General features: G+C 39.7%; 4 protein-coding genes and 1 non-coding gene across 18 annotated transcripts; 3 read left to right on the top strand and 2 right to left on the bottom strand.

The window, feature by feature from the left end:
* The first annotated feature begins 827 nt into the window (after positions 1-827).
* On the top strand, positions 828-10,931 carry PCLAF (PCNA clamp associated factor). Of its 2 annotated transcripts, XM_058541818.1 has the most exons (4): positions 870-1,014; positions 1,325-1,405; positions 3,897-4,059; positions 9,277-10,926. In XM_058541818.1, the coding sequence occupies exons 1-4, from the start codon at positions 969-971 to the stop codon at positions 9,320-9,322; spliced, it is 336 nt and encodes a 111-aa protein (XP_058397801.1). In that variant the 5' UTR covers positions 870-968; the 3' UTR covers positions 9,323-10,926. The 2 variants fall into 2 exon arrangements, with proteins under 2 accessions (XP_058397802.1, XP_058397801.1); XM_058541819.1 differs by lacking the exon at positions 3,897-4,059 and having other exon boundaries at positions 828-1,014; positions 9,277-10,931.
* Positions 10,932-14,440: 3,509 nt separating this feature from the next.
* On the top strand, positions 14,441-219,655 carry CSNK1G1 (casein kinase 1 gamma 1). Of its 12 annotated transcripts, none has more exons than XM_058541801.1 (14): positions 14,441-14,537; positions 63,914-63,961; positions 91,578-91,978; positions 118,478-118,518; positions 139,187-139,256; positions 172,802-172,953; positions 175,310-175,544; positions 180,358-180,443; positions 182,527-182,611; positions 182,886-183,034; positions 183,665-183,772; positions 195,102-195,212; positions 206,212-206,318; positions 213,702-219,655. In XM_058541801.1, exons 3-14 carry the CDS (start codon positions 91,798-91,800, stop codon positions 213,754-213,756), a joined length of 1,380 nt encoding a protein of 459 aa, XP_058397784.1. In that variant the 5' UTR covers positions 14,441-14,537; positions 63,914-63,961; positions 91,578-91,797; the 3' UTR covers positions 213,757-219,655. The 12 variants fall into 12 exon arrangements, with proteins under 12 accessions (XP_058397784.1, XP_058397791.1, XP_058397783.1 ...); XM_058541800.1 differs by lacking the exon at positions 14,441-14,537 and adding an exon at positions 14,546-14,615; XM_058541802.1 differs by lacking the exon at positions 14,441-14,537 and adding an exon at positions 14,546-14,661.
* LOC131406695 (U6 spliceosomal RNA) lies at positions 104,648-104,754 on the bottom strand. Its single transcript, XR_009220321.1, has one exon. It is a non-coding gene; the product is annotated as a U6 spliceosomal RNA (small nuclear RNA).
* A 1,768-nt stretch (positions 219,656-221,423) lies between the features above and the next one.
* Positions 221,424-227,725, top strand: PPIB (peptidylprolyl isomerase B). The gene is made up of 5 exons (XM_058541812.1): positions 221,424-221,624; positions 222,346-222,459; positions 223,432-223,525; positions 226,594-226,778; positions 227,390-227,725. Exons 1-5 carry the CDS (start codon positions 221,490-221,492, stop codon positions 227,510-227,512), a joined length of 651 nt encoding a protein of 216 aa, XP_058397795.1. The 5' UTR covers positions 221,424-221,489; the 3' UTR covers positions 227,513-227,725.
* Positions 227,726-227,825: 100 nt separating this feature from the next.
* SNX22 (sorting nexin 22) lies at positions 227,826-231,251 on the bottom strand. 2 transcript variants are annotated; one of them, XM_058541814.1, is made up of 7 exons: positions 231,147-231,251; positions 230,676-230,759; positions 230,135-230,239; positions 229,511-229,605; positions 229,109-229,141; positions 228,828-228,895; positions 227,826-228,352 (listed from the first exon to the last, which is right to left on the bottom strand). In XM_058541814.1, the coding sequence occupies exons 1-7, from the start codon at positions 231,219-231,221 to the stop codon at positions 228,231-228,233; spliced, it is 582 nt and encodes a 193-aa protein (XP_058397797.1). In that variant the 5' UTR covers positions 231,222-231,251; the 3' UTR covers positions 227,826-228,230. The 2 variants fall into 2 exon arrangements, with proteins under 2 accessions (XP_058397797.1, XP_058397798.1); XM_058541815.1 differs by lacking the exon at positions 229,109-229,141 and having other exon boundaries at positions 231,147-231,250.
* Positions 231,252-241,543: the final 10,292 nt, after the last annotated feature.

The following is a 241,543-nucleotide window of genomic DNA, read 5'->3' as shown; positions in this document are numbered from 1 at the left end:
AATTAATTGGAGAGAATCAATGCCCTGCGTACGCTTTCAGGGTTGTCTTTCAAGTGAGCATTTAACAAAATACATCCCAAAGCCAGCTCATCTGATCATGTTTTATGCATGGTATTCGGAGAGTGAAAATCACTTCACAGGTGTATTGTTAGTAATTAGAAGATAGGCATAGGGATAGAAAATAGTTAAAAGCTCCTATTCCAGAGTTATGCTCACTGTGTGCCAGAGAGGTACCCTTAGCACATTTGGCATATTTTTTAAGGAACTCGGAGACTGTACAGGTCTCGGGAAGACGTTTTATTAATTTGTTTCTTTTAATGTGTGTATGTATATACAATTCACCCAGTTTTTTCTTTAGTTTCACACCATCCTAAAAACGTAGAAAAGTCCTGTAAATAAATTGTTTGCTTTCTTTTCTCCCATTTCATAGAATTGTTTTAGTTATGCAGAGAGAGTTCATGCCTGTGGCATTAAAGGAAAGTTCTCTTTATTTTGATTTGCATCAAAAAGTCCGCTTCAATTCAGGTTTCACTTCCAGGATTCAAACGTTATGGATTTAACCTTGTGGTAACTTTTGAAGAAATGTTGGAATTTGCTGTCTTTCCTGAGTTTTCCTTTCTAAGCAGGCCCATTTCCCTAGTTCAGAATCTTAGCACCCACACATGGGGCAACCCAGGAAAGAGCCCTGGCACCGCCCACCTGGGGCGGGTACGAATCACAAGCTTCTGTAAGTTGATGGACGGGTCATCTCTGCGCCAAACCTCGCAGCTGTCATCACTAGACACTGGCGATTGGTTGCGGGGGAACGGCGCGGAGCCAATGGGAGCGGCGAACCGGGAGAGACCTTGGAGCGCGCGGGAAAGAGACCAATTTAAATTGTGGCGGGAGATTCGTTTTTGGGTCCTTGTCGCGTTAAACACCCTCGGCTGGAAAGTCAATTGGTTGCTCTCATCTTCTCGCGTTTGAACATGGTGCGGACTAAAGCAAACAGTATCCCAGGCACCTACAGAAAAGGTGAGACAGTCGTGCACGGTAGCGGAGGGCAGGGGGTTCCCCGGACAGCCCAGCCGCCGGGCGGGAGAGGCTGGCGCTGTCCATGGCCTTGTTCGCCACACTGGTTCAGCCGGCCAGGAAGCAGCGGCCCGGCCCCTTAACCAGAGGAAGAAGCGGCGGGGACAGGGGAGGGTTATCCTGTTCTGGATCGCGAGGCTCTCCTCTCCAAGCGCCTGGGACCGGGACTGTGGTGAGAATGTGGATACTAGACTCGGTGTCGGAACTTTACTGCCCCCTTCTTCTAAACGCCCTCCTTTGCCTCTCTCCGCAGTGGTGGCTTCTCGAGCCCCCAGGAAGGTGCTTGGTTCCTCCACCTCTGCCACTAATTCCACGTCGCTTTCGTCGAGGAAAGGTAAAAAGCGCCTCTGCAAGCTCCTGGAGGAACCCTCCCAAAGGGGATCAGGCTTGGCGCCACAGTTCTCCTGACCTGCGAACCCCCTGACCCACCGTGGAATTTATTTTCCTGAGATCCTCACGCCCGAATTTCTTCCTTGCCCTTAATATAATGAGGGGGCCTTGGCCTCTTGGCGAGCTCGGGTAGAAGTGTGGGTCGCACGGAAAGGAATTTCAAGCCTAGGGTTTAGGGACAGATACAGTTTATCTTCACACCTATTTTTCTTTTCTGGTTTAGCGTTTTTATTTTTCTTAATATTGACAGATAGCTTTTTATTGTAGGAGGCTATTTAAGCGCCCCTTTACTAGATTAAGAATTAGGACGATAGTTGACAGTGCTAATCACGTTATCTTCTTAGTGTAAATGTTTTTGTTTTCATTTCTGCATATTTTTCTTTTTCTTTCCTTCCTTCCCATCTTCTTTCCCTTTCTCTTTCTTTCTTTCCTTCCTTTCTTCTTTTTTTTTTTTTTTTTGTTTTGGAGTGTGGCGTCGGTGTGTGTTTTCCAATTTTGCAGCTCCTGATTCTGCCTTTAGGACATTAGGAGGGAAAAACCGGGTCAGGGAAATAGCTTCACACTGCTCCTTCTGTGCAAGGAGAGGTTGAGAAAATACCGTGCCAACTGGTGCCTCATTTCTTTCAGAAGGAAATCGAGCAGTTAGGAAGATAATTCCACAAGGTCTAATTCAGAACATACAGGGGAACACTGTTAAGGACTTCATGGGTTTTTAAGTTAACTCAAACTTCCCTCTATTTAAAACATTTTATTAGAAAATATTTACTATTTCAATCTCTTTAGATAAAAAGGAACAGCAGTTAAAAAATTCTGAAAGTAGATGAATTTATTGGGAATATCTTATACCCTATACCAATAGACTAAATTCCAATTAGGGCCACATCCCATTGTCTGGTCTACTGTTGAATCACCAGAGCCAATTGAATAGATCCTTTATTGTGTGTGTGAGGAAGATTGGCTCTGAGCTAACATCTGTTGCCAATCCTCCTCTTTCTGCTGAGGAAGTCTGGCTCTGAGCTAACATCTGTGCCCATCTTCCTCCATTTCGTATATGCGATAACGCCACACATCGCTTGATGAGAGATGCATCAATCCGCCTGCTGGGGGATTTGAACCTGCAAACCCTGGCCACCCAAGCGGCCCGCTCGAACTTAACCGCTATGCCACCGGGCCGGCCCTTTTATTTATTTATTTTTTAATCCTTAGTGAACATGTGTTGGACAAATGCATCATTAAGGCATTTACAGATCTCTATTTTTTATTGATGTTTTAATAGTTTATAACGTGAAATTTTGGGTTGTACATTTTTGTTTGTCCATCACCATATATATGTCTCCCTTCACCCCTTGTGCCCACCCCCTACCCCTGTTGCCCCTGGTAACCACAATATAGTTTTCTCTGTCCATGTGTTGGTTTATATTCCACATATGAGTGAGAATAGATCTCTATTTTTAATCAATAACCAACTGTATGAAATTGGAAATATCCTCATTTTAAAGATGAAGAAATTTAAGCTCAGGTTACATACCTTGGTAAAGGTCACACAACTAAATCAGCAGAGCTGGGTTTGAATCCTATGCTGAACTCTCTGTTGCTGCTATACACTTTCTAGTAGTGAAAGCATTCTCATAAGTTTCCTTCAGGAAAATTATGAACCAAAGGATCATTATTTTTTAAAGGCTATTTGTACTTTTTAAAAAGTACAAGCAATATAACTTCAGACAGTATATATGGGAGCAACTTTTATGTTTTCTTTAACTGCTAGAGTTTGTGACAAATGTGTTTAAAGCAACAGATATATGTAGTAACTTAATAATTTCCTCCTCTTGGTGTTCTAATCATTACTTTATAAAGGGGCAGGAACTTTCCCTCAATTTTTCCTTTATATTACTGTTTTAAAATAATCAGGAATTGGATTTACCTTGTGAACTGAAAAGGAGCCAAGTGCTTTGAAAAGTGGAACCTATTTATGTGGAAACTTTCACATTACTGTACGTATACTTGTTTTGCCTTCTATATGTGCTTTAAATGACCTTATTAAGTAAAAGTTTGGCAGTCTATACTACCTGGTGCTACATTATATTAGGAAAAAATATGTCAAACTTTAGTATGATAGTACATAAGACTATTTGAATAGCTCTGCTTGTCGACAAAGTATGAAAAATATTTTCCAGTTGTAAAAATTTAGTTAATGCTATTTTTCTAGGCTAAAGGATAACTATAATAAAGTATTACACATTATTATATATAATGTATAGTAATGTACTATTGACTGAATACAGCTTTATCATGTCACATTTTGTAATTCTTTATTTTAAGATGGATGTAATACTATCTAATACCCTTTAGATTTGATGTTAAAGAATTGTTTCCCTTTAAGGAATGGCGACTAGATTCTTAGTTCTTATTTAGTTCCATCTTTTTATATTTTATAGCTGAAAATAAGTATGCAGGAGGGAATCCAGTTTGTGTGCGCCCAACTCCCAAGTGGCAAAAAGGAATTGGAGAATTCTTCAGGCTGTCCCCTAGAGTTTCTGAGAAAGAGAATCGGATTCCTGAAGAGGCAGGAAGCAGTGGCTTAGGAAAAGCAAAGAGAAAGTAAGTTTTTATACTCTGGAATGTAAAGAAAATACTTGTATTCTTGAAAATAAAAGACAATAGAATATTGAGTAATTTTAAGGTTTCTCCTTGAGCAGATAAGAAAATACAAACCAGAGGTTTTTTAAACTTGTGCTAATCTTATTATGTCACCCCCAAATTTCAAACATCAGTGAAAGGTATTATTTTTACTCATTCCAGTCACTCAAAGAGGATCAGTTCCCATTTAGATGATAAATGCTACATTATTAACCATGAACTTCCTGTCTTTATTCTTTAATTTTTACTGTCTATTTTCTATAGTCTTTTTTTTCCAAAAAGTAGTTTCCATGTTGGGTTATCTAGCTTGAATTCCATTAACCCTGTCCCTCAAAAAAACTAATAGTTCAACCTCCACAACAAATGTATAACCGATGTAGAAAAGTTGTAAAGTACAGAAATCCCCATCACTTAGAAACAATCAAAACTAACACCATGGTGTATTTTCTTTACAACTTCTCTATAAATACGTAAGAATATTTCAAAACAAAACTAGGTAAAGATAAAACTGCACACATACAGAGTTCAATCTGCCAACTTTTTAAGAAAAATCATGCTTTTTAAGCTTCTAATGTCAGTAAAATGCTTATGATAAATGTTAAGCAAAAATTCTGGATACAAAAGTACAATCTTTATTGTGTAAAAGACATGTATATAAATATGCCAGATGTCTGTATAAAATATACCAAATATCAATAGTAATTATCTCTGGGTAAAAATCTCTCCTCATACTCACTCAGTGTTACCAACTTTCAACAACAAACGTACTTTTAAGAATCAGGAGGGGGCTGGCTTGATGGCACAGTGGTTAAGTTCGTGGCACTCTGTTTTAGCGGACCAGGTTCACAGGTTTGGATCCAGGCGCAGACCTACACCACTCATCAAGCCATGCTGTGGTGGCATCCCACATGCAAAATAGAGGAAGATGGGTTAGCTCAGGGCCACTCTTCCTCAAGCAAAAAGAGGAAGATTGGCAACTGGCCCTGAGCTAACACCAGTTGCCAGTCTTCCTCACACACAAACAAAACCCCACACAAAGAATCAGGAAAAAAATGTCACTTACAATAATGCCCAAGACAATGCAAACCTGCTTTTTTTTTTCTTTTTTATAGATTTATAAGTAATATGGTCCAGGTTCTCTAAACAACTTTGAAATATTTTGTTTCAAAAGCAAATTATTTGATGGGGGGGCCAGGAGTGGTGAGCACAGGTGGGCGGGTACTGCCATGTTACCACCATTATGATGCCTCCTGATTTAAGACCCTGCTAGCTACCTCCCCTGCACCAGCTAGAGGCCTTTGACCTTCCAGTGTGCCAAGCAGAGAGCCTGACCCAATGCACAGTGACCAACAGGGCAAGGAGATGGTGGCTAGCCACAGTATGTGGTTGCTGCTTCTGGTCCTGCTTCTACCCACATCGATTTATTCACTCATTCCTTTAACCAGCACACCAGAGCAAACGTTGGAAACCACAACAGTCAGCTGTGCCGCGCAATTAACAGCAAGTCTCTTTGTGCTCTTCTTTGCCCTTCTACATCTCTACTGTTAAGAGACTTAGGCCAAGAAACATCTACAGTTCACCAATCCATATTTTAAAGCCCAATCCATATGGCATCTAGAAGATCAGTGTGGCAAGGAAAAAAAGGTCTTCATCAAATCTACTAATTACTAATCCATTAACACAGAAAATGTTGCGAGTCTCAAATTGGACTGGTTTAAAGAGCATCTGAAGGATTTGAATGCCAATATTAAATCTTCTGGAGTTTCATGTACAAGACTGAAGAGAGAGACAACATCGAAAATTAATGATGTGATGTGAAAAATAATGATGTAAACGTAGCTTAAGAAATATGGACACTAGGGCCGGCCCGGTGGCTTAGCGGTTAAGTGCGTGCACTCCGCTGCTGGCGGCCCGGTTTCGGATCCCTGGCGCGCACCTACGCACTGCTTGCCCAGCCATGCTGAGGCCGCGTCCCACATACAGCAACTAGAAGGATGTGCAACTATGACATACAACTATCTACTGGGGTTTTGGGGAAATAAAAAAGGAGGAGGATTGGCAATAGATGTTAGCTCAGAGCCGGTCTTCCTCAGCAAAAGGAGGAGGATTAGCATGGATGTTAGCTCAGGGCTGATCTCCCTCACAAAAAAAAAAAAAAAATATGGACACTTAAAACTCTGCCTTGAAAATGAGAATAATTTCACCTTGATCTAGAGAAAAAGGATGAGCTGTGGAATGGAGATACCGTTTTCAATTTGGTTCCTTAAATCTAGAAGGCCGTAAAATGATTAGGTAATATTAAAAGCTTCCATGATTCTATTTAGATGTATGTTGGAAGGAACCACCAGGTGTTACTGTAAATCCTCTGTGTATTGTTTCAGCAGTCCTAATTTAATGCTGATATACTCTACATAAAGTTTTACATTGTTAAGGTTTCACTGTTTTCTTGGGAACTTAACGCTTTGGATATGGCATTGCATTTGACTTAATGTAGTAACTGACATGTGTCAGGGCAATGATCGATTGGAATCTACTACAAATCCAAGCATTGAATAATTCTTGCATTTACACTTAAAAGTCAAATGACAGGTATTTCCTATCACACATTCCTATCCAACACGAGTGCCAGATTCATTTAGCTAACTTGGATCACTTAACTTGATTCCAAGATTAGAAGTGCACCGATTTCAACCAATCTTAAAATACTGCTTTTTATTTCTGCATATGCTGAATAATTTTTGCAACCTAAAAACTGATCTGTTTTGAAGGCAAATATATGAAAGAGGCAAAAATAATGTATATTAAGTATTTGGAAAGTGAAGACTGGAAACTTGCCTGCATTAAATTCACAACACTTTTGTGCTTATTCTGTAAATATTTAAAAAAAAAACTTTATGAATAAGAATAGCTACATTTAGAACACTTTCTATATCAGTAAATATTTTTAGATAGTTATAACCTGTCCTAAATCTAAGTGGACTTGATTTTGGAAAGCAAAACTTTACAACTGCCTTGATGTACAGAAACCTTTTTAGAAATAGACGTTCCATGAAATCTTTGGCTCACAAATCTTTATGTTCACACACTGATGCTTAGATGTTACAGTATCCAATATGGCCATAGTACTCTTAATAAGTCTTAAGCCAATATTTGCCATCTTTAGAAACTCACACAGGAACAACCAGATCCAACAGATCTCAAGCTATTTGAGATCTATGTGTGTGAATGAACACTGTACATCTGTTTTGGATTGCACATTGTGTTTGGAATTGATTTGCACTGAAACAAACTAAATAAAAATAAATGGCCGAAAGACCAATTAATACAAAGTATTTGACATATAAAATGATGTTTATGCATATAAAATCTTAAGAATTATTCAATACTATTCATAAGGTCATTTAGCAAATGGTTATTGAGTGCCTACTATCCATCTTATGAGATATTTAAAAGGAATGTCAAACTCTGGAGCAGTAACTAAATTTTAGATTTTGTTGCTATATCACTATTATGATTTCTGGTCTCAATAAAAAACACCCAAGGGGATATATTTTGGATAGAGCCATTTAATAGACTTGCTTTCATGATCCTACAGGTCTCTTTTAGTTCTCTCTCATTGTCTGGCACCATTCTTCCTTGTTCTTTCTCTTTCTAATATGAATAAGCTAATAGTTGATATTAGCTCTAGGATATATTACAGTCCTCTTGAATTATTTGTGACTTCCGTTAAGGAAACAAAATATTTGGCAATATAGCCAAATATGGCTATACCATTGATCATCATAGCAATAAAACCTATATTACAGGCTTTCCATCATATGGAAAAGATTACACATATATTCTCATAAAGAACTTTGATCCATGGTATAATAAAATCTGTGACATAAAACTAGGTAATAGAGGTTTATATTATTCCTTTTGGTCCCTTTGTTAGATTCGTCTTTGTTTAAGAGACTTGTAATTACTCCTTTATTGATAGTAAATCTATTGATTTATTTATGTCCTTCTTATAAACTGAGAGTTTACTACTTACTATCAATAATAAATCTTACTATCAATAGTAAATCTATAGTAATAGATCACTTACTATAGATTAGGGAGATTATAGCAGAAATCTTTCTTATAAACTGAGAGTTTACTACTTACTATCAATAATAAATCTTACTATCAATAGTAAATCTATAGTAAGTGATCTATTACTATATTTACAAGATTTATTATTATATTATAATGTTTATAATATAATATTATTATATAATATTATATTATAAACTGATTATTTTAGAATAGATCTCACAATGCTTCATTAGCTCTAAAAAAAATTCAGATTTATGAGTAAGTTTTTAATTGACTTTTTGTCTGTAAAAAGTGTAATGAGTACAAAATGGCTTTGGGATAATGTAAATTATTTTTCAAAAGGTATGACTACTATATGCCAACTTAAACAATTTTGGGGTTTTTCTAATCAGGTAATACATTTGTATAATTCATTCATAATACATTCATTGTGTAATACAGTCTATGTTTTTTCTGCTCAGGTGGATTGGTTAATTTTTATGCTTTTTTTTGGTGAGGAAGATTAGCCCTGAGCTAACATCCATTGCCAATCTTCCTCTTTTTGCTGAGGAAGATTGGCCCTGGGCTAACATCCATGACTATCTTCCTCTACTTTATTATGTGGGACTCCTGCCACAGCATGGCTTGATAACTGGTACATAGGTCCGCACCCAGGATCTGAACCTGCAAACCCTGGGCTGCCGAAGCGGAGCGCACGAACTTAACCACTATGCCACTGGGCCAGCTCCCTAATTGTTTTGCTTTTTATTATCACAAAGTTCTTCCTGAAGGATTATACTCTGTTTATCAATCCACTTAACATGTTGAAAGAAGATGCAATAGAAATAGAGATTCCCTTATTAATAAAAAGGCAACATATTCTAAAGGAGAAACACTGTTTCAGCAAATTAACAGGCAAAATAAATTGTTAAAAATTTTGTTGCTCTAGTAATTTGTAGGTGTTGTCAATTAACGGAGTTTAATTTTTTCTCATTTCTAGTCACTTGACCACCGCACTGTTAATTAATGTTCCTGATTTATACAAGTTTGTAACTATTTTTGGTTTGTTTTTTAAACAGTTGATACTAGAGTGACTATTGAAGTTCTCTATTCTTTCCACAGAGCATGTCCTTTGCCACCTGATGACACAGATGACGAAAAAGAATAGAACTTTCTTATTCATCCTTGACTAGTGTCTCCTGTTTACTCTGGTATTCTAGGATGTAAATTTGCATAAATGTATTTGTTCCAATTAGCTTTGTTCAATAGACATTTAATTTAAAAAATGAGGCTTACATTTAGTTATTCAAAAGCAAGTAATTATGATATTGGTGAGTTTGTAAGATTAACTATGGTTACTTGGCTTGGTACTCAATATAATGCAGTATTTGGTTTCTTTTACCTGTTATTAAGCTTCTTGTTCTTGCTAACAACAAATCATTGCATGGTGTTCTAATTATGAATCTGCTGTATTTGAGATTTGTTTAGATCTTTGTACTGCTGCCATTGTTATTGGCATTTGATTATTGGAATGGTGCCATATTTTTGTTCCTTTTCTTTGCTTTAAAAAGCAGAGTTAGATTTTTGCACATTAAAAAGATTCAGTATTAATTAAACTGAACCCATACCCTTTTTAAGAAAGGGGACCAATGATGCAATGTTGAAAAAATTTGGATGACTATCTATCTTCTCCTTAGAAAAATTTAAGGGCAATTTGATCCTGATGGTTTAAACGGTTGATAAAGCTTCTAACAACAACAAAAATACAAAATACTAGCATAGAATCAGGCAGGAAGATTCCATAAACCACATTAAAAGAGAGGAGTTTTCCTAGAATATGCATTTGATTCAGTATCATAAAATATTACCCTTTGTGCTGATACTTTTAAAGTTGGAAATCAATAAAACATGAAAAGCAAATCATGCCATAAACCCAGAGCTATGTCCAAAGTCCTTGGAGCTGCCATTATATTTTTCAAGATAACTAGGGGTATAATTGAAGAGGTGGGTATAATATTGCTTGGTAATTGATCTTGCTTCCTCATCACACTTTTTGCTCACTGACATCCTGTCGTCAAAATTAACCCTCTTTTAACAGTCATGTTTTTCTGAAGTTTGTTTTTAATAAATGAATATTTACTTATTTTCAAAATAGACTATCCATTTGTGTGCTTCCTAAGATTATATCCTACTAGATATTTCTATTTGATTTCTTCTAAATACAAATCAGTGCATTGACCTGATTTTATCAGCTTCCAAACTGAGTCCTAATGATTGTAGATTATATTTTTTCCTTTGTCTTTTAGAGGTGGATATCAAACAAAATGTTACTGAATTTCAAGCAGAGTTTTTATCCTAAGTAGCTCCTTGATAATTAGGCTTCTTATTAAAGAGTAGCTCAAACCAACTCTATTAAAGTCAAGTTCTGCTGGGTTGAAAGCTGCTTTGCTATTTTTCATTGACAGAGAAATTTTGGTGGTGTGTCCAATGAAGTCTAATTTTGATATGTAATTGTTTCTAAAAAATTTGACCTAAGGAACCTACTGGTTTCCAATATACAATATTTGATGATATCTCACTTTTATTAGGCAGAGTCCCATGTAATCTGCTTCCTTGCCAAAGCTTTTTTAAAATGTAGATTGGCAATTGAGCCTCTTCTGAACATGAGGGAAGTACAGATTCTTTGTTTCCACTGAAACTGAATCAAAAAATAAAATTTATACATTAAAAAGATAATTAAACTAAGTTTGTAATTTTATACCCTTCTTCACAAAGTTAATCTTGTTTTCCTCTTTGAATAGATTATTCAAATTATTAATGCTAGTGTCAAATTACTGACAATTTTTTGACATTAATCATTTTTAAACAATGATTAAAACTACTTTTCTGGAATTTTTGAATGCTAGAACATTGTGAGGATCATATGTATTTTGTGTTTACATAGTTTCACAACGGAAGAGCAATACTATGGCGAAAATTATAAAGTGTGCTCCAAGAGTTATTTATAAGATGACAAATGCTTATCATTTTTTAAAAAGCAGAAACTGCTTTTCTGCACCTTTCCCATATATGTATAGACACCGCTTACAAATCTAACTGTACTTAGACTCTTCCAGGCTAACTCACTTTTGGAAAAATTGAAGGTTCAGTTGGGCCTTGGTCCAATTAACATTGTTACAATGGTTGAGGATAGAATCCTTTGAGGATAGCATATGGAGGTAAGAGAGATCCTCACTGAATCAAAATTAGGAGGAATGTTAGAAGTCATCTTGTTCAACCCAAGCCAGTTACAGCTGTTGATTAGGCAGACTGTTTTATTAGTTAGCTACTCTAATTGTGAAAAATGTTATGAGTTAAAAATTTGAATTTTTCTAACTCCTCTCCTCCTATTCTTGGTTATGTCCTTGAAATAACACAGAACAAAGTATTCCTTCCACATGACGACCTTCAAGTATTTAAAGGTACCTGTTACATTTTTCGCCTTCTCTTCCTAAGACTAAACATTCCATTGTTTGTGTCACATGTGTCCTAAGTGAGTTTCTCTAAGCCGCTTTTGTAAGGGGTTGTCTTTTGTGTTGTATATTGCTTAGGCACATAAATGGTAAATGTGGCTACATTTCTTCTAACTGATCTCAAGTATTCACTAATTGTTAGGCTCTAGTTTTGTTATCTTTTATATTTGAAGATGCCAATGGAACTCTAAGATTATTTGAATATTAGTTACTCAGGAATATCTGAATATTAATTATTGGGTTACAGAGTGTTAGGTTTTCCAAAAGTAAACATTAGATACCCTAGAAACATTAGATACCATTCTTTCTTAACTAATTACAAGGGACAATAAAAAATTGAAAAAAGCTTTCAACAGACTGGGAAAAAAGGCTGGAGGTCCTATATTGATCTACAGAATGAAGGTACTGTACTGACTTTGTAGGCTATTTGAGATCTAGCCTAGATCTGAGAGTATTGTTCTAGTTACAGTTCATATTAGGAATATGGATTCCTATAGTATCGCTCACAAAATCCTAAAAGTGTAGTTAAACCTGCATAGCTAGTTTTAGTTGTGGATTGTGCTATACATCTTTAGAGGTCTCCAAGCAATAAATATGTTGAAAATGAATTATAGAGGTCATGTGACCATTTAAGAGTCAAGACAGTTATTCATACACCTATACAAAAGTGACTGAAGAATAATTTTTTAAAAACTGTAGGAAGAGGATCTAAATGAATGCTGTTTTAAGTCATATTTCTTTAGGCGATGGGAAAAATAAATGATGCATAGGACTTGGCATTTCTATGTTGGATTAAACTATCACATTTAATCTTAACTATTAATTTTACCCAACAAACGTTTCTTTCTATAAAATACATTTACCATAATCATGTTTGAAATTTTTTAGAGACATCTAAGTCCACCATAGTTTTAGATAAGTCATTGCTAATTGGGCTCAGTTCTATTTCTCTAATTTAAAACTTTTTGATATTCAAACCTGTTAGCAATTGAAATACCAAGCTAAATTTTGTCATAGTAACAGGTTTATCACTAGTCACTTACAGCCAGTTTTTTTGTGTGTGTGTCTGTGTTGGTGAGGAAGATTGGCCCTGAGCTAACGTCTGTTGCCAATCTTCCTCTTTTTGCTTGAGGAAGATTGGCCCTGAGCTAAGATTTGTGCCAGTCTTCCTCTATCTTGTATACGGGACACCACCACAGTATGGCTTGACAAGTGGTGTGTACGTCTGCCCCCGGGGTCCGAACCTGCAAACTCGGGGCCACTAAAGCGGAGCATGGGAACTTAACCACTACGCCACTGGGCCAGCCTCAGCCAGGTTTTTTAAAGAACAATTACTGGGTGTGTGCAGGTTCCATTTGAATTGTAGGCATGTATATACTCCCACATGTGTGCATGTCGATGGCAAGGGTCAGATGTTTTAGACTTAGTAAACCTACTACTGACATTTGAATCTGAAGTGATTTCCTAAAGGTTTTGCTGAACTTACTGTCCAGGGTGAATCAATTTAATGCTGTCTCATGTGTACAGGAAACCAACAGACCTGCTGTTTCTTTTAATTTACCAAAGCTCATCTCCTCTGCCCCAGCAGTCCAATATTGGTGACTAAGAGGTTATCATGACCAATAAAACTGGAGCCAGCAGTGGCAAGTACATTGGCTGCTATGGAATAGACAACAAATTCAGGAGGTACTCTTAAGCTTTACTGCTTTTAAGCAGACCTATGCAAGATAGGACAGTCAAACCAAGATTTTTATTCATTGTTTTCTGAATGCCCAACTACATTTCTCTGAATATTTAACTGCCATCATAATACGGGTCATTTTTCTAGAGAAGATTAATTATATTGCTGGTTTTTACTCTAACAAGTAGTTTTCCCAATATTTTCAAAGCCCAGATCACCCGCCATAAGAATAAATTAAGTCTCTCAATAGTTTTGTTGTCCACGGTGTAGGTATGAAAGTTTATCCTGAGTGGAGGATTAAATGTCCTCCTCCTTCTCAAGCTTGATTACCGGCTTCCTTTGGCCTTTTCTCATTGCCTTTTCTTTTAAAGATTAAAATCACTCCACTTGGTTTACAGCGAATCTTTGTTTTGCCCTTCCATTTAGCTAGGTTATTTCCAGATCATACACAAACATGTGCGATCCTTACAAAAGAGAAGATGGGTGAAGACAAAACTTTTCTCACCGTTCGGTTTCAGGGGCTGTCACAGGAGAACGGAGTGCATGTAAAAGCTTTCATAACATTGAAGGAGACTTTTAAAACCCAGTTGAAACACAACTGAAAATCCACAAGAGGGAGATGCTTGCTAAACCGCCAGAAAATAACTCGCACGAGAGTCCAGAGAGAGCCTAGGAGGAGCCAATGGGTCGGCCAGGGACTCAGGGCGGGAGGGAGCAGGTGTATAGAGTGGCTGGGGGCTGGGGGCTGTTGGGGCAAGTATAGCTGAAGGGAAAAGCAGGATGGGCGTCGTGACTCTGGCAGCAAAGCGTGTGCTCTGTCTGAGACCAGAAGTAGAAGGTAAGAGAGTGTCACCAAAGAGGAGAACACGCTCCCAGCTACCTCCCGATAGTCCCGGAAGAAACGAGGGTGGTTGTCTTTGAAGGCACTTCCGCTTAGCAACTCCACGCGGTTGCTAAGGAGGGGCAGTAGTGGGGATGACCCGGAAGTGGTGGTGTCCATCTCTCGCTCTCTGCTTATTTAAGTTTGTCCTATCCGGAGCGCCAGAGTGCTGTGCGCCGGGACGAGGGTGGGGCCGGGGGTAGTGGTTCCGGTTCGGCTCCTGCCGCCCCTGGGCTCCTCGCCTTCCCCCCTCCCCTCCTGCACCTCTCCTGCCTCCCATTCCTGAGAAAGAGAGAAGCCGCCACTGCGGGTGGGTAGAGAAGTACTTGGAGTCTCCGGGAGGATACTGCGCCCGCCCCATTTGAGCCCCGCAGTACGGCCGGACGAGGTACTCGCTCCGGCTTCGACGGGGTCCGAGAGGCTGGAGCTTGAGGGTGTGTGTGTGTTTGTGGGGGCAGGTGGGTGGCCCTTCTCCCGGTCTGGGAGGGGGACGCCGAGAATCTGGGTGGGGCGCAGGCCGGCGTGTGTGTCTGTGGAGGGTTGCGGGGGTGGAATGGAGGGGCTGGGGGACACCGCTGGCGGAGAGTTTCGGGTGGCCGGGTTGAGGTTGCGGAGGAGGCGTCCTTTCCGATGCAGAAGATTTCAGCCGGTGTGGACGGAGAGTTTGCCACCTGGAGGGCTCCCTCTGAAAGGGGGAGCATCCTCCGGGGCCACAAGGAGAGCATGGGGTGGCTGGGGAATCCCATGCTTCTGTTGCCTGCTTCCCCTGACCACCCCGCTGGGACAGAGCTGGGCTTCGAGGATTGTGGGGGTTGTGAGTAGGTTGGGCACCGCGGGGAGCCGCCCTTGGCAGAGCTAGGGCAGAAGAGTGGGTAAGGCGACCTCCCTCCACCCAACTTCCGTGCGCTTCCCCTACTTCTTCCTTTATTGCTCTCTTGCCCCAGCGTCGTACAAGAGCGGTACCCCCTAAGTGGGCAGGCATCACAGCGTAAAAGAAAGAGGATGGAACTGGGTTTGTTGCCCCTAAATGATACTTCAGATGTTTGGAAAGTGCCAGAATGGCATATTCAACCAAGTTTCCCAGCTCGATATTAAATCTGGTATAAATTATCTTAGAAAAGTGCAATTCTGAAAAGCACCAAACTGTAGGCTAGTCCGGCATAGCCTTGTTTGGTAGATATGCGTGTTTATAAAAAATAGACTGAGGGAACCGTATAGGTAGGTATAGAGGTCTAGGTGAGACATGTTGAGGCAAGTCTTTTCCAGCCTCTTTCTTACCTGCCAGTAAGTTTGCCCTAGTTTAAATGAAGCAGAAGGATCCTCTTCCTTTATATTTCAATCAGTGACTGAATTATAGGTACTGTGTGGTGATAGATGTCTCAGAATAGATATGTGAGTGTTCAGAGAGACAAGATTCTCTTCTTTTGAGCCTGTCTCTTAATCCTTTAAGGAGATAATTGTGGTCAACTGGAAGTATTGGCTTTGAGGTAGGTAAATCTGGGATTGAACCCAGACTGCTACTGGCTAGTTGTTGACCTTGGGCAAGTCGTGGAACCTACCAGAGATTCAGTTTCTTCATAAGTAAAATGAGTTAAAATTCTTACTAGTGTTCTAAGGGGGGTAGTGTATTTAAATAACAGCCCACTTTTAATGGAAGCACTTTCTTATTGAAAGATGAATTATTATCATTAATCTTACACAGTCAGGGTAGCCCAGTTTTGTGGAATGAGGTATGAGATAAGGGAACTGGATCATAATATTCCAAAACATATGTGTACAACAGGACTTTCAGTGGCTTCTAGAAATTGATCATAAGTAGCATGAAATTCAGTCATCAGTGGTTTCTTTAAACTTTTAAAAATAAAGCAGAATACATGCATTTATCGAAATAAGCAATAGTGTTTCAAAGGTTTTTCTCAGATTTGTGGTGTGTGTAGTATGGATTGATAAGAAAAACATTTAAAAAGTAACGTATGTTAGTCTTTAAGAAAAACATTTAAAAAGTAACGTATGTTAGTCTTAAGTAACATCACATGTCTTTGAAGAGAAGTAAAATTTGGGCATTAAATAGAAAGTAATTGTAGTTTTAAGATTAAAATCAACGTCAGTATTGTGAGTCATCTTAAATATCGTTCCACTATAGCAAAACTTACAGATAAAATGAAAACGGAATGGTTTTCTGCCTTTAAATCATTTATGATGAGAATATAGAAATAAATCTCAGAAACACGAAGTTTTTAATATTCATTTTGTAGATTTAAAATGATAGTTATATTAGCCTATTATATGTCAGATTTTCAGCTAATATAGTTTGCTTTTTGATGTAACTTGTAGTTAGTAATTTTTAATTTTTAAATGTACTTTATACTCAAAGTATAAAAATCAAATAACTTGCTCTTATGATAGTTTTTTTATGTGAAAAGTGGGTACAAAGTTTGCAATTCAGTAGCACTTTTTAGAGAGGTTTATAGATTTTGCATGCTTTTGAGAGGAATTTTCAAATATATTTCTTCCCCATATCTCTATCTTTTAAAGAGTTGAAATTTTTTTTGATAAAACTCAAGTGTATCGCATGCTTCTTGAGCTAGAAATACTATTTTAAATTTTATCTGCCACTGCAGCTACATAATAGTCACCAAATAAATATTGGTCAAATTGATAAATGGATGGATATGTTTAGAATTATTTAAAAAGTCTCTATACTGTTTTTTTACAAAGAGTTGAAATTATGTTTTTGCTACATTTGTAGATTTTTTGTAAGGTTATTCAACTTTCTAAATGGCTTTTATGAGAGTGCACAGTGTTTAGTATATATATATATTAGCTTTTCCTATCCTTTCCTGGATCATTATTTTTCATCATCTTTCGAATCTTAAAGTTGAGGCCATATTATCTTGCTTTGGTAAACCCATCAGAAGCTCCCATTTTTTTTCTCTATCTTCTCATAAAAGTTTAATAAACCTTTATTTTGGTAAAAGAGATAGGCTACTAGCTGTTAGAGTAAAAAGATCTATCTAAATTGGAGACTGTTAGAGATGATACTTTTCTTAATGACCTTTTCCACTCAAGCAAAGTATGTGGCCATTCCAAGGATCTTTGCAGTTGTCGGTTATGGAATTTGCTTGTCAGGAAATCTAAAAATGACTAAACCTTCCTTTAATATCCATCTCTTCGATGATCTCAGAAAGTTTTAGGAAAAGTTTTAGAATCATATAATGAACAAAGCACAGTTAATTTTATTGGTGCTGCCAAATCAGGAGTGAAAGAGTTACTGTGGAAATGTTTAGAAAATGCTAGACTGACTCAAACCAAATGAGTATTCTTCCAGAGTTTGTTTCTATTTTAAAGCATATTTCTTTTTGGAGATATGATTTGGTCTCTAATAAGGATAAATAATCACTGAATCCAGAAAAAAAGGCTGATAGCACAGACAGATTTTAATATCAGCAGTCTTGATTGAAACTGCTTCAATGGCTTCAGGTAAGTGGAAGTAGATTTTCATGAAAGAACTTTAGAATTTGTGGAAGGATAGTTTTTCTCTTTTAACATCTAACTTGTCTCTACTCATTTCTGCCTAATATAGGAACTTGGAGAATCTGAGAGGGAAAAAAAAGGATGAATTTACTTTAGAACTACCATTTTAAGTTTTGTAGATTACTTATTCGGAGAGCTAAATTGGATTTTGACATTATTGGGATTGTGTTCAAGATGGACTCAGGAAAAAAAAATTAGAGAGACGCCATCTGTTTCAGATTCCTGATTCCCTCACCCCTTCATGTTTTGTGGCTTTGAATTCATCAGATTATTTTTCAAAAAAAAAATCCTCAGTAGATTTAGGTTATTTAATTTCAGCTATATCAGTGAATATGTAACTAAAAGAACTTGCATTTTTATATTGAGTTACACAGAAAGATCACAGACATTGGTCAAAAGTGATCGTTGGGGCCAACCCAGTGGTGTAGTGGTTAAGTTTGCACACTCTGCTTTGGCAGCCTGGGGTTCGTGGGTTTGGATCCCGGGCGCAGACCTATAAACCACTAATCAAGCCATGCTGTGGTGGCATCCCACATAGAAAAAATAGAGGAAGGTTGGCAACAGCTGTTAGCTCAGGGCCAACCTTCTTCACCCTCCCTCGCCACCCCCCAAAAAGTGATTGTTTTCTCAAACCATCTGAGCATTAGGTAGCTTCATGAATCTTTGTCATCATTCACTTAATAAGCCGTTCTTGTGAGTAGTGCTTACCATAGTCTGTCTGTTGGTGGAAGTTGCTAAAAACAAGGATTATGGAGATAGAGAATAAATCTTTTTTTCCTTTGATGTCACAACCAGAAGAGAAACTTCTGCTGAGGATTTTTAATTTAGTAGTAAGTCCACTTAGACTTACTCTTTCAGTAGTGAGTTTTGTCTTACCTTGTGCCAGTTGCTACAGTGTTCGTCTAAATGGTACTATACAGTTCCTGGGGCACATACTTGTCCCTTTTCAGTTTGGATCTTAATAAATCCTGAGAACAGGCTTTTGGGTTTACTGAGCTGGAAAAGACTGTAACTTGTTCAGGTTACAGTAGTTGGCACCTAGTATGGATGAGGAAGATCCAGGCATCTTTGAGAAACTGTAAAGTAGAACTAGTGTGGTATCCCAGGAATGGCCTGAAGAGAGAGCCATCTGGATAGAAGAGAGCCATGCTTTGTCTGCAGCAGGAATGTTCTGGTGATGTAAGAAGCCAGATGGACTACCCCTATACTGCTGTAGTCTCTTCCTTACCCAGAAGTTCCAGTTGGGCTATGTCAGGGACTGGGATGTCATGGAATTGTTCTGCAATAATCGCTCACCCATCACAATGGAGGCATAGACATACTGGGGAAGGGGATATTTTCTTGGATTCTGCCTGGGCCAGAGAAGCTGAGTGAACAGGTAGCTGTTGCCCTTGCCATCAAAGAGGACTTGGTACAACACCTCTGGGTGCTGGGTAAGCCTGTCAAAATGCTCTTGTTTGATGTCTCCATCAAAATGCTGCAGAAATTTTCCAAAGAACAATAACATTGGACCCACATTGATTTCTGTAGTTTACACATTCTAACTCTTTAACCTAGAAAACGGGGTGTTGAGGACTTCTGGGCCTCTGAATGAAAGTACCGTACATTACCGTACATTTATGTCCCTCTTTATAAATACACTTTAATTTGTCTGTTGGCATTAATGAATGATGTGAAAAAGTACTAAGTTTTTTTTTTTTTTTCTTGTGCTTGACTGTCCATGGTAATCACTGGATCTCATTTTAGTTTTTCAGGCTAAATTGCTAATCATAGCTGAGGTCAAGCAGCTTCCCAGCTCAATTTCTTCTACATTTCCTAGGAGTCCCTCTCTGATGTAGGTGTTAGTGAGCAGGGATATGACCAATGCCGGGAAAAAGGCAAGAGGATTAAAGTTAATCAATTTTTATTTAAATTTATTTAAATTTGATTTTATTTAAAGTTAATTTTTTTTCACTTTACTAGAATTTCTGTAGTCTCAAGTACCAATATCTATTCTTTGAGATTGTGGGTATAGTTTTTTTAAAATTAAGACTTTATTATTTTTTTTAACAGGTTTAGATTTACAGAATAATTGAGCAGATGGAGTTCCATATCTCTTCATTACCACATAACTCCTTTTCCCCCGTTTCCCCTATTATTAACATGTTAAATTAGTGTAGTACATTAGTTGCAATTAATGAACCAATATTGATACTTTTTTGTGTGTGTGTGTGAGGAAGATCAGCCCTGAGCTAATATCCATGCTAATCCTCCTCTTTGTGCTGAGGAAGACCGGCTCTGAGCTAACATCTATTGCCAATCCTCCTCCTTTTTTTTCCCCCAAAGCTCCGGTAGATAGTTGTATGTCATAGCTGCACATCCTTCTAGTTGCTGTATGTGGGACGCGGCCTCAGCATGGCCGGAGAAGCGGTGCGTCGGTGCACGCCCGGGATCCGAACCCGGGCTGCCAGCAGCGGAGCGCACGCACTTAACCACTAAGCCACGGGGCCGGCCCAGATTCATTTTTAACTATAGTCTATAGTTTTCATTAAGGTTCACTCTTTGTGTGGTTCAGTTCTGTGGGTTTTAACAAATGCATAATAACGTGTATCTACCATTATAGTTTCATACAGAATAGTTTTACCACCCTAAAAATGCCGTGGTTTACCTATTCATCCCTCCACTCCTTCCCCTAGAATCCCTGGCAACCACTGACCTTTTTACTGTTTCTATAGTTGCATTTTCCAAAACTTTATATTGGAATTATATAGTATGTAGTCTTTTTAGATTGGTTTCTTGCACTGAGCAATATGCATTTAAGTTTCCTGCATGTCTTTTTGTGGCTTGATAACTCATTTCTTTTTATTGCTGAATAATTTTTCGTATATGGATATACCACAGTTTGTTTATCCCTTCACCTATTGGAGGGCGTCTTGGTTGCTTCCATTTTTTTGGCAATTATGAATAAAGCTGCTGTAGACATGCACGTGCAGGGTTTTGTGTGGACGTAAGCTTTCACCTCCTTCGGGTAAATGCTTAGGAGTGTGATTGCTGGATCCTATGGTAAGACTATGTTTAATTTTGTAAGAAACGGCCAAACTGTCTTCCAAAGTAGTTATACCATTTTGCATTCCCATCAGCAATGAATGAATGTTCCTGTTGTTCCACATCCTTGCCAGAATTTGATATTGTCAGTTTTTTGTACCATAGCCATTGTAATAGCTGTTTTAATTTGCAATACACTAATGACATACAATGCTGAGCACCTTTTTATGTGTTTATTTGCCATCTATAGTCATGGGTCACTTAACAGCAGGGATTCACTCTGAGAAATGTGTCATTAGGCAATTTTGTCATTGTGGGAACTCTGTAGAGTGTACTGAAGGGGAGTAAAATTTACTACCCTGAAATGTGTCTCTGTAACGTGAGGATTATTTTAGGCTGATTATTTTTAAGAAACAAAAGACTCAGAGCATTTTTCTTGTTACCTCCTCTTTAACTGCCTAAAAGAATTCAGATAAAAAAATCTGTCTCAGAAAGCGAGCTATCACCTTAGCATAACATGAACTAGGTGGTAGACAGGGAGGAACCTAGAAAAGCCTATTTGTTGGGCTCCCGTCTGTGTTCTGTTTCTGTGTGGCCAAACACTTGTTTTCCAGATGTTTGTTCCTTTTCACCTACCTGTGAATTGCCTTCCTTCCCTTTGAAGTCCCTGACTCTCCCCACCCCCAATATCTTCTTTTGTCTTTAGCTGAGGATGGTATTTAAGGTGAGGGTTTTAGCCATTTTGGCTAGTTACTTGGTTTTCCTGGGTTTCTTCCATGTGTACATGTTATTAAACTTTTGTTTTTCTCCTGTTAATCTGTCTCATGTCAAGTTAATTCTTAGACCATCCAGAAAAACCTAGAAGGGTAGAAGAAAATTTCTTCTCCCCTACAGTACTTACACAAACTTAGATGGTATGGCTTACTCCACACCTAGGCTATATGGTACTAATCTTATGGGACTGCCATCGTATATGTGGTCTGTCATCGACTGAAACGTTGTTATGCAGCGCATGTCTGTATCTTCTTTGGTGAAGTGTCTATTTAGATCGTTTACCCATTGTTAAATTGGGTTGTTTGTTTTCTTATTGTGGAGTTTTAAGTGTTCTTTGTATATTTTGAATACAAATCTTTTATCAGATATGTTTTTTGCAAATATTTTCCTCCAATCTGTGGCTTTTCTCTTTATTCTCTTAACAGTGTCTTTCATAGAACAAAAGTTTTTAGTTGTAATAAGGTCCAACTTATCAAGTTTTTCTTTCATCACCCATACTTTTGGTGTTTTATCTAAAACCTCATTGTCAAACCCAAGGCCACATAGATTTTCTCCTATGTTATCGTCAAGAATTTTTATAGTTTTGCATTTTACTGTTTTGTAATTTACATTTAAATTACATTTACATGAGTCCTGAGATCCATTTTGAGTTAATTTTTGTGTAAGATTTAAGGACTGTGTCTGTATTCATATATATATATATTTTTTTGCAAGGAAGATTAGCCCTGAGCTAACATCCAATGCCAATCCTCCTCTTTTTGCTGAGGAAGATTAGCCCTGGGCTAACATCTGTGCTCACCTTCATCTACTTTATATGGGATGCCGCCACAGCATGGCTTGACAAGTGGTGTGTCAGTCTGAACCCGCAAACCCCAGGCCGCCGAAGTGGAGTGTGTGAACTTAACTGCTGTGCCACCAGGCCAGCCCCTATATTTTTGCATGAGGATGTATAATTGTTTTGAAGAATATTTCCTATTCTAAAAATGTTAATATATTTTTTTAAAAGACTATTGTTTTAGAGCAGTTTTAGGTTCACAGCAAAATTAAGAGGAAGGTACAGAGATTTCCCATATACCTTCTGCCCCTACACATGCATAGCCTTCCCCACTATCAACATCCCCAACCAGAGTGGCACATATATTACAATTCACGAACCTACATTGACACATCATAATCACCAAAGTCCATAGTTTAACTTAGGGTTCACTCTTTGTTTTGTATATCCCGTGGGTTTGGAAAAATGTGTAGTAACATTTATCCATCATTATAATATCATACAGAGTATTTTCACTGCCCTCAAATCCTCTGTGCTCTGCCAGTTCATCCCTCTCTCCTACCCCAACCGTGGGGCATTTTTTTTTAGAAACTAAAATGAATAAAATAATTTATGGGGGTGGTTTTGAAAAGAGATTTTCCCTACATTCTCAGATGTAATTAGAAGCATTGTTCAGAGTCTGAGTTTCCCTTTCAAAAAGATTGATATAGGTTATTAGGTGTTTATTGACAGGTGCTTAATTCTTCATTTGAGATATGTAATTGGGCATTAGGAAGCGTGAGCTCAATGTGGTACTGGCTATATGACAGTTGCAGGTAGTAAAGGGGCTTGAAAGGAGATCTAAATTCAGAATTTTTTTGTATGGGTTTTTTTTTTTGTTTTTTGTGAGGAAGATCAGCCTTGAGCTAACATCCATGCCAATCCTCCCCTTTTTGCTGAGGAAGACTGGCCCTGGGCTAACATCTGTGCCTATCTTCCTCCACTTTATGTGGGATGCCACCACAGCATGGCCCGACAAGCGGTGCATCGGTGCGCACCCGGCATCTGAACCCGGGCCGCCAGCAGCGGAGCACACACACTTACCTGCTACGCCACGGGGCCAGCCCCCTGAATTCAGAATTTTTGAACTATCATGAAGTTAAGGTCCTTTGCCACTTGCATTTTATTGTTGCACAGGGTTTCAGCTATACACGTTTCTTGGCTGCTCTCTCCAGTGTTTGCTTCTTCCTATTACATTTGTTGAAGACTATCCAGAAGCTTGAGCTGGCAAAGATTGAGTAGGAAGAGATGTCATGAGTACTGCTGTAGTTGCCTGATTATTTCCAATTGCTACTCAGAGTTGGTCTATCTATTCTAAAAGTAATAAAATGCTGTCCTGAGACACTATTTCTCACATAGCCTAAGTAGTAATTGTTAGCTAGAATCCTCTTTCATTTGCCTTTATAACTGTCCTGTCTTGGACTTCTGGGACACCTTCTGTTTTCCAAAATTATTTTCTTAATTAGTATTGTGACATCCAGATATTTTGGTCATCTAATGTATGATGCAAAAATTGTTTAATAATTCCATGTTTGGATTTTGTTTGCTTTTTCACCTAATTAAATAACAGCAGACACAAGGAACGATCTGTTTGTGTGAAAGCACTTAGGTTTTTCCAGAGATAGATGCTCTCCAAATCAATCAATAAGTAAGCTCACTTTATCTTTAATGGGATCCATCAGGTTAGTGCTTGTGTTTCTTGAGTTTCATAGATTATGGAATCATAAAGCTAGAAAAACATGGAGATGGTCTAGACTCTTTCATTTTACAGCTGAGACTACTTAAGTGCAGAGAGGCTAAGTGACTTGCTCAAGATTGTGTAGCTAATGAGTCAAACTGGAACCTAGGTCTCCTGACTTCCAGTCCAGTTCTATTTCTGATATAATACACTAATGCATTCATTTTAGTTAATGAAGAAATTATAATTTTATAAGAAGTAAATTTTTCAGGAAGTTTAAATGGACTGGTAAACTACTACGGTATTAGAATTCAAATAGTTGGTTGAATTCCTAGTTAATTTCTGAAGTGTTGAGTGAGTTAGTGTGTATTTCTTTAGGTACCAGGTGTCATTGGATCTTTAAGTTAGAGAAAATTTGTTATTTTTCACATTCTAGATAGAAATTGGCTAATTCAAAAATAATGAAGATGTCATAGCCTATGTTTAGCAAGCACACATTTGGCTGCATTAAAATGAATCTTGATATTTTTTTTTGCACAATGGAGATAATCTGTTAATATTTAATGTCGTAAAGCAACAGTGGAATTCTGCTTTATGTGGTAGTGTATTTATAAAACTAGCGTGGAGTGTTATGTAAAAACTAAAAGTATGGATTAATCTAATATGCATCTGGTGAATTCAGGGCTTGAAGGATACACATCTGTTGAGAAAACAAATCAGAGCTATTCAGAGCTTCAGCATCTTTAAATAAGTGTGCTTTGATTCTCTGTTTTGAAACAGTCTTTAATGGGTTTAGAAAAGGCCATTTGCTTTAAGGAAGCAACTGTGAAGCCATTTATTATGCTATTAATCATTTTATTATTCTCTGTAATATTTTGATACGTTAGTATTTTCCTTTTCAATTTATTGGAGAAGGAAGGAGTTAAATGACTCACCATAACAAAATGAGTTTGTTATAGAACTGTATTGAAAAAGAGTATAGTTTCTTGAATTGGACGGATTAGAAATATTTTAAAGCTCTGAATTTTAATTTGAATTCACAATGAAGAAATAACCACAGAGTTCCTACTGTGTATTCATCCATACTAATGCTGTAGGAATATATAAATTGAAGATATGATCATTGACCAGTTGGAGAAACAAGACTGATACTGTCTGATACGTAACTAAGTGCAAACTTGATGATATAATCTGGGAACACTATAGGAATTTAGAAGGGAAAGAATTCAGTGAATGTTCATAATTCTGATAGGAAGGAGATTGAAGGTAAAGTAGTGGATCTCAACTCTGGCTGCTCGTTAGAATCACTTGGGGAAACTTTTCCCAGCATCAATTGACTCAGAATCTCAGGGGTGGTGCATCCATAGTTTTTAAAAGCTTACCCAGGTGATTGTAATGTGCAGGCAGTGTTGTGAACCACAGGGTTAAAGGATGGATATGATTTGGGTAGACAAGAAAGTGTTTTGGGGCAGCAAAGTTAAGCAGGGAGGGAGAATTGGGCACAGCCTTTGAAAAGACTAATCCAATCAAAGTGGTATGTGCTGGTTAGGGAGTAGGGAGAAATAAGTTTAAGGAGGCAGAATGGGGTTGTATTTTATTTATTTATTTATTTACTTACTTACTTACTTATCTATCTATTTATTTGAGGAAGATGAGGCCTGAGCTAACATCCATGCTAATTCTCCTCTTTTTTTTGTTTTGCTGAGGAAGACCGGCTCTGAGCTAACATCTATTGCCAATCCTCCTCCTTTTTTTTCCCCCAAAGCCCCAGTAGATAGTTGTATGTCATAGTTGCACATCCTTCTAGTTGCTGTATGTGGGACGTGGCCTCAGCATGGCTGGAGAAGCGATGTGTCGGTGCGCGCCCGGCATCCGAACCTGGGCCGCCAGTAGCTGAGCGCCCGCACTTAACCGCTAAGCCACGGGGCTGGCCCGGTGTTGTATTTTAGAGCAGTACTTCTCAAAGTGTGGTTCCTCAACCAGCACCATCAGCATTACCTGGAAATTTATTACAAATGCAAATTCTGAAGGCCTGCTCCAGACTTAATGAATTGGAAACTCTAGGGATGGGGTCCAATGATCTGTTTTAACAAGCACTCCAGATGATTCTGATGTACAATAAAGTTTGACAACAGCTGTTAATAGAGGATAATGAAAGTCAGGCAGAGGAAGTTAGATTTGATGTCCTAGTAAGTAGGGACCCACTGAAGGTTTTTTAAGCTGGGGAGTAACAGGATGTATTTATATGTAGCAAGGTAAATCTGATGATGATGTGCAAAATCCTTTGGACTACTAAAAGGTAGGAATGAAGGAACTCAGTTAAGGAGATACGGATATAATCTAGTGGACATCATCTAGCAGCAATGAGGGCCTGTTCTATGAAGTATTAGTGAAAATACAGAATAATAATAATAGTGATGGCAATTTATTGAGTTTATGTGTAGGCAGTATGCTAAATGCTTTGCACACAATATCTCATCTCATTCTCACAGCAAGCCGCTGAGGTGTGGCTATTATTTCCGTTTTACGAATCAGGCAATGAGGCAAGGAAAGGAAGGTTACCTCCAAAGTTCACACTGCTGGTGACAGTGCTTGATAGCATGTCAAGCTCAAGTATCTCTACCTCTAAAAGCCTCTTTTGAAGAAATAGCTAATGATATCTGGAGACCAAAAGATAAAGGAGAAGACTGACTCAGAATGTTTAATCCTAGGTGACAGCAAGGAGAACTCACTGTCAGAAGGGAAATAGTGCTTACACTGGGCAACAGGGCAAGTCATTTAGCCCATGTGAAACTATTTTGTAAAAGTTATTGTGAGAAATAGCCAGTGGGAATTTTTGTAGTGTGCTTTTTAGGTAAAAAGTTCAAAGTTACTTGTGATAGCTGAGTTTCTGGGTTTTGTTTGGCCTTTTTGCTCATGGTGACTAAATTCAAGCTTCCAGTTTTTATTTATTATTATTTTTTTAAATTTTTATTTGTTTATTTATTTGTTTTTTCCCCCAAAGCCCCAGTAGATAGTGGTATGTCACAACTGCACATCCTTCCAGCTGCCGTATGTGGGACGCGGCCTCAGCATGGCTGGAGAACCAGTGCGTCGGTGCACGCCCAGGATCCGAACCCGGGCCGCCAGCAGCAGAGCGCACACACTTAACCGCTAAGCCATGGGGCTGGCCCAAGCTTCCAGTTTTTAAAAAATGTCTTAGATTTTAGAGTAATTAAGTCTGTGAGTAAATCATGCCTGAGAAGATTTCTGTAATACCACTCTTCCCTCTCTAGAGAAATATTGTGATTTAGAAAAAAGTTAGGAGCGTCTTAATCTTAAAACAGTTTTTAAGAAATATTTCAGTGTTACTTTGTTTTAGTTGAGAAGCAGTAAGGAGTGAAATAAGTTGACATGTTTGGGTAATTGTTTTCATAAGATGTTATCAGTTCTGTTCTTGCACCCTCTTATTTTATTTATTGAGGTAAAATTGACATAACATAAAATTAACCCTTTTAAAGTGCACAATTTGGTGGCATTTGGTACATTCACAATGTTTTGCAACTATAACGTTTATCTAGTTCCAAAACATTTTCATCATCCCAAAAAGTAAAACCCCAAACCTATTAAGCAGTTATTCTTGTTTCTCCGTCTCCACAGCCACTGGAAAACACTAATCTGCTTTCTATCTCTATGGATTTACCTATTCTGGATATTTCATGTAAATGGAATTATATAACATGCGACCTTTTGTGTCTGCATCTTTCACCTAGCAAAGTGTTTTTTAGGTCCATCCATGTTGTAGCATGTATCAGTACTTCGTTTCTTGTTATGGCTGTATAATATTCCATTGTCTGGATATAATACATTTGTTTATTCATCAGTTGATAGACATTTTTGATTGTTTCTGCCTTTTGGGTATTGTGAATAGTGCTCCTGAGAACGTTGATATACAAGTTTTGTTTGAAGAACAGTTCTTTTGTGTATGTACCTAGGAGTGGAATAGCTGGGTCATATGGTAATTCTACGTTTTTTTGGAACCACCACCTGTTTTCCATAGTGGCTGCACCATTTTACATTCTTACCAGCAATGTTTAAGGCTTTTAATTTTCTGCATTTTTGCTGACATTTGTTATTTTGTGCTTTTTTTTTTTTTAATTACAGCCATCCTAGTGGGTGTAAGTAGTATCTCATTGTGATTTTGATTTACCATTTCCCTAATGACTAATGATGTTGAGTGTCTTTTCTTGTGCTTATTGGACATTTGTATATAGTTTTGGTGAAATGTCTATTCAAGTCCTTTGCCTGTTTTGTTTTGTAGAGAGTTTACTTTATTTGTTGAATTGGTCAGATTTCACATTTTAAGTAGCGAGTTTTTTTTTTTTTTTTTGGGGGTGAGGAAAATCAGCCCTGAGCTAACATCCATGCCAATTGCCCTCTTTTTGCTGAGGAAGACAGGTCCTGGGCTAACATCTGTGTCCATCTTCCTCCACTTTATATGGAACGCCGCCACAGCATGGCCTGACAGCATGGCCTGACAAGCAGTGCATCAGTGTGCACCTGGGATCCAAACCCGGGCCGCCAGCAGCGGAGCGGGCACACTAAACCCCTACGCCACAGGGCCGGCCCCTTAAGTAGATATTCATTAAATGTAGCTCTCACCTCAAGCTGCCGTATTTCCCAAGTGATTACTGCACAGATTCATACAATGGTTCCTTCTCTTCCTATACTTTTTTAAAAGATTGTGGTAAAATATACATAACATAAAATTTACCATTTTAACCTTTTTTTTTTTTTTTTTTTTTGGTGAGGAAGAGTAACCCTGAGCTAACATCTGTTGCCAATCATCCTCTTTTTGCTGAGGAAGATTCGCCCTGGGCTAACATCCGTGCCCATCTTCCTCTACTTTATGTGGGACATCTGCCACAGCATGGCTTGTTAAGTGATGCATAGGTCTGCGCCTGGGATCCAAACCCTCGAACCCCGGGCCGCCGAAGCTGAGTGCATGAACTTAACCACTGCGCCACCAGGCTGGCCCCTCATTTTAACCATTTTTAAGTCTACAGTTCTGTGGCATTAAGTACATTCACATTGCTGTGCAACCATCACCACTGTCTCCAGACTTCTTCATCTTCCCCAGCTGAAAGGCTGTTGACCTTGGATCTACAAATATCTGTTCTAGTCCCTGTTTTCACTGTTTTTGCTTATATACCCAGATGTGGAATTTCTGGACCATATGGTAATTCTATGTTTAACTCTTTTGAGGAATCAACCATACTGTTTTCTATAGCTGTCGTATCATTTTACATTCCCATCAGTAGTGCGCAAGGATTGCAGTTTCTCCACGTCCTTGCCAACACTTATTTTCCATTTTTTGATTATAACCATGCCATGCTAAGTAGGTGTGAAGTGGTATCTTGTGGTTTTAATTTGCATTTTCCTACTCTCTAGTGATGTTGAGCATTTTTTCCTGTGCTTATTGGCCATTTGTATATCTTCTTCTAAGAGTTTTATAGTTTTAGCTTTTATATTTAGGTCTTTGATCCATTTTGAGTTATACAGTGTGAGGTTAAGGTCCAACTTGATTCTTTTGCATGTGGGTATCCAATTGTCCCAGTACCACTTGTTGAAGAAACTATTCTTTCCCCGCTGAATGGTCTTGGCATTTTCATTGAAAATCAGTTGGTCATAGATGTATGGGTTTATTTCTGGACTCTCAGTTCTGTTCCACTGATCTATTTGTCTGTCTTTATGCCAGTACCACACTGTGTAGATTACTGTAGCTTTGGTCAATTTTGAGATCAGGAAGTGTGAGCCCTCCGATTTTGTTTTTTCAAGATTTTCTAAGATTGTATTTTGGGGCCCCGTGGCTTAGCAGTTAAGTGCGCGTGCTCCGCTGCTGGTGGCCCAGGTTCGGATCCCAGGCGTGCACCGACGCACCGCTTCTCTGGCCATGCTGAGGCCGTGTCCCACATACAGCAACTAGAAGGATGTGCAACTATGACATACAACTATCTACTGGGGCTTTGGGAGAAAAATAAAAAAAAAAAAAGATTGTATTTTGGCTACTTGTCCCTTGCAATTGCATGTGAATTGTTAAGTTTTTTTAGTGGTTGCCCTATGGTTTGCATTATACATTTACAACTAATCAAAGTCTACTTCCAAATAACACTATACTGCTTCGTGGTTTGTGCAGGTACCTTATAACAGGATTTCCAGTTCCTTTCTTTTGTCTCCTATAACATTTCTGTGATTCATTTCACTTATCCATAAGCTATAATCACCTAAGACATTGTTGCTATTCTTATTTTGAACCAATAGTTATCTGTTAGGTCAATTAAGAAAAAGAAAAAGAAAAGGTTTCGTTTTACCTTCATTTATTCCCTCTCTAATGCTCTTTATGTGGATCCAGTTTTTTACCTATATCATCTGTGTTCTCTCTGAAGAACTTCTTTTGACATTTAGTGATAGGCAGGTCTACTGGTGACAGATTCCCTCTTGTTTGTCTGAGTAGTCTTTATTTCTCTTTGCTATTGAAGGATAATTTCATTGGATACAGAATTCTAGGTTGGTGGGGTCTTTTTCTTTCATCACTGTAAATGTTTCATCCTACTCTCTCCTTGCTTGTAGGGTTTGTGAAAAGAAATAATATCTCCAGCAGTGGGCTTATGCTCCTGGGCTTTTGTTTCCGGTAAGCACTGATTCTCCCTATCCTCCTCTCTCTCCAGTTTTCAGGGCAGTGATTTATCTTGTAACCTCAATTCTCTGATGGATCTAAGAAGACTTCTTGTTTTTTAGTTTTCATGTTGTGAGGACAGGAACCAGACTTCCCTGGTTTTTACATGTCAGAGCAGAAACTGATAATCTCTATATGAGTTTTAGGAAAGGCTTTTCCATTTATGCAAAAAAGGCCCTTGGGATTTTAACAGGTAATGCATTTCATCTATGTCGCTTTGAGTTGCATTGCCGTTTTAACAATGTTAAGTCTTCTAATCCATGGAGGGTGGGATATCTTTCCATTTATTTTGATCTTCTTTCATTTCTTTCAGCAATTTTTTCTAGTTTTCCGTGTACAATTTTTATACCTCTTTAGATAAATTCATTCCTAAATATATTATTCTTTTTGATGCTATTATAAATGGAATTGTTGGGCCGGCCCCGTGGCTTAGCGGTTAAGTGTGCGGGCTCCGCTACTGGCGGCCCAGGCTCAGATCCCGGGCGCGCACCGACGCACCGCTTCTCCAGCCATGCTGAGGCTGTGTCCCACATACAGCAACTAGAAGGATGTGCAACTGTGACGTACAACTATCTACTGGGGCTTTGGGGGAATCAAAAAGGGGGAGGATTGGCAATAGATGTTAGCTCAGAGCCGGTCTTCCTCAGCAAAAAGAGGAGGATTAGCATGAATGTTAGCTCAGGGCTGATCTTCCTCACACACACACACAAAAATAAATGGAATTGTTTTCTTAATTTCATTTTCAGATTGATCATTGATAGTGTATAGAAATACAACTGATTTTTATGCTGAATTTGTTAGCTCTAATTTTTGAGTGTGTATTCTGTAGATTTTCCTTATGTAGAATGATGTTATCTGTGAATAGAGATAATTTTATTCTCTCTCTTTTCCAATTTGGATGGTTTTTCTTTCTTCCTTTCTTCCTTCCTTCCTTCGCTTCCTTCCCTAATTGCTCTGGCTAGAACTTCTAGTATGGTGTTGAATAGAAGTGGCAAACCAGGGTATCCTGGTCTTGTTCTTGATCTCAGAGGGAAAGCTTTCAGTCTTTCACCATAGAGTATGTTAACGGTGGGTTTTTCATAAAATCCCTTTATCATGTTGAAGAAGTTCTTTTCTATTTATACTTGGAGTGTTTTTATTATGATAGAGTGTTGGATTTTGTCAGATGCTTTTTTTTTGCGTCAATAGAGATGATCATATGAGTTTTCTTCTTCATTCTGTTAATGTGGTATATTATATTGATTGATTTTCCTAGTTGACCCACCTAGGATAAATCTCAATTTGTCATAATGTGTAATCCTCTTAAGATTCTCTTGGGTTAGGTTTGCTGGTATTTTGTTGAGGATTTTTGCATCTGTATTTGTAAGGGATATTGATCTGTAATTTTCTTTTCTTGTGATATTTTTACCTGGTTTTGGTATCAAGGTAATCCTGGCTTCACCAAATGAGTTAGGAAGTATTCTATCCTCTTCTGGATTTTGGGAGAGTTTGAGAAGGATTAATTATTCTTTAAATGTTTGGTAGAATTTACCAGTGAAGCCAGACAGTCCTGGGCTTTTCTTTTGGGGGAAGTTTTTGAAATTTGATTCTCTTTACTTGTTGCAGGTCTGTTCAGATTTTGTATTTCTTCTGCAATCTGTTTGGTAACTCTGTGTATTCATGGGACCATGTTCATTTCCTCTAGGTTATCTGATTTGTTGGTGTCCAGTTGTTCGTAGTATTTTCTTATAATCCTTTTTATTTTTAAAGTCTGTAGAATTGTCCCACTTTCATCTCTGAATTTAGTAATTTGTCTTCTTTTTTTTTTCTTGGTTACTTGAGCTAAAAGTTTGTTAATTTTGTTGATCTTTTCAAAGAACCATCTTTTAGTTTTGTTGATTCTTTCTGTGTTTCCTTATTCTCTGTTTTATCTTCACTCTAATCTTTTTTATTTCTTTCTGTTAGCTTTGGATTTAGCTTGCTCTTCTTATTATAGTTCTTTAAGGTGTAAACTTAGGATCTTGATTTGGGATCTTTCTTCTTTAATGGTAGACATTTATATCTACACATTTACTCTTAGCACTACTTTTGCTATATCCCATAAGTTTTGGTATGCTGTTTTCATTTTAATTTGTCTCAAGGTATTTTCTAATATCCTTTATGATTTCTTCTTTGAACTATTGGTTGTTTAAGAGGATGTTGTTCAATTTTTACATATTTGTGAATTTTCCATTTTTTCTTCTCTTAATTGGTATCTAGTTTCATTCCATTATAAAAGATACTTTGTATGATTTTAGTCTTTTAAAATTATTGAGACTTGTTTTGTGGCCTAACCTATTATCTCTCCTGGAGAATGTTCCATGTACATTTGAGAAAAATATATATTCTGCTGTTTGTTGTGTGGAGTGTTCTATATGTCTGTTAGATCTAGTTTGTAGTGTTGTGTAAATACTCTATTTCCTTATTGATCTTCTGTCTTGTTTGTTCTATCTATTATTGAAAGTGGAATGTTGAAATCTCCAACTGTTAATGTAGAACTGTCATTTTTTCCCTTTCAGTGCTGTCAGTTTTTGCTTCGTATATTTTGGGTTCTTTGGTTAGGAGAGTTTATGTTTATAATTGCTATGTCTTCTTGATGGATTGACCCTTTTATCATTGTAATGATTTTTCTCTTGTAACAGCTTTTGTCATAAGCTCTGTTTTGTTTGATGTTAGTATAGCCAGCCTTTTCCTCTTCTGGTTACTGTTTGCATGGACTCTCTTTTTTTCATCCTTTTACTTTTAAACTATTGTGTCTTTGGTTATGAATTGAATATTTTTTTTTTATAATTTTATTTATTTATTTTTTCCCCCAAAGCCCCAGTAGATAGTTGTATGTCATAGCTGCACATCCTTCTAGTTGCTGTATGTGGGATGCAGCCTCAGCATGGCCGGAGAAGCGGTGTGTTGGTGCATGCCTGGGATCCGAACCCGGGCCACTAGCAGCGGAGCACGCACCCTTAACTGCTAAGCCACAGGGCTGGCCCTGAATTGAATATCTTGTGGATAGCATTTACTTGGATTGTTTTTAATCCTTTATATGAATCTCTGTCTTTTAATTAGAAAATTTAATTCATTTACATTTAAAGTAACTTATAAGGAAGGACTTGTGCTATTTAGCTATTTGTTTTCTATATGTCTTGTATCTTGTTTCTCAAGTCCTTCATCACTGCCTTCTTTTGTGATTAGTTGATTTTGTTTAGTGTACTGTTTTGTTCTCTTCTTGTTTTTTTTTCTGTATATTTTAAAGTTTTATTTCTTGGTGTTACTCTGGGAATTACAATTAATATCTCAACCTTATGACAATCTAGTTTGAACTAATACCAGCTTAATTTCAGTAGTACACACAGACTTTGCTCCTATCAGCTCTGCCCCCCATGTGGTTATTGTCAAAAATTATATCTTTATACATTGTGTTCCCATTAACATAGATGTTTAGTTATATGCATATGTTTATTATTATTATTTTAAGTGTTTTTCTTTCAAATCATATAAGCCAAAAAAGAAGAGTTACAAACCGTTAATGCTATAATACTGGATTGTATATGTTCTTATGTAGCTATCTTGACTCTTTTTCTTTATTTCTTTGTATTACTTTGGGTTACTATCTAGTGTCCTTTCATTTCAGCCTAAAGAACTCTCTTTTAAATTTCTTATAGAGCAGATCTACTAGTGACGAACATCCTCAGCTTTTGTTTATCTGGGAATGTCTTAATTTTTGTTTCATTTTTGAAGAAAAATTTTGCTGGATATAGAATTCTTGGTTGACAGTTTATTTCTTTCAATACTTGAAATACGTCATCCCACTGCTTTCTGGCCTCCATGATTTCTGTTGAGAATTTGGCTGGTAATCTTATGGAGGATCCCTTGTGGGTGATGATTTGCTTCTATCTTGCTGCTTTAAAGATTCTTTGGCTTTCAACAATTTGACTGTAATGTGTCTTGGTTTTGATCTGTTTGAGTTCATGCTGCTTGGAGTTAGTTGAGGCTGCTTGGATGTGTAGATTCATGGTTTTCATCAAATTTGAGAAGTTTACAGCCATTATTTGAATATTCAAATTCAGTATTCAGTTCAAATATTCAATATTCAAATATTCTTTCCGCTCCTTTCTCTCCTCTTCCTCTGACACTCCTGTTATGCATTATGGTGATACATTGGGTGGTGTCCCACGGGTTCCTTAGGTTCTGTTTATTTTTGTTCATTGTTTTCCTCTTCCTCAGACTGGATAATCTTAATTGACCTATCTTCAGGTTTGTTAATTCTTTTTCCTGCTCAAATCTTCTGTTGAACCCATTTAGTTAATTTTTTATTTCAGTTACTATACATTTTAGCTCCAGAATTACAATTTGATTCCTTTTTAAAATTCCGGTTTCTTTATTGATATTCTCCACTTGGTGAAATACTGTTTTCTTAGTTTCTTTTAGTTCTTTGTGGTTTCCTTTCCCTGGGCTTCTTCAGTGACAGTTTCTATATTAATTTCTTTCTTTCTTTTTTTTTTTTTTTTTTCTGTGAATGGGCCATACTTTGTTTCTTTGCATGCCTTATACTTTTTGGTTGAAAACTGGACATTTTAAATATTATTAGCTGTCAAATCTAAATTTCAGATTCCTGCCATCCCCAGGGGTTTTGTTGCTACTTGTTGTGTGTTGTTATTGTTGGTTTAGTGTCATTTCTAAACTATTTTTGTAAAGTGTATATTCTTTGTCAGTGTGGTCCTTGAAGTCTGTATTCCATTAGCTTAGTAGTCAACTAGTTTTTTGACTAAGTTTCCTTGAACACCTGGAGCCCAGAAAAGAAAAAAATGAAGAAAAAGAAAAAAATATGCTCCTAGTTTTGGCTGAATGGTTCTGTGTTTGAGTACTCCTTCGATGCTTAGCCAGGCTGTTTACAACTCTACCTTAGCCTTCACTTCCTGTTTGTGTGGGTCTTCTTAGGCCTTTTCCGTGTATGTGTTCAGCCCTGCACATGTGTGTGGCCTTCTAAAATTCCTTGTTATATATGACAGCTACAAAGCCTGTTTCTCCCCACTTATCTCCTTTCTCAATCTCTCTCTTCCCAGGCTTTTAGTTTTGTTCTTGTCTTATCCTGACTGTTTTCCCTTGCTCCAGGGTGCTTGCCCTGTGAATGCTCCAAGTCAGGCCAAAGAAAGGCCAGGTCCTTTGTGCCAGTTCTTGATGGTGCTGCCTGTCAGGTCATAATATTCAACCACGGTTCTTTGAGACTAAGGTTTATATTGCTCCCTTGGCACTATCAGCCTGCACCAGGAGCGCAGCTGCCGTCCTCACTGCTCCTGCTGAACTTGGGAGTGGGGGATGGTAGGCAGGCAATTTAAACCCTACAGCACTCTTTTATTTCAACATAGAGCTTCTTTCTTTGCTGAGTCTTCCCTTGGTTGTTGTTAAGTTTTTGATTAGATTCCAGAGTTCTTCAAACGTCAGTTCTCACTATTTTTGCCAGCTTATTTGTCGTTTTTTGTGGAGGGGATGGAGCCTTGGAGTTCCCGACTTTGCCATTTTTGGTGATGTCGTTCTCCTGCTCTCCTCCTTTATTTATTTATTTTTTAGTTTTCCCACTAAATATTTTTGTAGCATCTAACTTAATTTTTCTACAATATTTTTTCAAGAACTACAGCTTATGTATAAAGAGTCATGTGTAGTTCGAAGATGAAAAGTGAACACTGTGTCCCCATCACTCAAGTAAAGAAACGGAACGTTAACAGTACCTTAGAAGGCTCTTTGTGCCCCTTCCTTTTTCTGACCTCCTAGAAGAAACCACTATTCTGAATTTTGTGTTAATTAGATATGCAAGTAACTAGTAAAATGTCATCCATAACTAGAAGAAAAACCAGTCAATAGAAACAGACCTAGAGTTGCTGAGATGATAGAATTAATATACAAATACTTTGAAAACAATTATAGACAAGTTTAAGGATTTAAAGGCAAATGTGAAAATACTGAGAAGAGAAATGGATATAAGATATAAGAAAGAACCAATGGAAACTTTTTGAGCTGAAAAATACCTGAATTAATACATTTAATTCAGCATTTTCAGTTTATAGTAGGCAAGTTTTTGGAGTAATCTGCTGTATTTCCAGAAATTAAAACATAACCCACTTACCTCACCCCCCTGCAGCTTTTTTTATATGGTGATTCCCAAATCTTGCTGTTAACCAGTTTTATCATTTTTCTTATCATTAACTTTACCCAATGTCATAAGTTTTAAAAACTGGAAACATAATTTCATATTAGTGTTAACTTACCAAACCAAGAATGTCACTAATATTGCTTTTTCAGATAATAAAAGATAAAAATGCTAAGATCCAAAAAACAGAAACATAACAAGATGATTGTTGAATGAAGGAAGTAAGGACTAATATAGTTCAAGTAGGAGCTAAGTATTTACTATAGAAATATTTGAGAATGATTAAACACAAATTGGGGTTCATGAAGTATATCCACGTTTTTTACTGTATTTCTATATTTAATATAAATTAAGTATATTTTGATTTAATATATTTTAATTAATATATGATAAATAGCAAATAACATTTTATATTTTTATTGTATATATAGTTAACCATTGTCTTTTTTTCTTGAGCCGCACACATTTCATCATTTCATAGGCAAGGCTGTATTGTGTGTATCCTTCTTATTAGGACAGTACGGACAGCGTAAACCTCTTTATGCAGTCAGCCATGATTAAACTAAGGTTTACATCCTTGATATTAAAATACCACCTGCCGTTTACTAAACATACTTTAAATCCTAGGTTGCCACACTTGTACTGATTTCAGGGCCATTGGGATTTGTCTTTATCTGGACCAGGTTAGGACAATGAATTCTTTTTCTTTGGTTAAAAAATTTGTTTTAGTTCTTTTTTTCAAACGTTGTGTGACGTATTTTTGAATGTCTCAATTTATGGTTGAGAAAGTTGAAATAATAAGTGTTAACTTGGGTCACTGACTTATCTGTGATTAGAATTCAGAAATTTTGCCCTTAGTTCAATTCTTACGTTCAGTTCCTCTATATGAGACGTTCTTCCCTGTTCACAAGAGTGTGTGCCCTTGGTTTTCTTGCAGTGGTTTTCTTTTGGTACTAAAATATATTAAGGTGTTGAGTGGGTTATTCATAATCATCAAGTATTCTTTATTTGGAGGGAGCTAAATATTGAGTCCACTTAATCCTCAATCATAAAATTAAATTGACTCTCCACATTGTTATGCAGGATGACCAATTACAGGATTGGGAGAATTTATTCTTTTTTTAAATTTTATCTTATTTTATTTTATTGAGGTCAGATAGGTTTATAGCATTATAATTTCAGGTGTACATTATTATATGTCAGTTTCTGTATAGACTGCATCGTGCTCACCACCAATAGCCTGATTTTTATCCATCGCGATACATATGGGCCTCTTTACCTCTTTTGCCCACTCCCTCCCCCTCTTTCCCTCTGGTAACCACTAATCTGTTCTCTTTATCCATGTGTTTCACTCTTCCACATATAAATGGAATCATACGGTGTTTGTCTTTCTCTCTCTGGCTTATTTCACTTAACGTAATACCCTTAAGGTCTATCCATGTTGTTGCAAATGGGATGATTTTGTCTTTTTTTGTGGCTGAGTAGTACTCCATTGTGTATATATGCCACATCATCTTTATCCATTCATCTGTTGATGGGCACTTGGGTTGCTTCAACACCTTGGCTACTGTGAATAGTGCTGCAAGGAACATAGATCTTTGCAATGCTGCAAAGATCTCTTTGTATTGTTGATTTCATGTTCTTTAGATAAATAACTGGTAGTGGGATAGCTCAATCGTATGGTATTTCTTTTTTTTTAAAATAATTTTATTTATTTATTTATTTTTTCCCCCAAAGCCCCAGGAGATAGTTGTATGTCATAGCTGCACATCCTTCTAGTTGCTGTATGTGGGACGTGGCCTCAGCATGGCCGGAGAAGCGGTGCGTCGGTGCACGCCCGGGATCCGAACCCAGGCCGCCAGCAGCGGAGCGCGCGCACTTAACCGCTAAGCCATTGGGCCGGCCCTTGTATGGTATTTCTATTTTTAATTTTTGAGAAATCTCCATACTGTTTTCCATAGTGGCTGTACCAGTTTGCGTTTCCACCAGCAGTATATGAGGGTTCCCTTTTCTCCACATTCTCTCCAACACTTAGCCATTCTGACCGGTGTGAGGTGATATCTCATTGTAGTTTTGATTTGTGTTTCCCTAATGATCAGTGATATTGAACATCTTTTCATATGCCCATTGGCCATCTGTATATCTTCCTTGGAAAAATGTCTGTTCATATCCTCTGCCCATTTTTTGATTGGGTTGTTTGTCTTTTTGCTGTTGAGTTGTACGAGTTCTTTATATATTTTGGAAATGCACCCCTCGTCAGATATATTATTTGCAAATGTTTTCTCCCAGTTGGTGGGTTGCCTTTTTATTTTGTTCATGGTTCCCTTTGCCGTGCAGAAGCTTTTTAGTCTGATGTAGTCCCATTTGTTTGTTTTTTCTTTTGTTTCCCTTTTCTCAGTAGACGTGGTATTCGAAAAGATGCTGCTAAGGCTGATGTCAAAGAGTGTACTGCCTATATTTTCTTCTAGGTGTTTTATGGTTTTAGGTCTTACATTCAAGTCTTTGATCCATTTTGACTTAAGTTTTGTGTATGGTATAAGATAATGGTCTACTTTCATTGTTTTCCATGTGGCTGTCCAGTTTTCCCAACACCATTTATCAAAGAGACTTTCCTTTCTCCATTGTATATTCTTGGCTCCTTTGTCAAACATGAGCTGTCTATAGATGTGTGGTTTTATTTCTGGGCTGTCAGTTCTGTTCCATTGATCTGTGTGTCTTTTTTTGTAGCAGTACCATACTGTTTTGCTTACTATAGCTTTGTAGTGTATTTGGAAGTCAGGGATTGTGATGCCTCCAGCTTTGTTCTTTATTCTCAGGATTGCTTTGGCTATTTGAGGTCTTTTGTTGTTCCACATAAATTTTAGAATTCTTTGTTCTATTTCTGTGAAGAATGTCATTGGGATTCTGATTGGGATTGCATTAAATCTGTAGATTGCTTTAGGTAATATGGACATTTTAACTATATTTATTCTTCCAACCCATATGCATGTAATATCTTTCCATTACTTTATGTCATCATCGATTTCTTGCAGTAATGTCTTATAGTTTTCAGTGTATAGGTCTTTCACCTCCTTGGTTAAATTTATGCCTAGATATTGTATTCTTTTTGTTGTGATTGTAAATGGGATTCTATTCTTGAGTTATCTTTCTGCTAGTTCGTTATTAGTGTATAGAAATTCAACAGATTTTTGTAAGTTGATTTTTTTACCGTGCAACTTTGCTGTAGTTGTTGATTATTTCTAATATTTTATGGTGGGTTCTTTAGAGTTTTCTATGTATAGAATCATGTCGTCTGTAAACAGCGAAAGTTTTACTTCTTCCTTTCGAGTTTGAATACCTTTTATTTCTTTTTCTTGCCTAATTGCTCTGGCGAAAACCTCCAGTACTATGTTGAATAGAATGGGCACCCTTGTCTTGTTCCTGTTCTCAGAGGGATTGCTTTCAGTTTTTCCCCATTGAGTGTGATGTTGGCTGTGGGTTTGTCATATATGACCTTTGTTATGTTGAGGTACTTTCTTTCTATACCCGTTTTGTTGAGGGTTTTTTTTTTTTTTTTTTATCATAAATGGCTGTTGGATCTTGTCAAATGCTTTCTCTGCATCTGTTGAGATGATCATGTTGTTTTTATTCCTTTTTTTTTTTTTTTTTTTGGTGAGGAAGATCAGCCCTGAGCTAACATCCATGCCAATCCTCATCTTTTTGCTGAGGAAGACCAGCCCTGAGCTAACATCTATTGCCAATCCTCCTCCTTTTTTCCCCTTTTTCTCCCCAAAGCCCCTGTAGATAGTTGTGTGTCATAGTTGCACATCCTTCTAGCTGCTGTGTGTGGGACGCCGCCTCAGCATGGCTGGACAAGCAGTGTGTCGGTGCATGCCCGGGATCCAAACCCGGGCCGCCAGTAGCGGAGCGCACACGCTTAACCGCTAAGCCACGGGGCTGGCCCCTTCCTCATTTTGTTAATGTGGTAAGTCACACTGATTGATTTGCAGATATTGAACCATCCCTGCGTCCCTAGTATAAATCCCACTCAATCATGGTGTATGATCCTTTTAAAGTATTGCTGTATTCGATTTGCCAATATTTTGTTGAAGATTTTTGCATCTGTGTTCATTATTGGTATCGGCCTATATCTTTTCTTCTTTGTGTTGTCCTTGTCTGGTTTTGGTATCAGGGTGACGTTGGCCTCATAGAATGAGTTAGAAAGTGTTCCATCTTCTTCAGTTTTTTGGAATAGTTTTTGAAGGATAGGTATAAAATCTTTGAATGTTTGATGGAATTCCTCTGAGAAGCCATCTCGTCCTGGACTTTTGTTTTTTGGGGGGTTTCTGATTACTGTTTCCATCTCTTGTGATTGGTCTATTCAGATTCTCTATTTGTTCTTGATTGAGTTTTGGGAGGTTGTATGAGTCTAAGAATTTATCCATTTCTTCTGGGTTGTCCAGTTTGTTGGTATATAGTTTTTCATAGTATTGTCTTATAATCCTTTGCATTTCTGTGGTATCCATTTAATTTCCCTTCTTTCGTTGTTAATTTTATTTATTTGAGCTTTCTCTCTTTTTTTCTAAGTGAGTCTGGCTAAGGCTTGATCAATTTTGTTTATCTTCTCAAAAAACCAGCTCTTAGTTTCATTGATCCTTTCTTTTGTTTTTTCGTCTCTATTTCATTTATTTCTGCTCAAATTTTTATTTTTCCCCTCCTTCTGCTGACTTTGGACTTTGCTTGTTCTTCTTTTTCTAGTTCTGTTAGGTGTAGGTTAAGATTACTATTTGAGATTTTTCTTCTTTGTTGAGGAAGGCCTGTATTGCTATAAATTTTCCTCTTAGTACTGCTTTTGCTGCATCCTATAAGAGTTGGTGTGTTGTGCTTTCATTTTCATTTGTTTCCAGGTATTTTTTGATTTCTCTTTTGATCCTGTGGTTGTTCGGTAGCATGTTGTTTAGTCTCCACATATTTGTGACTTTCCCAGCTTTTTCCTGTAGTTGATTTCTAGTTTCATATTAGCATTGTGTTCAGAAAAGATGCTTGATATGATGTCAGTCTTAAATTTCTTGAGACTTGCCTCCTTTCCCAACATATGGTCTATTCTTGAGAATGTTCCATGTGCACTTGAGAAGAATGTGTATTTTGCTGTTTTTGGATGGAATGTTCTCTATATATCTGTTAAGTCCTGCTGGTCTAGTATTTCATTTAAGCCCACTGTTTCCTTGTTGACTTTCTGTCTGGATGATCTTTCCATTGATGTAAGTGGGGTGTTGAGGTCCCCTACTATTATTGTGTTGCTGTCAATTTCTCCCTTTAGGTCTGTTAATAGGTGCTTTATATACTTTGGTGCTCCTGTGTTAGGTGCATATGTATTCATTAACATTACGTCCTCTTGGTGGAATCTCCTATTTATCATTATACACTGCCCCTCTTTGTCTTGCATTGTCTTTTTTATCTTGAAGTCTGCTTTGTCTCATGTAATATGGCAACACCTGCTTTCTTTTGCTTGCTATTTGCTTGAAGTATCGTCTTCCATCCCTTCACTCTGTTTCTGTTTGTCTTTTTTTTTTTTCATTTTTTATTTATTTATTTTTCCCCCCAAAACCCCAGTAGATAGTTGTATGTCATAGTTACACAGCCTTTTAGTTGCTGTATGTGGGATGCGGGCCCAGCATGGCCGGAGAAGCGGTGCGTCGGTGCGTGCCCAGGATCCGAACCCGGGCCGCCAGCAGCAGAGCGTGCGCAGTTAACTGCTAAGCCACGGGGCCGGCCCTCTGTTTGTCTTTAAAACTGAGACGTGTTTACTGGAGGCAGCATATTGTTGGGTCTTATTTTTTAATCCATCTAGCCATTCTGTGTCTTTTGGTTGGAGAATTCAATGCATTTACATTTAGATTAATTATTGATACATGAGGGCTTCATACTGCCATTTCATCTCTTGTTTTCCCTTTGTTCTATATTTCCATTGTTTCTTTTCTCTTGTATTTCTCACTGCCATTTCAGTTTGGGGGTTTTCTCAGTTTTCTCTTTATGATTTGTGGCTCTGCTCTGATTTTTTTTTTTAGTGGTTACCATGAGGCTTGTATAAAATTTCTCATAGATGAGATAGTCAGTTTTCTGATAGCTTCTTATGTTCGTTAGCCTAAGCAGGTTCCATCCATTTCCTCTTCCCCTTCTGAATTATTGTTTTCACAAATTGGTCTTTTCTGTGTTGTGAGTTTGTGACTAAATTGAAGTGTTATTTTTGTTATTTTTTATGCTTTTCTTCCCTTTGTCTTTTATAATCGTTTTATAATCGTTTACCGAGCTGCAATTTTCTGATTCTCTGTATTTATCTCCATGCTCAAGGTTTTGTAAACCTTTCTTTTTGCTACAGGTAGGAGGATTTCCTTCATCATTTTTTGTAAGGGAGGTCTAGTGGTAATGAACTGTCTCAGGTTTTGTTTATCTGGGAAAGCTCTTATTTCTCTGTCATATCTGAAGAGTAGTTTCATTGGATAGAGTATTCTTGGCTGAAAACTTTTGTTTCTTAGTATTCTGACTATATCATTCCATTCTCTTCTAGCCTGTAAGGTTTCTGCTGATTAATCTTCTAAAAGGCAGATGGAGGTTCTTTTGTAGGTTATTTTCTCCTGCTTTGCTGCCCTTAATATTTTTTCTTTGTCATCGACTTTTGCTAGTTTTAACAATGTATGCCTTGGAGAATGTCTTTTTGCATTGATGTAATGAGGAGTTCTATTGGCTTCATGTACTTGTTAGTCCACTTCCTTCCCCAGGTTTGGGAAGTTCTCGGCTATTATTTCTTTGAACAAGCTCTCTGCTCCTTTCTCCCTCTGTGCTCCCTCTGGAATACCTATAATCCTTATGTTGCTTTTCCTGCTTGAGTCACGTATTTCTCATAGACTGTCTTTTTGCTTTTTTTTCTGGTCAGGAAGATCGGCCCTGTGCTAACATCTGTTGCCAATCTTCCTCTTTTTGCTGAGGATGATTAGCTCTAAGCTGACATCTGTGCCCATCTTCCTCTCTTTTGTATTTGGTATGCTGCCATAGCTTGGCTTGATGAGCAGTGCAGAGGTCCATGCCTGCGATCTGAACCTGCGAACCCCAGGCTGCCGAAGTGGAGCACATGAACTTAACAGGCCATCCTCTACTTTTTTAAAATTTTAGTTCTCCATCCTCCTCCACCTGAAGCATTTCTATATTTCTATCCTCTAAGTCACTAATTCTGTCCTCCATAAGGGCAGCTCTATTTTTTATGGATTCTAGAGTATTTTTCATCTCATTAATTGTGTTCTTAATTTCCAGACTTTTTCTTTGCTTTTTTTTTTTTTTGAGTTTCAACCTCTTTGATGAAATATGCCTTCTGCTCGTTAATTTTATTCCTAAACTCATTGAATTGCCTTTCTGATTTTTTTTGCAACTTGTTGAGTTTTTTTATGATAACTGTTTTGAATTCTCTGTTATTTAGATTGTAAATTTCTGTGAGTTTGGGATTGGTATCTGGAGACTTGTCATTTTCCTTCTATTCTGAAGTGTTAATGTAGTTCATGGTGTTTGATGAAGTGATCCTTTGCTGGTGCATTTGTGGCAGTATTGGGTTGCAGATTCCACCTGCCCCCAATGGGCTGCGGGGCAGGAGCTGTGTTTTCTGATCCCACCCCATTTGGTGGAAGTTGTGCTGGTAGAGCTTCTCTGTGTTTGTGCACTGGCTGCAGTCACTTGGCAAGTTACACACAGACGTGCAGGGGTGTGCTTTATGCTCTGCTGGCGGGTTGCTCTGGTGCAGGACTACTGTGCTCAGCAAGGGACCGGCATTGCTGGTGCGCTGGGTGGAAGTGGCAGGGCACTTGCTTACGTGTGCATCGGCTCTGTGCTTGTGGGTGTCTCGGCTGAGCTGCTGTACTTGATGTGGTCTCCTTCATGGGGGCTGAACTGTGCCACTTGTTGGGGAGTGTTCCCACAGGCGGGGCCACTACAGCATGGTGGATGCTCCCCAGGGCCTGAAAGTGTTTGCGTTGACCAAGCTGCCCCCTCCACCTCTTACAGTCAAGCCAGCTGCTGTGTGAGGACCCTGACCTAGATTGCTGCCACCGGTGAGGGGAAGGGGTGTGCTCACCTAGTTCCACTGCCTCCTGGAGATCAAGTTACCCCACCTTCAGATGCACGGCTGCATAGATCTCTCAGAAGTCCTGGTGTGCTGTGCAGGGAATCCTCTGCTGGTTAATGAATGTTCGTTTAGCTGTAACTTAAAGGGGAGAGACAAAGGGAACAACTCACTCTGCCATGAAGCTGACCTCACTCCTCCTCTGAGGTATTCCTGAAGTCCTCCAGCTCCAACTCACAGGGTTGGGAAAATTTAATTTTGTGTTTAAGTAGAGTGACCAGAAAGCTCAGACCTCTGTTTGACTGGAGAATAGTCTGTGGTGTGCCCAATAAGAAGTAATGTATGCTGTGCACAAATGTTTTGGTTTTTAAATAATATTTCTGCCAGAAGCAGGTCACTATGGAACTTCAAGTAATTTTTCGAGGACTAACAGTATATGTAACTTTAGCATACATATGATTGCTAGTTTTATAACATTCTGAATCCAATGTAATTTAATTGGAATATCATAATCAGATATAAAAGATAAAGTATTATTAACTTTGAAATAATGTGTACTTCTAACCAGTAAGTACTTGTTTTTGTGGTAGTAATTTCATTAAACTCTTGAGTTAAGGTTTCCTTGCAAATGTCATTTTTTATTTCAGCAGCGTTAGTAACACATCCCATTATTGTCAGCTGTTAGAAGAGTGAAACATTCATTATAAAAAGTTCCAACGTTTTGCAGTTTTTAACAAAGTATAAGTGCTTGTAATTTTATCTCCATTTAAAAGTTTTGTAGTTTGGTGTGTATTTTTTTAAATTCTATTTCTTTGTGTATGGTAACATACATACTTTTTCAATTCTGTTTTTATAAAATACACTATGTACTAGTTATTATTTTCACATTTAAAAACACTTTTCTTCTTAGTATCTCAGTATTTTGTCACTATTTTGAAGATATGGACAAGGTGTTTAGTTTGATTTTTTTTTTCCCCAAATAATTTATGTGATTATTTTATATGTGACTATTGTAAAAGAAATTTGAACAATACAGGACAGTTATAAAGAACAAAATAAAACCACACGTAATACCTCCTAGAGAGTAATGATTAGTAGCAGTTAAACGTTCTTTTTTTCAATTTATTCTATGATTATTTGAGATATATATAAAATACATATTTTAAATAAAATTTGAAGTATACAGGGTAGTATCCTTTTTTCAGTTAACATTGAGAAGCTTATTCCATATCATCAGATAGTTACTTAATGGCTATATAACACATAAATTATTTAACTACACCTTTATTGTTGGTTTTTAGGTTATTTCAGATATTTGCTGCTATAAATTCTGAAATAAACATTTTTATTATTTCCTTAGGAAACTTACTTCCTTAGAATTTAATTGATGTACATTATTATTTATTCCTTAAGGTTTGATAAATGAACATTTTACCAGATTGTCTTCCTTAGAGGTGGTACGGCCCCCTCAGGAAGGCATGAGAGTGTATTTCTCTGGACTTGGCCAGCATTGGGCATCATGATTTTCTTTCATCTTTACCAATTTTTTTTATTGTGACGAAGACTGGCCCTGAGCTAACATCCACTGCCAATCCTCCTCTTTTTGCTGAGGAAGATTAGCTCCAAGCCAATATTTGTACCCATCTTCCTCTATTTTATATATGAGATGCTGCCACAGCGTGGTTTGATGAGTGGTGTGTTGGTCCACGCCTGGGATCTGAACCTGTGAACCCTAGGCCACCAAAGCAGAGTGTGTGAACTCAACCACCATGCCACTGGGCCAGCCCCTCATCTTTACCAATTTTATAGATGAAAAATGTTATTATACTTTTGTATAAAATCTTTAATGGAGCCGGCCCCGTGGCTTGGCAGTTAAGCGTGCGCGCTCCACTGCTGGCGGCCCGGGTTCGGGTCCCGGGCGCGCACCGATGCACCGTTTTTCCGGCCATGCTGAGGCTGCGTCCCACATACAGCAAATAGAAGGATGTGCAGCTATGACATACAACTATCTACTGGGGCTTTGGGGGGGGGGAATCTTTAATGTATATAATACAGCACAGTGCTGTGCAGTCTTTGGATATCATACGTATTTGGTAACTAAATGTAAAGTAAAATGTAAAATTAAATAAAATTTATGTAAAAATAAATTAGTACAGTTTGAGCCACATCAATATTGTATTAATTTCTGAAATGTTAGTGATGAAAATTGCAAAGGGCCTGCTTTTTCTAGTTTGCATTGTTGTGTTTATAAGACTTGGTAGAGTCTACTGACAAGTCCACCTTTACTTTCGATGTGGTGCAGCTATTATGTGGCCCTGAAGGCTGTTGGGTTATAGCTTAAGAATCATCTCCCATGGCTGAAAAACATCTATGGAAAAGATGTTTTGCTGAGAAAACTATTGGTGGAATCAGAATCATAGAGGCAATAGCTGACCTAAAAAGAGCAAATTGCTTTAGAGGCCTTTATATTTGACATTTTAATTATAGACTCTTCCTATTTATTTGTATTAGGAATGTACCCAAAGGACTCGTAGTAAGAAATTATCTTTTTATTGACTTGGTTTATTGTCTGTATTTGAACACATAGCATTTCTTTTTTCGTTTCCTTTAATGTTTTTGAATTATTACAATTCGTAAGTTAAGAAAGACATTATTTGGGCTGATCTTCAAACTAGTCTGCCCTTTCTAAAATGTAAGGCAATGTCTTATTAAGGAGCAATGATCATTTTTAGTACACAGATCACGTCTTTACCCACTACTCCTGGATCTGCTTTATTTGACCTAATTATGAAATGAAGTGGCTCTTGTTTATCCAACCACAGTTGTACACCCATAGGAACTCTTGAAGTTTTATTTCCCTAGAGACTTCATGTATACACAACTGAGAATCGCATGTGGGCTAGGAAGTTTGTATTCTAAAAGTCTGAGTCCTGAAACTCATGTACTTTTCTGAAGAGTGTACTTCTGAAGCTTCTACGAGCATAGTCATCTGACTTTACTAAGTCACCCAACTTTACTAACAGATTTGGTTTTAGCTCATAGAAAATTAAAGTGGGCAGTTTACAAACCAGGGAGGGAAGGTGCTGCTAGAGCTGAACGTACCAACTGTAATAAGTGACTTTTGATACAAAACAAAGAAAAAAATGATAGTCTTAAAATTTAGTAGCCTAGGGCCATTTAGTATAGTAGCATTTGGTCTTACACATTTAATTGGTGCTGAATGGTATAAATTTTCATAGAAAAATACAGTGGTTGTTCTCAGTCATCAAAAAGGTTAAATTCACATAATGTCATGTGTTTGGCTACCTAAGCACCCATGTGTGGAAATATGCTCTAAATGCTACATTCTTGGCTATGAAAATGGAAGAAGGAACCATGAGCTGAGGAATACAGGTGGTCTCTAGAGGCTGAAAAAGACTATGGATTCTCCCCTAGAGCCTCCACAAGGAATGCAGCCCTGTCAACACCTTGCATTTAGCCTAGTGAGACCCAATTTGGACTTCTGACCTCCAGAACTGTACGATAACAAATTTGTGTTGTTTTAGGCCACTGAGTTACTGGTAGTTTGTTACAGTAGCAATAGAAAACTAATACAACATCTAATGAAAATTTCACATGTAGACACATGAGAGACGGGTAAGACACAGTTAACTTTAAACTTTAAGTTAAATGTGCATTTAAAAATTTCTAGAGTAACTCTTGAAAGAATAAAAGTTGAACTAGAAAAGAAATGGAATGGGTGGGGGGATGTAGATAAAAAGGAGAAAGAAACAAAAGGGTAGGACAAAGATACGGTAGATATAAGGCCAAATATATCAGTAATCATAATGAATATAAATAGATTAAATGCTCTAGTTAAAAGACAAAGATTGTCAGACTATGTAAAAACTTAAGCCAACTATGTGGTTTTTAAGAGATTAAAATATTAGAGGCAAGTTAAAGGTAAAAGGATGGAAAATGTCATACCTGGCTAAATATTAACCAAAAGAAGTTGATGTAATTAATATAATAAAATAGTATTCAGGGCAAGGAGCACTACTAGAAATAGTGTCAATGTTTCGGATGAGAATTGCTTTTTGCTGCTAGTTAGAGATGGAAATAACGGTGGCTTACAGAAGACAGACATGTATTTTTCTCTCACGTAAAAGAGCCTAGAGATTGACATTCTAGGGCTGATTATGGAGGTTTGATTTTATCATCAATGTCTCAGGATACTTCTCTGAGTGGTTTCTGTACCACCATCTTTTAGCTTGTGGTCAACCTTATGGTCCAAGATTGTGGCTGCATGGAGTACCAACTCTCACAGATAGCGTGTAGGAGGAAGGAGAGGGGATGGATGTGGAGTTCATACAAGCTTTTGGCCATCACTTAAAGTGATCCGTGGAAGTTCCACCTAGCAACTTCATTGGTCTTTCACTGCAAGGCAATTATGAAATGTATTTTAGGGGAGCACATTGCTGCCCAGAATAACATTGGATTTTTCTTACTGAAGAAAGAGGAGAAACTCGTTATTGGGGGAGGCCAGCAGTAGACTCTGCCGCATCGTATAATAATAAAAGCTTCTGATTACCAGGATGATACTAGAATTCTAGCGTTATTTGTAGCAAATAACACAGGTTCAAAATAATAAACCAGAAATAACAACTATAAGGAGAAATACAAAGTCACCATAATAATAGTTTTTAACACAAAAACAAAAAATTTAGTAAGGAACCAGAAGATTTAAGCAACACAATGAACAAGCTTGAGTAACTGGATGAATATAGAACAAGAATCAGTACCATAGAGTTGCTACTATATGCATATATTAGTGTTTTGTGAAATTTAGAATCTCTGATAATGAAACAGATAATTACTCAACCATGAAATGTACCCCTGGAAATCTCAACAAATTCCAAAGAATATGTGTCCTACAGACCACCTTCTCTGATGGCAGTGCAAGCTAAATTAGGACTCTTTTTAAAAAGGTAACTTAAAAAATGTTTGAAAATTTTAAAAAATGCTTCTAAATAACTCTGAGGTTGCAGAAGAAAGTATGATGGAGGTTAATAACTTAAAACTCAATGATATTGAAAATATAACATCAAAATTTGTGGATAAAGCTTGGTGGTTCTTGGGCATAGCACATAGTCAAGTTTCGGTATTTTCTAGTTGTTGAGGGCAGTGGTGATTAAGAGAGGAAAAGAGCCTCAGAAGCTGAGAACTGTCAGTGGCTCCTCAGGACTTAATGTTAGCAAAGCCTTGTGTAGTTTGACCTCTGACAGTTGTTTTTAACCACCAAATTGCTAGATGTCTCTTGTCTGTGCTCCCTTATACTCCCAAATATCTCTTGCACATCTGTAAGAACCCTAATCGTATTCTTTTAAAACCTTTAAAAGCTATGTTTTGTGTTTGTCTCCCCAGAGTCTACCTTAGTACTTGGTACATAGAAAGCGGTCAATAAATACTTGTTAATAAATGGGCTCTTGCCATCCATATTTTGATTGTGTAGGAAGGAACAATTATGGAATTTATCCAAGACTTTGTATAGCACAGTGTTTTAAAAAAAATTCTACATTGTACATTCAGAAATATATGGTTAAAATACGTTTTGGGAAGGTCACCTCAGTTTGGAAAGGTTCTTTTTATCTTCCTGCTATTTCATGTCATTGGCTGAAACGTAAGGGTACAGGAATAAAGATGGTGAAATGAGAAATGGACTACTGCAATGGATTTAATAAGGATAAAATAAGAGCAAGGCCAGTGGTTCTTCCTTAATTCGTTGTATCCGAGTTCAATCTGAAAGCAGAATCACTAGGATATATGTGTGTATTAGTAAGGGATTTGACTACACAATTGTGGGAGCTGGTTAAAGAGTCTGTAAGTCTTTGAGTCTGTTGCTAGAGCTTGAAGTTCACAGGCAGGTAGTTGATAAGAGAAGATGGAAAATTGGAAGCCATGAGCACAAGCTAGAACTGACGAAGACACACCGGAATGCTTATCAATTGCCACTACCTTTAAGCTTGTCGATGTAGGTATCCTGCTGGAGAAGCTGGGCATTTTACTCAAGGAGCTAAACACACACTTGGCCCAGGAAAATGAGAAGCTGAAGTTGGATCCAAGGGAAGGTGGGCTACTTCCACACACCAACAAAGTGAACTAGCAGATAAGTGACAACCTGTGTGAGCTATGAAAGCACCTGCCCCAACCTTCTGAGCATAAAAACCAAAATGTCTGCTGCTTCACTTCTACTTTCCAGATGTTGCATGAAAATGTCTTTTGTGGCCCACCCTAACCAGAAACATATAGGGAAGGGAGTTCTAGGAAATGTTGTTTATCCTAGCTAAGTCAACACATTACAAAAGCCGTCACGTACGTTTAGGGATATGTATATACACTAATTAAAATTTTCAGTACTTTCCTATCTCAGCGATTTGCCAACTTGAGTGCAAAAGAATCATTTGGAGAACTTGTTAAAATGCAGATGTATGAGCCTTGCACTAAGATTCTAATTAAGTGGATCAGGACTTGGGGGCCAGAAATACTTGTTTTTATAAAGAATAGCAAATAGCATGGAATTTTTTTTTGTCACATTTAGAGAAACATTGATAACAAGTGTTATATTAGAGTAATAGTTCTCAATCCTAGCTGCATATTTAAAAAATACCAGTGTCCTGCCCATCCTCATCTTATTAAATCAGGATATTAAGGGAGGTGTGGATCCTGGTTTTGTGTAGTTTATGTTTTACTAGTGATTCTGCTGAGGAGCCACAACTGAGAACTGTTTTATAGCAATAAGGAGTTCAAAGAAAATACTCAAATAAAAAGGATGGGGTCTAGTAAGGGGCTTTGAGATTGGTCCATATTTATTTTGTGTAGTGATATTTGATGAATTAGTGAAGATTGTATTTGATCAAAGTATCCTCTCAAAACAGATGAGTAGAGCCAAAAGTCTCACTGAATGAAACTTTGTCCTATTCAGTCCTGTTTTTTCAAAACTAGGAAACGATGTCAGAATTTTTCTGACACAAACTGATCATCTGCTATTGATATTTCAGCCTTTTAGATTTTATTCAACTTTAAGTTTTAGACATGGGAGGCTTAATCTTAATTAACAGATCTGATTTTAATAGCAGTGCAAGTGCAAAGTGAAGATTAAGGTTAGTTAGCCTGTTAAGCAATTTACAGAGTCACACTTCCAATTTAATTTCAGGTACTGGTTTTCAGTAAACTATGGAATTGTATTCAGGGTTATAGGGAATTTCTTAGAAATATCTATATATACTCTACAACTGGTAAAAAAATGAAATGAAATATTCTGACAGAAACAAGTCCAAGGTGCCGGCCCCATGGCTTAGTGGTTAAGTGTGCGCGCTCCGCTACTGGCAGCCCGCGTTCGGATCCCGGGCGCGCACCGATGCACCGCTTCTCCTGCCATGCTGAGGCCGCGTCTCACATACAGCAACTAGGAGGATGTGCGGCTATGACATACAACTATCTACCGGGGCTTTGGGGGAAAAAATAAATAAAAATAAAAATTATAAAAAAAAAAAAAAAGAAACAAGTCCAAGATGTATTGTTACCAAAAAAAAAAAAGCGAACTCTAGAACTTAAATTTCTGTAGTATTATCCCATTTCTTTTTTTCACTTTAAAAACTGTACATTTTAACCAATGTTATATGGATAAATTGATTTTCACTGAGGGTGCTGAGACCACTCAGTGAGTGAAAGGACTGTCTTTTCAACAAATGATGGTGGGAAAACTGGATATCCACATACAAAAGAATGAAGTTGAACTCTTACTTTACACTGTATACAAAAATTAACTCAAAATGGATCAAAGACCTAAACTTGACAGTTAAAACTAAAACTCTTAGAAGAAAACATCGGGGAAAATATTCATGACATTGGATTTGGCAATAATTTTGTAGATATGACGCTGATATCACAGCAACCAAAGAAAGAAGCGATAAATTGGCCTTCATCAAAATTAAGAACTTTGTGTATCAATGGATACTATCAAGAAAGTGAAAAGACAACCTACAAATGGAAAAAAATTTTGCAAGTCATATATCTGATAAGGGATTAATATGTAGAATATGTACATAACAACAAAAAACCCAATTCAAAAATGAGCAAAGAACTTGAATAGACATTTCTCCAAAGAAGATATACAAATAAGCACATGAAACGATGCTCAACATTGTTAGTCATTAGGGAAATGCAAATCAAAACCACAATAAAATACCACTTCATACCCATTTATTATGGTTATCGTAAAAAAAAAAAAAAAAGTGTTGGTGAGGATGTGGAGAAATTGGAAACCTTCTGCATTGCTGGTGGGAATATAAAATAGTACAGCCACTGTGGGAAACAGTTTGGTGGTTTCTCAAAAGGTTAAACATAGAACTACCATATGAGCCAGCAGTTCTATTCCTAGGTATATATCCAAAAGAATTGAAATCAGAGTCTTGAACAGATATTTGTATATTAATATTCTAGCAGCATTATTCATAGTAGAGCCAAAAGGTGGAAGCTAAGCCAAGCGTCTGTTGACAGATGAATGGATAAACAAAATGTAGTATATACATATAGTATATGTTTTCTAGTTTGTTATATCTATATCAATTATTTTTAACCTTTTATTTTTGTCTTGAAAATTTTTTTAAATGTATAGATTAAGGCATGTGTACTATATATAATACCTAATGGTCAGCTATTCGGTAGAATTTTGTATAGAAATATCTTTTTAAGTCAAAGATGTGTAGCAATATGCTCTATACTTTTTAAAAAATACTTTTTGCGTACCCATAAAATGAAGGGGATAGTCTTGGTCATTCAGTTACTGCAGTATTTGTCATATTTATTAGCCATTGTGAAATTCTTTCGTCAACTAAACCTGAAAAGAAAATTTGTTTTTAGTCTCATCTCTTGTCTGTCTCCTGTACTATTGAAAATATTTATGCCCATCAAGTTCTAGGCACAGTATTAATGTGGAAAATGTGATGATTTCCATCACAGTTGAACAAATCTTTTTGTTTAAGCACAGACTGCATCTTACTCTTTTCTAAGTACAGACTGCAACACATGTCCCAACAGGCTTCTGCATGCTCCCTGACACTGGCTATGAGGAGGACAGGACCAGTCTTTCTTAAAACCTGGATAAAACAACTATTCAAGATATAATTTCTTATGAAAGTAGAGTTTTTGTAAAGGAAGAACTGCAGATTATTAGCTCTTGTCGTAAAAAGCATGGGAGAAGATGAGGCAGTGTTGATACGAATAATAATTATTAATAATTTCACCTATTTTAAACTTGTGTATAACAAGTTTTAAGTTATTATTATGGTGACATGTAAGCGTTTTTCTTGATTTAATATGGTAGTAATTGAGTGAGGGACATAATCATGTTAATTAGTGTTCCAATGGTCAGAAAAAGTATTTTCGTAAGATTCTTATATGTCTTCTTTAAGCAGCATAGATCACAGATTCAAAGTAGCCCTAGAACTTAGCTTCTCACTAGCTGTTTTCTCTTGGGAAATTGAGTAATTTTCACTTTGATTTCCTGTGATATGGGGATGACTTGTTTTGTGATGTCTCCCAGGAACTTGAAGGAATTAACCCAATGATTGATTTATTGTTTTAGCTATTCGAATAGCAGGGCTGTATAAATTCTGAAGTTCTTAGTACTCTTGTAATTTCTTATAACATATTTCTTTTAAAGCTTTTATAACACAGATTTTTAAAAATCAATCCATTAAAACAAAGCCTAGAATGCCTAGATTTAGGCAGCAGGATTAACTTCTGTTTAAATGACGATTATAAAGAACTTTTAAGCTTTTTAAAACTTGTTTTATTTTGAACATTTACTATGCTTAAGGTATATGGGGCATGATTAAGAAGAAATGAGTTTTTGCCCTTAAGTGGCTTTCAGTATATTCGGAGAACTGGAGTTGTGTATGTTGGTTCTTTTTTTTTCCTTGATCATTTGAAAATATACTACTGATATCCCTAATACTGTAGGGAATAGAATGGGTTCTTTCTCTGATGATAGAACCTGTGAATATTATAAATCTTTTACTCTGTATAGGAATTCTGAGCCTATTTGGTGACATAGATAAGAATTGAGTGCAGGTTGCATTTGTACTGGTTTTGGTAGACTTCCTGGCCTTAAAACAAACAAGAAAGAAGGGAAGAAAGAAAGGAAGTGTTTCGAGTGTGGGTTATAGGTTTTGTGTATACTGTGGTTTTCTTGTTGTATAATTTTTTTGTAATTAGAATATGGAGTGAAATGGAGGGATGAGATCTAGTTAATTGAGGGTATTTGTTAAGTAATGTAGTTGCCCCTTATCCATGGTTTTGCTTTGCGTGGTTTCAGTTACCTGATGTGGTCAGCCATGGTCTGAAAATATTAAATGGAAAATTCCAGAAATAATTCATAAGTTTTAAATTGTGCACAATTCTGAGTAGCATGATGAAGTCTTGTGTTGCCCGGCTGCATCTAGCCCAGGACCTGAATCATCGCTTTGTCCAGCGTATTCACACAGTATATGCTACCTGTTAGTCACTTAGTAGCTGTCCAGGTTTATCTGGTCCGTTGTTGCCGGCAGTGCTTGTGTTCAAGTAACCCTTATTTTACTTAATAATAGCCCCAAAGCACAAGAGTAGTGATGCTGGCAATTTGGAAATGCCAAAGAGAAGCATAAAGTGCTTTCTTTAAGTGAAAAGTTACAAGTTTTCGACCAAAAAGGAAAGGAAAGGGCTGGCACCGTGGCTTAGCGGTTAAGTGCGAGTGCTCTGCTACTGGCAGCCTGGGTTCGGATCCCGGGCGCGCACTGACGCACCACTTCTCTGGCCATGCTGAGGCCGTGTCCCACATACAGCAACTAGAAGGATGTGCAATTATGACATAAACTATCGACTGGGGCTTTAGGGGAAAAAAAGGAGGAGGATTGGCAATAGATGTTAGCTCAGGGCCAGTCTTCCTCAGCAAAAAGAGGAGGATTAGCATGGATGTTAGCTCAGGGGGAAAAAAAAAAAGGGAAAGGAAAAAAATCATATGCTGAGGTTGCTAAGATCTATGGTAACTTTTATACAGTATATTGTTATAATTGTTCTATTTTATTATTGGTGGTTGTTGTTAATCTCTTACTGTGACTAATTTATAAATTAAATTTTGCCATCTGTATGTATGTGTAGGAAAAGGCATAGTGTATATATGATTCAGTACTGTCTGCGGTTTCAGGCATCCAGTGGGGGTCTTGGAACATATCCCCTGCGGATAAGGGCGACTACTGCAAATTTCAGTTAATTGAAGACAGTCAATTCAGTTAAACATTTACTCACTCTACTGTTTTGGGCACAGTTCTGCACAGTGCTTGACACTACAGGTACATAAGACAGCAGTTTCTGGTTCCATTGAGTTCCACAGTCTGGTTTAGGCAGACAGGTAAAAAATAGCCACAGTCAGTTAGTATAGTGAGAGATGGATGTATGAACTAGGGATAATATTATTCATTCACGTGTCATAAATTTATTGAGCAACTACTATGTGTTAGGCCCAGTGTTGGCACTGGGAGTACAGTGACAAACAAGAAAGATTTGCTTGTGCATTGAGCTTACAGGCAGGTTTTAAGTAGGTTTTATTTTGTCTGTATCCTTAAGTTTTTGAAATGAAGTAAATAAAACAAGACAGGAAACAGCAGGAGTAAGTTGACTCTCTATACTGGGGGAACTCAAATCAGAATGTAGTTTGTGTGACAATTTAACATGGCCTTGATCAACAGAAAAGGTTGAAATTCTAATTTTTCCCATCAATATTGGAGACACTCTCTACTACTGAGCTTGTGATAGGGTGTTGTTTTTTTAAAGTAATAGGTGACAAGTTACTTTAAGGCTTAAAAATTCAAATCCTCAATCACAAAGTAAATATTTATGGAGGAAACCTATTAGTTCTTTGGAAGGTAGCTAGAGATGAAGCAATCAGTGGAGAGAACTGAATCTGATAATTATTTGGGACTGTCATCAAGGCTGCCTGTTGGTGTTGTGTAGCCTGTTATGCTGACTATTCCTGTATTACCAAACTGCAGTTATCAAAGCCTTTATTTAAAAATTAAAAAAAAAATAATTGTAAGAAAACTAAGGGGGGCCAGCCCAGTGGCACAAGTGGTTAAATGCGCACGCTCCGCTTTGGTGGCCCAGGGTTCGCAGGTTTGGATCCCGGGTGTGCACCGATGCACTGCTTGTCAAGCCATGCTGTGGCGTCATCCCATATAAAGTAGAGGAAGATGGGCATGGATGTTAGCCCAGGGCCAGTCCTCCTCTATTTGCTGAGGAGGATTGGCATCGGACGTTAGCTCAGGGCTGATCTTCCTCACACACACACAAAAAAGTAAGGATTCAAGATCCTTGTGACTCTATGCCGATGAGAGGTGTTTGTAGCTCTTCAATACTGGCTTTATCATGACCGTTTTATTATTTATTTTCCTTGAGTAGAGAAGAAAAGCTGTCTGCTCAGTGAAAGCTATTATGTTTCTGTTTTTTAGCATAACTTGGCTTGAAAAAAATTTTAGTGCAGTAGAAAAAGAAAACCCTTTTACTAGGTACTGAAAGATATTTTTCCTATTAGCTTATGTTTGCTTACTCTTCTCACACAGGGTGTGTTCTGAAATAGTAGGTAGAAGTATTTGAAACAAATGTTTGTTTTCTTTTGTAGATTGCCTTAACAGAGCACTTCTTGTAAAATAAGCCAATAGTATCAATCTTGGTATTAACTCTTTTGGAAATATCGTTAGGGAAACCAAGGATAGAAATAATATTATTGTGATCTCTAGGCTTACCCTAAGTTAGAGAAAACCAGGTAATTCTAGGAGTGAGCTTTTTGGTGAAGATAAGTGTAATACTGTCATCTGTTAAAGTAGATAAAAGATTTCAGTAGTTCATGCGTTTTTGGTATCGTCTTAGTTTGAAATTAAAAGCTCCTCTTGGGCCGGCCCCGTGGCTTAGCGGTTAAGTGCGCGTGCTCCGCTACTCTCCGCCCGAGTTCGGATCCCCGGCGCACACCGACATACCGCTTCTCCGGCCGTGCTGTGGCTGTGTCCCACATACAGCAACTAGAAGGATGTGCAGCTATGACATACAACTATCTACTGGGGCTTTGGGGAAAACAAAACAAAAACCAAAAAAAAAACAAGGCCTTTAAAAAGCTCCTCTTTCCAGCTCCTTGAATGAGATGCTCTTAGAAAATAGTACTCTTGTGTTTTACTCTTGAGATGTACATGCTAGGATTTCTTTATTCCTTTCTTCCCAAGTCATTTTAGCTCATGTTTAAAGCTGAGTGTATAATCTCTGAAAATAAAGATGAATTTCTTAGTCCTGTAACAGTTATTATACTAAAATTTAGAAGTTTGGTAAATTAGTATAGATTGTGTTTATCAGAAGAACTGGTTCTAATGTGTGTAAGTCAATATATTAGTTGGTAATTTTTGTGTAACTTTTAAAAATTAAAGAATCTTTCTTTGACAGTAAAAATATTTTCTTTGTGCAATCTGTATCTTAAAACACAGTAAAACTAACTGAAAAACAAGGTGCAGATGTTTTCATTCATGTTGAATGAGATGAGGTGTGATGTGATATGATGACACATGGCGTGATGTGGGTAAGAGCTTTGGAATCAGGCATATCTGAGGTTGAGTTTTCTGTCTGCCATTTCTTAGCTGTGGTAGTGTTAGGCAAATTACTTAACATCTGTAAACTTTATTTCTCCCATGGATAAAGTGAGAATAATAATAATACCTATCCCATAGGATAGTTGTTAAATAAGATATCCCAGGTGAAGTGTCTTGTATAGTACCTAGTGTACAGTAGGCACTCAAAAGATGCTCTTATTACTGTAAAAAAAAAAAAAATTCAGAGCTGTGAATTAAGCCCTAGATTTGTGGTAGTTAAAAATAGTTATAATTAGGGAGCTTTAAAAACGTTTATTTAAAGTAGTTGTGAATCTAATTCTCCCCAATTTTAATTAATTTTTTGTAGAACTGGTTAGATAATCTTTTATGATTCTAGGACTATAGAGTTTTTCTTAGTATGAGGTGTAACCCATTATGAGAATAATGTAGAACTAACAGCTGTCAGGATATGTGAATTGTCTTTTAGGCTTATACTCCCCACTTAGACCTCCTCCAATTGATGGAATTCAGTTATCTTTACTGAAAATAATGAAAGATGAAGCTTAAAGCTGATGATATCACTTGTACAATTCAAATAAAAGCCTACTGTGCTGCTTCTGAGTGGTGTTACATAACTATAGCCATATCCCAGTAAAGGTAAAATATCATTGAAGACCGCTTGAATTCATGTTGTCCTATTCTGCTTAAAATAAATACTTTTGTTTTATTTTATTACAACTTAGCTGGAGAGAATGATTATAGGAAAAACAGTGTCCACTGTTCCAGGTATCACAAAAATGGAAAGGACCAAAAGAGTTCTGTATTAAATTTTGTGTTAATCAAGTTCTCATGGTTCAGATACTTTTGTGTTCAAAAGTTACCCTATTCTAACACATTACACAATATACACGTTATACATTGGACTGTATAATAATAAATTTTACCTTACATGTTAATTTAGCAGCATCCTCTTGACAAAAGTTGAATGTATTTATACGTGAAAATGTACTATTTCCTAAAAGAATAAATTTTCTTATGATAATCTGTGCATTTGTTGCACAGTCAGCCATGAATCTTAGAAAACATTGAGGAAATTAGATGGAGTTCATTTATAATCTCAGGCTACAAGAACATGCTGTTTTAGGGCAACCATATGCTTCTCTTCCTATAGGTTTTGGTACTCAGTGTAATGTTTGTAAAAGCAGAGTGGTGTAAGTCACAGGCTCTTGAGTTAGGCTGCTGAGTATCCTGGCTCCACTTATTCCTAGTTTTGTGATCTTAGGCACCTTACTTGGTTTCCTCATCTGTGAAATGAGGATAATAGTAAAAATATTACTATCTCATAAGGTTATGGAAGGATTTAATGAATTAATATATTTAAAGCACTTAAAGAGTGCTTGGCACATAAGGGCTCAAAAAATTTTAGATGTTATAGCTGTTGCTGTTCAACATTGTGACCGATGTGAACTATTTCGAGTTTTTCATTATGTCCTATGAAGTGTATGCAGAGAATAATAAAATCTACTGGGCAAGAGTAGCTTTGTATTAGGAATACAAGAAGGAATATATTCCTTTTGCACTACCTTGTAAGCTATAAAATGAGAGAATAAGCAGATAATAACCCTTTGAAGGAAAGAAAGGAGTAAATATAACTTTAAACATTCTAATCACATGAGTGAAATTGTTTATATGTTTAGCCAGTGATTAACAAATAATTCTTTGAGACTGGGCAAAAGTTAAATAAAAGTAGAGTAGTACTTGTATTTAATTTTGTAGCAGATTTTCAACAGCAGCTCTTCAGGTTACCAATAAATACACTGGAACAGTGAAGACTCATTCATGACAAAAGCAAGAAGATAAAAGTGTAATGCTTTTTATATTGCCATGATTAAAGCGGAGCACTGTCTTAAACTTGAGAGTAACTGAGTTTAAAGACTTGATTTGCATGTACCAAGTGAGAGTATAGTATGTGCCTAAGATGAAAAACGCTTAACTTTAGGCACCTTGGGGAGAAATGACCAGATTTCTTTGTGGCTGGTTCATGCATAAAAGTAAGAAAGAGAAACCTGCATATGGGAATATTCATGTTATAAGCTTTTATGCTCCATGAGAGGAGAAAAACATGTCATAGAATAAGGATTTCAGAAAGTGAAAAGATATTTACCATTTAGGGTAATTGAGTTGAGAAAAAGGAATAAAAATACAATGAAATATTACAGTGCTTAGCAGGCACTCTTGTGAGATTTGTTACTGCCTTGTGCAGCTTATCAATAAGTTAGTAGGAAATATAGGAAGAGAATTCAAACTTTATGTACAGAATCATTATAACCCCAAGTCCCCTTCCTCTTTCCCTACCCTATTGGCTGCCTGCTTGCTCAAGGAAAGTTTAATGATACAATCATTTCATAATAGCAGAGCTTTACCAATATTAATGTTAAGTCTTTGACTAGATGCTTTTAATTGAAATTTGCAGTGCCTGTGGCCTTAACCTAGCTCAATATCACAAGCAGCTGCATTCATCATCACCCCATGGACTAGTGGTAATTTTATGTGATATATCATAGGCTTTTTCCTTTATAAACATTTGTTCATCGTATAAATGCTTGCATTATCTAATGTGGAATAACCTTTTGTTTTGAGTGCTTAGAATAATACATTAAATTGTTCTCATTTGGATTTGAAATGGAAAAATGGGAATTTCCCTTGAGTAAGAAACAGAAATGAATTAAATTTATCTAGTTAACAATACTGTGATATTCTGAACTTATCTGTAGAATGCATTATCATTACTTCAGACTCACTTTTCATATTAACTTGTTTTTATTGCTGGAGTAAACAAGGTTCTTTTTAGTTTAAACAGGGTACTTTTTTCATGTTTTGTGGGTTCCCATCCTTGTTTTTGGCAACATAGAATATTTATGCTAAATACTTTAAAAGCTGTATTTTGAGCTTAACAACTTGAGAGCCTTCCTCTGCTCTAAAGTTGTTAAGTGCAAACTGGTGTCTTGGACGTTGTTTAAAATTCTAAAAAATTAATTGCAAACATATAAAAACTGGGAGATTTTATTGAAATTTCAGTGCTTAGCAACTCTTGAAAAATCAGAGCTGGCAACATTGGGTCTGAATTCTTATATGGCAAAACAGCAGGAGCTGAGAGGTAGCTGTGCTTTAGATGGGACGTGCATTATTCACTTTACCACTATGCACCTTTGCAGTAGCCATCATTCATTACATTCGGTATCTGGTCCTTCTCAGCACTGCAACTTCAACAGTGAGTTTGTTTCTTGATGCGTGCCTGTTTCTGTGGAGTTATCTGGAGAATCATAAACTGGTCTGCTTTGACCATCACTCAGTTTTGTTTTGTTTTTTTAAGCCTTTGTTTATTTATTTGTGAGGAAGATCAGCCCTGAGCTAACATCCATGCTAATCCTTCTCTTTTTGCTGAGGAAGACCGGCGCTGAGCTGACATCTATTGCCAGTCCTCTTCCTTTTTTCCCCCAAAGCCCCAGTAGATAGTTGTATGTCATAGCTGCACATCCTTCTAGTTGCTGTATGCGGGACGCGGCAAGACCGGCTCTGAGCTAACATCTATTGCCAGTCCTCCTCCTTTTTTTTCCCCAAAGCCCCAGTAGATAGTCGTATGTCATAGTTGCACATCCTTCTAGTTGCTGTATGTGGGATGTGGCCTCAGCATGGCCAGAGAAGCGGTGCGTCAGTGTGCGCCCGTGATCCAAACCCCGGGCCGCCAGCAGCAGAGTGCGCGCACTTAACTGCTAAGCCATGGGGCTGGCCCTTTTTAAGCCTTTAGACAAGTAGTAATTTCCTTTTATAATTTTAATTTATTCAAGAGAAAGATATTAGATTTTATGTCTGTAACATAAATACCAGACAAGCATGACAAATTAAGCTAACTTTGAAACAAACTTATAATAATTTAAAATCCAAACAAATATGCTTTCTTAAAGTAATCACCTCAAGAGGCCAGTTATTCTAAAAGTGCTATTCAAAACATTTTTGGAAAAAAATGATGGTATATATTTTTTTGAATATTCTCAGGGATGTCAGATTTTTATCCTTTGTGAGTAGATACATTTAGTAATACTTGAAAGGTATGTATAATTTGTCAAGAAAATCAAATGTAACTAATTTTATGAAGTAGCAAGAAGTCAGTCAGAATTTATCCAGCTTCACAGTAGATTTGAATGTTTGTTCAAAGTAATTAGTTCTGCATGAAAGAAGATATAAGTACAGGTTTATACCCATTAGCCTTCAACCTTAACACCACCTCTCCCCGCCCCCCCTCCAAAGAATAGAATATCATGAATTAACAACAACAAATAATACTACAGCAAAAGTAAGGAAGAAAACTCCATGAAAATAGGTAACAACCTTAATTTAATGCCACAAATTTCAAGGAATGTCTTCCAGGAACAATATACTTTGGATCAGATTGAAAAAAATTCAGTTGCAATTATCCTTTCCGAGAGGACCATACAGTATTGTCAGAACCACAGAAAGTTTGAAAACTCTTACTAATATGTCACAGAAAGAAGAACGTTAGATACATGATTCGATTGCGTCTTGAGGCCACAAGAGCAAAGTCGTAAAGGAACTATATAGGATTTATTTATATTATTTGTAGAAGTATCTATATAAATACATATTTTCCCTCCTCTCTGATAAAAGCTTTTAATATCACAATTGACTTACTTCTACATGAAGAAGTCTCTGCCAAATTTACTTGAAGAAGATTTAGAGGTGATGGCCAAAGGCAGGAGAAGCAGTCTCTCTAAGATCCTTTTCTCAGCTGTATAGCAGTTGCTTTAGGCCCTAGGTCCCTGCCCATCCTTGTCAGGTGGCAAAATGAATGAACCAGCTAGAGAAACTAAGTATTTACCAGGTAAACAAATTCGAGAAAAACTAATTGCACTAATTGTGGGCTAAAGATAGACCCAGTTTGGTATCTCCGAGTTCAAAAATTATTTTTAAAACAGAGATATGCTTTAAATAGATGAGTTGTATGGTATGTGAATTATATCTCAATAAAGCTATTAAAAAAAAAACACAAATGAGATCCCATAGAAAAACTTTGTCATAAAAAGGGGCATAGATACAGTATTCAAGCGATGAAGAGCATCAATGTGGGAAACAGAAGAAATTTTAAGTCACTCGAGGGAGGGAGAATTAGACTGGCTCCTAGCAAAATATTTGTGTACGTATTTAAAAGTCACCACACTTGTTTTTTATTGTTTCAGGAGGAAGTTGTGAGGCCACTGCACTTTTGCCTCAATGGGGCTGAATGGGTAAGTGAGTTTGGAGTCCTTTGGTTAAGTGTGGCAGATGGGAGAGAGCTCAGCTTTGGATTCCTGGTTGGGTTTGACCTTGTGACTTAATGAGTATAACCTCTCTGAGCTTCAATTTCCTTGTCTATGGCAAGGAATAATTGCCTTTTACCAAGGCGGGTAAGTCCAGGTTAACTTCACTAAATAGGTCACACAGCACCTAGAGTCAATTATTTTAAAAATGTAAAATGTCTTTTATAAACCTGGGTCCCTTAAGTATAAAAGTCACTCCCCTGCTTTAAATGCTTAAAGGGCTTCTCGTTGTGCTATCAGCGACCTATAAAATCCTGAATGATGGCCTCTGGCAACCTCTTCACCTTGCACACTGTGATCGCCAGCCTTGCTGATCTTTCACCAAGAGCCTTTCTTTACAGGCTGTTCCTTTGTCTGGAGGTTCTGTTCCTAGGTCTTGACAATGTTGGCTCCTTCTTGTCCTTGAGGACAGTGCTTAAATGTGGCTTCTAATAAAGGTCTTAATCTCTCTCCATCTAAGACTCTCCCTTTTGACTGCCCCATAATCTTTATTTCAGCAGGTGTTTGTTTTCTTTGTAGCATGGTCCAGATTTGTAGTTCTTTGTTTGTGGTGCCCCCTCTGCACTATAAGCACTCTGAGCACAGGAACTATATATATTTTGAGTTCACCATTATATCCTCAGTGACTATCCTAGTTTTAGACACGTAGGAGGCACTCACTAAGTGTTTGTTGATTGAATCGAGAACTCCCCTTTAAATAAATACAGGTGCTAGTATTTTTCCTTTTCGATACCTAGACATTAAGCAAATTCCTTTAGTAATTGCTGTAATTCTTTTTTTTTTTTTTTTGCTGGGAAAGATTTGCTCTGAGTTATCATCTGTTGGCAATCTTCCTCCCTTTTTTTTTTTCCCCTCCCCAAAGCCCCAGTACATAGTTGTATAATTTAGTCGTAAGTCCTTCTAGTTCTTCTGTGTGAGCTGCTGCCACAGCCTGACTACTGACAGATGGGTGGTGGGGTTCCGTGCCTGGGAACCAAACCCAGGCCGCTGAAGTAGAGCGTGCTGAATTTTAACCGCTAGGCCATCGGGGCTGGCTCTGTAATTCTTTAAGGTTCTTTTATGTAGACATAATATTTAAAAATGTGTGGTTTTTTTTTAAGACTTTAGTTTTTAGAGTGGTTTTAGATACACATCAAAATTAAGAGGAAGGTACAGAGATTTTCCATATACCCCCTCCACCCAGACACATGTAGCCTCCACCATTATCAACATCCTCCAGCAGAGTGGTACATTTGTTACGGTTGATGAACCTACATTGACACTTCGTAGTCACCCAGAGCCTATAGTTGACATTAGGGTTCACTCTTGGTGTTATATGTTCTGTGGGTTTGGACAAATGTATAGTGACATGTATCTACCATTATAGTATCATACAGAGTAGTTTCACTGCCCTAAAAATCCTGTGTGCTCCACCTTTTTAACCCGCCCCCCTCCTCCCCCTGGCAACCACTAATCTCTTGTCTCCATAGTTTTGCCTTTTCCAGAATGTCATATAGTTGGAATCATATAGTATGTAGTATTTTCACATTGGCTTCTGTCACTTAGTAATATGCATTCAAGTTTCCTTTATGTCTTTTCGTGGCTTGATAGTTCATTTCTTTTTAGTGTTGAATAATATTTCATTGTTTGGATATACCACAGCTTATTTATCCGTTAACCTACTAAAGGACATTAGAGCTCTTAGCATATTAATAATAGTTGTTTTAAATTCCTGGTCTGATAATTTCATCATCATTGCCATGTCTGGTTCTGATACTTGCTCTGTCTCTTCAAATTGTGTTTTTTGCCTTTTAGTATGCCTTGTGATTTTTTCTTGATGGCCAGACATGATGTACCCAGTAAAAGGAACTACTGTAAATAGGCCTTTAGTAATAAGGTGGTGAGGTGTGACGGGAGGGGAAGCATTCCATAGTCCTGTGATTAGATGTCAGTCTTTTAGTGAGCCTATGCCTCTGAACTGTGAGCTTCACAAGTGTTTCTCAGTTTTTTTTCCCCCCTTTAGGTGGGACAGGATGGCTAGAGTAGTTTGGAGTTGGGTATTTCCCTTCTATCATGTAGAAGGCTAAAGGGGGCTGGAGTTGAGTAGTTTCCTTTTCCCGGGTCAGTTAGGCTCTGAAAAATACCCAAGCAGGTTAAGCTCTGGGTAACTAGTTTCTCCAGAGGGCAGGCCTCCTTAAGAACAGAGTCCTCTGGCATATTTCAAAATGGTTCATTCTCCTCTCCCTCCTGCTGGAAGCACAAGGGAATTTTTTTCTTCAGTATTTACCGTGGGAACCTAGTTGAGCTCCTGGAGGTAAATCTCACAAAATTGTGGGGCCCCTCCTATGACAGGTCCCCCTGGAACATTTAACTCTTGAGTCGTCCACACTTAGCCTCCAGAAATTCGTCAGTTACAGATTGGGTTTTCCTACTGCAGCACTGGTTCCCACCAAGTGTTCTGAGCCTCTGCTCCAATAAGTTTTGACTCCCTGTTTTCACTTGTCTCTTTCCAATCTTGGGGGCAATAGTTTGCTCTATGTTCTCCCCTTTCTTGTGGATGCAAGAAGAGTTGATTCTTTAGTCTCTTAAGTTTTTCACTTGTTAGAGTGGTGATTTCCAAGCTTCTTACATGTGGAACTGGAAACTGGAAGTCCCTTGTATATCTTTTTCTTTTTTTTTTCCTCTTTCTTTCTTTCTTTTTTATTTACATCATTCTTTAAATCTTTTTTCCCTCCAGTAAAAGATGGTAAGTTTCAGGCATGTCCTTTTTCTTATAGGAGAAGGTAAATCAAATGGAGGGAAGTAAATTGGTGTCAAGGGTGAGAATAAAAATACAGATTTCTAGCCTTGGTCTTCTACCTCACCAACTGTGTACCTATGTTAAATAGAGTGTTTCTGCATGGCCTAGAAAAATACATAGGAGCTAAATATTGATTATGCCAGAGAAGCTCCCAGATGAGAATACTTAGAATGGGATTTTAAACAAGACCAGTGTCTTGGTCGTTAGTTTTTATCTTCTTTTTTTTTTTTTTTAAAGATTTTTATTTATTTATTTTTTTCCCCCCAAAGCCCCAGTAGATAGTTGCATGTCATAGTTGCACATCCTTCTAGTTGCTGTATGTGGGACACTGCCTCAGCATGGCCGGAGAAGCGGTGCGTCGGTGCGCGCCCAGGATCCGAACCCGGGCCGCCAGTAGCGGAGCGCGCGCACTTAACCACTAAGCCACGGAGCCGGCCCTAGTTTTTATCTTCTGATGCTCTATTATGCTATCTAAGATGAGTAAAATTTGGGTCATGCTTTTCTAATGACCGGTGCCTTTTCTACAATAATAATACATTGAAGATAATAAAGGCTGGGTATAATTGTCATTTACTTGGGATTATTATGTTTTTCCTTCTCTTCAGAATGATGGCAGGAATTCTGATCTCTTGGAGTTGGTTTTTTCAACCTTGTTAAATCTGTTCTTTGGTTGAAAACCAAGATTGAGAACTCTTTCATTCATTTACGTATTTTTTTGTTCATTAAGTATATGAGAACCTACTATGCTGGGCTCTATGAATAAAATGATGAATGATACCATTCACTAATACATAAGTGAACAAGCAATTACAGTGTGCTGTGATTAGTGCTATGGTGGGGTGCTAAATGTATGTAAGAGGGGCACATAACACAGAATTGAGGAATCAGGAAAAGTTTTCCAGAGAAAGAGACATTTAAGGTAAAAGCTAAAAAGGAGTATAAGTTAACCTAAAGAGCACAGATACAAGAGGGGTCCAGGCTGAGGGCCCTTTGGAGGAAATGAAGTTTGGTGTTCATTAATTTAACTGTAATGTAAGGGGAGGATTTAACTGAAATGAAGCTGGAGAGGTAAAGCAAGTGCCAGATCAGGAAGGACTTTAAGCCACTTAAAGGATTTTACCTTTTTTCTAAGAGCACTGGGAAGCCATTGAAGGCCTTTGAGTTGGAAGATGACATGATCAGACTTGCATTTTAGAAAGTTCCCTCTGGCTACAATGGTGCACAAATTGGAATGGAGAGGTAAGGGAGTTGAGAGGAGAAACCTGGAAGCAAGGAGATCAGTTAAGAGATTCTGTTCCATCCTGGTGGGAGAATGGTTTCTTTGCCAAGATGCTACTAATGAAGATGGAGAGAAGCTTATAGATTTGCATGTTATTTAAGAGCTAAAATTGAAGTTCCTTTTGTCCTGTTTAGGTTGCTGGGTAGATGGTTAGTGGTATTGTTCATTGAGATAAGAACCCAAGAGAAGAAAGTAGGTTAGAGGTTTTCTTGGGGAGGAGAGCGGTGGTGGGAGAAGTAGGAGACAAGAGAAGATGAGTTTAATTGGTACTGTTGAATTTGAGGTGTCTGAATTTTCCATATTTAAGTAGAAAAATTGAGTATGCCCCTGAATATATAGCTCTCAACCTCAGGAGAAAGGTGATAGCTGGAAATGTAAATTAGGATTCATCAGCATGTAAATGAACATATGTTAGGAGTGCTTAGAACAATGCAGTGCCTAGGAACAGTGTCTTTTACGTAACAGACACTTAATAAATATTTGTTGAATGAATGCATGACCAGAAGCGATGGAAGTTGTTTTGAGTGAGAAGAGAGACAGGCTTGGGCCAGTATTCAGAGGAAATGAAACAATTCAAGGACAGGCTGAGTAAGAAGGAGCAGCCAGAGAGAGAGGAGGAAAATCAGGAGACAGTGACAGCATGAACTCAGAGGAGAAAGAATATTTTAAGAAAGAACGAAAGGTCACCAGTATCAGGAGATCACGAAGATATGGACTGAAAAATGTTTCTCGGATTTAGCCTCAAGGATGTAAAGGTTTACCTGAGGAGGAGAACGATAGCACTGGTTTGGGGGGATGGGATTAAAAACCCTATTGCGGAGTGTTCAGGAATGAGGAAATAGAAACAGTGAGTGAGGACAACTCTTCAGCTTGGTTGTGAAGGGCCTGTGGGAGAGAGGATGGTAGGTGGACAGGAAATAATGAACAAGGGATGAATGTTGTGTCTTGGGTTTTAATGGGAAGGTTTTGTACATGTTTAAATGCTCATTGTAGGAAGTTAGAGAGGAAGAGGATAAAATTATAGGTGAGAGAGGTAATACAGTGAAGTTTGTAAGTGATTCGCCTTGGGCAGGAGGGCCACCTCTCCTATATGAGACAGGAAGAAAGTGAAGAAAAGACAGGTAGCGTTGCACGCGTGTTTTGCTGGTTGGTATTAGAGAATTGAGGGAATTTTTTTTTTTTTTTTTTTTTGTGAGGAAGATCACCCCTGAGCTAACGTCCATGCCAATCCTCCTCTTTTTGCTGAAGAAGACCGGCTCTGAGCTAACATCTATTGCCAATCCTCCTCCTTTTTTTCCCTTTTTCTCCCCAAAGCCCCAGTAGGTAGTTGTGTGTCATAGTTGCACATCCTTCTAGTTGCTGTATGTGGGATGCCGCCTCAGCATGGCCGGACAAGCGGTGCTTTGCTGCGTGACCCGGATCCAAACGTGGGCCGCCAGTAGCAGAGCACGCACACTTAACCACTAAGCCACGGGGCTGGCCCAAGGGAATTTTCATCTTATGGTTTTTTATTTCCTTTAACTGACAAAAATAAAAATTTGGTAACTAAAATAGTATAGGCTTATTTAAAATTATTTACAACGCAGAAGTGTAAAATAGAAATTTGAAGTTTCGTTCTTTGCCCTTTAATCCTGCTCCTCAGAGATTAACTAATGTTCAGTTTCTAATGTATCCTATTGAATTTCTTTTTAAGTATATGCAAACTATATCCACACAAGGGAGATTGCAAAAGGATTTTAAATATTAATTTTTTGTTTTTCGTGTTTTTTTAGTGGCATCATACTGTTCATATTACTGTGCAACAGGCATTTTTTTACCTAATAATATATTTGGCTCTCTTTCCAGAGCTAGCACATATAGATCTACCTTTTTTCTTTTCAGTAGCTATATACCATTCCATAGTATGGATATACTGTGATTTAACCATTCTCCTAGCCGTGGACATTTAAGTTGACTCTAGTTTCTTGCTATTAAAAATAATACTCAGTGGATGTCCTTATCAGTTTAGATCAAGATTTGATCTCAAGTTATCACATGAGGTTAATATCATGTATAGTTCAGATGTACTTTTCAGAAACATGTATACTGCCTTCAAATAAATCCAGTGTGGTTCATTTTTCCTCCAACGTTGAATCAACATTAGTTGAAGCACTGGATGAAGTTTTAGTGCCTTCTGGGGATATATTGTATGAGAAATGTGTCTCTTCAAACAATAAAACTACATTCCTTGTTGTGAGATTCACATACAGTGAGAGCCCATATGAATGTAGTATGAGGGAACAAGATTAATTTCTCTGATTTATTGCAATCTGAGCTAATCCTCTATCGAATGTGATGGTAGGTGAGATTGGGCCTCACTGTTTTACTTTTTTTTTTGGGAAGAGCAATAAAGTTTATGTGTATATGATATGACTCCCTTATATATTTTAGCATGCTTGTTATGAATTTCTGTAGTTATGTATGGATTGTTCAAAATGGGATTTAAGGGGCTGGCCCGGTGGTGCAGCAGTTAAGTGTGTGCACTCAGCTTCAGCAGCCCAAGGGTTCGCAGATTCTGATCCCGGGTGCACACCCACTCACCACTTGTCGAGCCATGCTGTGGCGGCGTCCCATATAAAGTGGAGGAAGATGGGCACAGATGTTAGCCCAGGGCCAGTCTTCCTTAGCGAAAAAGGGGAGAATTGGCATCGGATGTTAGCTCAGGGCTTATCTTCCTCACACACACACACACACAAAAAGACAAAATGGGATTTAAAAGTCAAAGGCATTGCAGCTAAATTTTATTTAAAATTTTAAATTGTGTAATTATTCTCCAATAATATTATGCCAGCCCATACTTCTTCCAGTAGTGGATGTGACTTCTATTTCCTTTGTAAAGTGGATCATCTGCTAAGGATAAGGAGACAGGTAGCAGAAGGACTGTGTAGCATGGTTCAAGGTTCCAGTGAATTAGGAAATTACATATTTATAATGGTATTCGTTGTGACATTTTTCTCTACCGGTGCTCAGTAGAGCCCAGGTGTGGATAAAGAGAAACCAGTAGTTAGATTCACACAGGATAGGGGCTTTGGCATAATAGTGATTGAACTGGTAATTATGGAATCTAAGCAGGTTGGAGAAGAAAGTGAAGACTGAAAGGGGCTGCTAGAATGTTGAGGACCCTCAGAGGTTGATGAAATCACAGGACAAGTATAATGGAAGTAAATGAGTAAGAAAACTGGAAGGCAAATAAAATTAAAGTGTCACTGTGTTTTACTTCAGCCTCTACTTATTTTTACTTGGAGAATGGACAGCTCTTCTAAAAATATCTAGCAACAAACTGTTTTGCTACAATATGCAAACATATTAAAAATATATGTAACAAATTGGGGCCAGCCCGGTGGCGCAAGCGGTTAAGTGCGCGCGCTCCGCTGCGGCGGCCCGGGGTTCGCTGGTTCGGATCCCGGGCGCGCACCGACGCACTGCTTGGTAAGCCATGCTGTGGCGGCGTCCCATATAAAGTGGAGGAAGATAGGCACAGATGTTAGCCCAGGGCCGTCTTCCTCAGCAAAAAAAAGAGGAGAATTGGCGGATGTTAGCTCAGGGCTGATCTCCTCACAAAAAAAAAAAAAAAAAAAAAAAAAAATATATGTAACAAACTAATTTATGAGAATCAGATTAGTTCTTTTTACTGAAAAAGTAAGAAAGCGGAAGATGTAAAACCAAAGACATTCATTTCATTTTATTTTTTCAGTTATAGGATCCAGTGATTGCTACAGAGGTATAATAAGAAACAGCATTAAAAAAATAAGTATTACAGATTAAGTAGACATTGTTTTCTGTGCCTTTTTGGAAAGTACAGTGCAAAGAACATTGTTTCCTCAACCATTTGAGAGTAAATTGCTGACAAGATTCCCCATAAGTGTTTTAGTGTTTATTCCATATATTTTCAAGTGTATCTAATCTTCAGACTCTATTTAGTTTTGCCAATTGTCCCAACAACATGCTGAGTATTTTAGGAAGAGATACTTTAATTAAATATCCTATTTCTAATCAGACTTTTAATTTACTCAGTTATATCCTTATGAATTCCTGCTTTACTCTTTTATTCAGTGGATTTTAATATTTTACTGTCATTTATTTTGATGTTCAGATTTGGCCAGTAGGAACCCCTACAAATTAGCTCCTATGTTCTTTTGACATGTTCCCATCGTTTATTGATCACTTCCTTACTTTCACGTTTTAGGCTCATCTTGTACTCTGTTGCCTCAGCTCTGGAATCAACCATTTCTCCAAGGAACCCTTGTTCCTTTTACTTGAGAATGGTTTTTAAAACCAAGATCTGGGTGCCAGATATGCTCAATGCTGTTGGATGTTGTTCCTCTCAAGCCCTGTTAGTAGATAGAGCTAGTAATTATTTTATTGCTATATTTATCTGTCATGCACCACATAACGATGTTTTGGTCAACAACGGACTGCACATATGATAGTGGTCCCATAAGCTTAGTACCATATTGCCTAGGTGTGTAGTAGGTTATACCATCTAGGTTTGTGGAAGTACATTCTATGATGTTTGCACAATGGTGTAATCATGTAATGATGCATTTCTCAGAACGTATCCCCATCGTTAAGCAACACATGATTGTGTGTATGTATGTATGTTTGTATGTATGTTTTTGTAAGATTGTGGGTTTACACTGATACTTAGAATGCTAGGCCAACACTACACAGTTCATTCCAATTTTTTCCCTTTCCATTTTTGGAACTCTTTTCTCTTATGGTGAAAAACCTGACCATTATTGTCCTCAATATATTTACTTATTTGTTCAGTCTGCCTGTATATAACTGATCTCCCATTGCCACCTCCACCCACTTCTCACTCCGCTTGGGTTCTGACACTCATGCCAGACTACCTCTTCCACATGGATACCATCTTCACCCTGCCTGTGCTCTCAACAGACCATGCTGGGTTATACTTTCCATGCTTGGCCTGTGACCTCCATGCTGGGCTCCTCCCCCTGTCAAGATCTGATACTCTGCACTGGACCCCCCATTCCTTCCCTACTCCCTGGATCTATGCATTTTTGATTTTGAGGTACATGTAATGAAATACACAGATCTTAAATGTTCACCTTAATGAATTTTGATAGATATATATATATATGCCTGTGGATATTCATCAGCCAAGAAAGTTCCCTGGTGTCCCCTTCCATTTAATCTCCACTTTTCTGTAGTCAAACACTCTGGTTTCTCTCACCGTGAATTAATTTTGCCTGGTCTTGAGCTTTATATAATTGGAATAATATACATGTCTTAATGATTGTAGCTTTAAAGTGTGTCCTGAAATTAGGTGTGTTCTCCAACTTTAAAAAAAAATTTTTTTATTGTGGTAAAAAAACACATAATATAAAATTTACCCTCTTACTCATATTTAAGTGTACAGTTCAGTAGTGTTAACTATAGCCACATTGTTGTGGAACAGATCTGAATTTTTCATCTTGCAAAACTGAAACTCTATATCCATCGAACAACAGCTCCCTATTTCCCCTCTCCCCAGCCCCTGGAACCACCATTCTGCTTTCTGTTTCCATGATTTTGACGACTCTAGATATCTCAATATAAGTGGAATCATACAGTATTTGTCCTCATGTGTGTGTGTGTTTAAAAGATTAATTTGGCTATTCCAAGTTCTTTGCTTTTCCATATGCACTTTTTAATGAGCTTGTTAATTTCTGTAAAAATCCTATAGTGATTTTGATATAGATTGCATTAACTCTGTCAATCTGGGGAGAATTGACATTACAACTGTATTGAGTCTTCCAGTCCATTAAAACAGTATATCTCTCCATTTATTTAGATCATCTTTAATTTCTCTAAGCAGTGTATTGTAGTTTTTTCTTTTAATATTTTTATTGATGTTTTAATCGTTTTTAACATTGTGAAATTTTGGGTTGTACATTTTTGTTTGTCTATCACCGTATATATGTCTCCCTTCCCCTCTTGTGCCCTCCCCCCACCCCCATTGCCCTTGGTAACCACAATACCGTTTTCTCTGTCCATATGTTGGTTTATATTCCACATATGAGTGAGATCATACAGTGTTTGTCTTTCTCTTTCTGGCTTACTTCAATTAACATAATATCCTCCAGGCCCATCCATGTTGTTGCAAATGGGACGATTTTGTCTTTTGTTATGGCTGAGTAGTATTCCATTGTATATATATACCACATTTTCTTGATCCAGTCTTCAGTTGAGGGACACTTGGGTTGCTTCCATGTCTTGGCTATAGTGAATAATGCTGCAGTGAACACAGGGCTGCATAAGCCTCTTTGGATTGTTGATTTCAGGTTCGTTGATTTCAGGTTCGTTGGATAGATTCCCAGTAGTGGGATAGCTGGATCATAGGGCATCTCTATTTTTAATTCTTTGAGGAATCTCCATACCGTTTTCCATAGAGGCTGCACCAGTTTGCATTCCCACCAGCTGTGTATGAGGGTTCCTGTTTCTCCACATCCTCTCCAACATTTGTTGTTTTTTGTCTTGGTGATTATAGCCATTCTAACGGGCATGAGGTGATATCTTAGTGTGGTTTTGATTTGCATTTCCCTGATGATTAGTGATGTTGAACATCTTTTCATGTGCCTAATGGCCATCTGTATATCTTCTTTGGAGAAGCGTCTGTTCATTTCCTCTGCCCATTTTTTGATCAGGTTGTTTGTTTTTTTGTTGTTCAGTTGTGTGAGTTCTTTATATATTATGGAGATCAACCCCTTGTCAGGTATATGTTTTGCAAATATTCTCTTCCAGCTGGTGGGTTGTCTGTTCATCTTGATTCTGGTTTCGTTTGTCTTGTAGAAGGTCTTTAATCTGATAAAGTCCCTCTTGTTTATTTTTTCTTTAGTTTCCCTAGTCTGGGTAGGCATGTCATCCTAAAAGATTCCTTTATGACTAATGTCAAATAGTGTGTTGCCTATATTTTATTCTATGAGTTTTATAGTTTCAGGGCTCACCTTCAGGTCTTTGATCCATTTTGAGTTAATTTTTGTGAATGGCGATAGCAGATGTTCCACTTTCATTCTTTTGCATGTGGCTGTCCAGTTTTCCCAACACCGTTTATTGAAGAGACTTTCCTTTCTCCATTGTATGTTCTTAGCTCCTTTGTCGAAAATTAGCTGTCCGTATATGTGTGGTTTTATTTCTGGGCTTTCAATTCTGTTCCATTGATCTGTGTGTCTGTTTTTGTACCAGTACCGTGCTGTTTTGATTACTATTGCTTTGTAGTATGTTTTGAAGTCAGGGATTGTGATGCCTCCTGCTTTGTTCTTTTTTCTTAGGATTGCTTTAGCTATTCAGGGTCTATTGTTGCCCCATGTGAATTTTAGTATTCTTTTTCCTATTTCCGTGAAGAATGTCATTGGGATTCTGATCGGGATTGCATTGAATCTGTAGATTGCTTTAGGTAATATAGACGTTTTAACTATGTTTATTCTTCCAATCCATGTGCATGGGATGTCTTTCCATTTCTTTATGTCATCATCGATTTCTTTCAATAATGTCTTGTAGTTTTCATTGTATAGGTCTTTCACCTCCTTGGTAAGATTTATTCCTAGATATTTTATTCTTTTTGATGCGATTTTAAATGGTATTATCTTTTTGAGCTCTCTTTCTGTTAGTTCATTATTAGCATACAGAAATGCAACTGATTTTTGTAGATTGATGTTGTACCCTGCGACTTTGCTGTAGTTGTTGATTATTTCTAATAGTTTTCCAATGGATTCTTTAGGGTTTTCTACATATAAAATCATGTCATCTGCAAATAGTGACGGTTTCACTTCTTTGTTACCTATTTGGATTCCTTTTATTCCTTTTTCTTGCCTAATTGCTCTGGCCAAAACCTCCAGTACTATGTTGAACAGGAGTGGTGAGAGTGGGCAGCCCTGCCTCGTTCCTGTTCTCAGAGGAATGGCTTTCAGTCTTTCCCCGTTGAGTATGATGTTGGCTGTGGGTTTGTCATAAATAGCCTTTATTATGTTGAGGTACTTTCCTTCTATTCCCATTTTGTTGAGAGTTTTTATCATAAATGGATGTTGTATCTTGTCAAATGCCTTCTCTGCGTCTATTGAGATGACCATGTGGTTTTTATTCTTTGGTTTGTTGATGTGGTGTGTCACGTTGATTGATTTGCAGATGTTGAACCATCCCTGTGTTCCTAGTATAAATCCCACTTGATCATGGTATATGATCTTTTTAATGTATTGCTGTATTCGGTTTGCCAATATTTTGTTGAGGATTTTTGCATCTATGTTCATCAGCGATGTTGGCCTATAATTTTCCTTCTTTGTATTGGCTTTGTCTGGCTTTGGTATCAGGGTGATGTTGGCCTCATAGAATGATTTAGGAAGTGTTCCATCTTCCTCTATTTTTTGGAATAGTTTGAGAAGGATGAGTATTAAATCTTCTTTGAATGTTTGGTAAAATTCACTGGAGAAACCATCTGGTCCTGGACTTTTATTTTTTGCGTGGTGTTTGATTGCTGTTTCAGTCTCTTTACTTGTGATTGGTCTATTCAGAGTCTCCATTTCTTCTTGGTTCAGTTTTGGGAGGTTGTATGAGTCTAAGAATTTATCCATTTCTTCTAGATTGTCCAATTTGTTGGCATATAATTTCTCATAGTATTCTCTTATAATTCTCTGTATTTCCATGGTATCTGTTGTAATTTCTCCTCTTTCATTTCTAATTTTATTTACTTGAGCCTTTGATCTTTTTTTCATAGTAAGCCTGGCTAAGGGTTTGTCGATTTTGTTTATCTTCTCAAAGAACCAACTCTTTGTTTCATTAATCCTTTCTACTGTTTTTTTTGGTCTCAATTTCATTTATTTCTGCTCTGATTTTTATTATTTCTATCCTTCTGCTGACTTTGGGCTTTGTTTGTTCTTCTTTTGCTAGTTCTGTTAGGTGTAATTTGAAGTTGCTTATTTGGGCTTTTTCTTGTTTGTTAAGGTGGGCTTGTATCGGTATGAGTTTCCCTCTCAGGACCACTTTTGCTGCATCCCATATGGTTTTGTATGGCCTATTTTCATTTTCGTTTGTTTCCAGATAGTTTTTGAATTCTCCTTTAATTTCGTCAGTGATCCATTGGTTGCTCAGTAGCATGTTGTTTAATCTCCACATTTTTGTCACTTTCCCAGTTTTTTTTTTGTGGTTGATTTCCAGTTTCATAGCATTATGGTCTGAAAAGATGCTTGTTATGATTTCAATCTTCTTAAATTTATTGAGGCTTGCTTTGTTTCCCAGCAATGGTCTGTCCTTGAGAATGTTCCATGCGTGCTTGAGAAGAATGTGTAGTCAGCTGTTTTTGGATGGAGTGCTCTGTATATGTCTACTAGGTCCATCTCATCCAGTTTTTCATTTAAGTCTACTATTTCTTTATTGACTTTTTGTCTGGATGATCTATCCATTGATGTAAGTGGGGTATTAAGATCCCCTACTATTATTGTGTTGTTGTTAATGTCTCCTTTTAGGTTTGTTAATAGTTGCTTTATGTACATTGGTGCTCCTATGTTGGGTGCATATATATTTATAAGTGATGTGTCTTCTTGGTGGAGTGTCCCTTTTATCTTGATATATTTCCCTCCTTTGTCTCTCTTAACCTGTTTTATCTTGAAGTCTACTTTGTCTGATATGAATATGGCAACAGCTGCTTGCTTTTGTTTGCCATTAGCTTGGAGTATTGTCTTCCATCCTTTCACTCTGAGCCTGTGCTTGTCTTTAGAGCTGAGATGTGTTTCCTGGAGGCAGCATATTGTTGGGTCTTGCTTTTTAATCCATCCTGCCTCTCTGTATCTTTTGATTGGAGAGTTCAATCCATTCACATTTAGGGTTATTATTGATATATGAGGGCTTAATGTTGCTGTTTTGTCACTTATTTTCCGGTTCTTTTGCATTTCCTTTGTTTCTTGTCTCATTTGTTTTGGACTGCCAATTCAGTTTGATTGTTCTGTCTTATGACTCTTCTAGTTTTCTCTTTGTTTATCATATGTGATTTTGTTTTATTTATTTGTTTAGTGGTTACCTTGAGGTTTGTGTAAAAAATCTTGTGTATGAGATAGTCTATTATCTGATGGCCTCCTATTTCCTTATACTAAGTCAATTCAATCACTTTCCTCTTCCCCTTCTAAGTCATTCTCATTATACCTTATTCTATCTTGTGTTGTGGGTGTGTGTTTACAGTGATGAGGTTAAATTTATTTTTGGTGAATTCCTTCCTTTGATGTTTGATTTTGATATTTAAGTGGTTGCTAACCTATTCCGGTAAAGATCTACTATTTTTCTGAGTTTGTCTACCTATTTTTCTCCTTACTCCAAGCTTTGTATTCCTCTTATTTTTCTCAGGCCTGAGGGCCTTCTTGAGTATTTCTTGTAGTGGGGGTCTCGTGGCCATGAACTCCCTTAGCTTTTGTTTTTCTGGGAAAGTTACTATTTCTCCATCATATTTGAAGGATATTTTTGCTGGATAGAGTATTCTTGGCTGAAAGTTTTTGTCTTTCAGTATTTTGAAAATATCATTCCAGTCTCTCCTAGCCTGTAAATTTTCTGTTGAGAAATCCACTGAGAGCCTGATGGGAGTTTCTTTATACGTTATTTTTTGTTTTTGTCTAGCTGCCCTTAATATTGTTTCTTTGTCATTGACTTTGGCCAGACTTACCACTAGATGTCGTGGAGTGGGCCTTTGCCTGTTGACGTATTTAGGTGATCTGTTGGCTTCGCTTACTGGTATTTCCTGCTCCTTCCCCAGATTTGGGAAGTTCTCAGCTATTATTTCCTTGAATAGGCTCTCTGTTGCTCTTTCCCTCTCTTCTCCCTCAGGAATACCTATAATTCTTATGTTACATTTCCTAATAGAGTCAGATATTTCTCAGAGACTTTCTTCATTTCTTTTTAGTCTTAGTTCTCTCTCCTCTTCCATCTGGAGCATATCTGTATTCCTATCCTTTATAATGATAATTCTTTCCTCCATATTGTCAGCTCTGTTCTTTAAAGATTCCAGATTCTCCTTTATCCCCTCCATTGTGTTCTTCATATCCATCAGCACTGATTGGTTTTTCTTTATGATTTCAATCTCTTTTGTGAAGAAGCTCCTCATTTCATTGACTCATATTTCGTTGTTTTTTTATGATAGCTATTTTGAAATCTCTGTCGTTTAGGTTATGGATTTCTGTGTCTTCAGGGTTGGTTTCTGGGTGCTTGTCATTTTCCTTATGGTCTTGTGATTTCATGTACCTTTGCATTGTGATTCTTGTATTGGCTTTGTTTTTCCTCATCCTGGAAACATCTGGTTGCAATTTCCACCTGCCGCCACTGTGTTGGGGTAGAGGGCTGTGTAATCTAAGCCCTCTGCGCTCTGCTCTGGCTGTTCGCTGCAATCCACCAGTCGCTTGGTCTGGTCTGGTCGGCTGAGCTGCAGGGTCCGGCTTGCGGGAAGGGGGGGGCTCTCTCTTTTGCCCGCTGGGTCTCTGGCGTGGGGGGCTTCTTGTTTGCCCCTTGTTATCCCCTCTCCTGGGGTGCTCAGATGTTGATGGTACCCTGTAGCAGTTCTGAGTCCTCTGTGTGGGAGTTTCCCACTGGCTGAGAGAGCTGGAAAAACTACGGTTTCCCCGCAGAGGGCCGCCCCTCCCCCATCTCTGGGAGCCTGGAGGACCGGGATTGCTGATCTGAGTTCTCCTTACCTCTCCCTACGTCCTCCGGGGACCCAGCACATTCCACTCTCAGATGTGCGCCAGTGTAGATCTTTCCGATCTTGTTTTTCGCTGTCTAGGTTTCCGTTGTTGGTCTGTGACTGTCCTTTTGTTGTATCTTATCGGGGGAAGAGTTTACGGGAAAGCTTACTCCGCCATGATGCTGACGTCACTTCAGTGTATTGTAGTTTTGAGCATAGAGTTTTTACAAATGTTTTATAAAATATGTTTGTAAGTACTTTTAGTTTCTTGGTGCAATTTTAGATGGAATTATTATTTTAATTAAGAGATTTTATTTTTGCATTTTTAGGAGCAGTTTTAGGTTTCAGAAAAATTGAACAGAAAGTGCAGAGAGTTACCACATACTCCCTCACAACTCCTCCTCCCCTTATTTTCCCCTAATGATAGGCATTTCCTCCTTGCATTCGTGTGGTACTTATGTTTAGTTGATATTGGTCAATATTGATATATTATTATCAACTAAAGTCCATAGTTTACATTAGGGTCTGCTCCTTGTGTTCTATATTCTATGGGTTTTGACAAGCACATAATGACGCGTATCTACCATTACAGTATCATACACAGTAGCTTCACTGCCCTAAAAATTCCGTGTTCCACCTCTTCATCCCTCTCTCCCATCTCTGCCTGAATCTCTAGCAACCACTCGTCTTTTTACTGTCTCCATAGTTTTTCCTTTTCCAGAATTTATATAGTTGGCATCATATAGTATATAGCCTTTTCAGATGAGCTTCCTTCACTTAGCAATATGTATTTAAGGTTCCTCTATGTCTTTTTGTGTCTTGATACCTCATTTCTTTTCACGCTGAATAATATTCCATTGCATGACGATACCACAGTTTATTTGTCCATTCACCTATTAAAGGACATCTTGGTTGCTTCCAGTTTTTGATGATTTCAAATAAAGCTGCTATAAACATTCACGTGAAGGTTTTGTGTGGACTTAAGTTGTCAGTTCGTTTGAATAAATACCAAGGATTGCTCGATCATATGGTAAGAGTATGTTTACTTTTGTAAGAAACTGCCAAACTGTCATCCAAAGTGGCTTACCATTTTACATTCCCACCAGCAGTGAACGAGAATTCCTGTTGTTCTACATCCTCACCAGCATTTGGTGTTGTTAGTGTTTTGGGTTTTCACCATTCCTAATAGTTAGTTGTGTTTTGGTATCTCATTTTAATTTGCAGTTCCCGAACGGCATATGATGTTGAGCATCTTTTCATATGCTTTTTTATGATTTGTATATCTTTGGTGAGGTATCTAGTTGATCAACTCTTACACATTGGGCGAGGAAAAAACCCACATCGAAATGGGTAGGAAAGGCTGAGACACACTCTTTCCATAAGCACTATCACCAGTACAGCGACATACAATCAAGAGGGAACTCACAACTCTCAGCTTCTCCCTGAGGAGTGAAGGGTTTGGACTCAACATCTAGTGCTCCAACGTTTAAGACTTCCATCTGATGAATCAGCCCCCGAAACACCTAGTTCTGAAAGCCAGTGGAGCTTGTGTCCATGGGACCCTGAAGATTATAGTAAACAAAGAAATAGTTCTTAACTGGCCTTCAAGGACTTGCCATGGCTATCCCCCCAGGGCTCAGTGCAGAGGCTAAAGACAGAAATGCCCATCTCCCTGTCTTTCCCTGAAAGAGGACTATTTGCATACTTTAAAAGCAGCTGCTTGAGGGTCAGGCTTCTAATTTAGCACACATCTAGGGACAGACCACAATTCATGGAGACCTGAGAGGCTGGCAGGTGCCATTTCCACATTCTCCCTCTGGCCCTCTCCATGTCACCAGTGGTTCCTTGGACCGAGCTTGTACATTCACTTGATGCTCTGGCATTTGTAGATGCTGCCCAGAGGCTGCACCCCTTGATTGCCTGGCTCTGGTGGCCAGCAGGGCTTGTGTTTGCAGGTCCCACAGAACTGTAACAAACAAAGAAACAGTTCTTAGCTGACTAACCCTCCCGCCCGCCACGCCCCGGCTCAGTGCAGAGGGAGCTGACTGCAAAGCCCTATTCCCAGTTTCTCCTGGAAATTTGCTGCTGTCTGAGGGTCTGGCTTTCAGTCAGCCTGCATCTGGGTGCTGACTGAGATCCTCTTTGGAACATTGATGGGTCTTGGCACATCCTCCATTACTGGGAGCCACTGAGAACAAAGAATGCAGCTGGGACAATCACAAAGATATGAGAGACAACTAAGAGCTAGGGCTTGGCTGGACAATAAGTTTCATCTCCTACAGGAGACTACTCCATCAAGAGTGGGAGAAGTGGCTGTTTTATCTAATGCACAGAAACCATTACAGAGAATCAAGGAAAATGAAGAAGCAGAGGAATGTTTTCCAAACCAAAGAATAAGATAAAACTCGAGAAACAGACCTTAATGAAACAGAGATAAGTGATTTACCTGGTGAAGAGTTCAAAATAATGGTCATAAAGATGCTCACCAAGGTCAGAATTCCTTTAGAATTGGAGAGAGAGAGTTTTTCAGACAAGCAAAAACTGATGGAGTTCACCACCACTAGACCAACCTTAGCCTTACAAGAAGTGTTAAAGGGACTTGTTCAAGTGGAAACTAAAGAGTGCTAATAAGTAATAGGAATACATATGAAACTATAACTCTCACTGGTAACAGTAAATATATAGTTAAGTTCAGAATACTCTGATGTTGTAATGGTGGTGGGTAAATCACTTGTAAATCTAGTATAAAGGTTAAAAGAGAAACATAGTAAAAATAACTATACAATAATTTATTAATGGATACACAAGGTAAAAAGATGTAAATTGTGGCATCAAAAACATAAAATGTGGAAGGGAAAGAGTAAAATCACAGAGCTTTAGTATGCATTTTAACTTAAGTTGTTATTGGCTTAAAATAGACTGTTATAAATATAAGATGTTTTATGTAAGCTTCATTGCAACCACAAAGCTAAACCTATAATAGATACACGAAAGATAAAGAGAAAGGAATCTAGGCATACACTAAAGAAAATCAAGTCACAAAGGAAGAGACAAAGAGAACAAGAAAGGAACGAAGGAATTACAGAAAAGCCAGAAAACAGTTAACAAAATAGTAATGGTCCATACCTATCAATAATTACTTTCAGTATAAATGAACTAAATTCTCCAATCAAAAGACATAGACATAGAGTGGCTTAATGGATAAAAAGACAAGACACAACTGTGTGCTGCCTGCAAAAGATGCCTCTGGGGCCAGCCCAGTGGCACAGCGGTTAAGTGCGCGCACTCCTCTTCAGCGGCCCCGAGTTTGTAGGTTCAGATCCTGGGTGTGCACTGACACACCGCTTGTCAAGCCATACTGTGGTGGCGTCCCATATAAAGTAGAGAAAGATGGGCACGGATGTTAGCCTAGGGCTGATCTTCCTCAGCACAAAAGAGGAGGATTGGCATCAGATGTTAGCTCAGGGCTGGTCTTCCTCAGGAAAAAAAAAAAAAAGATAGTTCTGCCTACAAGAGAGACACACACACACTGAAAGTGAAGAGATAGAAAAAGATATTCCATGCAAATGGACACTGAAAGAAAGCAGTGGTAATAATACTTAAATCAGACAAAACAGACTTTAAAACAAAGACTCTAATGAGAGACAACATGATTATGTAATAATGTCAGTCTAACAAGAGGATATAACCTTTGTAAACATTTATACAAAACAATGTAGGAGCACCTAAACATATAAAGTAAATATTAACAGACCTGAAGGGAGAAATAGCAACACAATAATAGTAGGGGACTTCAGTACCTCACTTGCAATAATGGATAGATCATCCAAACAGAAAATCAGTAACAAAACATTGAACTTAAAGTACACATTAGACCAGATGGACTTAATGGACGTTTAAAAAATGTTCCATGCAACAGAAGCAGAATACACGTTCTTTTTAATAGCACACAGAACATTCTTCAGGATAGATCCTATGTTAGGCCACAAAACAAGTCTTAATAAATTTAAGGAGATGGGAGTTATAGCAAGCATTTTTTCCAACCACAGTGGGATGAAACAGAAATCAATTACAAGAAGAAAACTGGAAAATTCAGAAATATGTAGAGATAAAACAACATGCTCCTGAACAACCAGTGGGTCACAGAAGAAATCAACATAGTATTGGAAGTGCTAGCCAGGGCAATTAGGCAAAAAAAAGAAATAAAAGGCTTCCAAATTGGAAAGGAAGAAGTAAAACTGTCAGTATTTGCAGGTGACATGATATATATAGAATAGCCTAAAGACACCCAAAAAACCATTAGAACTAATCAACCAATTCAGTAAAGTTTCAGGGTACAAGATCAATATACAAATCTGTTGCATTTCACCATCAGAAAGAAATTAAGAAAACAGTCACATTTACAGTTGCATCAAAAAGAAAAAAAATGCTTAGAAATAAATTTAATTAAGGAGGTGAAAGATCTGTACACTGAAAACTATAAGACATTGATGAAAGAAATTGAGACACAAATAAATCAAAAGATATTCCATGCTCATGGATTAGAATTAATATTAACATGTCTATACCACCCAAAGTGATCTACAGATTCAGTGCAATCTCCATCAAAATTTCAATGGCATTTTTCACAGAAATAGGAAAAACAATCCTAAAATTTGTATGGAACCACCAAAGACCCCAAATAGAGAAAGCAATCTTGAGAAAGAACAGCAAAGTTGGAGGCTTCACAATTGCTGATTTCAAACTGTAATGCAAAGTTATGGTAATCAAAACAGTATGGTATTGGCATAAGAACAGACACACAGATGAATGGAATAGAATAGGGATCCCAGAAATGAATCTATGCATATATGTCAGTTAATTTACAGCAAAGGAGCCAAGAATATACTGTTAAAAGCAAAATTCAACTGACTAAATTTGAAGATGATTGGTTTTGTTAAACGATTCATGAATTGGGCAGCATCTCATCTGGCAAGCATGGAGATACTTTGAGGAGTTACACAACGTGGAAGAGTTGTATAGTAACGAGACGGGGACAAGAAAAGAAAGTCCAAGGGAAAAAAATGAAAGTTCATTGGAGGAATGTAAAAGTTCAGGTAACAACAGCTTCTGATTGGCTGAGCTGTAGCATTTTCCATTTGCTGGGCTTGTTGCTAGACAAGAAGGAAGTCTTCCTTTCTTCTGCTATAGTAGTAAAGTAGTCGTACTTCCTGTTTGGAAGTGCAAGGTACTTCTCTTCCTGTTGGGGTCTGTAACTGACAACTTCCCATTTGGGGTAATTGATGAAGAATGGTAGGGCATGACAGCTTCCTCTACAGGCCTTCTTGACTCCAATTTTAGTTGAGGTTTCCTTGAACAATACAACAGAGAAAGGATAGTCTCTTCAATAAATGGTGATGGGAAAACTGGACTCCTGTCTTATACCGTACACAAAAACCAACTCACAATGGATTACAGACTTCAGCGAAATACCTGAAACCATAAAACTCCTAGAAAAAAATATATAGGGTAAGCGCCTTGACATTGGTCTTAGCAATGACTTTTTGGATTTGACATCAAAAGCAAAGGCAACAAAAGCAAAAATAAACAAAGGGGGACTACATCAAACTAAAAAGCTTCTGCACAGCAAATGGAACCATCAATAAATGAGAAGACAGCCTACAGAATGGGAGAAAATATTTGCGTATCATATATCTCCTCAGGAGTTAATATCTAAAATATATAAATAACTCATACAACTCAGTGGGAAAAAAACAATCCGATTAAAAAATGGACAGAGGAACTGAATAGACATTTTTCCAAAGAAGACATACAAGTGGCCACAAGTACATGAAAAGGTGCTCGACATCACTAATCATCAGGGAAATGTAAGTCAAATCCACAATGAGGTATCACCTCACACCTATTAGAATGGCTGTCATCAAAAAGATGAGATAGGGCCGGCCCGTGGCTTAGCGGTTAAGTGCGCTCGCTCCGCTGCTGGCGGCCCGGGTTCGGACCCCGGGCGCGCACCGACGCACTGCTTCTCCGGCCATGCTGAAGCCGTGTCCCACATACAGCAACTGGAAGGATGTGCATCTGTGACATACAACTATCTACTGGGGCTTTGGGGGAAAAAAATAAATAAATAAAATTTTAAAAAAAATGAGATAAGTGTTGGGAGGGTTGTGGAGAAAAGGGAACCCTTGTGTACTGTTGGTGGGAATGTAAATTGCTGCAGCCACTGTGGAAAACAGTATGGCGGTTCCTCAGAAAACTAAAAATAGAACTATGATATGATCCAGGAATTCCACTTCTGGGTATTTATCAAAAGGAAAGGAAATCACTACCTCGAAGAAATATCTGCACCCCCATGTTCTTTGCAGCATTATTTACAATAGCCAAGACATAGAAACAACCTATGTGTCCAACAACAGACAAATGAATAAACAAGATGTGTTATGTGTGTGTGTGTATATATACACACAATCATACCCGCTGGAATATTATTCATCCATGAAAAATGAAGGAAATCTTGCCATTTGCGACAACATGGCTGGGCCTTGAGGACATTATGCTAAGTGAAATAAGTCAGACTGAGACAAATTCTGTATGATCGATCTCACTTCTATGTGGAATCTGAAAAAAAAAAACGAACTCGTAGAAACAGAGAACAGATTGGTGTTGCCAAAGGTGGGAGTGGGGAAGGGGGGCGAGAAATGGGTAAAGGTGGTTAAAAGGTACAAACTTCCAGTTATAAGATAATTAAGTCATGGGGATATAATGTACAGCATGATGACTATAGTTAACAATACTGTATCATATATTTGAAAGTTGATAAAAGAGTAGATCTTAAAAGTTCTCATTACAAGAAAAAAAATTGTAGCTATGTTTGGTGATGGATGTTAATTAAATTTATTCTGGTAATCATTTCACAATATATACCAATGTCTAATCATTATGTTGTACACCTTAACATAATACAATATTATATATCAATTATATATCAATAAAACTGGAAAAAATGATTGTCACATGGGAATAGACTGAACAGTGAGGATTGGGGTGGTAAGAATGGAAACATTAATAATTGGAATTTGTGGAAAAGAGAAACAGTAATAGTACCAGAATCTGTGAACATTGTTTTTCCTTTTAATAATACTCCCATAATGTATTTTGGCTAAAATAAATCAATTTTGATCATTTGTTAGGTTAATTAAAGTGAAGTTCTTATTGTGTCCTTTTTTTAAAGCTAAAACGAGTTTATGGGTCTTTTATTTTTATATAAATTGTCCTATAATTTTTTTTATCGTCCTATAATTTTTGCTTTTTTAGCACACATGCACAAGCACATGCAGATATTATTTTTACTGAATGTTTACTGAATACCTTCTTTGGGTGTGATACTGCTCTTGAAATTTATTCTACATTCTGAACATTGGGTTAGGCTTTGATCTCATTCTTTAAGGAGCTTACAATGGGAATTTCAGATATTGTTGCAGATACTGTTTGTTGGCAACTCAACATAAGGGGAATTTTGCTGGGAACTCTGGGAAGAATTTTCATCCTCACCAAAAAACAGATACATGATGAGAAGGTCTTTTGCTATTGCCCTTTCGTTTCTGTTCTGGACACTGGTGTGGGAAGTGACACCCAAAGCTGAAACTTGTGAGCAAGAGCCTGCAAGCATTAGGATCAAAGCCAACATGTGGTAGATGAAGGAATGGTTGAAGAGAGCATCTGATCACCTTGGAGATTCTTTAAGTTAAACATACACTTACCATATGATCCAGCAGTCCTACACCTATAAACAGTTTCACCATAAGTTATATCAGAAGAGAGAGATTTAGAAGCCTGACAGTCTCTTGTCTTGACCATCAACAAAGGCCGAGCGTGTTTTGACTTTAAAATTTAAATATTTATGTGCCTCATTTTTGACAATACCAATATCTGAGAATCTGAAATAACAGACTGTCAATCAGTGATTTATTTTCACGTAACAGAGTCACAGCTGTAATTATTTAAATATTTTCTTTGATGGTTTTATAATATGACTTAATTTTTTTTTTAGATTTCCTGCAACTTCTCGAAATACTGTTACATAAAGCGATAAATTCACTTTAGTCATTTCATTCATGATAAAAGACCATAACTGTCTCTCCCACAAAGCATTCATTGCTGCCTTACAGAGAGTGACTTTGGGCCAGAGAAACTCTTAGTTTTGACCTATTTCTTTATATGTTGGCTCAGGGTGGCAGTTACAAGAAACATAAATTTCTCCCATTTCGATGTGATGAAATGCTATAAGATATCTTCTAGAGTGGTCTATGAAGGAAAACTTTCTATTGACCACTGCTGAGACATAGCCATATTCTTCAACTCTGACGTAAACCAGGCAGATGTGGCATTAGTTCCCTACCCACAGTTTGATGAAATGAATTTGTTGATTTTACTATTTGCAGTAACTCTTTAATATGCTAGAGAGCTCTTGTAATTTCGCAGTCAAGAAATACATGTGTATAAATTTCTTTTTATTCAGTAGCTAAGTGGGGCTTTATGATAGAGTGATGCCTTCTGGGCAGGATAAAACCAGTTCCTGAAATAAACTATAACTTTTGATTACAAAGAATATGTGGAGTGTCATACTTTTAAAAATGTCTTATCTTTCCTCTAATTCAGGTATGCTTAAATTGATAGAAACTACTAGAATTAGGCTTCTTAAGGAACTTGCTGATATGACTAAAAATCCAAATACGTATTCATCATAACGTTAACATGTTTAATAAATAAGTTACAAGTGACTGCCAAATAGTTTATTCACCAGAAAAATAAACGTCTATTTACTGCATTTATATAATTTCTCTCCTTTTTCCTTTTTTTTAACTATTAAAAAAGGAGAAATAATATAAGCATATAGTTTGTCTTTTACTGCTGTCCTTGGAAGCCATTTTTTTAAAAATAAGGTTAAAGTATAACTTAATGGTTACTTTGGGTGTTCTATTTGACCTGATTCTTGAGGTAGCTTTTTCATATGTTATCTGCTAGGAACTGTAAATAAACCATTTAATATCCTTGTGAAATGGAAATTCTAATTAGCTTATGTCTTAACACTAATGAATTTAGATGAAATTTAATCTGGTACATGGGAGTGGCAAATGGGTGGTATAGACAGTGATGCTCCAAGTGTTAATGATGAATTGGTTATAAAAGGTTTCCCAAAGAACCTAGGATATGAGTCAGGCCTTACATAAGACAGAAGAGTTAAGAGGCTGTTCTAGGTCTAAGGGCTAAAAATGGATGCTCCTTGTGTTTATGTAGTAGCTTCTTAATACATGAATTTAAATAGGGAGTTGATATTGCAGGGACTCAAATGACAAGCTAAAGAGTTTGTAATTGGGAAGTAGAAAATAGTTTTGAGCAGTGGGTGGTGATAAATAGGGTTTAAAAAAAATTAATCATTTTATTAGTTTGATTTCTTAAATGAGAGGTGCTGCTTAAAATAGTACTGAATATTATTCATCTTTCATAATTAGATTACACCCTGCTAATGTCCCGTGCATAGATTAGAAAATTGATATTTTTTTTGTGAGGAAGATCAGCCCTGAGGTAACATCCATGCTAATCCTCCTCTTTTTTTTGCTGAGGAAAACTGGCTCTGAGCTAACATCTATTGCCAATCCTCCTCCTTTTTTTTTCCCCCAAAGCCCCAGTAGATAGTTGTATGTCATAGTTGCACATCCTTCTAGTTGCTGTATGTGGGACGCAGCCTCAGCATGGCCAGAGAAGCGGTGCGTCGATGCGCGCCCAGGATCCGAACCCAGGCCGCCAGTAGCGGAGCGCTCACACTTAACCGCTAAGCGATGGGGCCGGCCCGAAAATTGATATTTTAAATGTGAGTTTTTGCCATGTTTCTGGGAGGTGAAGTGATTGTTCTGGTCTATAAGCAGGTGTTAAAAACATCCTTTTCCCAGCTGAATGTGATTTTTGGCTTTCTGCAAATTTCTAATCTGGCAAGTACTGTATGTTTTTCTGATACGTACACGCAAGTATACATAGATAATGAGGGCTGTGTTTGATTACTCCACCTAATGTTACATGAGTCTAAGTGCAATGGAGAAAGTTATTGACAAGCATTATAAAAATAACCTCCATCTGTTAAAAAACAGAGTAAAAGAGCAATAGACAAGGTAGTACAGATTTTCAAATCTTTTAAATGAAACTGTGATACTAGTGATAACTTATGAAAATGTGGGAGTTAGTTGAATGCTCAAAATTGTCTGGATAAGCTAAGATACATTCTTTTCCTGTCCTAAAAATTTATAAGGGAAGAAAGGATAGTCTGACGGTTTCTCATACGTAGACACACTCCCACCAGTTAATATGGGACTATCTAAATAAAACATCTTAAATTTTATTTCACTTTTCTTAGTAATATTGTTTGAGGGACTTTGGGTAAACAACAAAGATAATTGGAGGGTATTAGGTTGGAAATAAGAGAAAGAATAAGGAGAAATATGAATTCATAATGTTGATCATGTAGGAAATCCAGTAATTACTGACCTCTTCTCATCACCCTGATTTTTTTCCTTAACAGAATAAACATTATGAATGTAGGTGTAGTGTTTCCCAAATTCAGAGAAATGTATTGTATTGATTAACTTTGTGCAAGTTAGGCTTATACAGTTTTAATAATGCAGAGAAAACAGAAAAGATAAAAAACATTTCATTTTAACTACTATAATGAAGTAAACAGATTATATTCTCGGGTCATGTGCCCATTTGTAGTCAGCTCATGGGTTTGTGCCCGTCCCTGTAGTAGAGAATTAAAGGTGTCTGTCAGAAGCTTACAGTCTAGACATTTTTGCTTTATTATATGCATGCAATAAGCAGTTGTAAGTAATAGCTAAGCAGTTGTTCTAGTTCTCTTCTTCCTTAAAATTTTAAGGAAAATACTTAATGAAAGTGAAACATAAGAATGTATTTAGTATTTGGTTAGTGATAACAGAATATTTTTTGTTAAGGATATACACCTGGATTATTAAAAATAGTGTCAAAATTATCTCATTGTAAACTTTTGTCTTGGGCTTTGTCCTGAGTCAGGACACTGGAGAATTCCACTAGGGGTGAGTTTTTCTTTAAGATTTTTTGTTTCTCAGCTTTATTTTCACTTTGAGATTGTGCAGAGGATCTGCTTCAGACATTCTATCATTGTATACTCAGTCCACACTGAAAACTAGACCAAAAGTTGAGCTTTCCAAAGCTTTAGTCTAGGACTAGTTAGTGCCATTAGAGTTTTGGAAAGTCCTTCATAAAAGTAGTCTCTGTCAGTCAGTAACTTGTTTTGGATTGTGTGATTGCTGTCAGTGCTTGGTAAATGGTGGGGTGGAGGAGGGGGACAGTGAGTAGCCTCATTTCTGATAGATTCTATCCAAATTAAAAGGAAGAGCATTTAATTGTCCTCAGTTTATTTAACTTATGCTTAACCCCACCATATCTTTCTGTTAGCCAGTGATGAAAAAGCCAACAGATAGCTTTCTTTTGGGTCATCTGTACAGTACGAGAAGAAAGGATTTTATATTCAAGTCTTGTGTGTTCCCTTAGCTGCCATGATCTGCAGCCTACTGAGCTTATGTTACAAGATGAATAACTAGTCCAGATGGCTAAACTGCTGGAGGATATAAAACCAAAACCCATTTCAGGAAGATATCCACTTTGCTCATTTTTGGATAGGATCCACTCTAATTAGTGGTAACTTTTTCAGTTTGTTTTAAAATTTTCTTTTTAACTGTATGTTTTCTTGATTTTTACCTAGGTTACAAAATATCCTCCTGTGCTTGAGACCTACAGACTACGTGTCCTACAAGAACTAATGAATGGTTTTTCATCTTCTGGAGATACATTAGAAACATAAATATGGTGCCAAAACAACCCCTTACTCTTCTCTGACTACAGTTTATTTGGACATACTTTTGTATTGAAGAGAGGTATACAGACTGAGGCTACTTGTTGTGCAGAGGCTGTCGTGTAGGATCATGGACCATCCTAATAGGGAGAAGGATGAAAGACAACGAACAACTAAACCCATGGCACAAAGGAGTGCACACTGTTCCCGACCGTCTGGCTCCTCAACATCCTCTGGGGTTCTTATGGTGGGACCCAACTTCAGAGTTGGCAAGAAGATAGGGTGTGGGAACTTCGGAGAGCTCAGATTAGGTAAGAACTTGGTTACATGAGTGGCTTCCTCTAACAGAAGCAGCTATCATAAGCTTTGGTGCGTTTCAAGACAAGCAGTTTATAATTTTATGAGAAATTCTCTTAAGGAGGACCTGTTATAAGAACTAAAGAATTTGTGAAGGGGACTATAGTCATTATCAGTTTGAATTGTTATCCAAGGTTGATCTCTCTTTATGTGTGATAGGCTTTTAAATTTTCCACGAGTTCTGAGATTTTATGATGTAGGGAGATCTGCATACAGATATCAATAAAATGAAGATTCTGATTCGGTTGGTCTAAGAGGTAGAGGCCTAAATTCTGTCTTTTTAACAAATTCCCAGGTGATGTAGATGCTGTTGGTCCTTGAACCACACTTTTAGAAGGGAGTAAGGCCTTATTAAATTCAAACTCTACTTCTGATAAGGGAAGAGTAAATCCTTACTCAGTATTACCCAGACTTAGTCTGCAAGGATATATATCCTGTTTAGAGAGGCTTGCCAACTGATACTATGTTTGCATTTCTTTCTGAAAGTCCCAACATCAGGATTGAGCTAGAACTCCAGGGAGAAATTATACAACTTTATTTCTCAACCAAGGAAATGGATTTTTTATTTCAAGTATGAATTTATGAGTGAGATGATGAATAATGATAAAATCAACCAGTTTGAAGATGTGAAATTGGGAGGAAGTTACATTGGTTATTTATAAACTTTTTTATGGCCCTCCCTAGGTAAATGGAGAAGAGAAAATGAAAGATTATAGTAAAATGTTTGAAGTTGGACATCAGCTTAGAGAATGTGAAGAGGTCCCCTTTTAGGCTGAAGTGTTTTCTTTTTCTTAATAGCCATTGAGTCTATGGATTATTATGAAGATCCATTGTAAGAGACTTTGGCCCTTGGGAGTGTGGGAGTGTGGGAGCATAAGACGGTTATTGTTTGTTACCTCTGCTACTTCTGATGATTCTGCAAAAGAAGATGGAAAAAATCTTACCTTTAATCCCCCATAGAGAGATTCAGGGAAACATCACCACACTAGGTAGAGATCACTGGGTACAGAATTGAATTTAGGGATGCTGAGAATGTATTTATTTTTATCAGTGGAAGGCTGGCAGCCTGGGATTTTAATACCTGACTGAGATAATGAAAGGCTCTTTATATTTAGTGATGTGTTCATGTTCAGGTTATCAAAGCCAGCAAATGCTACTGAGAATAGGAGTAAGATGTGTAATTTCACACTGCTTGAGTTCCTTGGCAACTACTGAGTTGCTTTAGCAGCTGGTTTCGTGAATATTCAGTTATGTAATGTACTGACTTTGCTCTAACATCACGGTAGTACCTGAATTAAATAGGTTGTGACATAAACATCCGCAAAATTACTGCTGAGAGGCAGTTTATAATGCATATAAATTCATGCATTCCCAAAACATCATAAAATTGTTTAATTTCTATAAAAGTAAAGAAAAATCTTGGTGAGTGAAAACTGGAAATCTATTTTATTTAATTACTTAAGTCTAGATTTGTATTATATGATCTTTAAGTTTACATGGGAATGGAAAAATCCATTCAGTTAAAAGGATAAATTTGTAGCCCATGTATATTTTCGGAGTAGTAGAGTGTTTTTGTTTTATTTCCTCTCATGAATCTAGGATAATTTTGATAGTTCTCATTTTGACTTGTCTTATAGGCAGTAGAAAGAACTTGTCTTTCTTTTCCAGTGGTTTTATTCTTGTGTGCTTATCAGATTTTCATTAGCCATGGGGCCATATTGTTATGGCATTATAGCCAAGAATACTTTTTATCAACAGAAACCAGAAGAGGTACTTTCAGAATCAACTGAAGTCTTCCTAACAATAGGGTGTGCCATATACCCCATTCCATTGTTCTCTTGCTCTGATATTAGTACGTAGAAAATTGTGCAGACAGCAGAAGATATAAACTAGGAAATTCCAAACTCAAGGCAGGTGCAGATAGGCCTCCACTAAGGCTACTGCCTACAAGGTCATGCTTTCTTCTCCAAACTCATTTCTTTCTCTAGCCATACTGTCTTCTGTCTCTCATACAGGCAAGTGCATTTCTGCCTCAGAGCTTTTACACTTACACTTCCTTCTGCCTGCAGAATTTTTTCCCCAAATTTTGCTTAGCTGGAGCTTCTCATCCTTCATGCCTCAGCTTATATGTTACCATCTCAGGGAAACCTGTGACTTCTCCTCCACCTCCATTTAAAATAGCACATTTCTCCCCTAGCCACATTCTGTCCCATCAAACTGCTTTATTTTATATTCATTCTGTTGGTCACTATCTGAAATGATTTTATATATTTGTTTATCTGTTAATTGTCTCTCCTTACTTGAATATAAGCCCCTTGGAGGTCAGGGATTCTCTGTCTATTATTTACTGTTGTTATTTGTGGGATGGGTGGATGGATAGCCAGATGAATAGGAAGAGGGGAGAAAAGAAACATGGGCTCCTTTGGGCTCCTGGTGGGGGGTGGGGGTGGGGTGGGGTGATAGGTAGTGGCCTTAGTGTTTAGGTAGACCCCTGGATTCTAGACAGAGAACCAAAAAAATAATGTAATGATTAGTACATTTTGATTCTCTGCAGATCTGTTTCCACCCCATCATCCATTTAACAAACATTTCTTGAGTATTTACTATCTTGCTAGACTTTGGGAAAGATAAAAAGAGTAACAAGGTATAGTTTCTATCCTTAGTATTATTTGATTAAGAGTAGCACAAAACTTCCACTGGTGGGCCCAAGGAAAAAGGGCCCATCTCCAGCAGCAGGATGCACAAACACTAGGTGTTGTGAAAGTGCCTAGCATATTATCAGAGCATAATCCATGACTGGATTATGGGGTGTGAAGTAATAGATGAGGCTATTAGGTAGATTGGGACCTTTTTGTGAAGTGTTTGCATGGTATCAAAGCATTTTGACTTTACCTTGTAGGCAATGAAGTAGAATCATCAAGGGTTTTACAACAGAAGAGTGACATGATCTGGTTTGTATTCTAGAAAGATAATTCAGGTAGTTGTAAGATTAGATCAGATAGGAAAGAGATTAACATCTTGTGGATTTTGCTCCAGTTGTTGTACTTGTTACGTTGTATTATCTTATTCCATCTCTCTACCTCAAGATATGCTTGATGGTAGTACTTTGCTTTATTAATCTTCATGTTCTCAACTTCTTTTACTGTGTGTGGCATATAATGAGTACTTAAGAAATGTTTGTTTGGCTTTATAGTCCAGGTCAGAAATGGCTGGACCTGCCTTGGCTCTTAACTTTGAAAATGGCAGTGAGATGGAGAGGAAAGGATGAATTAGGGAGAAATTTCAGAAGTAGACTATAGGCAGAATTTGGTTACCAGTTATTTGAGGGGAGAGATCAAAGATGACTGAGTTTGCCAGCGTGAGGGGACCAAGTAAATGAGGAAACCTTTAATGGAGATGGAAAGTATAGGACCAGAGTAGGCAGTTGGGAAGGCAGATAGATAGAGTTTGTGAATATATTGACTTTGAGGAGTGTACAGCACATATGCAGAAATGTGAATATGAGACTTAAGTTTAGGCTTGAGACAGGGATTAAGAAATCGTCACCATATAGGTCTCAGTGAACATGCAATCATGGATGATGAGATGATGCCTGTGGAGCTTGTTATGAGTGGGAGAAGAGGGTGCATTTAAGGGATTCTCAAAGAGCAGAGCAGAGGTTGAAAGCCAAAAGAGGAGTTTCTAGAGAGGTGGGGTGTTAAGCAAAGCATTGCACCTTGACGTTAAGCAGGAGAAAGCTAATTAATTATTGCCTTTCGTCTTTCACTTCTGTTTATGTATTTCTGAGAAGTTTCCTTTTTTCCTCCCTTTTTTTTTAAATGAGTACGTGTATTTTGTAATGAGAAAAAAAAGCAAAACATATACTTTAAAGGAAAATTCTAAAAAAGAAAATAACATGCTTATTGCCAAAAATGTATTTAAAATTCTACTTTAGAAGTGTCTCAAGGGCCGGCCCCGTGGCTTAAAAAATAAGTGTTAATTTTTATTTAATTAACTTAATTTTCCAGAATTTTAAAATGTATATCAGGACATATTTTAGAAATGCAGGGGCCGGCCACGTGGCTTAGTGGTTAAGTGCGTGCGCTCCGATGCAGGCGGCCCAGGTTCGGATCCTGGGCGCGCACAGACGCACTGTTTCTCCAGCCATGCTGAGGCCGCGCCCCACGTACAGCAGCTAGAAGAATGCACAACTATGACATACAACTATCTACTGGGGCTTTGGGGGAAAAATAAATAAAAATTAAAAAAAAAAAAAAAAGACACCAAGATGAAGGCAAGCGGCAGACTGGGAGAAAATATTAAAAAAAAAAAAAAAGAAATGCAATTGCGTTGTGCTATAAACCTTCTTTTATCACTTTGTACAACATGAATTTTTCATCATTTCCACTTAAATATAGATTATTTTTTTCTTTCTTTCTTTTTTTTTTTTTTGGTGAGGAAGATTAGCCCTGAGCTAACATCCAATGCCAATCCTCCTCTTTTTGCTGAGGAAGATTAGCCCTGGGCTAACATCTGTGCCCATCTTCTTCTACTTTATATGGGAGGCCACCACAGTGTGACTTGGCAAGCGGTGCGTCTGTCTGCACCTGGGATCCGAACCCGTGAACCCCGAGCTGCCGAAGTGGAGCACATGAACTTAACCACTACGCCACCAGTCCGGCCCCCTAGATCATTCATTTTTAGTATCTGTAGTTATTCAGTAATTCATTTAGTCAGTCTTAATATACATATAAATTATTTGTTTTTTAATATTATGGATAATACTACACTGAACATCCTTGTAGACACTTGTAATGCATCCTTGTAGTCCAAACTTAGCTGATTATTTTCTTAGGATAAATCCTGGCAGTGTACTTTCTGAGTCAAAGTTTATACATACAGTCATGCGTCGCTTGATGGGGTATGTCCTGTGACATGCATCATTAGGCGATTTCGTTTTGCAATCATAGAGTGTACTTACACAAACCTAGATAGTATAGCCTACTACACACCTAAGCTTATGGGACCACTGTCATCTGGTGCAGTCTGTCGTTGACCGAAACATCATTATGAGGTGCACGGCATTTGTGATTTTGTTACACATTGTCAGTTTGCCCTCCAGAAAGATAGTTTCCATTTAGTGTGTGTGTGTGTGTGTGTGTGTGTGTGTGTGTGTGTGTGTGTGTGTGTGTGTGTGGTGGGCTTGTTTCCCTACCCCTTCAAAAACCTCGAATGTTATCAAGAATCTTTTTATCTATGCTAGTCTGATAGGGGAAAATGGTATCTTGTTAAATGTGTATGAGTTCATGGTTGAAGTTAAACATCTTTACACATTTATTTATATTCTTCTTTTAAGAGTTGCTTCTTTGTGGCCTTTGCCTATTTTTCAATGGAAATATTATTTTTATGGAGTCTTACCTATGTATATTACCTCAATAGAAAGGGGAATTTTGAAGATTTGGGAAAGACTGAGTGATGAAGGGTGATAGTGGATAAAAGGTAGGAGGACACGATGGAGTGGAAACAGATCTGCAAGGTTTTTTTTTTTTATTAATTGAAAAACGTGGGGAATATTTTGAGGACTCTTTTTTATTTTATTTTATTTTTTTTAAATTTTTTTCCCCCAAAGCCCCAGTAGATAGTTGTATGTCGTAGTTGCACATTCTTCTAGTTGCTGTATGTGGGACGCGGCCTCAGCATGGCGGGAGAAGCGGTACGTCGGTGCGCACCCGGGATCCGAACCCCGGCCGCTGGCAGTGGAGCACTCGCACTTAATCGCTAAGCCACGGGGCTGGCCCGAGGACTCTTTTTTTTTTTTTTAAGTTTTGAGTCTTCTCTTGAATCAGGCCTGGAAAGAATCACGTAAACATTAAGATACGAATGATTCTATTCCTCCAGAATTAGGAAAATGTATATCCCTAGTCTATAAATAATAGCTTGTTTTCCTTCTTAGTTGCAAGTGTAAGTAGATAGATGATATTTCTTTCACATCCTAATAGGTATGTACCTACGTTTATGGGAGACCCTTTAGACTAGACAGTCTTGCATATAATTTTAATAATCTTCATAGTGTCCTTGTGAAATGAGATATTGTTAGAGAATGTTTTTTATTTGCAAACAAGAAAATGGAAGCACGAAGAATTGGCCTTTTTGCTCTTTTCCATGTTTGGTGTGAAATATGCAAAAGTACATTAGCATAGAAGGATGTTTCTGACGAAGGTAAATTGTGAAGGGTAGCAGTTTGTCCTGTGACATACTCCTCCCTGACTTCTAAAATAAGACGCTTATTTCTGTGACTAAAGTAGGGTGTACATGGCAACTTCTCTGCATATTGTTTTTTGCTTATAGGAATTACTTAACTATCACTAATGAACTTAAATTGGAGTTTGTAACTTCAGCTCTTACCAGCCAGTTCTGTTTTTGGTGTTTGAGATCATTAAGAGTTCACAGATGTGCATTATCTAAAGTAACTGGTTTCATTTTGTGTACCACAAACTCTTGGAGTCCCTGTTTCCCACTAGGAGAGAATTGGAAAGGAAAGTGAGCAGGCAGGACTCACTCTGTTACCTATATATTGAGTTTTCAGTAATACTTTGTTTAAAAGATAAGGTTCTGCTGCATTAAAAAATTTTGAAAATCCTTCATCTGAAAGAATATGGTCTTAAAATAAATGGTAAGATTTAAAAGTGTTTCTTCTCTAGTTAAAAGTGAAAACATTGTAAAATCAGATGTTATTTTTGTATTCATAGTTTCTTAGGAAATCTTAGCATTTTAAACAAATGGAACTAAGTCTGTATCAGCCAAAAACCAAGCCAGTCAGTGAAACAGAAAAACTGGTATATTGTGCTTTTACAACATTGTTAAGGTTTTCCTATATATAAATTTGCTAATTTTTAGGGTCTGCAGATGGAACAAACTAAAACAAGTTTTAGAAGTCATGTCATTACTCTCTTCCCCAGGGGATTAAAAGTAAGAATTCTGGAGTCAGATTGCCTTTTCAAGTTTCGTTTTTTTTCCTCTGTAAGATAAGGGTAATAATACTATCTACCTTACAGATTTGTTGTGGAGATATAATTCAGATAATGTATATAATCACCTAAGACAGTGATTGATACATAGTGAACACTTGGTTTGTATACGTAATACAAAACATTGTTTAAATTTTTGTTTTAATTTTTCTTAACTTTGTGTGAAGAAAATTTTCAAAATTTTATAAAAAAGTAAAAAGAATAGGATGGTGAATATCCATAATATATTATCACCAAGATTTACTAATTGTTAATATTTTGTCCCATGTGCTTTCTCTCTTTGGAGATATGTATATGTGTACATAAGTGTGTGTTTGCGTGTATGTGTTTTTGAACTACTTAAAAGTAAGTTGTAGACTTGACAAAATATATTTTTCCCCAGAGTAAAGAATGTTTATGTTCCCACTTCACAGGTGTGTAACAGATTATATTATTTTTTGTGGTTCCACAGTATGTTGTGGAAGGATTCAATTTAAAATTATAACCCCAGAAATAATACATTTTAACTTTCTTGGAAAAACCATGAATGTGTACAAAATTCTTGTTTCTAGTAGTATCATAGTTTAAATTTCTTTTGGAATTGTACCCTGTTGATTCTAACTCAAGCATAATTTGTTGATTTAACAGACCGTGAGGAAGAGTTCTTTTTGTCAACAGCATAATCCATCAAAAAGTAGTAGGAGTAAACAGTTTTAACCACATTCAGTGATGTATAGTCTGCGTAATGTTAATATGGTAATTATAGAAGTGTCACAGATACAATGCTTGCGGGATTATGCATTGACATTTTGGCTAGCAAATCAGGAGAAGTTAATGGTAAAATTTCCAGGATTGCTAAACTAGTTTGGACTTGTTGAGCAGGGCTACAAAACTCAGATGATTATGGATTTGATTATGAGGAGAGTTTAGAATCAATATTTACATGATGTCATCATGCATCCTACGGAGAAAACTGTCTGAACTTATGGTCATACTTTTCCAGAAAAAGGCAAAGCTCCTATCAAAGGAAGTGGAGCTCACTGCCAGCTGTAGTGGGCTCTCAAAGAGCAGATCGTGCTAGATTAATCCAGTATTTTCCTGAGTTGAAAGTTGGGGTTACTAGGGCAAGAGAATGCTATAGATATATATTTTTTATAATTTAATTTTAATGAAAATAACCATGTGACAAAGATTTTAAAGTCCTATTCCCTACAGGGAAGCATTTCAACTCTTTTAACCATGTCCTCTAGATACCTCCTTTTTTCTAAATATTATTATTTCTTGATTTTTTAATTTTAGATACTGTTTATTGCTTTTTCTCATACACACCATCTTCAGTCACATACTATTCTCCCCACATTTTCCCGATATACTAATGTCATACTTTTTGGTTAAGCCATTTTTCTACATTTTCAGTGTTACGGTTATGGAAATACTGTTCACAGCTGAACTATGAGGACCCTATTATTATATTTCCTTTGTAATATATCCCCTTCCTACCTTCTCTCAGAATTAAAAATTACCAATACCTCAATTTTAAAAGAAATTTTCTTAGTTACCTACATACTTTTCATTAATTCTTCCTCTCACATTCCAACAAAATTATAAAATTTCTGTCAATATCACTAGGTAATCTTAGCCTTTAGATTCCTCTTCTGTAGTATATGTCAGCTTTCTCAGGTCTGCTAAGTCGGTTACCATTTGACTATTCACTTCTCATTTTCCAAAATGTTTACATCTCTCGTTGCTGTTTCCTTACTATTTTATTTGTCCTTTTTTGTTTCTGTTGTCATTTCAGTGTGGTTTTGGAAAGGAATAGAGCTAAATGCCTACATTTTATCTGTCATGTTAAACCAGATGTCTCTGTATTTTACATTTTTATGATATAAAATGTGTATCATTTTATATCAGAAAATCACAGACTTTTGTGATATTCTAACAACACATACAGAAATGTGAAGTGGCTGTTAAGATAATTAAGTAGATTTGTAATTGTTTTAACCACCTTCACCAAAAAGAATTAGTGAATAGATCATTGTCATCACTGATTCTGAACAGTAGAGCTCTGTATTTTGGTTCCATCCAGTTCAACCATAAATTGAAATCCTCACATAACACAGTGCTTGAGGTGGGGCAGCTAATACACTGACTGGTTAATATAATCAAGATTCATCATTATCCTGGCCGGCCCCGTGGCTTAGTGGTTAAGTGCACGCGCTCCACTGCTGGTGGCCTGGGTTCGGATCCCGGGCGCGCACCGACGCACCACTTCTCCGGCCATGCTGAGGCCACGTCCCACATACAGCAACTAGAAGGATGTGCAGCTATGACATACAACTATCTACTGGGGCTTTGGGGGGAAAAAATAAATAAATAAAATTATATTAAAAAAAAAAAAGATTCATCATTATCTTAAATAAGCAATGAGTTGAACAAAAGACCTGACCGTGATTCAGGAACCCTACTATACAACTTCGGATCTGACAACTAGATTAGTAACAGTTACAGGAAAAAAGATGGCTGTGAGTTTAGTATGAGACGAGAGTGGGACCTGGTTCCCAAAAAGTTCATGGTAACTTAGACTGATTTAATAGATATATGAAGTCCAGATCACCAAAAGTAATAGTTGCTTAAGTTTTAGACCTGTGAGGAACTTTGGCATTGTCTAGTCAAATCTTCATCATTTATTTTTTTATTTTTTATTTTTTTTCTGTGAGGAAGATCAGCCCTGACCTAACATCCATGCCAGTCCTCCTCTTTTTGCTGAGGAAGACTGGCCCTGAGCTAACATCCGTGCCGATCTTCCTTCACTTTATGTGGGACACCGCCACAGCATGGTCTGACAAGCAGTGTGTTGTTGTGCGCCTGGGATCCGAACCCAGGCCGCCAGCAGCAGAGCACACGCACTTAACCGGTACACAACAGGGCCGGCCCCCTTCATCGTTTCTAAGATAGAGAAGTTAGAAATTAAATCAGTTGGTCAAGGTGAAATAAACTAGCTTGCTACAGAGTTGGAAATAGAGCCCAGATCTGGGACCTCTAAACAGATATTTCCAATATATACCACGTAATCTCACCACTTACTGGTTAAGAGTGCAGTTGAAATACCACATGCCGAAAAAAAGAGGTTGAAAAGGACATTGCGGGGCCGGCTGGGTGGCATAGTGGCTAAGTTTGCGTGCTCCGCTTTGGCGGCCCAGAGTTCGCAGGTTCAAATCCCGGGCGCGGATCCATGCGCTGCTCATCAATCCATGCTGTGGCAGAATCCCACATACAAAAAAGAGGAAGATGAGCACAGATGTTAGCTCAGAGCCAGTCTTTCTCAGCAAAAAGAGGAAGGTTGGCAACAGATGATAGCTCAGGGCCAATCTTCCTCACAAAAAAAAAAAAGAAAGAAAAAAAAAAGGACATGGGAATAAATAGCTAATACCAAAGATGATAGTCATTGGCATTTAATATAATTACCTATTACAAGAAAAAGAAATATAAATAAAGTATAAAATGATAGCCAATGATCTTTTCTTTAAGTAACACTATGTATAGTTTCTGTGATGGACCTTTAATCTTCAGGGATTTTTTTATGAGGTGAGGAGGGAAAGCATTGGCTAATTTACTAATAATCAATTTTTGATTAATTATTTTTAATTTTGCAAAGTGTATATTTTGAAAATGAGTAAGTTTGAAGTGGAGGATGTTATAAACACTGTACCTTATTCTACCCTTAGCTTTTTATTTAAATAAGGTACAGTGGGAAGTGAGGCTAGAGATGTGAGCAGAGCCTGTTTTTGAATAGCTGTGGGCCATGATATAGATTTTGGACTTTATTCTGTAGGCAATAAAAAATACTTGGAAGGACTTACATGTCACCCCCCCACCCAGCATAACTTAATTAGAACTTTTGATCTGGCTTCCCCTCCCCACAAAAGGTTTACTTTTTCTGTATTTAAAAAACATGGAGCAATCTTTTTGTCCAGTGGTGCTGATATCTAAAGAATAATAGTGGGAGTTCCTCCAGCTTGTCTGGATGGTAAAAAGCTGAAATAGTAAATGCTTTGTGATTTTAAGTAATTCTAAGTATTTCTTTGATTAAAGGACTCTTCTAGGTAGTTTAGGCTAATGTTTGTACTGTGAAACTAAAAAGTTCACGTCTTTTTCTACTTTATTTTATAAACTACTTTAGATGTATTAGTCAAAATAATAGATTGTTTGGATTTGAACATTCAGACTAGAGAAGTTAAGGATAATTCCAATTCATGAAGCTTGTTTTGTTTTTGTTTGTTTTTTGTAGGCAGAATTGTAATATCATGGAAAATTAGAGGAAAGTCTTTGTTCAGTTGTGTGTATATGTATAATATGTATATATTTATACAGGTACACATATGTATGTACTTTGATATAAACAAAGTTGGATATACTTTGGGGTTTTTCTTTTTTATTTACTAAATTGCTATGTGATCTTCATGGTTATAAGTTTAATGGCTACATTCTGTTTCTTCAAGTGGATTACCACAACTATTACCATATAATTGGGTTTCCGGTTACTTCTAGCTTTTATTGTTATTATAAGTAAATAACACAATAAACATTTTCATGAAGATAGATTGTTATTAGAAATATAACATATCTTCCTCTATAATATAACATATCTTCCTCTATAGCTTACTGGATAAATTAGTTTTATTTTATATATATTTGGCAGGAAATTTACACATCAGTGATACACGTATAATTACTTTTCCACAGTTTTATTCTGCTCTAAATTATTCATATTTCAGAATAGTCAAGGCTAAATGTAGTAGTTTTCCCAAAAATTTATATAGAGTATAAGCTAACATTAATGTAAATTAGAATTGTAAATTACATTTGCTGAAATTCTTAGCCATATTATAGTAAAACTGCATATAGTGTCATTTTTCTTGACAAACTCTGTCTCTCTGGAACAAAGCTGAGGACTAGGAAACAAACCAAAACAGCAATAAAGATAAAAAATTTCTTAGTAGCCAAAATAGATGTCTTAGGATCTATGTACCCAAAAGTTCCTGTACTTTAGACCCTCAGTCTTTTACTTTAAAGCCCTGTGTTCTTATTTTATATGCATTTCTAACAAGCTTATTTAGTTTTCTTAGTCTTCAATAGAGTAGGGACAGAGAAGGAGAAGATGTTACATATATCAAGAAATGATCACTGACAGTGACAGCAAGGGAGGGGACAAATTACACAAAGCACAGCAGTCTGGGCAGAATAGCCTTATATACTTGATTAACCCCTAAGGGTGTCACTCAAGTGGTATAATGTAATTATTATTCATCTTGACCAGATTCGTCAAGAGAAAAATCAGATATTCTTTCTTTTAGAAAATTTTTTTAAAATTGAGGTATAATTGACATAAAGCATGTTAGTTTCAGGCGTACAATGTAATGATTTGGTATTTGCGTATATTGGAAAATGATCACCACAACAAGTCTAGTTAACATCCATCACCATACATAGTTAAAAAATCTTTTTTCTTGTGATGAGAACTTGTAAGATATACTCTCTTAGCAACTTTCAAATATGCAATACAGTTTTACTAACTGTAGTCACCTTGCTGTACGTTACAACCCCATGACTTATTTATTTTATAACTGGAAGTTTGTAAAAAATATGGAACGCTTCACAAATTTGTGTGTCACACTTGCACAGAGGCCATGCTGATCTTCTCTGTATTCTTCCAGTTTTAGTATATATGCTGCTAAAGGAAGCACCAGATATTCTCTTTATGAAACCTGAAACTTTAGAAACATTTCCATTGTAAGTGATTTTTCTTTTTCAATTTTATTGGAGTGTCACTTATCTGGAAAATTCATTTATGTAAAAGAGTTCCCTAGTTGAGGTTTAAGAGACATGTGTGTGTGGTGATGGATTGTAATTAGTATTTGGGTGGTGAACATGATGTACTGTGCAGAAATAGAAGTACAATGATGTACATCTGAAATTAATACAATGTTATAAACCAATGTTATCACAATAAAAAAATAAATAAATATGAAAGAGCCTAAATAAAATAAAATAAAAAAGAGATACTAAAACTTTTCTATTTAAAAGACATGATATGCTTCTGGGAATGGATCATGAGAGAAGAGGTCCAAATCATTATTATACAAAAGCATCTATGTTTAATCCAAAAATGAAATCAAGAAAGAAATTCTATTTACAATAGTATCAAAAGAGAAAAAATTTAACAAAATAATTGTAAAATTTATACTTTTAAAACTACAAAACATTGTTGAAAGAAATTAAAGAAGACCTAAATACATGGAAATACATTCACATTCAGAGATCAGACTTAATATCGTTAAAATGGTAGTACTCCTCAAATTGATCTACAGATTGAGCACAATCCCTGTCAGAATCCCAGCTCGCTTCTTTGTAGAAATTGACAAGCTGATCCTAAAATTGGTAATAGTTGCAAGGGACCCAGAAGAGCCAAAACAATATTGGAAAAGAAGGACAAAGTTGGATGATTAACACTTTTTGATTTCAAAACTTAACTACAAAGCAAAAGTGGTAAGACAGAGTGGTACTGGAATTAAAAGACATACATCAATGGAATAGAATTGAGAATCCAGGTATGAGTCTATGGTCCATTGCTTTTCGACTAGCGTGCCAAGATCATTCAATAGGGAAAGAATAATTTTTTCAACAAATGGTGCTGGGACAGCTAGATATTCACATAACAAAACATTGAAGTTGAACCTTTACCTCATACCTTATACAAAAATTAACCCAAAATGGATCAGAGAGCTGAATGTAAGAGCCCAAACTATAAAACTCGTAGAAGAAAATGTAAAGGTAAATCTTCATGCCCTCAGATTTGGCAGTGGATTCTTAGATATGACACCAAAAGCACAAACTACAAAAGAAAAAATAAATAAATTGGACTTCATCAAAACACAAATTTTTGTGCTACAAAGGACACCATAAAGAAAGTAAAAAAGCAACCTGCATAATGGGAGGAAATATTGGCAAGTCATATCTAATAAGAGACTAGTATTCAGAGTATATAAAGAACTCTCACAACTCAACAATAAAAAGACAAGTAATCCAACTTAAAAATGGGCAAAAGATTTGCATAGACATTTCTTCAGAGATGACATAGGGATGGCCATTAAGCACATGAAATGATACTCAACATCATTAGTCATTGGGGAATTACAAATTAAAACCACAATGAGACACCACCTTATGCCTGGTAGGGTGGCTAGAATCAAACAGATAATAACAAGTGTTGGCTGGTGAGGATATGTAGAAATTAGAGACCTCATGTGCTGTCGTTGGGAATGTAAAATGGTACACCTACTTTGGAAAACAGTCTGGCAGTTCCTCAGAAAGTTAAGCATAAGAGTTACCATTTGTTACAGCAATTCCACTCCTAGATATATACTCAAGATATATATTTAGTATGTAAACATACTAAAACCCAGTGACTTGTACACTTTGAATGGGTGAATTGTATGATATGTGAGTTATATCTCAAAAGCCGTTACCAGAAATGTATATAGGCTTAGTCAAAATTGATATGCAAACTTCCTAATATAATTATGTGGCTTCATACACTATTATGTTGGACTTGTTTAAGAAGTAGTTTAATTATTTGGTATAGGTTAAAATGATTTTTCCCTCCTGTGAAGCTATATTTAGAATTAGACTTGGAAAAATTTCAAGTGTGGTCACATTTGAGAAATTTTTTATTTTTCAATAAATTATTGATTGATTAGAGATAAAACTATTTCATTTATGTTCAGCCCTAAGTTATACATTGTGAATCATGATTTTGTGTTCTTATACGTATTTGTTTCACTTTCATAATCACTTTAATATCCAAGAGAGAGATTTGTCTTATAATTTATTTTTTCCTACAAGGTTTTTAAGGTAATCTACTAAAGAAAGGCAATTCTCAATAGAGATGGTGCTGCTTTGATGTTTGTTCTTGTTCCCCACAAGGAAAAATTTTTGACTTTGAATGAGAATCTGATGTCATAGGTTAAGAACTTCTCAGTTCTAGCCAATAAAGCAGCGAAAGTTTTCCTAAAAAATGTTTCATTTCCTAAAATTCTACAAATTAGAGTTTAGCAAGTCCATTGAGTTGTTAAGCTTTCAGTTATTTATATTTTATTTGGAATTAAGTTGGTTTCTTTTTTTTTTTTTAATAAAGTACAAACTGATTTATAGTTATATCTTGATATGGTCTCTCCAAAGACCATGTTCTTCCATTAGGAATTTGGGAGTGACCATCCTCAAAATGACAATAGTTTCTATTACACTAACAAGGTAGGTCCAATTCCTTATTTTCCTGAAAATGGCATTTGTGCATCTGAAACGGATTGCTCAAATTCATTTTTTTTGATATTGTAGTAAAAAACACAACATAAAATTTACCATCTTAACCATTTTTAGGCATACACTTCAGTAGGATTAAGTATATTCATATTGTTGTGAAACAGTTCTCTAGAACTTTTTCATCTTTCCCAACTGAAACTACTGTTTAAACAACATTTCCTTCTCCTTGTCCCCCAGTCCCTGGTAACCATCATTCTGCTTTCTGTTCTGTGAATTTGATTACTTTAGATACCTCATAAAAGTGGAATTAAATAGTATTTACCTTTTTGTGACTGGCTTATTTTACTTAACATAATGTCCGTAAGGTGCACCTATGTTGTAGCATATAACAGGATTTCCTTCCTTTTTAGGGCTGAATAATATTCCAGTGTATGTATATACTGCATTTTGTATTAGGTAGGTCAGCTATATCTCCTGATCTTGGAGAGGTGACCTTATTATGTAAGAGATGCCTTATGAGGCCCAGCAGTGTGCTTCCCTCTGATCATCAGTTCCAAATGTTCCAGGAGTGAGCCCTGTGTGAGCTACATGTGTCTTTCTACTGTGGTAGAGTTGCTCTTGCTTCAGGTGCCCAGGTAGGCTGGGCTGTCCCTGTGGCCGGCTGGTTGTAATGTTTAGCTGCCTGTGGCTGCTATGGACCTTTTAGTCACTTTATTGGGTGTGGGGAGCCCCAGCATAGTTGGCCGCAAGGTCTAATAGCACGTTCCTGGTGCAGTTTTTCTGTTAAGTAAGTAGGTCCCCAGTGTGGCTGGTTGCTAGGCTCAGGGGCTTACAATTGCTGTAGGCCTCAGGCCTGCAAGGCTCTTGTCAGCTCTGTCAGGATTGCAGCTAAGTGGGGCTGGCCCCAGGCGTGGGAGTACCCAATTGTTTCAGGCTTTGGCAGGTGCGGCTGACCCCCTATGTGGCTGTTTGAGAAGCGCAAGTCTTCTGCAGCTGACAAGCCCCACTGCCAGAGGACCACACCTACTGTCAACACAGTCCTGCCCTGTGCGTGCGCCTTGACCCCCTCAAGTGGACCCCACTACAGAAGCCCCACACACTCCACCAACGCCCCAGACATTCCACCTGCTCCTGCACATGCCTTGCCCCGCAGAGGTGGACCCACTCACCTGGCTGCAGAGAATCCAGGTACCCAGCCTGTGCAGGCCCACAAGTTGCCCGAGGGCTTGCTTTTGGGTGGCGCCAGTCCCTAAGGGGGCTGCCTGCCCTGGCTGAACTGGATTAAATTGGTGCTTTAGTGGGTGGGGCAGACCCTGAGCTAGCAGGTGGGGGGAAGAACTCCAACGGCGTCTGCCGGGGTCTGTGTCAGCATGCCTGTACTAGGTTACAATAATGGCTGCCGCCGATGTCTCAGTCCCTGGAGAGGTCTACCTCTCACCAAGATGCACCCAGAGCCTATCAGGTGAATCTCTTTTCACCAAAGGACTGTGCACCTTTCTTTCTGTTGATTTTAGGTTGCTTTCCAAAATGGGTGAATTTGTGTCTGGGCCCTTTAACAGCCGGATTTTTTTCCCTTATGTCCAATAGCTTTTCTGGGGGTATTCCTCATTGTTGTTGGTAGCTAGCAAAGCCAGATATTATGACACTCGTCTCAGTTGTGCTGAGTCCAAAGGATGCTTATAGCAGTAATGTTCCTCTGGCTCAGGTCCCCCACTCCTCCAAAGAAGGCTACGTACCCTTGGATTGTTCCCAGGCAGCCGTGAAGCGCTGCGGCTTGTGAAGGTGGCTTTTTTTCTCTCCAGAAAGGAATTTCTGCCTCTTCCACCTGAGTCAGGACTGTCCTTGTTGCCGGGGTTCTTTTTGTCCAGTTTTAAGTTCTCTCTCAGGGGTAATTGTTCCAAGAGTAGTTGTAAATTTGTTGTGTCCCTGGGAGGAGGGGGACACAACAGAGTCCGCCTATGCCGTCGTCTTGACCTCACTCCCCACATTTTGTTTCTCTCTTCATTTGTCCTTCATCCATCCATTGATGGACATTTGGATTGCTTCTACCTCTTGGTTATTGTGAATGGAATTAAGTTGGTAGCTTCTTAATGCTTAATTTAAGATACCAAGAGATTAGAGTTTTGATGTGGAGGAAGAAGCAGCAGTTCTGAAGTAAGATAAAATATGAAGAAAGGTAGACCTGAATAGGGTGACTATCTTTTTGCCTTGGTTGTCCTTGATGGCCAATGAGAGTAGTAGTCACCTCACACTTCCCCAAGACTTTTTCCTGAGAAGCACTCTCTTTTATGTCTTAACATGCTACTAGATGGAATGCAAAGTGGATTTGATAGGTGTATTGTCTTTACTCAAAAAGAAAAGACTTGAACACACTGAAACCTGTTTATTATTATTATTATTAACAATATGGTCCTCTGATGTAGGAAGACTTGTACTTTATTTGTGGATCACTTCAGGGAAGACTGGTCACTTCCTCATCCATTCTATGGGTATTTCACATTTTGTTTATCCGTTCATCAGGTGGTGAACATTTTGGTTATTTCTACATATGAGTACTCTGTGACCCAGAAATTCCACTCTGGGTATGTGCCCAAGAAAATGCATGTATATATGCACCAAAAAATATGTTTAAGAATGTTCATAGCAGAACATCTAAGTTATGCAGACTAATAAACATGAACTAGAGAGCTGGCCCCCCAGTTAAAAAAAAAACATGAACTACTAATACATGCAACAAATGGATGGATCTCAGACATAATGTTGAACAAAGGAAGCCAGACATAAAAGAGTGGTTATTGTATAATTCCATCCATAGATGTTCAAAATAGGCAAAACTAATTTCTTGCAATTGCAGTCAAAGCAGATTACTTTGGTTGATGGTAGAAGAGGATTATTGATTGGGAAGAGGCACAAGAAAGCCTACTGGAGTGCTGAAAATGTTCTCTCCCAGATGGTTACATGAGTATATGTATGGATATACCCATGAAATTCAAAAAATTCACTGAGCTGTACATTTAACATTTGTGCAGTTTACTTCATCTAAGTTATACCTCAATAAAAATGAAGAATAAGTGTAAAAAAATTTTTTAAGGCATATCATTTGTATAAGAGGATTAAAATTTGTTTTTAGATGTTATCAGTCAGTAACCCTCACACAGCTTTCCACTGTTCTTCAGGATGAGCTGCTTCACCATCACTGGCTCTAAACAAAGCTGAAAAATTGTGTGTCAGATTCTTTAGGAAATTGTCCGAATAATTAACAATAAAGCAAGATTTAAAAAACAAAGTGTAAGTTAACATTGCTCCTATTAACATTAGTACTTTCATTAAGATGAGAAATACATGGATACAGGACATAGGTGCATCACTGGGATCTGTGAGGTTTTCAGATACTGTGGCTTATCCAATTTGTGCATTAGTTGAGTGCCTAATTTTACATATAAATATTCATCTTCTTCTGCTACAGCTTCATTAATAACATCTGTATTTCCTCTTAAAACTTGAGGTATTATCTAGATTGGAGGTCTGTATTCTTTTTGGTAGGAAAATATTAGACTGTTTTTGCCTGATGATCAAGTTCAAGTCATTGGCAGTCCATGGTTTTAGTTCTGGAATCAATTGCTTTACCTTGAACTATGTTCATTATTATATGTTTTTTAACTTTCAACCTTTTGACTTTTCAAAGGACTATTTGGACTTTTCTCTTTTTCCTGAATGGCTGAAATGTCTCACTGGGTCTATAACCTTCTCCATGTCCATGGGTCTCCATTTGGTCTTTTAATTTTCCACATTTATATTGCAGAGGTCTTCAAATAGCAAGTAATCCATCCTGTTCTGAAAGAATACTTCAAATCTATTAAGAGATCCATAGTGAAATATTTACTGATGAAATAATGTAACATCTGGGATTTGCTTCAAAATAATTTTATTTATTGAAATTGGGTGAGGTTACATGGGGGGATCATTATATAACTTTGAAATTTTGCTAATAAAATTGAAGAAAATAAAAGTACTTCAGTATTTTTCTGCTGCAGAGTATCATGCTTTTTGGAGTGATTCTTTCCAGTTTTTTTTTCTCACCCTATATTGTAGAAAGTTTTACACATTTGCTTAACAAAGCATAGGCCTCTGTAAGTACTTCAAAGGCTTACCATCTTGAAATGGGGTATGGGTCTCTCTTTGACCCCATTTATAAATGATAGCCCCTACCTCCTTTTACCTCAGTCTACTCAGCCTCACTCCAGACTTTCATCTGCTAGGAAAATTCTCATTTTTCTTACTAACAGATTGATAAGAATATCATGTTTAGTAGTTTGGGAAAGTTATATAAGCTAGTCCAATCACTGACCTAAGCTTTTCATCTCAAAATGAAATAATTGAAACTGTTTTTCAAGAAGGTTTTTATTGATGGCGTTTATTTTTTTCCACTATAACTCACACTAAAAAATAAATATTATATTGTGATCCAATACATACACAATTTAATGTGTTTGACTGAAGTGAAAGCTTCATAAAATAATACCCTTACTAAGTGTGATGTACTCTATTTTTTATTTTATACTAATTTTCTTTAAAGAACATGCTGGTCAGGACCCACTGAATTTATTTATTTCACACTCCACTAATGGATCATGTCCTGCAGTTTAGAAAACGGTTTAACATTGTCTAAAACAGACATGTTTTAGCATATTAATAGTATACATGCTCCATACCATTGCCAGTGGTGTTAAGTAAGACTTAAGATTTTTTTATAATAAACTACTTTCTGATATTGATAAGTAATCCCTTCAAAAAACTTGGCACCAGAAGAAATCATCCTTGCTATTAACTGCTAACCATTTTGGAAATGTTTCTGCAGGGTATAGTAATATACTAGTAGACTTAAGTTAGTAAAAATGAAAAAGATCCCTGGCTTTCTTCTTCTTTTTTTTTTTTTTTATGAGGAAGATCAGCCCTGAGCTAACATCCGATGCCAATCCTCCTCTTTGTTTTTGCTGAGGGAGATTGGCCCTGGGTTAATATCCATGCCCATCTTCCTCTACTTTATATGGGACGCTGCCACAGCATGGCTTGACAACCAGTGTGTCAGTGCGTGCCTGGGATCCGAACCTGCAAACCGCGGGCCACCACGGTGGAGTGCGCCCACTTAACCGTTTGCACCACCCGGCTGGCCCCTGTGGCTTTTTTCTGTAAAGTTGTTGTGCCATTTATTATCTTCTTACTCCTAATCATACTGCCCACTTAAGGGATGCTTTCTGGGCGGTAGAGGCAATAGGCCAACCTGTCCTCTTTGCCCTGAATAAACATGGTAACCAATCTGAGTTACGTAAAAGTGGTTTCTTGTTTTAACTACTAATTGCCTCAAGTTCATTTGGCTGGATTTTTTTTTTTTTTTTTTACAAGTTCTAGGTAGTAATTGATAAATGTACTACTTTCACTTTAGGGCAAGAAAATGTGACAGCTGGAGATCTAACTAAACTGGGAACCCAAGGCTGTATATTCCTTTATCAGTGTGACTCTGAGAACTGATACCTGCTGGTTCTTTGAAATAGTGCTGTGTCTCATGAAGCTTACGGTAAATGTTGTCTCTGTAGGTGACTTACTGAAACAGGAAGTTTTCATGCAATGGGTTTTATGGGCAGCATCACATGCAGGACTGCTGATTTAAAAGGGCTGAGTTTAGATGTAAAGCTCGAAAAATGACTGTGTAATGCAGTTTCTTTTCTATTAACAATAAAAGGACCCATAGCCAGGAAATGAGCTTGGGATGCATTGTGGATTTTGTGCAACAGATACTAATAAAAGCTTTGAGTGCTTGGGATTGTGCCATCTCATCGATGGTATTTTTCTGTCCGTTAAATTGCATGCCTTCCTCGCAGTTATTGATTTTTTTTTAAGCTGAAGCAGTCATTCGTTTTAAATGGGCAGGATTTTAACCCTCTATCTTTGTAATTAAATTCTTCCAGAGCAAAATTTGTGAGTACTGTATATCACTGAAGATAGTAGTTGAGTGATTGTATGGCTGCATTTTGTGTTGGCCTATTCAGTCTTAATGATGCTCCCTGGCAAAGGAATTCAGTTGAATGATGCTTAGCTCAAGAGAATTAACTCATCAGCTCCAGTGCCTCTTAGGAATAAGGATAATTGCTTTGTAAGAGAGTGACATGTGTTCAGTTCTTTTGGTGCCCCCAGAGAAAGTAAGCAAACACAAGCAAGCTAGCATTTTGTGATTTACCAGCCATCATGTTTGGTGTTACTTAGGCTGTCTGATTTATTATACTTCTGTGATTATATACTTTTATTCAGGTATGAAAATTGAAGGTGAGAGGCATTTCATAATTTGTCTGTTACTTTTAGGTTTAGTGAGAACTTGGAGGAAGGCTTCATGATAGAGTGGAATGATCATTGCCTACTCTCCTGATTTTCTTTATGTTCTCCACTAATTAAGAGCATCATTTTTGATGCTTTTCTTTTCCTTATCCCTCATGTTTACATGTAATATAAAGGTTGTTAGTTTTTTCTTTGAAATGCCTTAATTATAAATTCTATTTTTTAAGTCATTTTCTTCTGGGAATTATTGCCTCATTCCTGTAGTAATAACAGAAGTAATAAAAATTAGATTTATTTAGCACCTTGCAGTTTACAAAGTACTTTCACATATTCTTACTCGTGTAATCCTCAAAACCACCATGTGTGTGGTAGATGTTCTTCTTTAAATGCTCTGCTATAAAAACTTCCTATTTATCTTCTTTCTAGGTATTCTCCTCTCCTTTATTTTATACACTGGGGCCAGGTGAATATTTTTAAAATACAACTTCCATCATTATACTTTTTTTCTTAGCACAAGACCTTTGGTGGTTTCACAGCAAGCTGAATAATGAAGTCAAAACTGCTGTATTTGCATTTAGGATTATCCATAATCTGATTCTAAACTAGCCTTCTTTTTTTATTGTCCTGGAACTTTCTTAGATTAATTTTCTCTAAAGATCGAGTCAATTGGGTTCACTTCAGCAAGTGCTGTTACCTGCTATATATCAGATACTGTGTTTGTTGCTAGGGATAAAAGATCAGGTAAACATTCTTCTTGTCCTCAGCAAATTCACTACCTACTGGAGGTCAAAAAGATGTAGGCATAGCTAATTATAATATATGTGGAACTTCATGGAACTGGATGCTTTCTCAGTTTTATGAGTATGTTTAGAAAAGAAATTTTTTTTAAAGGCGTAAAACCACAAGGGACCAAAAAAATGGGAGATAAGATGAAAACAGATGAGAAATGTTAACAAAATTTTGGAAGCTGGAAGGCAGATAGTTAAGAGGTAACTGACTTAACAGTCCAAAGAAAGCTGAATGATTGAAGGCATAGGCCAGTTTGTTACATAAAATGCACCAGATAGTCTTGAGAGTTGGAGACACTAGGAACTTCAGAAAGTTGGGATGCAGAAGGAACTAAAAACAGGAAGCTTAGTTGCAAGTCTATATATGAAGCAGTTAGGTCGCTAAATCCCCTCCCTCGCTAGTATCACCTGGCAGCTACCCTTTCCCACCATCACAGGAGATGGAAGGTTCACACTGTTGAAAGTGAACTGCTCTGTGAAAACTGGGCTGCCTGGCTGAACACAGGGTAAATGAGAAAAAGGTTACACACTGATTGGTGAGACTCCTCAGACTCTAGAAGAAGCAGATTCCTAAGTGCCTGGGATTTCTTTGAACTCTTAAATTTTTTCTTCAAAAGAAATCTATGTGCTATTTCTGTAATATAGTAACTTTGTTTTACTGTAAAAAAGATTTTCCCCAAATCTTCAAAGAAAAGTGAGAATCCAGGAAAGGTGTGTCTTATTTGTCCTATAGCTTATGCCCTAGCACCCCTCCATGTACCCTTGGTTGTGCATACCTCAGAGTAAGAAGCTGGCATTCAAGATTATTCACACCCTGTCCCTATTGGATCTTTCTGGCTTTACTTCTCACCATTTCTCCCCATATACCTTGTGTTCTGTTTGTATTGGTCTACTCACAGTATATCAGATTCTGGGTGTTTTCTATCATGTCTCCACCTCACTGTTCAAATTAGTATTTTTTTACAAGAAATGCCCTTTATTCTGTCATCTCTTCGTTCTCCAAGTCTCATCTCAAGTGCCACTTGTGCCCAAATGCTTTACCCTCCCTCATCCAAGCTCTTCTACTGACTTGTTCTTATTTCTCTTCTAACGTTCATCACATTATGTGATTTATTTAATAGACTTTTGAGCCACCATATGCAAGACCCTGTGTGAAGAGCTAAAATACAGTCTCTGAAAGATGAGAACTGAGTGTTATTCATCTTAGATATGTGATATCTGCATATGATGGATATTGAATATTAAAATGCCTCCACTATCTCTGGTCTCTTATTTTTCTAGTTAATCTTTTATACTTCCTCACAAATGGTTATTCAAAATCACAGATCTGATCATGTCAGTACCCTACTCAAAAACCTTTCATTTTAAACTTTAAGATGCCATTGAGGACTTTCCTAATATGGACTCCACCTTACTTTTCTAGTCTCTTTTTCTGCCCTAACTACTCCTTGCCCATCCCTACCCCTTCCTCATCCTCATGGTCCATCTACCCCCAGACCATCCACCATCTCAGCCTATACTATCTACTTTCTCGTTTTCTGTTTGTTGCTCGTGCAGTTCTTTCTCCCTGAAATGCCTTTCCCTCCTCTTCAGCTGTTAACATCCTACTATTTTTTTAAGGCTCTGGGGGAAAAGGCAGGGGGAGAAAGAAAGAAAAGAATTTCCTTCTTGAGACTACTGTAATTGCCTTTTCTCTTTTCTTGCTCACAGATCAGAATCCAGTTTTATTACTCTGCTTACGCTTAACCAGCACCTCACTTCACTTTAAATGTTATGTCTATTGAATTGAAGATCTGTTACTTTAAGCATAAGTCTTTAATAGTGAAAGTATGCTGTACTGTGAATGAATAAGGAGGTGAATTTTGGTGTCTCTACTTCCCTACCTCGCAGTAATTCTTATTGCTAAAATGGGGTGTGGAGCTGGGAAGAATGTCCAATTCAGGAATACCCCTAAGCACATTTACAATTTTATACTTGACCATTTTCGTCTAAGTGATACTAAGTTCGTAGGGTCAGCCCTATGCTAAAATTGGTTTTAGGTCACAATAACTACTTACACAGTGCTAGGGAGGGCTCCCCTGAAAAATCTTTATGCAACATCATTTCTGGTGTGGAAGTCTGCGGCCAAATTGGAGTTTTAATCTGCCTGGGAATTGGCTGTTACTGCCTATCTATTCCTCTCCCAGTTATTAATATCCTTTTCACAATTTTATCAAATATATTAAAAAAAATTTTTTTGGTGGGAGCATTAATCAGAAACACGAATTAACTTTTAGAAGCTTAATGCAATTATATATAGAAAAAATGCCTATTTTCTGCTTTTTCTCCTTTAAAAAAGAAGTTGTTCATCTTATAATGGTTTATTAGGTGTTTATCTGGCAACCTGTGAGTCCTCTTTATTATGTAATTTGCAGACAAAAGTTATTCCTAAATTAGCGTACACTTTGACACATAAAGGTACTTGGCAACCTAATAGTGATAGTAAAAGTATGATGGTGTGGTTTGCAAAGGGCTGTCTGTTGTCTCTAGCTTGGTAACATAAGCACTTACATTGCGAGCAGCTTTTTGTTCCCTAGATGAAGGTTTTTTTAATTATAAAAACAATCTATATTATATAAAACTCATAAAATACTAAGAAACAATCATTTTAATACCTTAATATACATCTCTCTGTATCCTTTGCCGTGCATATATATTCATCTATGTACGTATGTATGTGTGTGTACATATATGTATAAATATAACATTTACCTATATCTATTTTTTTAAAAGTATCATACTATACATACCAATAACCCCCCCCCCCAAAGCCCCAGTAGATAGTTGTATGTCATAGTTGCACAGCCTTCTAGTTGCTGTATGTGGGACGCGGCCTCAGCATGACCGGAGAAGCGGTGCGTCGGTGCACGCCCGGGATCCGAACCCGGGCCGCCAGCAGCGGAGCGCGTGCACTTAACCGCTAAGCCACCGGGCCGGCCCGATACCAATAACTTTTAATCAGTCAAGGTTTTGGGTGTCGAAGATGTGCAGAACTTGGTCTTAAGCACCAGAGGGCATTAAGAGAACTATTAGATAAAATCTCTACCCTCAAGATATTTATAGTCTAGCTGTTTAAGATAGAACAAATATATAAGAAGCAATGTGAAGTCCAGTGCAGTGGCTAAACTACATGGTATATACTAAACACTCAGGAGGAATTAAAATTAGCCTTTAAGACTCTGGGGGTGGGGAGGTGAAGGTAGCTAAGTAGCCAGCATGTAATATGGGCTCACTAAGTGATAGTTGTTGCTCTCACCCTCATACTCCAAGTTTTTACTCTAGACGTCTAGGAGAATATTGATTCCATTTATACAAGTAGAGAAGTTGAGAGGAAAATCATTACTATTTTAGGAAGATCTTTGAGATGTTTAAGTGTTGTCCAGGGAGAGAGCTGTTTCTTGCCCATAGTTAAAGATAGAGAGTTAGAGTTCTGGTGAAGAGTCAGAACAGCTTTGAGAGTCATACTTACAGACAGTAGATGAATTTTCCAAAAGGAGAATAAGACAGTAATTAGTTTTATTTCACACTGTCCTTTATGCCAACTAAAGTTGATACTGAATATCATGACAAAAAATATAAAATCCTCGTTTGTCAGTGAGTTAGAAAAGTGAGGGTTTGTGTTTATTGTGCCAAGAGTTAAAATCTCTGTATCTTTGAAATTCTGGCATTTCTTCCTCTTGGTTTGTCTCATGGCTTAATAGTTTGGAAATATTAAATAACAAAACTGTGTGTGTGAAAGAGAAAGAGATTTGTTTTCTTTTTTTAAAAACATTCTCACATCTAATTTAAATTTCCAAATTCTCAAGCTGTTTTTGTTCTTGTCTTGCTGGGTCTCATTATCTCTGTTTAGCTTTTCGCTTATACATCATGTTTCATATATGTGAACGGCATTGGGAATGTGACCTTTCTCATGACCCTGTAAGCTAAGATTTTGCTTTGCATTTCCCAGAATAAATGTCACTAAAACATATACATTCTGCTTTTCCCCTAGGTAAAAATCTCTACACCAATGAATATGTAGCTATCAAACTGGTGAGTAGAATCTATGTTTGTGGTAATTATGTTTTGGTGCTCTCAACCCTCACATACCTTTTCACAGGACATAGTTGTAAGCATTCACAAAGATACTAATGTTGTTTTTTTCCCTTGCATATGATCCCACATAGTCATTTTCCTTCAACTGTAGTATTACAGTGGTAAATCACTGTAATACTACGTAACACTGTATAGTCAGATGATGCTAACTATAGTGTTAGCAATGATGAATCAAAGACTAGTTAAAAAACAGCTGGAAGAAAGAAAATCACTGAAAGACTAGTAATTTCTGTGAACTTTGTACCTTTCACAGTGCTGTTTTAAAAGATAAAATCATTTGAAAGTTTTATTTTCTTTTTCTTGAACTTGACTGATCCATTTTTAAAATGTTAAGGTATTTGTTAATATACTTAGTAGTATAGAACCAAATCTGATCTTCTAATCATTGCCTTAAAAAGCTGTCCAACATGGAAAGCACATCATGTGGTCAAATTTGAAGCAGAGTTCAATTGGTTATGTCAGAACTAATCTTATGAATAACTAAACTAGTGATTGAAAATAGCATCCTATTAAAACGAAGAGAATTAACTATTTAAAAAATATTTTAAAATATTTATATATTTTTAAAAATATTTTTGAGGATTAATGATTTTAGAAGAAACAATTCTGGTGCCCAGTGACGTAGCGGTTAAGTGTACGCGCTCTGCTGCAGTGACCTGGGTTCCAGGTTTGGATCCTGGGCGCACAGTGACGCACCGCTTGTCAAGCTGTGCTGTGGCGGCATCCCATATAAAAAAAAAAGTAGAGGAAGATGGGCACGGATGTTAGCCCAGGGCCAATCTTCCTCAGCAAAAAGAGGAGGATTGGCATCGGATGTTAACTCAGGGCTAATCTTCCTCACAAAAAAAAAAGAGAGAAAGAAACAATTCTTTATCTTATATTTAAAGGTGATACAAAACTATGTCTAGTCATATGAAATGTTTCATATGGCTAGTTTCTATGAAACTGTACAAATGTTTGTCCTAGTAAAGTAAGTTTCCCAGGATTTGAGGGTAGTTTGGGGGCTTTATCAGTTGCAAGACAGAGGATTTAATGGTTGAAGGAAGGATCTTGTTATAACTGAATGCTGTTCTTCTCTAATAAATTGTACTTACCACATCCACACTTGTTCTGCGGTTAGTCCCTTCCTCTCATTCAGCTTGTCAATTTGTGGAGGAGTTAGGGTTGTCTGGTGAAGAACTGACAGTTTTCAGATTGATTTCTCTACAAAGAAGTTGACAGAGATCAGGGCTTAGAGAAGGTAGTTGCTAGGGAACAAGTGTTTTGTTTGTTGACTTGGAACTCTTGTTGGAGAAATGGGAGCAGGAATAGAGTTAATGCATGTAAGAATGCAGGCCAAATATTTTCTCAGATTGAATATCAAAGGATTAACCTTATTTTTTTACTTATAGGAATTCTGTAAAAGTGCTCTCTAGCTCGTCTCCTTTTTAACTTTTTCTGTTTTACTATGGTAAGTTGAAATAATTTTGATTCTTTGGACTAGTAACACGAAGCACTTAAAAGTACTGCCTCAATATTTTTTATTTGTTATTGTCCCTTTATTTATCAAGACTTCTTTTTAGGCTTTCTGTTAGGGGCAATTCTCTTTGTCTAGATTTCTCCTTCCAGGTTTGTACTAGTCAACCTAGTTAGATAAGCTTGCATAACGTATTGTTAAATTGAATGACCATTGCATTTCCCTTACGTTTTATTAAACTTTTATTCTACTTTGTATGGCCAAGAGTTAAAGCTAAAAATAGACATCATATCATCTAGTATGGTGTATCTCAGTACCTCATTTCTCTTTCAAATAAATCTTAAATAAAGGCTTTTTATAGGATAACTTATCTATGGGCCCCCTCTCGCTGTTGGGCTGTGTTCTTCATGGGAGATACGAGGTCAGTATTTGAGCTCTTTCCCTTGTAACAGCAAAATTTGCCTTAAGCTTTACAGTCCTACAAGTTAGCAGTATGCTGTCTTTTTAGGATTTCAGGCAGGCATATGTGTTCCAGAATAACCGTGATTCTGGCAAATAGCCAGCTTTCTGCAGAAATGTAATCAACATCTGGCACAGAAATACAAGGAAGCCCTACTGGTACTGTTTCAGTTCTATTTTATTTGGATCTTCGTTTTGGGTTCTTGTTTCTTGGATTTCCAGGAACCTTTTTAAAAAATCATATGTAATGTAACCAAAATAATGTCATGAGCCCCTCCTTTACCTCCATCACCAAGATTTCTAGGGTTCTTTTTTTTGTGTGTGTGTGAAATTTTTGTTGTACATTATTGTTTGTCAGTCACCATATAAGTGCATCCTTCCACCCCTTGTGCTTACCCCCGACCCCCCAGCCCCTGGTAACCACCAGACAGTTCTATTTGTCCATGTGTTGGTTTATCGTCCACATATGAGTGAAATCATGCACTGTTTGTCTTTCTCTTTCTGACTTATTTCACTTAACATAATACCCTCCAAGTCCATCCATGTTGTTGCAAATGGGACGATTTTGTCTTTTTTTATGGCTGAGTAGTATTCCATGGTATATATATATACACCACATCTTCTTTATCCAATCATCAGTCGAGGGACACTTGGGTTACTTCCATGTCTTGACTATAGTGAATAATGCTGCAATGAACATAGGGGTGCATAAGCCTCTTTGGATTGTTGATTTCAGGTTCGTTGGGTAGATACCTAGTAGTGGGATAGCTGGATCATAAGGTATTTCTATTTTTAATTTTTTGAGGAATGTCCATACTGTTTTCCAAACTGCATCAGTTTGCATTCCCACCAGCAGTGGATTAGGGTTCCCCTTTCTCCACAGCCTCTCCAGCATTTGTGGTTTTTTGTCTTGGTGATTATAGCCATTCTAATGGGTATAAGATGATATCTTAGTGTGGTTTTGATTTGCATTTCCCTGATGGTGAGTGATGTTGAGCATCTTTTCATGTGCCTATTGGCCATCTGTATATCTTCTTTGAAGAAGTGTCTGTTCATTTCCTCTGCCCATTTTTTGATTGGGTTGTTTGTTTTTTTCTTGTTCAGTTGTTTGTGTTCTTTATATATTAAGGAGATTATCCCCTTGTCAGATATGTGATTTGCAAATATTTTTTCCCAGCTGGTGGGTTCCCTATTCATTGTGATCCTGGTTTCATTTGCCTTGTAGAAGCTCTTTAATCTGATGAAGTCCCACTTGTTTATTTTTTCTTTTCTTTCCCTTGTCTGAGTAGACATGGAATTCAAGAAGATCCCTTTATGGCTGATGGCGAGTAGTGTACTACCTATATTTTCCTCCAGGACTTTTATAGTTTCAGAGCTCACCTTCAGGTCTTTGATCCATTTTGAGTTAATTTTTGTGTGTGGTGAAAGATGATGGTCTACTTTCATTCTTTTGCAAGTGGCTGTCCTGTTTTCCTAGCACCATTTATTGAAGAGACTTTCTTTTCTCCACTGTATCTCCTTAGCTGCTTTGTCAAAGATTAGCTGCCTCACGGATTAGCTGTGAGGTTTTATTTCTGGACTTTCAGTTCTCTTCCATTGATCTGTGTGTCTGTTTTTGTATCAGTACTATGCTGTTTTAATTACTATTGCTTTGTAGTATGTTTTGAAGTCAGGGATTGTGAAGCCTCCAGCTTTGTTCTTCTTTCTCAGGATTGCTTTAGCTATTCAGGGTCTTTTGTTGCCCCATATGAATGTTAGTATTCTTTGTTCTGTTTCTGTGAAGGATGTCCTTGGGATTCTGATTGGGATTGCATTGAATCTGTAGATTGCTTTAGGTAGTATGGACATTTTAATTATGTTTATTCTTCCAATCCAAGTGCATGGAATATTTTTCCATTTCTTTATGTCATCATTGATTTCACTCAATAATGTCTTATAGTTTTCATTGTATAGGTCTTTCACTTCCTTGGTTAAATTTACTCCTAGATATTTTATTCTTGTTCTTGCAATTGTAAATGGGCTTGTCTTCTTGAGTTCTCTTTCTGTTAGTTTGTTGTTGGTATATAGAAATGCAAGTGATTTCTGTAAGTTGATTTTGTACCCTGCCACTTGTCTGTAGTTGTTGATTATTTCTAATAGGTTTCCAATGGATTCTTTAGGGTTTTCTATATATAAGCTCATGTCACTGGCAAAGAGTGAGAGTTTCACTTCTTCATTGCCTATTTGCACTCCTTTTATTCCTTTGTCTTGCCTAATTGCTCTGGCCAGAACCTCCAGTACTGTGTTGAATAAGAGTGACAAGAGTGGGCACCCTTGTCTTGTCCCCGTTTTCAGAGGGATGGCTTTCAGTTTTTCCCCATTGAGTATGATGTTGGCTGTGGGTTTGTCATATATGGCCTTTATTTTGTTGAGGTACTTTCCTTCTATACCCATTTTGTTGAGAGTTTTTATCATAAATAGATGTTGGATCTTGTCAAAAACCTCCTCTGCATCTATTGAGATGATCATATGGTTTTTATTCCTCGTTTTGTTAATGTGGTTTGCGGATGTTGAACCATCCCTGTGTCCCTCGTATAAATCCAACTTGATCATGGTGTATGATCTTTTTAATGTATTGCTGTATTCGGTTTGCCAATATTTTGTTGAGGATTTTTGCATCTATGTTCATCAGGGATATGGGTCTGTAGTTTTCCTTCTTAGTATTGTCTTTGCCTGGCTTTGATGTCGGGGTGATGTTGGCCTCATAGAATGTGTTGGGAAGTGTTCCATCTTCCTCTATTTTTGGAATCATTCGAGCAGGATAACTATTCAGTCTTCTTTGAATGTTTGGTAAAATTCTCCAGGGAAGCCATGTAGTCCTGGACTTTTATTTTTTGGGAGGTTTTTGATTACTGTTTCAATCTCTTTACTTGTAATTGGTCTGTTCAGGTTCTCTGTTTCTTCTTGATTCAGTTTTGGGAGGTTGTATGAGTCTAAGAATTTATCCATTTCTTCTAGATTGTCCCGTTTGTTGGCATATAGTTTTTCATAGTATTCTCTTATAATCTTTTGTATTTCTGTCGTATCTGTTGTAATTGATCCTTTTTCATTTCTAATTTTGTTGATTTGAGCCTTCTTTCTTTTTTTCTTGGTGAGTCTGGCTAAGGGTTGTCAATTTTGTTTATCTTCTCAAAGAAACAGCTCTTTGTTTCATTGATCTTTTCTACTGTTTTTTTGATATCAATTTCATTTATTTCTGCTCTGATTTTTATTATTTCCCTCCTTCTGCTGACTTTAGGCTTTGTTTGTTCTTTTTCTAATTCTGTTAGGCGTAGTTTGAGGTTGCTTATTTGGGCTTTTTCTTGTTTGTTAAGGTGGGCCTGTATTGCTATGAGTTTCCCTTTCAGGACCGCTTTTTCTGCATCCCATATGAGTTGGTACAGTGTATTTTCATTTTCATTTGTCTCCAGATATGATTTGATTTCTCCTTTAATTTCATCAATGATCCATTAGTTGTTTAGTAGCATGTTGTTGAGCCTCCACCGCTTTGTCACTTTCCCGGTTTTTTCCTTGCAGTTGATTTCTAGCTTCATAGCATTATGGTAGGAAAAGATGCTTGTTATGATTTCAGTCTTCTTAAATTTATATAAGCGTGCCTTGTTTCCCTAACATACGGTCTATTCTTGAGAATGTTCCATGCATGCTTGAGAAGAATGTGTAATCTGCAGTGTTTGGATGGAGTGCTCTATATATATCTGTTAAGTCCATCTCATCAAGTTTTTTGTTTAAGTCCATTATTTTCTTATTGATTTTCTTCTGTCTGGATGATCTGTCCATTGATGAGAGTGGCATGTTAAGATCCCTTACTATTGTTGTGTTGTTGGTAACATCTCCTTTTAGGTTTGTTAATAGTTGCTTTATGTACCTTGGTGCTCCTGTGTTGGGTGTATATATATTTAAAAGTGATATGTCTTCTTGGTGGAGTGTCCCTTTTATCTTTATATATTGCCCCTCTTTGTCTCTCATTATCTGTTTTATCTTGAAATCAGCTTTGTCTGATATAAGTATAGCAGCACCTGCTTTCTTTTGTTTGCCATTAGCTTGGAGTATTGTATTCCATCCTTTCACTCTGAGCCTGTGTTTGTCTTGAGAGCTGAGATGTGTTTCCTGGAGGCAGCATATTGTTGGGTCTTGTTTTTTAATCCAACCCACCACTCTGTCTTTTGATTGGAGAGTTTGGTCCATTTAAATTTAGGAAAATTATTGATATATGGGGGCTTGTTGTTGTTGTTTTATTGCTCTTTTTCCAGTTCTTTTGCATTTCTTTTGTTTCTCATCCCGTGTGTTTCGGACGACCAGTTCAGTTTGGTAGTTCGGTTTGCGGGTTCTCTTAGTTTTTCTTTATCGTGTGTGGTTCTGTTCTGATTATTTGGTTAGTGCTTACCATGAGGTTTGTATAAAAAATCTTGTGGATGTGATAGTCCATTTTTTGATGGCCTCTTATTCCCTTAGACTAAGTCGATTTGATCCCTTTCCTCTTCCTCTTCTAAGTTATTATTGTCACATCTTATTCCTTCTTGTGTTGTGAGTTCGTGTTTAGCATGATGAGGTTATATTTATTTTTGGTGCTTACCTTCCCTTGATCTTTGGTTTTATAATTAAGTGTTTGCTAATCTATTTTGATAGAGTACTGCAATTTTTCTGGTTTTGTCGACCTATTTTCCTCCTTGTTCAAAACTTTGAATCCCCTTTCTCTTTTTTCCCTCAGGGATGAGGGCCTTCTTGAGCACTTATTGTAGTGGGGGTCTTGTGGCAATGAACTCCCTTAGCTTTTGTTTATCTGGGATAGTTATTATTTCTCCATCATATCTGAAAGGTATTTTCACTGGCTAGAGTATTCTTGGCTGAAAGTTTTTGTCCTTCAGAATTTTGAATATATCATTCTACTCTCTCCTAGCCTGTAAAGTTTCTGTCAAGAAATCGACTGAGACCCTGGTAGGAAATCCTTTGTATGTTATTTTTTTTTTGTATAGCTGCCCTTAATATTTTTTCTTTGTCGTTGACTTTTGCCAGCTTTACTACTATATACTTTGCAGAGAGTGTCTTCATGGTGATATATTTAGGAGATCTACTTATTTCATTCACTGGTATTTCCAATTCCTTCCCCAGGTTTGGGAAGTTCTCAGCTATTATTTCTTTGAACAAGTTCTCTGCTCCTTTTTCCCTCTGGTCTCCCTCTGGAATACTTATAATCCTTATGTTGGATTTCCTAATTGTGTCGGATATTTCTTGGAGAGTTTCTTCATTTCTTTTTAGTCTTAGTTCTCTTTCCTCCTCCATCTGGAGCATTTCTGCATTCCTGTCCTCAATATTGCTAATTCATTCCTCCATATTGTCAGCTCTGATACTTAAGGCTTCCAGAGTTGTCTTTATCTCCTCTATTGTGTTTTTCCTCTCTAAGATTTCTTTTTTTTCTTTTCTTTTTTTTTTTTCTTTTTAAATTTTTTGTTTATTGCAGTAACATTGGTTTATAACATTGTAAAAATTTCAGGTGTACATCATTGTACTTCTATTTCTGCATGGACTACATCATGTTCACCACCAAAATACTAATTACAACCCATCACCACACACATGTACCGAATTATCCCTTTCAGCCTCCTCCCTCCCCCCTTCCCCTCTGGTAACCACCAATCCAATCTCTGTCCCTATGTGTTTGTTTATTGTTGTTATTATCTACTACTTAATGAAGGAAATCATACGGTATTTGACCTTCTCCCTCTGACTTATTTCACTTTGCATTATACCCTCAATGTCCATCCATGTTGTCACAAATGCCTGGATTTCATCGTTTCTTATGGCTGAGTAGTATTCCATTGTGTATATATACCACATCTTCTTTATCCATTCGTCCCTTGATGGGCACTTAGGTTGCTTCCAAGTCTTGGCTATTGTGAATAACGCTGCAATGAACACAGGGGTGCATGTACCTTTGCAAATTGGTGTTTTCAAGTTCTTTGGATAAATACCCAACAGTGGAATAGCTGGATCATATGGTAGTTCTATCCTTGATTTTTTGAGGAATCTCCATACTGTTTTCCATAGTGGCTGCACCAGTTTGCACTCCCACCAGCAGTGTATGAGAGTTCCCTTTTCTCCACATCCTCTCCAACACATATTGTTTCCTGTCTTGTTAATTATAGCCATTCTGACAGGGGTGAGGTGATATCTCACTGTAGTTTTGATTTGCATTTCCCTGACAGTTAGTGATTTTGAACATCTTTTCATGTGTCTGTTGGCCATCTGTATATGTTCTTTAGAGAAATGTCTGTTCAGGTCTTTTGCCCATTTTTTAATTGGGTTGGTAGTTTTTTTGTTGTTGAGATGCATGAGTTCTTTATATATTTTGGAGATTAAGCCCTTATCAGATGTATGGTTTGCAGATATCTTCTCCCAATTGTTAGGTTGTCTTTTCATTTTGTTGATGGTTTCCTTTGCTGTGCAGAAGCTTTTTAGTTTGATGTAGTCCCATTTGTTTATTTTTTCTATTGTTTCTCTTGCCCGGTCAGACATGGTGTTTGAAAAGATGTTGCTAAGACCGATGTGGAAGAGCGTACTGCCTATGTTTTCTTCTGGAACTTTCATAGTTTCAGGTCTTACATTCAAGTCTTTAATCCATTTGGAGTTAATTTTTGTGCATGGTGTAAGGTAAGGGTCTACTTTCATTTTTTTGCACGTGGCTATCCAGTTTTCCCAACACCATTTGTTGAAGAGACTTTCTTTTCCCCATTGTATGTTCTTGGCTCCTTTGTCAAAGATTAACTGTGCATAGATGTGTGGGTTTATTTCTGGGCTTTCGATGCTATTCCATTGATCTGTGTGTCTGTTTTTGTGCCAGTACCATGCTGTTTTGGTTACTATAGCTTTGTAGTATATTTTGAAATCAGGGAGTGTGATACCTCCAGCTTTGTTCTTTTTTCTCAGGATTCCTTTAGCTATTCGGGGTCTTTTGTTGTTCCATATAAATTTTAGGATTCTTTGTTCTATTTCTGTGAAAAATGTCGTTGGAACTTTGATAGGGATTGCGTTGAATCTATAGATGGCTTTAGGAAGTATGGACATCTTAACTATGTTAATTCCTCCAATCCAAGGGCATGGAATATCTTTCCATTTCTTTGTGTCTTCTTCAATTTCTTTCAGAAATGTTTTATAGTTTTCGGTGTACAGATCTTTCACCTCTTTGGTTAAGTTTATTCCTAGGTATTTTATTCTTTTTGTTGCCATTGTAAATGGGGTGGTATTCTTAATTTCTCCTTCTGCTACTTCGTTGTTAGTGTACAGAAATGCAACTGATTTTTGTATGTTGATTTTGTATCCTACAACTTTACCATATTCGTTTATTACTTCTAAAAGTTTTCTGGTGGATTCTTTAGGGTTTTCTATATATAAAATCATGTCATCTGCAAATAGTGACAGTTTCACTTCTTCCTTTCCAATTTGGATCCCTTTTATTTCTTTCTCTTGCCTGATTGCTCTGGCTAGGACTTCCAATACTATGTTAAATAGGAGTGGTAACAGTGGGCATCCTTGTCTGGTTCCTGTTCTTAGAGGGATAGCTTTCAGTTTTTCACCATTGAGGATGATATTAGCTGTGGGTTTCTCATATATGGTCCTTATTATGTTGAGGTACTTTCCTTCTATACCCATTTTATTCAGAGTTTTTATCATAAATGGATGCTGTATCTTGTCAAATGCTTTCTCTGCATCTATTGAGATGATCATGTGATTTTTGTTGTTCATTTTATTAATGTGGTGTATTACGTTGATTGATTTGCGAATGTTAAACCATCCCTGCATCCCTGGAATAAATCCCACTTGATCGTGGGGTATAATCTTTTTAACGTATTGTTGTATGCGATTTGCTAGTATTTTGTTGAGGATTTTCGCATCGATGTTCATCAGTGATATTGGCCTGTAATTTTCTTTTTTTGTGTTGTCCTTGTCTGGTTTTGGTATCAGGGTAATGTCAGCTTCGTAGAATGAGTTAGGGAGCTTCCCCCCTCCTCAATTTTTTGGAAGAGTTTGAGAAGGATAGGTATTAAGTCTTCTTTGAATGTTTGGTAGAATTCACCAGGGAAGCCGTCTGGTCCTGGACTTTTATTTTTGGGGAGGTTTTTGATTACTGTTTCGATCTCCTTACTGGTGATTGGTCTATTCAAATTCTCTACTTCTTCTTGCTCCAGTTTTGGAAGGTTGTATGATTCTAAGAATTTATCCATTTCTTCCAGATTGTCGAATTGGTTGGCATATAGCTTTTCATAGTATTCTCTTATAATCTTTTGTATTTCTGAGATGTCTGTTGTAACCTCTCCTCTTTCATTTCTGATTTTACTTATTTGTGCCTTCTCTCTTTTTTTCTTGGTAAGTCTAGCTAAAGGTTTGTCAATTTTGTTGATCTTTTCAAAGAACCAGCTCTTGGTTTTATTAATTTTTTCTATTGTTTTTTTGGTCTCTATTTCATTTATTTCTGCTCTGATTTTTATTATTTCCCTTCTTCTACTGATTTTGGGCTTTGTTTGTTCTTCTTTTTCCAGTTCCTTTAGGTGCATTGTTAGATTGTTTATTTGAGATTTTTCTTGTTTGTTGAGATAGGCCTGTATCGCTATAAACTTCCCTCTTAGAACCGCTTTTGCTGTATCCCATAAATTCTGGCATGTCGTATTTTCATTTTCATTTGTCTCCAGGTATTTTTTGATTTCTTCTTTGATTTCTTCGTTAACCCAGTCGTTGTTCAGTAGCATTTTGTTTAATCTCCATGTATTTGTGGCTTTTCTGATTTTCTTCCTATAGTTGATTTCTAGTTTCATACCGTTGTGGTCAGAAAAGATGCTTGGTATTATTTCAATCTTCTTAAATTTATGGAGACTTGTTTTGTGGCCTAATATATGATCAATCCTGGAGAATGTTCCATGTGCATTTGAAAAGAACGTGTATTCTTCGGTTTTTGGATGGAATGCTCTGTATATATCTACTAGGTCCATCTGTTCTAATGTGTCGTTTAAGGCCAATGCTTCCTTATTGATCTTCTGTTTGGATGATCTATCCGTTGGTGTAAGTGGACTGTTAAAGTCCCCTACTATTATTGTGTTACTGTCTATTTCTGTTTTTTTTTTTTTTTTTTTTTTGGTGAGGAGATCAGCCCTGAGCTAACATCCGCCAATCCTCCTCTTTTTTTTTTTTTTGCTGAGGAAGACGGCCCTGGGCTAACATCGGTGCCCATCTTCCTCCACTTTATATGGGACGCCGCCACAGCATGGCTTACCAAGCAGTGCGTCGGTGCGCACCCGGGATCCGAACCAGTGAACCCCGGGCTGCCGCAGCGGAGCGCGCGCACTTAACCACTTGCGCCACCGGGCTGGCCCCTTATTTCTGTTTTTATGTCTGTTAATAATTGCTTTATATATTTAGGTGCACCTACATTGGGTGCGTAGATATTTACAAGTGTTATATCCTCTTGTTGGATTGTTCCCTTGATCATTATGTAATGCCCTTCTTTGTCTCTCTTTACAGTTTTTGTTTTAAAGTCTATTTTGTCTGATATGAGTACTGCTACCCCAGCTTTCTTTTCATTGCCATTTGCGTGGAGTATCTTTTTCCATCCCTTCACTTTCAGTTTGTGAGTGTCTTTAGGTCTGAAGTGTGTCTCTTGTATGCAGCATATATATGGGTCTTGTTTATTTATCCAGTCAGCCACCCTATGCCTTTTAATTGGAGCATTTAGTCCATTGATGTTTAAAGTAGCTATTGATAAGTATGTACTTACTGCCATTTTTTAACTTTTTTTTTTTTTCTCAGTGTTTTAGTAGTCCTTCTCTGTTCCTTACTTCTTCTATACAGAATTGATGGTCACTTTAGTTTGACCTCTGTCTGAAAGCTGTACTCTTTAACTCCCCTCCTTCCTCCTTTTATGTTTTTGATATCATATCTAACCTCTTTTTTGTGCATTTGTATCCATTACGTTCTAATCATGGAAATAGATAATTTTTCCTATTTGTGGTCTTCTCTTTTCCCCTTAAACCCCCCCTTTAACATTTCTTGTAGCACTGGTTTCTTGGTGACAAACTCCTTTAATTTTTGCTTATCTGGGAAAATTTTGATCTCTCCTTCCATTTTGAATGATAACCTTGCTGGGTAGAGTATTCTTGGCTGTAAGTTTTTCTTTTTAGCACTTTAAATATATCGTGACATTCTCTTCTAGCCTGTAAGGTTTCTGCTGAGAAGTCAGCTGATAGCCTTATTGGGTTTCCTTTGTATGTAACTTGACATTCTCTTGCGGCTTTTAGGATTCTCTCTTTATCTTTAATTCTGGACATTTTGATTATGATGTGTCTTGGTGTGGGCCTCTTTGGGTTTATCTTGTTTGGGGCTCTCTGTGCTTCCTGTACCTGGATGTCTGTTTCCTTCCTTAGGTTAGGGAAGTTTTCATCTATTATTTCTTGAAATAGATTCTCTGCCCCCTTGTCTCGCTCTTCTCCTTCCGGGACACCTATAACATGGATGTTAGTACGCTTGATGTTCTCCCAGAGGTCCCTTAGACTGTCCTCACTCTTTTTAATTCTTTTCTCTTTTACCTGTTCACCTTGGGTAATTTCTTCTAGTCTTTCGTCCAGCTCACAGATCCGTTCTTCTGTATCCTCTACTCTGCTTTTGAGTCCCTCTAATGAATTTTTCATTTCCAAGATTGTATTCGTCATTTCTGATTGGTTCTTTTTTATATCTTCCATTTCTTTGTTGACATTTTCACTGAGTTCATCTATTCTTCTCCCCAGATCAGTGAGCATCCTTAACACTCTTAGTTTGAACTCTCTGTCGGGTAGGTTGCTCATTTCTGTTTCACTTAGTTCCTTTTCTGGGGTTTTGTCCTGTTCCCTTACTTGGAATATATTCTTTTGCCTCCTCATTTTGCCTCTTTCCCTGTGCTTGTGTCTACGTATTAGGTAGGTCAGCTACGTCTCCTGCTCTTGGATAGGTGACCTTATGTAAGTGATGCCTTAGGAGGCTTCCAGTGTGCTTCCCTCAGTTCTCAATGTTACAGGGGTGACCCCTATGTGGGCTACGTGTGTCCTTCTATTGTGGCCTGTTAGCTCTCCCTATAGGTGCCAAGGGAGGCTGAGTTATGCTCCTGGCCAGCTGTTGTTATGCTCAGCTGCTTGTAGTTGTTGTGGGCCCTTCAGTCTCTTTATCAGGTGTGGGGAGCCCCAGCACAGTCGGCTGTAAGTTCTAATACCACATTTGTGTTGCAGTATTTCTTTTAACTGAGTAGGCCCCCAGCGTGGCAGGTTGTTAGGCTCAGGGCCTTACAATTGCTGTAAGCCTCTAGCCTATTAGGTCTCTTGTCAGCTCTCTGAGGATTGCAGCTGGGTGGGGCTGGCCTCAGGCACAGGAGCACCCGATTGTTTCAGGCTTTGGAACGTGGGGCAAACCTCCTATGTGGGTCTTTGAGAAGCACAAGTCTTCTGCAGCTGACAAGCCCTGTTGCCCACAGGTCCACACACACAGTCAACACAGTCCTGCCCTGCATGAGCGCCCCAACCTCACCAAGCGGACCCAGTCTCACCACGGCGGGAGCCCCACACACTCCGCCACCGCCCCACACTCTCCACCTGCTGCTTGTGCACACCCTGCCCTCTCAAGTCGGCTCAGTTGCCAGGCTGCAGAGAATCCAGTCACCAATCTATGCAGTCCCACACGTTGCCTGAGGGCTTGTTGTTGGGTGGGGCCAGTCTCTAGGGTGGGCTGCCTGCCCTGGCTGAGCTGGATTAAATTGGTGCTCTAGTGGGTGGAGCAGACCCTGGGCTAGCAGGCCTCAGGGAGAACTCCAATGGCGTCTGTGTCAGCACGCTCACACCAGGCCACAACAATGGCCACTGCCAATGTCCCAGTCCCTGGAGAGGTCTCACCCCTCACCGAGATGCACTCAGGGCCTATTAGGTGAGTCTCTTGTCACCAAAGCACTGTGCACCTTTCTTTCTGGTGATTTTAGGATGCTTTCTGAAACGGGTGAGTTTGTGCGTGGGCCCTTTAAGAGCCAGTTTTAGGTTCTTTGTGAACCGGGTTTTCTGGGGGTGCTCCCCAGTGTTTTAGTAGCAGCAAAGTCAGATATTATGCCGCTGGTGTCAATTGTGCTGGGTCCACAAAATGCCCACAGCGGGGGCGCTCCCGGCTCAGGGCCCCGCGCCTCCAGGGAGGGTGCATACCTGTGAGCTGCTCCCGGCAGCCGTGAAGCTGGCGGCTTGTGAAGGCGGCGTTTTTCCTCTCCGGAAGGGGGTCTCTGCCTCTTCCACCTCAGTTAGGATTGTCCTTTGTTGCAGGAGTTCCTCTTATCCAGTTTTCAGTTCTGTCTCAGGGGTAATTTTTCCACGAGTAGTTGTAAATTGGCTGTGTCCACGGGAGGAGGTGAGTTCAGAGTCTGCCTACACCGCCGTCTTGACTCCGCCTCCTCTCTAAGATTTCTGATTGTTTTTTTTTTTATAGTTTCAATCTCTTTTGTCAGGAAACTCCTGATTTCATTAAATTGTCTGTCTGTGTTTTCTTGTATTTCATTAAGCTTTTTTATGATGGCTATTTTGAATTCTCTGTCATTAAGGTTATACATTTCTGTGCTTTCCCGGTTGACTTCTGGGTGCTTGTCATTTTCCTTTTGGTCTGGAGATTTAATGTATTTTTGCATAGTGCCTGTCAGTGTTGGCTTACTTTTTCCTCATAGTGAAAATATATGGTCACAGTTTCCTCTTGCTGCCGCTGGGTGGGGGTCAAGGGCTGTGTATTCTGGCCTGCCTCAATCCATGGGCACTCTCGTCAGCCCTGGCTGATCTGAGATGAGGCTGAGTGAAGGCTGCTGGGAGTGAAGCGTGGAAACAGCTGGAGCTGGAGCGTGGGAAAAGCTGGGACTGGAGCACAGCTAGGCCAAGGCATCTGGGGCTCAGGTGTGAGTGGGTTGAAGCAGCTGCGGCTGAAGTACCACTGGGCCAAAAAGGCAGGAGCTGGAGCGCTGCTGGGCCAAACAAACTGGAACTGGAGTGTGCTGGGCTGAAGGAGCTGGAGCGCCGCTGGGTTGAAGAAACTGGAACTGGAGTGTGGTCGGCTGTGGTTGCTGACGCCAAGTCAGCTGGAGCCTGAGCACAGGCCAAGCCGAAGCAGCTGGAGCCAGGGGTGGGGGTTGGGAGGGGGGGTGGAGGGGTGTCAGTCAAGCCAAAGGAGCTGGGGGTGGGGCATGGTTGATCTGATGCAGCTTGGGCCAAGGCAGCTGGGGCCGTGGCCCGGTGGGGCCTGCGCTGCTACTCCCTCTGGTGTGGGGGCGCAGGCTCGCCCCCTGCTCGTTGGGCCGCGTGCCTGGGGGCCGCTGCCTCCGGGGACAGGGTTGAGCTGAAGCACTGCAGTGCTGAAGTGCTGGTCAGGTAGGCCGGGTGGGGGAGAGGCACTTACTTTCACTGTTTCTCGCCTCGCTGTTTCTCTCTGCTCTCCTGGGGGTCTAGCTTGTTGAAACTAATCTCGCAGCAGTTCCGCTCCCTTCGTATGGTGATCTCCATGGGCTGTGAGGGGTCTTGGAGAGCGCCAGTTTTTACACAGCGGGCCACCCCTCCTCCTCCTCTGAGAGCCGAGTGGTCTCAGTCTCTGGGTTGCAGTCCTTGGGGAAGGAAGGGAGCTCCTCTTACCTCCTTCCACTTACTCTGGGCATTCCAGCACCTCAGTCCTCGGGTTTTCGGCTGCCTGGGTGCCTCAGACGTCCCCTGTGTTTTGTGAATAACTTCTGTTGGACTGTGAATGTCCTTTTTCTTGTGTCTTAGAGGGGGAGAGTTCAGTGGGGGAAGCTTACTCCGCCATGATGCTGACGTGACCTCTCTAGGGTTCTTTTTAACAGATGTTTTCTAATAATTGTTAAAAAAAAAAAGATTCTCTTCGTACTTCTAATATTGCTGCCTTCCACAAGCTGTAGACTGAGTTTTAGCTATCCCCTTTATCCTGAGTGCTTCCAAAAGAGCACCTTGAAGCTCCAGTTGGCTGAGCAGGCTATAACAATGTGCTGAAGGGGTCAGCTGAGGGGTGTAAGTCCTTCCCTCTGCAATAAAAAGCCCCTCATGTCTGAATATATGTGATGTGTACACCCACTCTCAGCCCTGTAATTCTAAAGAGTTTTTGCTCTGTGTATCTGCTTAGTTACCTACAATCAGATTGAATATTTCCTGTTAAAGTTTCCAGGATGAAGTTTGAGAGTATTATGTTTGAAGAAGGATCTGTGGTTTTTTAATTCATTGCTCCTTGTGGTTTTTCAAAATCCAAAGACTGTTACTCCAAAAAGAACATTCCTCTCTCTAGTGTTTTGTTTTAATCAAGCTCTGGTTCCATATTGATTTGTCAGCAGTGTTTATGTTTGGTTTCCTGTGAATTATTAGTGATTTTACTATAAGACAAAAGTCTATAATTGGCTGCTTTGATGGTGATATAGTGGAACATCTAAAACCAAATGAAGATTCTCAAGAGCACTCTCTATCCGAAGAGATTTATGAATAAGGAAGTGACTCTACAGTATAATTAGTCTTGTGTACTTTTATTTTGACTACAAGAATCTTGAGAAACTTGAAATTCAACTCTAATGGTTGCTGATTTTACAATCAAAGAAGGGCATGAGTTCTTCTTTCATAGAACTCCTTAAGGAGGTGAAATATTCCAGTCTGCCTGAATTGATTTAATAATTTTTATTTATTTATTTTTCCCCCAAAGCCCCAGTAGATAGTTGCATGTCATAGCTGCACATCCTTCTGGTTGCTGTATGTAGGACGAGGCCTCAGCATGGCCGGAGTAGCAGTGCGTCAGTGCGCGCCCGGGATCCGAACCCGGGCCGCCAGCAGCGGAGCGCGTGCACTTAACTGCTAAGCCACGGGGCCGGCCCCCTGCCTGAATTGATTTAGATAAAACCTTCCTAGAAGCAAGGGGATAGACTGAATAACTTCAAAGAAACTTCTGAATTCTGTGACTTGTGGATTCTATATTTTAAGAAAAACACAGAAAACTTTGCATGGGTTCAGGGAGAACCTTCAAAGATAATCAAAGAATTAAAAAATAAGGCCAATGAGGAAAGGTTAAAGGAATTGAAATTAATTCTCCTGAATAAAGGAAGTCTAAGAAATGATTGGATAGTTTTGTTATTTGAAGATAGCTATTCTAGTATTCACAGGTTATTGAGGGGCTGTTTTATCTTGTTATTGAGGACATAAGAGAAATAGGCTTAAGTTTCAGTAGAGGAGATTTAAATTACATATAAAGACCTTCCAAACCGTGAAATTTGTTAAACACCAGCATGAATTATCAAGGGAAGCTGTAGAATCTCTTTGCTTTGAGCCTGTCTTAAAAATAGAACAAGTAACCAATGGGGGAAGGACAGTCTTTTCGACAAATGGTCGTGGGAAAACTGAATATCCACATGCAGTGAAGTTGGTCCTTACCTTACATCATATACAAAAATTAACTCAAAATGGATCAAAGACCTAAACATAAGAGCTGAAAGTATAAATCTTTTAGAGGAAAATTTAGGGGAAAAGCTTGATGATGTTGGATTTGGCAGTGATTTCTTGGATATGACACAAAAAGCACAAGCAAGGAAAGATAGATAAGTTGAATTTTATCAACATTAAAAACTTTTTTTTTTATAATTTTATTTATTTATTTTTCCCCCAAAGCCCCAGTAGATAGTTGTATGTCATAGTTGCACATCCTTCTAGTTGCTGTATGTGGGACGCAGCCTCAGCATGGCCGGAGAAGCGGTGCGTCGGTGCGCGCCCGGGATCCGAACCTGGGACACCAGCAGTGGAGCACGCGCTCATAACTGCTAAGCCACGGGGCCGGCCCAAAAAACTTTTTTTTACTGTGAAATTTTTGTTGTACATTATTGTTTATCAGTCACCATATAAGTGCATCCCTCCACTCCTTGTGCCCACCTCCCACCCCCCTAGTCCCTGGTAACCACCAAACAGTTCTATCTGTCCATGTGTTTGTTTATCTTCCACATATGAGTGAAATCATGCATTGTTTGTCTTTCTCTTTCTGGCTTATTTCACTTAACACAATACCCTCCGGGTCTATCTATGTTGTTGCAAATGGGACGATTTTGTCATTTTTTATGGCTGAGTAGTATTCCACAGTATATATATACCACATCTTCTTTATCCAGTCATCAGTCAAGGGACGCTTGGGTTGCTTCCATGTCTTGGCTATAGTGAATAATGCTGCGATGAACATAGGGGTGCATAAGCCTCTTTGGATTGTTGATTTCAGGTTCGTTGGATAGATTCCCAGTAGTGGGATAGCTGGATCATAAGGTATTTCTATTTTTAATTTTTTGAGGAATGTCCATACTGTTTTCCATAGAGGCTGCATCAGTTTGCATTCCCACCAGCAGTGGATTAGGGTTCCCCTTACTCCACAGCCTCCCTAGCATTTGTGGTTTTTTGTCTTGGTGATTATAGCCATTCTAATGGGTATAAGATGATATCTTAGTGTGGTTTTGATTTGCATTTCCCTGATGGTGAGTGATGTTGAGCATCTTTTCATGTAGCTATTGGCCATCTGTATATCTTCTTTGAAGAAGTGTCTGTTCATTTCCTCTGCCCATTTTTTGATTGGGTTGTTTGTTTTTTTGTTATTTGGTTGTGTGAGTTCTTTATATATTATGGAGCCTAATCCCTTGTCAGATATATGGTTTCCAAATATTTTTTCCCAGCTGGTGAGTTCCCTATTCATTGTGATCCTGGTTTCATTTGCCTTGTAGAAGCTCTTTAATCTGATGAAGTCCCACTTGTTTATTTTTTCTTTTGTTTCCTTTGTCTGAATAGACATCAACATTAAAAACTTTTGTGCATCAGAGGACTCTGAACAGAATGAAAAGGCAACCCATGAATATCATATATCAGATAAGAGATTGATATCTAGAATTTACCATTTTAACCATTTTTAAGTGTACAGTTCAGTGGCATTAAGTACGTTCACTACCATCCATCTCCAAAAGTTTTTCATCTTCCTCAACTGAAATTCTGTACCCATTAAATACTAAACCCCCATTTCCCCTTACCCCTAGCCCCTGGCAGCCACCATTCAACTTTCTGTCTCTGAATTTGACTAATCTAGGTACCTCATATAAGTGGAATTATGCACTATTTGTCCTTTTGGGTCTAGCTTATTTTGCTTAGCATAATATTGTCAGCGTTCATGTGTGTTGTAGCATGTGTCAGAATGTCTTTCCTTTTTACAACTGAATAATATTCTGTCATATATATGAAACAAAATGTTACTACATTTTGTTTATCCATTCATTTGTTGATCGATACTTGGATTGCTTACACCTTTTGACAATTGTGAATAACGATGCTGTGAACATAGGGGTACAAATATCAATTTGCGTCACTGCTTTCAGTTCTTTTGGGTACATATCCAGAAGTAGAATTTCTGGATCATATGGTAATTCTATGTTTAATTTTTTAAAAAATTGCCATACTGTTTTCCACAGTAGCTGCGCCATTTTATATTCCCACCAGCAATGCACAAGGGTTCCAATTTCTGTACATCCTTACCAACACTTGTTGTTTTCTGTGCTTTTTATAATAGCCATCCTAATGAGTATGCAGATGTATCTTTTAGGGTAATGTTTGATTTTCTTGTTAACTAGTTGCTTAGTATACTGTCAGTTCAGAATAAATAACCAGCCAATTTTTGATGTTTGGTGTACAACAAAGTGTGATAGTTTGGCTGCTTTATCTCTGGAGTCTTTAGAAAACTCTGATTTTGAACAATTGAACACCATGTTGATTAAAGTTACATATTTTAATTGCATTTACAATCTTTAATTCTCTTAAGTGTAAAAATAAATATACATAAGAATGTTCCTACAGCATTATTCATAATATTGAAAAGTGAAAATAGCCCAGATGTCCAAAAATTATGGTATGTATGTGTATATACACACATACATACAGACATACAGGGGACTGCTATACAGCCTTTAAAAACAGCATACAGCTTTGCTCATTGCCATGGAAAGATGTCACCATCACATTGTTGAATTTAAAGGCACATCACAAAACAGCAAATATAGTATGATCTATTTATTTAAAATATATTTTTGAGTCTATATTATATAAAAACATATATATAAACAAATATTTGGAAAGACATTCACCAAAATGTTAATAGTGCTTCTCTTTAAAATGATAGGATCTCAGATTATTTTTACTTTCTTGCTAGTTTTTATATATTTGAAATTTTCTTCCAGAGCATATATTATTTTTCTAAAAATAATAAAACTATTTACCACCCAAAATTCAGAGTAAAACAAGCAGGAATACATGCTGGTATTTAATTAAAAGGTTTGGCATGTGGTTTCCTAGTAGGAGAATACTTCATGGTGAGGGCGCTATCCTTGAATGGTAGCTCATACAGAGTAGTTTTATTTAAATATCCATGGACGAGACTGTGTGTAATTCAGCTTCACCTTCCCCAAGCTGTGCTTTCAAACAGAAATTGTGGTAAGAAAATGCTATCATATATGGATATCATCTCTAAAATATGAAGTGGTCTTAGCCCTGGTTTACTCTGAAAACCTAAGAATGGGAAAGTCCTGTTTGTCTAAATCTGATCACAGTTTCTGTTCTTGGGTTTCAGGAACCAATAAAATCACGTGCTCCACAGCTTCATTTAGAGTACAGGTTTTATAAACAGCTCGGCAGTGCAGGTAAGTCAAGTCTGTTTTCCTCATTTACTTAGCATGGAAGCCCTAAAATATGCAAATTTTCTTGTCTACTTTACCCTTTTTACCAGACCATATCTCTCTCCTGCTTACTAGGTAGGTAAATAAACATAGTCAACCAAAAAGCTACTTGCTCTCTGGCTCCTGGAGGGACAGTTGAATTGATTAAGGATCTGTGAGGCTGTGACTGTGCCCACTGACCAACCTTTGAATGCTTTCACCCACCTGAAATACACATGGTATAGAGTTTTGCTTTTTGGTAGTTTATTCGTTGTCTTTTCATTTCTTTATATATACCAAAAGAAAAGAGAAGGGGTTGGTATTTTGCAAGGTTGTTTTACCACATTGAGACTATATATCTCTTTTAAAGACATACTAAAATACACGTTCTAAAATACCATAACACTGTCATTTTATCTCTTCTCATTAATTTGGAAGACCTATCTGTAAGATTGTAATAACCTTGACCTTTCAGGATTTTTAAACATAAAGTTTATGATTTTTAAAAACTCGCCTGTTTTTTGCTTTTCTAAAAGCTCCCATTTCTGAAATATCGTACTGGCTTCCAGAAAAATATCTTCATTAAGCAAATGTTACCAACCCTAAGGAGGTTGTACCTATTAGTTCTTGCAGAAAATGAAATCCTTCAGTGCTAGTTTCATTATTTGATATTAGTAGACATTCCTCTGCTTTATGCTTTCTTCAGTGTGACAGTTTTATATGACTGACTGAAACATGATTTCTATTTCAAGTACTACTATTGAAGGAATTTGAGTTTCATGTCCTAGAATATATAGTATTATATAAGAGCCACTAAGTGTTATTCAAGTCATTTTATACCCTGACTGTGGCAATAATCAGCCATAGTCATAACCTAGGGACGACAGGATGGGCATTTATCTTTGATTGAACCTAACGTAAGTTCTTGCTCACAGTAGCCTCTTAGTATATATTTATTCATTGATTGTCTCCTTAAATGTGGAGTGTTCCTGGCGTAGGATTTAAGAGTAGCAACGGAGTTCACAGGATGTATGTATATCTTGAGGCTTGTCTTCCCGTAACTAAACTTAAAAATTGGCTGTTATGTTGCTCCTAGTTTCATAAATTTCAGGGTAATAATTATTACAGATCACTTATGATAAACATGTTTGTACATATCTCACAAATCTCAAGCACAGGTAAAAACATGCTAGATCCAGCACAACTTAGATGTTTAATGGGCCTGAGGAAAGTGACCAGACCAGTTTGCAGGATTTCTTCTGTAAGCCCTTCCAAATGCAGTCATGTGCTGCATAATGAGGTTTCTGTCAACAACAGGCCACATATACGACAGTGGTCTCTTAAGACCTTCCAGTAGGACAAGATGTGGAGGTAGAAGGCAGTGATATTGATGATTCTGACCCTGTGTAGGCGTAGGCCAGTGTGTGTGTTTGTGTCTTAGTTTTTAACAAAAACGTTTAAAACGTAAAAAAAATTTAAAATTTAAAAAATAGGAAAAAGCTTATAGAATAAGGATATACCGAAAGAAAATATTTTTGTACAGTTGTATAATGTGTTTGTGTTTTAAGTTGTGTTATTACAAAAAAGTCAAAGTTAAAAAATTTCAGGGGCAGGCCGGGTGGCTTAGCGGTTAAGTGCGCGCGCTACGCTGCAGCGGCCCAGGGTTCACAGGTTCGTATCCCAGGAGCGCACTGAGGCACTGCTTGTCAAGCCATGCTGTGGTGTCATCCCATAGAAAGTAGAGGAAGATGGGCACGGTTGTTAGCCCAGGGCCAGTCTTCCTCAGCACAAAAGAGGAGGATTGGCAACAGATGTTAGCTCAGGGCTAATCTTCCTCACCAAAAAAAAAAAAAATGTAAAGTTTATAAAGTGAAAAAGTTACAGTAAGCTAAGGTTAATTTATTATTATTATTGAAAAAAGAAAAAAATTGTTTTTATAAATTTAATGTAGCCTGTGTACAGTGTTTATAAAGTCTACGGTAGTGTGCAGTAATGTCCTAGGCCTTCACAGTCACTCACTGACTCTTCCAGAGCAACTTCCATTCGTGGTAAGTGCCTTATACAGATGTAGCTTTTTATGTACCTTTTCTATGTTTAGATGTGTTTAGATACACAAATACTTACTCTTGTGTTATAATTGCCTGCAGTGTTTGGTATAGTAACATGCTGTACGGGTTTGTAGCCTAGGAGCAATAGGTTATACCATTTAGCCTAGGCTATACCTAGGTATACCTACCTGTGTAGTAAGCTATACCATCTAGGTTTGTGTGAGCATACTCTATGATGTTGACACAATAATGACATCACCTAATGACACATTTCTCAGAACGTATCCCCATCATTAAGTGACACATGACTATAGACCCACCAGATCAGGCCAGTCATCCTTTTTCAATATGGAGCCATAAAATCTCATGAACCTGTTATGTGGGAGTAACATCTGTGCTGCTGGGTTCATACTCTCCCCAAATACAGGAGAACATTGCAGATTCTTGAAGTTTTGGCATTCTCTGTTCATTGAAAACAAGGATTGAATAGGGAGAGCGTTGAAGGAAAGGGGACTTAATGTCTTTCACTCAAGGCAGCAAGGAAAAACTGGAACCTCTGAGACTGGTGTGTCCGTTGCAGGCGGTTGGAATAGGAGGGCTCTGTTGTAGTGGTCAAGCCAGCTGCTGGCTCGTAGTCAGGTAGGTTGGCCATCATTGGTCTCCCTCCCAGTACCTCTTCTGACAATCATCTAAAAGTCACAAAGCCTTTTAGGTCTTACATGAAGTTCAGTGGTGATTCCTGACCTCTTTCCTGCTCTTTGAGGTTGTCCCTTGCTCTTAAAGTAGCTGTGGTGGATGTTGTCTTCTCAGTGCTCTTGCCTGCAGCTAACAAGATAGCCACCAACTTTTCCAAGATAGGAAGAGCTTTAGGAATCTGTTAGAAATTTCCACCTAGTGTAAGAATTGCTTCTAGGATTTTCTTAACAAATGTCATTTGTCTCTGCGTTGACTACTACTAGCTATAGAGTTTTCCAGTCTTCAAGATAATTCAGTGTTGGAAAGCCCAAGGTATTGGAAGTTCTTACATTGGGCCAAAATTTGTCTTTTTTTTATTTCCATGGAGTACAGTTGAGCCCTCTGTTACCAGCTAAAAGGCATTCACTACCACTATTGTGTGCTGCCGCCTCTACCGCTCACCTCCAAGTCTTCCTTTATGCCACATGTCTTCAATTCCTTCTGTCTTTTTACATAATATGATTTACAGATCCTTCACTATCATTGCCCCACTAGCAAGTATGAATGTGTGTGCACGCAGACCCACACATATACGCACACACTCTCTCTCCTAGTTTTGTGATATTCCTCTTAAATGAGCCTCATAAAACAGCACCAGTAACTCTAGGTATGGAGACAGTAGGATTATTATTTTCCTTGATCTGGACACAATATTTCTATTAATTTAGATTAGCTGTTTTAACAGCCATTTTACATAGTTGACTTTTATGCTTTTATGGAGTTTTATTCACCTGCAACCTTTACATCTTTTTTATATAAGCTGCCATCAACCAAGGCGTTCTGCATTTTGTGGTTATATAATTGGTTTTGAGCACCTAAAGCTCTTAAATGTCCCATTATTTATTTATATTTATCCCATTATTTATCCCCATATTTATCCCATTATTACTAATACTGTTATATTTTTCAATCCTAATTCTGTTACTAATGATTATGTATTGACTGTTTTTTAATTGTAATTGCATATTTCTTCCCACCCCCCACAATAAGACTGTAAGCTCTTGCTTCTTGAGAACAAGGCTTGTGCTGCTTTCGCCCTTGTGTCTCAGTTTTATTCTCAAGGCCCAACATAGTTTTTTCACATAGTAGCCATTTGGAAAGAATTTTGGTGATAGAAAGAAGTTAGGAAGAATTGATAAGCATGACTTTTTAGATATTTGCCAAGCTATTAGTAAAATTATTCCTTAGGGATGGCCAACAAAGGAAATTTATTTGGAAAGTAGATCAGTTGACAAGAAAGTAGACAAGATTTCACCATGTCTCATTATAATTGTGAGCCTGAACATTAGAGCTTGTTTCTAACTTATAAGCACAAGCATTTCTCTCCTTGTTTTTCTAGAGTGAGTTCCCACCTACAAATGTGACTCATCCATAGTTAATGTTTGAGCAGCTGGAGCACATATGCCACTCTGTGCAGAACCAAGGTGATGTGGTATTGTAAATAAACAAGCTTTCATGTCAAAGGCACACAATGACCAAAATAATGTAATCATTGTTTTTGCTCACTAGTGCTTTGTCTGTCGTCATTCAGCCCAGGCCAGTGATTTGCAAAATATTTGGGTGTCATGACAAGGTATACTTTAAAAAAAGCCCGTTGTGACTTAGGTTTGTTCAAGGAATTAATAAATTCCTTATAAAATGCTTATATAAGTGAATGAAATTTGGGGGGAGAAATGAGTGGTTATGAATTTAAAGAATACTGCTATTGCTATTGTGACCAAAGCTTGCGACTTTAAATTTCTAAAATAGGAACTTTTGTGTTGGCTTGGGACTATGACCATTTGTTCATTAAGTACCCAGGTCTTAATCATTACCTTGGATTTTTGATGCCCATATTGCCCAGACCGTATGATCTGGAAATTCATACCATTTCCCTACTCATGTGGAAATAGAACAAAAATAGTAGCGCTGGATGATTGTGAACATGGTTTAAATTGTAGCTCTTCCTGATTGACCTTCGTTTCCTTGTTTAATCTCTAACTCCTTCCCTTCCATTCCACTCTGTTCTCTAGTGGGCAGTCACACTTCAAGCTTTGTTTGCTGGTTATAGCTTTGCCATCAAGAATTTCAAGACCTGATTATTTACTAGGAGGGTTGAAGTCTCCAGATAATCAGGGAAGAAAGTAAAGGAGGCCTTGAAGGCCTTGAAGCTGAGAGTGAGGATCTTGATCTTCCTAATAGCTATCTTTTTTTTTCATTTATTGTAGAAACCAAATTATAAAATATTAAAGGATATTTTGAAAGGAAATGATGATCTATGCTCTTACTACCCTAACTCAGCTACGTTTCGTTTGAATATTTCGCTTCTTTTTATATGCAGGCATATTTCATAGTTAATCTCAGTTCACATGCAACTGCATGTCTTCTTTCACTTATTTGTCATGGTGCTGCAGAGTCTTTATGTTTCTAATCATTGTATAATATCCCATCAGCTTCATAGACTATAATTTAGGCACCCATTTTGTGTTGTCAGACATTTAGATTGTTTTTATTTGAGGAAATCATTCCCCCTATTGATTTCTGATACCTAAGTATTATAACCCAAAACTTTTCTTTCATATGTTCTCCCATTTACTTCCCATATGACATGATGATGATTTTCAAATGTTTAAAAAGCTATTAAATGGTAGGTTAGGTTCGTTCCAAATGATTCTAGAACAAAAATTATTGAAAGAAATTACAGGAAGATAAATTTTGGCTTTGTATAACAATTAGAACAGTATGAAAGTAGTCTAAATGTCATCAGTATGGATCTGGATAAAGTAAATGATGATATATTTATACCATGGAATTAGCTATTAAAAAGAAGGTGGAGCCCTATGTACTAATATGGAAAGATGCCCCGATATGTTTGTGAGTGAAAAGGTTTGCAAAACAGTATAGCATGATTGTATTTGTGTAGTATAAGAAATACATATATAAAGATATGTCCAAGTGAGCATAAAAAATATCTGAATGGATATGCAAAAAATTTAATAATGATTACCTTTATTTATTTTATTTTTTGTGTGTGTGAGGAAGATCAGCCCTGAGCTAACATCCGTGCCAATCCTCCTCTTTTTGCTGAGGAACAGTGGCCCTGAGCTAACATCTCTGCCCATCTTCCTCCACTTTATGTGGGACGCTGCCACATCATGGCCTGACAAGCAGAGTGTCGGCACGCGCCCGGGATCCGAACCCCGGGCAGCCCGCAGCGGAGCACGCACATGTAACCGCTACGCCACGGGGCTGGCCCCTAATAATGATTACCTTTGAAGAGTATGATTAGAAATGGGAAGCAGTGGCACTCCAAAAGTTATCACTTTATTCCGTTAGTATTGTTTGCGTTTTTGGCCCTGACCATGTATTATTACTGTAACTAATTTTTAAAAAGACTGCAGCAGAGGTATTATGGTCTCTCTCCTACCTCTTCCATTACCAAGCAACCTGTTTCTGTCCTCATTTATCCTGAGGCATGCGTTAACAGTTTCAGGCATAGGTTCAACAAATGATAATCAAGTGGTGCAATACCCTGTTTCGTTTCTTTCCAAACACCTTGTTTTGTTTCTTTCCAAACACCTTGTAGGAAGAAAAAAAACAAATTGTGAAGTAGGATAAGCTGTCTTATGCAATAGAATTTCCTGTCTCTTAGGGGGAGGGCAGTTTTCAGGCAGAAGTTGAACAGTTATGCATTCTGGATGTTGTGAGGGAGATTTGTGCACTGGGTAGAAAGTTAGAATATGTGGCCTTTTAAGACCTATTTGAACTCTAAGATTGTATAAAAAACTTTTAAAGACCACATGTTACTGTACAAGAAACATCCTGGTGCAGATATTTATACTTGGTATCTTCCTCAGTTTCAGAAGACATAAACTTATTTTTTAGAAGTTAATTACATTATAAATATAACCCTGGTAAGATGACATCCAACGGTCAGTGAATCCAAATGGAAACATTATCTAGTGTTTTCACATAATTGAATGGCTGGGACAGGGGAGATTTTTATTTGCAAATTCTGATTCAAATTACTGAGCCTGAGGTTGCTGGAGAATTTCCAAACTTATTACAAAGTAAAACAATATTTTTTAAGTGTGAAACTCTGCAACTTAGGTAATGACTATGAAAAATTATTATATTCTTCTTTTCCTTACTGTTGGAAAGTCAAAGTTTTAGATTGTCTCCTGTGCCTAACCCAAATACATTCTTCAGTTTTGTCTTATTTTTGCTTCATTCCTTCTTATGTCACTGTGTGTTGATTTTTCAAAGCACAAAGGGCTTTGGCATTGAGCACAATTATGCTTTTCTTTTGAGATGTAGTTTCTATAGATTGTTCTGAGTACACAAGATTAGGAGTCAGGGACTTAAGGATTGATTCTGGATTCTCTGGAACTTGCTTGCCCTCCTGGTAGCATTAATATTGTTTGGTACAATGGGCCAGCTTCAGAAGAAAGAACAACAGTATTTAATCATGGTAATTAAGGCTGTAAGCCTTGCAATCAGCAGATGAAAGCGCCCTGTGAGTTGTAACCATCTTTCTTATTTTCTTATCATTTTCTTCAGTCATCAATGCTGTGTTAATTGTATTATAGTCACCATGGATAAATCCAAACGTATTTTCCTGATATGGGAATGTTTTTAGGTTTTCCTATGCTCTCAGGGTCCTTTTTCTTAGGAGAGGATAAACATTGTCAATTTAAAACTTTCCCAGCCCACAAATCTTTTATCTAGTACACCTCCCACTTTTGCTTGTATCCTAACGTATAGGAACAGGACTTGGTGGATGACAGGTTAGGGGCAGAGATAGGCAAAACCAGTGGCCTAGACAGATAGGAGGCCTAAACATAGGAGAGGAACAATATGAGCATGAAGATTTGTAGCTAGATTGGGGCTGACCACTTGATAAGGGCTTGGAGTATGTTTGGTAATTGAATAAATGATGCATAAACCCAAACCAAGCATGCAGCTGAAGTGGCAAGAGAGAGGGAGGAAGAGGGAATGAGTCAGCAAGGGCAGGAACAAATGAAAGAGGATGGGGGGGAGGGAGGAATAGGCAAATGGTGAGAAAGTAGGACTCTAACTACAGAAATGAGAATGCAAATAGATAAAATATGGTGGAGGCCTCTGTCTTAGCCAGAAGGAGCTATAAAGTTGCCTTCTATTACTGTTCTCAGAGTTAACTGTTTCTTAGAACAGTGGTTTTGAACAATAGCTTTGACTTTTTTAATGAAAGTACTAGGGTAGGTTATGGTTAATTCCCATCCCTTCACTTCACATTTTGAAAGGCCTAACTGTAATACAAACAGACACTACAATGATCTCTTTTCTTCTGGATCCTTCTTAATTGTATTGAGAGATCCTAAAAGTAGTAGAGGAACTCATCTTGCTGTGGTTAAACATAGTTCTGCTTCCACCCAGCGACCTGCCTGGGGAAGATTCTCAAGGGCTCTAGGAATAAATATATCGTAGGTGATCTAAGCCTAAGCTGCCACGTCCTGGCTTTCCAGCAGCTATTCTAATCTGCTAATGACAATGCTGCTTTGGCTCTCTTGTAAAGGAGATACTAATCCTCAAATATAAAAAGACAGCAAGATACTTAGTGAAATTTCACAAAAAGCCCAGGCAAAATCTCACTGGGCAGAGAAAGCAAGTGAATTTAAGTACCCAGTAGGCACTGGACGTGGTTATTTCATTTTTCCCATTTTAGAGCACAGAGAAGTTTAGTAACTTACACTGGGTCACACAGTAGGCAAACCTGAGCTAGAGGTGTTTGTCCCATGTTTTTGTACAGATTTTTGTCCTGTGTGTATACATACACATATACCCAGCAGAAGCCTGGGGCCTTGCACCCATTTTCCCTTACCTAATTATAATGGAGTGGTGGAAGATAGTCATAAAAGTGTTTAATGAAGCTAAGGCCCAGAACTCCCCCAGTGAAAGAGTAGGATTTTCTGTTTCACCTGGTGGGCCCAAATTTCACGCCTTAGAAGGCTGCCTTTGTTACCTGCAAAACCTTTTATGGCCTTGGGTGATATAGGTTTTGAAACATTTCTTTCCAAAGTAAATTAATCATTTATGTTGAATATGTGTGCCATGTATATAGCTGAGAAGCTCAGAGCTACCTTATGCAAGCCATTTTCACCCGCTGAAACCTTTATGCTGATGAACAAAGAATCAATTCATAGAGCTGATCGGGCTCTGCAGTTTTAACGTTTATGGGAGGGAATGGTTTTATGTGTCATCAAAAAAGAGAGGAGGTGCTGGTTGGTACCTCTAGGCAGCTCTTAAATTAACAGGAACACATGTTCTGCTTCAACAGAGGAGTAAAGCATAGATCTGAAGAAAATTGTAAGAAAGTGTGAGATTGACAAAACCCTTCTATAATGTTGTGAACCTCCTTAGGAGTACATTATAAACAAGCTGGGTGTACACAGGAAAATTAAAAATAAAAACATCTGAAGAGACACTGGAAAGCTGGGAATTCTACTTAAAGTGGAAGTGAATTATATAACATGAGTAGTTGCAAACAAGTAACATGCTTCAACTTAAATGTCCATTAGTTAGGAGTGCTTAAGAAATTTAGAAGAAGCTTTTTGGTTTCCAGTTGGATAGAAAGTTTTCATAACAAGAGAAGAAAGGATGAAATAGTGAACTTGATAAAAGAAAGTGAAATCTGGCTCTTTTCTTGCCATGTATAAGTTTTTCAGCAATCTCTCTGTCAGAGGTATTATAGAGGGAGGAGAAACATACCACTAAATTCAAGGAAAACTGATCTTATTTACTAGTATAAATGGACAGCCTTGAAATTACGTTTTGAGGACTGTGGAGATTTAGATACTTACTGTCACTAATTATAAGCAGTGGGGATAAGTGGAGACAGTCAAGAATTGGAACGAGGAGAAAAGTTTAGCCCAAATTTTCCAACTCTTTCTCTGTGACTCAGCATTAACTATGTGCCCCTGCTGTGCCTCAGTTTCCTTATTCATACAACAGGAAAACCTTGTGTTTCTTAGTGAGTTTGCAGAACTGTTAGGGTTGAAGGAGATAATGTCTATAAAGACCTTGAATTCTTGAGGGAAAGGTGCCATATAAACACAAGGCAGTATTGATTTACATCAAGCTGAATATCTGACTTTCCTGTAGAAATGGAAATATCCTATTTACATTTCTCAGAGCTTAAAGAAAATAGCAGAATGAAGAGATAGTTTCATTTTTGAAGAATTTTTTGATGGATTCTCAAGCAATTGTGACTCAATATTTCCCAGTCTTTTCTCTGACTCAGTAGAGCAGAATTCCGGCTATTGTGAACCCATCACATCTGAGATCTTGAGGGAGGTGTTTGTTTCTTTCAGAGGAGCTGAATGTGGTCAAGTTGAAATACAGTTAAGCTCACTTAAGCCTCATTGGTGAAATGAACACTTTTACTTCCACAACTCCATATACTTTCATGCCAGTTTGGAGGGGACATTTGGCCACAGCCGTCTTGTAATACCTGGGAAAAAAACCCCAGAAAAAAGATCACATTGCCATACCTATTTTTGTTCTGTAAAATTCAGTTGAAACCATTATGCAAGGACCAAGCCAACCGGTTCAGTTAATGTTTGGTCCTTACCATAACTGGATCCATTTATGAATTCTCGAAGGAAGTGGTATCAGTAGTGCTGAATTACTAAAACATCTTAAGTAAGGTTTATTACAGTGGTCTGTGGGAATCTTAGTGACTATCAATGCCCCCAAAAAAGGAAGGATACATATAATTGGGCTACCTCCTGCCTCCTCTGTGGAAGATGGGATTTCTTATGAAGCCAGATAGTGTAAAGAATCAGATAATAAGTATTTTAGGCTTTGTGGGCCATCTGTCTCTGTTGCAACTATTCAACTCTGTCCTTGTGGCACAAAAACAGCCATAAATAATATGTAAACGAATGAGCTGTATTCCAATAAAGATTTATTCATGGACACTGGAATTTGAATTTTATGTACTTTTCACATATTATGAAATATTCTTAAAGTTTTTTTTCAAATATTTAAAAACATAGAAACCATTCTTAGTTCTCTAATTATACAAAAGTAGGAGGGCCAGATTTGACCTATTGGCTGTAGTTTGGTGTCCCCTGCTCTAGCATGACAGTGACCAAAACTCCTTATTCCTTTTTATTACTCCATTTAGTTTGTAGAATATAGAAATTACCTCAAAGAACTATTTGCCACCCTTGAGGCACTGTAATGAGAGAACTTACAGAGAGAGCTGTATTACTCTCACTCTGTGGACTTTTCACAGTGTAATCTGCTGCTAGATCGTGAGCTTTTTAAGAGCAAGAAGCTTCTTTTATTCATTATAGTATTACTTGCAAATCACTTGATCCAAAGAATAGACTCAACGAATGTCTGTTAAATTGATGAAATCTCAGCATATAAACTCTTCGAGCAGTATTTCACTGGCAGTGAGATCACCAACTTAAATTGCACCTTCTTTCTTTCATGCATACATTCTCCTCTCCAAACTCTCACCTTCTTCTTTATTTGCTTGTGCAGCAATTCTTGATTAACTGTGTTAAGGAAACCGAATAGAGAGATGAATGAATAATTCAAGATTTTAGAACGAAGTCTCCCAAAATATTTCTACAACGATTTGGTATATAGTCAGAGACATGTACATTCACTATTACCTATGAACTCAGAGCATCCAAGAACTCTGTGGTGAAAGTTTGGGAATTTAAGCCCTTTGAAGGTAGGAATTATGTATGGTTCTCATCAATATAGTGGCTATAGCACTGCGGATCTTCAGACAGAAATGGCCCATCAGCAGCTAAAGAATTATTTGAACACAGTCACGTTGAACCAGTGGTCATATCTTGTCAACTTTTTGCTTGACTCCACTCTCAACAGTTAAAGTTCAGAAAAGATAGCACTCTAGATCTCTTACTCTGCTACTTAAAAAAGAGAGTAAAGAGGAGAAGTCAAGATAGTGGCGTAGGCGGAGTCTGAACTCATCTCCTTCCGTGGACACAGCCGATTTACAACTACTCTTGGAAAAATTACCCCTGAGAGAGAACTGAAAAGTGGCTAAGAGGAACCCCTGCAACAAACAACAATCCTAATTGGGGTGGAAGAGGCAGAAATTCCCTTCTGGAGAGAAAAAATGCCACCTTCACAAGCTGCAAAGCTTCATAGCTGCCCAGAAGCAACCCAGAGGTATGCAGCCTTCCCTGGAGGAGTGGGGGACCTGAGATGGGGAACGCTCCCACGATAGGCATTTTTTGGACCCAGCACAACCGAGACGAGTGGCCTAATATCTGACTTCACTTGCTACTAACAGCATTGGGGATAACCCCTAGAAAAGCTGGTTCACAAAGAAATTAAAGCCAGCTCTTAAAGGGCCCACACACAAATTCACCCATTTCAGAAAGCAACCTAAACTCACCAGAAAGAAAGGTACACATGCTTTGGTGAAAAGAGACTCACCTGATAGTCTCTGAGTGCATCTCAATGAGAGGTGAGACCTCTCCAGGGACTGGGACTTTGGCGGTGGCTGTTGTTGTGACCTGGTGTGGGCATGCTGACACAGATGCTGGCAGACCCCTTTGGACTTCTCTCTCTGTCACCTGCTAGCCCAGGGTCTGCCCCACCCACTAGAGCACAGATTTAATCCAGCTCAGCCAGGGCAGGCAGCCCACCCTAGGGCCTGGCCACACCCAGCAAGCCCTCAGGCAACTTGTGTGCCTGCATAGATTGGTGACTGTATTCTACACAGCCTGGCCAGTGGGTCTACCTCTGTGGGGCAGGGCATGCACAAGTAGTGGGTGGAGAGTGTGGGGCTCCTGCTTTGGAGAGATTGGATCCACTTCAGGGGGTCAGGGCAGGTACACGGGGCAGGACTGTATTGACTATGTGTGTGGACCTGTGGGTGATGGGGCGTGTCAGCTGCAGAAGACTTGTGCTTCTCAAAGAACCACATTGGGGATTGGCCTCACCTTCCAAAGCCTGAAACAACTGGATGCTCCCATGCCTGAGGCCATCCCCACCTAGCTGCAGTCCTCAGAGAGCTGACAAGAGCATTATAGGCTGGAGGCTTATAGCAGTTGTAAGCCCCTGAGCCTAACAACCAGTCACGCTGGGGGCCTGCTCATTTAATAGAAAAATGGCAACAGGAATGTGCTATTAGACCTTACAGCCAACTGTACGGGGGCTCCCCACATCCAATAAAGAGACTGAAGGGCCCACAACAACTACATGCAGCTGACCATTACAATCAACTGCCCAGGGGGACAGCTCAGCCTCCCTGGGCACCTGCAGGAAGAGCAACCCCGCCACAACAGAAGGACATACATAGCCCACTCAAGGATCACTCCTGGGACATTTGGAACTGGTGACACCTCAGAAATACAAAAGATTATAAGAGAATGCTATTAAAGCTATATGCCAACAAATTGGATAATGTAGAAGAAATGGGTAAATTCTTAGAATCATACAACCTTCCAAAACTGAATCAAGAAGAAACAGAGAATTTGAATAGACCAATCACCAATAAGGAGATTGAAACAGTAATCAAAAACCTCCCCAAAAATAAAAGTCCAGGACCAGACGGCTTCCCAGGTGAATTCTACCAAACATTCAAAGAAGACTTAATACCTATCCTTCTCAAACTCTTCCAAAAAATTGAAGAGGAGGGGAAGTGCCCTGACTCTACCAAGCCAACATTACCCTGATACCAAAACCAGAAAAGGACAACACAAAAAAAGGAAATTACAGACCAGTATCACTGATGAACATTGATGCAAAAATCCTCAACAAAATACTAGCAAATCACATACAACAATGCATTAAAAAGATCATACACCATGATCAGGTGGGATTTATTCCAGGGATACAGGGATGGTTCAACATCCACAAATCAGTCAATGTGATATACCACATTAATAAAGTGAAGAGTAAAAATCACATGATCATCTCAATAGATGCAGAGAAAGCATTTGACAAGATACAGCATCCATTTATGATAAAAACTCTGAATAAAATGAGTATAGAAGGAAAGTACCTCAACATAATAAAGGCCATATATGACAAACTCACAGCTAATATCATCCTCAGTGGTGAAAAACTGAAAGCTGTTCCTCTAAGAACAGGAACCAGACAAGGATGCCCACTCTCATCACTCCTATTTAACATAGTGTTGGAAGTCCTAGCCTGAGCAATCAGGCAAGAAAAAGAAAAGGGATCCAAATTGGAAAGGAAGAAGTGAAACTGTCACTATTTGCAGATGACATGATTCTATATATAGAAAAGCCTAAAGAATCCACCAAAAAACTTTTAGAATTAATAAATGAATATGGTAAAGTTGCAGGATACAAAATCAACATACAGTTGCATTTCTATACACTAACAATGAAACAGCAGAAAGAGAAATTAAGAAGACAATCCCATTTACAATTGCAAGAAAAAGAATAAAATATCTAGGAATAAACTTAACCAAAGAGGTGAAAGATCTGTACATTGAAAACTATAAAACATTGCTGAAAGAAATTGAAGAAGACACAAAGAAATAGAAAGATATTCCGTGCTCTTGGATTGGAAGAATTTACATAGTTAAGATGTCCATACTTCCTAGAGCAATCTCTAGATTCAGTGCAATCCCTATCAACGTTCCAACAACATTTTTCATAGAAATAGAACAAAGAATCCTAAAATTTATATGGAACAACAAAAGACCCGGAATCGCCAAAGGAATCCTGAGAAAAAGAACAAAGCTGGAGGTGTCACACTACCTGATTTTAAAATATACTACAAAGCTATAGTAACCAAAACAGCATGGTACTGGCACAAAAACAGACTCACAGATCAATGGAACAGAATCCAGAAATAAACCCACACATCTATGGACAGCTAGTTTTCGACAAAGGAGCCAAGAACATACGATGGAGAAAGGAAAGTCTCTTCAAAAAATGGTGTTGGCATAGGGACAGAGATTAGATTGGTGGTTGCCAGAGGGGAAGGGGGGAGGGAGGAGGGTGAAAGGGATAATTCGGTACATGTGTGTGGTGATGGGTTGTAATTAGTATTTTGGTGGTGAACATGATGTAGTCCATGCAGAAATAGAAGTACAATAATGTACACCTGAAATTTTTACAACGTTATAAACCAATGTTACTGCAATAAACAAAAAATTAAAAAAAAAAATGGTGTTGGGAAAACTGGAAAGCCACATGCAAGAAAATGAAAGTAGACCATTATCTTACACCGTACAGAAAAATTAACTCTAAGTGGATTAAAGACTTGAATGTAAGACCTGAAACCATGAAACTTCTAGAGGAAAACATAGGAAGTACGCTCTTTGACATCGGCCTTAGCAACATATTTTCAAGCACCACGTCTGACCAGGCAAGAGAAACAATAGAAAAAATAAACAAATGGGACTACATCAAACTAAAAATCTTCTGCACAACAAAGGAAACCATCAACAAAACGAAAATACAACCTAACAATTGGGAGAAGATATTTGCAAACCATGTATCTGGTAAGGGGTTAATCTCCAAAATATATGAAGAACTCATACATCTCAACACTAAAAAAACTAACGACCCAATTAAAAAATGGGCAAAAGACCTGAACAGACATTTCTCCAAAGAAGATATACAGATGACCAACAGGCACATGAAAAGATGTTCAACATCTTTAACTATCAGGGAAATGCGAATCAAAACTAGAATGAGATATCACCTCATGCCCATCAGAATGGCTATAATTAACAAGACAGAAAACAGCAAGTGTTGGACAGGATGTGGAGAGAAGGGACCTCTCATACACTGCTGGTGGGAGTGCAAACTGGTGCAGCCACTATGGAAAACAGTATGGAGATTCCTCAAAAAATTAAGGATAGAACTACCATACAATCCAGCTATTCCACTGCTGGGTATTTATCCAAACAACATGAAAACACCAAGGCGCAAAGATACATGCTCCCCTGTGTTCATTGCAGCATTATACACAATAGCCAAGACTTGGAAGCAACCGAAGTTCCCATCAAGGGATGAATGGATGAAGACAATGTGGTATGTATACATAATGGAATACTACCCAACCATAAAAAAGGATGAAATCCAGTCATTTGTGTCAACATATGTGGATATTGAGAGTATTATGCTAAGTGAAATAAGTCAGAGGGAGAAGGTCAAATGCCGTGTGATCTCACTCATAAGTAGAAGATAAAAACAACAACAAACAAACACATAGAGACAGAGACTGGATTGGTGGTTACCAGAGGGGAAGTGGGGAGGGAGGAGGGCAAAAGGGATGATTAGGCATATGTGTGTGGTGATGGATTGTAATTACTGTTTAGATGGTGGACATGATGTAATCTACGCAGAAATATAAGTATAATGATGTACACCTGAGATTTATACAATGTTAGAAGCCAGTGTTACCACGATAAAAAAAAAAAAGAAGAAAAACAATTTTCACCAAAAAAAAAAGAGTAATTTTAGAGAAGGAATTGGCAATAACCTATGTGCAGCTTGCCCAAAGGAAAAAACTTTTCCTTTTTCACATAAATTATTTTGTAACCTCTGGAGAAAACTAATATCACTGAAGGTTTAGAAAAATATATAAAAGAAAGATTTAATCTCACCACACACAGCTACTATTACCATGTGTAATTATTTTATAATCTCTGGTGAAAACTAATATCACTGATGTAAAAGAAAGATTTAATCTCGCCACACACCTACTATTACCATGTGTATTTCCTTAGTCTTTTTTATGTATTTTTCGTTAAAATTTTTCTGATTTAAAGATAAGATGGGAATCTGTTTATCAAATGGGAAGGTGTAAATTTCAAACAGTGCTAAGGTTCTTTTACCTTTATTATCCAATATGGATTTGAGAGATGAGATACTGAAGGGGTTAAATGAGTTAAATGTCAAGTTGAATATTATGACTGAAAAACCATTGAAATATTGAAAATAGTTCTAGGAAGATAAAAAACAATAGAGAATAAGTTCCTGGGCCCATCTGTGTGCTGGTTTGTCATATTTCCTGCATCGAGGTGCTGTCACTTTGGGGACTTGGTAGACTAATTTGAGTCTAGAGGCTTTGTTCAGAATCCTGAGATACCTCTCAGAACACCGTATTTCAGTTCATTTGGCTGCTGGGATAACCTGATAGTCAAATAACTAGACCACCAGCAGCTGTCACAGATCACACCCATCTACTAGTTTATAGATATCTTATTTAAAATGCTAGGATTTCAAGGGTGATAGTTTTTCTAAGGAAACCAACTGTTAAATACAGTGGAGTCACATGTGAGGTTAGGAGCTAAAGTTAGCACACAGGTGAAAATCATACATCATCAAAGTTAGCCTTGAAAACAGTCCCTTAAATTACCCATAGAGTATAGGGTATAGTGTAACTGGATTTGTGTATATAATCATTTTTAGTAAATATATAGTGCTTAGTATGGGGTGTATAATATATACAGTAGTGCACAGTTTATGTAATAAGGCATATGTCTGCAGAGTATTTTATGGTAGTTTTTTATTTTCTTAAACTTTTTTTGGCCAAGCATATGTCGTTTGATTTGAGTAAGTAAATTTGATTCTTACACCATTCTCCATCACATTCTTCCTTCCTTTTACTAATTTTTTGAAAGGCTTGACCTAGTACTGTGTTAGCTGTTTAACTCTCTGTTTTCTACCTGTAAGCTCCCTAAGGGCAGAGTGTATATCTTATCTGTTTTTTTCTTCTCTCCCTAAAGCATCTGGTGTAGTGTCTTGCACATAGTGAGTATTTAGGAAATGATGGTTAGAGAGGAGAAAGATGAGCAGTTATGTGTGTGTCTTAGTCAACATTGTTTCTATTATAAATAACAGAATCTATTCCAGTTAACTTAGACCCAAAAGGAAGACTTACTGGAAGATCACAGGGACACATTGTGGAACCAAGGAGGGAAATATACAGGTCTCACTAGGGAACAAAGTACTTGGAAAGCCTCTAGGAACTGAGATAAGTACTCTCTGTCCCTGGCTTTCTGTCCAACTCTTCCGGACTCACACTTCATTTGATTCTCCTGCATAAGGTTTCCTTGCTCAGCTTCTGTTAGCCTTCTTCATTTTCTCTACATCACCAGCCTTCTCTGCTTCTCCTTGCATTTGGTGGAAAAAGGCCTTTCCTGCAGCCCTTCTCCTCGATTTAAGCACCAGTAGAGATTGACTAGAGCCCTGTGTCCCGATTGCAAGTTCCTGGGAAAGAGAGTGGCTGACTCTGCTTGGAACAGCTTTCCAGTCCTGGTCCAGGTACCTTATTCAGGGGGTACAGAATCATGTGGACTCTGCCACTCAGCAGAGAGCAAGTTCTCCAAGAATGTGGCTTAAGAACTAAAAGAAAGCAATTGATAGTGTGACAAGAGAATGGTGAGCTTACAGACCATACTTTTCTTCTCTTCATGTAACACTTACTAAAAAATCAAAACATTTTGCCTTAAGACATTGCAACATCTTGAGATTCTTAAAGTGAGGAGAAGAGCCTGAAAACAACTGTGTGGTGTCCTGGCATAGGGCCAGAAAAAGAACTGCCTCTTTCATAACTAATTGTGCCTGTGTTTACTGTACTTATGGTACTCTTGTTGGAAAAGAAGAATCTTAGGAGAAAAACTTGCTTTGGTCCTGTATTAAGAGAGGCAGACCTTCTCATACTTTGAGGGGGTCTGGAATGATGCATTGAAGTTTAAAGCCACATTTTCCAAACTTTCACTGTAAATGTCCTGCTTCTTTCTGCATGAGTGGACTATTTGAAATAAGTAAACATTAGGACAATAGTAGAAGCCTCATGTTAAAAACAAACCAAAAAATTAAAGTTCTGTCCTCTGGATAAAGGTTGAGAAGGCTGTGTGAAAATATCTGAGCTTTTGAATATACTTGGCAGAAGGAGCAGCACCAGTGTCTCTGTTGTTCCTCTTAGGGAGCAGAACCTAAGTATAAAAGTGTGCTTGAGTTGGCAAGTCAATAGCAAGAACCTGAAATTGGTATATCAAAGGTGTCTCTGTCTTATAGTATATGAAATGAACTTCAGACAAGGAAAAGTGTGGTGTGGTCATCATCTTTTCCTTTTAAAGAGTGTGTGTGCATGTGTCTACGTATGTTATCCAGAAAACATTCTAAAAGGACGTGTAGGGCCAGCCCTAGTGTCCTAGCGGTTAAGTTCAGCACACTCTGCTTTGGTGGCCCAGGTTCGGTTCCCGGGCGGTACTTGTAGGCGCTGCCTACACCACTTATCTGTCAGTGGCCATGTTGTGGCAGTGGCCCACATACAAAAAGAGGAAGATTGGCAACAGATGTTAGCTCAGGGCAAATCTTCCTCAGCCAAAAGAAAGGACACATAAATGCTTTCATTGGGCCGGCCCCGTGGCTTAGTGGTTAAGTGCACGCGCGCTCCGCTACTGGCGGCCCGGGTTCGGATCCCGGGCGTGCACCCACGCACCGCTTCTCTGGCCATGCTGAGGCCGCATCCCACATACAACAACTGGAAGGATGTGCAGCTATGACATACAACTATCTACTGGGACTTTGGGGGGAAAAATAAATAAATAAATAAAATTATGAATAAATAAATAAATAAATGCTTCCATTGATGTTACAGTGTAAGTTCAATCTGTGGCTAATGTTTAATTTTATGAAGAAGAAATAGAAAAGGTTGTTTCATTTACTGGGCTTGGAAAGGTGTAATTTATGTACTCAGTACTAATAATTGCTAGTCTTTAATGGAGCTAATTTAGTGGTGATAATACTGTGAATTTCTATCTATTCTTCCAAGGATGAAACATCATGACCTTAACCTTTATTAACTAGCTACACGAGTTAGCCAAAAAAAGGAACCGATATTTTTGAAGCCCAACGCTCAGTACACTTCTAGACTAGGATAAATTCTATGGCTGTGTGTCCTTTGTGTGTATTTTCCATAATTGAGAGCATTGGGCAACATTTCTCATATTATGGTTAACAGTGTTCTCTACAGTACAGTGAAATATAAGCCAAAAATGTTCATATGTAATGCTGTAAGAGACTTGCTTATCTGTTAGAGCCAAACCCCATGTGGCCCTTCTCTGCCTCTTAAAACTCTCAAATAGCTGTAAGTCACATGAGGCATGTAGAGTAATTACCTTTAATTACATACATAAAATTTGTTCCTTTCTCTCCTGCAAAAAAAAACAAACAAAAATCCACTTCTATTTTAAATATTTTGCTGGTGAAGACTTGTTGGGCCAGTAATTTCTTTAATTGCAAATAGGGATGTGAGTTTATTATAGAAATTGGCCTGCATAAACCTCACAGTAACACAAAGTACTGACACCTTTCAGTGCATTGTTTTGCAAAGTACAGAACTGCTAGAGATATTTGCTCAGTATGAAGGCAGAATTTGTTACTTGGTTTTTGTCTTTTAAGGAACTTCATGAAAAATAGAAGACAAGTTTCCAAAAATAGACCCAAGTAACTTATATGTAAGTGGATTGGGCTGGAGAAATGTGATTTGTTCTAGAAAACTGGTATAGTGCTTATACAGGTAAAGGTTTGGAAAAAGTTGATCACTGAAGCCTGTCAGTGGGGGCTTGCTTATAAATCGACACAAACTCTGAAGTTTCTGATGCCATTTTCTCCCTTTAATTCTAGGTCGTACTTTACTTTTCTGCCTTTTTTTTTTTTTAAGATTATTATTATTATTATTTAATTATTTATTTATTTATTCCCCCAAAGCCCCAGTAGATAGTTATATGTCACAGCTGCACATCCTTCTAATTGCTGTATGTGGGCGCGGCCTCAGCATGGCAGGAGAAGCGGTGCGTCAGTGCGCGCCTGGGATTTGAACCCCGGGCCGTCAGCAGCGGAGTGTGTGCACTTAACCGCTAAGCCACGGGGCCGGCCCTACTTTTCTGTCTTTACTCACACCTCTTTTACTGTGTACCTGCATGTATCTCTTCCTTTCATACCCTCACAGCCATTCTTCAGACGTTAAGAGTAGCTTAGTGTCTGCCTTTAGAGAATGCTTGTTTAAGGAGGGCAAAGGCAGGAGGAGTTTTAGCCCAAAATAAGGGCTAGAGTAAGCTCAGTGACCATCATAGGTCTGATCACAGCCCTCAGTCACTCCCCCTTCCTAACTCATAGTTTGTCAAGGTTAATCATTAAGAAGAAAGGTAACATTTAGCATCCCCAATGCTATGGAGTACTATGGAATGCAAGTCGTTGAAGTGAATTATTTCTGGGTGTTATGAGAATGTGGAAGCGTGTATGTACCGTCTTGTATTAAAGCTTAACTAATTCATTTCCAGTGTCTGTCAGTGTTGTTGGTGAGAGAGAATATTTTTCTTAAGTTCCAGTAACAGACTACATAAGATAGATAACTCTTCACACCTACTATCAAAACAGTAATCCAGTTGCTGGCCAAGCCCTTTCATATTTAGAGAATATAGCTTATCTATAAGCATGCTTAAGACAGAAACCAACCAAAAGGTCAGTTTTTAACATTTGTGACCAATTATATTGTCATCTTCTTTCAACACCTCCTAAGCAAGTAATTCATATTCCACCCACTTAAAAGAAGTTCGTCAGCTCTGTACACCTCTACACTCTTTTGTGCTCTCAACAGTCTGACACACTTTTAACTTTTCCCTGTATTTTCCTTTTTCTTTATACTTCATGTTGCTTTAATTCATCATTCCTTACCAGCCTGTAGCAATCTCTTACTAATAATTACTTTAGTCATAATGCAAGCAGATGAAGTTTTCACCAGCAAAAACATACTGAACATCAGCGGTGTCCATAGCACTATGCTGAGTAATTTGAGGACTGCAGAGGTATAAATGATATGGTCTCTGCCCTTCAGGAGACTAGAGCCTCATTGGAAGGAAAATTTAATGTTTACTGAGCTTCCAATGTGTTTATTGTAAGGCATTGTTGTACTACTCTCGAGGAGCTCACTAATGTGTATAAGTAACTGTAATGCAAACTAAAACAGAATGTTATTTTTTTAAGGCATGTATAAAATGATAATGGAAGCTCTGAAGGGAAAAATGGTTTCTAATTATGGAATACAGGGAGGGCTTTATAGAGAGGGTCATAGCTATGGGGCTGAACTTTCAAAAAGGGGTATGATTTACTTGGGCATATTCAAATAGAAGAGTAAGGAAAGCCTTCCAAGTAGAAAATAAGCTCACGGCCCAGAGGCACCTGTGTCTGTTCCTGAATTTATTGGAGAAGTATTCATTGAGCATCCCACTTGGGTTAAGTGCTATTCTAAGCTAAGCCCTGGGGATACAATGATGAACAAGAGTAGGCACTGCCCCTAATTTATATTCTAAAAGGAAGACAACCTGTGATTGGCTCCAGATGAGCAGCATAAGCAGTTCTGGAGAGTTTAGAGGAAGGAGAGAGTTGTGGGCTAGAGAAGACTTCTTGGTTGAGGTGATGCCGATTGCTAAGTATAGAACCTCTTTCTTGCCCCATTTTTGTACATAAGCCAGCCTCACTTAGATCCTTCATAACTCCTTACAGAGCTGAGCCAGTAGCCATACGTGCCTATTGAGTACCTGAAATGTGGCTAATCTGAATATGCTGTTAAGTATAAAATACACACTGAATTTCAGAGATTTAGTACCCCCAAAAAAGATGTAAAGTATCTCAATAATTTTTAAATTGATTACGTGTTGAGGTGATGATATTTTGGATATGAGTTAAATAAAATATGTTGTTAAATTTAATTCACCTGTTTCTTTTTTACTTTTAAAATGTGGCTTCTAGAAAATTTAAAATTAAATTCATGGTTCTCATTTGTGTCTTAACATTGTATTTCTGTTAGGCAGTGCTGTTATAATGCAATAGTGTATTCCTAGTGTGTACTTAGAAGAAAATACTTCCTGTGAAAATATTATTAAAGAGATAGTAAGGCAGATAGCAGATAAAATCCTTATTTTTTCTCTTCTTTATTCTTTTGCTCTTTTATTTACTCAGATATCTCTGCCTTTTTAACGTTATTAATAACCTCTGCCATAATTTTTAGAGACATTTGCTTAACCAATCGGTGGTTCAGAATTAAAAGAAACTCCAGCTGAGAGCAAAATAGTCTTAGTTTTTCTCATTTCGGAGAGGTGTTACCTTGCCTTTGCCTCTGTTCTTTTAGCTGCCTATATGTTTGCTGCTCCCTCAGCCTGGAACATTCACTCTCCCCTTTCCAGCTTAATCAGCTCTTAACCATACTTCAATGCTCAGCCTATGACCCCTGCTCTGTGAAGCCTTCCCCAGCTCCTTTAGTCAAGGTTAGATGCCCTTTACTATTCCCATAGCACTCTATTCTCACTTGTCATGTTTGATGAATGGACAAACTGAACACTAGACACTTTGAACCTAATTGAATTTGAACCTGGAAGCAGGGGCACTGCAGCACTTATTCCTCAGACTAACTGAAAATCAGCAAGGTAAATGAGTTCACTTTGCTTCTTTTTTTTTTTTTGTGAGGAGATCAGCCTTGTGCTAACATCTGCCAATCCTCCTTTTTTTTTTGCTGAGGAAGACTGGCCCTGGGCTAACATCCGTGCCCATCTTCCTCCACTTTATATGGGACGCTGCCACAGCATGGCTTGCCAAGTGGTACGTCGGTGCGCACCCGGGATCTGAACCGGCGAACCCCGGGCCGCCGCAGCGGAGCGCGTGCACTTAACCACTTGCGCCACCAGGCCGGCCCCACTTTGCTTCTTTGCAAGTCTTCATGCCTCCTCAGTGGCCAGAATTATGAGGTCATCTTGAATGTTCCATCAGGTCACATCTGTTCTGACTGTAGAGATATTTGGGTGAAGGCTCAAATGAGAAAAGAATGGCAGGATGTAGCATCTGTTCCGTTGACTGGTTGTTCTGTGGCAAGCCACTTAACTTCTACTTTCCCATTCAGAAAATGAGGGTGACACTTGGTACTTTACTCTCCCAGGGCTATTTTGATGCTTAAGGAAGGGTATTATAATATTAAGAGAGTTCAATACTAGGGGACACTCTGCTTCTGTGCTGTGATTAGACTGTGTGCCTTAGTGAGTTTTGTTTTGTTTTTTCAATCGGGAGACTTCTGGGAACAATTTGTTAAATGGGTCCAAAGTTAATGAAAACATATGCTTATCTGCTTTATATACTTTCTGTGTTAATCTAGGCATATGCCAGGTTGGCTTCTGAATTCCTAAATGATGTGTTTAATTTATTAGTCTTCATTGAAGATTGACTCCTTGATTGTATTAGAAAAATACCACTAATGCACTCCTAATGTAATCTTACCTGTGCTTTTGTAAGGGAAATTTTACTCTTTCTTTATTACTTGAGTTCATAATCTATCAACATCATCAGTGTCTTTTGGTTGTTAATTAGGTTCGTATACAGACCAGGTTTTACTGAATCTTTACATAATCAGTTAGTCTCCTATCAAAGTAATGTGATCCAGTAGTACTTGCTGCCACTTTAAATGTCCGTGAACTTAGAGAGCCTGAGAGTTGGAGGCAAAAGTTGGGGTTTTAGGTCTTGGCTGAGCACGTCACTTCAATCAGTTACCTTACCTATAAAATGACAGTAGTAATACTTATACATATTTGTTGGGGTTAAATGGGAGAACCTATATAAAAGCACTTCATAAACTATAAAACAGTTTATGGCTGATAGACTTTTGTGATAGGAGTATGCTTTGAGTGAAATTTTCTAATTGTAGCATTGAACAAATAACGAGGGAGGATTTTCATTGCCTTGAAATATCAGTGATATTTTAGATAAAAAGCTGGAGACTCCTCCCAACACTCTACAGCTATGTGTAAGAGAGGAGATAACTGTGCTGGGGCTTTGGGAATAATGGGTCAAGGCAAGTTCCGAAAGCAGTTTTAAATACTCCCTGGGCCTGGATACTTTAGTATTAAGACTGTAGTGCTAAATGTTGAAAACAGGCTCAGGACTAGAGACAGACCAGGGACCGAGGAGGCTTTAGAACTCTGGCAATTTGACAATATATACTAAAGTGTTAAATATGCATGCCCCTTAACTCAACATTTCTTCTTCAAGGAATTTACACTCAAGATACATTTGCATTTATGCCCCAAAACTTAGGCACGAGGATTATTTGCGGTGTTGTATGCGTATTTGTCTAGACAATTTTATTTTCAAATGATAGAGTTTAAGCTCACTTAAGAAAGAGAGAGGCTTCGGGGGGCAGATTTCTTGGCTCACAGGACTGAGAATTCTAGCAATATTCTCACTTCAGGCCAGCCAGATCCAGACTAACACTATCCCTGGTCCTCAGGTTATGTGGTATATTTATCTGTCTCTCTGTTTCTCTCAGCAGTGCTTTCTCTGTGTTAGTTTCATTCTCAGATAGGTCATCTACCTATTTTCATGTGGTACTATCTGGCAGCTCCAGGCTAAGCTCTTTCCAGTTTAGCACTTGAGGGGGACAAATTGTTCCTCCTTCTCTATAGTTCCACAAAAGTCCTGGAGTTGACTCTCATTATACTGATGTGAGTTCCCCAGGGCAGGGGGATAGAATACTGTGATCAACCTGGCTTGAGTCATATCCTTGGGGTGGCAGTGGGAAATGGGTTGACCCTGCTTTAACCACATGAAGTAACATTGAGGAAATGGTGCTTTCCCACTGGAAGAGTAAGGTATTGTTATCAGAAGAAGGAAGAAAAGGCTGCAGCCCAGGCAAAAGCAATATCTGTTCACTATAATATCTATTTCTAATAACAAATATACGGATACAACCTAAATGTCCATTAGTACAAGAAAACTTAAATATGATACATCATAGGATGGGATACTATGTAGCTATTAAAATGAATGAGGTATATCCATGTGTTGACAAGAAAAAATGTCCACTATACAATATTAAAAGTGAAGTTGCAGAAAAGTATTCTTAGTTATGTGTATTATCTGTTATGGATGTGAATACTTTTTTTAGTATATTTCCGTATTGCTTTTGGTTTGCTGTTACATTTGATTGTTTAAAGTGAGTGTATATATCATTTTTATAATTTAAAAAAGTAATGCCTCAGACGGCCCCTATTCTATACCAGGGACTGGAATTGACAAAGCTCAAGAACTATAGAGAGATGGACATATCATAGGAAAGCTGAAAAGATAGTATTCATGGAGCTGATATAAAAATAATGGGAACTAAGGGGTAGATAGGACTGATTAAGCTGCCTGTGCAGCAGGGCAGGGGATTTATATCCTGGAAGAGTGACAGAGAATTGCTAGAAAAAGTAAATGTTAACCAAAAGGCACATGGTTTGGCAAAGGTGGAGTAGGGAGCACAGAGAATAACTTTGGCAACCCCGTGAATGAAAGGGAAGAACAGAGACGGAGGATATAGGCAACTTAGTGTAAGGAAGAGAGCGGTGAATCTGGAGTTGAGAGATCTGATTGTGTTACTTGGGCACCCTGTTACCTAGGAAGGGTCACACAACATCTCTTAGGGTCTCTATCTCATATGTAAAATGGAGTTATTAGTATTTCACCTTTTTTCTTCACAGAACGACTGTGAGATTCAAGTGAGATGGAAAAGGGCTACCCATGTAAAGAAAAGACCATATAATTCCAAGTTAGCCAGGACCAGAATATAGTATTTGTCTATAAATGTAGTGGGAGAAGAAAAGGGTAGGAAGATGTCATCAGACTTTCTTTGTACATTAGATGACTTATCTGACTAAAATTTTATTGGTCATTGAATCTATTTGGATGGGCAGGTGCTTTTTTTTAATTTTATTTATTTATTTATTTTTTCCCCCAAAGCCCCAGTAGATAGTTGTATGTCATAGTTGCACAGCCTTCTCGTTGCCTTTTTTTTTTTTTTTTTTTTTTTTGCTGAGGAGGATTCGTCCTGAGCTAACATCCGGTTCCAATCTTCCTCTTTTTGTGTGTGATCCGCCCCCACAGCATGGCTACTGACAGATGAGTGGTGTGGGTCTGTGCCCGGGAACTAAACGGGGCTGCTGAAGCAGAGCATGCTGAACTTAACCACTAGGCTACAGGGGCTGGCCCAGCAGGTGCTTTTTTGAGAGAAGGGAAGACATTTACATTTGTTTGTGTGTAGCTTTCAGTACTGTTAACTAAAGTGAATATTCTACATAGTTCACCGGCGTGTGGTAACAGGAAGATAAAACTGCAGATATCATATGCAACCATCATGGAGGAAAATACACAGAAGAATGTCAATTTAGAAATACTACAACTCTGAATTACTTGGAATCCTCATACTGGTGGCTTGCCCAACAGAACATTTTTTTTTGTTTTAATATCATTCCCAGGAAATTCAAACAAGAACTGCTGAGAAATATCAGTTCTGTTAGCATTTCCTGCACATTTAAAATCTGATTAATTTGTTTTGCTCTGTATGTGTGTGCATTTTAGCATTTTGAGGCAAGCCTTGTGCCTTGCAAATAGAAAACTCAAGCGGCGTTTCGTTGAATTGTATTTAAATTATTTATTTATTTATTTACTTACTTAGTATTTATTCTATCCTTATCTATCATATGCTTGGACCAGTGCTAGGCACTGACATACAAACATAGTTAACACATAGTAGTCACTGCCTTCAGATAGCCTTCTGTTAGGAGGGAAGACAGACACATGGACAAAGAAAGTGTAATAGGAGCAGGGCAGGATTCTCAGGAACTGGTTCACTGTACTTTAACCTCATTTTTTTTTTCTCATTCCTTCTAAATACTTGCCAGAACTTTCTTGACTTTTTAGTTGTTACTGTTCAGGTGTGTGTTAAGAAGAATTGAATATCTCCTCTTAGCTTTTGAAACTCAATCTCAATAGATATTCTGTCTTTATAACTTAATCACAGGAACTGCAATACTAAGGAAAGTGGAAAATTTTCAGAAACTGAGTTTTTTATCCCATAAATTTACCAGTTCTGAGCTGAGTTAGTCTTGTTGGAAAAAGAAAGGACCCCCCATCCCCACCCCATCCCAAAACACAGCACATTTTTTAAATCGGTTTTTGTGTTAGATGCTATCTACTGCAGAATAAATCTGTTCTCCTATCTTGGGCTTTCCTTCCTAACTCCTTTGGATAAATAAAACTTTGAACCTGCTTTGAGGCTCAAGGCCTTGCTAATTTTCTGTATATAATAGAGAAACTGTACTCAGTTTCTGTGGCTCAGAAATGTGAGATTATTCCTCTGCTCTTGCCTTCCCTCACCTTCTCTTCCCCCACCATACAAAATTTGAGCTTGTGTGAATAGCATATGTCTAGCGATATTCCGGTTCCCAAGAGGCCTGTGAACAAGATGATTGTAAAGCATTTTTCATTATAGGACAAAGTAATCCTGATTCCTAATTTTGGATCTAGCTGTTTTTGTTATTAAACCAGCATTTTGAGTAGATTCGTATGTTGAACTGGTTCATATTTTAAAGAGGCATTTTTCAGAGTTAGAGAAATGAGAGGGATTTTTTTCTTTTTTTAAAAGAGAAATATATTTTCTCATATCTTTGTAATAATGCATTGTTTGTAGAGTTTTTTCCTGAGTTTTAAAGGCTGTACTTTTATTTTCCTTTTTCACTTCTTCCCATGGAATATCATCCTGTTTATCTGCCTATTCTTTCTGCTTTCTTGTTAAGTGGACTTGTTTAATATTATTATTGTTCCTGATGATAATTCCCCATGTATTAATAATTCTCTGATCTCTCACAGACATTAAAGAACATTCATTAGTTGTGCTAGAAGCCACTACCATTGGTGGAACCAAGGACAGTTTAATTTTGGAGCAAAACTGTCCTATTTTCTTTAAAAATTAAAAAACAAACTGTATAAACAAAAGAAGGAAATTGCCGAGGTCATTATGTCCTTATAGATTTTCTCCAGCCCTGACTTTAGAAGACAGTCATCACCAACGTATACTTATTTTTTCATGGAAATATTAATATAGATGTTATTTTTTACATGTAGATATTAATGTATTTATGGGACTTACTGGAATTTGCTTCACAGCTAGGTAAATTTAGTTTTTCAAAAAGAATGAAAGGCTAATTATTAAGCAATAATGTGATCAAATTACCAAAAGCTTCAAAGGGGTTCTATTTCAGTTCTCAGCCCGATGTGCATTTAAAAATATCTCTATTTAGAGTAGTTACTGTTCATAATACATTGTGGAATCTTTTTAGGTAACAGCTTAGATGATAAAGAAGCCATTATCCTTGATTTGGTGTGTTTAACCCAAGTTACATTTGTGACAGACTGAAAATTAGCTGTAGTGTTGTACACCTCACTTCCTGTTCTTTGCAGCTTGATGTATGTGTGAGCCACATGTCCAGCAGGATTTATAAGAATATGTTACTAATGGATGGAAAAGCTATTTTCATAGTACCCTGTAAAAATATACCAGATAACATGTGCAGTGTATAATAACCTTGCAGTTTTGTTTTATAAGAGATTTAACCTGTGGCTAAAGGAAATATAATGAAATCCATTGGAAATCCTTTAGAAGAGGAAAATTCGGGATTCACTTCTTTAATTTCCAGGCTTTTATGCAGTTGACCAATTTAGGAGGGAGACCTCGTTAGTGCTTTATTTCCAGAGCAGATGAGAGATTATAGAACTACCTCAGTTTCTGAAATACCATGGATCAAAGAATTCAGTACATATCTACCTTGCCCACCTCTCCCACTTCATTCCCATTACCTCATAATTTCTTGCAGAAAGTACCTTGTTTACCACATGTATCGCTTTTGTTGCATTTAAATTTTTTTTTTTTTTTGTGAGGAAAGTCAGCCCTGAGCTAACATCTATGCCAATCCTCCTCTTTTTGCTGAGGAAGACTGGCCCTGGGCTAACATCTGTGCCTATCTTCCTCCACTTTATGTGGGACGCTGTCACAGTGTGGCCTGACAAGCGGTTCATCAGTGCGCACCTGGGATCCGAACCCGGGCCACCAGCAGCGTAGCGTGCGCACTTAACCGCTTTGCCACAGGGCCGGCCCTGTATTTAAATTTCTTAAGCAACAGATTAGAGATGGCTTTGTAAAAGAAGAGTGAAATATAATATTCAGGATTTCTCATTTAAATGCAGTACAGGTGATAAATCATTGCTGTGCAGTAATCTTTGACCAAAGAGAGAGACGTTTTTAGTGGGCCTATGTCTCTGACTTTCACCACGAGCACTGGCCACTTTATGGGCAGTCATGTGAGAAACTACGCACAGAATGGAACTTGTGTAGGCATTTCTCTGTACAGATAGTTCTAATACGTTATGGCTACTATGGCTACGTCTTTCAAAGAGACTTTTTTGCTCAGCAGCACATTTTCAGTAATATCTAAGAAACTCCAGACAGACAAGTGTTTTAAATAGCCTTAAAATGATTCCCTTCAAAAGGTATTGAGTCCAATTGTTCTGATGTGAAAGAACTTCTGAAAGACACTGGTCTGTCAGTGTTTTCTGAGTCCTCATAATATATTAGTCATAAAACAAAGCAATACCCTTTATTTCTACCCTCTAGGTACGGTTTTCCAGCTGAGACTGCACTTCAGAATCACCTGTGGAGCTGTGCTTACATCCACTCCTAGAAATTCTGGTTTAGTAGGTTAGAAGTGAAGTCACTGCATCTGTTTTTTAAAATTTTAGAGATGTTTCTAATAGACACACTTCCTGTTGAGTACCACTACCAGCTTACATTTGAAATTGTACCACACATATTGTATATAACATGGAGGCAAGTTTCATTCATACTTTCTGTATGGCTTTACAAAGAGGAACCTAGACGGAAATCCTAGCTATAGTCAGAATTGAATTTTGGATTTAAAAGGGAACCAATCTAAAAACCGCTTCTCTTTACAGATGACAAAGCAGAGAGGTGAAGGAGTGTTCAGAGTTGGTAGTAGAACCAAATACTAGATCTAAGACTCTGACTTGAGTTGGACCTAGACCATCTTTGAGAAAAACTTCAAAGCTACTCAGTAATCTAGAAGTTGTCTTGAGCATCCCAAAGCCTGCCAGGGTATTGTGAGGTCTCAGGGTATTTCATAAAAGGAGTAATAATGCAGCCAGCAGGAACTCCTCACATCTTTGAAGTTACTAGGCAGGAGTTATGAGTGACGTAACTCATAGTTAGAAATTATAAATATCACCCAGAATGCTTTTGTGACTTCTTTGTAAACATGGAAATTTCAGACGAGACATGCCTAGATTTGGTACTAAAGATTCTTGAGAACAAGATGATCATTTGTCTCATTTAAACTGATCCTTAAGTATTGGCAGCAAGTCTAGGATGTTATGCCAATATTATATTTCTAAGCAGGCCTGACTTGTAGCTTGTACTTCAGAAAGAGGATATTGTGCCCAGATTTGCAATTTAACTAACTAAAGGAATAATATGTTTATTAATTAGGATTAGATTTGGCTGTGAAAAAAAAAAACAACCAAAAACCAAATAACAGTAGTTCAATCAAGGTAGAGATTGATTTTTCTTTTGAATTAAAAAAGTACAGAGGGGAGGGAAGTCCAACATTGGTGTGGTTACTTCACAGCCATCAAGGACTCAGATCCTTATCATTTTTGTTCCGTCCATTCTTGGCACTGTCTTACATCCTCAAGGTGTCTGGTGGTTCTAGATGGCTCTGGAGCTTCAGCCAATCTTCAAAGGGGCATACCTCCAACTTGAGTCAGCTCTCTTGAAAGAGCTTTTCTAGAACCACCCCATCCAATAATTTCTACTTCCATCTCACTGGTCATTCCTATTATCAAGGGAGGATGGAAAGTTATAACTGGACAGGTTGCTTTTTGCAATAATTAGAAGTTCTATTATTAAGAAGGAAGGAGAGAATGGATGTTGAGCAGGCAACCAACAGATCTGCCACAATCTCCTCTGAAGAATATAATATTTATATTAGGGAAATGAAATTTTAGTGACATCAAAAACTATTATATAGGATATAAATTTAAAAGATCCCCAAACTACAGTCTACCATGTATTTGATTAATAAAAGCAATAAATCTCTACAATGATAGTATTTTGCTTTGGATTTCTCAGCAGGACTCGTTGGGAACAGCTGTTAGGTTTTGTATATTTTTAAATAAACTGAAGAATGAGTTCTTCAAAACAACAGAAGAAAAAAGACACTTCAAATTAAATCTTGTTTCCTTTTGTAAATAGGGAGACTCAAAACAACCACAAGGACAATTCGATGGATATTTATGGAGCTAGCAGGAGCAGAGTATACTATATTAGATGATACGAGCTAGGGATGAACATATTAAAACACTCAATTTGTTTAGTATTTAGAAGGAACAAGATAGACTGATGCACCATGTGAAATTGTTAAACACATAGCAATGAATTGTACCAATTCCAGATATATAAGACCTGTCATGGAGAGAAGGATGGGTACATTGGATTAAAGTTCTAAGTATTAGATATTGTCCTAGTCCATTTGTGCTGCTGTAACAAAATACCACAGACTGGATGGCTTATAAACATGAAAATTTATTTCTCACAGTTCCAGAGGCTGAAAGTCCAAGATCAGGGTGCCAGCGTGGTCAGATTCTGGTGAGAGTCCACTTCCACGTTGCAGATTGCTGACTTCCTGCTGTGTCCTCACATGATGGAAGGGGCTAGGGAGTTCTGTGGGGTCTCTTTTATAAGGGCACTAATCACCTGCTGAAGGCCCCACCTCTTAAAACCATCGCATTGGACATTAGGTTTTCAACATATGAATTTTGCAGGGACACAGACATTGAGATCATAACAGATATAATCACCTCTGTCTGTATCCTACCTGTACAAATAAAAAGAGAATGGGAAGATGAAGAGAATTTTATTATCTAAAAAACTTGTAGGCAGAAGCAAGCAGTTATCTGCAGCATATGCAACTATAGACCATGGTAAATATAAATGTGTAAGATGGAAGTGTTTCTACTCTTGAGACCAGATTTTTTAAATGTTCTGTAGTCTCATTGGTATCCACTGTTCACATGATGTCATTTAACACATATTTACTGAGTGCCTCATATTTACAATACACTTTAAGGAGGAAATTCATTCACAAGTTGCCACTTAGGTGAGAAAGGCTAGATTTTGGCTTCTTAAAGATATGCATTTCAAATCTGGGGAAAACCCAGCCTTGTATTTTTTTTTTTTTTTTTTTCCTTTTCCTTTCATAGTTATCAGTAACCAAACCCTGCCTGTTGACTTTGCTCTAGCTGACAGAAAACAGGAAACTACAGAGACTCCCCATGAGAAGAGGGCCAGGCTGCACCCTCTGTGACCTCGCCCCTTCAGTCTGAGTTTTCCTTGGGGCAGCAGTTGCAAACAGCTCCATGCAGCTCTGGCAGTAAGCATAGGGAGTGCAAATGAAACCAGCTAATTGCAGCAAGGTCTGTTAGCCTGGCCTTTGAGCTCAGTGAGCCATCTTTTGAACCTTTTATGATAGTATACTTTTGGACATCCTTGGGGGAGAATAGTTTGCACTCTGATTCAATAATGGATCAGGGCCCATTCTCTGTTTTATATAGCAGTGGAAATGCCTTTGGTACTCTGGTATTAAATAACTGCTTATTTGGACATATTGTGCAGTGACTTAGCCTTTCCCACCCATTGTTAATTTCCTTTGAAGCTATTGTGCTCAGTTTAAAGCTCTCTGGTAGGTACTATGGAAGAAAATGGAAATCTCACAGTTTCTACTTTCTTTGTATCTACTCAGTGCTGATGCAGCTATCTCATATTTTGGTTTTGTGTCCCCCACTCTGCACCCTATTTCCCCTTTGATTTCAGGTGAAGGTCTCCCGCAGGTGTATTACTTTGGACCATGTGGGAAATACAATGCCATGGTGCTGGAGCTCCTCGGCCCTAGCTTGGAGGACTTGTTTGACCTCTGTGACCGAACTTTTACTTTAAAGACCGTGTTAATGATAGCCATCCAGTTGGTAAGTTGGCATTGCTATTCTGCAAGAGGATAGGTGGGTCCCCCAGCCACATCCTTGTGTCGCTTTTGGTGATTTACTAGCTGTAGTGACACCTAGTGAATGCATTCTCACAGGGTTGATGGCATTCTAAGAAGCTGGTTGGGGCAAAAAGAGTTAACCCAGAGAAGTCACACTGCATCTGCTGTTTGCTCTCTTTTAAGAATTTGCGCCTTGGAGCCATACCCTTACCCTTAACTCAAGCGGAAGCATATAATTTAGATTAGGGAGATAGAGCATCATTAGGTGAAGTTGTACTAATGCAAGTAATTTCTTCAGTGTTTTATTTATAAATTTTAAACACATGGCTGTAAGGTTTCGTCATGTTCTCCCTCTCCCCTCACAGTTGCATTCGAGAGAAGATTGGAGATGTAACTCACTGCCCTAACAATCAGATTCCAAAGTTTGTGTGACCTAGAACCTGCGTTAGTTCTCTGGCCTCCAGTTCGCACAGAGGCTGACACAGCTGAAGAGGCAGCTCTCTCAGCTCCTACCAGATTATACCCAATACCAGTTAAAGGAGCAGTTAAGACAGTTCCTTTGAGAAGTTTGTCAGCCCTTCAGAGGAAAAATGCAAATGCATCTTTATTGGTCTGGAATGTTGATGGTCTCACCCACTTTACAGTAAAAACTTGGAAATGTTAGAAAATTGACCTTGACTTTTGAGTCCAAAATTCATAATTTTTATTTATTTATTTATATTTTCCCCCAAAGCTCCAGGAGATAGTTGTATGTCATAGTTACCCATCCTTCTAGTTGCTGTATGTGGGATGTGGCCTCAGCATGGCTGGAGAAGCGGTGCATCGGTGCGTGCCTGGGATCCGAACCCGGGCCGCCAGCAGCAGAGCGCACGCACTTAACCGCTAAGCCACGGGGCCAGCCCTTGAGTCCAAAATTCAAATGTCTGGGCCTCCCTTTCTATACTAACTAGAAAAACTTTATAGGTAAATGAACTTAGTGAAATTTGAATAATTTTATGGTTATTATTTTGAGCTATATTTATTTTCACATAAAAACTGCACTCCTACGCCTGCTGCTGAGTGATTAGCTCTGTGATTTCAGTCCAGTATTAATTTCTCTGAGCCTCACTTCCCTTATTTCTGCGAGCAAGAGAGCTGCGTTGGGGACTCCTGTCTGACTGAGGATAGGAAGTTGTGGGCAGGAAGAGAATGTGGCAGTGCCACCTGTCTTCAGAAACCACCAACATATTCTGATATCCTGTCTGGGAATACTTCTTGCCTCTCAAATCCTTACTTTCAAATCCCCTAATTCTATTCCTCATTGCAAATTGTAACATTACAAGCTAAAACTGTATATTATCATTTTAGCTGAATTATACCCTCCCACTTTCTTTTATCTTGATATTTATTATGTATATATTTGTATCAAAATATTTTCTGCTTTATAAGAGTAAAGTGACTTTTTAAAAAAATTTTTTTTTAATTTATTTTTTATTTTTTTTTCCCCCAAAGCCCCAGTAGATAGTTGCATGTTATAGCTGCACATCCTTCTAGTTGCTGTATGTGGGACGCAGCCTCAGCATGGCCGGAGAAGCGGCGTGTTGGTGCATGCCTGGGATCCGAACCCGGGCCGCCAGCAGCAGAGTGTGTGCACTTAACCGCTAAGCCACGGGGCCGGCCCCCCACCTTTTTTTTAATGAGTTTTTTTTTTTTTTAATTTTTATTTATTTATTTATTTTTTCCCCCAAAGCCCCATTAGATAGTTGTATGTCATAGCTGCACATCCTTCTAGTTGCTGCATGTGGGACGCAGCCTTATCATGGCTGGAGAAGTGGCGCATCGGTGTGGGCCCGGGATCTGAACCCGGGCCGCCAACAGCGGAGCATGTGCACTTAACCACCAACCCACGGGGCTGGCCCAAAAAGTGACTTTTTTTTGAAGAAGAAGAAGATTGGCCCTGAGCTAACATCTGTTGCAAATCTTCCTCTTTTTCTTTTTTCTCCCTGAAGCCCCAGTACATAGTTGTATATCCTAGTTGTAGGTCCTTCTAGTTCTTCTCTGTTGGTCGCCGTCTCAGCATGGCTTGATGAGTGGTGAGTAGGTCCGCACCCAGGATCTGCACTGGCAAACCCCGGGCCGCCAAAGCGGAACACACAAACTTAACCGCTACGCCACTGGGCCGGCCCCCGAGTGTAAAGTGGCATTTGTAAGAGTAAAGTGACTCTGGATGATGAAGAAGAAATGAGTTTTATTTTCATTTCAGTAATTAAAACCTTGGGCTGATTAAAGAAAATGTTTTGATGTATTTTTCCAATAAACTTCTTTAAAGAGTATTTCCATCATTGTTTTTTCTCTTTTAGCTTTCTCGAATGGAATATGTGCATTCAAAGAATCTCATTTACCGAGATGTCAAGCCAGAGAACTTCCTGATTGGCCGACAAGGCAATAAGAAAGAGCATGTCATACACATTATAGACTTTGGACTGGCCAAGGAATACATTGACCCTGAAACCAAAAAACATATACCATATAGGGAGCATAAAAGTTTAACTGGAACTGCAAGATATATGTCTATTAACACACATCTTGGCAAAGGTTTGTTTATTTTCTGTTCCATGGTAAGGGGCTGGTTGTTAAAACAACTTTTTATTCCAATAACATTTTTGTCCCCATTGTGCATTACAACTTGTGATTCTTATTGCTTCACAAGGTAAGTGATTTTTATACTTGAGGAATTAAGATGATAAGTTAGTGACCTTCCCAAGAATCCTGTTGATAACTTAAGGATTTTTTTTTTTTTTGTGGGGAAGATCAGCCCTGTGCTAACATCTGCCAATCCTCCTGTTTTTTTTTTGCTGAGGATGACTGGCCCTGGGCTAACATCCATGCCCATCTTCCTCCACTTTATATGGGACGCCACCACAGCATGGCTTGCCAAGCGGTGCGTTGGTGTGCGCCCGGGATCCGAACCAGTGAAGCCCGGGCCGCCGCAGCGGAGCGGGCGCGCTTAACCACATGTGCCACTGGGCCGGCCCTGGATTTTTAATTCTTTATACTGTGTTTCCAAATGCCTAGTTTCTCCGCAGTGTGGGTACTTGAATAACTGTATTAATCTGATAGCATTTTGGTAAGTTTAGTGATGAGTGTGGTATTTATATATGAATGGTCCCATATCTGACAATCCTTAAAAAGGACATCAGGCTGGTATCTGCTCTGGGGAAGAGTGCTTCACTAAAACATGGACTACTGTTCACTGTGCATAATTACATGAATAATTCTTCAGGGAAGAGCCTATGTCTTATTCAGTGAAAATGTATTTACTTTTCCATGAAACTTGCGTTTTATTCAGGGATAAACAGTTTGCACAAATATTGCTAAAAGCTCTAATCAAGGCAGAAGGCCTTACTTGTTAGAGAAACTATTTTCGATAAAAGCCTAAGCAACAGTGGGAAGGCCAAGTAGGAAGGGCCCTGGGCCGCTCACCAGCTTCTCCAGAAAAGTTTCCCTTTTTATCTGTGTTATATATTGGGCTTTCATGGAAGATTCTATTTGAAGGAAAAGTTTCAAGGTGATTGAAAAAATTTATTTGAAAATCACCACCCTAGAGAGTAGACATGTAAACAGAGTATTACCAGGTTTCATACTCCTAGATATAGCTAGTTATATCAGATGTTTAAGTATTAATGAACTGTTTACACTAATAAGTATGTTAGAGACTAATGTAAAGAGCTACCAAGTTGCCTCATGGAAGAAACTGCACAGGTATTCAGGAGAGGATTCTAGTATTAGTGAAGAGTAAAAATGACATTACAATGTAGTGTGATACACCTTGAGCTGAAATCATGAATGCTATCAAGATTTTTTCAGTAACCACGTGGAAATCCTCACTTAACTAAGTGTAATACTTGAAAATTAGACTAGAAGGTCATCTGCCATTTATTATTGGTGTCCCTTTGGATAAGTTAATCTCCCTGAAACTTATCTGTAATATGAGAGTAATATTTCGCACAGATGTTTTCAAGGTTGAAAGGGTAATATATGTAACACAGGTCTCTTTCATAGTGCTCAGTATTCCTTTCTTCCTTCCTTTTTACAAAGAGACACACTGTGTCGTAAATAGTAAAATCATGATTATTTGGTTTAGCTGACAGACTCTAGAAGTTGTTGTTCTAATGCCTGCTTCCTGGGCTCAGCAATTTGTGTTCTGCTTTTATTGTTCTTATCAGGAAAGGCAAGAACAGACGGGGTGGGTTTCACTGTTATGTTTGTATAAAGTACAGTGTAAAGGTTAAGAAAAAGGGATGCAAATCCTGGCTCTTTCACTTCAAGCTATGTGATTTTGGTCCAATAACCTTCTTCCCTTGGCCTCAGTTATCTCATCTATGAAATGGGTGTGATAATAGTACCTTATGTCTTAGAGTTCTGTGAGAAAATGCATAAAAAGTGTTTAGCATAGTGCCTGGTAATAGTATAGACTCTATAATGGTAGTTATCATTTAGTTATTCTACAAAATATGTTTTAAGCATCTACTGCCACCAGACTGGGTTCCTTCATCTGGTTTAGCCTTTCCTGCTGGAAATTTGAGTTGATCTCCAAACTCAGACTTCCTGGGTTGCGGAGTTTTTTAGGTCAGATCCAACCTGTCACCATATTTTGTCCTCTCTACATTACAGAGAATACATATAGATGGCTGTCACATGCCCTTTAAACTCTGGCCAGGGTGTCAAACCAGAGAGGTTTTTATAGGAACTCTGATCCTACTGGTTTTTAAATGTGTAGCATCTTTTATGTTGTAATGAAGAAAAAGGGAAGTGTATCTTTAAATGACTTGGAGAGAATTGCCTATTAATTTAGTGAGGAAGGGAACAAGGGAAGAAGCCTTCTAAACCTGATATTACCGCATCAGATTGGCCACCTTCCCACTGATGAAGCCCTGATTAAGACAGCCCATTTTGTATTCTTTACATCTTTCCGATTGGTTGAAAGCAAGTTTTTTATGGTGTTGAAGAATTTTGTATCCTACTGGTCTCACTGGTATTAAAACCTTTCTTCTTTGAAAATGAAAATATGCTGCATGAAAAAACAAGGGCATGTGGAAATACTGAATTGAACAAATGTGGAGTGTTCAAAGAAATATGGAAATAAAGCATGGCTTTGGCTTTCACTCTGATTTTTTTCTTGAAAGGCGCTAATGACTCAAATTATAGATTATTTTAGAATTTTAGAGCTGGAAAATGACTTTTTAGATTATTTAAATCAACTACTTTATTTTCAGGTAAGGAAATTGAGGCCCAAAGTAGGTGATTTGCTCATGCTTAGTTTCACATGGATTAAATTAATGGAAAGGATGGGCCAAGGAACTATTTTTTTTCCTATTATCCTATATTCCACAGCTATTTTTTATGGTTCTCAGTATTTGAAAAGTTACTTTATTACTAATTCCAGTGAGTTTAAATGTGTTTTATTTATTAGTTTTTTGATTTTTTTAAAATCTCCTTTTATAATGGGCTTTGCTGTAAGAAGTTTGGCTTTCTTCTCAATATTGAAAATGTGGTGAGTTTCGCCCTCTAGTGCTCAACTAACTAAAGTGCAACTATTTGTCCAGTGAATTTTTTATTACCAAGGGACCTCTTGTTACAGGAAGTGAATATAAAAATGGAAAGGCGATGAGTAGGTGTGATATAGTGTGAGAAACTGCAAGGTGTGGTTTCTCTATCTGCCCTGCTTTGTAGGAGGCCTCAAACCACTCTGCATATTATTTTTTTTATTTGTATCTTTAGGTTTTGTTAACAAACTCGGTTGTTTTCTAATGGCTTTTTGTTTTCAATTATATATAAAATTTATTGCAAACTTCAGGCAAGCCATGTAGACAAAAGCTTCTGATGATCTTGCTGTTTTGTTTCATTCTTTTAAAGATTATTTCAGTTGATATGCATCAACTCAATTTTATGTTATATGTATTTATGTTATATGTATCTCTTGTCAGGGTGCCTCCCCTTCCTATTAGTGACCACCTGTGCAAAAACCTCCATCAAACTGCAATTTAGAAACTTGCCTTTGTTTCTTCATCTACCCTGTAGAGTTCTGCTCACTCTTTTTCACGCAAATTTCCCATAATTGGAGGCAGCACTTAAACATGTTGTGCTTTTGTATTTTGAGTTAGCTGAGTAGCTTTCCCTGCCTCCCTGACTCTCTTAGGTTTTCCTTTCTGCACAAAGAAAGCACAATCAAGTTTAAGGTAAACCCTTAGTATTGCTTCTGTAATTTCTTTTGATAAAGCCCTAAACTTGATTCTGAAAAATAAACACATAAAATGTCTGAGAGGAACCATAATTGGCAAATCAGAAATGGAGGAATGTACGACTTACTGTCAGTCTGACAACCAAAGAATGTAGAGGATATTTTCTGAGATGAGGTTATAGTTTTTTATTAACTGTTCTGCAGTTCTTTACCGTCTTAATTTTCACAATTAAGAGGAAAGAAAGAAAAACCCAGCAACTTGTTTTATATGGTAAGCTCCTAGAATGCAGGGATCCTGTTTTATGTGCCCATAAAGGACACCTTAGTAACAAGTTTTAAATTTTTCTTCTTTTATTTTATTTTTATTTTTATTATTATTAAAGATTTTATTTATTTATTTTTCCCCCCAAAGCCCCAGTAGATAGTTGTATGTCATAGCTGCACATCCTTCTAGTTGCTGTATGTGGGACACGGCCTCAGCATGGCCGGAGAAGCGGTGCATTGGTGCGCGCCCGGATCTGAACCCGGGCCGCCAGCAGCGGAGCGCACGCACTTAACCACTAAGCCACGGGGCCGGCCCTAAATTTTTCTTAAGGTGGCTGTGGAACATGGCACAAATGGAATGGAGCTGAGAGATTACGCATTGGTAGTCACGTATATCAAACTAAATTTTAAATGTTAATTTTTATGAATAAAAAGTGCCGGGCATGTGTGCTAGGCATTCTGCAGCTTGTCTTCGCGGGCCTAGCCAGAATGGACTGTTAACAGCTTCAGCTGCATAATCTGCTGCTCACTTTCCGTGATGGTAATGAAGGGTAATTGTAGCCCCATATACTGGAAATAACATTTCATTTAAATTGTCTTACTTTCAGGAAGGTAACAGCATTGAATGAGAAGTGGTTACTCATCGTTTAGTGATTTGGACGTGGTTTTAGTTTAGGATTGTCTCTTTTCACTTGATATTTATTGCTAGTGACAGATCTAGGCAAAGGAAGTAAACATTGTTTTTTGGTTTTGATCTAAAATACTATCCTGGTTTAGATATACAAAGAATTTGTGAGCAGAGCCTTTCTAGACCAGAAGGGTTTCCGAAGGGATTACTTGGTTTTGAACCCCTTTCTGCTTTAATAACTGCAAACATAATGTGTGATCTGTCTTCCCTTTTAGAGCAAAGCCGGCGGGATGATTTGGAAGCCCTAGGCCATATGTTCATGTATTTCCTTCGAGGCAGCCTACCCTGGCAAGGACTCAAGGTATCCTTGAAAGTGCTCAGTGGAGGGCTTTGTTTCGATACTCAGTTGTTAATGAAGAGGCTGACTTGATGTCTGTAAGAAGTACAAAGGGGAATATGGGCTACAGAGATGAGAAACAGGGACTGGTTACATCAGCCTATATTATAAACGTTCACCTGGGCCTTGGAAGCTCTGTTTTTGCTCACAATTGTCTTCTTCCCCTTCTGAATCCTTCTTCCTTGTTTTTGGGTTTTCCATAATCTCTTCCCTCATTCCCTCCCAGCCTTGCCAGTGCTGCTTTTCCCTCTGTGTCAGTATTCCTCCTCCACTACCATTACATAGAGGGAAGAGTGTTCCCAGTGTGTTGAGGAATTTCTGGAACAAATTGATGGCAGCAGCTGCTACACATTTTACCAGAAGGCCAGCAGGGCTGGGTGTGCCCCTAAGGGGGACTGGAAAATATTTGTTCATCCTGTATAGCCTAAGGGGCCACCTGAACTAAAACAAAAATTCAGGTTTAACATTATTGTTTGAGTGTTTTATTGAATAAATCCCTGTGCAGACAATAGTCATTCCTTGTGAAACATGTAAACAGCCTTCCTTAGTAGGTATCAATACAGTGCATTTGTGTCCAAGTTAACTATTAATTATAATTATAACCATTGTAATTACTCTGTTCCTTTGGCTGTTAGACTAGGAAATGGTGAGCTACTAATCCATTCTAAGTCCTATTAGATAGTTAAATGTGAGACACATTTTTTTTTAAATATTTTTATTTTATTTTATTTATTTATTTTTCCCCCAAAGCCCCAGTAGATAGTTGTATGTCATAGCTGCACATCCTTCTAGCTGCTGTATGTGGGACGCAGCCTCAGCATGGCCGGAGAAGCGGTGCGTCGGTGTGCACCCGGGATCTGAACCCGGGCTGCCAGCAGAGGAGTGTGCACACTTAACCACTAAGCCACCGGGCCGTCCCTGAGACACGTTTTTGAGTTGTAATTTATTTCAACATGTTAGTTTGAAAAGAAACTTAATCAGTAGCTTTGGGTACTCCTACACCCCCTCCCTCCCTCCAGAAGGGCAGAATGATTCATTTTGCTGTGCTTTCTAGGACATTGTCCTGAAAATTAAGGCTTCTTCTCCTTCCCTTTGGGAAGATTTTATTTCTTCCCCTTAAATCCCTCTCCTAACATCTCCTCCATGGCCTTCTCCTAGTCATGTATATCTTCTCACTGATCTTGACAGCTGTCAAATAGAGTTTTACACCCTATTTGCTCATCATATAGCCAAAGAAGGCATTTTTGTATTATTTAATTGCTTGCAACTTTCACAGTCCATGAATCATTTTAGTGGTAATTGTAGATCTAAAATTTCTCCAACTTACTTTAGATCACTCTTGCTTAAATCTGGGTGTAGCAGGCTAGGTAGAGCCTCACAAGAATCCCTTGAGGCCATGTTGTTGGTCCAAGCTCCAGGAGCCCTCTATAGTGCTGAGCAGACTAGGCTTGGCTGCTTTGAGCCACTGATGGACATATATCAGACCTGTCTGTTAGCCATCCCTGTATCATAGATAACATTTTTCCCTCTGGAAGCACATTGTGGAAAGACATTTTTTCTACTTCTTGTTCTTTTTTCTATTCAACTTCACAATAAATATCCTGTGGAGTCATCTATCTATCTGCCCCCACTTGAATTAACAACACTTTTAATCTTATCATAAAGCTGATCTAAGAAGGGGAAGGCTGAATCACTTTCGAATCTTTGTGGCCATGGAAGATTACTAAGCTTCTGCAATTTTGAAAATATTGCTACATGATATTTTTATTTTCTTATCCTAACCACTCATCTCATTACATTTGATGGTATTTATCTGAGATTACTAAATATATTTGCAAGCAAAACTTTCTAGAGCAGGTGTTTTGTACATATCTAAATACATCGTCTCTACTACATTTCTTATTTCTTAGTGTTAGAGAGAAAAAAATTAAGACTGTATAATAAATCCTGCCAGTTTGAGGGAAACAACCATTGTGTCCCCAAACATATTAGACCTCCCATACTTAGTGCCTCTTTCGAAATAACTTTCTCTCTTTACTCTCTGCAGGCTGATACGTTAAAAGAGAGATATCAAAAAATTGGTGACACCAAAAGGAATACTCCTATTGAAGCTCTCTGTGAAAACTTTCCAGGTAGGATGCTAAAAGGACACTTCAGCCAATGTAACTGAGCTTTGAAGTAGTTAGAGACTGTGACTTGGTATCTCTAGATAAGGGTGCTCTCCAGAAAATTTATCTTTCCTTTCATTGTTATTTAGACCAAGATAGGTTTTATCACTTTCGTTTGGTCCATAAAGAAAACACCAGTGTCAGATAGTCTGTATAAATATTCCTTGCTTGGCCAAGAGCTTCTTCCCATGGGAAACATTCAGCTAATGAGTATGGCCTTTCACCTCTTTCCTAACAGAGGAGATGGCGACCTACCTGCGGTATGTCAGGCGATTAGACTTCTTTGAAAAACCTGACTATGAGTATTTACGGACCCTCTTCACAGACCTCTTTGAAAGGAAGGGCTACACCTTTGACTACGCCTACGATTGGGTTGGGAGGCCTATTGTAAGTATCCTCTCACCTCAGACTAGCACTACCTCACCCCTTTACTTGCCAGACTTGCTGCTTAAGTCTGTGGAAAGAAAACACTCCTTTGACTGTAGACTTTACATTTACCAACCTTTTCAGGGTGATGCCATTGATTGTTCTTACTAGAGTTAGGAAGTAGGAGTAACTTCTTTATATGTTTTTAAGATTATGACCAGTATGTCCTAAGATACCAGAATTGAAGCTAGTTTTTAAGAAGTTTCATTTGAATGATCCAGAAGCTGGAGCTACTACATAAGCTGTTAAGGTGCTTTAACAGACTTCTGTAGGAGTGGAACCCCGCACCATAGGAAACTTTTGAATTTGCTCTTCTGGCCAGGGGTCCACAGGGCCTGAGAGCATGCTAACAGACATCACTGTAGGATTTTTTTTTTAATTTTCAAAGGTAAGCTACTCTCCAGTGAACTATTGCCTCCCTTTTGCAGATAAGCAAACTGCGAAGACAAGAAGACTTGAAACTGCCCTTGGTGGCTGAAAATAATAATTACTGTTATTCTCTTAGAATTAGACTTAGAATAATGCTGTCCTTTGCACAGGCATTAAGTTGGACCTGTTTTCCCCATTTGACTTTTTGTTACATTTTTCTAGCCTACTCCACTAGGGTCAGTTCATGTAGATTCTGGTGCATCTGCAATAACTCGGGAAAGCCACACGCACAGGGATCGCCCATCACAACAACAACCTCTACGAAACCAGGTATGTGTTGGACCTTCATTGTTTCAGACGTTCCTCTTCTTTGTGGCTAATATTAAAACCTAAATTCTTCAGTTTCTCTGCTTCAGTGTATATATTGAAATTAAAGACAAAGGGCTTGCCATTTCTCCCTGGAGTGGTGTGGCATTCTAGCATCCCTCAGGGCTTGTGTCATGGCACTGAGATATGGCCAGGTGCCTTACACGAAGGATCCACTTTAAAGAAACTGGGTCTGTCAGAGTCTGTTGGCTGAAAGGGGCAGTCTGCCACAGGCCTAAGGGACATGCTGGACATATAGGATGTACAGGGTAGCCCACTTTGGGTCTCATCTGCAGTCCAGTGTGAAACTCTTGTCAATGCTGATTTTTCCTTGCTGGTTAAGAAGGGTGGGTAATTTGGACTTGCAGCTGAGTTGGGCATGAACTGGCACCTCCACTCCACATCTGTCCCTGTACCCAGGTTAATTCTAGAGTGACCAAGATCTGAGATAGACCTGCAGTGAAGACTCAGCTTTGCTTTAGGCTACTCCAGAGAAGGCTATGTCATTTGTCCTTCATTGTTCGTGGTTTGGGAAACTAGTGGTCTGGATGAGAGGCTTCTCTCAGTCTAAAGACAGGAAACAAACCTACAAAAAAATCAACAAATTTGACCACATTTAAAGACAGGAGTAACTGGGAAGTATTATGATGATTTTTGTCTTTATATCACATATATTGCTAAGAGTAAAATGAGGACCCCGGTAGATAAACAAGCAAAGAATAATAAACAGATACACACACAAAATCGTTATCACCTATCAAATTAGCTTGCTCCCCCTCACCCCTGACCTCATTTTTCTATATTCACAAACATATTTACAATAAAATGCAAAAACATTTATCATCTCACAGATGCACATATGAAAGTACGTAGGTTAAAAATAGTATATAGAAGTACATACACAAATATAGGTAGAATCACCAATAAGTACATACTCTTGGCAAACTGTGTGGCTTGATGAATAAGAAAAAAATGTGTGAAGGAAATCGTATTAAAGAGTCGATAATAGGGAGAGTAGGTCGGCAAAAAGATGGGGTTTAGCAAACTGTGTAAGTTAATTGGGTCCATAGTTACATACTTTAATCAAAGTAATTGGCTAAGAATTATAATTTGACTGACTTCTGATTTGACAACAGAATATTGTTGACTTCTATAATTATTCTCTCCTACCCCCTTTTTAAAAAATGTAGTTGAGTGCACAGTTAAACTGACACTCTCATACATTGCTATTGACTTTGCAAATTATTACAAATTCTCTAGAAAGTAATTTGATAAAGTTGCTGTTGGGGCTGGCCCCATGGCCTAGTGGTTAAGTTCGGCACACACTGCTTTGGTGACCCAGGTTCAGTTCCTGGGCACAGACCTACACCACTCGTCAGTGGCCATGCTGTGGCAGCTACCCACATACAAAATAGAGGAAGACTGGCATGGATGTTAGCTCAGGGTGAATCTTCCTCAAGCAAAAAGAAGAAGATTGGCAACAGATGTTAGCTCAGGGCCAGTCTTCCTCAGCAAAAACAAAACAAAACAAAAAAGTTACTGTCATCTCTGATAGAATAATCTTACTTCTTGGAATCAATCATAAAAAAAACAACCCAAGATATAGATTACGTCATGTGCATAAAACTGTCACAATGTCATTTGTAGCAAAGTTTTAGAAATGATCCACCTATCCAGTTATAAGGGAATGGCTATGGATCCAGCTCAAGTTCTTTATCAAATAAACTGGGTTATAATAAAGTGAATTGTAATGCATTTATTCAGGGGAATATTATATAACCACTTAAAATAATATTTAGGAAAACTTGTAGCAACCTGAAAATGTTTATGGTTTGTATGGTGAAGAAATCAGAATAGAAAGTTAGAAATACCTCATGATTTCCTCTCAGGGGAAGGGAATATGAGAAAATCAATGGGAGGAAATAATGCCAAAATATTAACAGAAGTAGTGTTGGAAGTGGTAGTATTGTGGGTAATATTTTTCTAAACAATTCTATAATGAAGTTAGATTACCTTATAATGAAAAATGCATTTAAATAGAAAAAATACAGAAAAAAAAATTTTAAGTAGTCGGTGAAGTCATAATCAACATATCTGCCTACTTCACATTTTTAGAATGTTTTAAAACTAAAATATGTGTTTCCTTTAGGTTCCCTTTTCTGCTTCAGTGAATTTATAATCAGTGCTGCTATTTTGAATACATTTTAAATTATGGGGAAAAGAGAAGGTTGAAAACCTAGATTGCCAGAGTGAAAAATGAGGTCATACCTAGTATCTGAGTAAAAGTATGGTGAATTTCAGTGTGCATTTAAGTGAAAGGTTGTTACACCAGCATATATAATTAGGAAATTTCATCTGCAAGGCAATAAGCTTCTTTCTGAAGAGTTGAATCTTGAAAGTCTCTGTTTTTTTTTCCTTTTCGGGTTTTTAGTATCCCGTGGCTGCTAAGAGATTGAAATTCCCCAACATTAATGCAAGTTTTATACCTCCTTCCCAGCAGGATTCTGAAGTCTTGCTGGGTAGAATTCTTTCTGCATTGTGCACTGTGGGTAAATGGATTTCTGGTGTCTGTTCAACCTTTACACTGTATCTTAATCTGTGGTCTCATTGCTTTTGTTCCATCTTTGAGGGTTGTTTTCTTATGCTTTTTTCTTTTCCTTTTTTTTTTTTTTTTACGAAAAATTGCAGCCAAATACATCTCTTTTATGACTCTAGGAATTGAAAGCAGTATGACTTTTTAGACTAATTCTTTTCAAGTTTTGAAATCAGCAAAAGAAGAAAAGTAAAATCTCTACTTGAGAGAGATTGAAAGGTATTAACTTTACTTCACGGATAGTTAGTCTTATTTCAGCAACTTTGAGTTGGTAAATCTAGCTGAGGACCTGCTACGTGAAAGTATGTCCTGGAGATACTAAGATAAGTAAGGAATCCTTGTCCTCAAAGAATTGACAAGCAGATAAGCCAAGTAGCCAGGTAACTATAAAACAAGGCAGAACAGATAATCATCCCAAGTCGCAAGTTATTATCATCAGGGATTGGAAAAAGGAGACATTTCATTCTAGTCTGAGCATGACAGAGTTTTATGAAAGAAGCTATATTTGAAATCCTCTTGAAAGAATTAAGTGGAAATGAAAGGCATTTCAAGCAAAAAGAAAATATGAGTAACGACAAATTACAGTCATATATCACTTAGCGACGAGGATGTGTTCTGAGAAATGTGTCGTTAGGTGATTTCGTTGTTGTGCGAACACCATCGAGTGTGCTTACGCAAACTTAGATGGTATAGCCTACTACACACTTAGGCTATATGGTACTAATCTTAAGGGATCACTATCATATATGTGGTTTGTCATTGACCAAAACATTGTGTGTCACATGACTGTATGTAGTTTAATTTTGCTAAAGTATATGGTGTGAATAAAGGAGACAAGACTAGGAAAATAGGTTGGAACCATTTGATGAAGCTCCTGGAATGCTGGGCTGAAGAGTTTGTACTTAATTTCAGTAAGGAATAGGTACTAAAGGTTTTCAAACAGAGGGGTGATATGATCAAAACTTTGCTTTAGAAATCTTTTGGCACAGGGCTGGCCCCGTGGCTTAGCGGTTAAGCGTGCGCGCTCCGCTGCTGGCAGCCCGGGTTCGGATCCCGGGCGCGCACCGACGCACCGCTTCTCTGGCCATGCTGAGGCCGCATCCCACATACAGCAACTAGAAGGATGTGCAGCTATGACATACAACTATCTACTGGGGCATTGGGGAAAAAAATAAATAAATAAAATTTTAAAAAAATTAAAAAAAAAAAAAAAGAAATCTTTTGGCACAGAAGGTGGTAATAGCCTGATAGCCAGCATAGAGACCAGTAAGAAGACAGTGAGTTCCCTTAAGAAGTAAAGGGGGCATAGATGGGCTGTAGTAGTGAAAATGAAATAGAATTGAAACACGATACAGGGATATAATCTACCAGAATTGGCAGCCTGCATGTATGTCAGGGTTGAGGGAGAAGAATGAGTTAAAGCTGTTGCTGAGATTTTAAGCCTGGATAATTAGGAAACAGGTGGTACTGTTGATACAAATGAGACAGTTGAGGGAGAAACTAATTTGGAGTTTGAATTTAAGTATCTTGAGTTTTAAATACTAGCAGTGTATTCCAGCTGAAGATAGCTAGCAGGTGGAGGATAGCTCCCAAAAGAAAACTAGAGAGATATTTGGAAGTCAAGGCATGGAGATGACGTTGATGACAATGCATAAAGAGCCTCCTTATTCTGGGTAGATCTGCCCATCAATTGTGTGAGACTGGTGATTAATAGGCTCTGGTTAGTCCCATGCTTAGAGTAGGAAGAGAAGGAAGAGGAGCTCAGAAGTTGGTTTTAGCTTATCCCGAGACTTTGGCCATAGGACAGTTTTCGGTTTTGGGGCCTCAGTTTTCTCAAATGTAAGCCTTGTAAGGGCAGAGCTTTTTATTTTGTTCACTGCTGTATCCCTAGCACCTAAAACAATGTCTGGAATAGTAGGCACTGGATAAGTAATTGTTTGAATGAATGAATCTGTCAGATGAGTATAGATGAAATCAGATGTTTGTTTAAAATATAGATTTTTAATTAACTTTCCATAAGAAATAAATTTTCAACTTTTCCTCCTACTTGTTTTCTGTTTCCACAAGGAACCATTCTGCCTCTTTTGGCAGCCAGAGTAGGCACTGGATTGTCTGCTCAAGGGGGAGGGTGTAAAGAAACGCAGCAGGCTCTTGCTGCAAAGTAAGTCTGGGTGGTTGTATTAGTTCTCCTTCATCACAATGAGAATTTTCAGGGCAAATTTGCTTTGCTGGTCTAGATTGAAGCTATATTGAATTGAGTATTGTTTGGTTCCTAGATATAATAGATCTCAAATATGGTTCACAAAGAACTGCATTTAACCTCACCTATATTCGATCTGTCTTTTAAAACTATTTTAAAAAATATCACATGCTTAAGAACAATTTTTTGAACGTTATTTTAACCAGCTAGAGAATGGTAATTAAAATATGGGTTTAGATAGAATAAATATCCCTAAAAGCTAGATCCATTCAGAAAGATCCCAGTGGATTAGTCTTTCCTACTATTTTACCCTTGGTATTTATCCTTTCCTGGTTCCAAAGATGGTAAATCTTGCCATGGCTCTGGTTCCCCTCTCAAGAACTCTGTATTACCGTCCATCAGGAAGAGGATGAAAACTTTAATGGTACTGTCTGTTTCTACCTGGCAAAGCTTCCCTTGTAGTCTCTGATCAAATTCGATCAGGAAGTAAGTCCTGCCAGTATCCAGAGATCTAATATTGGAGCACAGTATATTGTACTGTTGAAAGTTTTATTCCGTGTGTTTGTTCAACACACTAAATACAGAATATTGCATTGACTAGGATGTGCATGCAGCAACACACTTCCTACTGTTTCAGAACTTTAAGCTTATGACAATCCTTACTCAGATAAATGCTACACAAACATATACTACCATGGTTCAGCAGTTTTGATAGTTGCCTTTTTCTCCCATTGGCCCCTTTTATTTGGTAGGTTTTCTGTGAGCGTATGAAGAAGGGGTGCTTAGCCTAGAAGGTTAGGGAAAACAGATCTGTTTTGAGGTTGAAAAGAGTCATATTGGCCATGAAGAAGTATTAAATTCTACCTACCAGACAGGGTATCCGACCCCTGATAATATTGAATCCCAAAAGGTTACTTATTCATTTTTATATGCACAGCATATGTTTAAAGGAAAGAATTTGTTCTTTGTAATTTTTTACTAGATGAACTATTTGCTTGCACATTCTCCAGTTTGACTAGGAAGGAATATATGAATCAAAGATCAGTTTAAAACTGATCCCCTATCCTTCCAGATGAACCATTTTTAAACTAAGTCAGTACTTTATAAACACACAAGAAATAAACAACAAAACTTAAAAGGGCCAAATCATATTGAGTTCTGAAAAAGATGTGCCCCCACTAAAAGAGTAGTTCAGATTTGTTTGTTTGTCTGTATCTAGACTCCAAGGGTTTAGATTTAAGGAATATATAGCCTTAGAAAAATATGTTGTGGCTTAGAGCTGTGGTGCTTACTGAATGAAGCTTGTTATAAGCATAGCTTTTCTGAAGGGGAGATTAAGCCTGGTTACTAAGTAGCCAAGATGGTCAGAGATCTTCATAAAATGAACATCTTTATTATGTTTTTTAGAAGTCTAGTAGCTTTTAAAAAAAGAAAAGGCTGATTAATTCTCCATTCTCTTCCTTTTACAGAGTACTGCAAGATTCAGAGTTTGCTAGTTGAAGGGGCAGATGAGTTTGCTTAGAGATAATTTCCCTCCTTTTGATCTGTGTGTAATTTCCTCACTTGCTGCCTGCTGTCTAGCAGGAGCTGAGGTGTAAAGATTGCACACTCGCCCTGCCACCCTCCAGCATAGAGCTCAGTGCAGAATGGGGCTTTTCCTCCTCATTTCTGGCACCTTAACTCCAAGGGAGACATTGAAAACAAGCAAGTGCAACACTGAAATACAGTCCTTTTCTTAGCTTTTCCCATTCTATCACCTAGTTGCTGCTGCTCATCTCTGCTCTTAATTCCATATTAAAAGTTTTCCGTCTATGTGCATTCTTCAGTATTTTGTATTTCAGCAGACACCCTGTGTTCTGAGGCACCTCCTTGTAGGAAGGTGATTCTAGAGTAATTCTACCTAGATAAATTATCCTTCCCTAGGGGAGGTGTCTTATACTGTTTTTGAATAATAGGGCAGGGTTTGAGTAGAAAGTTTCAAACCTCTTGGGTGGTTCCTGTGTTTTTTCTCAGAGCTTCACAGAATTGATACTGCTGTCTCTGTGGGCCTGCATAGTATTGAACTTGGGAATAATCCTTTCTAAGTTGTTATCAGTGATTCTCAAACATCCCTGATATTTCATCAAGTTTGTGGAATACAGGAACTCACTATTCACACGTGACACGTTGCAAGAATAACCCCTGTCTGGCATAGGAAAATTGGTTCTATTTCATAAGCTTAATAGAAGGAAGTTTTTAGTTTTGTTAAAGTATACATTTCAATATTTCTGCCAGCTTTTTTTCATTTCATTTCTAAGGTCTAATATACCTCCTAAATTTTTTTAAGATGCTTCCTTTACTGTTCTTCCTGCCCCCTTCTTTCTTCTTCCATCTTACCCCTACTACATTAAAATTTTTTTTTTGTCTTACAGGTGTGGTAAGACAGAATGTAATTTAGTGTATTCATTGCTAACCTTTTGGTACTCTTCAGTCTCTATTCTTGTTAATTATAGTTAAATACTATAATTATGTAATTATATAATGATGCCTAGAAGACAGACATCAGAGGCCAAAATGTTCTGTATAGATGGCAACTTTTAAAGTATTTGGGGAGGGGCCGGTCCGGTGGTGCAAGCGGTTAAGTGCGCGCTCTCTGTTGCGGCGGCCCGGGGTTCGCCGGTTTGGATTCCGGGTGCGCACCGAGGCACTGCTTGACAAGCTATGCTGTGGCGGCGTCCCATATAACGTGGAGGAAGATGGGCATGGATGTTAGCCCAGGGCCAGTCTTCCTCAGCAAAAAGAGGAAGATTGGCAGATGTTAGCTCAGGGCTGATCTTTCTCACACACAAAAAAACATAATAGAAAAATAAATAAAGTATTTGGGGAGCTATAAAGTGAAATGGATAAAGTTCTTTGTAAATGTCATCAAAGTTAATTTTTCAAATAACTTAAAGAGTAGGATTGGTGACTTGTTTGTTACAACAGGAGAAAGATGTTTGCCTCCCTTTTGCTTCAGAGCAGTAGCTTTATCTCCAATAAGAATTTGAAATATTTTCAAGCCATAGATGGGGTGGCGTCTGAGGTATTTTCAGACTATATTTTCCTGCCCTCTTGTCATTCTCCTCACTGTCTGTCCATTAATCTCTGCCAAATGACTGATGGGAGAGATTTGTTTCCCCTGCCCTAGGCACAGGTGGTGGTTTTGACTTTTTACACCAGGCTTCTATGTTTTCCCTTAAGTATTTTTTGTTAGCTTTTCCTTTGATTTATGCTATGCGGGATTGCTGCTTTCTTGTTTCCACATTCACCTACTGGATAGTAAACCAAGCATTTCCACACGGGTAGTACAATCACAACTGAAGATTTTAAAGTGTTCCCCCAAGGAATTTCCACTGCTTGAGATACCTGCTCCTGCCTTTGGGGATTTACACACTCCATATGGACCTTTGCCTTTCAAGTAATGCAGAGAGATTGATTTTGCTGAATGACTCTTCTACCCATGGACGCTCCTCATTGCCTTTTAGATAGACATGTGTGCATGAGTGATCTTTAACGAGTGAAGCGTTTACATGCCTATCTCCTCTACTGGTTTGCTTAGTGTAACTAGCTCCTGTGCTGACTATGCCTAATTATAACCCCTGTGTACATAGCATTGCCTAGAATACTTTTCAGGGGAAGGTACACTAGCAGAAGACTGTAGTTGTTGACATTCCTTGGTTTTATCTAGCTCCTAGGCACTCAAGCACTTTCTGAAACTGGCAAATGACCTTTTCTGCTACATCAACTTCTAGATACCAGTCCAAGCCCTTAAATTCCAGAAAAGAATAGCCATAGAGTTTAGCATTATGATGAAAAACATTTCCCAGAGTAATAAACCAACAACCCTGGGTTCACGTCTGTCACTTGGTTTTGTTGCTTTCAGTGGATATAAAAGGCATTGGAGGGCAATAGTATGGTGCAGTGTGTTCTTTATTTGTCACAGTGGAAGCATTTATGAAGTAATCTGGAATGTAACATATTTTTCTCTCTTTAAAAGGTAAATAGTGCATTGCTTTGAGGATAGAGATGGAGTGTGACTTTTAGGCCTTTGAAAAATGTCTTGCTATTTTCATTTAGACAAAAATTTTAATTCTTCCAGCAAATTATTTGCTTAGCTAGAATGAATATAAACAAGTACACAGCCCTGTGAATCAGACAGTAGCATCAAACCAGACTTCTGATATGTATTTTAGTAAAAATGGAAATAATCATTGATCAGCTCTCCAGGGTTTTGTTAAGCTTAAAAGCATGTGAGTGTTTCATGTACATTTGCCATTTTCAGTTTTATCTGCCTTAACAGCAAATGCAAAACAGAGAGCGTTCATGAGCGAAGTAATTGTACTGAACATGTATCGTAGAACTCAACACCAAAAGGCTTATAAATGTCTGGATATTTTTTAACCATTTAAATCTTTTGAGAACTGACAGTTTTGTATAGTAGTTTAGGAGCTTAAATATTCTACTTCAATATTATAAAAAATAAAAAAGTCCTAGAGAGAACTGAAGAAGCTATCACTAGTAGATATTAGTTATAGATATTACTTATAATATTAGAAGAACAGATTTATACTCAGATCTCTAGTGGTGAGAATAAATGAGATTAAGTGCTCTGAGGGTATGGATACTATCAATAAGTTTATAAAATAGTTTGATTATGGTATAAACCACAGACTTATTTTGGAAAATGAAACATCTGAACCTCTCTTGGCAGAAATAATTGGAGGGGAGGATATTTTGGGTGGCTTTGATTCTCTCAAATGTGACTAGCTGTAAAAAACCAAACCTCTCTTTTCTAAGAGTGGGTAGCAAGCAAGTTAATACAGCTACCTTGTTACAGAATACGCTCATCCCCTGAGCACTCAGAAAACAGGATCCTTCATAGTGCTGTTACCCCTGTGACTTCATATTCCATTAATAAAGAAGATGAGTAAGTTGTAGCTCATGTATGAGGCTTTTTTGATTTTTAATGGGAAAAGTCTTTTTGGTGACTTACAGATGAGCTTTAAACAACTCTTGTCAATGAGATACAGAAGGGGGAGAGTGAGTATGGAGCCTCAAACCACTACTTCTTCACTCTTCCTTTTCCTTTTTGAAGCATACAACATTTATAGCTGTGAACATTTCTAAGATTTATAGCATTCTTACTGGTTTTCATGCAGAGCAGCAATATCACATCCCAACCCCTGTTGCTGTTTATATTAGCAGCAATTAAAATCTGATTTACTAATCGCTCATTGCTGCCGCTCCAACTCCTCATTTTTCATTTTTGTAGAGCCTTAGGACTGTTACAGCTGAACAGCATGATGTTAACACCTCCTCAGCCATCTGGCACAGGGGAAGAGGCATCTAAACAGATTCTTCAGAACAAAAATCACATATGAGCAAGATCAGAATAGTGTGAGATCTGAAAAACAGGTAATGAAGGAGTGAAGAGAGCCTGAATGAAAGCAAGGGTGAAAGCAGAACTCCAAAAGGTTTTGAATTGAAAGCCCTCCTTTTCCTGGGAAAAGATCTGCCTTTTGCTTTCCAGAAGAAAATAATTCATGGTAGTCGTATCTAAACTTTTTCTAATTCTAGCCTAGAGGCTGTTAGCTAGAGGAATCAGAAAAACATTGTAGGGCCGGCCCCGTGGCTTAGCGGTTAAGTGCGCGTGCTCCACGGCTGGCGGCCCGGGTTCGGATCCCGGGCGCGCACCGACGCACCGCTTCTCCAACCGTGCTGAGGCCGCGTCCCACATACAGCAACTAGAAGGATGTGCACCTATGACACAACTATCTACTGTGGCTTTGGGCGGAAAAAATAAAATAAATAAAATCTTTTAAAAAAAAATAAATAAATAAAATAAAAACATTGTAGCCTTATTTTTTCCCCCATCTTTTCATATTCTTGACTAATCAACCTGCTCTTGAAGAGATACTTTGTTCATTCTTGTAGATAAGAAAGCATATTCCAGCCACTGCCGCTGCTCATTTTATTTTAGTTGAAAGTCTCCTGTAGGTTTATGTTGAGAGTAGTGGGCTCCCTATTTAAGGAAAAGGCATATTATCTTGACTCCTAATGCTAAGAATTTTCTGTATTGACTACTGTTTATTTAGTTAGATCTTTAATCAGTGAAATGATTTGTAAGTATGATGGTTCCTTTGTCCAACAATCTTAACATTCTGCTTAGTGTCTACTGAAGTTTTACTAATATGGAAGCTAAAAGATGATTCCAGCTTTTGATTTTTTTTTCCTCTTTGGTGATTATTGTTTGTGTCTGAGTGAGGATGGTATGCTGTAGATTGTCATGTATTGGCTCATTAGGCTGAAATGAATATAGCCAAGCTAACTTCTTCCTCAGTGCCTTGCAGCGGTTGTTAGTTTAAAATCCAAAACAAAAACAAAACCTTCAGGGTCACTAATGTACTTGATTTTGTTATTGCTTGCTGTTGCTTCACCTTTCCTTCCATATCTTGCTCTCATGCTTCCTAATGCCTGAGCAGACTGCATCGTCAGAGCGCCGAGGAGAGTGGGAAATCCAGCCCAGCCGGCAGACCAATACCTCGTACCTGACGTCTCACTTGGCTGCAGACCGCCATGGGGGATCAGTGCAGGTACTTACTGCCTTTATTGCCTTTTCCTGGCCTTCCCAGCTTGGCTGGTAGAATCTTGGCTTGCTTCTGAAACTCGGGTTCCTTTCAGATAGAAACTTATAGCAAGGTTGAGCTCCCTTTATAGTTAACTGAATATCTGTGTGCTGATTTTCTGCCTACGTGGACTTGTAAGAGTCACTTGTTGAGATGATTGCTGGTTGTTTTCATTGATTAAGAAATGTCTGTATGATTTCTGATAATGATTTCTGGTTAAACCACTCCTACTACCTTGATCCACTCATGATAAACCATAAAAATAACATCAAGGTAGAAGTCTATTAGTGTCAAGTCTGTGAATTTGTAGTGTCAAGTCTGTGAATTTGTAAAGACCTGAAACGTATAAAATAAGTATTTTTTGGATAGAGGACTGCATATGTAGCTCATTCCATGTGCCTTAGCACATAAGGTGAGAATGTTAATTGGTCCAAGTCAGCCGTTTCTGAGTGAGTACCCAAGAAGTTGGGCTGTTTCTTTTTTCTCCCTGGAATAAGTGTGGTCTTGGAGAATTATTTCTGATTTCATTTGGACTATTTTAAATTTCTATTCTCTCTAGTACATAAGAACATCTTGTGTCTCTTAACTTTTCTTATATGTCATTGTCTTACTAATCTTAACCTAAATATTTTTCTCATACTAGTAAGTGACACCATCAGTTTGGGCACACAAGTGCAACCCAGAGCTACCAAGTATAAATTCTTATAAAGGAATAGACAAGCCTTTTGCGCACAGAAATACGTCTTAATAGGCTTGATTGTCTAGGATATGCTTTTACATGGAATGATTCACTGAAGATCGTGTTAGTCACAGAAAGTTAGAAGACAGCTTTGGCCCTGTAAAAACCTCATAGGAACATCTAGGTAAAAATGATGACTTGAACACACAGATCTACTCTCACCTGCTCCTGAAACAGCAGTAAAAGAATGACAAAGGGATTTTTTTTAAAGGCATAAATCCGTATAAGGATGGAGAAAACAGAAGAGGAAGCAACAAGAACTAAATGTTAGAAGCTGCAAAGCAGATGGGCAATTATTAAATGACATAGGACTCCCAAGAAAACTGAATCCTGAGCCAAGAGAGGGGAAAGCTGAGAGCCTATTTACATGGGGGAATTCTCAGAAGGCTCAGAAATTGGCCCTTGAGGGGTTGTGAGTGTGGAGGGGCATGTGCTAAAATAAAGAAGATTGATTGAAAGCCAGAGATCCCTAGATTCTTTCCCCCTCCCCAGCAAAGACCAAAGATTTATTCTTTGGAGTGGGCAAAATAGAGGGTCTCTGGGTTAGAGGATATGAGGCACATTTGAGGACAGAGTACTATACTGAAAAAAGGGAGATTAAATGAATATGTACATCCTGACTGCCTGCTTTCCCCATTTAGTGCTTCAGAATGCTGATAGCCAGGTATGTACCTTCCAGGCAGGAGATTGAGTCGGCTCTGGGGAATCTGACCAGGCCGAAAGAAAACATCTGAGCATACTGACAACAGGGTTTTCCTAATGAAATGGCCCAGCCACATCATTCTGCAGTGAAATCCACACTTAAAAGTGCCACTCCTGTACTCACAGTGCCAATTAACTGTGCAGTCTCCCACTTCTAAATATGAGCAGACAGAGCCGGCCCTGTGGCTTAGTGGTTAAGTGCGTGCGCTCCGCTACTGGCGGCCTGGGTTCGGATCCTGGGCACGCGCTGACGCACCGCTTCTCCGGCCATGCTGAGGCTGCGTCCCACATACAGCAACTAGAAGGATGTGCAACTGTGACGTACAACTATCTACTGGGGCTTTGGGGAAAAAAAAACAAGGAGGATTGTCAATAGATGTTAGCTCAGAGCCGGTCTTCCTCAGCAAAAAGAGGAGGATTAGCATGGATGCTAGCTCAGGGCTGATCTTCCTCACAAAAAAAGAAAAAAATATATGAGCAGACAATCAAGGATTATCAGGCTTTCTGAGGAAAGCTTTTAATAAGATAGAGACCAAAGCAAACAACAGCAACAAAAAACCCTTGTTATTAATATCCCTAGAGACAGAAGATATTGCGACTGTGAAGCAAGGACAGGATGCTATTTTATTTTATTTTATTTTATTTTATTATTTTTTTGTGTGTGAGGAAGATCAGCCCTGAGCTAACATCTAATGCCAATCCTCCTCTTTTTGCTGAGGAAGATTTGCCCTGGGCTAACGTCTGTGCCTACCGCTTGATAAACGGTGTGTGAATGTGCGCCCGGGATCCGAACCTGTGAACCCTCGGGCCACTGCGGTGGAGCGCGCGCACTTAACTGCTATGCCACCAGGCTGGCCCCAGGATGCTTTTTTTTTTTTGTGAGAAAGATCAACCCTGTGCTAACATCTGCCTATCCTCCTCTTTTTTTGCTGAGGAAGACTGGCCCTGGGTTAACATCTGTGCCCATCTTCCTCCACTTTATATGGGACACCGCCACAGCATGGCTTGCCAAGTGGTACATCGGTGCGCATCTGGGATCCGAATCGGCGAACCCCGGGCCGCTGTAGTGGAACACGTGCACTTAACCACTTGCGCCACCGGGCTGGCCCCAAGATGCTATTTTAAAAAGGAACATTCTAGGGGTGGACCCCATGGCATAGTGGTTAAGTTTGGTTTGTGGGGTTCAGATTCCCAGGGGCAGACCTATACCACTCGTTGGCCATGCTGTGGCGGTGACCCACATACAAAATAGAGGAAGATTGGCCCCAGATGTTAGCTCAGGGCGAATCTTCCTCAGTTAAAAAAAAAAAAAACATTCTAAGAGGAAACCAAAAAAAGAGCTCTTGGAAATTAAAAACATAATATTGTAAACAAAAATTTAAAACTTAATAGTTTGGAAGATAAAGTTGTGAGGAAGTCTCCCAGATAGTAGAGCAAAGAGACAGAGAAATGAAAATAGTAGAAAACAATATAAGATTTAAGGAGAGCCCAGGAGGTCCAGTTTCCAGTGGGAGTTCCAGAAAGAGAACAGATAAAGTGGAGGGGAGGAAATCATTAAGAGAATAATTTCACAGAACTTGTAGAGACTTGTTTCAGCATCAGAAGGGCTCACTGGGTACCCAACATAACGGATGACAGAACAACACTAGAGTACATCATTGTGAAATTTCAGAACACTGAGGACAAAGAGAAGATCCTTCAAGCTTCCAGAAGGAAAAAACAGTCACATGCAAAGAAAGGATCAGGAATTAGTATATGTAACTTCTGTTTTTGAATGGCTGTACTGGAAGTTAGAAGGCAATGTACAGTGCCTTCAAAATTCTGAAGGAAAATTTTTTCCAACCTAGAATTCTGTACTCAGCCAAACTGTCTATCTGGTTGGAATATAGAATAAAGATGTGGGGCCGGCTCCGTGGCGTAGTGGTTAAGTGCGCGTGCTCTGCTGCTGGTGGCCCGGGTTCGGATCCCAGACGCGCACTGATGCACCACTTGTCAGGCCATGCTGTGGCGGCGTCCCATATAAAGTGGAGGAAGATAGGCACAGATGTTAGCCCAGGGCCAATCTTCCTCAGCAAAAAGAGGAGGAGTGGCATGGATGCTAGGTCAGAGTTGATCTTCCTCACACACACAAAAAAATAGAATAAAGATGTTTTCAAACATCCCTGGTCTCAAAAATTTTACTTCTCATGCACCCTTTCTTATGAAGCTGCAGGAGGGTGTGCACTGTGAAAATGAGTGAATAAACCAAGAAAGAGGAGTATATGGAATCCAAGAAATAAGAGATTCAACACAGGAAAGAAGCAAAGGGACTCTCCAATATAGTGGTAAAAAGTTAGGAGATCCCAGGATGCGGGCGTAGAAGAGGACAGCCTGTCCCAAACAGAGGTGGTCAGGAGGCTTTGAGAGCAATTTTACCAAAATGATGAAATGACTAGGATACTGATATGTCAGAATATCTTGAAAGTAGCTATTTAGATAAATTGCAGAGAGTTTGGTTAGAATCAGTGATTAGCAACCAATGTATAAAAAGCTAAGTAAAGATAAATTTTAAAAGATAATTAACTTCAAGGAAAACAAATTATACAGGGAAGGAAAAATAACCATGGGATACTTTATGGCACAGCTGTAAATAGCTTTTAATAGTCATAATGTAAACACTAAGAATTGATCTAGTGAAAATGACAGTATAAACTGTAATGGAAGAATAGAAAGATGGAAAAGGTGACCATAATGCCTAAAAATGATGACTCAGGTGCGTGTCATTCAGAGATATGGAGGTAGAAAACAAAGGAATCAGCTATAGAGGAAGGGAAAATGGTGGAGTGGAGGAGAGACTGCTGTTTTTCCTGACAGTCCTTGTAGAAACAGTTGATTCTTTACACAAGGTGCTTATATGACTCGATAAAATAAAACCTAATGTAAATATTATATGTACATATATACACATAACAGTTTTTGTCTATCACATTTACAAAAATTTGTAAGTTTAGTAACAGCCTATCCATCTACTGTTGTTGAAATGTGAATTACAGCTATTTTGGAGGGTAATTTGGCAATATCTGTTAAAATCTTAAATATCTACACTTTTTGATCCAGTGAGTCTAGTTTCAGATACATATCCCTCAGAAATGCACAGATACTAAAGATATATGTTCTAGAACAATACTGTTAAAAGAAATGAGTCACATTTGTAATTTTAAATTTTCTAGTAATCACATGAAAAAAGTAAAAGGAAACAGGTGAAACCAAAAATATATTTAACCCAATATGTCTAAAATAGTTCAACATAAAGTCGAAATTAAAAATATTACAGATATTTTATCTTATTTATGTATTTTATTTTTTACTAAATCTTTGAAATCTAGTGTGTTTTTTACATTTACAGAACATCTCAATTTGGACTAGCCACATTTTAAGTGCTCATTAGCCACACGTGACTAGTAGCTACTGTATTGGACAGTCCAGTTCTAGAATGTTTATTGCTGGCTTGTTTCTAATCCCGGAAAAATCAGAGGCAGCTCAATGTTCATCAGTTCAGCATTAACTAAAATATAATACTTCCATACAGTGAGGAGAGGTAAATCTCTGGATAGTATGGGAAATGTCCAAGATGTGTTGCAGAAAAAGCAAATTATAAAACAGTGTGTAAAATTTGGCCCTGTTTCTATTTATTTTCACATATGTATGAAAAAATTATTATATAAAAGAGAATACACATACACACGCACACACACGTATGTTAGTGTATGCAGAAGGAAAAAAAAAGAAACAGTGTAGGGTAGGGGTGGGCAAATACAACCAGTGGGCCAAATCCCACCCTCTTCCTGTTTTTGTAAATAAAGTTTTGTTAAAACATAACCACACTCATTTGTTTACATATTGTCTGTGGCTGCTTTCATACTACAGTGGCAGAGTTGAATAGTTTCAACACAGACTCTGTAGCTCACAAAACCTAAAATAGTTACTATTGTTCCTTTTACATAAATGCTTTGCATACCCTTGTTCTCAAGGAACATACACCGAATTTTCCACGAGCTACTTCCCTGTGATGATGTCACTGGAAACTTGCACTTTTTATGTTGTCTTTTTTAATGTTCTAATTTTTTTTCTTATAATAAACATGCTTACTTTGTAATTAGAAAAAAAAACAAAAATAATAATTTTGAAAAGGAAACTCCACATAGTCAGATGTATCTGAACAGTTTAGGTTACTAGATTTGTGTTCCTAGAACATGGGTGCTCATTTGGATAGTGTTTCCTATTGTCCACTGTGAGGGGTTGTCTTTAGATTAGAATTGGAGTCAATTAGGGGCCGGCCCCGTGGCGTGGCGGTTAAGTGCGCGCGCTCTGCTGCTGGCGGCCCGGGTTCGGATCCCGGGCGCGCACTGACGCACCGCTTTTCGGGCCATCCTGAGGCAGCGTCCCACGTACATAAAGTGGAGGAAGATAGGCACAGATGTTAGCTCAGGGCCAGTCTTCCTCAGCAAAAAGAGGAGGATTGGCATGGATGTTAGCTCAGGGCTGATCTTCCTCACAAAAAAAAAAAAAGAATTGGAGTCAATTAGTTTTTGGCAGCACTTTTGCAAAATGCACCCTCCCTCCACTCTTTATAAACTAAGTTCTGCCAGCTTCCTTGACAGTTGGATAGAGGACAGGCAATTGTGCCTTTTCCCTAATACTACTTTAAGCTCTGCTGCTCCTCACTGTATCTGCCTCTTTGATTTTAGCACCAATTTTTGTAAACTCGTAAAGGCTGTGCTTTTTGCAAACCAAATTAGCAGTACCTTTCTAGCAACAGATGCCCACATATTCCTGAATTGTGTCACTTTCCAAAGATAATGTGGTGAAAGCATGCTTGGCCTAACCTGGATGACCTGCAGACACCATGACCCTGGGAGGGAATGCAGAATGCCAAAATGAGAAGAGTTTGCTCTGATGAGGTGCGTGGACACTCCCATTCCAACCTTTTTAATGGGCAGACCCGTTATGGTTCCCATCCTTCCAGTATTTCCACACATCTTCCATACGTGGAAGGCGTAAATTCAAGAAGATAGTGCGTTTTTCTCTTTCAAAAAGATGACTCTCAAGTTGTTTAAATTAAAACATATAGGAAATATCTAGAAATCTCCGTGACCAAGCAAGGGCATAAGACTTAAGAATGACATTTAACATTGAGCTAATATTTGCTTTGCTCAAATCTTTATAATTTTTAATTATTTACAACTCTTGTTGAGGTCAGTATTATACCCATTTTATAGATGGAGAAGCTAAAGTAGAGAGTTACCAAATATATTAGTTGTGAGAAGTAGGATTGAAATGTTGATTATCAGCTAAAGTACTGCTTCCTTTGGTACACAGCTCTGATTTTTCTTCACAGTAACATTTTGAAAATGGGACTAAGTCAAATATTTGAGTTTCCTAAAAGGGATATTAAGGAATAAGGTCAGAATAATACTTCACCTTAATCTCTTTCATGGATAATCCTATAAGATATTAATTACTTTGGTCCTGTGTAATATAGCCAGAGGAATGTGGGATTAATTTTAATAGTGATTACAGCAAAATAAATGTCAGTATTTCAGGTACACAAATAAAGCTTATTTTTTAATGACGTTTTACTAAAAAATTCAATAGAAAAAGTACAAAAATGATATTGTTAAAAATATTAGGGGCCGGCCCGGTGGCGCAAGCGGTTAAGTGCGCGCGCTCCGCCGCAGCAGCCAGGGGTTCGCTGGTCCGGATCCCGGGCGCGCACCGACGCACTGCTTGGTAAGCCATGCTGTGGCGGCGTCCCATATAAAGTGGAGGAAGATGGGCACCGATGTTAGCCCAGGGCCGTCTTCCTCAGCGAAAAAAGAGGAGGATTGGCGGATGTTAGCTCAGGGCTGATCTCCTCACAAAAAAAAAAAAAAAAAAAATTAATAATTCATTACATTAATAAGGTTTCTTTACAGTTTTTCAAATTGCTTTCCTAGACATCATTGTATGTGACTGTCATAGTAATTGTGTGGTAGATAGGACCAAGGTTATTGGCCTAATCTTACAGAATTAGAAACCAGGGCTCACAGAGGATGTTGATGGTAGAGGTAGGCCTGGAATCCAGCCCGTCGGTCACCTACACTAATGTTTGTTCCACTGCGCATCTAGGCAGCAGTTCAGTGGTTTGACAACCTGTACCTCCAACCTGAAATAATGAAGTGGCTGCTCTAAAGGGCCAGATTAGTAGCCATTGATTCCTGAGTATATTTTAGGTGCAGTTAAGTTTAAGGTTAGACAGTGGGTGGTAAGGTTCCCATTTGTGCCTGATTCAATACAAGATGTCTAGTCTGTAAAATGGGGATAACCTCTTCTTCCTTAGATTGTCCAAGGGCATTGCTTGTGGGCCAAGTGGCAATTCATAGCAAGGAGAAGTTAGAGTATGAGACATGTGAAACGCTGTGAGCAGGCACCATAACCCAAAGTCACCAAGTAATTCACAGTAGTGGTGCTTACTCCTTTGTTTATGTCAGTAGAGGCCAAGACATTTTATTTAACATCTTTTCTAGTTCCTGAATTGTTCATATTAAGAAACTTACTATGATTTCTCTTTTAACCCTTGTGCCCACAGAATGAACTTACTAGTATTAGCGCTAGTGTGCGGCCAGAATGTGCCCACAAGAAGCAAATGTAGGCTGAGGAAATTAACAAAACAGCGTTAGCCTGAGGAGCTGTGGTTCTCCAATCTGTAAACCCTCTCTCCTCAACTTTTTATTTTTGCTGATTTTTTCTCAACTTTTTATTTTGAAATTTTCAAATCTACAGAAAAGTGGGTGTGTGTGTGTAATGAACCTGTGTATATCCTTAACCTAGATTAAGGAATTATTAAGATTTTGCCATATTTGCTTTAACTCTCTGTGTGAGTTAGGGGGGAGAGGAGGGGGTTTGCTAAACTATTTGAAAGTAAATTGCGGGCCGGCCCTGTGGCTTAGCGGTTAAGTGCGTGCTCTCTGATGCTGGCGGCCCGGGTTCGGATCCTGGGCGCACACCGACGCACCGCTTCTCCGGCCACGCTGAGGCCGTGTCCCACATACGGCAACTGGAAGGCTGTGCAACTATGACATACAACTATCTACTGGGGCCTTGGGGGGAAAATAAATAAATAAATCTTTAGAAAGTAAATTGCAGTCATCATTACATTTTATCCCAAAATATTTCAGCCCGCATCTCCTAAGAATGAAGACATTCTCTTGTGTAACCAATAACACTATTGTCATATTTAAGAAAATTAATTCCATAATATTTCATGTACTGTCCATATCACATTTCCCCCAACTGTCCCTCAATTTTATAGTGTTCAGGATCTAATCAGGGTACATACATTGCATTTAGGTGTTATGCCTCTTCAGTCTTTTTCAATCTCTCAATCTCTTTTAATCTATAACAGTCATCCCTGTGTTAAAAGAAAGAAAAAACAGTTTTTAAAATATGTCTTTTTTGAATAGTCCACGCTTGTCCTATAGAATGTCCTGCAGTTTGTATTTGTCTATGTTTTTCTGTCATACTTAGATTCAGATAAAACTTTTTTGGGGGAGGGGGGCAAGAATACTGCATAGATAATGTTATATAGTAATTATTATATCATGTCTGGAGGTAAATAAGGTCAGGTGGTTCCATTAATCAGAGATTCTAAATTTGATGACTGGCAGAAATTTGGGTCTCCCTTTAGTAAGTCCAAATTTAATGTTGTAGTTTTCTTTGACTAACTGTACAGCATTGTTTTAATTTTTGTTAAAGTGTGTATTATTAATAAGAACAATAAATATTTCTGATTTAGAAATAATGGTGGGCATAGACTGTTAGTAAGCAGTATTCCCTTTGTCTGCTCTTTTCTCCTTGAATAAATACCCCAAAGACTCCTTATATTAATATTTCCTCCCACCTTCCTCTTTTTTTTTTTTTGTGAGGAAGATCAGCCCTGTGCTAACATCTGCCAATCCTCCTCTTTTTTTTTTTTTTTTTTTTGCTGAGGAAGACTGGCCCTGGGCTAACATCCGTGCCCATCTTCCTCTGCTTTACATGGGACGCCGCGACAGCATGGCTTGCCAAGTGGTGCATCGGTGCACACCCGGGATCCAAACCAGCGAACCCCAGGCCGCCGCAGCAGAGTGTGCGCACTTAACCGCTTGCGCCACCACGCGGCCCCCAACCTTCCTCTTTATGACTGTACAGGAAATTTTTGCAGATTAACTGCTGATGAGGACCTCAGGTCTAGAGAGAGATAGGAATAAAGATTTATGGTGGGAGAATAACAGCAATATGAACATTTATTGAGCCATTATCATGTACCATGGCACTAGGCTAAGCACTTTCTGTGGATCGTCTGCACAGTAACCCACTTAGGTAAGCAGCATTGTATCCCCATTTCACAGATTAGGAAGCTCAGGCACAGAAAGGTTGAGGATCTTGCCCAAGGACCTACAGCAAGTAAGTGGTAGAGCTAGGGTTCAAACCCAGGGCTAAGTCTAGAGCCCATTTCTTATTTACTGTTCTATGCTGCCTCCATTACTGTGTTCCAGGTATTGTACCAGACAGTGTCTCATACATTTTATTGTATAATTCTCACATCAGCCTGTAAGAAACAGTCTCAAATAGATGAAGTTACTTATCCAAGGGCATATGATATCCGAACCATTTATCCTATTTTGTGGTTCTCTCCCATGTTTCAGCCAAGGTCTTTAACAGCAGAGTGGTTTGTCCAGCGGGGTCCCTTTTCTCACTTCCCAGCACCCACATAAACAGGAATCATGTGCTGGAAATGAAACCAGGTGGCAGAAGCAGCTGCACAAGCAAGAGAAGCCTGATCGGGTCCACATTAACCAGATGACAGGAGTGAGAGCCTTCAGTTACAGTTCGGGGACCATCAGTGAGAAATGGGATGACACTGAACCTGAAATAAAGATTGTTGAAATAAGACTGGTCTTCCAAGGGAAAACATTTCCTTATCGTCTGCCCTCTCACCAGAGAGGATGTGGCAGTCTTGTTATTTGAGTAACTTCAAACTAATGGTCAGAGCCACGAAGAAATTTCTGAAGGAAAGTGTGATTGCTTGTAGTTTCTGATACCCCCTTTTGGTTTCCTTTTTAGGATTTTTTTTAACATCATCACTGAGTCTATATATAATTGTAGCTGAGAGGAGTGGAATTATAGAGAGTAATGTGACCTATTTCATAGGATTTTTGTGAGGATTAAATTTACACACACGCACACATGTAGAATAGTGCCTGACACAGAGTAGGCATTCAGTGTGGAAGTTATCATCATCATTCTATGATTACATCATTGAATTTTGTGTTGTCTCATGATGTGAGTCTGGAAACCTTCCCTAAATTAGGACAATTGGCCCCTCAACCCAGGAAAACAAACATTCCAGATACTGCCTGGCTAGTACCTAAGCTAGAGACTAGATCTCCCTTAGTGACCCTGTCTGGTGCTGGCAGGAGGCTCCTGTTGCCATGGTGTCTTTCACACTCTATCTTTCTGTTTCAGGTGGTTAGCTCAACCAATGGAGAGCTGAATGTCGATGACCCCACAGGAGCCCACTCCAATGCACCAATCACAGCTCATGCTGAGGTGGAGGTGGTGGAGGAAGCTAAGTACGTTCATCTTGCAAGGGGGCTCTTGAGTCATAGGTTGAAAAATGTTTTCTCTGTCTCTTCCTCTCTGTGTGCTGCTCATCTCAGACTGGATTCCTCATGCTTGTGTCCACAGCTTTCTTCCTTTGTTTTATTTTTTGCATGGTACCTTAAAGCCGCTGCTGCCCTTCTTTAGCTGTGATTTCTGGGAAGGCAGTCACATTTTTCTGGTCCACGTGGAGCAAAAAATAGTGAACTAAAAGAATCATGATGTAAAAGCTACAACAGAGAGTAGTCGTGAGCCTCTTGGGGCCCTGGAACTTCTTGCTTCCTGTGGGACACAGAGAAATATCTGCTTATCTAGATAAACCATGGGTCATGCTGAATAGCATTAGATTTCTGGTTCTTGACTAACCACTCTGTGTGTATAGTCCTGGAGCAGGGGTTTCAGGGCCATTTTGTTCTCACTTGAGTGATTCTGGATTCAGAGAAACTCAGATAAGCCAGACAAGAAAAATAGGCTCTGTACCTGTGAGTGAAAGAGTCTTGGGAAGGAAGGGAACTCACACTAATCCCAGTAGGGTAAGGAGGTTACCCTACTCCCTTTCTGCTTCCCTTGCATGTGAATGTCTTGCCCTGCACATACCACCAGCCCTTTGGTGCTCTCTGCATGGTCTGTGTTTGAACTCTTAGACTATGGGGTGGAAGGTGAAATAACTGTTGATTCTGCTGCAAAAGCAGCATTTCTATTACTTCTTTCCCTTTTTGCCCCATCCCAAATTCAGATCCAGATTTAAACTCCAAGAAGACATGAGATAGGGAGAGAGAAGTCCTTTGCAAATCAGTACCTGCTGCCAAGCTTGATATGGATGACCTTTCTTGTAAACCCTTTGAGAACATTCAGGCTATTGCAGTATCTTGTTCTCAGAAGTAGGCAACATATTTATAGTGATACTGTGCCCTAAGAGGTCTCTTGAGCCCCCAGATAGCCTAAGTACAAGCCAGAACATGTTTATACTTCTGGGTATAAGATGGTGAGAGGCTGATCAACACTTGCATTCTCCTTGCTGTCAGATACACTTTGCATGGTTGTCCCCCCTGCCCACTACTCTGCTCTGCTGCCCCTCTATATGAGGAGCTCACTTTGCATTCAAGAGGTCCTTTCCTTGGAAAGCCAGGATGTAAGGATTCCTATCCAGTGGATAAAAAACAAAAGATAAAAAGGATGACTTGGATTCTCTACTATTGAGTCCCTGCTAAGTGTAAGCAGCTTCAGATGCTACTCCCACGGTTTATATAAGGCCCTCATACATAAGGAGGGCACGGGGAGTTTTTAATGCCAGGAGGAGACCATTTTGAGTATGGAAACATGCTCCCTATTCTCAGAGACTTTGGAGATTTTGATGGTACTCACGATTTTTCACTTTCCATGACAAAACTGCATTCTCTCAAATACACAATGTAGTACTCCTACCCTCTGGGTTCTCAACCTTGGCTGTACTTTGGGGCATGTTAGAAAACACAAATGCCTGAATCCTGGCCCCAGAGATATCATCTGGGATATGGCTCGAGCATCAGGAATTTTTATAGTTCAGGTGATTCGAATGTGTAGCCAAGGTGGGGAACCACTGTGCTAGATGTGGTCTGATCCAAACATTGTCTGGGCTTGAAAGATGGCTGTACCCATTCCCACCCCCACCTCACTCCCAAGTCACCATTGTGGCTATTACTTTGAAGCTTAGAAGTTTAGCTCTAGATTTAGTAGTATACTTTGAATACCAAGATTGAATGGGCTTTAGTCTTATAATATGCCCTATAGAGGTTTATCTTTTGAACCCATTCATCTCATTTCATTTGGTAAATGTGTACACTAATTGTGTATGTGAGTGTGGTGTTTGTGTCCTGTGTGTAAGATAGGGGGCCATTCACACAAACAGATTTCAATCTGGCGTATTCTTTTCTGGTATAATCTAAACTCTCGGATGTAAAGAGAGTCTAAAGTCTCCCCATTTACCAAAAAGGACCTCTGTGCCTCTTTGCCACCAGTCCAGGTTTGGGCCTTCTGAACGATGTGGAAACCAGAGGGGAGCAATTGTATTTGACCAAATGTCGTCCAAAAGCTCATAGTTGAGGGTATTTTGTGTGCTGATTTTCCTAGTGGTTTCGCGAGCTGCCAGTCCATCTTGCCCAGGGAACTGTCAGGGTGCAGCCATGTGTTTTTCTTCATGGCTTTCTATGTGTATCGGGGGAGGGAGGGGGAAGCCATGTGTCCACCTTCTTGATCATTTTCATGGGAAGAAGTCACAGCTAGAGAAGCACAAGGCGTCCCAGGCAACCCCTCATTGCGCGCAGCTGTGATGCCATTTGTCCATGCAGCCTGCTTGTGGGAGAAAGGGGCTGTTGCCTATATTAAGGGTCAACTAGGGTACTGGGGAGACTGTGGGACACCTTCACTTCTAGGCTTTTGATTTTGAGTTCCTCACCCAGCTTGTTTTGTGTAAAGGAGGAGAGAAATAACAGGGTCTTGGTTTTTGTTCTATATATAAAATGAACATTTAACTTTCCTTTTTCTCTAGCTAAAGGACACATATCCCTGTTTAAGTATGATTGGAAGGGTAGTGAGGCAAGGCAGCTTTTTGGTTAATTTTTGTTGTGGTAAGAACACAAAAATTTTTGGTTATCCATTGACTTACTTAGCAAATGTGGACCTCATTTTCCTCCAAAATTAATAAGAATGGGATTCAGGCCCTTCTCTAGCAATTATGCCTTAATCCAGAGCAGTGACCCTCTTCCTCTGAGTCATCTCCTACTATGGTAAAGTGTCTCCTAAGCCTTTTCTCCCCTCTAGAGGAAGAGCTAACTGCTGGCTGCTTTGGTCAGGTATGTTGGACTTAGAAAAAGCCTAGAGACTTTGCTTTCCCTCAGAATAGTTGGGAGGTTAACAAATTGCACAGTAAGATTTCATGTGGGAACCAAAATGGCTTGGCCTTGGTGCTTAAGTGAATTCTTATAGGTAGGATCATTGTTCTTTCTCCTGCTACCTTCCTGGAAGTTGCCCAGGAAAGCCCACCCTGGGGCTCCCACCAACTCTTTCTGTTTTACCTTACCCCTCACTGAGATCCAGCTGCCACCTTGATGCTTCTTTCAGTCACCTGCCCCCTCCCCTTTAGTGTGGGGACCAGGTGGCCTGGGCCTACTCACCCTACCTTGACAGGAAGAAACTAAACACAGACACATTCTGCATGTTTGCATGGCTCACAGGGAGTCGCTTCCATCTCACCTCTGTGGACTAATATCTCTCTCTTTCTCTCTTCCTTTCTGTGTTTTTCTCTTTACACACTCTGTAGCTGCCTGAAAATGCTCAACCTGTGGTGAGTCCCTCTCTCCAGTCCACATGCTAGGGGAGCGGACCAGACTAGGCTGGGATTGGCAAAGCCAAACAAAATGCCTTAGGAACACTGAATGGCTTCCTTATGCCACCTTGTGCCATAACCACCCAGACTGGGGAACTAGATCCGCAAGGTGGGGATGGGGCAGACCTATACCCAAGAATTAATCTGTTCCTTCTTTCCTTTCAAACCCACCTCATTGCTGACTCCTCCTATCACAACTGTATCCCACAGTATCCAAAATATCTCTTTACTTTTAGCTGAGTGAATTTTTTCCCAAGTTAATATGATCAGATATTATCATCAGACAGAAAGGGACAGAGGTAGGAGGACAGAGTTACTGTATCACTGTTTAGATTACTCCTCACAACCCCAAGGATAGTTATTGCCAGATAATCTCACATTCTTCAGCTTGGTCTCTAACTTGGAAATCAGCTACTTTGGAAAAAATCTGTGACTTTTCTTTTTGATTCAGCTGGTTCCTGTGTCTGTAGGATATGAGTCTCACAGAAAAAGAGAGCTCCTTCTTGGGGGAGAGATGGACATTTTGTTGTTGTTTGGGTTTTTTTGGTATGTTTGTTTTTTGTTTATTGTCTTTTTTCTCCTTCCTATAAGAGAATATAGTGGGCCAAGGGCTGACTCAGCTAATGAGATATTGGAGCCTCTCTTTTACACTCCTGGAAAGGTTTCTTGAATGCATTCTTAGGAATGACATGAGGTATATAGAAGGGGAAGCCCTAAAGAATCCATGTTTGGTGAGGCACATTCTTGCTGTGAGACAGAGCCTCCGCCCAAGCTCTCTTACCAGACATTGCCTGTGAGCTTCCAGGTGCTCCTAAGCTAGTTTGTCTGTTGCGGTCTGAAATTGTAACTCTCCCACATTGTCTGCATGCATGGGGTCGTATTCTACATGGTGATAATAGCCTGCTGTACTCTATGACTACCTTGTTTCTGTTTGTCTTCAGTGTCTGGGTTTGGTACCTATTTCTGAACCCTGTCTGAGCCAAGTTCCTAAGGGGTTTCCCCAGGGATAGGGCTGTATTGAAGATAACAGTTGGGTTTTATGGAAATAGAATTTGTAGTCGTAGAGTATCAAGGAGTACATTTTGCTTATTTATTTAGCAAACGTGTCTGCGTAATCTGACATTGTTGTGGTCTGATATTTCCTTTGAGATGTCAGTCACATGATCCTGACTGCAAATACAGGGCCTACTATGTGTTCATCCAGCTCTGTGCTTGGAACTCTAGGGTGTCCCAAGGCCTGCCCCAAAGAGCTTAGGTACCACTAGCTGGAGAGCTAAGACGTAAATACTTGAATGGAAAAGTAGTACTCCAGGACACTTATGTTACTATCCCTCGAGAGGTCACTATGGACAGGGATGGTCAAGGAAGACTTCATGGATATTGTGGGGCTTGAACCAGGTATTAGTGCGAGGGAAGAATGTACAAGTACAACAAAGAAGAGAAGCATAGCAAAAAAATATCTGCAGTGTGGGAAAGGTAATGGCTCAGAAGCCTGAGGGAAGAGCACCTGGTAGCTTGTAAGTAGGGAGACTGGACCGATTCTGACTCCAGCATCTTAAGAACTTCTGGTCATCCAGTCAAAGAATCAATGGGAAGGAAACAAGAAGCGTTCCTCACTTATCTTTATTCTCTTCTGAGAGTAATCCAGTGGGCTTGAGTCTGGGGTCTGACCAAGTTGCTGGTAGTCACCACAGAAACCAAAGAGTTGAAAAGCAGATTGTGGGGCGTGTTTCCTTGTGGGTAGAATTATTAAAAACTGCTACTGCTGAAGTTTTAGCTATAGTAACTAGCAAAAATTAATCTAGGGCTCTGAACCATAGCTCACATTCTCCTCTAGTCAGGTTATGATATGCTTGTAAGCAGACATTAACTCTTATGACTTGTCTTAGAGGAGGTAAAAGAGAAGTCATATCATTTGAAATGGACCAAAATAGTATTTCAAACTCGTTTATGATTGCTCTTACTTAAAAACACAAAATCATCATCTTAGCATCCTCCAAAAGGAATAAGAATAGAAATTGACTTAAATGTTAGTGATCCCTCTGAAAATCGTGGTTAATAGGGATCAGGTAACTCTATTGAAATATTGGTGCTCCCATGAGATTTAATTTGCCTTATTTAATATTAATTTCAGGACATTCAACTTGGAAAATGCCTGTTTTCTAAAGCATTTGTACAGAAAAAGACCACTTTTTTTTCTTGAGTCCTTCCCCAGGGATTCCATAGAGAACTTTTTTTTTTTTTAATTATTTTATTTATTTTATTCTTTTTCCCCCCAAAGCCCCAGTAGATAGTTGTATGTCATAGCTGCACATCCTTCTAGTTGCTGCATATGGGACATGGCCTCAGCATGGCTGGAGAAGCGGTGCGTCGGTGCGCGCCTGGGATCCGAACCCAGGCCGCAAGCAGTGGAGCGCGCGCACTTAACCGCTAAGCCATGGGGCCGGCCCAATAGAGAACTATTTTAAACAATCAAAAGTGTTGGTCATTTTTATTTAAAAGAATTTATCCAGTCTCCAAGTACACATGACACTTTGTTTAGTGACTATATTTACACCCATTAATGGTCTTTCACAAATGTCATTGATACTCTTAAAAAATCTTTTTTAAAACCCTCTTAAGAAGCTTTTATTTCCAGAATCCCCATGTTTCATTCATTCAGATATGGTTCAAGCCCATCATTGTCTGTGTAAATGTCTATGTCTGCATTCTAAGAAACTTTCTCCAAATTTTTAATAATTAGTCCACTGGGTGGAGGAATACCAAGGGGTCTGACTAAAAAAGGAGAGAATCTTAGCTACAGTGGAGAAGTTAGGAGTATGGGAAGTAAGCAGCAGTTCTTTATTTCCATATGAATATTCCTGGCATTAAACTCAGAAGTATTAAGCAAGAGACCCAAAGATAGATTTCTCAGAAAAGCTTTTCTTTCAAGGGTCCAGCAAGTCTAAGTTACACTTCCAAATTTACTCCCCTCCATCATCTGGCATCTCTGACTCATCCACCACCTTCTACCCCTCACCTTCTCATTTCCCATGTGTCAGCTTCTTGGAAAGGACATATCTTTTGCACCAGCCATGCCACAGCCCTCATCACCCCCTGCTGGACTAGTCACTGCCTGAGCAAGAGGTGTTTCTTATTCCAAAGACAGGAGTAGGGAGGGGATACTCAGGCTTAGGGTTGTGCCAGAGCTGTGGCTGTTGCCCAGGAGGCAGTACTTGGAGAGCTTATGAAGGAAGCAGGCCCCAACCAACACCCTAAACAGGGTCAGTCTTTTAACCCAGTCTGGCACAGCAGCAGCAGTCTCAGAAAGCTAAGTTGAGGAAGACCCTGCAACCAGAGGCTTGCTGGTGATCAGCTCCTGGGCTGTGGCATTGATTCTCTCTGAATGAAAAGTGGGCTGCGCTGATTTGAGTCAGGAGATCTGAGCTCACAGTTCTTAGTACAGTCAGGGCTTCTCCTGCCTACTCCAGGTAGCTGGGTGGGGGCGGGGATGGGGGATAGAGAGAATCCTTAATCCTTCATTGGTAGCATCATGAGATCCTCCTAGAGTTCCCAACATCATACTTTTCATGGGGTTTGTTTGCCTTAGTATAGCTTCCATACCCACTAATGACTGAAGTTGCATTAAATAATTTTGCCCCCTGTATCAAGAGGCAGACAATTCAGGCTATTCTTATGAAGCCCTGAGGACCCCCAGCCTTGGTTCTAGATAAAGATGAAGCATTTGGGTTGGGTGTTAGACTAGGAAAGAAGCCTGCAGCATTTTGATCATTAGATTTGATAGCTGCGGATTGAAATGAAGCAGCTATTTCCTTTGGCTTCCTAGTAGACACTGCCCACTGCCTCCAGTATGTGCCCTGTAGATGGTGGGCGGCCCTGTGGGAGGGTGCCAGGGGGGAAATTCTACCCCCTGCAGTAAGCAGAAGCAGGCAGAAGTCTGTTGGAAGCCACAGGCCTCCATTACTGACTTGCAATGTTCCTTGTGCTCTAGGTGCTGCTGTTTCTTTAAGAGGAAAAGGAAGAAGACTGCTCAGCGCCACAAGTGACCAGTGCCTCCCAGGAGTCCTCATGCCCTGGAGACTCTGACTTGATTGCACCTGCAGTTCCTGCCATTTCTCATTGGAAGGGACTCCTCTGTGGGGGAGGGTGGAGATCCAAACCAAAAAGAAGAAAACAGATGCCCGCAGAAGGAGCCAGTGTGGGTAGCCAGGGCCCAGTGGGTCAGTGGCTGTCCCCACCTGCCTAAGGCTCTGAGCAGGTCCCAGAGCTGCTGCTTCCTCACTGCTTGCCCTTGGGGCTGCCTGGTTAACTCTCCTTCCTATTGTTTACAGTGAAGGTGTCATTCACAAAAACTCAAGGACTACTATTCTCTTCCCTCCCCTTAGTTTACTCCTGGTTCTTGCCCTACCCTCAATCCTTTCCAGCATAAAAGCTAGTGAGTTGAAGGCTTTTTCTGCTGAAGGAGCTCAAGAGGCCGGGGGTGTGGTCAAGAAGGTGGGAGGAAGATGGCAAGCCTGGACAGGAGAAGAACCTTCTCCACCTACCAGGTGTGTCTGGCAGTATGGCCCCCTCTTCCTCTGTGCCTGTGCAGCCTCCGTCCCCAGCTGGCCACGGGGTACAGGTTACTCCCTCCCTCCTGTGAAGTTACACTGTAGGACACAAGCTGTGAGAAATCTGCAGTCTACTGTCCCCATGTGTTGGCATTCTTAGCTTTCTTGACAAGCGAACTCTTCTCTAGATGGTAGGACAATGCAAATTGTTCTGAGCAAAGGAAAAAAAAACTGACTTTAATGCACTTTTAGTTGTTTGTTTGTTTTTTTTAAACAAAAACATGGCAGATGCATATTGTGTCTGGTTATATTGGGAGTTTTACTTTTTTTCTGTTTTGATGGGGATGGGGCCAGCCAAGCCATTCAGAGAGAATATTCTGAGTCCAGAGGACATTCTCAATGGAAAGAGTTGGGTCTGCAGCACCCGGAAGAGAAGAAGCCAAACTCTGTGTCATTCTGAGTGAACACTTAGGTTGACAAGGAAACATACTTGAATTTTCATTCATCTGCTCAGCTGCTGAAGAATGTCCCTACCAGAGCCTCGTGACTTCATCAGCCTACAGTTTGGACAACTCAGCTCTCCAGTACGTGGGATGAGCCAGCCAAGCCAGACTGTGAATAGGAGTCAGTTCATCCAGAGAAGGAGATGCTTAAAAAAAAAAATCTGAAATATCTGTTTCCTCCACTGCCAGGGACTTCCAACTAGGTAGCCATGTGACTTCCTTAGTGACTTGGGGACAAAATTAGTGATGAAATAGCCACCACCATATTGCCACTAGTGGAACAAAAGAGGAAGAAAGTGAACCTGCCTTCCAACTGCCAGAGGAACCTCAGGATTTGGCATCATAGGGCCCGGAAATAAAATTGGTGTGTACTCTGTGCCCCAGCTGCTGAGTTACAGCATTTGGGCTGGCCTGCCTTATCAGAAACCAAGCACCTGCAGATCACCGAGCAGGTCTGTAGCAGCAGGCTTGAGACTCTCCATACATGGGGCTGTAGTGAACAGGAGGAAAAGATTGGTTGGTGCTGGAAAATTCCAGGAGAAAGGAGACTGAAATGAAAGTCTGAAATTGCCTTCTCAATTGGACATAGACTCCTTCCAAATAAGATGGCCATGCCTCTAGAGCATGTTCTTCCCAGTATGTTCTCTGCGTCCCCCCATGGTGTAGTCACACAGCATACTACCGTGAAGGGTCTTGGTTCCTCATTCACTGCTTGAAAAGTCATTAAGGTATGGAGTTAATCTTCTTGTGCTCAATTTTCATTTGAGTTCAGTGGCTTATCCAAACAGTGACCTTTCATTCCAGATGTGATAGAGGAAAAAGGTTTTGTATCTGGGAGTAGAGAAAGCTAACCATGGAGGACAGTGGCTGGTGGCTTAGTCTGGTGGGTTTTGGAACACAAAAATCATTTCCTCTTCCTTGAGATGTAGGGCTGTCTTTTTGACTGGAGCATGTGGGGATACTTTCTGGTAGTTGGCATTTCCTGACAAGTCCCTTGATGTATCTTACATGGAGCAGAAATAGCATCAGTAGCATGGATCAGAGTTACTGGGCTTCACCTGTTCCATTGGGCCTTGGCTAGGAAATAGTACTTCCCTGGCTTCAAACCTGCTTAGCTTATGTGAAGATTGTAATCTTTCATTTCTTTAAAGGAAACTTTCCTGTATACAAAACAGAATGGCTGGGAGATGGTGTCATATCCCTTGTCCACAAGGATTTTGAATATTGGGATTTGCTTCCTTGACATTTCCTAGTGGTTAAGGCACCATCACTGCAACTTACATAGTTTCTCAGTTGGCATTTGGGCAACTCTAACTTCCTGTATAAAAAATTAACTTCCTCACCCCTATAATATAGAAAAAGCTTTGCCTCTCAACGGAGGGCAAAGGGAAATGGTGCCAAGGCCTGGAGCATCCTGGCACTCCGTACCCCATTAAGTGCCTCCCCACTCCTGCTTCCCCAAAAAAAGCAAAGGCAGTGACCAGCTTGGCTGCAGGGCAAGCCCCCTTTGCAGCTGTGTTTGTGACTTTTTATTTTTTTGGTCTTACATTTTTTTAAAGGCTAGCTCTTGAGGGGTTGAACCTGAGCAGTTGTGGGGCTCCTTCCTAATGCACTTTTCTTCTCTGCCCTGCACAAATCTCTTACTAGAGATTTGATTTTCATAAGAAAGGTAAAGAGCCCCAGGTCCCTCTCGCAGGTTAATGATGATCCTTCCAGGGCCATTGGCACTCCAGGGTGGTCCCAGACCCCTGAGAGATTCTTATATAATCTTCCTTAAAATTTAAAAAAAGGAAAGAAAGAAAAGGAGTACGTAAGGAGTAATTTGGCCATCAGTTCCATCCCCACCAGCATATCAGGGCTGCCTCCTCAGCCCTGTCACTGAAGTTGCTCAGCTGTATGCCTCAGCCAGGTCCTTGGGGTTGGGTGCTCCTTTCACCACCACCCACCCAAGTCCACTTACTCTGTAGTTTTTGAGCTTTCTCCAGTTCATAACCACGATGCCTGGGGATCTTTTTCTTTGGGATTGATGCAACTGTTACTGAGTTAGCATTAAAGTGCTAACAGCATCTCTTCGTAAAAAACCCTTAATATTATACCATTAGGAGTTCTCCCAAGCCCTGTGGTCCTTCAGGCATTGCATCTTGAGACAAGCAGGCCAGGAATCCACCAAGGCTTAAAGGTCCCTCCCTTGTGACCAGAGCACGAATTTTGTGTGTGCAGTCTAAGCACGTGAGGACTGATCACTTGCTATGCACATCTTGGCCTTTCCCAGTGATCTCACTCCAGACTGCTCTGCAAGATTGAGCAGAGCGTGCCAGCGGCCAGCGTGCTTTCATGACTGCCTTAATTAACATTCTCCTGCTATTTTGGGTCTGTCTAGGAGTAAAAAGGGTCTTGGAAGGTATGAGTCAGGTGACTAGATTGGCCTCCAGTTAAAGCTCCATTTTCCTTTGGAATGCAGGAGCAACAGGAGACAGCAGGATCCTGAGGTTTCCAGTAGAAGTTCTGATTGCCTGTTTATTCTCAGTGAACTCCAAGTACATAGGAACAGCCCCTGCCATTAGCCAGAAGAGGTGTCCATCGCCTCTAAAGTAACTTCCAACTTAGTTCACTGGAAATGTACACTGGTGGTACATATTCAGTGTTGATTCTCAGTGTTAGTAACCACTTCCAATGTCAGAAATATGCTATGATGGTAATGTTATGTTGTAGTGGTTACTAAAGATCATAGCCTTAACTTTTTTTTATGCAAAAGCTATAACCTGTTCCCCCTCCCACTGAGCAATCATGGCCTGCATTTTTCAAAAATAAGTACTACCATGGCAGCCAAGAAAGTATCTCCTTAAAGGAATTTGATCTTTCTTCTGATGCATCTCTCCCAAGTCCACATGCCTTCTGTGTTCCAATTACCTCTTCCATTTTCATATTTAAACCAGTTTTCCATTCCCAATGAGTTGCCCTGACAATGTCGTCTCCAGTGTCAGAGCCACGTTAGGGCTAGAGTTTCTCAGATCGGGAGCTTGCGGCACCATACAGCCAACATTGCCTTTGCCAGGCCACTGCCACCATCCCCACCATTGCCCCAAGGTGGGCAGATGAATTCCAGAAACTCTTAGGGAGCCAGGATGACTAGGCACCCCGTCTGGATTGGCCATGTGAGCAATAGGCACTTGTCTCTGGGGTTCTTCCTTTTACTGACTCCAGGGCTCCAGGAAAGTCCCATCTAGAGGTTGATGGCCAGTGACTCCCAGTCTTCTCCATGATAGGTTGGTAGGAAATAAAATGGGATTCTTGTGGGTTTTTTTTTGGGGGGGGGGGAATTGTTTCTGAATAAGAAGAAAAGGAAACCATGGCCATTCTGAGGGTTTGCAGAGTTTTGAGCAGTGTTTTAGTCACAAATAAGGAATATTGGAAGTCTTGGATCAGTTAAGCAGTCTTAAAAACATGTTTTTCCTAACTCCTTTTGCAAGTGACCAAGCACAAAAGATTAGGTTTCTCCATTGTATTCAAAATAGTAAGTAGGTTCCCTGGATATAGACAGTAGTAGTGGACATATATCCTCAAAAAGCAACCAGGAAGTCCACTCCAGTATTTGTTTGTAGGTCAGCTTACAAAGGAAAAAGTGAATGTGTACTCCGTATATTTCTAGTTTGATTACCAAACTTGATGTTATAAAGAAACCTCAGTTCTGTGGACAGAATTTCTTTTGTTATTTTTCTTCTTTTACTCCTCACAATCATCTTTCCAGTGCCATCAACACCTTCAAAGTCTCAGAGCGGAGGGTTATCCGTGGTAATAAATGGGGGTGCAGTGCAGCCATCCCAGTAACACAAGAGAACAGCTGTCCTGACTGCCCCTTACCCACAAATCCCTTCTTTCAGGGCAGGTGAGGCTTTTTCAGTGTTCCTCTTCATGAGCTCCAGACCAAATCCCAGGTCAGCCCTTGTACCAAAAGCTTTCTTAAGAGGCTTGAGGCTTATCAATCTGTCAGGAATGTCTCAGGAAAGATGAGCCATTTCTTTGGGGGGAAATATATTTACAGATGGGTGTGTGTGGTTGCATTTATATGCCTGTGTGTGTGTGTGCTCATCTGTGTGCATTTCACTTCCATAAAGACAGCCCAGGCTGCTGGGACCATGTGTTCCTGAATATTCTTGGAAGTAAACAAGTAACAAGTGAGCTTCTCAAATTAGTGTTACAGGAAGCTGGCTCTGGGAATGAGCCCCGTTTATCAAGCAGAAGAGTAAACAGCAGAAAAGATAGAGATAAAACCAAAAATATTATAACCCCCAATGGAAAATAATGTTGATTCATCAATTCCCATTGGATATAGTACATGCTCTAATTTATTATTATTTTGTCTGTTTCTTTAATCTTTGCCCATTGTACTTTTTAAAAGATGTTGGGATGTTGATTGCAATTTTTAAAGACTAGATAATGTATAAATCAGCTGTGGAAATCAATTTTAATTGATGTGTGGATGTGTCTGATTATTGTTAAATGCCTTTTTTCCTTTTGTTTTTTTTTTAAACTTTTGTTTTACATATGTAATGTTGTTTCATAAACCCTGGCACTGGTCGTAAAGCTCAGCTGTGAAAATGAAACTTGTATTTTTAAACATGAATGTCAATTTCAAATGTATTTGAAATGATTCCTCCAGGAGACAGATTTGTACACCATTAAGAAAAACTCTTCTGCAGAGGAAGTAGCCTTCTTTGGAGAAAACGGAAAATGGGTCTTGATACGTTATCTCAGAGTAGCCCATTTCCTAGGGCACCATGGAAAACACAAATGTGATCTTTAGGTATACCTCTTCCCCAATTTGGGGAGGGAAGAACTCAGTTTGCACCCTTTTTGTATGTAAAATAAAATGTCTTACCTTTCTTGGCTAATTTTGGTTGTTTGGTTTGTCCGGTTTTAATCTCCCCTGTCTAATTGGTAACCGAGAATTCAGCTAAAACTAACTTTGATATTCAAGGCTCTGGTGATTGAAAACAACACCTGATACTTTGGCATTCTTGCTTCATTCCTTTGGGTTGAACATTGCCCTCTCCTATGGGTCACTTTAAAAATAAATATTCTTGGCAGAATTTGGACATTCATCACTCACAGACTACTTCCTGTATCCTTGTGTTCTACCACCTAAGAACCACAGGGATACAGCACCTCATATAGAGACCAAACTGCAGAGTTCAACTATGGAAACAGAGCCATGCCTACCTACAATCTGGTTTGTGAAGACCAGGAACTGCAATAATGTTAACCTTTGAAAATTAGTTTTAAAAATGTTTAATAACATCATAGGTCCAAGTTTGAGAAAGAAAATGTGAGTGTGTAATTTTTATTCTGAGTGTGTAAGACTCCCAGTACCGAAGTATACATGTTGTAGACTGTTTGGAATAACACCAAGTGTGTGTGTAAAAACCTGAAATAGTGCTGTGAGAGCATCTGACAACTATCCCTGACCTTCCTGAAGGTTTGTAGAAAAGGGAGACTAAACCTCAGTCCGTTGCATATGTTACTTCCCACCTCACTGCTAATGTGGCGCTATGCAACCAGTTTCTGTTGAGCACTTAGCCCTGCAGCAGTGTGGGGGGAGCTGTATACAAAATAAGAGCATCGCAGTCGTTGCTCACAAAAAAATGCAGTTACTTGGGAAAATAGGTAAAGAAAGCAAGTTAAGAACCAGAATGTACAATAAAGAGTGCACTGGGCTGCCCCCGTGGCTCAGCGGTTAAGTGCGTGCGCTCCGATACTGGCGGCCTGAGTTCGGATCCCAGGTGCGCACCGCTTCTCCAGCCATGCTGGGGCTGCGTCCCACGTACAGCAACTAGAAGGATGTGCAACTATGACATACAACTATCTACTGGGGCTTTGGGGAAAAAAAAAAAAAAGGAGGATTGGCAATAGATGTTAGAGCTGGTCTTCCTCAGCAAAAAGAGGAGGATTAGCATGGATGTTAGCTCAGGGGTGATCTGCCTCACACACACAAAAAAAAGTGCATTGACTCATACAGCAGTAAGCACAGTAAGATTAGAGAAGGGAGAGGAAAATTGGTAGTAAAGTGACTGGGACTAAGTCAAAAAGGCAGTGGGTTTTGAAGCAAGTTTTGCAAGACAAGTAAAAGGAGCTGTGTGAGGTCATACTCTGGGTAAGCATAAACGTGCAGAGTTTTTGGAAGCTACCACGTTTAAATCTAATTTGGTGGTGACTAATGGTTGACTGGCTCAATATAGACAATGACAAGTATCTTCTGCCCATATCCACGGACTTCCGAACATAAAGTATAGGCCACCACCCGCTAAAAGACTTCCACTCCCGCAGACGCAGAGCGGCCACGGTACCTGCCGCTCTGCATGCTGGGGTTTGTAGTCTCTTCAGAAATCCAATCCCCGTGCTCTGTGAGGGGGCGCCGCCTTCCGCTGATCCTCTTCCTGTGGGTGGGCATCAGCGAGCTGGGGAGCCAATGAGGCCGCAGTAACGTGGCAGCCACCCACGAGCCCGAGTCTCTGCCCGCCCAATCAGCCAGCCGGGCCCCGCCCCCCCGGGGGACCTACTATCCGGCGCCGACCCAGAGGGGGGAAATGGGGCCCTCCTCCTACTAGGAGGCCGGCAGGAGCCCCGGTCCCCCCCGGCCGCTCTCGGTGGCGACGCCGGGGCCCACGCCGCTGCGCCCCCACCCTCTTCCGGCCTGGGCTGCCGGGCCGAGCTCCCTTCTCCCGGTGGATGCTGCGTTTCTCAGAGCGGAATATGAAGGTGCTGTTCGCCGCCGCCCTCATCGTGGGCTCTGTCTTCTTCCTGCTGTTACCAGGACCCTCCACGGCCGATGAGAAGAAGAAGGGGCCCAAAGTCACCGTCAAGGTCCGGCCTCCCCTCTCCAGACCTGCCTGGCGTGGCCCGCCCTCCGCCGCCTGGGGTCTGGCCTCGGTGCCGCTGGTCACTGGTGTCCGAGGCATTTAGGGTCCCAGGCCTGCCGTCTTCGGCGTGGGTTCAGCCTCTCCCTAGTCTCCTGGCTCTGGCCTCGTGGCGCCTGGGTGGTCCTCCCCAATTCTGACTAGAGAATGACCCGGACACCCCAGCCCTGACCCAGGCATAGGAGCCCGGGAGACCCAGCTGGGGCCGGCACTGTCAGCCTCAGAGCAATCTATTTGCAAATACCCCGCAGTGCTGGGGAAATGGTGAGAGATCACGCCTGGCAAATTGCGAATCCTTTCTCTACTTAGGCCAAATTTTAGCCGCTTCCAATTACAGAGCACAGCGGTATAGTTTAAAGTTAACTGGTGAGCTCTCCTCCTTATGGTTTTTTGGTGTTAATTTCTAGAATCTGGGTGTATTATTTATTTAGAGCAAAGGTTAGTACCCTGTAGTCTAAAGGAGAGTGCAAACATTTTCTGGGAAAAGGGTCTGGAGCTTTCGTTAGATTCTCATAGGATTTTTGTCGCCACCAAAATCAGATTCAGAAACATTGCTCTTAAAATATGGCTCTGGTTTCTCTCCCATCCTCAGGGTAGCATCTTGGGCCCTCTGTTCCCTAGCAAGGCCCCTTTAAAGAGGCTAAGTGTGAAATGGCCTTTTTCCTTAGGTGTACTTTGATCTGCGAATTGGAGATGAAGATATAGGCCGGGTGGTCATCGGTCTCTTTGGAAAGACTGTTCCAAAAACAGTGGATAATTTTGTGGCCTTAGCTACAGGAGAGGTAAGTGGCTACAGCAGAGGTAGGCAAACTCAAGTGAAGTGCAAGTAGGGCACTTCACAGCAAACTGAAGTGTAGAGTGTGGCACATCTATAGCAGTAGCCCTCACTGAATACCAAACTGTGGCCCTGGGAACCCACTATTATCATATCTTCTGAGTTTTTTAAACTGAATCCAGAAATCTGGATTTTATTTATTTATTTATTTATTTATTTTTTTGCTGAGGAAGAGTCACCCTGAGCTAACAACTATTGCCAGTGTTCCTCTTTTTTTGCTTGAGGAAGATTAGCCCTGAGCTAACATCTGTGCCAGTCTTCCTGTATTTTGTATGTGGGTTGCCGCCTCAGCATGGCCACCAAGAATGCGAACCAGCCGACCCGGGGTGCTGAAGTGGAGTGTGCCGAACTTAACCACTATACCACCGGGCTGACCCCTTGATTTGTTTTTTTTTTGAGAAAATGTTTCATCTTTTAAGACATTGCAATAACCAAAGAAAATGTATCTATGGAAACTAGTTTGTGGCCTCTGCTCCAGAGCTTTCTCTTAAGAATAAGGGGCCCAGAGCTTCCCAGGTTTTAAGGAAATAAGAGGACCTCGTTTAAGAAAGTTTGTATTCCAACTTTCCATTGGATCAGCAGGTAACTTTTTTTTTTGGTCAGTTTTCTTGCATCTGTTCCTATGATTAGAAAAAAATGAGAGGGAAAAAGTGGAGGCATTATGTGAAGTAAAATTGTATAAAGTCTGGGAATTGTATAAAGGCAGGGGAATGTGCACTCTTAGCCCTTCCTGGGTCTGTGTCCTCCAGGCCTGGCCTACTGTAGCTGCTCACTCAGTAGCATGTTGAACGATGAATCTGGCCAGCAGTGGTGTCTCTTCTGTGAGCAGGATGGGTTGTGGGCTGGCTTCCTGCAGGGCCTATTTAATGTCTGCTTGGTGCTTCATGCCACCTCCTCACCTTCTCATCCTTTTTTCTAGAAAGGATTTGGCTACAAAGACAGCAAATTCCATCGCGTGATCAAGGACTTCATGATCCAGGGTGGAGACTTCACCCGAGGAGATGGCACTGGAGGTAACCTCAGGTCCTCTGGGCAGAGGGGTCTGTCAGTGCAGCCTCCAACGCGGGAGGGCCTGGCTGTGTCGGGTAGCTAAGGCCTCTTTCTTCCTTAGCTCCAGAGGCAGCCCCGTCACCTGCATTGAGACCAGCTGCACCCTTCTTTGTACAGGGAACCTGGGACAAAGGAGAGGGAGTAAGGGGGGTTTAGGTGGACATAAGAGGATCTCGCCCAGCCGACAGACCTGCTTATCCAGGCCTACAACCTTGGTGACTTTTCTTGCACTACTTCCTGGAGGGAAGGGGGCGAAGTGAAACACACAGGTGAGTCAGGCATGCAAAGCCTGTATGGGGTGACCTTGGAAGCCCAGCGAGGGTTGGAGAAGGTACTTTCCTCAGCAGTCCCCCACCAGAGACCACTTGGCAAGAGCTGTGTCTCGCCTCGGCATTACTTGTACACATAGGATAGACACAGATACCCTGGACTAACCCACAGGTCTCACCATACTTGGGTGCACAGCCTGCTGTTCCTGCAGACCGCAGCTGCAGCTCACCCCATCGATGAATATTTATTGGTCAGGCTCTGTGGTGGGTGCTGCAGACACAGAAATCAGTGGGACGGCAACTCCCTTTCACTTGCAATCCCTGAAGACTCACACTTGGGCGGTAATACAGCTTTTAGGACTCAGGCTCTGTCCTCAAGTTGTTTATCATCTAGATGGGAAGAACTAGGAGAAAACACTCTGAAAGCTACATAACAGTACAAGATTTAAATCATAGCTAGCGGCATCAGTGGACGAGAAGGACAAAGCAGACATAACACAAGGCACTGTATGCATGGAGTCAGACACAGTTGGGTGTGGTCCAGTGTCGGCCACCTTCCTGCTTTGTGACCTCAGGCAAGTGACTCTTCTGAGCTATGGTTTCCTCTTCTGTAAAGTGAGAGTGGTAAGAGTTGTGAGTGCCGTGAGGGGAAGGTGACAGCTTGAGTGTTAAGTGCCCACACATGGTGAGTGAGGTCAGCCATTGTCAAGTGCTGACAATCAGAGGATCCACTTTGGGCCAAAGTGGTCAGGAAATGGCCTTGTGAACGTGAGGGAAGGTTTGAGTGGGGTCCTGGTTGGGGAGAATTTGAATGGGAGGAGAAGAGGCAGGGTTAAGGTGTGGGCCCAGCTCTGGTCTGCAGCAGGAGCTTGGCCAAAGGCGGGGTCGGGGGAATGGAAATGGAGCACACATCAGCCCAGAGTGGTGGGCTGTGGCCAGACCCGGGAACCTGGGCTTTGTCCTTCATGGAGTGAGGATCTGCTGAAGACTTGAATGGAGGAAGACTCAACCGCAGAGGAGTTTAAGGGAAAATAATGTGGCGGCAGGATTCAGGATGTGGAGGCAGGAGTAAGCGGAAGAGTGAGGGATTGGTGCAGCTGTCCCTGGGTAGGGCCATGTGGGCCTGAGCCCAGGAGAGGATGGCCAAGTGGGTAAAGGCAGAGATTTGAGAGCTAGACCACCTTGGTTTGAATTCCAGCTCTGCTGTTTCCCAGCTGGGGGACCTTTAACCTCTCTGTACCTCAGTTTATCTTTGAAATAGGATCATTAGCTTTGCCTCACAGGGTGGGTTTGATGTGTGCAGCAGCATAACTGCTTGCAGCAGTTCTCTGGCGGACGCCGTTACCGCTCTTAAGTGTTAGCCATTATTGCAGTTGGGGTAGCAGGAACGGAAAGAAAGGATGAGTAAATGGTGGTGGTGGGGACATCAACAATGTGCAGAGGAAAAGCTGTCAAAATAATAACAAGTCTGGAAGGAAAGATGATGAAGTATGTTGAGTCTAAAATGAACTGTACGTTCAAATTTGGAACTCCTTGTATGTTGGGAAAGTGTTTGGAGCTAAGGATGTTGATGTGGGGATTTTTCTGGATAGCAGCAATTATTGAAATTGTGCAGTTGGTTGAGATTCACAAAGAGGAGTCTCACGTAGGGGAGGCTTTTAGCCAGCACCCCAGCCAGGAGTCACTGCACGACGGTGGGTGAGTCCGGTTTCTCCCTGGGGTGGAAGGGAGATGTGGAGCACAGGCTGAGGCGCCCCGGCCCCCACCAGCCAGAGTCTAGTAATTCTTGGTTTTCCGTCTTCCCACTTGCTACACAATCAGAAATTTCTCCCTGATTAGCATCAGTCTAGGACAATATCCCAACCTGGTTCCATTCTGTGGAACCACAGGATGAAAACAGATGTATTGAGGAGGAAAAAAAAGGTTTCATATGCAAGTAAGTTTGAAAGGTGATGGGTAAGACAAAGTGAAAATTTCTTCTTTATTGCTGGGTTTCTTGGGGCCTCTAGTTCACTAGTGCACAGTGTGAATCTCCCAGAGGGGCCAGGGAAAAGGAAGGGTGCGGTGTTTCTCCTGGAACAGCTCTAGGAACTTGGGTTAGGATCTCTGAAGTGGTGTAGCGATCTGCTCTCGGCCCCCTTCGTCATGCACCCCGGCCCCAGAGCCCTCATGGATGGACACATTATACACAGTCACAGCCACCTTTTATTTTCTGTTCATTCGTTGATAAGAGGCTCTTGACTTTCCAGAACCCAAATGGCAGCCCGTCTCTTTTGCTTCTCCCTGCCCCTCCCCACTCATCTCTCTGCTTTCCGCTTTGCAGCTACCTCGGTGTCTTTTGTGCTCTTAGGGAGAAGAGCTGGTCAGCCACAGCAGTCCTCCTCTTCTGGAGGGTTCTTACCTCCCCTGCCGCCTGCATCCTGCACAGCACTTCTCCACCAGACTTCCCCCGTGGCAGGCCTCTCAGGCCATAGCCAAGGGTAGTTGTTAATATGTGCCTTATTTAAAAGCCATAAAACTATATTCTCAAAGTAATCCATCCTGTGAGCTGTTCATTAGATCAGCCTGGCCTCATGCTGCCCCACTTGGTCAGCATGGTTTGGCTCCAAGGCCAGAGGGTAGAAGGGGACAGCTTTTATGTCCTTGTACTCCACTTGAGCCTGGCCTGGCAGAGAGGACAGGTTGAGCCCCTGGAATCCTCACCCCAAAGATCTCCTTGGTTTGGGCCAACCCAGCTCCCCTGACCCACTCTTTCTCCCCAGGTAAGAGCATCTATGGTGAACGCTTCCCTGATGAGAACTTCAAGCTGAAACACTATGGGCCCGGCTGGGTGAGCATGGCCAATGCAGGCAAAGACACCAACGGCTCCCAATTCTTTATCACAACAGTCAAGACAGCCTGGCTAGATGGCAAGCATGTAGTGTTCGGCAAAGTTCTAGAGGGCATGGTGAGTTTAGCGATGGGGGCTAACCCTGCGCACCCCTTGCCAAGGATCTGACACAGACCCTGGGGTGGGGGCTTCATATATTTTATCCTTTTCCCAGAAGGGAACCCACAGATTCAGACCCATGTTCATCTCTGGGGGAATCAAGCATAAATAGCCTCCCTCTCTACGAGTTATAAACCCTTCCAGGTCCCAGGCAGAGGCCAGCCAGGCCTTGTTGAGGCTGCACAGCTGCAGGAGCCCCCGTCCATCACTCGCTTACAGTGCTGTGCTGCCACCACTCTGAGTTCACAGCTGAACACGATGGCCCTGGGAAGCCACCTGGTACCCCTTCCCCAGCCACCCTCTTCCTCCTCCTCACTCTTAGCCCAACCTGAGTCATACTTCAAAGGATCAAAACTGCTGCATCCTCCTCTTGTTGTCAAAGCTTGGTTCTCCCTGCCCTGGGCTGGCCCCCGGCCATGAGTCCGTTAGGATTTTGGTGCCTCACGGCTTGTATGCTGCTTGTCACATGGGCATCTCAGCCCTCCCCAGCTATACACTGAGGCCTGTCTCCCTTGAGTGGCCGACCTCCTGACCCACTCTGCCTTCCTGTTTCTGCCTTTCCTTCCCAGGAGGTAGTGCGGAAGGTGGAGAGCACCAAGACAGATGGTCGGGACAAGCCCCTGAAGGATGTGACGATCGCAGACTGCGGCAAGATCGAGGTGGAGAAGCCCTTTGCCATCGCCAAGGAGTAGGGCCCAGGGACCTCTTCCCTTTGAGCAACCGTCTGTGCGGCCCTGTTGCCCTCCCGGGGGTGAAGACAGCCCGCCACAGGGCTCTGTGCTCCACTGGCCCTAGTGCTGGCACCTGACGGAGCGGACCCCTCCCCTCACATTCCACAGGGCCTGGTTTTGTAACAAACTCCTACCAACACTGACCAATAAAAAGAAATGGTGGGTTTTTTATAACCTGTGTGTGGGCTAGGTTCTTGGGCCTGCAGCACTTCCCCTTCAGTCTGTGTCCCATTGTGTCTGGGACTTGTGGCAGTGGGTGCCTGTCCCCTCCCCGGGCTCCGGTCTGAACCCTTCCCCCAGATGCTACCTACAAAACAAACATCAAGCAGGGGCTTTTGCTCTTTCTAAACTCTGCCGGCTACTGTGCCTCAAACTTTGCTCTCCCCCTCCCCCCCCTTCTCCTGGTGTGGGTGAAGAAATACACCTGTACCTCTTCATAGCCTACCTCCAAACTGACTTCTCCCTTTATTTTTTACCCTCTCTTGTCCCTGCCCCAGCCATGGGCTCTAAGTGCAGGAGTTCGACCACCCCCAGCTACCGGTCCAGCTGAGTTCTGAGCCTGGGGTGGGTAAGTCTTGGGTCCAGGCCAGGGGGCACCCAGCCTACATCTCTTATATGGGGCTTATAGGACTGAGGCACGTGACTGTCCTGGTAGGTGGCCCAAAGGCCTCTGGACTGGTCAGGGCATCAGTGGTGGAGGAGCAGGGTGATAGGGAGTCTCTGGCTGGGCTTTAGCTGTGCTGGTGCTAAAGCCATAGAGGCCCTCGAGCACGCCATTCACCACCACATCGGGCAGAGGCTCTGTGGGGCAGAAGGAAAACAGGAGGAAGGGGTGAGGGCTTCAGAGCTTGAAGAAGAGGCGTGGGACAGCCCTGGCCTGCAGTATCCTGAGCTCTTGCCCATAGGCCCAGCCGCACCCCCCCCCCCCCCCCGAGAGTAAGAGCCCCTGCGGAGGCAGCAGGTAACAGCTGGCCACCCCAAATGAGGCCTTGGCATTCCCAGTTCACATTCTGTTCACATTAGCTTGGAAAGCCAGGCTGGTAAGGAATGGAGAGCAGGGGAGCCAGGCTGGCTTCACCGTGTCTACTCCCTGGAGGGGAATACAAAGCAGGCTACAGGGGTGCAGGAGCAGCAGGGGTGGTGGCCCCAAAGGAGGGCAGCAGGAGGGAGACGCTGCCTGGGGTTCTTGGGAGCTGAGAAGTGGTCAGTTCACCCCCACTCCCACCCTGACACCTGGGCCCTAAATATGGATTATAGGTCAGAGGCACCCCCTCACCTGGGGATGGGATGGAAATGTAGGGATCCACGCAGAAGCTGACGACAGGCCGGTGGTGCAGCTGTGATCTAGGAGGGACAAGGGTCATGAGCAGTGGAGGGGGTGGTGGGGGACTGAGATCACCAAGGACCACAGAGGAAAAGGTGAATGGGAAGTGGGCTCAGGAGGCACCAACAGGAAAACCTGGACCAGGAGGACCGGCCAGGAGCAGCAGGCCGCCTCCTGGCATATGGCCACCAGGGGGCAGCAGGAGCCAGGTGCAGGCAGGGGCTTGGACTTGCCTGCTGTCACTAGGCAGGAACTCCCCCAGGGTGCTGAAAAGAAAAGGGAGGCTGTGAGCCACCTGGGGATGCCCGGGGGAGCATGAGGAAGGGGTGGAGACACCAGAGCCCAGAACTTCACCTCCCTGGGGGACCACTGCTTCTATTTGTAACCAGCTCAGTTCCGGAGGCAGCTGGGGTAACCAAGGCTGTGCAGAAAACAGCCCCTCCACTGGGGTCAAGAAAGCTGACCAGGGAAGTGATGTCTCAAAGAGGAAGATTGGGCTAGGGCCTGGCAGATGTGAGAAGGAAAAGACCTTGGCCTCAAAAACCTTTCCTCACCTGTTTGCTTGCAGAGAGCCCCTGTCCCCCAACACTGGGGCCCCTCCCTCATGCCAAGCCCTGGTCCCTAGAGGTGCTCACCCCCAGCTGCTGGCCTTGGGGTCTGTGGGGAAGTGCCGAAGACACAGGAACTCCAGTAGCTCCTTGGGCACATCCTGGTTCAGGTACAGAATGCCCTGGAGAGGAGAGAGGTAATCTGTAATCAGACCTAGCCATGTAATAGGCCCAGTCCAGTGCAAAATGAAAATGCAGGGGCCCTTCCAAAATGATTAAGAATTTCAAGACAGCTAGAGCAGAGTGTGAAACCAAGCTCTGAGCCCTTCTGAGCACTGGGACCTGGGTGACTACAGGTTGGATGCCCATGAAGCCAGCCTGGCCTGTGATCCCCTGGCTGTGTGGGGAGCGGGGGGAAGGGTCTCCACATTCTCATCATGAGGGGAACACAGGATCTCACTCTGGAGGAGAAGAGAACCAGCTTTCATTGAACTGGGACCACCTGCCTCCTGGTTACCTCAGTCAATCCTATCAATCCAGAGAGGGATGTTTGGACCCATTACTGTTCAGAAAATTGAGACTTGGGGTAATAAATAACATGCCCCAAATGTGGGTCCCCTCACCCCTTGCCGGCACACCTCTCTGAGTCACACCTCTGGTCCAGCCTGCTGGGGGGGGGGCAGAGGGGCACTGAGTGAGACCCATGCACACCTGGAGATAGGCCTCCAAGGCCTGCCGCCGCTGCTCCAATCCTCTGGTCCTCCAGTTGGGCAGGCGTTTTGAGGGGAAGTCAGGCACTTTGTACAGTTTCTTGATCTGCCAGGAGGTTACCGCGTGCGATCACAGCATCCCGACTGAGGCCTCAAGCTCACTTCACCCTAGCCAAGAGCCCTCTCCAGTCCTCCCCACGCCCCTGCCCCCTAAACTCCAGGCTCTACCCTGGGTCAGCCCCTGGTGAGTGGTGGTTGGGACAGGGATGAGAGAGGTCCCAATCCCCCCGCCTCCGACCCCGCCAGCGCCCCAGACACCCGAGGGTGGGCCGGCCGCATAGGGGCATCGAGAGTACAGGCTGAGACCTGCCCCTTTGCGCCCTCCCCACAGCCCGCGAGGGGGTCTGTGCCCAGGACCTGAGCCCTCCAGGGACTGCGGCGGTAACGAGGGTGGCAGAGGCTGGGGCTGCAGCTCATCTGCCCTCCTCCCAAAGGCTGGCAGGAGCCGGGCCGGGGTCGGTGGATCGTGGGCGCCGCCTCACCCGCTTGTGCAGCGCGTGGAACTCGCTGTAGCGCCTCGGCACTGTGTGTCTGCGTCCGCGGCACAGCACCTCCACTCGGAACACCTAGCGGGCGGGCAGCCCGGGTGCGCGTGAGGCCCCGCGGGAGGGCAAGCGGGACCCGCGCCCGGCGACGCGCCCACCCTTCCGCGCTCAAAGGCACAAAGCGGCCTTGGACGCCGCCACTCGCCGGGGACCCTCCCACGCTCCCCACACACTTGGGAGGAGGGCGGGCGGACCAGCACCTCCGCTCCGTGTAGTCCCTCAGGAGCCCGGACCGCCGTCTGCGGGGCTGGCAAACCCAAGCGGCCCCGAGACCCTCAGCAGGCTGTCCCCCGACGGCCTGGCCCGCCGCACTCGGACGCCCCGGCCCGGGAGCGCGGTCCCCACTGCGCTCGGCGCGGCGAAATCCGGCGGGTCCCGCGCCTCTTCCCATCCAGCGCCCCCGCTCACCATGTGGCTTTTCTCTGGGCTCTGCCTGGGGCCCTCAGCCTCGGGCCCCACCGACGGGATGTGAACTTCCAGCATCCGCGCCGCGGCCCCCGCCCCTCGGTCCGCGAAGCTCAGAACCCGAGCTCTGCCGGCGACGACCGGAGACCCCGGCCGGCCCGGCCCCGCCCCCTCGGGCCCTCAGGCCCCGCCCCAAGCTGGCCCCGCCCGGGGCGTTCCCTCCGCCGCCGGGTCCTGCGAGGGGCAGATTAGGCAGAGCGCGGGGTGGCGGGGGCCGAACTCCGGCCCTGAGCCCGGTGGGGCCGCAGTGTGGGTGGGGAGACTTCGGCGGAGAGTCGTACCTTTGTCAACATTTACTGATCGCCCGCTGACTGCCAGGAAGGTGGGAGAGCCAAAATTTCACCTACTCTTTGTTGAGTACCTACTGAGGACTAGGGCCTGTGGGCGCTAGGATGGAGGGAGGGGTCCCAGACCTCGGCGCCTACCTTGGGGGCCAACTGGGGATGTTGCTTGCGTTCCTCACACCCTTCCCCCGACCAGGCTGACCCCCATCCCCTTCCCTCCACCTTCAACCCGGGCCCTCGGAGCGCGGCCACGCCTGGGTAAGGCTTGGACCCAATCAGGATTTGATGTCCCCCTTCCCCAGCATCCACGGGCCCCTTCATTCATTCATTTTTTTCATCCATTCACGCATCTTTCATCCCTAACCTGCTTCAGGCCCAGTTTGCCCGTAAGAGACAGTTTAGGGACCGAGGCTCTGCTTTGGGGATCAGACAGCTTGGATTTCCTGAACTGCATAGGCCTGTGCTCATCTGCAAAACTGGGATAATACGCCTCCCTCAGGAGAGTGTATGAAAATCGAGTGAGATGACCCCTGTTAAGCCCTCAGCAGAGGTGTTGAGAAAACGGCAGCCTGTGGGCTTGTCCTGCAGGCATGGGTGGGTGGTGCTGGTGTCTAGGCAATGGATGGGATGAGGGACTCCAGGGCTTGGCACTAGGCTGCTCTTGCCCACCCCTCTGGGCAGGATCTTTCTGGGTATGTGGCTGGATTTTATCCAGAACTCTCTCACCCTGGTGCTAGAAAGGACCTCTGCTCCCACCTCTCAGCACCCCCACCTCTCAGCCATAAGGGAGCCGTCCCATTCAGCAGAGTCCTCCACTTCACTGACTTACACCCAGAAAGGCCTGGGTGGGCGGTGGAGGGCGGGGAGGCCCTGCCTCCAAGAGCTCACACCTAGCGGGAGGCTTTCCTCCTTGAGGAGGAAGTAGGGTACCTGTCTTAGGGTTGGACTTGGGGGACCACTGACTCCCTCCCCACCCTGCTAGTGCTGAGGTGCTGCTGAGCTGGAGCAGCACTCTCCATTCCCAGCTCTGCCCCTAGAGAGAGACTGAGAGGAGGACCCCAAAAGGGGGCAAGCAGGTCTCATCAATACTGTGTTCCATACCTTCTTCTCCCCAGTTCCATCTCACAAGGGCCCCAGAATCAGGAAGCTGAAACTTCCTGGAGGGGAAATGACCCACCATGAGAAGTGCTGGGTTTCTTTTCTTCCCTTGCACTCTAGGGCCCCATCACTCACGGACCCTGCTCTCCTTGTCCTACTGTCCAGAGTCCTGTCCTGGAATCCTCAGGCCTCTAAACTTCTGGGTCACCCATTTGTCTGCCCCTCTGTCTCTATTCCTACCACCCAGAAAACTGCTACACCTCCTGACGGATCTCCGTTTTTCCCCACCTCCCTCCCTCATACAAGGTCCATTCTCTCCCTAGCAGCACAAACTGTCATCAAGGCATCTGCTTAATACCTTCCAAAGGCTTCCCAGTGCACTTAGAACAAAACCCACTCTCCCTACTACAATCTACAGATTCTAAATGACCCAGCCCAGCCTCCATCTCTTATCTCATTTCCTCTCTGCCCCTCTTGGTGCACCAGACTCCAGCCAATCTTCTTCCAGTTCTCCAAATATAATGAGGTTTTTCCTGCCTCAGGGCCTTTGTACTTGCCATTTCCTCTCCCTGGAACACTCCTCCCTGACTCTTCACCCGGTGGGCTTAACGTAAAACTTCCAATTCTTAGCCTAAAATTCACTTCCTCAAACAGGCCTTCCTTCCTGGCCACCTTATCATATCACTTGTCTATGCACTTATTCCAGTATGTGTTACTGTTTGTTTATTGTGTGTCTCCCTGGTTCTCCCGACTCTGCCCCAGGGTCTGAGTACCATCAGGCCAGGGACCTGGTCTGTCTTGTCAGTGGTTCCCGCCATGGTGCCAAGGATGTAGAAGGCACTCAAAAAACATTTGTTGATTGAAAGACTATATGAATGACTGGGGGAAGGGGATATTGGGAAAGGCTAGGGAGCGGGGGAGGGCCTGGGAGAGAGGCAGAAGGGTTAGAGGAAGGCCTGCAAGGGGATAACAACAGGAATCCTCTTCCACCTTCAGAGTTAGACATCTTTCTCTCTCTCTCTCTGCAGATTGTCGTCCACGTTATTCACTTGCTTAATTTTCAGGTGTTCCTGAGAAGCTCAAATCAATGGATTTTCAGCTCCAGTTATAGAGGGAGATTTGATGCAACTGACTTATAAAACATCTGGTAGTAAACCTGCAGCTCCTAATTCCACAGCATTCCATGGTATGTGAGTGAAGATCCAAATGAAGGAAAACAAGATCCTTGACCTGGAGGCATTTAAGATGTCTTTGGGGAGATAAAATAAGTTATGAAGAATATTTTCCTGTAAAGAGGAACACATGACATGCTGAAAACGCCAAAGCACTTATTACTGTCAGAAGAAAAGTTCATTTTCTGTGTACTTTAAGCCACCTCAGCATATGAACACCGAGCTAAGTTCCAGACTCGATATGATGGGTGCACAGACCTTCAACGTAACTTCTGTTTTTAGAATGAGTTGTTTTACTGAGCAAATCTTTGTACCTTCCCCATCACTCTCTAACATATGAATCTAATTTCCAAGTTTCTGGGTCAAAGTTGCTTAAAAGTACTGGCTGGTCACATTTTCTTGGCCAGTGTATTTCCAGATCAGATTATAGAGCAGTGGTTCTCCAACTTCAGCAGACACCATCACCTACAAGGCCTGTTAAATCTCAGATGATAGGGCCCTGACCCCCGTTTTCTGAATGTGTAGACCTGGCGTGGAGCCTGATAACGTGCATTTCTTTCACAAGCTCCCTGGTACTGCTGGTGCTCCTGGTTGGGGACCGCATTGTAGACACCTGTCTCTTGACTCCCACACCAGCCCTGCCAGGGAGCAGGGTCACCCCCACCCCACTGTGCAGACATGGAGCCTGGAGATGAGGGGCAAGGCCCGAGCAGCAGGCAGGAAGGGCTGGGGGCGGAGAGGTGTCCCTCCGACACACTCCTACTCCTGCAGATGGCCCGGTTGCGGTCGGGCGCACAGGTGGGCTGGACCGAGGCTCTCACCCAGGCTCAGGCCCTCGCCCTCCAACGCCGTCACACAAAGCCCCTTTCACTGGCAGGCTTCTGCTGGGACGCCAGCGCTGCTCGGGAGGTTTGGTTAACCCCGTTAAGAAAACAAACAGCTCCTGGGCTGCGGGCGCCTCTGGGCACAGAGGCTGGATTCTTCTGGCCCAGCGGGTGGGGGTGGCCAGCAGTGGCGGGCGGAGGTGGACTGGCCGGTAGGGGACCCAGCAGCCCTGGGCGGCCTGAGCAAGGTTGGGTCTGGACTGCTCCACCCACTGGCTCTGGTCACCTGGGCCACCTTGGACAACTCCCTGTGCCTCAGGGTGCTTATCTGTACCACTGAGATTTGTGTGTAGATGAAATGATGTCATGCTTCCAAAGTGTTTAGCATGGGGCCTGGCACACAGTAAAATAAACGTTAGCTATTGTTATTCGACTGAATTATATGAATTTGCTGTTTTCGTAGGCCCAAACCATGGGATATTGGCAATTACATATGGTTCATCTTATATATTGTTAATGGTTCATCATTGAAACAACAAAAACAAACTCTACTATTCCTCTTCCAGAATCCTGAGATTGCAAGGTTAGCTTAAAACAAAACAAAACAACTATTAACTCTTTCAACTACTTGAAATCAGTGATCAGGATTTTCCTGATTTTCTCTATATTGTGCAACCAAAAAAGGTAAAAGAATTGGAAGCAGAGGTTGGTGTAAATCAGCATCCTATTCAACCTAACAGCCTCAGAGGACTTACCGATTGCCTTTTTAATAAGTACATCTTATAAATTTGTAATAATATAATAATAAAATAAAAACCAATATTTTATGGTTTTTTTTTTTCTTTGTGAGGAGATCAGCCCTGGGCTTACATCCGCCAATCCTCCTCTTTTTTTGCTGAGGAAGACCGGCCCTGGGCTAACATCCGTGCCCATCTTCCTCCACTTTATATGGGACGCCGCCACAGCATGGCTTGCCAAGCGGCGCGTCAGTGTGCGCCCGGGGTTCCAAACCGGCGCCCGGGATCCAAACCGGCGAACCCCGGGCTGCCGCAGTGGAGCGCGCACATTTAACTGCTTGTGCCACTGGGCCGGCCCAATATTTTATGTTTTGAATAATGGAGTTCGGTGTATATGTCTAAAAAAAATAGTTCTGCTGCTAAAATACTTTAACTTATCGAGCTAGTTGAAACTCTTCGATTTACAGATGAGGAAACTGAGGTCTGAAAAAGGAGAACTGGGCCCTGGAAAGGGCTGCTAGGGAGGCCCCTCAGACAAGCATGTCCTGCAGGAGCGCTGAGAGCAAAGTTTGGTGACTTGCTTCTCAGGGGACAGGCAGGCTCCAGCCCAGGGTTCCAGCCAGCAGTGTCACTCCTAGGAGCCACTGCCCCCTGCCCAGATGACAGAGGCAGCTCAGCTGCTTCAGACAACATGACCCAGGGCTGGAGCAGGGGGAGCTGGCAGAGGCCACCCCAGCCACCTTGCAGCCAAGGCAGCACAGCTGCCCAGGAGATTATTCTCGTGCTACAACAACTCCTAACACCCCTTAGCGTGATATATCAGTGGACCAACCAGTTGGCCCTTCTGGTGTGCACAGCACTGGGGTTCAACGAACAGAGACACGCTCAGGCACCCCCAAGTCACAGGGGTTTACTGTGAAGAGAGCTGTTTGACCAAGAACTAAAGACAACAGGAAAGTCAGGCCAAAGGCCAGGAGGGGCCCCAGCCCCAGGCCTTGAGGTCTGGATGGAGGTGCCCTGTCCCCCACGCTAGCCCTGAGTGCTGTCTGTGGTTTCTCAGCAAGTAGAATTTTTGTCTCTCCGTTAATGGTCCCCAGCTACTCATTCAAGCTACTTCTCTGTCTTCCAGCTTCTGCTTCTGCTACCCAACTGGGGTACACTGTCCATGCCTGGGGAGCGAGTATCTCACAGGGGTCAGAGAAGCTCACATGCCTACAAGGTCAGGTGGGTAACTTGTCCTTAACTGGTCTACTGTGTGGATTTATTCAGGTCTTTAGGAAAACAGCTTAGTGGGTTAATGTCTCGGTTCCTCTTGTCCATCCCTGTCTGGATTGTGCGGGATATGGTGTGCAGACAAACTGAGTCAAGCAAATTGGAGTCAAGTCTTAGGGCTGAGGTGTGACTGTGGGCAAGCTGCTTAAGGTCTCTAAGCCTCAGTTTTTTAATGTAGATAATGATGCCCACCTGGCAAGGTCATGGTGATGGATTAGAGATGTTTCAAAGCCCTGAGCACACTGGCACAGGATAGGTGTTTAACACATGGCAGCTCTTATTATTAGGCCCTGGGGTGGGAAGGGACTATCAGGGGCAGTCTGGACTCTGCCCTGCACAAGTTCCTGGCTGCCAGGGGCCTCATCATTTTTTTCTGGTGAGGCTACTGATGTTCCCAAGGGGAGACCTGCTGTTGGGCCCCTGTGGTCATCACTGCTGTCACTCATAATGGAAGAGGAAGCTGAGAGCTCTGAAGCTAGGAAGGGGCAGTCATTTGGAAACAATCGTCACATCCCTTTAAAGAAAGTCCTACCTTAGATTGGACAGGGTTTTTCTTTGGGGTTTTTCTGGACCCAAAGTGCTACGGAGGCTGAGCAGCCTTGGTGGGGATGGGGGGCTTTCTGCCCCAGACGTCTGGTCATCACAGCCAGAGAGGCATTTCCACAACAGACAAAGGCAAAGGGGAGGAGGCCTGTCTGGGGCAAGCCTGTGGGGCAGGCGGCTATCACCTCCCAGCCTTCAGGCCCCAGTTGGGGCACGGAGCACCAGTCCTGCCAATCACAGCAAGGCCTCCTGAATCCCAAATCAAGCCTGATTTCTGGATCTTGAAAAACCCAAGATCTGTGTCCATAGGCTCTAAAACAATAATCACCAGTGCTGAAGGGCAGCCACTGCCCCCTTGGGCTGCCTTTGTTGGTGGAGAGGGGCACCAAGATGAGTAGGAATAACATAGTCCATGATCTTAAGGAGTTCAGAGCCGGGAGGCTAATGAGATCATCTTGGAGACAACATTACACAGAAGGGTGAGAGAGACCAGAGGTTTAAAGGGTGACAGGAAGTGCCATGCCAAGAGCTGTAGAGGCAGCTGCCATTCTAGCCTGGGGGTGGGAGGAAGAGTCAATCAAAGAAAGCTTCCCGGAGAATGTACATATAAAGTAGGCCTCAAAAGATGCATTGGATTGTTTTCTCATAAGGAAAATAGCTTTATTAAATTTTTATGATTATAAAAATAATACACAGAAATTCCAAGCAACATAAAATGGTATAAAAATTTTAAATGCAAAATTCCATCCCTAGAGGGAACCATAGTCAACAATTCCATCAACATCCTTGCCATATATATAATTTTATATAAATGTGGACTATACCATACATATAATTCTATAACCTACTTTTTTCACTCAAAAATGTTTTCCTTGTCAATGAATATAGCTATATATCATCTCCAATGACTGTATAATATCCAATTGTATTATGTACCATAATTCATTTAATCCCTTCCTGCTGTATATTTACATTGAGTTCAACATTTACAACTGTAAACAACGTTATGATGGGCATCTTTGCATAATCATCTTCATGGACTTGGTTTCTAGAAGTGTCTATGGGAATCCTCAGTGAATGTTCTGACACGCTGGCCAGTGCCCTCCATCTCTACCTACTTACACTGCCATCCACAATGTTGAAGACTGCCTGTTTCAGACAGGTGTAATTCTGAGGTTGAAGAGAGGGGTGGGAGCTGAGAAAGGTGCTTCAGGTACAAAGCCCACCATTTACAAAGGCTCCTTAGGCCACAAAGAAGTGAGAAAGGAAAGAGTGTATTTGGAGTCAGTTTTCACGAGGCGCCAGCATTGTCATGAAGGACTAGGAGATAAACAGGGAGGGTGAGCGGGGTCCTCTCACAGAAAGCCGTCACTGAAAGGTGGCAGAATCTACCATTGGAGATCTTTCTACAGTTACCTATTTGGTACCTATTTTGAGCCCAAATCTTTGCTGGGGGCCATGGAGTTACAAAGATGCACCACTTAAGAGAGTTTATGGCTTGGCAGAGAGAGCCAACATAAAACCACACAACCGGTATCATAGGACACTGGCAGATGATGTACTCACTATCCCCGGGGCCAGAAGACAGGGATGACTTGTTCTCGTCCATTTCTAACTCTCAGCTCAGGCCTGACTCTACCCAAATGGGGAGCAGAGAATCTTAGCCAGTGTCTCCCAAGACCAAGCGTTGGGTGCAGGCATGTGCCAATTACAGCAGAGGTGTGTCCTTCTTAGCTCTGGTAGGGATCACCATTATCTTCCCCTTCCCTCTCGTTCCCCTAGGCTGCTGAGAGTTGGTGGGGAAAGTCCCCCCACCTTGGGGCCTGATGTCCCTCAAAACTGATGGTCTTCAATCCCATGTGGGCCCTAAGTGCACTCAATGAAGAACACACCTTCCATCACTATGGAACAACGCTTCCATGAGTACTCTCTCCTCAACCAGTTCCTGGCCCCAACCTTAACAGATTTCCATCATCTTCTCCCTTTTTGAAATCTGAGTTTCTGCAAAGGCATTCGCAGGGTTCTAGGATACAGATGTATTCAGAATGAAAATCTTCTGGAACGAATTCAAAGTTACAAATATCTATGTGTAAGTGACACTTCCTATCGTTTCTACTTCTCTCATTTTTTCTGTCACTAAATACTTACACTGCATATTGGGGTCCCTCCAGTTCTAGGTTCTCATCTTCAGGACTCTGGAGCCCAGAGATTTTGGGGGAAACAACCCAAGGGAAAGCAGAGGAAGTATAGACTTATCTCCACACCTGTTCTCTAAACCACCTGACTCAAAATAGGTAAACATGGTATCTCTGTCTGAGAACATTTTAATTCTCAAGCAGGAAACCTTTACTCTCTGCCCCTTCTCCCCCCATCTTCTCTCTCTCTGGTACGTCAGGAGCAAGGCTCCCTGTTCTGTGCATTTGCTCCCAGACAGGGCTCTGATGGCCATTCCCTTTCTCTGCTCTGAATTTTATTAACATGCTAAGTCTGAGACATCTTTACATAAAACAAAGCCTCTCTTCACTCTGTATCTCCCCACCTCTCAGCAGGACTTCCCTTCCCATTCAGAAGAGCCTCTTTTAAGACGGTCAGCACCTGCTGTCCCCACAGCTTCCCTTCCCATCCGCTCTAAACCTATTTGGCCTCCTGTGTTAGCTGTGTCATGAAGGGCTTCACTGTCTACCCTGAAATCCAAGCCAGAAACCTGCAGGTCACGCTAGCTACCGCCCTCTCCCTCAGACCTCTCATCAAATCAGTGACCAGATCCCAGTGGTTCCATTGCCACGTCTGAACCTCATCCCTCAGCTCTAACCCCATTACTACCGCCCTCCTCGGTGCTCCGGCTGGCTGGATGAGCCTGGCTGCTCTCCTTGCCTCCAGTCTCACACCTTCTGATATATCTAAATCACAAACGTGACCATGTTATTTCCTGCTTAAGTCCCTTCAGTAGCTCCCCACACTTCCAGGATAACGTTCAAAGAGCCTCACAGTCATATCAGGCACTGTGTGATCTGTGTGATGTGGTTCCTGCTCATCCTTTCCATGGGCCGCCCACTGACTTGACTCCGGCCACACTGAGCAACCTGCATTACCCCAGATGTGCCCACTTCCCACTGCCAGGAGACAGGGAGGCAGAATGGTCTCAGGAGAAGGAGAAAACACCTCTTCACCTTTAAGACACAGTTCAAGCATCCCTTTCTCCACAAATTTCTTCTTCCTGAGTCCCCAAGTGAAACAATTTCTTTTATGCCACTATTCCCTGTACAGGCCTCTGGCTCAGTACTCTTAACCTACTATTGGCCTTGCTGATTTCCATGTCTACAAGCTCTGTGCAGAAATGCACAGGCTCTGAAGATACCTTACCCTGTCAGCCTCAGGATGCAGGAGGCTGAGGAGGAAGTTCTGAAACCAGAGGAGAGTCTACCCCAAGGAAATAATAAAAACAGACTTATGTTAAGATGATCACTGGAGGAAACATAAAGCTAGGAGAAAGTTTTAAAATTGAGTCTCTTTGGAGAAGAATTAGAAACACGGAAAAGGAAGAAGACTAGAATAAACTCTATGGGGCCAGACTGGAAGTATCAGTGTGAATTCATGATTTTAACATCTAATTCTTTTTTTTTTTTAAGTTATTTATTTATTTTATGAGGAAGATCAGCCCTGAGCTAACATCCATGCCAATCCTTCTCTTTTTGCTGAGGAAGACTGGCCCTGGGCAAACATCTGTGCCTATCTTCCTCCACTTTATATGGGACGCCGCCACAGCATGGCCTGACAAGCAGTGCGTCGGTGCACGCCCGGGATCCGAACCTGGGCTGCCAGCAGCGGAGCACGCGCACTTAACCGCTACGCCACGGGGCCGGCCCCTCTAATTCTTTATTTATGTCATCTGTCTCTGTCTCTGTCTCTCTCTCTCTCCATATTTCTATATATCTTTATCTATGTCTATTTCCTTGCTTTCTCTGCCAAGAGCCTAGAAGCAACGACACTCCAGTAGCAGTGAGCACTCTCAGCACCCAGATCTTCGTTTCTAAATTCTAATTCTCCATTAAAAGGAATCAAGACTCCCTAGAGAAATGGCTGATTCCAGGGTTGGGGCAAGGGAGATACAAGATAAGCCTGGAATATCTTGTTATGCCAGAAAGTGTTCAGAAAATGAAGGCGACATGTTAAAAAGACACGAGAGCCTGTCAGAAATCTGGGATGGCTTGAGAATCAAAATAAATCAAAGCATTCATCCATACTAATAAACAAGTAGATTAATAAATAAGGAGAAAAGATGCTTTTCCTTAGAAGTAGAATGCCAACCAATAAATGTAGAAGAAATTATGCAGTTAGAAAATCACATTGGATGAGGAACAAAATATTTACCTGATCTTAAAGTATTTCCTCACAATTTACTTGTTAATT

Source organism: Diceros bicornis, chromosome 5, assembly GCF_020826845.1.
Source record: "Diceros bicornis minor isolate mBicDic1 chromosome 5, mDicBic1.mat.cur, whole genome shotgun sequence".
NCBI classification, from domain to species: Eukaryota; Metazoa; Chordata; class Mammalia; order Perissodactyla; family Rhinocerotidae; genus Diceros; species Diceros bicornis.
Note: the sequence above shows the minus strand (reverse complement) of the source record. Positions and strands in the feature narration are given on the sequence as shown.

Coding starts and splice junctions, on each gene's coding strand:
- CSNK1G1 (XM_058541801.1), top strand. CDS start 91,798: ATGGACCATCCTAATAGGGAGAAGGATGAAAGACAACGAACAACTAAA. Junction 118,519..139,186: donor AATATGTAGCTATCAAACTG/GTGAGTAGAATC, acceptor CTTGGGTTTCAG/GAACCAATAAAATCACGTGC. Junction 182,612..182,885: donor TCTCTGTGAAAACTTTCCAG/GTAGGATGCTAA, acceptor CTTTCCTAACAG/AGGAGATGGCGACCTACCTG.
- SNX22 (XM_058541814.1), bottom strand. CDS start 231,221: ATGCTGGAAGTTCACATCCCGTCGGTGGGGCCCGAGGCTGAGGGCCCC. Junction 229,142..229,510: donor CCCAAGGCCAGCAGCTGGGG/GTGAGCACCTCT, acceptor TTTTCTTTTCAG/CACCCTGGGGGAGTTCCTGC. Junction 228,353..228,827: donor CATTTCCATCCCATCCCCAG/GTGAGGGGGTGC, acceptor TCTGCCCCACAG/AGCCTCTGCCCGATGTGGTG.
- PCLAF (XM_058541818.1), top strand. CDS start 969: ATGGTGCGGACTAAAGCAAACAGTATCCCAGGCACCTACAGAAAAG. Junction 1,015..1,324: donor CCCAGGCACCTACAGAAAAG/GTGAGACAGTCG, acceptor CTCTCTCCGCAG/TGGTGGCTTCTCGAGCCCCC. Junction 4,060..9,276: donor TTAGGAAAAGCAAAGAGAAA/GTAAGTTTTTAT, acceptor TTCTTTCCACAG/AGCATGTCCTTTGCCACCTG.
- PPIB (XM_058541812.1), top strand. CDS start 221,490: ATGCTGCGTTTCTCAGAGCGGAATATGAAGGTGCTGTTCGCCGCCGCC. Junction 222,460..223,431: donor TGGCCTTAGCTACAGGAGAG/GTAAGTGGCTAC, acceptor CCTTTTTTCTAG/AAAGGATTTGGCTACAAAGA. Junction 226,779..227,389: donor GCAAAGTTCTAGAGGGCATG/GTGAGTTTAGCG, acceptor TTTCCTTCCCAG/GAGGTAGTGCGGAAGGTGGA.